Source organism: Mixophyes fleayi, chromosome 9 (assembly GCF_038048845.1).
Source record: "Mixophyes fleayi isolate aMixFle1 chromosome 9, aMixFle1.hap1, whole genome shotgun sequence".
Taxonomy (NCBI): domain Eukaryota; kingdom Metazoa; phylum Chordata; class Amphibia; order Anura; family Limnodynastidae; genus Mixophyes; species Mixophyes fleayi.
In genome coordinates this window covers 82,127,666-82,416,023 of record NC_134410.1, presented here as the reverse complement: position 1 = coordinate 82,416,023, position 288,358 = coordinate 82,127,666, and the positions used below count along the sequence as shown (strand labels likewise).

Here is a 288,358-nt window from a genome sequence, read left to right as displayed (position 1 = left end):
ATTCCCTTTCAAAGGCCATTATCAGCAATTACATCATACTACACAGACTTATATGATGGTGGGATGAATTAGTATTGTTTGAGGAAGATTAGCACTGAATCCTGCCACCTCTCCTGTTTCGCAGTGAGCTATGGTACAATAAAATGTAACTGCAGATTTAGACCAAGACTGTCAGCCCTATTATTTCTATTTCAGCAATTACAATTAGCAATGGAGCAATGGAGCTCTTCTCTTTGGGTGTTACCTATATAACGCAGCACAATTTGCCTGCAAATTCTACAGACAAGCCTGCTTGTCTTCCTCTTCATCAATGACTCTTAGCAATTGAGCACTCGTCTTTGGGTGTATATTACACACAAACATTATTAGTGAAAATTAGGAAAAATACAGTTTAATCCCTGATAGGCCCTCCACCATTCTTTGCATGTTAATAGTAGGATTGGTTGGAGTTATGGTCAAGGTCACACATTTTTTTGACAAATCCTTCAAACCAGCCCAGATGTCAAACTGTTGTGGTCTGCCCCCTGCGTCATCCCTGCTTGTGTTTGGAAAGTGCATATTGGTGCCAGAACCTCACATGCCAGAACTGCTCCCACACTGCTGCAGGACTTACACAATCAACCGCATCCTCATCGTCGGATACCCAAATCTCCCCCACATCCTCTTCTAAAGACAAAGTGTCATACTAACTTGGTGTATCACCGACTACACTCGGGCTGTTCAGGCACACATCAGCAGAACTGCTGAAAGGGCCCTTCTTTATGGGTACACTAACAGAATGCTCACGATTAGACATCCCACTGTTGGATGGACTCTCTAAAGGGATTGGTGTCATTTCTGATTCAGAGCAAACATTATCCTCTAATGCCTTACTGTTATCTTGCAGCTCGGCTTTGACGCGTAACAGTAGTTGTGCACCACTTGTAGGCTCGGTAACATTTTTGGATCTACCACTAATAGCCAAAGGTGAAGGCCTCATTCTCTCTTTGCCACTGCGTGTGTAGAATGGCATGTTAGCAATTTTTTTTTTATCGCCACTTAACTTTTGCTCAGTAACACTTCTTTTTCGCTTCAACACAGTAAATTTTTTTGGGGTTTTGGTATTTTAGACTGATTTCGAAACACTATGTAGTTTGACATCGCCTTGCCCAGATGACGTACTGGGAACACTAACATCAGGACTGGTGACAGAACCTGGTTGCTCATTCTGATCATATGTGGACTGCTTTAAATCCATTCTGAGCGCAAAGCACTTGTAGTGGTAAAAATTATTTGGTAAGATACTGCTGACAGATAGTAATTTTGACAGCCAGAAATATTTATGCACAATTATGGGGGACAGAACAAAAGCACTGAGGAGTGCTAAAGATTATTTGGTAAGATACTGCTGACAGATAGCAATTTTGACAGCCAGAAATATTTATGCACAATTATGAGGGACACCCCAAAAGCACTGGGGAGTGCTAAAAATTATTTGGTAGATACTGCTGACAGCTAGAAATTTTGACAGCCAGAAATATTTATGCACAATTATGAGGTACACCCCAAAAGCACTGGGGAGTACTAAAAATTATTTGGTAGATACTGCTGACAGATAGTAATTTTGACAGCCAGAAATATTTATGCACAATTATGGGGGACACCCCAAAAGCACTGGGTAGTCCGAAAAATTATTTGGTAGATACTGCTGACAAGTATGACTTTTGACAGCCAGAAATATTTATGCACAATTATGGGGGACACCCCAAAAGCACTGGGGAGTGCTAAAAATTATTTGGTAGATACTGCTGACAGATAGTAATTTTGACAGTCAGAAATATTTATGCACAATTATGAGAGACACCCCAAAAGCACTGGGGAGTGCTAAAAATTATTTGGTAGATACTGCTGACAGATAGTAATTTTGACAGCCAGAAATATTTATGCACAATTATGGGGGATATCCCAAAAGCACTGGGGAGTGCCAAATATTAAAAAAATAAATAAACCTCTATCCTCCTCTCTTGTCTAGCGATTATTGTTAGAGCAATTGCAAGAAGAATATTGGATTCTCTGTCCCTGCTTTAATCAGCCTGTGACTACATCTGCTCTCTCCCTCTGTCAAATGGCGATGGATTGCTGTGGAGGCGTGTATTTATAATCTTGAAGTATCGCGAGAACTGAGCCCCAAGATCCGACGACGTCACAATGACATTCGGCCTCGATTTGGATTCGGAGCGGGTGGGAGAGTACCAAGCTACTCAGCTCGGTACTCGGATAGGCAAAGTTCGAGTGGGTTCCATTCTCGGGGAACCGGACCCACCCATCTCTAGGAGCAAGAGACAAAAAGAGCAGCAAAGAAAAATGAGTCATCATTATAAGTCAGAGTAACAGCTCATATCTATTGGAAGTAACTGTTACTTCTACACCTGTTCTTCCCTGAACCTTTTTCTTTTTCCCTGGTTTTTGAACAAGACTCCATTCACCTTCAGGGTTACGAGAGGATTTATCTTTTTTCCTCCTCCTATTCCCTATACCCTTACTCTCTTCACAAACTGACACTGTTGTAGAAGGAGATGGTTCCACTGGCTGTTGCTCAACTTGAACCACCATTTCTGTTGGCCACTTTCTGGCTGGTGACACTCTTGCGCTGTAGCAGCCATCTCCCGCTGAACTTCCTGCTGTGTTGGTATTGACCCTGATAATAATGACTCCTCTTCCAAAGCCTCTTCTTCTACCACCAAACCCTCATCTGGAGAATCCTTACAAATGTTATGCCAGTCATCTGGACAATCCCTATGGGGGTGGCCAATTCTTCCATATAAATTGCATCTAACATTCACACAGGTAGCACTTACATGGCCAACCTCACCGCACAGATTACACTTAAGGATTGTGCAAACATTAGCCACATGACAGGACTTCCCACATTTAAAACATGTCCTGGGCTGACCCGCATAAAAACATACCCCTCTTTCATGCCCAATAAAGAAAGAATTTGGCAGATGGTGGGTTACATTGTTATACTGCCGCAGTTTCACCAACACCCTCAGTATCTTTATTCTTTGTCAGATCTGACACTAGATCACAATGCCTCCTGAGCCAGATCACAATGTCCTGGGGAGGCACTGCTTCATTCCAAAAAATTATTGTTACACTGACTGTGTCTGGCTTGGAGATTGGAATAAAACTGAACTTAATCCAACCTTCTGCATCCCTAAATTTGCTGAAATTTGCCCAGAATCTTTCCAGATCAGACATAAGTTTAAAACTCCCATCATACCCCTGTCTATCTGGTAGGTTTATTACTGCCAATATGTTTGCTGGTACAAACCCCATCTGATCCCACAATAACTCTTGTATGACATATCTTCTGTCTGGCAACTACTCTCTGGTACCTTTGTTCCTGAATCTGACCACATTCCTCCTCCTAAAAGCCTGACCTGTATAGTTCGTATTAGAAATAAATGATGGTGCCCCGCGGCTCCATGCATTCCTAGGAGGAACCCGGCCAGATCCACTATTTGTATTATTTCCTTGTGTACTATACTGTGTATGATCCAGTACAGATTGACTACTCCCTGTTGTGGGTATATCTGCTGATACCTGAGACTGGCCCACTCCAGATAAAGGGGGGAAATCTAGTGTAGTATTCTCTACTGAGGCTTCCATCTCATCTATCTCAGTATTCTGATGCCCTGATTGCACCACTGACAGTTCTATGTTTGTGGAGGGTTCGACATCCCATATTGATTGTATTCCTTCCTCACACCCATTTACTACCACCTCTTGTAAACTACCATGTGTATATTTTATCTCATCAGTAGCAACACCATTATTGTCCACAATATTTTCAGCACCATCACTATGTATACTAGGAGTCTCTTGTATACAATGCTCAGGTATTTCTACTCTTTCCTGTGTCCCACTGGTTGCATCTCTCTGCTGGGATCCACTTTCCTGAGGTGTGCGGACATCTCCACTGAATTGTTGTTTAACAATGTCCCTTGGGACCGGAGGTGTTAGTACTTGATCTGCACTTTCTCTCTGCTGCTTTACCACTGCTGTCTGTCCCTTCTTGTACAAGTCTCCTTCCTTAAAGGAAAAACTGGCTTCCTGCAACACTGGTCTTTTCTGTAGCAGCTGCGCGTCATCTGGGAGGTCTTCAGACTCAGATTCACATGAAGATCTGGACTCTGGCTCCATTTTCTGTCTGTACTTTGTCACCTCTTTATTTGCATCAAAACGCTCCTGATTTTTATATACTTCTCCAACAGGTCCCAGCTGCTCTAAGACAGAATCAATGGGCTAGATTTACTAACAGGCGTGTTTGTAAACCCGCCGACTTTCGGCGGGTTTGGCGGCGGTTTAGCCATCGCCGGATTTACTAAGGCTAAACCCGCCGTCCAAACGGCCAGAAATGATGTTTCCAAACCCGCCTCTGTATAAAGCGCCATGACGGTTTCAACAATGTTCAACATACAAACAGCCGGATTTACTATTAGGGGGTTTATAAAGCCGCCGGAAAACCGCCATTCAATAGACCAAAATGAAAGCGCTGCTTGTGAGCGGCGAGATTGTTCAAACAGTGTGTTGTTTCAGGTATTTGGTCAATCAGAACAGAAGGAAAAGGGCCATTTCATGTACAAAGTTTTTTCCTTTGGGATTGTATATGTTAAAAGGCCAGTGTCTTGTAATTGCAGTGTTGTTTTGGTTTCTTTTTCTCTTGTGTCTTCCCACCATGCAATTTATTTACGGATTTCCACATTTGTTGTTTTTTTTTTAATATTGCAACAAAACCCTTAACAGAGTGTAAAAGCAATTCTAATGTACTCAATAAAGAATGGGTTTCTGGCTGATGACTCCTCTGCTGCGTCCTCACACATCTGCACAGCACAAATTCAATGAGGCACATACCCACTAGTAGAGGTGTGTTATAGCGTACCTTTGTACTTTGGTAAACTAGGTTCAGGTTACTAGAATAATCTGGTTGGGTGGCTATGTATGCACCTGAAAAGGGGTCTGATATTATCCTGGCTGGCTGTTTGATACATAATCTAGCAATACATCAATTTACCCCACCGATTATTGCAGTAGACAGTGAAGAAGAAGGGGTCCGTGTCACATCTGGTGATGTGCAGAGCACAGAGGGCGGAAGGGAGATTAGAGACCGTCTAATTGCAAACTACTTCACGTGTAAGTACATAGTATGAAAAACATTTTTTGCTCAAAAATGTGTTTTATGTGAGTGCAATTTTTTTATTTTTTTTTAAATGTTTTGTAAATTGGAACCTTTAAAAACAGGATAGTGTGTACTCCTCATGTGGTAAATATGAACATCCCTGGAATGTGACAGTCAGAGGTCAATGTTTAAGTGAAATTAGTGCATAGTTTTTAAAACATCAGTATACTCTTGTTTAATTAGCAGAAAAGAAACACTGACACCATAGAAATTTAACTGCATTTATTGCAGAACACAATAAATAATAACGTATAATGCTTACGCAAACTTGTGAAAACATTAAGCAATAATAATTATTGCACTAGCGACGCCTTTTTGCAGGCATATCACAATGCTTGGTGCCACTCTCTCCCCTCCCTCGCCCACCCCTGGTGCGAGCACCTCTCCTTGGAGGAGTACTCTGTACAGATGTGCTAGGCGTACTAGCGGTACTGGTGGTGGCCGAAAACATAGGTGCCGGTAAACGGGCTACAATTTCTGAATGTAGTTGCCCTGCCAGCCGGGTCACATTGGCATTCCCCTCACGTACTGTGGAATGTAAGGCCTCCACAGCCCCAGTCATTTGGGCCAGCTGCACATTGGTCTGTTCTAAAGCTGTTGCCAGACGGTTGATTCCAGCAGGGAGTTGACTATTGGAGCGGTGTATCCGCCTCAACTGGGCCGCAATTTGGGACATGTGGCGAGTTTGCCTGTCCATGAACATTGTTTGCTGCTGCTGGAATGCGCCAATAGACAGCGCCATTTCTCTGGCTGGGTCCATACTTTCAGGTGCAGGTTGGTGGTGTGATGGTTCAGCAGGGCCAGGTGAAACTTCCTGGAGGCCAGACACAGGGGCATCCACTGTTACCAGGGTGATGGTCGTTTGATCCTCTGGCACAGGGGACATTTCCAGGGACTCCGCCTGAGGTGCCTGGTATGAAGAGGGCCCTGTGTATGAAAAATGACGGTAAGTATATAGTATATAATATGTTTGTATATTGCATTCTGAACACTGGATAGGAAAGAATATTCTTTAGCAACTACAGATTCTTTCACAATGTTTGCATTCCTGATTTCTTGTCCTATGCTACCTGCTTAAGGATGCACTTATTATCCTTTTAATACCCATTATCATTTGGACTATGTATGGCTGAGGGGGATAAAAAAGCAAAGTCTTTTTAACCTACAAATATAAGCAGTCAGCCAAATGCTGCTAGACCGTGCTTTGGGGTAAACTACTACTATTTTAGTACTCCCTCTGTGTAGTACATGCTGGGTTATTTTGACTAAACTGCATGCTATAAAAAGTGGAGATGTTGCCTATAGCAACCAATCAGATTTTAGCTGTCATTTTGTTGAATGCAATAAATAAAGTAAAGGTATATTCTGATGGGTTTCTATAGGCAACATATCAGTTTAGTAAAATGTAGCCCTAAGTTCTCATTGCAAACAATTAAACTAAAAAAAAAAAAAAACATTGACAGCAACATTTGCACAGAAAATCAATTAACTCCATTATTTCTCTCCTAAACAGAAATCACGCACCTGCTTGCTCGTCTGTGCCCGAATCTCTCGCTGAAGGTGGGGGTGTAGGTGTGGGACTGGGACTGAACTGCGGTCCTGGCGATTCTGGATACATTAGAAAAAGCATACAATGTATTTCCAGAAAAATTTTTCCAAATATACTGTTTACTGCACAAATGTGTTTGCAAATTTTTATTTTTTTTGATATGAGAAAAAAAAAAACCTTTACAAACTATTAAAAAAAATACACTTTGAAAAACTAAAAATAATGCAAAACAAATAAGAAAAAACGTTTGCAAAGAGAAAAGCCGTTTTAAAAAGAGAAAAGCCGTTTTAAAAAGAGAAAAGCCGTTTTAAAAAGAGAAAAGCAGTTTTAAAAAGAGAAAAGCAGCTTAAAAAAACTTTTAGGGTAAAAAAACCAAATAACTCACCAACTACTTGGCCAAAAGAGGGCGAATCTGTGTCCTGCACATTTATGCCCTCTACAATTTCAGCCGGCATTATCTGGCGCAGCTCCTCCTCATATGTGGTGTACTCCATACGAAGTGGGGGGCCACCACCCGTGCGCCTTGTAGACCTTCTTTCCTGGGCCATCTTCTCTTTAAGCCTCCTCTTAATATCAGAGAAGCGCTTGCGGCAGTGCGCCACTGTCCGCTTCAGTGGGCCCACCGCGTTCACGGCCTCACAGACTCTCCCCCACAGTTGGTGACACCGCCTTAGAGGAGTCCGGGCTGCCAGGTTCCCTAGGATGACCTCGTAGCAGGGAATGATGTTGTGCACCAACACACAATTCTCATCATGTGAGAAGCGCACATTCCTCCCTGTCTTGGTCTTCCTGCCCTGTCCTGTCTCCTCAACCTCTCCCTCTCCCTCCTCTGACCCCTCAACCTCCATCTCCCTCTCCTCAGCCTGTTCTCCCCTCCTATCTCTGGACATTTTTACCCAGAAGACAGAAAAACACAAAACACTGAAGGACTTACAAACACAAAGAACAAACTACACTACCTACAGACACACTCTCCACACAGTCACACACAAGTAACACAGACAAAGGACAAGTCAAATACAAAAAATACAAGACAGAAAATAAATGTACAAAACAGGAAAAAACCACAGGACTACTCACACTTCAATCAGATATCGCTCCACCAATCCACCAAACTCCAACTCTCAGCTAACCACTATCCTCCAAACTCCTCTCACAAAACTCCTCTAAACCCTATCAGAGAAAAAAGTGTCAGGCCAGTGGTTTATATAGGGCTTGTGATGTCAAATCTCCTGAGTTTGAAAATAGCCAATAGTAACAGGCCAGGAGACAGGTGTAATTTTCAAAAAAACGGCCTTTACACAAAAGCGCCGTCATTTAAATCAAAAGCGCCATGTTCTATTCAAAGCCGCCGGCGGCTTTGAGCATTACATCCTGCCGTTACATCGCCGGCGGCTTCAAATTGAAGCTGAAATGCGCCCATTAGTAAATCCGGCTGTTTGCAATGCAAACCCGCCGGAAAACCGCCGCGATGCATGGCGGCTTGAAGCCGCCATGCATCACGCCTGATAGTAAATCTAGCCCAATGTCTCTTACAACAATTGCAAGGTCTTTACTTAATGAATTGAGTTTACCATTATATAAATTTTCTTTGCTTGGATCTGCAGCTTTTAGTTTATAAACATATTCAATCTGATTTTGTATTGTCAGCTTTGTTTTCTTTAAAGCCTCCATTCTTTTTACAAGTGCAGGGATTTGATCTGCTAGGTGCAGCTCAGGTGCACGATCTGCCCCTTTAAGACACTAAGGGCTAGATTTACTAAGCTGCGGGTTTGAAAAAGTGGGGATGTTGCCTATAGCAACCAATCAGATTCTAGCTTTCATTTATTTAGTACATTCTACAAAATGACAACTAGAATCTGATTGGTTGCTATAGGCAACATCCCCACTTTTTCAAACCCGCAGCTTAGTAAATCTGGCTCTGAGTCTGCCTTGAGATTTTTCCTGACTGTTTAAAACACTCAGCCACTTTGATGTTTTTGGCCTTGGAGAATGTCTTTCCTTAGAAATATCCATTTTTCCTATGTCACTGCTCTTTCCTGCCACATGTCTCTCAGCGACAGGTATACAAGTCTGCTGAGATTTGCAAGTTGTAACTGCTATCACTGCTGCTCCTGTATGGTTAGAATCTCCAGCTTGCAGCCTGGATCCTGGGTGTGTTGTAGCTTCAGCTTTACCAGCACTTTGCTTTACTGGCACCAAGGGCTTCTCTGCAGATTGCAGATTAGGGGGGTCCACTGACACAAGCTTTGTCATTTTATTAGTGTTCCCAAGATCACCTCCACCTAACTGGGATCGAGTGCAACCTGGGTACACCAGGCTGGATACAAGTACTTGATGTTGCAGATTTTCTTGCATAGTCTGTCTTTCCAAAGATGTTCTCCTTTGTCTCTGGGGAGGAGGGGCTATTTGCACACCAGGTGAGTTTGCAACACATTGTTTGCCCTCCTGTGCTCTTTGCAATTTTCGTTGTGTACTTTCCTTTGCTTTATCCTGTATTTGTTGTATTTCTTTTTGAGGCTGCTTCATTCCTTTTGTTTGAAGCCGTTGCATTTGCTGTTGCATTTGTTTGCTACTAGTTTGACTTTCCAAACCTTTGTCTTGTTTAGTAATTACATTTACTTTCTGTGTCACATTCTCTTTCTTTCTTTCTTTCCTTCATCTTTTCCTTTTTCCACAATCACTGCACTTGTACTGGTAACATCCACCACATTACCTGGCTGAGAAATAACTTGAGATTTTGAAAGCACAGCTGTTTGGGCCTGTGAGTTTTCTCCCAGAACAGGCCCAGAGGCCTGGTGCTTGCCTGGGGAGTTTCCCCGCCCAGGGTGGCGCAGCCCTGGGCTTGCACCAGACATCAGATAAGCACTAACCACACTTCCTCCCAGGAGCTAGAGGGAGGAGCTACAATGAAGGCAGTAGGAGAAGTGGCGGTATGACATACCAATGCATACCAACCAACTTTTAACCCGGGTGTATGTGTATATGTCTTGTAAACAAAGAATCCAGAACATACTGTTAATTATAAACATATATTATGAATAATATAAAGATATATGTAACATTTTCAGGAAGTGAACATTAATATGCATTTTTTGAGGTTTCTGATTATTCGTAAGGGACTGGGTTACAATGAGAGAGGGAGACTGGCCCAAGCCATGAATCACAAGAAGGAACCTTGTGAGTTAGTGGGTATGAGATTGAGAAATATATAAACATGATATGCTCCCTCATCTGGAGACTTTGTAACATAGTCAAAAGACACATGTTATACAAAGATACCATGAAAGTTGTTAGGTGCACATAGGTGATATATATTTAAAGAAAATATCTGCTGCTTCTGTGTTGTACAAGTGTTTGTATTTGTAAATTGTGTACAAATGGTATGGGGACTAAGGACTGAATGGAATGGCACCAACAGATTAGAAATTCAGAAACTTAATAAGTTGGCAAGAATTTGTTGATCTCCCTAACTCCTTTTATTGGTTTAATGAGACTGTTTATAAAGTGTTTCATGTGTAGACCATAAAATAGCAACCTACACTGAGGAGACCTATTGGGTATAAAATAGGCTATTTGCGGTTGAATATTCTGTCAGCTCAAGCCAGTGTTATGCTTGAAAAACCCAGTAATTACTGCACTGACTAAAATATTAGTGTACATATATTCATTTTTTCTTGTCTGCATAAACAGACCAAATGATCTGCAGTTTGTAAAGTACTAGTAATACCCCATTCATACTGCATGAAAAACCTGGGTTTTTGCCGGGACAAGCCCAGACGACCCGGGTTTAGACGCAGTATGAATGGTGTTAGTGAGGGGGGGTTTCTGGTTCTCCAGAAACCCCTCCCCTCCGCAAACCAACGGTACTGTACAGCAGCCACGGCTGTATTGTAGTATAATACAGCACTGCCGCAGATGCTTCTTGACAGCGCCGCGGCTGCTGTAGAATTCAGACTCGCCGAAATGGAGCTACAGCTCTCTCTTGCTCTATTTTTTATAGAGTTGAAAAAAAAAAAAACACATCACAAGAGGAGCCAATCAGAGCTCCTCTTGTGATGTTGCCATTGAGACCTGGGCAGACCCATGTTCAGTATGAACAGGGTCTACCCAGGAATTTCTCTCCGTTGGAGCCTCTGTCCCCCAGCAATATCCCAGGTTCATATACCCGGGATATTGCCGGGGTGGCAGTATTAAAGCAGTATAACTAGTATCTGAAGTTGACACATTTACCTTGTTTATTAATTTTATTGTAACCTATCTCTTGTCTTGTACAAAAGTGTTTGCTATGGCAAATGTTAAGTTGTAAAAAATACAATGCATAAAAATCTCAGTTAAGTGGCACAGCTCAATATAGCCTACTGTAATATAGATAAAATGTACTGGGTACTGATTGTGTCGCTCTCATCCATGTATATATAGTTTTTACATAGATAAAAAAAAAAAAAAAAGACTGTTTACCTTCCAATTACTTTCATTGTTTCTTGGGTTATTTATATTTGTTATCACTGGATACAACACAAAGCTGCTCTCTGGATGCAACTGTACTGATATAGAGAGCACAGTAGAGTTGTTATCTTATTCCAAGACATGACAGCCTGGTGATATAAATACGTGACTGAAAAGCACTGAAGGAAGCCAGGAAGGTAGACCAAATTTATTTAGTCAAATTTGTAGGACATCATGTTCAATGTAATTAATGAAAGTTATCGGAAGCTGGACTACTGATATTTTGTTTTTCATGTGTACTCTTTAACTATGATTTAAGTTAGGGAAAGTAAGACCTGCAGCTAAGGGCGCATTTGAAAGTTACTTGGGTATTCCCAAAATACCTTTGTACAATATTTCATGTTCTCCGCTAATTTAACTGTGTTACAACATTTTCACCTGACATTTCAGAGTCTGAAGTTGTTCCTTCAGTTGATTTATGTCCAGCTTGGTCGTTACAGCTTTAACTTCTTGTTTGTTCTGGTGGCTCCTGTAGGTCATGATTGGAAATTGGTGGCCCTGATCCTGCTGTTTGTTATTGGAAGCTGAATCAACATTATTATCAACAGAATGATTTGCACACCCCTTACAACTCAGCTTCTGTGTCATAATAGCAGACAAGTTCGATGGTGCATGTTCTGGTTGTTTATTCATTTCTGTGACCTTTTGGGAGAACAAATACAGGTGATGTTATGAATAATGGTATTTTTATCTGACACATTACTGGAAGAAACAAGAGAAAGCTGTGTATTTTTATTTAAATACAGGCCCCTGCACAGTAAGCCTATTTCCTCCACCGGATGGATTATGGTAGTCACATTATGTGCGCCACTTTGAGAAAGTGTGTTATGGTGCAGAATACCCTCTAGATGTCTCACATACTCCTGCAGCTTCTGGCTTCTTTTTATCTCTTGGAACAGTGAAACTTCATAAAACTCCTTTTTATTCTGAAAAGAACACATTGTCAGGCATGTAAATTTAGGAAAGAAAATTCACTTTGTGGTATCTAAGTTCTATAAATCAAGATAGTAGTTAATTTTATTAGAAAAAAAAGGTTTCAGCAAGGGCAGTTTAATCTATTTGTTTCTCATCGGAAGCAACATTTGGTAAAGTAAACAAGAAGACTAACAACTCTGAATGGCTTCTGACCAACATGTCTTTTTTTAATCCAAGTTAGACAATTGTTTTTTCTTTGTTTCTCAGAATAAACCCAAAAGGGTTCCTTTAGTATGACTAAAGCTGGGTACACACTACAGACTTTTCCACCAACTTTTTATGCCGATATATTTTACATCCGATTGATGGTCCGATCGCTCGGTCCATGGACTGCATACACACTAGCCTTGTTTTAGATGATAAAGGGAAGAGCGGCCGTCCCGTTAGAGACTTTTTACAGCCATGTTGTTGTGAGCAATGATTGTAATTTCGTACACACTGGAGCAACATATGCGGGGCATGTAAGGATACACCAAAGACATTAGCATAAAGGGGCAGAGCTTTCACTATAGTTAACACCCAAAGCCGCATAAAAAGAGAAGGCAACACTGTCTCTTCATTCATTCCTTTTTCTAAACCTACAATGGATACAGTAGAAGAAGAAAAAGCAACTGCATTTTTCCTGCTTGCTGTGGCAAGAAGACTGCAGGTACGGAACCAAAGAGTAAAAAGGAGAAAGAGTAGATTCTACAATAAAGAATGTTGTACTTTCTTTTTCCTGCAATCAAACTGTTGCATCAACATAATGTGGTTTATTCGGAATATTTTAAAAATATTCGTTAATAAAGGTTAGTATGACTTTATAAGTTGAATAGTTAATAAAGGTAAAAGTTTATAAAGGGTAAATATGAATAGATTCCCAGCATAGATGCAAAGGGTAATAACACACGTGCTTTACACAAGTGTAATGGTCTGCAACAAGACAGGTGCAATACACATCTATACAAAACACAAGTCTGTGATACTGCACCCCGTGGGACTGGCATCACAAATTTACATACACACGCCACCCAGGTCGAGGAAGTATTGGAGGATTGTCATGGATCGGTCAGAAATTTATGCACACTACACAACGGAACGGAGATTGAAATTAAAATATTGAATGGTACGACCAACCAAATGAGGCTACAATCGTTCATTTGGGCAGACTTTCGACCATCGTGTCACTAAACACACTGACTCGACTTTCGAACGAGCGGTAATAAGTCGGCTGGTTGAGCCGCTTATTGGACAAAAACCCTGTAGTGTGTACCCAGCTTAAGGCAGAAGGCATGGGAAAAGTGACCAAATCATTACCAGATAATATTACAGTTTATTTTTTTATGATATATATATATTTTCCATGTGTTGTAGGTGTATAAGAAAAATGAAATATTAAAGGACAGCATGTTTCAGCCGCAATTACTGTGCATCTGTTATGTGTGATATGTCACCTGCTCATGCTCCAGCTTGAGGCTCAGTTTATCACTGTGATGTCTAAGACTCTGCACCTCATCTTGCAAAGCCCGAACTGTGAGATGCATCTTTTGCGTTGCATTGTGATAAATTTCATCCCATTGTTGGTTGAGTTTCAGCAACTGAGGAAGAATGTAATAAAGTTATGTCTACAATAAATATATATCTACACATATACTGTATAATTATATATCTGCATATATATATATATATATATATATATATATATATATATATATATATATATATTGTGGCAATGGGAATGGTTTTCCACAGGCCTCTAATAGTGGAATTCGCTATGGAGCTTACAGTCTGCAGGTAAAAGGCTGCAGACCAAGTCATGCATGGGTGTAGCACTGTGCTTATGTTAAGTAATGTACAGGTCAGAGACATGTGGTAAAGTAAATGTAAAAAGTGATTTACTTGCATGCTTTAACGTGTTTGTATCCACAGAGCTGATAGGGGTGGCTGTGCTGATTAGGCGTTACAGAACACCTGAGGAGCCATCCTTTAAAGACAAGGTGGGAGTGTTGCCTGTCAGTCATCCAAGCCTGTGGGAGGAGACATCTGTATTTAATCCTGGAGTTGTGCTCTTGTCAGGGGTGACTGACGTTGAACTAGTTGGCCAGTCAGTAGTGAGCTGGGCTATGTCTAGTTAGTGTTTAGGGTCACCAGGAGGTGCAAGTAAAGGTATTGCTTGCTGGTGTCATCCTGACAGAAGTGTTATTTATTGTGATGCCAACAATAAATATGTTTGATTTAAAACAAGAAGTTTCGTGTTGCTGATGTCTACTGGGTATTCTTGCAACAGAAGGTGACAAAAGTACCATGAGAAGGGTGCGGTTTTGTTACTATGTATATATATATATATATATATATATATATATATACATACATACATATATATTTACTGTGTGTGTATGTATGTGTGTGTGTGTGTATATGTGTGTATATATATATATATATATATACTGTGTGTGTGTGTGTGTATATATATATATATATATATATATATATATATACACACACACACAGTATGTATTTGAGGCTAATATTGCTCTTCACCTTTATAAATACACATACAAAACACAATTTTTCTGAAATGTTTGCAAAGGACTCTTGTGTACGTGACTATTCCTACTGACTAGATTTTACTAATTTCTTGGGCTTTTTTTGTTTGGTTTATTTAGGGTTTTTTTTTGTTGCAGTTGCCTTTTATAATGACCTTTGCTATTACAAATAGACTCAATTTTCTATCCATTCATTTTATTTGCACTTAGTGTCAAATTAATAGGAATATACTAATTAGTTAATAAACAAAGGCAAATGTCTGCTGTGGGAGTAACTGCACAGCAAGAAGCAGCAAAAAAATGAAGGGCGAAACGGGATAAAACCTGATGACAAACTATGACTAATGACCAAAGACAACGCGTACATGATCGTCATGCAAATATGACTCCTCAGCAAATTGCCTGTCACAGTGAAAACAATCGAAGAGTGAGCAGGACAGAGGTAATATCACGTCAACTCCTACAAACTCAGTGAACAAGATGTCACACCATTCTTGATGTCGGTAACTCTGAAGAAACAAATATGAATACTCATAACTGTGGTCCCATGAACAGTATTTTTTGGCTGAGCAGCCATCTGACAAAATAGTCAATCAATGCTGCCACAAGGGTAGAGTCAAATTGGATAAAATAAGGTCTGCCTCTGTTATTGAGCACTTAATGAAAGGACAATCATTTTGACAGGCTTTTAACTAGTTTAAATATATTTGTAAAAGAAAAAAAGGGTTTGTGTGACCATTATCTATAGCAAACCAGATTTATAAAGAATTGTTTGTGTTATTTACAGTTGTGGAAACTAACAGGTGAATGATAGTGTAAAGAAACAAAGGAGCACCTCTGCATTGAGCCTCCGAAGCTCTGTTTTTTTGTTGAGAAGCTGAAGTTTTTCCTCATCAGATGCAGTCACTGACATACTCTCTGTAATCACAGTTCTTTGGCTCTCAGAGTCCAGTCTGTCACCAGTAACAGTTGTCTGCACTGTACAAGGTAGGCAGCTACTGCTGTGAGTCAACAATAAAATTATGGAAAATGCAGAATTAATTTAGTCACCCACTTAAAGGAATCATGATTTCCAAATAATATCTGCCCATATAAATAAATACCTAATAACCAGATTAGGAACTAACCATAGTGCAGAAGGTCTAGCTCAAAGCCTGTATCTCGCATTGTTTGAAATCCAACAACTTTAACATACTCCTGGGGAACAGACCTTTCAATGTCAAGGTCAATAAGCAATTATTTGTCAAATAACCTATTCTCTTTGAAATAATCACCCCATGCATATGACTAATGGCTAGGTATCCAAATTTTCTCCAAAGTGCTTTGGGTTTTTCAAACATCTATGCAGTGTGGTCCAAAAGGATCCCTGTTAAGAACAAATTTACTTCTGGCAAATCCACTTGTGAGATATCGGGAAATATTACCAACAGGGCATTCAGACATACCCTGCTCCATTATTACACTGTCAGGCGGTTTCCCCACTTACTTCCTGGCAGCCAGGGACGGTCGCCTTCTTTATCGAACCGCGCATCCCGTTGCTAGGCAAGGACACGTCTCCATTTTGCTGGGCCAGATGTCTGGGCGCATGCGCAGCCTCATTGTTTGGCAATGATGACACTGCTTGCGGCTCCTCCACTATCCACCAATCAGAGCGGCTTCATATCTATTTAAAAGGAGACTCTGGCACCCCTTATCATCATCATCATTTATTTATATAGCGCCACTGATTCTGCAGCGCTGTACAGAGAACTCATTCACATCAGTCTCTGCCCCATTGGAGCATACAGTCTAAATTCCCTATCACACACACACAGAGGCTAGGGTCAATTTTGATAGCAGCCAATTAACCTACTAGTATGTTTTTGGAGTGTGGGAGGAAACCGGAGCACCCGGAGGAAACCCACGCAAACATGGGGAGAACATACAAACTCCACACAGATAAGGCCATGGTCGGGAATTGAACTCATGACCCCAGTGCTGTGAGGCAGAAGTGTGCTAACCACTTAGGCCACCGTGCTGCCCCAGCGTTCCTCCCTGTCTCCCTGCTCTTTGACTGACCTCCTATGTACCAACCCGGCCTCCTCTGGTTCTGCTTCTGGATCTCCCTTTTGCCTGACTGCTCTTATTGAAACTGACCCTTGGCTTCTTGACTCCGATTTGTTTACTCCTTTGGTACCTTGCTTGTCCGAACGTTTTGATTCTGCCTGTACGACCATGTCAGTTCACTTTCCACTTTGCTGATAGCTAACTTGGAGGGCGGCAACCTGCACATCCCTTGCACCAAACTCCCTTGCGTGGGTCCCTGGCAAAGACTGGGGGCGTGTTTAGACTCCGCGCCTCCTAGCTTAGCAGCGCAAATATCAGCAAGTGTCCTTCAGCTCTAATCATCTCGTGACACACACATAAGGTAAATAAACTGGCTCCATCTTTTAACACACAAACGCCGGAAACAACAAGTGTTGAGTTGATTTACAAATGACTTTAAATATAGAGTGATGTTTCCCAAATTCCACTTAATAATTACTTTTATATTGGATCAACTTTTATAGATATTGAGATTTGAACCCAGGGGTTGCAAGAATTTTTCACTTGGATTTTGAATGGAACTTATTGTGGACACTTAATTGCTATTACCTTGGACTTTAAATTAATACTAATTGGACAGTTTGCTGCAATCTGATGCATTGAACCTTTGCTGCATACGGCAACTGTCTGATTTGAATTTTTTTTTTTTTTAGTCCAGACTGTATATGTAACTTTGTTTATATGCAAATGCTCTAATAAAATTAAAAAATCTGACCATTCACACTTCGAGTATATTAACCAATCGGGTCAAAGAGTACTATCAATTGTTCCATTCCCTCAAGTAACAATACACTATTGGTTAAAAGAACACGGTTCATTTAACACAAAATCCTCATTCTTTAAACAAACCACTACAAATTAGAGTACACATATTTAGGGAGAAGACAGATAAAAAACTGTACAATAGTTGTAGCGCTGGATACACGCTACAATATCGAATTATTAGAGTTGGGACACTATATTCAGAAGTTCCCTAAAGGACATATATTTGTCAGAGACACCCCATAGGGAACACGAGAGTGCAACTTAACCTGTTGTATAAATTATTTATACTGTACTAAGTTACAGTATTCCCAAATTAACTACCTAGTCGTGTATTTGCTTTTTACACGTTTCAACACTTACCCTTCCAGTTCATAAGAAGGTTCTTCATCACCAGTCCAGCTTGATCCAAAGTCTGGATCTATATTTGCCAGTGAACCTGGATATTGGAAGAAGGTGGTGGCCATTGGATCCTGAAAGTAGTCAAATGATACAAAGTGTGTGACATTAAACAATTATGTAGCCAAATACTAATTGAGATTATAAAGCAATAACTCTTGGTTATAAAGTGAGCTCTGCAAGCAGTTCAGTTTATGAGATGGTTATAGTTCAATTAAAAAAAACGACCTCAGGTCAAGCCTCCGCTAGGAATTGGCCAATCTGTCATGACTGCAGCATGGAGGCTGCCACAAGTCCCGTTGCCATTATAGGATTTCTCTGTAGCTAGTAATGGTAAATATCATGAGATTGTGTGGAATGGGAGTAAGTAGGAGAGGAAGGGGTCTGCAGCATTGTCAGAGAGAGCCGCCTCTGCCAGCTCCCTGATTTAATATTTTATTATATAGTCAAACAGTCACACAATATATCACCTCTATTTTGTCAGAAAACCGCTCCTGACCACTTTTACCTGTAACAAACCGCACTCTGCACACTCGTGACTTGGAAGCTTACTGTAATGGAACACACAGAATTCCAGTCTCAATATCGCTCTCACCTATCAATTAGGCTACAGATTTAACTAATCCCTTTCCCAACACAGGCAAATGCTTCCACACCTCTCTGCAAATGTATAAGGCCCGTAGCAAACCTATGACTTAATTACCTAATTGCACTTCTGGTGTTTAAAGGGTTAAAACAGCTAAGAAATCAAAGGGTTAACACGTAACACCTCAAGGCTCTGTTAGACAAATGTATATGCAGGCACACACTAGGCTTGGTAGTCAAATGTATTAACAATTCACAGCATTCAAAAGTTTAGCATGGTCAAGTACTTTTCTTCATAAAAGGCTGTGAATTCATTTAGAACAAAAAGGACAGCACTTATTCAATTTTTAGCTCTAATATAGAAAAAGTACAATGCTTCCAGATTATAAAAATAATTAATAAAAGATGACATAGCATACAGAGCAAAATATGTAAAATAAAAGGATAGCATTCAAAGTATAAACTTACATACAAGTTGTATAATCTGTGCCAAGCGAAATTGGCTTGGAAGATGGGCAGTTTATCAATGTTGGTTGATTTCCCAAAAGACTGACAATTTCTTGCAAGTGGTCTCATGTTTTTAAAGATACTTTGTCCCCTTTCCCCTCCTCCCTGTTTGGTCTCCAGGGGAGGCCTGTGACACCGTTTACAACCGCAATTTACATCTTGCCTGTTATAATACCCAATGCTAAAATGTAACATAACTTTCCTGGGGAGTGTCACACAGACCCAATTTTATTATTGATAAATCCAATACAAATTTTCATCAATAGGTCCAGTGTATTAGGTGAGCTCATACTCATTTTCTCACATTACCGGCGTGACAGTAGCTTTAGTCGACATATGGGCTGCTCTTCATTATGCTATTTATAAATATGTGGGGCTATGGTCCCTGGGAGTAGCCCATGTGAGGTGGTTGAACTATTCGTGGTGGATGTGTGAAAGAGTGGGTATGAATCCAGCTCAGTAGAGAGAGTACTAGCAGGTATCTCATTTTGCTTACAGACATTAGGTTGGCTGGTGAAACAAGGCAATCTAATACAGAAGATGACGGTGGATTGGAAGAGGATCATGACAGCACCAGACATCAGGGTTCAATCACACTAGATTTGCTTGGAAAGATTATCAATGTTCTCTGAAGATTGTACTGGTCTTGATCTGAAGTACTCATTATTTCAGGCAGCGTTAGTACTGGCATTTTTGGGGCCATGAGGATAAACAAATTGGTTAGTCCCAATAAAAAAAAAAGAGGCTGAAAGGCTAGATGTAGAGGATATCAAGCTGAGTTAAAGAGAAGTAGGTCATCAGGAGGTCAAAGGGAGAGGGGTGAAGTTGAAAAGGCAACATTACTCTTCCACATACCCTATAGAGAAGGTAAATTAGTTTTTGCAGGTAAACTCTTTATTTAGGAATGAGGTTCTTACATGGGTCAATCAATATCAGTTTGCAGGCATATTGATCGATAGTTTAGGCACAGAAAGGGTGGAAAACACACATTTAAGTACATTGGTACAGCTGTGGAGGCAGTGTGGGTAGGGAAGAATTGTTCAGATCTAAAGGAGATAAGTGGCCTATCCCACTCACTAACAGGTGAAGTCTGTTACTGAGTGGGATGCTTTTGAATGTTGGGAGACCAAAAAATGGTTAAATAAAAAGAGGACAACATGATGTAAAAGAATAAAAATAATTTAAAAAAGGTAGAGGGTGTATTACATGCTATACTGTTAAATGTACAGGTACCCAGCCCTTCAAAGTGTGAATATGCGGGGATTCCTAAATACATTGGGCAGGATTAAGGGCAGCGGAAATGCCATTGAGACAGAACCTCGGAGTCAACTGTAATCTAAACTGGTTTGGAAGGAGAGGCATGTGGTGGGCCCAGATGATCGCAGAATTGGCAAGAACCTGCAGGGGAGAACAATGCCAGAATGTGATTATATTACATGTGGAAAGTAATAACATGGGAAAAATTACATCTGAATATATTTAGGCTGCCAAATGCTGGAGATTATGCCACAAAAACAATCGACAAATTAAAAAAAAAAATATTAATGTATAATGGTTACCTCTTAAATAAAAAATGTAAATATTTATTTAAGTATGATGGGATTATTTGCCATAAGGCACTGAAAATTCGGGGATATTGCACACCCGGGTTGTATAGGCAAGATGGGGTCCATTTATCAGATAATGACCTGGGCATTTTTAATATACATATACAAGAAGCAGTGGAGGGGGGCATTGATTGGATTGGGAGCAGAAGGCAATTTAATTTGTGAAATTACCTATATATGGTGGTTAAGGGGAGGTGGCTTATTGATTGTATTCTGGAAAATGTAGGATGGTATGGTAATAGCCATGGTAATTGTAGGGGGCAGCAGTCCTGGAGGGATTCTCAGTCCATGTTATTATACCTGGGTTTGATTATCACCAGGACAGAGCACTAGGTTGCCAGTTGATTGGGCACTGTGGACGTGACCCTTGGATTTCATTATCAGGTGAAGCATAGTTTGTGTGGCCCCTGGGGGCAATTGGTTGACTAGTAAAATAACCTGTTAAACTGAACAATAAGAATTTGAATGAAAGGCTGTTGCCATTTTCTCTTCTTTGCTTGGTATTGTGCCGATTTATTGAATGAGTGTTCTGTAAAAACTCTGACACTATATGTCTCTGTGGACTGTCCTGCAGACAAATCCATCACATTGTGCAAAAACGAATCTACCCCTAATAGTCCCATGCTCCACTCTCCTCTACCATTTCCATTTACCTGAGTGAGATTTTCACAGAGGAGGGCAGTAACACACACTTGGATTGTTTCAAACAAAGGGAGAGTGGAGTGGAACTTGGCATTGTTAGACCCATCAGAAATTCTTGCGCATTTGACCAATGCAGCATGAAAGGTAAGCATTAATGTATTTCTTTATGTTATAAAACTACATTTTTAGTTTTAATTTCAGTTATTTGTTGAGTAAACATGTACAACAGGGTTACTTAGAAAACAATGCAGTTTAAATGCAATCCTGCCAGGTGCAAATCATCTGATCTGTTAATTTAAAAAAAACACAGAACAACATTCATGAGTATAGTTAACAATCTAAGATGATGTAATCCAATCTAAAATGTAATTCAGAAATGTAATCATTTTGATCCCTAATACTTGAAAACAATTGTGTGTGAGGGCAGATGATCATAATGAAGTGATCTATTGTATATGAATTCTTAAAATGAAATATCCGATATCAGAATATTTCCTGTGTATAATTCTTTTAATAAGAACATAATACATGACCAACCATTTAGTTAAAAAAAAACATAAAACATGTATAGCCAGTTTAAGGCTCTATTAAAACAAATCTGGAACACAAGCTATTTTCATTAGCTCACATTGTACCATGAGATTAGACAATTTGGATTCGCCACACCTACCTTGTCTTGGTATCAATAATCCCACATAGGTTTGGCAACTGTGAGTGCTTGAGATCTGGCGTTTCTGTGCTGTGTTTTGTGTCACAACAGTTTATGTCTTGTTCCTCTTTTTTGCCCTCAGACTCAAGTCTCTTTTCCCTCCCCCACTGACCTCCCTTTCTTTTTCTATGTATACTATTTCTTCCTGCAATTACAGCCTGTCTATAAATGTTTACTTTTCTCTTCTACAAACTGTAACTTATTTCTCTATGTTTCCCTTACTTCACCTGGTATTTCTTGTTATTTACTATTTATTATCTGGTCTCTACCTGCTCTAGTCAGGGCCATCTTAACAACATTATGGGCCCCCGGGCAAAGCAGTGCATCGGGGCCCCTACACATACACACATATATATATATATATATATATATATATAGATGTATAGAGATACAGATATAGATATATAGAGATAGAGATAGATATATGTACTTGCTCAGTGACTCTTGAAGGGTTTTTTTGCAGGTTTTTTCTTTTGCAGGATTATTTATTCTAATTAAGAGCCCTGCCTATGGGGCCCCCTTGCCCGTGGGGCCCCCGGGCACCTGCCCATCGTGCCCAATGGAAAAGATGGCGCTGGCTCTAGTAGCTTTTTATCCCTCCATCTCTTGCTCTATATTCTCATATCACTGCCTCACTTTCCCTATCCTTGTATTGCTCTCTTATTTTCTCTCATTATTTCATCTATCACAAGTCTTAGTACTTTATCTCTGCAGCAATAGCAGGAAGTCTTATGTGGAAATTAGTGACAATAAAGAACAGTCAGCTGGGGCTTGCTTCGTCACTTTGGAAATTACGTCCCCTGTGTGAGCGTATGGGAAGTGAAATGACATTTATGTTGCTTGGTAATTTTTTACCTGCCTGACAAGTTTTGGTAAAACTATGTGTTTAGTGTTATCAATGTCTTGTCAGCTGGGGAGTGCTGGCAAACTTCAGCCCGAGGGGCAAGACTCGACTCAGCAGCCTATTTTAAAGGAAAAAAACGCAGGTGGCTCAGTGAACAAGCCCAAGGTTCCCCATTATGGGACCGGCTCGGAGGGCAGATGTCCCCCTGCCACCCAGCCCAGCCTGCCCCTGCTTGTCAGTTAGATTAAAAGCAAAGTGGCAACAGATGATGAATACATTTATATTTACTTATGATAGTGCTGTTCATAAAACAACTGGATTTGATCTCTTTGGTCCTATATTTGGCATAGTTATCAGTTGATGTCACATTCCAAAATGGTTTAAAAGACACATGATCTAGAGAAAACCATTAAATATGTTCAGAGAAATACCACAGAGACATGGGAGGTTATATACAAGGTGAATCTGATGTGCATTACAAAAACCTTGGCTTTGCATCGGTGTAAATATCTTGATGGACTGCTCGGTGTATATCTGGGTGCATGTCCCCATGTCCTTCTGCAAAGTAAAAGTGCACTTCAATGTGCAAAAATGGGGACAAATCTTTACAGATGCACTGTGCAAAGTCCTACCTCCTAACCAGCGCCGGTGCTAGGGTTCACGTCGCCCTAGGCAAAATTTCGTCACCCCCCCCGCCGCGGACACACTAAAAAAAAAGTAGATTTTACTTACCTTTTCTCTAGCTGATCCGCGCCTTCTTCACACAGGAGGCGGCGTGATGCATTCTGGAAGGGGAGGGGGGCGCCGGGAAAGAACTTTATTCACACTGTCTGTCTGACAGACAGTGTGATACTTCACAGATGCGCCGCGGACACTGAAAAACAGCGGCGGCACCCCGCCGCAGCTGCAACCCTCTCCTGAGCCGCTGACTAGATTAGAAAATCTAGTCAGCGGCGCCCTGCAGGTCCCGGCGCCCTAGGCAACTGCCTAAGGTTGCCTAATGGGAGTGCCGGCCTGCTCCTAACCTTTGGTACCATCCCTCAATTGAATAAACTTTTCAGCTTTACTCTTAAACTACTTGGTTTAGTGTTATTCATGGCTTAAATAAATAATGAGATGGAACATCAGGACTTTTTTTATTTGGTGCCACTTTGTGGGTTGGTCTCATCCAGTGGCGGAACTACCATTGGTGCATCAGATGCAGTGCACTTTGGCCCATGGAGATAATGGGGCCCGCTGCACGGGGAAACTAGCGAGCTCTGGGCCCTGGTTGGGGCAGCACGGTGGCTAAGTGGTTATGTCACTCACCAGACTGTGAGTGCTTCTTCCCGTGTGTTTAGGAACCGTGGCCGTCCACCATCCTGAGGGTCTGCGCATGCGCAGCCCTTTCAAAACCTTCAGTACCTGTCCCCTTTACTTAATTGGCTGATCAGGCAACACTCCCTATTTAAAGCACCTGCTGTCCATACCTCGTGGCCTGATCTTGGAGTCTCATTCCCCATGAGCCTCTGAAGGTGTTCCTGTGTTTCCTCGTGTATTCAGCGCTGCTGATTCCTGTGGTTTCCAGACCACTTCTACTCCTGTGGTTTCCAGACCACTTCAACTCTCCTGTGTTTCATCGTGACTGTTAGCTGATTTCTATCCGCTGCCTCCGTGCACTACAGTCCTCAGACCACTTCAACTCTCCTGTGTTTCATCGTAACTGTTAGCTGATTCCTATCCGCTGCCTCCGTGCACTACAGTCCTCAGACCACTTCAACTCTCCTGTGTTTCATCATGACTGTTAGCTGATTCCTATCCGCTGCCTCCGTGCACTACAGTCCTCAGACCACTTCAACTCACCTGTGTTTCATCGTGACTGTTTGGCTGATTCCTATCCGCTGCCTCCGTGCGCTACAGTCTTCAGCTCATCTCAACTCTCCTGTGTTTCCTCGAGACTGCTACAACTGATTCCTATCCGCTGCTCTCCGTGCTCAACAGTTCCAGCTCAGCTCTACTCTCCCGTGTTTCATCGTGGCTGCACCTGCTGGTTGCTATCCGCTACCTCCGTGTACCTGCAGAGTCCTGCTGGCTGCTATTCCTCAGTTCTACTCGTGTCTGCAGCAGCTGATCCGCTCTCCGTGCTTCCCAGTGTTCCTGCTGGTGTCTACTCGCCAGTCTGCATCGGATCTGCGCCTCACTGCTTTCATCTCGTCTAGACCATCGCTACTCTTCAGGGTCCTCCAGGAGTCCAGTTCTACATACTACTGCTTCCTGAGTATTTGTTCCCCTGCTGGTCTACCTACCTGTGCGCTGCACCTACTTGATTACCGCTTCACCCTCCAGGGACTTCGCATCCTGCCGGCCTCCAGCCGTTCAGGTATCTCTGCACTCCTGTCTGACAGCCTGCTCCTGAACCACGGTATGCATACTTCTCATTGACTGTGCTGGTGTATTGCATATCTTGCTGGACTGAGTTGTTCTCCTCTGGAGCTTACTATCCGCTGAGACTTTTGCCATCATTGACTGTGTTATCTTTTGCCCGGATAGTTTCTTTGACTTTGTATTATTGCAGTGCTGTTCAGTCATTATTATATTGTGCATGTCATTGTGGATCAAGTTCAAGGTGCCCGTGTATCCTCTGTATTGCAGTCTCTCCCCGTGCTCCTCCTCACTCATATATTCAGTGGTACAACTTGCTAGTGGCAGACCACTGATTCCTGTTTCCTGTGTCACCTGTGCCAGTGTCCTCTCACATAGCTGTGGTACAACTTGCTAACGCAGACCACTGACTCCCCGGATACCTTCACCTGGATTCCATTTCTTCACCCAGACAGTGGTACAACTTGCTAAACGCAGACCGCTGACTCTCATCACCTCCTCGTTTCTGTTGGACATTCCTCCTCACTATAGCAGTGGTACAACTTGCTACCGCAGACCACTGACTACCCTCACGTGTCCTTTGTCCATTCAGTTCCTCGGGTATTTCTACATATATATTACCAGTGCTGCTAGTCATAGACTTTGCCGAGCATCTCTATCATCTGCTGTCTCCTGTTCCGTGATCACCCCGCTACCAGAGTACCATATTACCACCTATACTGCTCTGGGAAGCTTATCACCTGGTGATCCCTGGGTAAAGACTCCTAGTGCCCGTGACAGTAAGATCAGGCCATGACAGACCCAGATACGGAACCTACAGCCAAAGAGATGCTGCAGCATCTGGTCACCCGTTTGGAGCAACAGGATGCTCGCCAACAGCTGTTACTTCAATGCTACCAGTCGTTAGCCTCCCAAGGAACATCTGGACAGACCGTTACAGCTAATGTTGAAGCTCCTGTGCTTTCCTCCGTTTCCCCAGTGCCATCCCAGGTGTCTACGGCTTCCACGCTTCACCTGCCTACTCCGTCAAAGTATGATGGAGACCCCAAAACTTGTAGGGGTTTTCTCAACCAATGCTCAGTTCATTTTGAGCTCCAACCTCAAAATTTTTCTACCCATCGTTCCAGAGTGGCCTATCTTATCTCATTGTTTTCTGGACAAGCTCTGGCTTGGGCCTCCCCTCTGTGGGAGAGGAACGATCCAGTATTACAAGATAGTGCCAAATTCATTTCTATGTTCCGAAGTGTGTTCGATGAACCAGGTCATGTGACCTCCGCTGCTTCCAGCATTCTTCGTTTACGTCATGGTTCTCATACAGTAGGCCAGTACGTCATTCAATTTAGGATATTAGCCTCTGAACTTCAGTGGAACACTGAAGCATTAATTGCCGCCTTCTGGCAGGGGCTCTCCGATAAAATTAAAGATGCACTGACTACCCAAGAGCTTCCTACGTCATTAGAAGATTTGATCTCTCTTTGCCATCGTGTAGACATGAGGTTTCGTGAAAGAGAATCTGAGAAAACAACTTCAGTTAAAGCACCTCTTCGCTCAACCCCTCAATTTCGTCCAGCTTTACCTTCTGTGATCCCCATGGAGATAGGACGTTCCAAATTAACTTCAGAGGAGAGGAATCGAAGAGTAAAGAATAGACTTTGTATCTATTGTGCTGATTCCACATATATGCTCAGTTCTTGCCCTAAGAAATCGGGAAATGCCAGGCCCTAACTAGTTCTGGAGAGGTGAAGTTAGGGTCCCTGGAGTCCTCTCCATCTTCTACGAAATTAAAAGTCTGCGCTTTTGATGTTACGATTTCCTTTGCTACCAAATCCTTTGAATCTCAAGCACTGATTGATTCTGGAGCAGCAGGAAATTTCATTTCTAAATCCCTAGTGAATCAATGGTCCCTACCAGTAATAACTTAGGAAACACCGATTACTGTGACTGCTATAGATGGATCACGTCTCATCAATGGTCTCATCACCCAGAGTACGTCTCCAGTAACGCTTCAGATTGGTGTGCTACACCATGAAGAGATTTCGTTTTTAATTCTTCCTGTTACGACAAGTCCGATTGTCTTAGGCCTTCCATGGCTTCAATGTCATTCTCCCCAGATTGACTGGCGCACTCCTCAAGTTACGTCTTGGGGAGCTGAATGTCATCATCGTTGCCTTTCTCAAGTCATTCCTCTTAAAATACAGCAATCTTCCATCTCATCTTCCTCACCGGGACTCCCTCCTCAGTATGCTTCATTTGCCGATGTTTTTGATAAAGCTCAGTCTGAACGTCTTCCTCCTCATCGTTCATGGGATTGTCCGATCGATCTTCTACCTGGCAAGACTCCTCCTAGGGGTCGGGTCTATCCACTTTCGTTACCTGAAACTCAAGCTACATCTGATTACATCCAGGAGAATCTCCAGCGGGGGTTTATTCGACCTTCCACCTCTCCCGCTGGAGCCGGGTTCTTCTTCGTAAAAAAGAAGGATGGATCACTACGCCCCTGCATAGATTTTCGTGGACTCAATGCCATTACTATTAAAAATCGGTATCCCATTCCGTTGATCACTGAGTTATTTGATCGCATCAAGGGAGCTCGGATCTTTACCAAGTTGGATCTTCGTGGTGCCTATAATTTAATTAGAATCCGGCCCGGTGACGAATGGAAGACAGCGTTCAACACCAGAGATGGGCATTATGAATATCTAGTAATGCCTTTCGGGTTGTGTAATGCCCCCGCTGTTTTCCAGGGCTTCATTAATGAGCTCTTTCGGGACTTTTTATATGTATGTGTCGTTGTCTACCTGGATGACATATTGATCTTTTCACAGGACCTGCCTTCTCATCACCAACATGTGGCAGAGGTCCTTTCCAGACTCCGGAAAAATTCATTATTCTGCAAACTAGAAAAATGTTCATTCGAGTTGCCCCAGATTCCATTTTTGGGGTATATTGTTTCCGGAGTTGGCCTAAAAATGGATCCAGAAAAGGTGAATGCTGTATTACATTGGCCCCAGCCAACTACTCTTTGTGCTATCCAGCGTTTTTTAGGTTTTGCCAATTACTATAGACGCTTCATTCAAGACTTCTCGTCCATTGCATCTCCTATTGTGGCCCTGACTCGTAAAGGGGCCAATACTAAGCAATGGTCATCCGAGGCCTTCCAAGCCTTTCAATTTCTTAAAGAGTCCTTCTCCTCTGCTCCCATTCTTCGACAGCCTGATGTGACACTTCCCTTCTTCCTAGAAGTAGATGCCTCTAATGTGGGCTTAGGAGCCATTCTCTCCCAACGATCGGAGCAACAAAAATTCCATCCTTGTGCCTTTTACTCTCGGGGTCTCCTGCCTGCGGAGAGAAATTACACTATCGGGGACAAGGAGTTGCTGGCTATCAAAGTTGCATTAGAGGAGTGGAGATACTTATTGGAAGGAGCTCGTCACCCTGTGACGATTTTCACGGATCATAAGAACTTGTCATACCTACAGTCTGCCCAATGCTTGAATCCTCGTCAAACAAGATGGTCTCTTTTCTTTTCCCGTTTCGAATTAATCATAACCTTCAAACCAGCTGCCAAGAACAAGAAAGCTGACGCTCTATCTCGAGCTTTTGTGACGTCCTCTGACGTTGAAGAGGTTCCCAACCATTCTATACTAGACCCCAAATATATCTCGCTGGCTGCTTCTTCCACTAAAGTGCTACCATTTGGGAAGACCCTCGTGCCTCCTACTCTTAGGAGGAAAATCCTTTCGTGGTTCCATTCTTCTCGTTTTTCTGGACATGCTGGTGAACGCAAGACCTTTGAGATTCTCTCTCGAAGTTACTGGTGGCCCTCGATGAGGAGAGACGTCAAAGAGTTTGTTGCTTCTTGTGAATTGTGTTCTCAGTTTAAATCCTCCCGCAGAACTCCAGCGGGGTTGCTGCAACCACTACCCATTCCGTCCAAGCCCTGGACCCATATTAGTATGGACTTTGTTGCTGATCTGCCACCTAGTAAAAATTGTAATACTATTTGGGTAGTGGTAGACAGATTTTCGAAGATGGCTCATTTTGTCCCTTTGTCTGGTTTGCATTCCTCGTCTACTCTGGCTGAACATTTCGTTAAGGAAATCTTTCGTATTCATGGATGTCCGTCTGAGATTGTGTCAGATAGAGGAGTACAATTCGTTTCCAGATTCTGGCAGGCCCTTTGTAAAACCTTGGGCATACGATTAGCACTCTCATCTTCTTACCATCCGCAATCAAACGGACAAACTGAACGGGTCAATCAAGATCTCGAGACCTTTATAAGGATGTTCTCATCAGCCAATCAAGACAACTGGGTAGAATTGCTTCCTTGGGCTGAATTCGCTCATAACAACATGTACCATGAGTCATCATCCAAAACTCCATTCTTTGTGGTTTACGGTCACCATCCGTCTTTTCCGGAATTTCCTGCCCTCCCTCCCACCCAAGTTCCTGCTGTAGAGACTGTTTGTCAGACCTTCAAAAATATTTGGTCTCAGGTCAAAACCTGTTTAAAGAAGACATCTGCCAAATATAAGTCTTTCGCAGATAAGAAGAGGCGGGCTATTCCACCACTGAAAATTGGAGATCGTGTCTGGTTATCTACCAAAAATATTCGTTTGAAGGTCCCATCTATGAAATTCGCTCCCCGTTTTATTGGTCTATATAGGATCATTCAAGTGATAAATCCAGTTTGTTTCAAACTTCTACTTCCTAAGAACCTTCGTATTTTCCAATGCCTTCCATGTGTCCTTGCTCAAACCTCTCATCATCAACCGTTTCTCGGCTCCTCCTTCAGCACCTCAGCCAGTTCAAGTTCATCAGGAGGAGGATTTCGAGATTACTCATGTATTGGACGCAAAAATTTTGCGAGGAGTTCTCCGTTTCCTCGTTCATTGGAAGGGCTTTGGTCCTGAGGAGCGTTCATGGATCAAAGCTGAAGATCTCAACGCCCCAGCTCTTCTTAAGAAGTTTTATTCCAAAAATCCGGACAAGCCCGGTTCCAGGTGTTCTGTGCCCACCTTTAAAAGGGGGGGTACTGTCACTCACCAGACTGTGAGTGCTTCTTCCCGTGTGTTTAGGAACCGTGGCCGTCCACCATCCTGAGGGTCTGCGCATGCGCAGCCCTTTCAAAACCTTCAGTACCTGTCCCTTTACTTAATTGGCTGATCAGGCAACACTCCCTATTTAAAGCACCTGCTGTCCATACCTCGTGGCCTGATCTTGGAGTCTCATTCCCCATGAGCCTCTGAAGGTGTTCCTGTGTTTCCTTGTGTATTCAGCGCTGCTGATTCCTGTGGTTTCCAGACCACTTCTACTCCTGTGGTTTCCAGACCACTTCAACTCTCCTGTGTTTCATCGTGACTGTTAGCTGATTCCTATCCGCTGCCTCCGTGCACTACAGTCCTCAGACCACTTCAACTCTCCTGTGTTTCATCGTGACTGTTAGCTGATTTCTATCCGCTGCCTCCGTGCACTACAGTCCTCAGACCACTTCAACTCTCCTGTGTTTCATCGTGACTGTTAGCTGATTCCTATCCGCTGCCTCCGTGCACTACAGTCCTCAGACCACTTCAACTCTCCTGTGTTTCATCATGACTGTTAGCTGATTCCTATCCGCTGCCTCCGTGCACTACAGTCCTCAGACCACTTCAACTCACCTGTGTTTCATCATGACTGTTAGCTGATTCCTATCCACTGCCTCCGTGCACTACAGTCCTCAGACCACTTCAACTCACCTGTGTTTCATCGTGACTGTTTGGCTGATTCCTATCCGCTGCCTCCGTGCGCTACAGTTTTCAGCTCATCTCAACTCTCCTGTGTTTCCTCGAGACTGCTACAACTGATTCCTATCCGCTGCTCTCCGTGCTCAACAGTTCCAGCTCAGCTCTACTCTCCCGTGTTTCATCGTGGCTGCACCTGTTGGTTGCTATCCACTACCTCCGTGTACCTGCAGAGTCCTGCTGGCTGCTATTCCTCAGTTCTACTCGTGTCTGCAGCAGCTGATCCGCTCTCCGTGCTTCCCAGTGTTTCTGCTGGTGTCTACTCGCCAGTCTGCATCGGATCTGCGCCTCACTGCTTTCATCTCGTCTAGACCATCGCTACTCTTCAGGGTCCTCCAGGAGTCCAGTTCTACATACTACTGCTTCCTGAGTATTTGTTCCCCTGCTGGTCTACCTACCTGTGCGCTGCACCTACTTGATTACCGCTTCACCCTCCAGGGACTTCGCATCCTGCCGGCCTCCAGCCGTTCAGGTATCTCTGCACTCCTGTCTGACAGCCTGCTCCTGAACCACGGTATGCATACTTCTCATTGACTGTGCTGGTGTATTGCATATCTTGCTGGACTGAGTTGTTCTCCTCTGGAGCTTACTATCAGCTGAGACTTTTGCCATCATTGACTGTGTTATCTTTTGCCCGGATAGTTTCTATGACTTTGTATTATTGCAGTGCTGTTCAGTCATTATTATATTGTGCATGTCATTGTGGATCAAGTTCAAGGTGCCCGTGTATCCTCTGTATTGCAGTCTCTCCCCGTGCTCCTCCTCACTCATATATTCAGTGGTACAACTTGCTAGTGGCAGACCACTGATTCCTGTTTCCTGTGTCACCTGTGCCAGTGTCCTCTCACATAGCAGTGGTACAACTTGCTAACGCAGACCACTGACTCCCCGGATACCTTCACCTGGATTCAATTTCTTCACTCAGACAGTGGTACAACTTGCTAAACGCAGACCGCTGACTCTCATCACCTCCTCGTTTCTGTTGGACATTCCTCCTCACTATAGCAGTGGTACAACTTGCTACCGCAGACCACTGACTACCCTCACGTGTCCTTTGTCCATTCAGTTCCTCAGGTATTTCTACATATATATTACCAGTGCTGCTAGTCATAGACTTTCCCGAGCATCTCTATCATCTGCTGTCTCCTGTTCCGTGATCACCCCACTACCAGAGTACCATATTACCACCTATACTGCTCTGGTAAGCTTATCACCTGGTGATCCCTGGGTAAAGACTCCTAGTGCCCGTGACAGGTTAGCACTTTTGGCTTACAGCGCTGGGGTAATGGGTTCAATTCCTGACCATGGCCTAATCTGTGTGGAGTTTGTATGTTCTCCCTGTGTTTGCGTTGGTTTCCTCCGGGTGCTCCGGTTTCCTCCCACACTCCAAAAACATACTAGTAGGTTAATTGGCTGCTATAAAATTTGACCCTAGTCTCTCTATCTCTTGTCTGTCTGTGTGTGTATGTTAGGGAATGTAGACTTTAAACTTCAATGGGGCAGGGACTGATGTGAATGAGTACTCTGTACAGCGCTGCAGAATCAGTGGCGCTATATAAATAAATGATGATGATGATGATTTTTCCCTCCTCCCTGCTTCCCTGCACAAGGGCCCACAGCTCGCTAGTTCCACCTCTGGTCTCATCGAGTCAGCTGATTCCATGAAATTACCCTCCTCCACTATCCCCACCCTGTCTCTGATTTCACATATATAAATCATGACAGAGGGGGGACATCTGGTCTGTTTTTTCCCAGAGCAGATGGTAATTAAATAAAGAGTGGCCTTTCTTCCCTATATCCTCACCCAGCTACATTGCTAAACAACCTGGGCTGGTTTTCACTATAACAGGGACACTGCAACCATGCAGACTACATGCCATAATGAAAACCAGCCCCAGACTAGTCAGCATAGAGCTGGTTCTATTTGCCAGCCCAAAAAAATGGCACCGATGAGAAACTACTTGTGATTGGCTGACAATAGAAGGCGATTTTTCAGGGACTCACAGCTTTATTAATTTAAATGTGGTCAGTGCTAGTGTGAGGTAGCATTTTACAGGTTTTTTTTCATTGTTGATCAAAGTTTTTTTGTAACCTAGTGAGATAATCAACCAAGACTTAAAGAGCCTTTTGTTAAGTGTGTGCTGTTTTTGTTTACTTCTTTGGAACTGTATAATGGGTGGGAATCTTAGATACCCCTTTCCATTATACTGAGACCACTGGGGAGAGGGGCAACAAAGTTGATACTCCTGGAGTTGCCACCATGTTCAATATCCAGGCCCCACAGCCCAGGGGTTTGGAAAGAGGCCCAGCCCTTTGCAGCATGTGGCTGGTATCCCCTTGGACGAGAGGCAAAAAAACCCCCAGCTGTCCCCATTTCTAGAGAATACTAACCTCAGCACTTTTCACTTATTGAGGCAGGATATAGGGTTCTGCTTGTTAACAAATAAGAAACCAGAAAAATGTGGTATGTGTAAAAATGTGCATACATAAAACTGGGCTTATACTTATAAGATTAAAACCCTATTACAGAACATATCATCATCATCATCATCATCATCATCATCATCATCATCACCATCATTATCAACATTTATTTATATAGCGCCAGCAAATTCCGTAGCGCTTTACAATTGGGAACAAACATTATTAAGACAATACTGGGTAATACATACAGACAGAGAGGTAAGAGAACCCTGCTCGCAAGCTTACAATATATAGGACAATGGGAGTTTGAAACACAAGGGCATGTGCTACATCATATTGCACAATGGACCAGCTAGAATGCAAAGGTAAAAGTATTGAGTGGACTGTGTATGTGGTGTCGAAGTCAGCAAATTGGATAAAGTCATTTCAATTAATATCGAGCAAACTTGGTTGTCTTTGTTCGAAAATATGCGTAGAGCACGCTACGGCGTGGAAGGGTGTATCCAGCCGCAACACGTGGCAATAAACAATTTTACAATTTCTACAATTTTACACACATTCGCACAAACATATACATATATGTAAATAGTACACATTAATCGTATTTGCAACACATAGTCATTTATGTCGAAATATAGAAGTATTCATGTCTAATATTATAAGTTATATGCATATTAGTAAAACCTGTGGTTCAGGTAAATGGAAATGTGTCATGTCTGATATCATTTTAATGCCATATTCATCAGCAGCTGTCCGGTTCATTCGGCGAAGAGATCGCACATTGCACACTCTAGTTATTGATGTTAGAGAATAAACCTTTAATGTGATGCTGACTATAAAATGCTAATGGACTAGTTGAAACTGGAGTCTTGGCGGGAAGAACGGAGCACATCCCCTGGAGAGATGACCCCACCTTTGGATTCTTTAGTTTGAACTAGCCTATGATCTGCAACCCCCTGGACCTTCCTGAAGCCTGGACCAATAGAAGCAAGCCACACCATCTGCATTGTTTTACTGTATTTCTGTTTGCATATAAGCAGAAGCTTTTCATCTAGTGTTCAGTCATCTTGACCACAGACTTCAGACCTGAATGACTGTTCACTGGATCCAGAGCACCTGCGATAAGTAACGGCTGTATTTATTATTATTTCGCTTGAATTATTCTGCTACTTTTTGAGAATAAATATTTGTGCATTGGAAACACACATCGAGATTCGACAATCGTTATTGGATAGCGACAAAACGGACACAACAATTTGGGGGCCCGCACGGAGGTTACATTACCGGATGATACGCAAGACCAACGGATTTCGGTTCCGTAACAAAGGGTGGAGACACGTTATATACGGGTAAGAACGCAATGTGTTCAAAACCTGATTTTTACTCTGTGTTGTGAAACCGAATGTCCGTTTTGCATAATCTGAAGGTGCGCTAACTTGAATCTAGGGACAAAAGAGGAAACTGTTTCTTTTTATTGTCATATTGCGTTATAATATATTGTATTGCTTTGCGTATGTGTACTTCCTGCCTAGCGTATGTGAACTTCCGTTAGATTTGCCAAGTGTTTAAACAATCGTTTTGATAGTTGTTATACATGCATAGTATAATCACTTGTTAAAGCCTCTGAAACTTTATTACTATTGTTTAGAACTTTATTTTCTGCGCAGAAAAGGTGTATGTTGTGTGATTTTGTGACTTAAATACACTAAGGTTTGATCTATTGTTGAATAGAGTGTTAGTTGGTGTCTGACGAGGCAGGTGCCCAACTGGTGAACGGTATATTAGGCAGATATACTGAAGGCGAAAACAAAGCAGGTTTTCGCCAAGCGCGCCTAATAGATCGCATGGTCCGCATAGATATTGATATTGTTCAACATGGGTGCTTAGCAGACGCTAGAGATGGCCGGAGTACTGCCTAAGGAAGGGCCTATTGGTTCAGCAAGATTTCTTATGTGTAAGAAATATGGTGCATACGCAACTGCGTATTGCGAGATGTGGGTCAAGATGACCAATGATTGTGTTAGGCTTTTCCCAACAATAGGGAGTTTTAATGCAGAGGTACTAAATAACGTAAAAGATAAAGTGTGGTTGATTAAGTCAACGAAAGTGAGAAATTAACATAATGATTGTTTGAAATTGTGGCAAATGGAAGGCAACACATGGCAGGGAAGCGAGTGCACAGCGGAAGTAAGCGTGGCGAAAAGCGCGCGCACAGCGGAAGTAGCCGTTGAGAAGCATGAAGAACTCAGCGCAAGTGCGCCCCCGCCACCCTATGTGGCGGGAGGAATAAGTACAGCCGTTAATAAAAATGAAAAGAAGGAAATTGCTAAGTTATATCCTGTTTTAAGTCAGTTTAAAACAAGTGTTTCTGAAGAAGAGGATGAACCCTCTGTAATTTCAGCCATTGCGCATTCTGTTAATATGCTAGAGGTTCAGCGTAAGTATGGAAAGGGGCAATGGCTGAGATAGGTGAGAGTAGTGTGACCACTAGGAGAGATAATATTCAAAGTACTGAAATAGCTAACCCTGAAGATAGTGAACCAGTGGGTACGTATCCAGTCCGCACAATATCAGTACCCAATGGGAAGGCGGTTAAGGATGGTGTAGTTTCTTTAAGAAATGTTACAATGCATTGTCCCTGGACTAGATCAGAATTACGTTCCATTATGACTGAATTCCCAGATCCTAGAAAAGAGTTGGCTAAGTGTCAGAAGTTTGTTAAAGACTTAGGAAATGCACACGAACCAACCAATAAGGATTGGCGTGTAGTGTTGAGGGCATGTCTTCCTCCCAATACTAACATACAAAAATTTATTAAAGATTGTCTGTTGGAGGGAGACGACACCTTGCCGGATGAGGTTAATCAAGAGAATATAGAACAGATTGTCACACATTTAGCCATCTATTTTCCAGTAGTAGTAAATTGGAGTAAAATTTTCACCATTAAGCAGAAAGATAGTGAAACAGCATCAGATTACTTCACTAGAGCTATAGCAGCGATAACACGGTTCACTGGGATATCAAACATAGGTGAGGATCCACATCACAGGGAGGTAGCTGTAGGAGTACTAATGGATGGTCTTAGGGAAAATTTAAAAACCAGAGTGCAAACCTCATTACCTAATTGGAGAGGCATCACAGTAGATTCTCTTAGGGAGTCTGCTGTTGAGCATGACAAAAATATTTTAAGAAAAAAGGAAGAGAAGAGTGATAGGTTAATGACGGTAAGTATACAGGCCCTAGAGGGAATGCATACACGACCACCAGCATACAACCCACATAACAAGAAACATAAAATAATCAGGTGTTTCAACTGTAACGAAGAAGGACATTTCATGAAAGATTGTAAAAAGGAAAGACTCAATACACATAGGGGTGGGTCACGTAGATATCCTCCAAGGAGGAATTCACATAGACTAGAAGACTCACACCTGCCCGCGCATGTTATAGCCGCAAATGCTGTGCGGGAAAGCGATAGTCAGCGCTAGGGGTCAGATCATACCTGTAGTCTACAGCCAGTGAGGTTAACTGAGAGTCTGAGAGAAGAACCAGACGAAGGCGAAGGGATGTGGTCAAGAGTCCTCAGGACTCTGGAGAGATGGACAAGGTAAGCCTGTAGCTCCCAGAACATACTATCCAAGCCTGGCTGAAGCAGCACATGGCCTGACTCACCTGGGTAAAGAAGGTATGTGCAAGCTCGTGAGAGCATACTGGTGTGCTCCTGGATTTTCCTCTCAGGCTGGTAAGAAGGCAATGTCATGTCTTACTTGTTTGAGGAAAAATGTCGGGAAAACTATTCCAACTGAGCCATCCTACATCCCTACTACTGACGGGCCTTTTCAGGTAATACAAATTGACTATATCCAATTATCACCTTGCAGGAATCTAAAGTATGTGTTAGTATGTATTGATGTGTTTTCCGGTTGGGTAGAAGCATATCCGGCAGCCACTAATACTGCTGTGTTCACTGCAAAGAAAATTGTACAAGAGTTTGTGTGTAGGTACGGTATCCCTAGAATCATCAAAAGTGATAGGGGTACCCACTTTGCTGGTGATATCTTCCAAAACATGTGTGTCACGAGCCGCGGCTGTATGCCACATCCTGGCTTGAACTAGCAGCCGGGCGTGTGCTTTAGATTCTGTGCTCTGTTATTATCCTTGTGGCATAGATGTAGGAGGGTGTAGGGACATCCTCCAACACCAGGGGAGCTCCTATATGATTTAAACTGGTTCACTTTTATTTTTATACATGCTTCCTGGTTATGTTATTTCCTATGCTTGTTTTAGCTAGTAATTAATTAGCTGCCTTCTGAGGCTGATTTTCAGCCCTACCCTCCTCTGTCCTGATTGGCTCCTAGTGCTATTTAAGGCAGTGAGATCAGAGCCTCACTGCCGGTTATAGCGTCCTGTTCACAGTTCTGCTGCCTGCTTGTTCTCTCTCTGCTTGGTGTTAATACCTGTGACTGACTTCCCGTGTATGACCCTCGCTTGTTCCTGGACCTTAAACCTACGCTTCTGACCCTGACCATTTGCCTGAAAACCGGATTCTGCTCCTCCGCCAGTGCCCCTGACCTTTTGCTTGTCCCTGGATTCCGAACCTGTGCTAGTGACCTCTGACCTGGGTTTACTCTGCCTGAACCCGACGCTGCTGTCCGCCAATCACTTCACTCCTGGGTTCTCCTTAGCTGGTATACGATTCTTGAACCTCTGTCAGCCTGCGGCCAAGTCTGTCCCCACCACTAGGGGCTCCAGCGAACACCAGGCTTTCGGAGTAGACTCCGAGTTTTATTGTGCTGGCTAGGGAGTTCCTACCATTATAACCGGTCAAAACAGAAATTCCGGAGACCGACTTTAATGGAGGAAAGCGGAATCAAATCGTCCCCATTTCAAGTGCTGGCTGGCCATGTTGACACCGTGTATCAAATGATCCAGGGATTGGCCCAACGTTTGTCAGCGCAAGAAGAGGCCTCCAGAGACCTGCAACCTCAGCAAGCCTCCTCTTGCGTATCTCCAGAGCCGAAGTTGAATTTGCCTGATCAATTCTCAGGAAGCAGGTCTGTTTTCCGCAACTTTAAGGAGAGTTGCAGGTTATATTTTCGCCTGAGACCACGCTCCTCTGGTTCCGAACAGCAACAAGTAGGGATTGTTATCTCCCTACTCCAGGGCGATCCTCAGTCTTGGGCCTTTTCCCTTTCACCAACAAGTCCAGCCTTACAAACCGTGGATGCCTTCTTCCAGGCCTTGGGGTTGCTATACGATGACCCAGACAGAGTGGCCTCAGCTAAGTCTCATCTCCGGGCATTAAGGCAAGGATGTCGTTCCGCTGAGGAATATTGTGCGAATTCCGGCGTTGGTCTACTGATTGTGCCTGGAATGATCCGGCACTGCGGAGTCAATTTCGTTTGGGCCTTACCGAGCAAATTAAGGACTCTCTTTTTCAGTATCCTGTACCCGCCTCACTTGAAGATTTGATACAGCTTGTCATTAAAATTGACCGTCGAATTAGAGAGTCATCAATACCTCCTGGCTCATCACCCAGTTCCGATTTTTCTTTGCTGGATAGCCCTGAACCCATGCGGCTGGGTGTTTATCGCCTGACTCCGGAGGAATGCTCCAGAAGATGCTCACTAGGCCTTTGCTTGTATTGTGGCCAATCAGGCCAACTAGTACGTTCCTGTCCCAGCAAGGCGGGAAAACGCCTAGACTCAAGTGCTGGAGTAGTAGTGCATTTAGGTCTCCAAATAACCTCTTCGGAAAACTCTCTGTTAGTCCCTGCACGCTTAGCCTTCAGACATCGTTCCACTGACTTGTCGGTCTTCCTTGATAGCGGTGCAGCAGGTAACTTTCTGGACATTCTGTTGGCTCAAACCCTTGGAATTCCCGAAGTCAAACTGGATTTGAGCATTACCGCCTGCGGCTTGGATGGTAATCCCCTGGTTGGGGGCCGAATAATCGCCAAGACCCCATTGGTTTGATTATCCGTAGGCGCTCTCCATACTGAAGAACTCACATTCTTCCTGATCACATGTCCCTCCGCTCCATTGATTCTGGGGTATCCATGGCTTCTCATAATCCCTTTATTGATTGGAAAAGGGGAGAGATCATCCGTTGGAGTCCAGAGTGCTCTACTCCATGTTTGATCCTGCCTCTAGTCCAGCCTAGTCCAGAATTGTTGCCTACACCTTACCAGGACTTCAGTGACGTCTTCTGTAAACAGAAGGCTGATTCTCTCCCGCCTCATCGGGACTACGACTGTGCTATCGATCTTGTGCCGGGATCTAAATTGCCCAAAGGGCGTCTGTATTCTTTGTCTGCCCCGGAAACTCAAGCTATTGTCAGAGATGACCTAAACGGGTCCTTTCTCCTGAACTCCGGCTGCTATACCTTGTGGGTATCGATCGATAGAGAGACAGACAACTTCAGATGTTAGGCTGAAAATGTATCTGGTTCTGACCAGCCCTAAGTCAGAGTAGCTTTATTTATACATAGTTACACAGAAAAAGGGAGATAAGGAATACAAGGTTTATGAAGGCAACTTGTCCATGTCAGCAGTTTGTGGGCATGATGTAAAGCAGATGTCTTTATCTCAGTCACGTAGGCCTCAAGTGGGGGTCGTGGGCTCCTGGTACAGAGGCTGCTGGATGTGCACATTCTTGAGAAGAGACATGTTGACGAAGAGAAAAGAATGTAAGGCAAAGTTCATAGAGAATGATCTGCAAGCTGCAGATTATTCTTCTTTCAGTAGTAATTATACAAAATGCATTACTTTAAAAAAGTTTATAAAATGTATATCTCTCACATAAACCCCTCTTTTTATCATTTTTATAATTGCCCTGCCTATCCTTTTGGTGTGCATGAAGCACTCCTGCACCCGACCTACTTCATTCAATTCAATGGAACCTCTAATAGGCCCTTAGAAGATGGTAAAGGTACATTCAATCAGGTCTATGGTTTATGTACACCTAATTCTTAAAAATAAAAAAAGAAAGAAAATGGGAAAGACTGAGGGGGGGAGAGTACAAAAGGGCCTTAAAGCTCAGAGAGGACGAGGTAAACCTCTGATACCGGTTTGGGCTTCACATGTCTTTTAAGAGACTTTTTATTCAGAATGAGATCATTTTTGCACCTTTTCAAACAGCATTGGAAAAAACATAAGCTTAGTTTAAAAATGACATATAGCAACAACAATAAAGCGAATATCTTAGCTATCCATATTAAAATGCCTGAAATCCATGTGAAAATACCTGTGCCCCAATTGCTAGGATTTAACCATGAGAAGGCTGATATCCACCAGCCATCATTTACTGTATCGGGGTCAAAATTTTCTTTTCTGAAATTCTCCTTATTGAAACAGTATTTTCGTCTGACTCCATTCGTGCCTAGTTTTACTACTGGGTATCTGGTGGTTTTATACTTGTGGCTGACCATGCGTCCACATGAGAAGTCTCCCTCTCTTATTTTAGTCAGCTCTTCACTACTCAAAGGTATGGGAACCAGGGCTATAGTTTTACTGATGGTAGGAGTACGAGAACATACCCAGCAGTTGCTGGTATTGGTTATTTGACTGATGGCGTTGTGCAAGTGTGCTATAACATTCTCTGGCTCTTCTAAATTAGAAAAGGCTGTAGGAAAACATAGAAAAAGAACAATTTTTTAAAAGGACCTTACTCCCCTTCATGGTTTATCCTGGGTCACCATAGCCTTTTTGCAGTGGCTGGCGTGGATCCAAGGATCCTTCCCTTCAAGTTTCACAGAAGTGGGTGTAGTCAACAGAACTTGATATGGCCCCTCAAACCGTGGTTCCAGAGACCTCCTCACGTGTCTTTTTACGAAGACGTAATCTCCTGGCACCAGGGCATGTGTTCCAGTGCAATCCTCTGGATCTGGGATTGAAGAGAAAACTCGAGAATGTATGTTAGTTAGGGACTTCTGTAGTTCTTTCACATAACTAGTCAGTTCACCTTGGTGTTTCACTAGAGATTGTGGAAAATAACACCTTGTCTTTGGCGGCCCCCCAAACAGTATTTCATAGGGGCTCAGCCTGTGTTTCTTATTAGGTGTTTTCCTGACTGAGTATAGGGTGAGGGGAAGGCATTGCAGCCAGTGTCACCCTGGGAGGTACTGTTACTGTGTGACCAGGGTTGTGTGTGTTACAGATGGCGCAGGCCTTTACCAGATTACTGGCAGCTGTGCTGAAGCCTGGCGCGATCCAGTGTCTGAATACAGAGTTAATTATTGCGTCTTTTGAAACATGGGAAGGCCCATGCACTAGAGCAGCCAGTGTAGGAAAAAGGACTCTAGGGAGACAGTGTCAGTCTGTTGTGGCCCATATGCCCTCTATGTGTTCCGCCCCCCTCTTTTTCCACTTCTCTCTTTCAGATACTGCTGCTTGCTTTTGGAGGATTTTTAGCATTTCCAGATCTATAGGGAGGGTGGGGGGTGTTGTGGACACTAAATAGTGTTGTACTAGCGGTAAGTCTGCTGCAGCTCTTGCAGCCTGGTCTGCTAGTCTGTTCCCTCTTACTTCCATAGTCTGCTCTCTGGTGTGTGCTTTTACCTTTATGACTGCCACTTCCTTGGGCAGTTCTAATGCAGCAAACAACCTCAAAATGATTTCTGCATTTTTAATGGGTTTACCATTAGAGGCCATAAAGTGTCTGTTCTTCCAAAATTTGATAGTCATGTGCAACCCCAAAGGCATATCTGGAGTCAGTTTAAATGTTAGCTGTTCTCCCTTCTGCATACTGACATGCACTTATAAGTGCTTCTAATTCAGCTTGCTGTGCAGATTGACTTGGTGGGAGGGGTTGCTGGAGTACAATGTCTGTTTCTGTTGTAACTGCATAACCTGTTTTGGGAGAGCCCTCCTCATAGTACCTGGACCCATCTACAAACAGGAGTAAATCAGGGTTGCTAAAAGGTGTCTCTTTAACATCCCCGGGAGGTTTAGTTTCCAGATCCATTAAGGCTAGACAGTGATGATCACAGAGAATTTTTTTTTGTTGTGTTTCCTGCTTTGTCACAGCCTCAATACTTTCTGTATTGTCTGTGTTTGCAGTGTTTGCAGCATTTATACTGTTACTGTCTGTGTCTGCAGCATCTATACTGTTACTCCCCTCTTTTATATCCATGCAACTTGGGAACAATGTTGCTGGATTTAAAAATCTGCATCTTTTTAGTGTAACGTTTGAGGGTATCAGTAGTGCTACTTCATATTTAGTTAATCTAGCCACTGAGATGTGTTTTGTTCTGGCTTGATTCAGTATTTCCATGACTGAGTGTGGTACCTGAATGGTGAGAGGGTGATCCAGCACTATGTCTGCAACTTTTTGTAGCAGTAAAGCAGCCGCTGCTACTGCTTTTATACATGTTGGGGCCCCTATTATGACAGAATCTAGCTTCTGGGAGTAGTATGCTAGTGGTCTTTGTTTGCCCCCATGCGTTAACACCCCATGGGCATATCCTTTTTGTTCATGGCAGAACAAATTAAAGGGAACCTCATAGTTGGGGAGCCCAAGGCCTGGGGCACTTGTGATTAATTCTTTAATCATTTCAAAGGCTGCTTGTTGTTCAGCTGTTGACCAAAACATATTGCAACTTCTATTCATTGGAAGTTGGATCAATGCAATCTGGATTGCCTAAATGGTCTTTTTTTGCTGGAGATCTGTGAAGAAAAAACTTTTGCATAAAGATTAACATTTATTCACTAGGAATTACAGTAACTGTTATTAATTCACATTGAACAGCTGCTAATACGACACTTGTTTAAAAGTTTCTCTTTGTAGCTTAACTGTGACGCTATGCGTTCCATGCAATGAAAAACTGATTTCCTCAAAGAGGCAGTCCGTAATCTCACAAACAGGGAATTTCAAAGTGACGAGACCTGGGCGAGTGTTCAAAGCCACTCCTTTCTCATCATCTCTTTGTAAACCAAATATTCACCCATATTTCCAGATTCTGTGATTTCCATGTTTAAAGTACAAATATATATTCCCAATTCTCGCTCACAGACGACATTTTATCTCGTAACAATTCTTTATGGGCATAACAAACCTTCCTGATTTCTGAGAACATTTATCAGCGCCATTTTACACAGATAAAAACAGCTTGTAATATCTCTCCATGTAAAGCTCACTCCCACAATTCTCAACTTCATTAAAGAGAAAGCTATTTTTCTCCAAAACAAAATAAAAAAAAAATAAATAAAAATTACTTTGTTCAAATATAGAAACGGCTTGTTGGACCCCAGCCAACTTTGTTCTGAAACCAGTAATAGTGATAATGTACATTATTTACAGTCTTGTGACGGGCCAAAGACTTTAAAACTTCTTTTGCATCTCTTCAAAAACATTACATTTACAACTGTACAGCTTTTTCAACCTTGAAACATGTCTCTTGTAAAACGGTCAAGACAGACAAACACGGATCTCCCTCACACACAGTAAGAAGGAGATAAAACTCACATACAGAGATAGTAAACTTAACTGCTATCTTCCAGCCTACTGCTGTGGAACTACAAGTCCCAGCATTAGACTAAATACACATTAGCTTCAACATGCTAATATCAATCAGCACTCCGGACATATTTTTCCCTCTTGAAATATTGAAGCAATGTTACATACATTTTCAGATAACAAAAAAACAGCGTGCTTCTTATCTCAACACACTGAAATCTTTTACACAGAATAAGGGAGGGACACATCTCACTCTTCAGCTGCGCAGCATTAAACATACATTTTTAGTACACAACCTACTTGATTCATTGTTTTAGTCATCATATCATTTAGCTTGTGATACATTTTCTATTTCATCAGTGTCACTTAAATTTGTTAACTGTAACATATCACAGCAATCATTGTCATTCTCTAATTCTTCTGACATTTTACACCATGCAACACATCTGTCAAAATAACCTTTTTCTTTCAGTGTTTTCTCATTGTCTTTAATTAGTTGTTTCCAAAATGGAACCTTTAATGTACCGGTTTTCAGACACCCCTGCAGCTTTGAACAGTTTTCTCATCCCTTTTGTGAAATCCTTGCCTTTATGCTTTCGCATATATTCTATGGGGTCTAGATCCCCGTACTTTTCGGATTTCTGTCCTGTCTTGGACCCTTTATTTCCCATGATGGGATTACCTTATGGTCCAATATATTTTAAATGAGAAAACTTTTATTTGTTCCTGTCTTGCCTTACAACAAGTTTGCAGCGGGTCTGCCTTTCTGAATGTTCCTGACTACTTTCATTAAAATCCAACAAAAAACACAATCACGTATACAATCAAGATTATTTGCAGGGTCAACTGTGTGATCTGACTGAGTTCTGTGGTGTTATTCATGTGTATAGATGTATCAGGTGTATGGCATAGAGAAGACAATATATCAATACATGTAACAATACAAGACAGATTACACACAAGTACCTTGATACTCTTAATAGTATCTGTTGCCAGAGTTCAGGGATCTCCGTCAATCAGACTGCAGTACCCTCGAGCTGGGATAACTCCCCCTCCACAGAGACAGCTCTAAGAGCAAAAATAAAGCTTTTTACTCACCAGCGCTGGATTAACGTCTGTCTGTCTGGAAAGGGAGGACCCCGTTGTCGGGAGGTCTGATGTATTGGAGATCCCGGACGAGCCCCCACTGAAACTGTCAGAGATGACCTAAACGGGTCCTTTCTCCTGAACTCCGGCTGCTATACCTTGTGGGTATCAATCGATAGAGAGACAGACAACTTCAGATGTTAGGCTGAAAATGTATCTGGTTCTGACCAGCCCTAAGTCAGAGTAGCTTTATTTATACATAGTTACACAGAAAAAGGGAGATAAGGAATACAAGGTTTATGAAGGCAACTTGTCCATGTCAGCAGTTTGTGGGCATGATGTAAAGCAGATGTCTTTATCTCAGTCACGTAGGCCTCAAGTGGGGGTCGTGGGCTCCTGGTACAGAGGCTGCTGTATGTGCACATTCTTGAGAAGAGACATGTTGACGAAGAGAAAAGAATGTAAGGCAAAGTTCATAGAGAATGATCTGCAAGCTGCAGATTATTCTTCTTTCAGTAGTAATTATACAAAATGCATTACTTTAAGAAGTTCATAAAATGTATATCTCTCACACTATGGAACAGTACGTAGAGGAGAATCTAAGGAAAGGATTTATCCGTCCCTCTAAATCCCCGGTAGGTGCTGGCTGTTTCTTCGTGGCTAAAAAAAGATGGCAGTCTGAGACGCTGCATCGACTACCGTGGCCTGAACGAAATCACAGTTAAAAACACTTACCCGCTGCCTTTGATTTCTGTTTTGTTTGATCAGCTCAAGTCTGCCACCATCTTCTCTAAGATTGACTTACAGGGTGCTTATATTCTCATCCGCATCAGACAGGGAGATGAATGGAAGACCACCTTTAATACCCTCTCTGGGCATTATGAATATTTGGTGATGCCATTCGGATTATGTAACGCTCCGGCAGTCCTCCAGGATTTAATCAATGACATCTTGCGAGAATTCCTGGGTAAGACCGTGGTGGTTTATTTAGATGATATTTTAATTTATTCTCAGTCCCTGCCTCAGCACCACCAATAGGTTCGGGAAGTTCTGGAGAAGTTACGTCAACACCACCTCTACGCAAAATTGGAGATGTGCGAGTTCGAAGTCTCCAGGGTGGCCTTCTCAGGCTATATAATTTCTTCATCTGGCTTCTCCATGGACCCCAGTAAAGTCCAAGCAATCCAAGACTGGGTTCTTCCTACTAACCTCAAGGTGATCCAAAGGTTCCTTGGCTTCGCCAACTATTACCGGAGGTTTATACGCTCTTTTTCTTCCTTGGTGGCTCCTATTACCGCCCTCACCCGGAAGGGCGCCGACCCAACTAATTGGTCTTCAAAGGCGTTAGCGAGCTTTTCTGCCCTTAAAGTCGCTTTCACATCTGCACCCATTCTTAGGCATCCAGATCCTGAGCTTCCGTTCATTGTTGAAGTAGACGCCTTAGATGTAGGAGGAGGCGCCATTTTCTCTCAAAGAGATCCTCAAAGCAAAAAATTGCACCCATGTGCATATCTGTCCAAGAAATTCTCATCTGCCGAAATTAACTAGGATGTTGGGAATCGAGAGTTATTGGCCATCAAGTGGGCCCTTTATTGGACCATAAAAACCTTCAGTATATTCAGACCGCCAAAACTCTAAATCCTCGACAGGCCCGCTGGGCTTTGTTTTTCACCCGATTCAACTTCCTTATCACTTACCGTCCAGGATCAAAAAATACTAAGGCTGATTCTCTGTCTCTGAGTTTTATGGCATCCCATCCTCAGCCTCCTGACCCGCAACCAATAATTCCCTTGACCTCCATTCATGTCGGTCTAACTCAGGATCTTGGGGCCACACTCCGCCACTTCCAGAAAATTGCTCCAGCTCAGACACCTGCTGATAAATTGTTAGTCCCAGTTCATCTGAGGAAGTCGGCCCTCATCGAATGCCACGACAACCGCTCAGCAGGTCATCCCGGTATCCAGAGGACCATAGAAATACTTTCCCGCTGGCTTTGGTGGCCCACCTTGTCTTCGGATGCGGAAAACTATGTTCGCGCCTGCCCAGAATGTGCCAGGAACAAGTCTTCCAGAATCCGTCCTCCGGGTCAACTTCTACCCTTGCCAACTCCAAACAGGCCATGGACCCATATTTCCATGGACTTTGTTGTCGACCTCCATTTGTCCTCGGGTCATAACACCATTTGGGTAGTTGTTGATCGATTCAGCAAGATGGCACATTTTATACCCTTGCTCAAATTGCCGGATGCCAGAAGTTTGGCCACCTTATTTATTACTCATATCTTCCGTCTCCATGGCCTTCCAGAAGACATATTCTTGGACCGAGGGTCCCAATTCATTGCACAATTTTGGAGGTCTTTCTGCAATTCCCTCGGAATCAAAGTTAGTTTGTCCTCAGCTTACCACCCTCAGTCAAATGGTCAGACGGAAAGAACCAATCAATCCTTAAAACAATATCTGCGCATATACGTTTCCAAGTTTCACGATAATTGGTCCTCCCTCTTATCCTGGGCAGAGTTTGATTATAACAATGCTGGCCACTCTGCAACATGTACCTCCCCATTCTTCTGCAACCTTGGGTTCCACCCGAAAGCGAACTCTCTCTCTTCTGCTGTTACCATTGATGATCCTGGAACACCTGCCTTAACTGCCAGGTTGAAGTCAGTTTGGAAGAAGGTACATTCCCCTCTGTGTCAAGCCTCTCTTAGGTCTAAAGCCTTCGCTGATCATTATCGTGGTCCATGTGTATTAAAAGCAGGAGATCGCGTATGGTTGTCCACACGGAACATCAAATTAAGACAACCCTGCAAGAAACTTGGTCCCTGATTCATTGGGCCATTTTTGATTGAAAAGAAAGTAAATCCAGTGGCATTCTGACTCAAACTACCACCATCTTTAAAAATTCCCTGTACTTTCCATTGTTCTCTTCTGAAAAAAGCCGTTGCTTCCAGCAAACACAGTCAATCTTCCTCTAAAAGACCTCGGCCTCTGCTTATTAATGGAGACCGCGAGTTCATTGAAAAAATTCTGAACTCAAGGAAGGTTCAAGGGCAGGTCCAGTTCCTAGTCCATTGCAAGGGTTACGGCCCAGAAGAGCGAACTTGGATACCCCAGAAGCGTCTCCACGCTGATAAACTCCTTAGGGAATTTTTTAAGAAGTTTCCTTCTAAGCCTGGATGTCGGGGTGCCTTGACCCCTCTTTAAAGGGGGGGTACTGTCACGAGCCGTGGCTGTATGCCACATCCTGGGCATTTCCTAAGTCTTTAACAAATTTCTGACATTTAGCTAACTCCTTTCTAGGATCTGGGAATTCAGTCATAATGGAACGTAATTCTGATCTAGTCCAGGGACAATGCATTGTAACATTTCTTAAAGGAACTACACCATCCTTATCCGGTTTCCCATTGGGAACTGATATTGTGCGGTTTCCCATCTGGTTCACTGACTTCAGGGGACACTACATGATTTGCTGGTTCAAGATTTAGAACGCTTTCACTCCTAGTGATCATGCTACTCTCACCTATCTCAGCCATTTTCTCATACTTGCGCTGAGCCTCTAGTACACTAACAGCATGGGCAATGGCCGAAATCACAGTGGGTTCATCTTCATCTTCTGATACACTTGTTTTAAACTGGCTTAAAACAGGATACAACTTAGCAATTTTTCTTTTTTCAGTTTTAATACCGGCTGTACTTACCGCTCCCGCCACATAAGGTGGCGGGGGCGCGCTTGCGCTGAGTTCGCCACGCTTCTCAACGGCTACTTCCGCCGTGCGCGCGCTTTTCGCCACGCCTACTTCCGGTTTGCATTCGCTACTCTGCCACGTGTTACCTTCCATTTTCCACAATTTTAAACAATCATTATGTCTATTTCTCTTTTTTGTTGACTTGATCAACCATACTTTATCTTTTACAGTATTTAGTACCTCTGCATTAAAACTTCCTATTGTTGGGAAAGGCCTATCACAATCTTTGGTCATCTTGACCCACGTGTCACAATAAACAGTTGCGTATGCACCATATTTCTTACACATGAGAAATCTCGCTGAACCAATAGGACCTTCCTTAGGCAGTACAATGACCATCTCCAGCGTATGCTTAGCACCCATGTTGAACAACACCAATCTATGCAGAACGCTTTCAACAATTTGCTACAAACACTCTACCGCTAGAGATCTCTTACTGGCCGTGGACGTATTTGCTCAAGCCGCGTCCACTCACTTCCTCTTGTATTAAACAAGGACCCCTAACACAGACAATATCACTGTGGGACCCAAGGGCTATCAGCTCCTCGATACCCTGGCTAAACCACAAAATCTGTTGAGTTTATTATAACTGGGAGAACAAAGTCGATACAATCAACCAGCCTTTCCAATATAATTCCTCCTAGCTGCTTCACCAATTCGCACTAATGGTGCGGTTAGATCGCACTGCCTACCAATACTAATTATTAGCAAACCTTGCGATCTATTGGTAGCGCTTTGCGAAAACCCTGTTTTCGCATTCGTTATACCTGCCCTGTAAACCGTCCTCCAGTTGGGCAATCCGCCTCGTCAGACAGCAACTGAGCACAATGAATATTAAACAGTGTATCTACGTTACAAAATCACACACTATACACCTTTTCTGTGCAGAAAATCAAAAGTTCCCAACAATAGTAATAATGTCTCAGAGGCTTTCACAATTAATTATACTATGCACATATAATAACTATCAAAATGATTGTTTAACCACGTGGCAAATCTACCGGAAGTTCGCGTACGCACAGCAGGAAATACACATACGCTAAGCAATGCAATACAGTTAAAACGCACAATGACAGTAAAAAGAAACAGTTTTCTCTTTTGTCCCTAGATTCTAGTTAGCGTGCCCTAGATAATGCAAAACGGACATTCGGTTTCACAACACAGAGTAAAATTCAGGTTTTGAACACATTGCGTTCTTACCCGTATATGACGCGTCTCCACCCTTTTTTTGCGGAACCGAAATCCATTGGTCTTGCGTATCATCGGCAACGAAACCTCCAAAGTTCACAAGCCCCCAAATTGTTATGTGCGTATTGTCGCTAACCAATAACGATTGTCGAACCTCGAGTTGTGTTTCCAACGCACAAAGATTTATTCGCAAATAGTAGAATAATATGCTCAAGTGAAGTGATAATAAATACAGCCGTTACTTATCGCAGGCGCTCTGGATCCAGTGTGCAGTCATTCAATCCTGAAGTCTGGGGACAAGATGTCTGAACATTAGATGTGAAGCTGCTGCTTATATACACACAAAAATACAGTAACACAGTGAAGATGGTATAGCTTGCATCTATTGGTCCAGGTCTCAGGAAGATCCAAGGGGTTGTCAATCATTGGCTAGTTCATCCTAAGGAATCCAAAGGAGGGGGTCACCTCTCCAGGGGGCATGCTCGGCTCTTTCCGCCAAGATTCCTTAGTCTTAAGTAGTTCATAATTCCCTATCATTCATAACTTGTGTATGCACCCTGCGATTCCCTTGCAGGGTAAACCAAACAGTAGGATATGTAAAAAGGTTTATTATGATACCACTCATGATATGATTCCTTCAACCTGTTCCCTGTATTTCACTAATATGCATGTAACTCTAATATAACATATAAATACTACTATATTTCGACATAACTGACTATGTGTTGCAACTACTATTTTATTAGTTTGTGCGAATGTTTGGTAAAAGACCAATTACTGTTGCTGCCACGTGTAGTGGATGCGTACGCCCTTTCACGCCGTAGCGTGCCCTTGTACGTCGTAGTGTACCGTACGCATCTTTTCAGACAAAGACAACCAAGTTTGCTCGACTTTAATTGAAATGACTTTATCCAATTTGCTGACTTCGACAATACCCATCAGACAATAGCCCCTCACACTGTCTCCGAGTTCCCGAGCTAGCAGACCTTTACATAACCCCTGGACCAAGCTTGATAATGGGCTGTTCTGGGTATTCTAGTAACTTTTCCTCCATATCCATCTCATCGGTATCACTACCAGAACCTTCCTCTGTCCTCCATTCTCCTTCACAAAAATAGGGTGTCCTATAAAAAGTAAAAACAAGAAAAATCCTGGAACAAAAGAAAAACAAAAATCGCCACTCCATTGCTGGAAAGATAGTTTTGAGGCAACGTCTTCTGGCTCAGGTGTCTTGACTGCAGGCTTTAGATCTCCCGGAACAGGTTTACAAGTGACAGATCGGTGTCGTCAGTCTTAGCTTTGTCTCGCACTTTCTCCAGGTTACTGACTTTCCTGCAGTGGGTTGAATGGACCCAAGTGTCTCTCTCTGCAACCTTCAGCGATGTGGTACTGGTCAGCAGCACTTGGTAAGGGCCTTCCCAACGGTCTGTTAAACAACCTGAGCGTAAGAAATTGCGATCATAAGGCTCCAGGCTCCCCAGGCTCAACATTATGACAGTTCGTTTCTGGCATACCAGGTGATAGCATTTTTAGTTTTTGTTGTTGTTGCTTTAGCTGTCTGCTCATTTTTATAAGATATTGTACAGTCACTTCATTATTACACTTTAAGTCGTCTCAAATGAGGTTGTCGGCCGAACAGTATATCAAAGGGGGACAGATTAAGAGGAGGTCTAGAAGTGGTTCGGATGCTATGGAGGACTAGTGGAAATGCTTCAGGCCACGCCAACCCAGTTTCAGCCATTATCTTACCAAGCTTGTTCTTAATAGTACCATTTACTCTTTCCACCTTACCACTGGCTTGTGGTCAGTAAGGGGTGTGAAGTCTGCTACTGATTCCCATGGGTAGCACATCTAGGACACTTTGGCACACAGCAGTGGCAGAAAAGAAAAGTGGTGCAAGATGGAAAACAGTTATGGTTCATTTGATCGCTCCACCCCTTATTAGTGCACTTGGATAACTGGGGTAATTCTACAGCTAATACATGGACAGAGTGAAGCGGGCGCTCATGTACAAGGAGACCCCCAAAGGTGGGAAAGGGATCCCGGATATCCCCACCATGCTGTGCGCTTCTGTGTGTTCAACTGCATCTGCAGAACTCTTATTGAAAAGAAAATTTGCTCTTCTGGAAAGTCCATGTCTTGCTTTTCCCTCCTGCCTCTTTGGAGGACCCTTGGTTGGGACAAGTGGGACAGCTCCTTCCCTTACAACTGGACTACACCTTGGTTTTACCTTGATGTTGAACAATTTGTGAGAGAGCACCATCTGGAGGGACTTAAACAAGGCTTGTGGAAGCCAAAAACTGTCCACAAGCTCATCAGAGCTAAAGACATTATGGAGTCTGTTCCAGGGCTCCCTGTTGCAACAACAAAACACATGTGGGAGAATGTGGCCTCTAAGAGGCTGACTAATAGACACAAAGACATTGCATGGATGGCTATCCAGGGATGTCTGCCTCTCAGGACATTCATGCACTCCCGGAACCTGTGCTGATATGTCCACTGCCCCTTCTGCATCACCAGAAGGGAAACAGCATAGCATATTTTTTGGGACTGCCCCACTGCACAGGCACTGTTGGATGCCTTGGAATATGAACATAAGGGCAGTGTGTCCAGAACTTGCCTTTCATACCATTCAGTATTTTATGGATTATTTCCTGGGACCCACATCATTGGGGCAATCCAGGAGGCCTGGAGCCTAATGAACTGCTTTAAGGACGCTATTTGGCTTGCCAGGAATCGCTTCATCTTGAAAAGGGAGAAGATGACTATCCAGGACTGTCGCAGGCTGATCCACAGCCTACTAAGAGACTATAACAACATTAGCAATCCTGAGGAAGAGGAAGATGATTAATTTTCTGTCTCCCTCTTCTCCTTCTCCCCCTATGTGTCTTTTTATTCAACATAACACTGTTGAATTTGCCTGCAATTTCAGAAGACAAGCCTGCTTGTCTTCCTATTCATCAATGACTCTTAGCAATGGAGCAGTCATCTTTGGGTGTTACCTATATAAGGCAGTAGAATTTGCCTGCAAATTCAGAAGACAAGCCTGCCTGTCTTCCTATTCATCAATGACTCTTAGCAATGGAGCACTCGTCTTTGGGTTTGTATTAGACCCTACACTTATTAGTGCAAATTAAGAAAAAAAGCCTGCAAGGACTTGTAGATTACTATTTCAGCAATGACAAAATTACCAACACAGCTCTTCTATTTGGGTGTATAACTGTGTTTTAGACCCTAGACCAGGGGTTGGCAACCTTTTCCAATCTGAGTGCCAGCTAAAGTCAAGCCCAGGTGTGCTAGTTGTGTGTGTGTGTGTGTGTGTGTATATATATATATATATATATATATATATATATATATATATATATATATATATATATATATATATATATACTTATATACACAAACACACACATACAGCCCACATGCTTTAATCACACTTGCCCCCCCTCTGCCCAGCATTTTTAGTCACACATGCCCCTCTCAATCCCCTTTCGTCACAAATGCCCCCTCTCCAGCATACCTTCTTCTTACCTTATTCTCCACTGCACAGCATGGGAAGATATCCAGCAGCCCGCTGAGTTCCATGTGACCACTGCAGTCACATGACCTGGCGTCTGAAGGTACCTGAGCTGAAGGGGATTTAGCCACTACCATTCCCCCTGCACTCAATAAAAAAAATATTAAAAAAGTACTTTTAAAATATTATTTTTTTTTTCAAAGTTAGGTCTCCAGTGGGGACTTGGGCCGCCAAGCAGGCCCAGTCAATTTGTAGTCGCCCCCTCCCCTCTCGGCGGCTAAATATATATATATATATATATATATATATATATATAAATATATATATATATATATTATATATATATATATATATATATATATATATATATATATATATATATATATATAATTATTTCTCATTTTATGAGTCTAATATCATATTAACAGTAAGGGGCCAGCAAAAAAAACGTTATGCCGCACAGTAGTGCCCCAGTTCACATCATACCTCATAATTGTGCCCCCAATTCATACTTTGCCACAGTTGCCCAAAGAAATACATAGTATGCCACAGTTGCCCCAGAAATTTATAGTATTTCACAGTTGCCCCCAGAAATACATAGTATGCCACAGTTGCCCCCAGAAATTCATAGTATTTCACAGTTGCCCCCAGAAATACATAGTATGCCACAGTTGCCCCCAGAAATACATAGTATGCCACAGTTGCCCCCAGAAATTCATAGTATTTCACAGTTGCCCCCAGAAATACATAGTATGCCACAGTTGCCCCCAGAAATACATAGTATGCCACAGTTGCCCCCAGAAATTCATAGTATGCCACAGTTGCCCCCAGAAATACATAGTATGCCACAGTTGCCCCCAGAAATTCATAGTATTTCACAGTTGCCCCCAGAAATACATAGTATGCCACAGTTGCCCCCAGAAATTCATAATATTTCACAGTTGCCCCCAGAAATACATAGTATGCCACAGTTGCCCCCAGAAATACATAGTATGCCACAGTTGCCCCCAGAAATACATAGTATGCCACAGTTACCCCTAGAAATTCATAGTATTTCACAGTTGCCCCCAGAAATATATAGTATGCCACAGTTGCCCTCAGAAATACATAGTATGCCACAGTTGCCACCAGAAATACATAGTAGGCCACAGTTGCCCCCAATACATTTTATACCACAGTAATGCCCCCAATAGATGTTATGCCACAGTAATGCCCCCAATACTTTTTATGCCTCACATAAGTGTCCCCAATCCCATTTATAAACATGCATGCGGGTGGCAGTTGGAGATGGCTGCACGTTAGATCAGCTCTGTGTCTTTCCTCCCACACAATCATCTGTCCACAATTATAAAACATCTAAAAACTTGTGAAGACAGTGGGAAATTATTGTGGGGGTATAAAGGAGTGTCATCATCACTCCAATGACAAGGCCATAGCATCTATCCCTGGCTTATCTGCATCAACTGACCTACTGTGTACCGACCCGGCTTGTCAGTTAACCCTTCTCCTGCTGAATCCCTGGCTTATCTGCACCATCTGATCTACTGTGTACCGACCCGGCTTGTCAATTAACCCCTCTCCTGCTGAGTCCCTGGCTTGTCTGCATCGGGTGGGCTGCTGTGTGCCGACCTGGCTTGTCGGTTAGCCCTTCTCCTGCTGAGTCCCTGGCTTGTCTGCACCAACTGGTCTACTGTGTGCCGTCCCGGCTTGTCAGTTGGCCCTTCTCTTGCTGAGTCCCTGGCTTATTTGCATCAACTGATCTACTGTGTACCGACCCGGCTTGTCAGTTAACCCCTCTCCTGCTGAATCCCTGGCTTATCTGCATCAGCTGATCTACTGTGTGCCGACCCGGCTTGTCAGTTAACCCTTCTCCTGCTGAATCCCTGGCTTATCTGCACCGACTGATCTACTGTGTACCGACCCGGCTTGTCAATTGGCCCTTCTCCTGCTGAATCCCTGGCTTATCTGCACCGACTGATCTACTGTGTACCGACCCGGCTTGTCAATTGGCCCTTCTCCTGCTGAATCCCTGGCTTATCTGCATCAACTGATCTACTGTGTACTGACCCGGCTTGTCAGTTAACCCTTCTCCTGCTGAATCCCTGGCTTATCTGCATAAACTGATCTACTGTGTACCGACCCGTTTTGTCAATTAACCCTTTTCCTGCTGAGTCCCTGGCTTATCTGTATCAACTGATCTACTGTGTGCCGACCCGGCTTGTCAGTTAACCCTTCTCCTGCTGAATCCATGGCTTATCTGCATCAACTGATCTACTGTGTGCCGACCCGGCTTGTCAGTGAACCCTTCTCCTGCTGAATCCCTGGCTTATCTGCATCAACTGATCTACTGTGTACCGATCCGGCTTGTCAGTTAACCCTCCTCCTGCTTATTACCTGGCTCATCCAAACCGGCTGATCCACTGTGTTCCGACCCGGCTTGTCAGTTAACCCTTCTCCTGCTGAGTCCCTGGCTTATCTGCATCAGCTGATCTACTGTGTACTGACCCGACTTGTCAGTTAACCCCTCTCCTGCTGAATCCCTGGCTTATCTGCATCAACTGATCTACTGTGTACCGACCCGGCTTGTCAGTGAACCCTTCTCCTGCTGAATCCCTGGCTTAACTGCATCAACTGCATATAAAACATTATTTTATATGCCATTATTTTGTTTTTCCTGATTGTACATTTACAAGTAACTACTTGTTACCTGTTATTATTCTACTATTTATATCTTGTTTTTCCTGATTTTATATTTACCAGCAACTTTTTTTACCTGTTATTATTCTTGCCTATTTCCATTGTCCTTATTACCTCTCCTTCTATTATTCCTTGCCTTCCACGCCCTAATTAGTTATTGTCCTCCATCTTGCTATTGTCTCCCTGCTTATTCTTACCTGTTATCCGCTGTCCTTATTATCTTACTGTTCTGCTATCATTTTTACCTGTTTTCATTGTCCTTAGTATCTCACTGTACTGTTGTTCCATGCCCTCCATGCCCTAATTCGTTATTATCTTCCACCTTTTCATTGTCTTCCTGCCATTGTTCTTACCTGTTTTTCACTGTCCCCACTATCTCACTGTTCTGTTACTCTCTCTCCCTACTATGCCTCCCCGCTCTCACTCCATACCCATACTCTGCCCCCGCTCTACCTCTCCCGTTACTCCCCGCCCTCCCTCGCGCGCTGCTCATCTTGCTAACCTTATCCCCATTTCCCCCCTCTCCTCTCCCCCTTTCTTCTGTGCCCTCTGGAATGCCAGATCCATCCGCAACAAGCTGACTGCTATCCACGACTTCTTTCTATCCAACTCCTTTAACCTTCTTGCCGTTACTGAAACCTGGCTCTCCGATTCTGATACTACTTCCCCCGCTGCCCTCTCCTATGGTGGCCTCTCCTTCACCCACTCCGCCAGGCCAGAGTTGGCCTCCTCCTCACCTCCACCTGTACTTTTCGTGTCATTCCCCCTGAGCCCTCCCTCTCCTTCTCCTCCTTTGAAGCTCACTCCATCCGCCTCTTCTACCCCATCCACCTCCACGTCACTGTCATCTACCGCCCCCCCTGGCCCCACCTCCCTCTTCCTTGACAACTTTGCTAGCTGGCTTCCTCACCACCTCTCCTCCGATCTCCCCTCGATCATTCTCTGTGACTTTAACATTCCCATCGACAACCCCACCTACCCTGCTTCCAGCAAACTGCTCACCCTCTCTTCCTCCCTTGGTCTCACCCAATGGACCTCCTCCTCTACCCACTGCCTTGGTCACTCCCTTGAGCTTGTCTTCTCCTACCTATGTAGTCTCTCCGACTTCTCCATCTCTCCCTTTCCTAAATCCGACCACCATCTCCACTCCTTCTCTCTCTCCTCCTCTTCTGCTCCCCTCCCCCTGCCCAAACCTACTCTGTCCATACGCAACCTCGATGCTCTTGACCCTGCCTCTCTGTCCTCCTCTCTCGATACCCTCCTTTCTCCCCTTTCCTCCCAGGCCTGCCCCAACCAGGCGGTCTCCCTCTACAATCACACCCTCACCTCCGCTCTGGACGCGGTCGCCCCTGCCCACTCTGTCCACTGCTCCAAACCCCAACCCTGGCACTCCAAATTTACCCGCTTCCTCCAAAAATGCTCCCATACCGCCGATCGTCCCTGGAGAAAATCCCGCTCCCTGGCTGACTTCCTCCACTTTAAATTCATCCTTTCATCCTACAGCTCTTCCCTATCACTTGCTAAACAATCTTTCTTTAAATCCCTCATCTCTTCCCAGTCCTCTAACCCCCGCCGCCTCTTCGCCACCTTCAGCACTCTCCTGGCCCCCTCCCCTCCCCCCCCCTCCCTCCTCCCTGACTGCCTCCGATTTTGCCTCCTTCTTCTCCTCTAAAATCAAGGCCATCCGACTTGAAATCTCCTCCTCCACTCTCTCTTCCACCCCTCCCACTCTTCCGTCCTCCCCCCCAACCACCTTCCCCTCCACTCCTTCCGTCCCACCACCGGCGAGGAAGTCCACTTCTTTTGCGCTTCAACGCGGTAAAAAAAATTTGGGTGTGTGTTTTTGACTGATTTCAAAAGACTGTGTAGTTTCCCAGATGACGTACTGGGAACACTACCATCAGGACTGGTGACAGAACCTGGTTGCTGATTCTGCTCATATGTGGACTGCTTAGAATCCATTATGAGCCCAACGCACTTGTAGTGCTACAAATTGTTTTAGATACTGCTGACAAATATGACTTTTGACAGCCAGAAATAGTAATGCAAAAGAATGGGGGACACCCCAAAGCACCTGGGAGTGCTAAATATTATATGTTAAGTCTGCTGACAAATAGGACTTTTGACAGCCAGAAATATTAATGCAAAAGAATGGGGGACACCCCAAAAGCACTTGGAGTGCTAAATATTATATTTTTAGACTGCTGAAAAATAGTACTTTTGACAGCCAGAAATATTAATGCAAAAGAATGGGGGACACCCCAAAAGCACTTGGGAGTGCAAAATATTATATTTTAAGTCTGCTGACAAATAGGACTTTTGACAGCCAGAAATATTAATGCAAAAGAATGGGGGACACCCCAAAAGCATTTGGGAGTGCGAAATGTTATATTTTAAGTCTGCTGACAAATAGGACTTTTGACAGCCAGAAATATAAATGCAAAAGAATGGGGGACACCCCAAAAGCACTTGGGAGTGCTAAATATTGTATTTTAAGTCTGCTGGCAAATAGGACTTTTGTCAGCCATAAATATTAATGCAAAAGAATGGGGGACACCCCAAAAGCACTTGGGAGTGCTAAATATTATATTTTAAGTCTGCTGACAAATAGGACTTTTGACAGCCAGAAATATTAATGCAAAAGAATGGGGGACACCCCAAAGCACTTGTAGTGCCAAATATTGAAAAAAAAAAAGACTCCTCTATCCTCCTCTCTTCTCTATCAATTGTTATCAGAATTGTAATCAGAATTGTATTCTCTGTCCCTGCTCTAATCAGCCTGTGACTACACCCTGCTCTCTCCCTCTGTCAAATGGCGATGGATTGCTGTGGAGGCAGGTATTTATAATTTTCAAATATCGCGAGAACCGAGCCCCGAGATCCGACGACATCACAATGACGTTCGGCCTCGATTTGGATTCCGAGCAGGCAGGAGAATACCGAGCCTGCTCGGCTCGGTACTCGGATAGGCAAAGTTCGGGTGGGTTCGGTTCTCGGGGAACCGAGCCCACTCATCTTTAGTAAAAACAGAAGTGGTGATAATTTTAATTTGCTATGTCTAAACTTAAAAAGTTAAGTTTATATTTAGTTGTGGGAATGCATGTATTATGTACTGTGAATTATATTTATTTTTTACTAATAGATACAAGGTCAGTAGGTTTTACTTTGTACATGAAAGTACTATATTATTGCACATTCCAAATTAATGCATGTCGCTACCATACACCCACAGCCTTCCTGTAGAGCTGAATACAGGTAGGAGTCTGGTAATACAGCACTTCACATTAACTAAGTAATTGATACATTTATAAAACACTAGCAGAATATCCGGCGTTGCCCGGGGTTTAAAGAATTTTAAGACACAACTGTGTTACAAAGTGTTTCTCTGAGTTTGAAGAGACCAGTTACTGGATGAAGCGGCATTAAACCATTCCCAATATTTAAGAAATGATCAGCAAACTGACCGTCCATTGTGTTGCCATGCAGAGAAACTCTCATATTTGTGGTTAGTCGCAAAGTGCGAACATGCCTGCAAAGATGTGATGATTTAAGGCATGCATTAATTTCATCCGCCATTGTTCCTTTTGGAATGACCGGCAATGTTTGTCGAAAATCTCCAGCCAATACAACAGTGACTCCACCCATTAGTAAATCATTGCCTCTTAAAAATTGAAGTGTTTGATTGAGGGCCTGTAAAGCATTTTTGTGTGACATGGTGCATTCATCCCATACAATGACCTGACATTGCTGCAGAATCTGAGTTTTTTCTGTTCGTTTAGTGATATTGCAGACAGGAGTTTCACTTCGGGCCAGATTAAGCGGTAACTTGAAAGCTGAATGTGCTGTTCTTCCACCAAGGAGCAAAGTTGCAGCAATTCCAGAAGAGGCCACAGCAATAGCTATCTTGGAATGTACTTGAATTTTAGCAAGTAACAACTTGATGAGAAACGTTTTACCTGTACTTCCGGGTGCATCCAGAAAAAATATATTTCCCCTTTTTTTTGGAACTTCTTCCAAGACATTGTTCCAGACATTCCAGAGTTATGGTCGTTTTAGATGATTTTTAGTTGTTACCCCCCTCGCCACCCCCACCCCTAGGAGTGCTAGGGATGTCTTGCCCCCACAATATTTGTTGTCAGACTGTAAGTCATATGTGTACCAGGTTTGGTGTAAATTGTTCCAGACATTCCAGAGTTATGGTCGTTTTCGATGATTTTTAGGTGTTACCCCCCTCGCCACCCCCACCCTTAGGAGTGCTAGGGGTGTCTTGCCCCCACAATATTTGTTGTCAGACTGTAAGTCATATGTGTACCAGGTTTGGTGTAAATTGTTCCAGACATTCCAGAGTTATGGTCGTTTTCGATGATTTTTAGGTGTTACCCCCCTCGCCACCCCCACCCTTAGGAGTGCTAGGGGTGTCTTGCCCCCACAATATTTGTTGTCAGACTGTAAGTCATATGTGTACCAGGTTTGGTGTAAATTGTTCCAGACATTCCAGAGTTATGGTCGTTTTCGATGATTTTTAGGTGTTACCCCCCTCGCCACCCCCACCCTTAGGAGTGCTAGGGGTGTCTTGCCCCCACAATATTTGTTGTCAGACTGTAAGTCATATGTGTACCAGGTTTAGTGTAAATTGTTCCAGACATTCCAGAGTTATGGTCGTTTTCGATGATTTTTAGGTGTTACCCCCCTCGCCACCCCCACCCTTAGGAGTGCTAGGGGTGTCTTGCCCCCACAATATTTGTTGTCAGACTGTAAGTCATATGTGTACCAGGTTTGGTGTAAATTGTTCCAGACATTCCAGAGTTATGGTCGTTTTCGATGATTTTTAGGTGTTACCCCCCTCGCCACCCCCACCCCGTAATGAATTTAAATTTTAAAATTTTTTAGTTGCCTCCGTCATGTTTTAATACACTCGTATGCAAAATTTCATGATCTTCGCTTGAAAAATGTGGATTTGTATAGAAAGACAGACAGAAGGACAGAAGGACAAATTTTCTCTTTTATATATTAGTCTTCGCTTGAAAAATGTGGATTTGTATAGAAAGACAGACAGAAGGACAGAAGGACAGAAGGACAAATTTTCTCTTTTATATATTAGATTTATTTACATGGTTTTCATTTATTTATCTCCCTCTATAAAAGATGCTGTGTTGTTTGGGATTAGGAGCGTAAGTGCACATGATATATATATATATAATGATAATAAAATAAAATGTGAAAGTAAATTAGCACATTATTAGCATCATATACAATGGTTATTCATGTAAGCTGTGGTTTACCATGTGTGTATATATATCATGCTTGCTTACTTTTAAAACCTCCCCTCTGGGAGATCCTGGAGGGGAGGTCATGTCACAAATGAAATGCCGAAATTCGTAGTATGGACAGTGCTTGATGATGCGTTAAGCCCCACCTCCACCACATTCCGGGAGAATGGTTACTCTTCCGGGAGATCTCCCCGAAATTCAGGAACCTTCTCAAAATTCCGGAAGTGTAGGCAAATATGATATATATTATTAAACCAACTTTTTGTTATATTGTAGCCTCCCAAGTAGTGAGGGAAATGTATATGATTTTAATTACATTTCAATGATGTTTAAAGCATAGATATTATCTTAAAATGTTTTGGCTTGTGGCATGCATACAAAAAAGAGGCTTGGCTATGCCACACTGCAGACTTGTCTAACATTTCAGAAGCGCTAGGTCACCTCCTATCTTAAAAAAGCTACATGCAACACTGTGAGCAGGGACATACATCCAGGGTCACCGAGAGTGGGGGGGGGGGGGTACTAATTACCCGGCCCGAACATGCCAGGGGGCCCAGCTCAGGGCCTCACTGGCAACTGTTTTTTTTAAATCTTTTTTTTTTCTTTTGTTTTTCTTTCCGGGTGGGGGGGGGGGGGGGAGGGTTGGCTTCGCCCCTGCCCACTTCATTGGAGGGGGGGGGTCAGGGTACTAAAAAAAAAAAAGAATACTCACATGATCATCCCTCTTCCCTCCTCCCTGCCCTGTTCTCACTGAATGTAGGCGTGACGTCATTCAGTACACAGATTGGTTGGGGCCATTGAGGGGGGGGGCGGGTACGAATTACTTGGGTCTGGACATGCCAGGGGGTCCTCACTGTCGACTGTTTTTTTGTTTTCTGTGGGTTTTGTTTTTTTTTAAACCTATATTTTTTTCTTTCTTTTTCTTTTCCATAGAGGGTGCAGTGTGATCATAAGGGGGCACAGCGTGGTGCTGATGAAGGGGCACAGTAATGTGTGTGTGATGGCACAGGAGGCTTGTGGTATTGTGTGTGTGATGGCACAGGGGGCTTCTGGTAATGTGTGTGTGATGGCACAGGGAGTTGTGGTAGTGTGTGTGTGATGGCACAGGGGGCTTGTGATAATGTGTGTGTGATAGAACAGGGGGCTTGTTGTAGTGTGTGCGTGATGGGACAGAGGGCTTGTGGTAGTCTGTGTGTGTGTGTGATGGCACATGGGCTTGTGGTAGTGTGCGTGTGTGATGGCACAGGGGGCTTGTGGTAGTGTATGTGTGTGTGTGATGGCACAGGGGGCTTGTGGTAGTGTATGTGTGTGTGATGGCACAGGGGGCTTGTGGTAGTTTGTGTGGGCAATGGCACAGGGGGCTTGTGGCAATGTAGTGGGTGTGATGGCACAAGGGGCTTCTGAAAAATGTAGTGTGTGATGGCACAGGGGGCTTGTGGTAGTGTGTGTGTGATGGCACATGGGGCTTGTTGCACTGTAGTTAGAGGTAGGTGGTGGCTAATTAATGGGTGCAATTTTGTTTGTGGGGTGATGGTGGGGCAATTTAATAGTGGGGACTATTAATTTAAGATGGTGTGTTTTGGGGGCTATTGAATGTGGGGATGAGTTTAGGGAGAAAGAGATCTATTTATTAAATGTGACTATGATTTATTTAATGGTAGTGATGGTTTCGGTAAATAGGTATATTTATTAAATGTAAATACTATTAATTTATTGCTGGGGCTGTTTGAAGGGAGGGAAATAGGTTTATTCATTAAATGGGAATACTATTATTTTAATGTTGGGGTTGGAGGAGGATGTACCCATTTTTTTTACAAATAGGGCCCCAACATTCAAGGATGAGTGCATCAGATTTTAACTGCATTTTAATGGTGTTTAAAGCATATAGGTCAATGTAGGATCTGCATATAATGAGGTGTCCTTGATGCTGGGATGCAGGCTTAAAAGTTTTGATCAAACTATGAACTAATACCTCATGTTTTCAATTTGCTAAATACACATACCGGTAGATATGCAGTGTTAAGGACAAGACCACTGGCTTTTTTTGTTTTGTATACATATATCCTACTGGTTAGCACTTCTGCCTCACAGCACTGGGGTCATGAGTTTGATTCCCAGCCATGGCCTTATCTGTGTGGAGTTTGTATGTTCTCCCTGTGTTCGCGTGGGTTTCCTCCGGGTGCTCCGGTTTCCTCCCACACTCCAAAACATACTGGTAGGTTAATTGGCTGCTATCAAAATTGACCCTAGTGTCTCCCTGTCTGTCTCCCTTCTCTGTCTCTCTGTCTCCCTCTCTGTCTGTCTGTCTGTGTGTGAGTGTGTGTCTACATTAGGGAATTTAGACTGTAAGCTCCAATTGGGCAGGGACTGATGTGTATGAGTTCTCTGTACAGCGCTGCGGAATTAGTGGCGCTATATAAATAAATGATGATGATGATGATATATGGGCATATATATTGCCACGCATCTGGTACCATATACAATATGGGATATACTGAGCCTGGGCTTATTGCCATGCAGCTGGTACCATATATAATATGGGATATACCGAGCACAGGCTTGTTTTTTTACTCTGGTTCTGTTTCAAAATATTGCCTTATTGTCATAGCAGCTGTCCATCAAGCCTATTTAAGGCACATTTGGGTGTGGCTCACAAGTCAGCTAGATGTAAACCCCTATACCTGGGAGGTGACTGCATCTGATTTTAACTGCATTTTAATGGTGTTTAAAGCATATAGGTCAGTGTAGGACCTGCATATAATGAAGTGCCCTTGACGCTGATATGAAGGCTTAAATGTTTGAATCAAAATATGAACTAATACCTCATGATTTCATTTTGCTACACACAGATATGAGGTTAAGGACAAGCGTTGACAACTGTCTTTTTTTGTTTTGCATACATATATGGCATTTATATTGCCACACAGCTGGTACCTGTTAGGAACCCCTCCAGCCAGTACAACAAAACCCGGAGTCTGCTCTGAAGTCTGGTGTTCACTGTTGCCCCTAGTGGTGGGAACAGACTTGGCTGCAGACAAACAGAGGGTCGTGAGATGTGTACTGGCCAAGGAGAACCCAGGAAGAGAGTGCTACTGCAGACAGCAGCGTGGGGTCCAGGCAAGGGTCAGCCGACAGCAGACAACGATTACAAGGAACAAACCAAGGTCAGGGGTCACAGGCACAGGTTCTGAGTCCAGAGACAGGCGTAAGATCGGGGTCACAAGCAGAGGTTCAAAATCCAGGTTCAAGCAAGAGGTCAGGGTCAGAAACAGAGGTTCAAGGTCCAGAAACAGGCAAAGGTCATACACAGTAGATCAATCCAGAAGGTTTACACCAAACAGCACAGGAGCAGGTTAGCAGACAGGGAACTGGAAGCTATAATAGTACTGAGAGTCAATCAGGACAGAGGAGAACAGGGCTGACAATCAGCCTCAGGAGGCTGCTGATTAATTACTAGCTAGAACTGGCATAGATAATAACATAACCAGGAAGCATGTATAAAAATATAAATGAACCAGTTTAAATCATATGAGAGCTCCCCCTGGAGTTGGAGGATGTCCCTACACCCTTCTACATCTATGCAACAAGGATAATCCCAAAGAATAAAAACAGAGCATAGAAACTAGAGCACGCGCCTGGCTGTCAGATCACGCCAGGATGCAGCGTACTGCCGCGGCTCGTGACAGTACCATATACAATATGGGATATACCGAGCACTGCACCCTTGTGCCAATGGTGTAAACAACAAGGCAGGTTTTTTTCTGTAGGAGGGTGGCCTAGCGCTTTTCACCTGCTAGCCACGTCCCAATGATGCATAGGCACGTCTCCAGTTGTATGAACACACCCACTACCACTTGAGCGGCGGCGCAAAATTTTCTCCCCTGCTCAACTATAAGGGGGCCCCATGAAGTTGTTGTACCAGGGCCCTGAATTCCTCTTGCCAGCCCTGCATACATCCCAGATTCCTGGCAGTTGGGACAAATGTGTCAACTGTTGGGACAGTGGTACAGTACCCTAAAACCGGCACTGTCCCACCTAAATTGGAAAATTTGGGAGGTATGTTATATTGATGTATACTGTAGTAGCAGGGAGCGACTGTGAAAGGAAACTTTCACTGCCATGGGAAAACGCATTTTTAGAAGAAGGTTTCCACAGGTTTGATTTGGACGGTCTGCCCATTGAAGTGGCATAAACAGTATTTAACAGAAGTCTGCCTCATACAGAGCACAGAGTATGTCAGAGTATGTCACAGACATATTTATACACATTGATCTGTTCCCAGGTGGTGAGAGACTGAGGAAAGAAACTCACAACTTTTTATCAGCACATTATAGGTGCAACTAGTGATTACCAGTGGATTGTCTGGTATATTGGAAGAATCAGAAAGGGCCTTATGAATGGAGCTTTATACTGGCTTTTCACTCTGTGGGAAGCCGTTTCTCAAACACAAAGAATCATCCTGGAATTTTAAAGCACATAGGACAGAAAGCCTGGGACATATATATCTGGCATTTACAACTTTTCCAGTGCTTCTGTCACAGTGGCTAGAGGTATAGTGCGGTTGTTGTACCAAGCACCCTCCAAAAGCACAGAATTTCCTGTTAGTGTCTGACAAAAATCATAGGAAGAATAATTTCCTTGTCCCCAGGATTTCTGTATGTGTCACTTCTGTGCAGAGTGTCCGAGAGTATCCTGGGATTTTTGATTTATGCCTGCTATGTTTGTCTTCTTTGTTTTGTAAGACGAGGGCTGTCTCATTGGGGCTGTCTTTCTTGGTCTCGCATATGTCCTCTTCTAGATCCCTCTAATTGCATGAGCATTACAACAGATGCATCTCTGGGGTTGTGAATTATCTCAAAAGAAAGCAGTAATGGGCAAATAGACAGCTGGGGAATCTGCCCGAAAAATAAATCTGTTAGAGCTAAGGGTGACAAAATTGTTCAAAGGGTCTCAATTCATTCTCTATGTAGAGAAGCGCAATACAGTTTTATAAACACAACATATTTGCCTGGGGAGCATAACAAATTGGCAGATTTGTATTTGTGCCAGCGTGTCAGCTATCAAAAACACTTTCTTTGAAAAGATAGTACATACATTCGAGTGTCAAGATGTGCCAATCCCTCTCACTTTGTCTCCAGTGTATGGAAGAAGAGATCATGGAAGATAGTCACAGTGGATCTGTGCCATCTGTATGGCTTTTCCCCACCAGCCCTATTACTGAAGGTCCTACAGAAGATCAAGATAGAGTAAGTAACCTAAATAGTTTTGGAATACTCAGTCAGGCTAGCCAGAGTTTAGTTTCTTTTACTTAATCAGTAAGCAGCCTAACTATGGTTTGCTAACAGATTTAACTTTAGCATCGCTCACAAATACTGTTACAGTATACAGTTGAATAATGATAATAAGGTAATGGTTAGAATAATAGACCTGAATTGATGATGATGGATTGCATTTTAAAATTTGAGGTAACAGGAGAAAGGGAGAGAGAATGAGAGTAGGAAAAGCAAGGTAATGGCCCTCAACACTGGGGAAGTGGGAAGGTAGAGGACAAGGATCCAGATGACTTGCTGTAAGGCTTTAGGAAAGCAAGAGATGACAATTAAAGTGTTATGTCCAGGGCTTCCATGTTTTAACAAAGGATTTCTATGAATTATGGAAGTTACTAATTACCATGCGATACAAGTACCAGATTCTGTTAAGAACTGATTGCAGCATGGGAGAAAATGGGTTGATTACAGCCTAATGCTAACTGGCACATTATGTGCTGTGTTATTGGTGTATGGCCGATGAGACCCTCAGTGGTAGAAGGAAGAGTTTGGGAAAGAGAGGCAAATGTAATTTCAATTCAGAAGTCTAGGACAGAGACACCAAGGGGTAAATGTATCAAAGTGCGAGTTTGCCAGCGTGTTTAAATCGCGGCAAATCGCGGGTGTTTACCCGCGATTTTTTAAAAAAAAATGGAAATGTATCAAGCTGCGATTTTGACACTCATGTTCAAAATCGCTGGTCATCTCTGGCGATTTTGAGCGATGTAAACACTCCCGAGTTTAGCTAACTCTCCTGTGTTTGGCAAACTCTCCTGTGTTGTAACAGTGAGTTGTAAACACATCACTGTTACACTGACCTGTCATACAGCTGCCAGAGCTCCGGCAGCTGTTAAAATGTTAAAGAACAGATAAAAGTTGAAAAAAAAAAGCATGAGGTCCCCCCGCTATTTATGCTTAACCCTAGTGCTGCCTGACTAGTGCTGGTCCCGTGAAAATCGGGGAAAAAATTTGCGTGGGGTTCCCCCGATTTTCACTTTACCAGCACTAGGCAAACCAGCCAGGGTTGGCGGCACTATAGCAGGGAGACGCGCAGCAGGGGTCCCCCTGCCATAATGACTAACCAACCCTAGACTGTTCAGAGCTGGGCTGGATTCCCTAGGGAGTGGGGTCCGCTGAAAAAAACGAGCGGGCCCCCTCCTAGAAAGAACCAGCCCAGTGCTGATAGCACTAGGGCTCTTCCTACCACCCCTGGGCTGTGGGTAGTAGGGTAATACAGCGTAAAGTAGTAAAGTTCCACAGACAAAATTGGTGTCAGTTTGTTTTTTTTACTACTTTACGCCGTATTACCCTACTACCCACAGCCCAGGGGTGGTAGGAAGAGCCCTAGTGCTATCAGCACTGGGCTGGTTCTTTCTAGGGGGGGGGGCTGCTCGTTTTTTTCAGCGGACCCCACTCCCTAGGGAATCCAGCCCAGCGCTGAACAGTCTAGGGTTGGTTAGTCATTATAGCAGGGGGACCCCTGCTGTGCGTCTCCCTGCTATAGTTCCGCCAACCCTGGCTGGTTTGCCTAGTGCTGGTAAAGTGAAAATCGGGGGAACCCCACGCAAAATTTTTCCCCGATTTTCACGGGACCAGCACTAGTCAGGCAGCACTAGGGTTAAGCATAAATAGCGGGGGGACCTCACGCTTTTTTTTTTTCAACTTTTATCTGTTCTTTAACATTTAAACACTGCCAGGGCAGTATAACAGTGATGTGTTTGTACAACACGCTGCTATCAAGCAGCGTGTTGTATCTGGCGTGTTTTGAAGCAAACTCTCCTGAGTTTGCTAACTTGCAGCTTCATACATTTGAGAGCTGTATAGCTGCAGTGGCAAACAGTTGGGAGTTTGATCACTGGCGATTTTGCAAACAGCGATTTTGACAGAAGCACAACTCTGGCGATTTTGCATGAAATCTCAGCTTCATACATCGGCTAGTTTCAACTCTCCTGAGAAAATCGCTGGAGTTGCAAACTCGCAGCTTGATACATTTACCCCCAAATGTGCAGTAACAAGCACTTTGCAAAACATCCAGGGGAGGAATTCAAAACTATAGTCCAGAGAGATAGGTAATGGGAAAAGATCGGGTGACGTGCTACTGCTTTCAAGCGGCAGAATCTCAGCCAAAGGAGGGAGGCGATGGATGCTTCCCTGAGACTATATGACTCAATCTGTGCTCATATTCTTATAGGACTTGAGTCATTCCACAAAATGCATTGAGCAAGTTGTGCTGCAATGTAATAATTAGAGATGTCCATTAACCCCCGTGTTTTGGTTTTGATTTTGACAAAACCTCCCTCACGTGTTTTGGTTTTGGATCTGTATTTTTTTGAAAAATTGCTACGATTTGCTAAAAACACATAATTTGTTCCTACATTATTATTAACCTCAATAACACTAATTCCCAGTCATTTCCAGTCAATTTTGACCACCTCACAGGTCATATTATTGTTTTCATCCACTTTCAACCAAAGACTGCAAGCTAGCTGGATACTAAGTGACAGAGCAACGACGCAAACACATGGCAGTTCATAGCACATTGTCACACATTGCACCAGCTAAACCTGCATTATGGTCACTGTTCTCACCTGTTTCACTCTTTCTGCATTCACTTGCTGGGTTGAACTGAGCAGGCACACATCTGGGGGTAAATGTATTAAGCTCCGGGTTCTTCAACACCCACGAGTTCGGCGTCTTCAGCTCTTAAATTTAAAGCGGCGCTGCCTTGTAAAGGGAAACTTCCCTTTACAAAGCAGCGCCGCTTTAAATTTAAGCGCTGAAGACGTCGAACTCGCGGGTGTTGAAGAACCTGGAGCTTAATACATTTACCCCCTGGTCTGCTCAATACTTCCTGCATTCTCTTAATAGGCTAATTGCCTGTCAGCTCTGTCTATTTAAAGCACCTGCTTGTCTACAAAGTTGCCAGATCTTCAGGTCTACTCTCCTGTTCAGATGTTCTGTTCTCTGAAGTCTCCAGCACATCTATCCGCAGATCATCACAGCCTTTGTGACTACTCCACTAACCTGTGGTAACCCAATGCAGATTATTGCTACCTTTTCTCTGAGTCTCCAGCACATGTATCCACAGATCATCATAGCTTCCGTGTCTACTCCACTATCCTGTGGTAACGCTCTGCAGATTATCGCTACCTGTTCTCTGAGTTTCCAGCAAATCTATCCGCAGATCATCACAGCCACTGAGTCTACTCCACTATCTTGTGGTAACGCTCTACAGATTATTGCTACCTGTTCTCTGAAGTCTCCAGCACATCAATCTGCAGATTATCACAGCCTCTGTGACTACTCCACTAACCAGATTATTGCTACCTGTTCACTGAGTCTCCAGCACATCTATCCACAGATCATCATAGCTTCCGTGTCTACTCCACTATCCTGTGGTAACGCTCTGCAGATTATCGCTACCTGTTCTCTGAGTTTCCAGCAAATCTATTCGTAGATCATCACAGCCACTGTGTCTACTCCACTATCTTGTGGTAACCCTCTACAGATTATTGCTACCTGTTCTCTGAGTCTCTAGCACATCAATCTGCAGATTATCGCAACCTTTGTGTCTACCCCTTTATCCATAGGCAAACCGAGGGGGGTTTCCAGACATGGGGCACTGTATGCTTGAGGTGGCTTGCCTCGTGTATATGACATGGATAGGAAGAGTTGGAGAGCAACCAAGCACTCTCTAAAATTATAGTCACGCCCCCATGCATGTTGGTCACGCCCACTGGCGGCATAGCGTGGAAACCCCTCTCTACAATTCCTGCTTTTGCCCCTGCTATCCTTGTAGTAAACGCTCTGCTGGTTATTGCTACCATCGCTATCAGCCTCCTGTGTTTATCATCACACTGCTCTACTACTGAACAGCCTGGGGTTGGTTTGTCATTATGGCCGTGTGTCCCCCTGCTATAGTGCCACCCACCCCGACTGGTTTGCCTAGTGCTGGTTGCATGAAAATCGGGGGGACCCCATGCAAATTTTTCAGGATTTTCGCGCAACCAGTAGTAGGCTGGCAGCACTAGGTTTAATAGTGCTTGGATGGGCGGACACCACACTTTTTTTTTTAATTTAAAAACAATCATCTATTTTTAAACTTTTGATAGCTGCCGGGACCTACGGCTGTGTAGGCAGATAGTGTAACATTGATGTGTTTGGCAATCTCGCATATAGAAAGCAGCGTGTTGTATCTGGCGATTTTTATTTCAAATTCGGTCAAGTTTGCGAAATCGCAGCTTCATACATTTGGAGATTTGCAAAGCTAGAGTGGGGAAAATCAGGACCGCGATTTGGAAACCAGTCGATTTTACATCAATTCGCAGGTTAATACATCGGCAAGTTTAAACTCGCCCAAGAAAATCACTGGATTTTCAAAATCGCAGCTTGATACCTTTACATTGGACTCCAATTTATCAAGACCAATCTTTTTCCTTAGGAAAGTCAAAGGTTCAGCATTTGTGGCAAAGTTTGGAATGAATCTAGGATAGTAGCCCACAATACATATAAACACTCTTACTTGTTTCTTAGACACAGTTTGTGGCCAGACTTGTATAGCCCTTATCTTATTTACCTGAGGTTTTATAAGTCCTTGTCGTATGATATAACCCAGGAAGCTTAACTATAGCGCACTTCTTTGGGTTCACAGTTAACCCCTCTCTTCTCAGGGAGCTTAGGACAACTTGAATGTTTTGTAAATGTCTATCCCAGTCACTACTAAAAATGACAATCTCATTAGAATAGGTAGAAGCATATTGGTGGTCAATGTATTTCTAGAATTTCTCAGGGCAACAGGTGCTTCTCTATCTTCCTAGTACTTCCCTTCCCTAAGCTATCACTTTATATTTATTATTTTTTTAGTTTACTTTTCAAAGTCATATTTAACCTCTCAACCATCCATCCGTTTGGCGATGATAGAGAGAAGTATATAAGTGTTTGATTTTCAATAATTGACATAATGCCCTTATGATTTTAGATATAAAGCAGGTACCTTGGTCTGTCAGGAACTCTTTTGGAATTCTCACCGGGGGAAACATATGAAACAACGCCATGTCAATACTTTTAGAAGACATATTTATTAGAGGAATTGCTTTTGGATAGATTAGATTAGAATGTACGATGTTGCCTACAGGATTTTACTAAGGGACCAATCAGGTCCATTGCAATCCTTTAAAAGAGAACCTACATAATGGGGAGTAGTATGAACTGGCTTCAAAAATGGGATTTAACTGACATTCAGGACAGTTTTCACAATATTTCAGGACAAATGTATGCAACCCTCTCCAAAGGAACTTATGTAAAATCTGATCTTTTTTTCACTTCCTAAGTGTCACCATAATTCATGTTTGTGGGCCACCCCTAACTAACATTACCTCACCTTTTAGTTTGTCTACCCGGTAAATGTGATCAAGGTTCTGTGCCATGTGGGAAAACACTTTATCAGCCACTGCAAATTGAGGTTCTCAATTAATCACTTTAATATTTTCACTAAGGTGTAGTTAGTGGCACGTGGATGATGGCAGTTAAGGTAAGCTGCACATTAGCTCAACTCTATGCCCAAGCTCCAACTTTTCCTTATTCTAACAAATATAAAGCATTGTATATTTCTGAATATTGTTGACAAACGTCACAGTAGCCCTGTGGATCCACTTCAAACCTAAAATAAAGCTGTTTTAGGATCTCTTTTCAGCTGCTATAGCCACTGATCTCAACTTTCATTGCTGTTGCCATCTCTGTTCAGCTGCAGGACCCAGAGCTCAACTGCCATTGTTGTTTCAACATCTCTTCAGATGCCTACTGAGCACATTTGTGATTGCTGTAGCCCTCTGCACCCAACTATCAGTGTCCTGGATCTCGTCATATCAGAGCTGCAGAAACTGCCTATTCTATTAACCCCAGCTCTCAGTCGTTAAAGTATCTTTCACCTCTTTCTTTGAACCATTTGGATCCATTGTTCCTTTATAACTCTCTCATTACCTACACTAGCCAATACACTTTCATTCACAGCTCTCAATCATACACAATTTACACTATCACTTTCTTCTATTCACTTTCACCACACCTCTCTAAAGTCATCTTCTCTCTCCATTATCTTATTTCTCCCTCCTCTATTATTATTTCCCCATCACTACTTCCCTCCTCACTAGTCTGCACACAAAAACTGTTTTATTTCCTTCATCTATCACACTCACTGGATACATAAACTGAAATAAACCTCACATGCACAAATCATCCTTGTATGATCTTAAATCTTGCCCTGCTTTTTCTCACGGCTGCTGGTGACATCTCACCTAACCCTGGGCCCTATACAAATGTTACAAGCCGCGGCGGTACGCCACATCCTGGCGTGATCTAGCAGCCGGGCGCGTGCATTAGTTACTATGCTCTGTTATTATTCTTTGGGATTATCTTTGTAGGAGGGTGTAGGGACATCCTTCAACTCCAGGGGGAACTCTCGTATGATTTAAACTGGTTAATTTATATATTTATACATGTTCCTGGTTTATGTTATTACCTATGCCAGTTCTAAGCTAGTAATTAATTAGCAGCCTCCTGAGGCTGATTGTCAGCCCTGTCCTCCTCTGTCCTGATTGGCTCTCAGTAATATTTAAGGCAGTGAGGTCTGAGCCTCACTGCTGGTTATAGCGTTCTGTTTTCAGTATTGCTGCCTGCTTCTGTGCTGTGTTGGTGTTTAACCCTTGGAAAGCTTTCTTGTGTATTACCTTTGCCTGTTCCTGGATTCTGAATCATTGCCTGTGACCCTGATCTTCTGCCTGTTCCTGGATTCTGAACCATTGCCTCTGACCCTGATCTTCTGCCTGAACCCGAACGCTGAACCTGTGCTTGTGACCCTGACCCTGTTGGTTTCTAGAATGTCTACCGGTGCTCTGACCAGTCCGCATATCTCTGGCCTGTTCTACTCTGTGCATTACCTCCTGCACCTGTGCGCCGCTGTGTGAGCATAAACTTGTACTACTTTGAGCATAAGTCCTGGGGGCATCCGAGTACCTGTGAGCATACCAGTCTCTACGGGAAAGACGGCTGCTAAAGGCGAAGACCTCACCCGCTTGTTCTACAAGTTTATGCCGCACTGGTGACCATAACATTATAACCGGCCAGTGAAGATTGGAGGTAATTTCTGTCATGGATGACAGCGAGCCGAACCTCTGTCCAGCCCAGGTCCTGGCTAATCAGATCCAGACCTTGTCACAAGTTGCTCTGGCTTTATCTCATCGCTTGTCAGCTCAAGAAGAGTCCTCCAGAAACTCGCAACTTCAACAGGCCTCCTCTGGCATCTTTACGGAGTCGAAGCTGAACCTGCCCGATCGATTCTCTGGAAGCAGACCCGCATTCCACAACTTTGAGGAGAGTTGTTATTCTAGGGTGAACCCCAGTCCTGGGCCTTCTCTCTTCCAGCAGCAAGCCCCTCCTTGCAAACCGTGGATGCCTTTTTCCAGGCCTTTGGTCTGCTATATGATGACCCAGACAGAGTGGCCTCAGCAGAGTCTCATCTCCGTGCATTAAGGCAAGGGCACATAACTGCTGAGGAGTACTGTACGGAATTCCGGCGATGGTCACCTGATAGTGAGTGGAATGGTCCTGCACTGAGGAGTCACTTCCGCTTAGGCCTTAATGAGCAAATCAAGGACTCCTTACTTCAGTATCCTTCACCTACCTCTCTTGAAGATTCAATGCAACTTGCAATCAAGATTGATCGCCGAATCAGAGAGAGGAAAGCTGAAAGAGAGTCATCTTTACCTCCTTGCTCACCACCCAAGTCTGGTTCTACTTTTCTGGACTCCCCTGAACCTATGCAGTTGGGCACTTACCATCTGCCTTCGGAGCAACGTTACAGATGACGCTCTCTAGGGGCTAGATTTACTAACCTGCGGGTTTGAAAAAGTGGGGATGTTGCCTATAGCAACCAATCAGATTCTAGCTGTCATTTTGTAGAAAGTACTAAATAAATGAAAGCTAGAATCTGATTGTTTGCTATAGGCAACATCCCCACTTTTTCAAACCCGCAGCTTAGTAAATCTAGCCCTAGGTCTCTGTTTGTATTGTGGCCAATCGGACCACCTAGTTCGTTCCTGTCCTAGCAAGTCGGGAAATGCCTAGACCTAAGCGCTGGTGAAGAGGTGCGCTTAGGTCTCCAAGTAATCTCTTCAGAAAGCTCTTTGTTAGTCCCTGCATGACTAGCCTTCAGACATGGTTCTTCTGAGTTGTCGGCTTTCCTCGATAGTGGTGCAGCAGGTAACTTTCTGGACATTCTCTTGGCTCAAACACTTGGGATTCCTGAAGTCAAACTGGATTTGAGCATTACCGCCTGCGGCTTGGATCTTAATCCCCTGGTTGGGGGCCGAATACTCGCTAAGACTCCATTGGTTCGCTTATCTGTAGGTGCTTTCCATATTGAAGAGCTCACATTCTTCCTGATCACCTTGTTACACACTTACTGATCCCCGTTCCAGCCCCACGACTTCTGCAAGCTTTCCATATGAAATTTCCCACCAAGCTAGTATAGGTGTCCGGAGTCCACCTTTTTTGGAGGGGGGTACTGTTACACACACTTACCTGTCCCCGTTCCAGCGCTGCGATCTCCGCTTCTTTTGGGTCTCGGCAGCGCTGTAACCAGCCTCAGACTGGCCTGCCAGGGAGCCGGACTATCCACCGGCAGGCCCCGACACCTGATAGCCCCACCCACTTCCTTGGTGGGGCGGAGCAAAGTAAAGATGGTCCTGATCGATTTTCATTAAAACAGAGAGCTCAGACTGACTACTATGATAGCTGTCCACCGCTGCTGTCTGCTTTCCCAGCCTCCCAGCTGCTGCTGTGAGCCTCTCAATGACAGGCAGCAGCTGTCAAATGAGATCGAAGGTGAACTGCAGGGGAATGACTCATGTGATCATATGATCGCGTGATCGTATCTCTGCTTATAAGTTCATCAACGTCCTACTGCTGCTGTAAAAAGAAGGAGGCTCTACTATTAAGAGATGCTGTGTAAGTATTTCTATTTCTCTCATCTTCCAAATATTTGTCCTACTTTATGGAAGTGGAAGTAGAGGATATCTTATGAAAATACTGGCACCTGAATATTATTCAGTGTGTATGCACTGCAGTGCTCACCTACATATTGATTACATACTTGTTTTAGAGAATGCCAGTTATTTCAGTAGGGGAAAATGGATAAAACACTATCAGATATATATGAGTATATGTTAACAAGTGATTCTTTAAGAACTAATCTAATACTAACATGTCACCAAGGAAAGGTTGTTTTGTTGTATTGCTGACAGAATAATGGAGGTGTGGAGAGCAGTCACTCCATATTGTTGTTTCTCACAAGTATCTGAAGCTTTCATATCCAAGCAAACTGCTCTGATAAAGCATCTGGTAATGTGTATTTATATAGATGTACATATTGTGGCAAGAGCCCGCTACTGCAGAAGCACACGCGAACAACAACTTCCTTTTTATGGTGCTTTATTGTCAGGATGGTAAATGTTTGACACCGTATACTTGCACAGCAATCATGGAGACCCTAAACACTAGCTATACATAGTCCAGCTCTCTCTCAGGACCAGCCAGCTCACCCAGCATTGGTCTCCGTGCACAAATGATATAAACAAGCTTTTATACCTGATATTCCTCCCCCAGCCTTAGCTTGATGGACAGGTGACACACCCACCTTCTCTTTAAGAGGAAACGCCCATCACTGGCTCTATAATTCAGACACACCCTGTCTGTTTGCTGAGAGGAAGGATTTCAAGTCATGTAAGTTAAACCAAACTTAAACTATTGCTTCTCATACATAGGTCTTTATATTCAATCCAGGTGCATTACTGCACAAATGTTTTACTCTACTTCCCTGCTTTCTCTGCATATTGCCAGCTAAATGCCTCCTTATGTTACTATATATATATATATATATATATATATATATATATATATATATATATATACACACGCAGAGATATACATAGTCTCAAAGTTTTCTGGTATACAGTGGTATATAGATAGCTAGGTGTGTGTGTGTGTATGTGTGTGTGTGTGTGTATATATATATATATATATATATATATATGTATATATGTATAGCTCAGTGGTTCCCAAACCGTGTGCCGTGGCTCCCTGGGGTGCCTTGGTGATCTCACAAGGGTGCCTCGACCAGGGCCAGTGGTAAGCATGGCGGGGGACTACTTAGTAATTATTTTGGCTTAGGGGTGCCTTGAAAAAATTATGGAGGCCCTAAGGGTGCCTTGAACTGAAAAAGTTTGGAATCCACTGATATAGCTAGCTATCTATATACCACTGTATACCAGAACACTTAAATTATATATCATTTAAATTTAATTATTTCTTATTTTATAATGCTAATATCATGTTAATATTAAAAATAATGGGACCAACAAATAAACGTTCATGTTATTTCACACAATAGTGCCCCCAGTTCATATTATGCCACACAGTTGTGTCCCAGATCATATTATATCTCAAAACTGTGCCCCCGAGTTTTATCCATCATAGTTGTGCCCCCAACTCGCATTAACCCTCATAGTTGTGTCCCCATTTCATATTATACCTCATAGTTGTGCCCCCAGTTCATGTTACATCTCTTAGTTGTGAACTCAGTTCATGTTATGCCTCATAGTTGTGCCCCCAATTTATGTAAGCTACGTTTGCATTTGAAGATTTTACTTGATTGTCAGCAAGAAGATAGTTTTGCAAGAGAGAACAGATAAAATAATATAGTAAATGATTTCAGGTATGTGTGAGCAACTACTCATTTTGTCCTTTGTTCTGATGCAGCTTAAACTCCTTTACTTGATATTAACGGTGCTTTGGTAGACTTGTTTTTAACTAAATAGAACTCCTTCAGCGGCAGCGCTCAGCCTCTCATTGTAACAGGGAGAGGCACAGTTGCAGTTGGCCACACCCCAATGTAGTGGGCCCCTATCACCGCATTCTCCCGGTGGGCCCTTTATGTCCCAGTCCGACACTGGCTGTAACATGACCCTGCAGGGTGGGAAATTCAAAGCTGCACTACTAAAACCCTGCTCTGACGCCTGGGCAGCGTCAGAGCAACTTCTTCCAGGTCCTGACTTAGCGATTTCCTGTGATTTCCAGTGTACCAAACCAGGTCTACTGACCTTACAGATTCTGCTCTCCAGTGTACCAGACCCAGGCTTGTTGACCACGTTATCGCTCTACTCCAGTGTACCAGACCCAGGCTTGTTGACCACGTTATCTCTCTACTCCAGTGTACCAGACCCAGGCTTGCTGACCATGTCTATATCTCCGTTCCAGTGTACCAGACCCAGGCTTGTTGTACCACGCATTTATCTGTATCCAGTGTACCGGACTTTGGCTATCCTGACCACGGAGTGGTTCATATTTACCTTCCAGTTCCAGTGTGATCACGAGCTATCTCCCGCATCCTTACCTCTAGAGGCAGACCAGTGGACCGCGACATGCGTTCCTCCGCAGTGAAGCCCATCCCGCCTTGCAGCGGTTGTTGGCCAGCGCTGATCTAGAGTATGGCAAGTACTCCATATTTTATTACCTATATTACTGCACGTTACACAACTGTTACACTCTGGAGCAAATGTCGCTCTCTGGCTGACTTCTTTCACTTTAAGTTTATCCTCTCTTCCTACTGTTCTGCCCTCTCTCTTGCCAAACAATCTTTATTTAAGTGCTTCATTTCTTCTCAGTCCTCTAATCCCTGTCATCTCTTTGCCACGTTCACCTCTCTCTTCCCCCCCTCCTATCCCACTCTCCTCTCTGCTACCTGCTACCTTTTTATCCTCCAAAATTGAGGCCATCAGACTTGACATCTCCTCCTCCATTCCATCTCCTGTCAGCCACTTCACTCCCCATTCCTCTATCAACCAAGCCTGGTGCTCCTTCCACCCTATTACGGGTGATGAAGTCCACTCCCTCATTCTTTTCTCTCTTCAGTCTACCTGTCACCTGGTTCCTGTTCCATCTCACCTTTTTCGCTCTCTCTACCCCACTGTTTGCTCCTATTTAGTTCTTCTCTTCAACCTGTCTCTTTCCACTGGCATTTTCCCCTCCTCCTTTAAACATGCCCTTATCTCTCCCATCCTAAAAAAAAACCTAATCTTGATCCCACTTCACTTCTCCCTTTGGCCTCTAGACTATTTGAGCAGATTGTCTGCAACCGCCTCACCAGTCACCTCTTGGACAATTCCCTCCTTGACCCTCTCCAATCAGGTCCCCCACCCCCCTCCATTCCACTGAAACCACCCTGGCCAAAGAAACCAATGATCTCCTCTCTACTGAATCCAGGGGTCACTTCTCCCTGCTCATCGTCCTGGACCTCTCCGCGGCCTTTGACACCGTTAACAACCCTCTCCTACTGCAGATCCTTATTTTTCTTGGTCTCTCTGGCACTGTCCTCACTTGGTTCACCTCATACCTTGCCAACTGCTCCTTTTCTGTTTCCACTCCTGACTCATCCTCTCCCCCCGCCACCCTTTCCGTTGGAGTCCCTCAGGCTTTGTTCTCGACCCTCTTTTTTTTTCACTATACACTACCTTCCTGGGCAATCTCATCTCTTCCTTTGGTCTCCAGTACCACTTCTACGCTGATGACATTCAACTCTACATCTCTCCGCCTCACCTTTCCGCCCCCCTTCTCTCTTGTGTCTCTGACTGCTTTTCCGCCATCTCCTCCTGGATGTCTTTACTTTTTCTCAAAATCAACATTGCTAAAACTGCACTCATTGTTTTCCCTCCTTCTAAATCTTCTAACAATCTTGATCTCTCCATCACCGTTAATTACACCACCATCTCTCCTGTCCCCCAACTCCTGTCATTTCTAACTTCAGAATATTGCCAGCAGCCGGCCCTTCCTATCTCAGGACACTGCCAAATCTATTATATACGCTCTCATAATTTCCCATCTCGATTATTGTAACCTTCTCCACACCAGCCTCCCTCACTCCCATATTGCCCCCCTTCGCTCTATTCTCTGCGGCTGCGAGACTCATCTTTCTTTCACACCGCTCTTTCTCTGCCTCCCCTCTCTGCCTTGCCCTGTACTGGTTCCCTTTCCCCTACAGAATCCTTTTCAAACTCCTCACCATTACCTACATGGCCCTCTCCCACTCAATGGCCCCTTATAGCTCTAACCTCCCCTCCATTCACACTCCCGCCAGTTCCCTGTGTTTGGCAAATGACCGTCACCTCTCCTCCGCACTGATCACCTCATCCCACGCCAGAATTCAAGACTTCTCCGGTGCTGCCTGCCTCCACTGAAACGACCTCCATCACTCCATTAGTTTGTCCCCTAATCTGAGCACTGTCACTCACCGGACCTCTGGTCCAGGGCCATGATCTAAACCACTAGTTGCTCTGCCGGCACCCGTGCAACGCGGCAGCCGTCCACCATCTTAGTTATGTTTCTGTGCATGTGCAGACCTGGGGACTGTTAAAACCTTCTCCCTCTTCTCATTGGTTCACTAATTGCCTCTTACTATTTAAAGCACCCCTGCCCTACTCCCTTTGTATGTTCTTGGTCCTCATTCTGCTGAGGTAACCAAGGAATTCTCACCTCCTGGATCGTGTTACTTGCCTGTTGTAGAATCTCTCCAGTGTACCCGCTACCGCACCTGTCAGCCGCAGACATCTCCACATTACCTTGTATCGGACCTGCAGCCTGGACAAGTCTCATCTCCACATTTGTGGTAATACCTGTCAGCCGCAGACCTCTCCACGTTACCTTTTATCGTACCTGCAGCCTGGACAAGTTTCGTCTCCACATTAGTGGTAATACCTGTCAGCCGCAGACATCTCCACGTTACCTTGTATTGTACCTGCAGCCTGGACAAGTCTCATCTCCACATTAGTGGTAATACCTGTCAGCCGCAGTCATCTCTACGTTACCTAGTACCGCATCTGCAGCCCGGAATACTTCATCTCCACAGTAGTGGTAATACCACGCTACCTCAGTGCATTCCTTCATTACCCGCTGTTGTACCTGTCATCTGATATCTCATCTCCACGTCAGTGGTAATATCTGTCGGGCGCAATTCATCTCTATGCTATCTACTTCTGAACTGCCAATCTCTGAAGCATTCTCATCAATGTGCTCATCATCTGTTGACCACAGTACAGCCTCTATTCCACAGTGACTTTCCTGTTACTTCAGTGTCTCTCCTACCACCTAGCTCGGGCTAGCACCTGACCACCATCTTGTATAGCTGTAATCCGTTACTCTACCATACTCTCCAGAGGGCCGCTACCTGAACAGTGGAAGCCGCTAAAACCCATACTTCCTTGCAGAAGTCCCTGGAGAAAACTAGCCGATGTGTTAGACTCCGTGCCTCTGGTGAGTAAAGTCAACTATTGGTAGATTATGGGTCGAGACTCCTAGTGACCGTGACAAGCAATTTCAAACCAGCTATCCACTTAACCTTCTCCAGCCTTGTTCTCCTCAACTCCCTCTTCCCTGTCTCCTCTTCACCTGATCCCCTCCACTGTCTCCTCTCGTGCCTGCTGTCTGTTTCCCCTCCATTTAGTATGTAAGCTCCTACCAGCAGGGCCCTCTTCCCTTCTGTCTCAATTGCATTTCTTCTCCGATGTCACTGTACTTGCTTGCTTGGAGCTTTTGGAGTCTTGGTTCTACTTGTTTTCTCTGTCTACCTCTGTACTGTTTTGGTCTACTGTTTCTTTTTGTATTTGTACGGCGCTGCACAAACCTTGTGGCGCCATATAAATAAAGATTAATAATAAGATTAATAATATTTACATATATACCCGTTCACCCCTAAACTAAAACTACAGAAAGTCTTGTGTTATAAAGTATGTACCTTGCTATAATAGCGATGACATCAGGTTAAACAATCGTAGTATCCGTTCATATGCTATGAAAAGTTCAGGGCAAATTATTCCGACACACCTGCAAACATGAGGTTATTATACACGAATGAACGTTCACCCACAATATTCCACTCTGCAGCTGTAGCTGCCATGATTGGTCCAACCAACTCCAAACACCCTTGTCTGCATCTATAAAATTATACAGGAGCCAGTCTGTCGCCAGCTGTATGTGAGAAGATTACGGATGAGGAACAGCTGCAGGAGAAAAGTGACAGAAATGATGGAGGAGTGGAGGGGAATGGAGAAGAAGGAATGCAATTGAAGGACATTGAAAAAGCCAAGCCAATGATCCCAATGGAAATGGGGATAACCGTGAGAGTGCTGAACCAGCACAACTACCACTGTCAAAAAACGAAAATACAGAAAGTTAATCACCGAAAGGATTTAATTATGCAGTGTGATAAAGAACGGCATTCACTGGAGTCTCACACAGCTTTGCTGAACCATTTCACTGTTTATTGTCATTTGTCAGAATGGCTTAAACAGTTTCTGAGGTGGTTACAGTAAACATATCCAGTAGTTCACATTCACAATTCTCTCACAACCCTACATCTGACTATACAGTAGTTTCAATCACTACCAGCCGGTCACTAACTGGCATTGGTTGCCCCGCCCATGAATACAAACAGTGTTTTTATCCTCCAACCAAGCACTACAAACCAATCACAGCAAACAACAAACCAATTACACCCATGTTGAACACCTGTGTGTGTATGTGCTGAAAGAGGAGCCCAGGGAAAATTTAACCCTGTCTGTAGCCTGAACCTGCAGACTAGCTGGGTTTTACCTATTTCCGTATAGGAGAGGTGTGACAAATAAGTCTCTTTGCCACAGCAGAAATTCCTAAATCTGCTTAGAGATAAACTCAGCGAAAAAGTACAAAATTCGAAATCCAAAAACATGGGTCCGCCTTAAAAAAAAAGAAGCAAAGAAGGTTATTGAGAATCCGAAAGAACATTTAAAAAAGTGTGTATTAAAAGTGCTTGTTAAAAATGTTTAAAACTAATTAGTAAGTAGTTAGCGATTAAAAACTATCACCATCAGTATGATTAGTAAAAGTTTGACATCTAAATGCAGAAATAAGAATGCACAATGAAATGTGCTGCGTAGCTACACAAAAAATTGAAATGGAAGATGTTGTAGCGACTATGATACAAGAAATTACAAAGATAGTGTTACGGCTCACGCCCCCAGGCATCAACTCCTAGAACTGCTTTTGAGGTCTTCACCTATAGGAACCGCTTTTCCCGTAGAGCTAGATGCGCTCACAGGTACTCTGATGCCCCCAGGTCTTGTACTCTAGTAGCTGATACCTGAGAACGTAACGCAGGTGTTAACACAGAGGTGGAGTGAAGATCCCGGCAAGGTATATATGGTAGCTGGCAAACAGCAGCGTCTAGGTCCAGGCCAGAGGTCTAAAGGTCACAGACAGTATGGCAGTGTCGAAGTCCAGGCTGAGGGGTCAGGGTCACAGGAAAATAAGCAACGTCTAATACAAGCAGGGGATCAAGGTCACAGGCAATCAATCAGAGTCAAAATCCAGGCAAAGGTCGGCAACAGGAGAGAGGGAATATCAAATACAGCAACACAGCAGGAAAGTATGCATGTAGCAGGGACTATAACCGGCAGGGGAGGATTGCCCCTCCCTGCCTTATATACTAGTACTGGCCAATGAGAAGTGAATGAGGCACAGGGTAATGTAATTAGCCACCTGGCTAATCCTTAATTTGCGCATGGGCCTGGCTGCCCTGGATGCCGGAACGTGGCGCTACACAGACAGAGCATCCTGACCGTTGCCTTGGCAACGGCCGGGACAAGCCGGAAGTGACGTCCCGGTCATCATGACGACGGCCGGGATGCTGAACCACGGAGGAGAGTGAGTCGCGGCGGTGCCCGGAGCCGCCGCGGCTCGTGACAGATAGGAATTGGAGAAATAAAAGAAGAACCTAAAGAAGGTAATTGAAAATTGTTAAGTCTTCCGTTCTAGTAAAAAAAATGCTGTCTATATTTCAGTTGGTATGGAAAGTATGGCAGCATGTCTTGGCAAACCCAGGAGGGACATCAGTATAAAGTTATTTCAAGCAGTGTCCAAGGTGAGTAAATGGTAGTAGTCCCTTTGGTAAAAATGATGTTGTATTTTGTCTCTTCGTTAAAGATATTAAAAATATTTGTCCTTTCTTCATATAGATACCATTGTCATATCTGACAAAAGTTTGGAAGGAGAGAAGGATGGCACATGCACTAATATTTATAGTACTTCCAGTCAGAGCCGGATTTAGACCTCATGGGGCCCTTGGCAAGATATTGGTTTGGGCCCCTCCCTCCCTCCCTCCCTCCCTGAAACAATCCATAGCACTAATTTTTTTTAGCATAGCATATACTCCTATAGTTAAGAAGCCTAAACTATTTTCCGCCGCACATCACGCTGCTCCTCCTGCAACACCATGCGGCCCCTCATTATTGTCCCTCTCATCACACTGTGCTCTCCTTTATCATTACACTGCATCACACTGCGGCCCCTCATTACTGTCCCTCTCATCACACTGTGCCTTCCTTTATCATTACACTGCATCACACTGCTGCCCCTCATTACCGTCCCTCTCATCACACTGTGCCCTCATTTATCATTACACTGCATTACACTGTGGTCCTAGCAGTTAAAGAATAATGTCCATGGACCCCATATTTTGTCAAAGGATCTAGCAGAATTTTGAATTATACTGGTCATATACTCCATATGATGAATATTAAGCTCAGTGGTCGAAGTGGAAGTTTAGAAGTGGAGGTATGAAAAATATAATGAGAATGTAAACAAGTGAATGGAATTTTATTATTTTACAATGAAGGCAGTATGAGAAGTATTGGTATGGCCTACTACCATATACACCCCACTTCCACCACAGCTTACCTTTCAATTCACACAAATTGTACTTTGTCTTTAACTAAACTTAGGTATTAATCATAATTAACATGTTAAGAAACTGCAGTTCATGGTTAGCAAGCCCAGTAATAAAAAAAACAGCAGTCTCCTATCACTACCACGTCACAGACTGTCCGACACTAAAGTTATTGACTGCAGCCCTCTACCTACAGAAACATGAAAAAGTGCTGGAATGCAATAATCATGTTAATATTTCAGTCTTCTGCATGAATCCCATAGTGCAACATTTAAACAAGTCAGTCCTCATAATATAAATCCCACCAGATTCAGGATAGTTGGCAGACCGTGCTGCTCTCTCCTACCTGTTCTTGTCACTTTCACGGCTTATGGCTGCTGGTGTCTTTAGATCAGCTGCTGCTTATCTGGATCCTGGAATGTTTGAGGCCCTATTTGGAAAAAAAAATGGGTACACGAAATTTAGTAAACTCCAACCAGCCCCAGTGTTAAATCAATATAGCACCCACATTTTATAAGTACACCTCCAGTACACCAAAACATTAAATTAATAGCATACACATTTAATAAATAGACCTATTTCTCTCCAACCAGCTCCAACATTATATTAATAGTGTTACCATTTAAAAAATAAACCTATTTCCCTCCCACAAACAGACCCTCATATACACACATAATATAAATACACTGGCCCCTCACACACACATAATATACATATACTGGCCCCTCACACACACATATTATATTAATATAAAGGGTGCCTCTTTTCATTTTGAGGTAAGAGAGGTGTCAGGATTGAGGTAGCGGGTCATGTGAGAGAATAGATAATGAGCACGTGTCATGGGGAATATCAAAGAATGGCTTGTGAGTGTTGTAAGGGTATAGTTGGCTGAGGATGGGCCGTGTGGGGAATAGACTTATTACTCACATGCCCCCTCTCTGCCCAGCACCTTTAGCCACACATGCCCCCTCTATGCCCTGCAGCTTCCATCACACATGCCCCCCCTGTGCCCTGCAGCTTCTATCACACATGCCCCCCCGTGCCCTGCAGCTTCCTTCACACATGCCCCTCCTGTGCCCTGCAGCTTCCATCACACATGCCCCCCTGTGCCAGAGCAGCTTCCATCACACATGCGGCCTGTGTCCTGCATCTTCCTTCACACATGCACCCCCTGTGCCCTGCATCTTCCATCACACATGTGCCCCCTGTTCCCTGTAGCTTCCATAACACATGCCCCCCCTGTGCCCTGCAGCTTCCATCACACATGCCCCCCTTGTGCCAGAGCAGCTTCCATCACACATGCCCCCCCCCTGTGCCAGAGCAACTCCATCATACATGCCCCGCTTGTGCCAGAGCAGCTTCCATCACACATGCCCCCTGTGCCCTGCAGCTTCCATCACACATGCCCCCCCTGTGCCAGAGAAACTTCCATCACACATGTCCCCCCTGTGCCAGAGCAACTTCCATCATACATGCCCCCCTTGTGCCAGATCAGCTTTCATCATACATGCCCCCCTTGTGCCAGATCAGCTTCCATCACACATGCCCCCCCTATGCCAGAGCAACTTCCATCATACATGCCCCCCTTGTGCCCTGCAGCTTCCATCACACATGCCCTCCTTGTGCCAGAGCAGCTTCAATCACACATGCCCCCTGTGCCCTGCAGCTTCCATCACACATGCACCCCCTTGTGCCAGAGCAACTTCCATCATACATGCCCCCCCCTGTGGCAGAGCAACTTCCATCATACATGCCCCCCTTGTGCCAGAGCAGCTTCCATCACACATGACCCCTGTGCCTTGCAGCTTCCATCACACATGCCCCCCCTGTGCCAGAGCAACTTCCATCACACATGTCACCCCTGTGCCAGAGCAACTTTTATCATACATGCCCCCCTTGTGCTAGAGCAGCTTCCATTACACATGCCCCCTGTGCCCTGCAGCTTCCATCACACATGCCCCCCCTGTGCAAGAGCAACTTTCATCAACAGCCCCCCCCTTGTGCCCTGCAGACACACACACACTTCTTACCTTTTTTTTACAGGAACCGAAAGAAATGATGGAGCTCCTGTACCATGTGACCGCTGCGACCACATGACCCTGTGATGTCATATTGATGTGCCTACAGTTACAGTGCCACTACAGCCTCTACCCCTAGCTCTAACACTGTGCCCCTCACCCGATTCGCGGCACCCCCCCCCCCCCCCCCTCCGTGTGAGTCGAAGGGAGGGTTGAGTCGGGGGAGGGGCCGAATTTATTTATTTAATTTTTTTTCTTTTTTTGTCCCTTCCCATCTGGGCCCCCAGAGAGCCACTAGGCACTAGGCAGGTGCCTAGGTTGCCTAGCGGTAAATCCGGCCTTGCTTCCAGTGATGGAAAAAGTATGGTCGAAAATAGGGAAAAGCTGGACGAATATTTTAAAGAATTGAGGGCTAACAACAATGATGTTAAGAAAAAGTTCCACAAACTCTGGAAAAATTACATGGAATTTTTACATAAGAAAGTAATGTTAGAATGCAGTAGCCAGATTAAACGTTAAATATGTTAGTGGATTAAGAGGTTCTGCTATTTCTTTTTTTTTTTTTCTACATCCATTTTTAGTGGATAATGTTTAAAAACAACTTTCTGGTTTATTGAATGCACCTGTAAGAAAGCTTCAAATAAAGGCAAAACCCATTAACATGTTCAATACACATCTCTGTTCTTTGGGACAGACACAGGGTGGACACAAATGTACAATTATGCAAGATGACACATCAATTATTATTGTTATAATTATTATTGTAGGTTTGTAAGGCGCCACAGTACTCTGCAGCACCGTACAGTAGGGAAAACAGGACATACATAAAACAAGGACATACAAGGCAGACAAAATAAATGCAGACATGAAAACAAAGGGTATGGATGACCCTGCTCATTAGAGAGCTTACATTTTAAGTGGAAGAGGGCACAGCTGAAACAAGAGGAGCAAGTGTGGCTTAGAGTGGAGATTGGGACAGCTGTGAGGGTGCATTAGAGTGAAAAGTATCATCAGGCATAAGGTAAGCTTTAAAAAAGAAATGGGTTTTTAGAGAACGTCTAAAGATTTGAAGGCTGCGAGAAAGTCTGGCTGGGCATGGTAGGGAATTCCATAAGTGGAAAGCAGCATGGAAAAAGTCTTGTAGGCACGAGTGAGTGGTTGTTACTAGTGACGAGACAAGGCGCAGGTCAGAGGTAGATCTAAGAGGGCATAAGGGAGACCATTTTGACAGGAGATGTATGAAGGGGAGGTTGGGGGGGCTTGTTGAGTGGTTTGTAGGTAAGGGCAAGTAATTTGAATTGGATTGTGGAGGACACGGAGCCAGTGCAGGGATTTGCAAAGTGATGCAGCAGATGTGGAGCAGTGAGAGAGGAAGATCAGTCTTGCAGCAGTATTTAGGATGGATTGAAGTGATGATGATAGAATGGGTAAGAGTTTTGGTAGCATGTTGTTTAAGAAAAGGGCATATTCTGGCAATGTTTTTAAGGTGAATCAACAGGACTGGGAGAGAGTCTGGATGTAAGGAATGAACAGAGGGTGGAGTCAAGTGTGACACCAAGGCAGTGGGCTTGGGAGACTGAGGAAATTGTGGCTTTATTGACAGTGTGAAAGATTTGAGGGAGGTGGTGATTCTGGCAGGAGGGAAGAAAATAATCTTGTTTTGGACATATTGAGCTTTAGGTAGCATTGGGACATCAATGTGAAGATAGCTGAAAGACAGTTGGTTACACAACATAGTACAGAAGGAGAGAGGTCAGGAGAAAAGATATAGATTTTGCGTGTCATTAGTGTAGAGGTGGTAATGGAGGCCGAATAAGCGAATTAGTGCTCCAAGAGAAGAGGTGTACAATGAAAACAATAAAGATCCAAGAACAGAGCCTTGAGGGACCTCAGCAGATAGTGGGAGTGGAAGGGAGGATGTGTCAGAGGTAGAAACACTAAAGGAGCAGTTTGATAGGTAGGAAGTGAACCAAGAAAAAACTGTTCCATGAAGGCCAATGGAGTGAAGAGTGTGTAGGTGTAGAGGGTGATCAAAAGCAGCATAGAGGTCCAGGAGAATGAGTATGGAGAAATGACCCTTAAGGTAATGTTTCGGTCCCACAAGTAGTACCTGTCCCGTTACCCGCATTTCATTCATCTGGAAACTGCCATGTTCCAGCATCAAACTAACTTCATTCATTCATTCAGCTATATTCAGATCTGTGCAGGTGCAAGCCTATTGCACTTCAGGACCTCCTCCCTCTTTTTCATTGGCTAAGCACTTCTGGAGCACTATTTAAACCTACTGGATTCACCTGTCTGATGCCTGTTCTTCAAGCTCACTGTCAGGCGCCGTCCCTGTGCCGTGTCCTCCGCACAGGGATGGATGCCTGTCTCTGCCCATAGACATCTGGTTGCTAGGCAACCAGACGTCACTTCCGGGTCGCGGCAGCCACAGTCTCCGGCGGTGGTGTTCAGCGTCACCACCGCCGATATGTAGCCCTGTCCCCTGCCTCTATATATTCCAGGCTCTGACACCTAATGAGTGCCAGAGTATTAGGTCTCCTGAGCTCCAGCGTTATTTGTATATTGCCTGTGCCTTTCTGTGAATTGACCCTGCTACGTTCCTGACTACCTCTGTTTCTGAATTCCACGTGTATTGACCTGGCTACGTTTGACCACTCTCCTGTCTCCCGTGTTCCTGGTACCTGACCCGGCTTGTTATTGACCACGCTTCAGATTGCCCTACTGCTTCTTAGATACGCATGGCTTGTTCCGGACCGCCTGCCTCCTCTTCCATCTTGCACGCTTCACTGGGTGCTCACTCTGAGGACCGCGACCTGCGTGTCTCTCACAGTGAAGTCCATACTCCCTTGTGGGGGTCCCTGGCGAAGACCTGGGGCATGTTAGACTCCACGCCTCTTTGGTGAGTAGTGCTGAACCCAGTAAGCTACGCACTCCTAGCTCCGAGACAGTATACTCTGGCCATGACGTCGGATGGAACAGGTAAGCCTTCTGCGCGGGAGCTCCTTCTTCATCTTGCTCGCCGAGTCGAACAGCAGGAGGTGGATCAGGCTCGTTTACTCCAGTTTGTCCAAGGAGTGGTCTCTCAATTAGATTCCTTGCAGGGGGTCTTAACAACGCCCCCAACGGAACCTCCCCCTACTCCAGCAGCTCCCTCTCCCTCCGCTGCAGCTCCGGTGGTTCCTTCCTTTTCTGGGCTCCGGATTCCCCTGCCGGAGAAATTTGACGGATATCCAAAAAGATGCAGAGGGTTCCTCAATCAGTGCGCCATCCACTTTGAGTGCAACTCTTCAGCCTTCTCCTCTGAACGTACCAAGTTAGCCTTCATGATATCTCTTCTCAGCGGGAAAGCCTTGGCCTGGGCTTCACCATTATGGGAGTGCAATGATCCTTTGCTGGAGAATTCTGCTGCATTTATCGATATGTTCCGGAAGGTTTTCGATGAACCTGGTCGGGTCTCCTCTGCTGCTTCTAGTCTCCTAAATCTCCGACAAGGCTCCATGTCTGTCGGCCAGTATGCGGTACAATTCCGCACTCTTTCTTCTGAGCTTCAATAGTATAATGAGGCCCTTATTGCCACCTTCTGGCAGGGTCTTACTGACCGAATCAAGGACGAACTTGTCACCTCGGAACTGGATTCTCTTATTTCTTTGTGTATCAGGATCGATCTCCGCTTCAGGGAGAGAACTTCGGAGAGATCCTTTACAAGACGTACCCCTCGACTGGCTCCCCATTTCAAAATCCCATATCTTCCATGGAAGAGCCTATGCAGCTTGGCCATTCAAGATTGACGCTGGAAGAACGCGAGAACGGTTCAAGCAGAAATTATGTTTATACTGTGGGGAGGCCGGTCATGTGTTAAGTCTCTGTCCTAAGAGACCGGGAAACGCCTCCTCCTAGACGGTAAGAGGGAGGCCGCCATTTCCACTCCCTATTCCACCTCCAACTCTGAGTTCCTGATGCCTGTCCAGCTTGTGACCGCCAAAGGACCCCAGCAAGCTTTTGCCTTCGTGGATTCCGGTGCTGCAGGGAATTTTATCTCGGCCTCTCTTACCTCACAGCTCCAATTATCCATCCAGGATATTCCCCAACCGCTTACCCTCACAGCCGTGGATGGTAACCGGGTCAGCAACGGTATCATCTCCAGCATCACGAGCGCGGTACAGTTACTGGTAGGAGCCTTACATCAAGAGTGGATCCAATTCCTTGTGTTACCACAATCTGTGAATCCTCTAATTCTGGGCCTTCCTTGGCTTCGGGCCCATTCTCCACAATTCAACTGGTTCCGAGCCAAGGTTATCTCCTGGGGTCCGCATTGTCATAACCAGTGCATCTCCTCATCTCGCCCACGAGTCTGTATTACTCGTACACTTCCTGACGAGACTACTCTCCCACCGGCCTATCAGGCCTTTAAGGATGTCTTCTCCAAGAAGAGATTGGAGGTTCTGCCACCTCATCGCCCTTGGGATTGCCAGATTGAATTAATTCCGGGTAAGCAGATTCCCCGTGGCAGGACATATCTCTTATCCTTGTTTGAAAGTCAGGCCATGTCACAATATATTTCTGAGAATTTATCCCGTGATTCATCAGAAAGTCCTCGTCTCCAGCTGGTGCAGGATTCTTCTTCGTTAAGAAGAAGGATGGGGGCCTTCGCCCCTGTATTGACTACCGACAATTGAATAAAATTACAATCAAGAATCGCTATTCTTTGCTTCTTATCACCGATCTTTTTGACAAAATCAGCGGAGCACAAGTCTTTTCCAAACTGGACTTACGAGGGGCTTATAATCTTGTGCATATTCGTCAAGGAGACGAATGGAAGACAGTGTTGAATATGCGGGATGGACACTTCGATTACCTTGTGATGCCCTTTGGGCTTTGTAACGCCCCCGCAGTCTTCCAGTCCTTTGTCAACAAGGTCTTCCAGGATCTTTTATATCGTTTTGTCGTTGTCTATTTGGACGATATCCTGATATTCTCACGGGATATTATTTCCCATCGGTCTCATGTGAAGGAGGTCTTATCACGTTTACATACCCATCAACTGTACTGTAAACTAGAAAAATGTATCTTCGAGGTCAAACAGATTCCCTTTCTTGGATACATCGTATCAGGTTCCGGGTTGCGCATGGATCCACAAAAGGTATCAGCCATTACTAGTTGGCCCCGTCCCCACGGTACCAAAGCCATCCAAAGATTTATTGGGTTTGCCAACTACTACAGGCAGTTCATCAAAAACTTTTCCTCTGTAATTGCTCCAATAACTGCCTTGACTCGTAAATCGGCCAATCCTAAGAGCTGGCCTCCTGACGCCCTAGAGGCTTTCGATCGCCTGAAACAGGCCTTCACGTCTGCCCCTGTTCTCTCCCAGCTGGACCAACTGAAACCCTTTTTTCTAGAAGTCGATGCTTCTCCGCTGTTGGCATTGGTGCGATCCTGTTCCAGAAATAAAGACTTAGCACGCACCTCCCCTGTGGGTTCTTTTCTAAAAGTTTCCTGAGTCATGAAAAGAACTACGGCATCGGTGACAAGGAGCTCCTCGCGATCAAATCAGCCTTGGAGGAGTGGCGCCACCTCTTGGAAGGCTCCCGTCACCCTGTGACGGTCTTAACAGACCATAAAAATCTGCTCTACATCAGTGAAGCACAGTGTCTCAACCCACGTCAGGCACGATGGGCATCTTTCTTTTCCCGTTTTAACCTAATCTTGACTTACCATCCTGGGTCCAAAAATGTGCGGGCAGACGCTCTTTCCCGCTCATTCGACAATACTGATCTATGTTGTCCCTCGGAGCCGCTACCCATCATTACACCCACCAGTATTATCGCTCTTACTAGAACTTCTGCTAAAACCCCTCCCAGAGGTTACTCCTACCTGGAACCGAATTTGCGACCCAAAGCCCTACGGTGGGCACACTCCTCTAAACTATCTGGACATGCTGGAGTCAAGAAGACGTTTGAGTTCCCACCTCAACAATTTTGATGGCCATCCTTACATTCTGATGTTCGAAGATTCGTGGCTTCCTGTGCAACTTGTGCCCGTTGTAAGAATCCTAGATTAGCACCTTCTGGCCTTCTGCAACCACTTCCTATTCCTGATCTTCCATGGCAGAGCATATCTATGGATTTCATCACTGATCTCCCTGCTAGCAACGGGTTTACTACCATTTGGGTTGTGCTTGAAGATGGTCCACTTCGTACTCTTGGTTGCTCTTCCATCTGCATCTCAACTGGCTACCATCTTCATCAAGGAGATCTTTAGGCTTCATGGCTGTCCCCGGGAACTCATCTCGGATCGTGGAGTCCAATTTGTGTCGCAGTTCTGGAAGGCCTTTTGTAAGATACTCGGTTCCGAACTCAAATATTCTTCAGGCTATCATCCCCAAACCAATGGCCAGACAGAGCGCGTCAATCAGGACCTTGAAGTCTTCCTACGATGTTTTTCTTCAGAGAACCAGTCCAAATGGTCTAGTCTCCTACCCTGAGCATAATTTGCGCATAATTTTCACCATCACGAATCCTCAGGTTCCTCTCCTTTCTCTGTTGTTTATGGAACCCAGCCCACCCTCCCTAACTTCTCCAGCCATATTTCATCCCCGGTTCCTGCTGCAGATACTCTTATTCGAGACTTTTCTTGCTTTTGGTCAGTGACCAAAAACAAACTCCAGGAGACTTCCCAATGCTACAAGCAAGCTGCCGATCGTCATAGAAGACATATTCCCTTGTTTCAGGTCCATGACAAGGTCTGGTTGTCTACCCGCAACCTCAAACTTTGAGTACCCTCTCAGAAACTGGCTCCACGTTATATTGGTCCCTTCCCTATAACTCATGTTATCAACCCTGTAACCTATAGACTCCGACTGCCTCCCTCTCTAAGGATACACAATGTGTTTCATGTTTCGCTCCTCAAACCACTGACTCTTAATAAATTTCATCGCTTGCCCCGTCACCCTGCTCCTATTCGGAGTGCTGTGGGCGAAGAATTCGAAGTCAGCCGCATCTTAGACTTCCGTATCCTTCACGGACTGCATCAATTCTTGGTTCATTGGAAAGGCTTCGGGCCAGAGGAGAGATCCTGGGTGAATAAAGAAGATATGCACGCCCCACATCTATTGAAACAATTCCTCAAAAGGAGGCCTATCCGACAAGGAGAGGGAGGAGGTACTGTCAGGCGCCGTCCCTGTGCCGCGTCCTCCACACGGGGACGGACGCCTGTCTCTGCCCATAGATGTCACTTTCGGGTCCTGGCAGCCACAGTCTCCGGCGGTGGTGTTCAGCGTCACCACCGCCTATAGGTAGCCCTGCCCCCTGCCTCTATATATTCCAGGCTCTGGCACCTAATGAGTGCCAGAGTATTAGGTCTCCCGAGCTCCAGCGTTATTTGTATATTTCCTGTGCCTTCCTGTGAATTGACTCGGCTACGTTCCTGACTACCTCTGTTTCTGAATTCCTCGTGTATTGACCCCGCTACGTTCCTGACTACCTCTGTCTCTGGATTCCACGTGTATTGACCCGGCTACGTTTGACCACTCTCCTGTCTCCCGTGTTCCTGGTACCTGACCCGGCTTGTTATTGACCACGCTTCAGATTGCCCTACTGCTTCTTAGATACGCACGGCTTGTTTCCGGACCGCCTACCTCCTCTTCCATTTTGCACGCTTCACTGGTTGCTCCCTCTGAGGACCGCGACATGCGTGTCTCTCGCAGCGAAGTCCATACTCCCTTGCGGGGGTCCCTGGCGAAGACCTGGGACACGTTAGAATCCGCGCCTCTTTGGTGAGTCGTGCTGAACCCAGTAAGCTACGCACTCCTAGTTCCGTGACACTCACTTCCTGTAGCCTGTGGTTCTGGTTCCTGTTCTCCTCGTGGTTTGCCTGTGTTCCAGTCTGCTCTCAGTTTCCTGCTGTGTTGAACTATTGCTGCTCCAGCACTGCTACTACTATCTCCAGTGTACTTCATCGTGACAGCTTCAGTTCTCTCATCGCTACCACTCAGAGCTGCTACTACACCTGTAACTCATCAGCTGTTACTACGGGATACCTCCGTTACTTCAGTTTGCTCTCAGTCTCCTGCTGTATTGAACTATTGCTGCTCCAGCACTGCTACTACCATCTCCAGTGTACTTTATCGCAACAGCTTCAGTTCCCTCATCGCTACCATTCAGAGCTGCTACTACACCTGTAACTCATCAGCGGTTACTACGGGTTGCCTCCGTTGCTTCAGTTTGCTCTCAAGTCTCTGGCTGTGTTGAACTATCGCTGCTCCAGTACTTATATTACCATCTCAACTGTACTTCATCGTGACAGCTCCAGTTCTCTCACCGCCACCACTCAGAGCCGCTACTACTACTGTGACTCATCGGCTGTTACTACGAGTTACCTTCACCACGTCAGTTTACTCTCAGTCTACTGCTGTACTGAACTATTGCTGCTCTAGTACTTCTATACCATCTCTGATGTACTTCATCGTGACAGCTCCAGTTCTCTAACCGCTATCACTGTGAGCCGCAACTGCCTTGGTGGCTCATTGTTAGGAACCCCAACAGCCAGCAACACAAAACCCGGAGTCTACTCAGAAGTCTGGTTTTCGCTGTAGCCCCTAGTGGTGGGGACAGACTTGGCTGCAGACAGCTGAGGGTCGTGAGTTGTGCACTGACTGGGGGAACACAGCGATAGCGTAAAGGAGCAAACAACAGAGTGAAATACAGGCAAGGGTCGAGGGCCGGCAGCAGACTGAATATCCAGAAAACCAAACCGAGGTCAGAGGGCACAGGCAAATCAGCAACGTCAGGGTACAGGCAATAAGTCAAGGGGCACAGGCAGGCAAACGCAGTCCAACATTCAGGCAAGGGTCGGCAACGGTAACAGGATACAGTATAAACAGAAACAGAGAGAGGGAGCAGGTCTACAGCACTGCAACAGGAACTATAACCGGCAGGGAGGGCTTGTCCCTTCCTGCCTTATAAACAGATGACCCCCATTGAGATTTGTCCTGCACAGCAGGTATAAATTAGCCCAGCTGGGCTATAATTATGTATAATGTGCATGCGCGCCCGGCTGCCCTAGATGCCGGGATGCAGCGCTGGAGGCAAAGAGCATCCCGACCGTTGCCTAGGCAACGGCCAGGACCAGGAGGAAATGACGTACCGGTCGTCATGACGACGACCGGGACGCTGAGCAGAACCCGGAAGTGAGTCGCCGCGGTGGACAGAGCCGCCGCGGCTCGCAACAGTACCCTCCCCTTGATGAGCGGTCAAGGAACCCCGACACCCAGGTTTTCCGGGGACCTTTTTAAAGAAATCAGCAAGTAATTCATCAGAGTGAAGTTTTCTTTGTGGTACCCAGGACCTTTCTTCCGGGCCGTATTCTTTCCAATGAACCAAGTAGTGGAACTGACCTTGGACCTTTTTTGAATCAAGGATCTTCTCAACTATGAATTCTTGATGTCCGTCTACCAAAACTGGCTGAGGTCTCGAGGGCCATTGAGGTTTGAATTGTCTGGAAGACCGGGCAGGTTTCAACAAAGAGCAGTGAAATGTACTGGGAATTTTTAAAGATTCCGGAAGCTTTGGTTTGAAGGCCACTGGGTTGAATTGCTTTAGGATGGTAAATGGACCAATAAATCTAGGTCCTTATTTCTTACACGGCTGACGGAGTCTTATATTCCGAGTGGAGAGCCACACAGAGTCTCCAAGCTTGAATGAATAAGTGAAACGATGTAAATCAGAAAAAACTTTGGACCTAAAGGAAGCTTGAAGTAAAGACCGATGCACTGACTTCCATATCTCCTAAGGCGGGTGGCCGTGGCTCTGGTTTCAGGTGGTCTATCAGTGGATAGAGAGGATAAGGAGTTGACTCTGGGATGGTACCCCAGGTTACAATAAAAAGGAGAGTACCGAAAAAGATGTGTGGTATGAGTTGTTGTACGCAAATTCGGCCCAGGGAAGGAGGTCAGCCCAATTGTCATGATGTTTGGAAATATACAGTCGAAGGTATTGCTCCAACGATTGATTCACCCTTTCGGTCTGTCCATTCGACTGCGGGTGGTAGGCAGATGACAAACTGAGGCTGATGCCTAGGAGAGAGCAAAAAGGCCTTCCAGAATACTGCGATGAATTGTGAGCCCCGGTCCGACACGATATCTTCTGGTAGTCCATGATAACGGAATATATATTTGATGAACAAGGTGGCCAAAGAACTGGCAGAAGGTAACTTGGTTAAAGGAATAAAATGGGTCATTTTGCTGAACCGGTCCACGGTTACCCAGATGGTGTTACACTCCGAGGATAGAGGTAAGTCAACGATGAAATCCATGGACACATGGGTCCAAGGTCTGACCGGAACAGGTAATGGCAGTAATGGCCCGGAAGGGGAACTCTGGGAAACTTTGTTCTTGGAGCACAGGTCACAGGATGATATATACTCTTTTACATCCTTAGACAATGATGGCCACCAGACAGTACGAGAAACAATTTCAATGGCCTTGGCAATACCGGCATGTCCAGAAGCCTTGTTGTCATGACACTGGGAGAGGACAGACTTTCTGAGGTGTACAAGCACGAAAAGTTTGCCCACTGGGGTTTTAGAAGGTGCTTGTGGTTGACATTGCTCAAGAGTTTTACCCAGTTCCTGCGGGAAGGCAATCAAAATAGAAGAAGCAGGAATAATGGAACAGGGCTCAGAAACTCGATTTTGAGAAGAGATAAAGTTACGGGACAGGGCATCCGCTCTTAGGTTCTTTGAACCAGGCCGAAAAGTAATAATAAACTGGAAATGGGAGAAGAAGAGGGACCACCGTGCTTGCCTGGAGTTCAATTTTTTAGCGGACTCATTGTAGGATAGGTTTTTGTGGTCCGTATAGATTGTGATAGTATGTTTTGCTCCTTCAAGCCAGTGGCGCCATTCTTCCAGTGCCCATTTGACAGCCAGTAACTTACGATTGCACACGTCGTAATGTTATTCAGTGGAAGAGAATTTTCGAGACAGATAAGCACAGGGATGAAGGCGGTGGTCTTTAGGATCTTTCTGAGACAAACGGCTCCAACTTCAACATCCGAAGCATCAACTTCAACAATGAAAGGGAGGTCTGGATGAGGATGTCTTAGAACTGGGGCAGACATGAAACCACGTTTCAAGGCTTCGAAGGCGGAAACTGCAGTAGGCGACCAGACCTTAGGATCAGCACCCTTGCGGGTCAGAGCTGTGATGGGGGCGATAAGGATAGAAAATGAACTGATGAACTTCCTTTAATCATTGGCAAATCCCAGAAACCTTTGGATGGCCTTCAAACTATAGGGTTGTACCGAATCAAGAATGGCCTGTACCTTTGTGGGGTCCATGGCAAAGCCTTCAGGAGAAATGACATATCCCAGAAAAGTGACCCTGGAGACTTCGAAGTCACACTTTTCTAGTTTAGCATACAGATGATGATGAAGGAGCTTCAGAAGTACTTGCCGAACATGTTCCCGGTGTTGTTCTAATGAGCGGGAATAAATAGTATGTCATCTAAATAGACCACTACGAAGGAACCCAAGAATTCACGAAGAACATCGTTGATTAAATCTTGGAAATCAGCTGGAGCAGTGCTGAGGCCGAAGGGCATAACAAGGTATTCATAATGGCCCGTTTGAGTATTAAAGGTGGTCTTCCATTCGTCGCCACTTCGGATACGTATCAAATTGTAGGCCCCTCGTAGGTCAATTTTGGAATAAATTTTAGCTCCTTTTAGTTGATCGAAAATGGCTGAGATAAGTGGCAAAGGATAAGTATTTTTAATGGTTATTTTATTTAACCCTCTGTAATCAATACAAGGCCTAAGCCCACCATCTTTTTTAGCCACAGAGAAGAAGCCTGCTCCGGCGGGAGACTTGGAAGGCCGTATAAAGCCTTTTTGCAGTTTCTCCTTTACATATAATTCCATGGCTTGGGTCTCTGGAATAGATAAGGCATATAATCTTACCTTGGGCAACCTAGAACCAGGTACAAGGTCAATAGCACAATCGTACTCCCGGTGCGGAGGAAGAACATCTGCTTCTTTCTTAAAGAAAACGTCAGAAAATTCACGGTAATGAAAAGGCAACCATTCAGGACAGATCTGAGTAACTCTCAGTGATAGAGACAAGCAGGAGGACAGACATCGAGGACCCCACTTGATGATCTCACCCTTGGTCCAGTCGATACAAGGATTGTTAAGAACCAGCCAGAGGTGGCCCAGAATTAAAGGAACCGACGGGCAATTAATTAGATACAGAGAGATGGACTCGGAGTAAAGGCCACCCAACTTTAGAGGAGGTGAACAATGATGTATTTCACCCTTGTCTAGAAGATTTCCATCCAATCCAAAAACTGTGATGATGGATTCCAGAGGAACGACTGCGAAACCCAAGGACCGGGCGAGGGCCAAGTCCAAAAAGTTTCCGGCAGCTCCACTGTCCAGAAAGGCTGGAACGAAAATATCTCGTCCGTTAAAGGTGACCTGAGCAGGTACAAACAAATAATTTTTTGTAGAGATAACTTGTAGGCTGAAATGGACACTCTCCATGTTCACTTGGCCTGGTCTTTTCCCAGTTTAACAGGGCAGGAACGGAGCAAATGGCCCTTCTCTCCACAGTACAAGCAGAGACCAAAGTACGCCTCCGGGTCCGTTCCTCGGATGACAGTCGATATGCTCCCAGTTGCATAGGTTCGACTTGATCAATAGGAGTATTTTGCGGAAGCATAGGAGAAAAGGAGGAAGAACTTTCCTTCTCAGCCTTCCTTTCTCTGTATCTACTGTTGATTCGGATAGCTAACTGCATAAGCTCTTCGAGGGATCCTGCAGTAGGGTACTGGACCAGGGAGTCCTTAATTTGCTCAGAGAGACCCAGACGGAATTGACTACGAAGAGCTGGGTCATTCCATGCACAGTCTGGAGACCAACGCCTGAAGTTGGAACAATATTCCTCAGCGGAATGTTGCCCTTGCGATAAAGATCAAAGCTGAAATGGACATCTTCAATAAAAATGTTTTGAAAGAAAAAAAAAAGATCGAAGCTGTACTTCGGCAGAAGCCACTTGGTCCGGGTCATCGTAAATCAACCCAAGTGCTTCAAAGAAGGCGTCCATAGACTGCAACTGAGGACTGTTGGAATCTAGGCTGAATGCCCAAGATTGCGGATCCCCTTGTAGGAGAGCGATAATTATCCCCACTCTCTGCTGTGGAGATCCAGACAAGAGTGGTCTCAATTTGAAGTAAAGCTTGCAGCTTTCACAGAAGTTACGGAAGAGCCTGCGATCTCCCAAAAAGCGGTCAGGTAAATGCACCTTGAGTTCCACCACGGCGGACTGAGCAGCTTGTGAGGCTCTGGAAGCCTGTTCTTGTTCAGTCTGCCGCTGGGACAGCTCCTGGACCATTTGGGACAAGGTCTGGATTTGTCCTGCCAGCGCTTGCGCCGGACTTGGTTCCATAGGACCGAATGCAATACAATTTACTCACTCCTAGTGTAATTTTTTGGGCCGGTTATAATGTTAGGAACCCCAACAGCCAGCAACACAAAACCTGGAGTCTACTCAGAAGTCTGGTTTTCGCTGGAGAGGCTAGTGGTGGGGACAGACTTGGCCGCAGACAGCTGAGGGTCGTGAGTTGTGCGCTGACTGGGCGAACCCAGCGATAGCGTAAAGGAGCAAACAACAGAGTGAAATCCAGGCAAGGGTCGAGGGCCGGCAGCAGACAGAATACCCAGAAAACCAAACCGAGTTCAGAGGAAATGACCTCCCGTCGTCATGACGACGGCCGGGACGCTGAGCAGAACCCGGAAGTGAGTCGCGGCGGTGGCCAGAGCCGCCGTGGCTCGTAACACTCATTGGCTGTTCTCCCTCAGCTACCTATGCTTTCCCGTGTGTGCTCAGCATACTCCAGTGCTGTACTCCCGCTGTTCCAGTATCTCTACCAATCACCATTGGATACACCATTGTGACAGCCTCTGCTTTTCCTCGTTGTACCACAGGACATCTATTCTCCTTGTGCCTCATTTGTTTTTACCCGTGTTACCTGGCTCCTCCACACCGTTCTTCTGTTCACCCACTCACAGGACCGCGACCTGCAGGTTTGGTGCCACTAAATCCATACCTCCTTGCGGGGGTTCCTGGTGAAAACCACCTGCCTGTGGGTGGGCTAAGCCATGTCCAGCAGAGCATAGGGATCAATTTCCCATAAGCCAACCTTGACACTTAGACTTTGCATTCAGTAGATCATCAATCACTTTGTGAGAGCAGTTTCAGTGAAATGTTGGGGATCGTAGCTTGATTGCAGAGAGTCGAGAATGGAGTGAAATTGCTCAAGTAGTTTGAAGGCAAAGGGGAGGAGAGAAATAGGGCGGTAGTTAGAGAGAGGCTGGATCGAGAGATAGTTTCTTTACAATTGGTGTGATGAGCGCATGTTTAAAGGAGGATGGAAATGTGCCCCCATGGAGAGACACAGGTTGAAGAGGTGAAATAGAGGTGGGCATTCAGTGGAGGAAAAGGAGTGGAGAAGTCTTGAGGGAATAGGGTTCAGGGGACAAGTTGTAGAGTGAGATGATGAGATGAGTGCAGTGACTTCCTCCTCAGTTACTGGAGAGAATGAATTAAGAGTGGATTGGGCAGTGTAGGTGAAGGTGGGTAGAGTGGGTGGAGTGTGTGGAATTTGTCATGAGGAAATGTGGAATGGTGTCAAATTTTTCATTGAAGTAGTTGGCAAAATCATAGGCTGTGTGTTACGAGCCGCGGCGGTGCCCAGCCGCCGCGACTCCCCTGTCTCCGTCCCGGCCGTCGCTATGGCGACCGGGTTATCACTTCCGGGGGCTCGTCAGACGTTGCCATGGCAACGGTAAGAAGCTCTCTTATCCAGCGCCGCGTCCCGGCATTACAGAGCAGCCGGGCGCGTGCGCAACAGCGGGGCAAGCCTGAAGGCTAATTAGAACAGCTTGTGGGCAATTAGAGAGCTAGGCTCTCATTGGTCTGCTTCAGTATTTAGGGCAATGAGGCCTGCTGCCTCATTGCCGGTTATAGCGTTCTGTCCTCAGTCCTGCTGCCTGCTTGTGCTATCCATTTTGGTTCCTGCTACCTTGGATTTAACTACCCGTGTTTTGACCCCTGCTTGGTATTGGACCTGTGACCCTTCTCTTCCGACCGTGACCTTTTGCCTGGAATTCGGATTTTGCTTCTCTGCCTGTGAGTTTGACCCTTCGCTTGCCCTTGGATATTGCATCTGTGCCTGTGACCTTTTGACCTAGGATTCTTCTTATACTTCATTCCACCAATCACTCCACTTCTGGGAACTCCTTTAAGTCAGTATACGTTACTCGACCCTCGGTCGGCCCGCAGCTCAGTCTGTCCCCACCACTAGGGGCTCCAGCGAACACCTGGCCTTCAGAGTAGTTCCCGAGTTTCACTGTACTGACTTGGGAGTTCCTAACACTGTGTAGGAGGAAGTGAGAGGAGGTGCAGGTGGGCAGAGAAGTGAGCTGAAGGTGGCAAAGAAGCTATGCGGGTTAGAAGACTGCATGGATATTAGAGATTTGAAGAATGTCTGTTTGCCAATTGAAAGGGCAGTGCTGAATTGGACAAGATGAATTTATATATAATTTTATTTATTTACATATAAATTATAATGAATTTATAATTTATATATAAAATATATATTTATTAATTTATACTGTATATCAAGGGAGGGCTGGCAGACTTTAGTCCGGGGGGCAAGCACACAGCACTGGCCCATACGTAGCGCGCCCATCCTTAAAGGGTGGTTTTTGGTACAATCTATATTTATCTATATAAAACGAGGCTATTTTAGTGTTGCTTAATCCATATATATATATTTTATATATATGGATTAGGCCCAGAGATTGATTAAGGCTCTGGGGGGCCCTGGGCACTTTAGACAGGGTACCCCCCTATGATGTAGCATGGTTATCATTTTAGACAAATACACATGCAATACTGTGTGCACTACTGTTAGGTGCACACAGTTCTGCCTTAACGATCAGTACACAGTGAAGCGGGACATACCTCCCAACTGTCCTAAGCGAAACAGTCACCCAAATTCGGGACGGTCTCACCAGATTCAGGACAGTTGGCAGACTGTCCTGCTCTCTCCTACCTGTTCTTGTCACTTTCACTACCTGTGGGTGCTGGTGTCTTTAGATCAGTTGCTGCTTGGCTGGATCCTGGAATGTTGGATGCCCTATTTGGAAAAAAATGGGTACATAAAATTTAGAAAACTCCAAACAGTCCTGGTGTTAAATCAATAGCACCCATCATCATCATCATCATCATCATTTATTTATATAGCGCCACTAATTACACAGCGCTGTACAGAGAACTCATTCACATCACCCACATTTTATAATTAGGTCTTCCTCCAGCCACAACATTAAAATAATAATATTCACATTTGCTAAATAGATCTCTTTCCCTCCAACCAACTCTGACATTAGATAGCAAACACATTTAATATATAAACCTATTTCCCTCCCTCCAAACAGCCCCACCAATAAATTAAATTGCCCCTCACCACCACAAAAACAAAATAACACCCATTAAAAAATTAGCCCCCTCCTGCACTCCACCTGTTAGGAACCCCTCCAGCCAGTACAGAAAAACCCGGCGTCTGCTCCGAAAGCCCGGTGTTCACTGTTGCCCCTAGTGGCCTTTCTCTATTAGTGCGAGATCTAAAAATGTTACAGAGCCTTCTTCTTGTTAGGTCACTACCAAGCAAGACCAAGTAATTTGGAGTCCAAAAGTGGTGCACAACTACTGTTAAGTGTGAAAGCTGAACTGAAAGAAAACAGTAAGGCATTAGAGGAAAATGTATGCTCAGAATCAGAAATGACACCAATCCCTGAGGAGAGTCCATCCACGAGCTGTATGTGTAATCGTGACTATTCTGATAGTGTACCCATAAAGAAGGGCCCTTTCAGCATTTCTGCTGATGTGTGCCTGAACAGCCCTAGTGTAGCCGGTGATACACCAAGTGAGGATGCCACTTTGGAATTTGAAGAGGATGAGGGGGAGATTTGTGTAGCCGACGAGGGCGCTGATAAGGATGAGGTTGTTTGTGTAAGTCCTGCACCAGTGGCAGCAGTTCTGGCACGTGAGTTTCTGGCACCAAATTGCACTTTCCAAACAGAAGCAGGGATGACGCAGGTGGCAGACCACAACAGTTTGACATCTGGGCTGGTTTGAAAGATTTAGCCAAAAAATGTGTGACCTTGCCCATAACTCCAACCAATCCTACTATTAACATGCAAAGGATGGTGGAGGATTATTTTCAAGAGTTAATGAAAATGTCAGACAGTCCCTTTTCAAACTGGGGCATTTATATTTAAAATACATTCTTTGCAGGCTGCTGTTTTGTCAATTTCACTATAAGTGTAGGGTGTAATCTAGACCCAAACAGACAATCTGCTTTGTGCATTTCTATTTTATTGTACAGTCTTTGCAGGCTGTTTAGTTGTTTCTGCCGTGGCACAACCTGTGGTGGAAATAAGAGGGGTGTGGGAGAGGGAGAAGAGTGGGGAAGTGGGAAAGAAAAAGTATAAGCGGTACAGACAATATACTTTGATGCTAGTGAATTTAGCAGGTAATTATAGCTTATTTTGCAGTTTTGTTAAATTAGCTCTTTTGCTTTTGTCTATAGCTCTAATGCAGTGCATATTGTTTTCGGTGGTGGTACCGCTATTTGCTACTGTTTGTGGTTTATAGCCCTGGGGGTTATTGAGGGCAGAATATGTTTATAGCTCTATGATTATAGCTCAAAGGTTATAGCTCGTGGTTGTGGTAGCAGTGTTTATGGCTCTGTGTTTATAGCTCAATGGTTATAGCTCGTGGTTATAGTAACAGTGGGTGGTAGAAGTAGTGGGGTTCCCTTCAGGTGGGATTGTGTTTTGTTTGTTTATAGCTCGTGAGTTATGTATGCCCAGATGGGGGTGGCTCTTTTAAGTCTGTGGGATGGTGTAGAGGTTAATCTGATTTGGCTATAGATGATATATTAAGTGGTGATTATATTCTATGTTTATGAATAGGTGTGTAGGTGGTCGGGCACTGAGCCTTGATTGTGGTGTGTGGTGGAGAGGTGCGCTGCTGTCTTTTGCGATATTACTCTTATAAGAGCAGTTTGTTTAGAAATGGATGTCCTTCTTTAACGCAGGGTCTGTGCAGCCTTTCCGGTGGTGGGTGGTGAGAGACTCGTGGCCGAGTGGTTCTTGTAGCTTAGGCCGAGCGGTCAGTGTAGCTGTGGCCGAGCGACTTCTTCCAACGGCATTTGGAACGCATATGCGTTCCAAATGCCGAAGTTCTGGTTTTCAGATGGAACGCACAGGCGCCTGTGCGTTCCACTGCAGAGTGTGTGTCTCCATGTGCCGCTTCTCCATTCCGATGTTTCAGCACTTGAAGTGGTGTATTCGGGTATCGGTCTTGGTGTGGGAGCTTTGTTTGGTTCTTTGGGTCGCTGCTTTAGGTGTATCCTTAGGTGTATCCAACGTGTTTCGTCTGTGGACTTCGTCAGGGATATGGCAGATTCGTTAGTATGCTGGTCTTCTTATTCCTGATTTCCTTTGTTTCATCCAATTGGGATGTGGGAGGGGAGGAGGACTGGGAAAGGGGCCGGAGATAGGGGCTTTGATTGACACTGGGGATAATGTATGAATTGGTGGAGATATGTGTATAATCTGTAATATTTTGGTGGAGGGGGGGCTGTGGGAGATAATTATGTGGATTAGGGGTACACGCTTGTGATTTTGAAGCAACTTACATTATGGTTGCAGGTATGTGTAGTTGGTTGCTGTGGCGATATTAAGTCCTAGTTATTACTACTGGACAAGTCAGGTGGTGGTTTAGATGGATTGGGATTTTTAACATAACATACTAGATCGAGGCATGGGGACATATGTGGGTGCATGGAGCATATTCGTATTGAATAAATAAAGGGTAAGTGTTAAGATACTGTGGCGGTATTGGTCTTGGGTAATTATGTGAGATATCGTTGCGCATATGGGGGGATATTTGAGTGTGATTAGGAATAGGTGAATGTAACATTGTTTGGTTGGGTATTGTTGATGTAAGTGGCATTTAATTTTCTTGGTGAATGGGTGTTATGAGTTTAGGATGATTACAATGAGATATACCTGGGGCGGGGGGGTCTAGGGTGTGGGTTGGATGATAGGGGTGGTAATGGGATGGTTGGGGGATGCTTGGACCTTATTTGTTTGAATGGTTAATTGTAGAGTTATAGGTAATTTATAGATGGTTATATTCTTAGATAATTTAGTTAGATTGAAATAATTTCAAGTTTTGGTGGTGGTTAGGAGTGGTTGGGATTTTTTGGGGTAGTGAGGTGCTGGTGTGGGATGAGGTATGGGTGGGTTTACTTAAGAGGGGGGAGGTTATGGATTGAAAAGGGATATTCTAATTTGTTTTCAAATTTTAATTTGTGGATGGCGATGGGGTGGTTAGTGGGATGGCTGAGGGATGGTGGACATTCTATCTTTTGATAGTTTGCTAAAATGTAGCAGGTATATTACCGTAACATTCCTTATTTGTGGATGTGGAATTTACCTCTAATTTTGGTATTTCAATTGTATATAGTTATTGGTGGTGGTTTGGAGGGGTTGGGTTCTTATAGGGGTAGTATATGCCTGTCACGGTCGTCTGAATTTCTTGATCCGATTCGGGACCCTTGGGACTAGCTGGAGCAGGAGTGAAACAGAACTTAGCAGCCTAGATGATATTCTTGCTCATTGTAGAATATAGCAGGGGAATGAGCAGTCTAGAAATGTTGACAGGAACAGTGCACTAGTAATGCAGACAGGAACAGTGCACTTTGTAATTCTGACAGGAACACTGCACTTGTAATGCAGTCAGGAACACTGCACTTGTAATGCAGACAGGAACACTGCACTTGTAATGCAGTCAGGAACACTGCACTTGTAATGCAGTCAGGAACACTGAAGCCAAAAACTATCCTCTGGAGAGAAGTGTGTTGTTCTGGCAATGAACAGATCACAGCAGCAGGTTTAAATAGGATGTCCCAAACAATTATTGGCTGATCAGTTCATGTGATCACAGCTTCTGAATCTGGTTGGTTTGGAATGATCACCTGACTGCATCCAAGATGGCCGCGCCCATGCAGCAGAACAAACAGTATGTGTTTGTTTACAAACGAAGGTGTGGAGAACGGGAATGCTGCAGATGACCAGAAGGGACCCAGGTAGCCGTGATATGACAGCGGCGGATGAGGTAAGTGCGGCTAAGATCCCGATTTGTGACAGTACCCCCTCCCTTACGAGTGGCCACTGGACACTTAGATTGGGGCTTAGTTGGAAACTTGCAGTAAAATTTTTTGATGGAGCGTGAACATCAGAAGCTTTGATCCAGGCCCTTTCTTCTGGACCATAGCCTTTCCAGTCGACTAGATATTGTAAGGTTTTATGTCGAAACCGAGAGTCCAAGATCTCTTTAATTTCATATTCGTCACCATGTTCAGTCTGCACTTCAGGAGAAACCAGTTTGGGTGTATAAAACCGATTTAGCACCAGTGGTTTTAAGAGAGAGTTATGGAAGGTGTTGGGTACCCTGAGGTAAGATGGTAGATGTAATTTGTAGGACACTGGATTGATGACTCGGGAGATGTTAAACGGTCCAATAAAGCGAGGAGCGAATTTCATAGATGGAACTCTGAGGCGTAGATTGCGAGTAGACAGCCAGACTCTGTCTCCAGGTTTCAAGCTTGGAATGGCTCGTCGCTTTTTGTCGGCCTGAATTTTGTAGCGTTGGGACGCTTTAAGTAGAGATTCCCGTACCTGGCGCCAGTGGCCTGAAAAATTCTTTAGGAAAACTTCAGAGGCAGGTACTGAAGCTGTAGGAAGTGGAGTAAACAAGGGTACCCTGGGGTGTAGGCCATAGACCGTATGAAATGGAGTGGAAGCAGAGGATTCGTGATAATGATTATTATGAGCAAATTCTGCCCAAGGAAGCAGATCTACCCAGTCGTCTTGAGAAGAGGATATGTACAAACTGAGAAATGTTTCTAGGTCTTGATTAACTCTTTCCGTTTGCCCGTTGGATTGGGGATGATAGGCCGAAGAGAAGTTTAGTTTGATCTGTAGTGCTTGGCACAAGGATCTCCAGAATTTCGCCACAAACTGAACTCCTCTATCTGAGACGATTTCTTCAGGACACCCATGCAAACGAAAGATCTCCTTTATAAATTGCTGAGCCAGGATAGGTGCTGATCGGAGTCCACGGAGAGGAACAAAATGCGCCATTTTAGAGAATCGGTCAACGATGACCCAGATGGTATTGAAATTATTAGAATTGGGCAAATCGGAAACAAAGTCCATAGAAATATGGGTCCAGGGTTTGGTGGGAATAGGCAGAGGCAAAAGTTGACCAGCTGAAGATTGTCTTGAACTTTTATGTTGGGCACAGCTGCCACATGCGGAAACAAATTGCTGAACATCCTGATGAAGTGTAGGCCACCAGTAGCTTCTCGATATAAAAGATTGAGTTTTGCAGATGCCAGCATGACTGGCAAATCTGGAACAATGTGCCCATTGGAGCAATTTTTTACGCAGATTCTCAGGAACAAAAGTTTTCCCCTAGGGAGGTGTATTGTCGGGTCTACTGACTGCAATGCTGAGTGGGCTGATAATAGGCCGTGGATCCACAGTGATGGAATCTTCCTCTTTTACCATAGAACGTGACAGAGCATCGGCCTTGCGATTTTTGGAACCGGGACGGAAGGTGACATGGATATCAAATCGAGAAAAGAATAGTGCCCATCGAGCCTGACGTGGATTCATGCACTGTGCAGTTTTAAGGTAGAGCAGATTCTTGTGATCCGTGTATATTGTGACAGGATAACAAGCTCCCTCAAGTAAATGTCTCCACTCTTCAAGCGCCAATTTGATGGCAAGCAGCTCTTTGTCCCCTATGGCATAATTTCGTTCAGCTGGTAAAAATTTTCGGGGGAAGAACCCGCAGGGATGCCATTGCTCATCAGCTGGTTTTTGGGAGAGAACTGCCCCTACTCCGACAGATAAGGCATCAACTTCCAAGTAGAATGGACAGGCTAAATCTGGTTGCCTGAGTATGGGAGCAGAAATAAATGCTTGTTTCAGAAGTTGAAAAGCAGATTGGGCTTCTTCAGACCATTTGGCAGGATTAGCTCCTTTCCTGGTGAGGGCGGTGAGTGGTGCTACTACAGTAGAGTAGCCACGAATAAATTTTCGATAGTAGTTAGCAAATCCCAGAAATTGCTGTACTGCCTTTAGTGTAGATGGTTGAGGCCAGTTAAGAATAGCTTGCACCTTCTCTGGGTCCATACGGAGACCAGTGCCCAAGATGATATACCCCAAGAATGGAATGGATTCAACTTCGAAGGTGCATTTTTCAAGCTTGCAATACAGTTTATTCCTTCTGAGACGGCTGAGGACCTCTTTAACATGTCTGCGATGGGACTGAATATCAGAGGAGAAAACGAGGATATCGTCCAAATATACCACAATAGTATGGTACAGTAAGTCCCGAAAGATTTTGTTTATGAAATTCTGAAAAACCGCTGGGCATTGCTCAGACCGAATGGCATGACAAGATATTTGTAGTGCCCATCCCTGGTGTTAAAGGCGGTTTTCCATTCATCGCCACGCCTGATACGGATCAAATTGTAGGCCCCGCGGAGATCCAACTTTGTAAATATTTGGGCACCTTTGACTCTGTCAAATAACTCTGTGATGAGGGGCAGAGGATACCGGTTCTTGATGGTAATGTCGTTGAGACCTCGGTAATCGATGCAGGGACGTGATCCACCATCTTTTTTTTTTTTACAAAAAAGAACCCGGCTCCTGCCGTTGAAGAGGATGGGCGAATAAAGCCCCTTTCCAAGTTCTCTTTTACATATTCAGACAGATTTTGTCTCAGGGATAGAAAGAGGGTAGACTCTGCCACGCGGTGGGGTTTTACCCGGAACAAGATCAATGGGACAGTCCCAATCCCGATGAGGTGGTAGAGTTTCAGCGGCCTGCTTACTGAAAACGTCTGTGAACTCTTGGTAGGCAGAAGGAACTGGCAAAACTTCCTTATCAGAGGTGGAGCAATGTGGAAGAACACGTTGTAAACAGGACCCGAAACAAGTTGGAGCCCACGCCAGGATTTGTGGAGTCGACCAGTCAATATGGGGGTTATGCGTTTGAAGCCATGGAAACCCGAGAACCACAGGGCTAGTGGCTTCTGGGATGACCAAAAAGGTAAGAGACTCGGAATGCAGAACTCCTATTTGGAGCGTCACTGGAGAAGTCTGATGCATAATGGTACCCCCTGGAATACGGCTACCGTCAACCGCAGAGAGAAAGATGGTCACTGGAATTTTCTCTAGTGGAATGGCTAGTTCAACAGCTAATCTGGCAGACATGAAATTCCCAGCTGCTCCAGAATCCAGCAGGGCTGAAATGTATTGGGAGCCTTGAGCGTGTTTCAGAGTGACTGGGATAATACAGTCCTTGCCTTGTGGGGAGCGAAGGGCCACTCCTAGGCTCACTTCCTCATCGTCAGCTAGGAGGGTGTGTTTACCCGGCTTACGAGGACAATGATGTAACAGATGTCCGGAACTGGCACAGTATAAGCAAAGTTTCGCTCTAACTCGCCGTTCTCGCTCGGTGGGTGAAAGACGTGCTTTGCCTAATTGCATGGGTCCTTCAGGGAAAGGAGACGGTACACAGACCCGTTGAATAGGGTGGAACCTGGGGTGTTTCAGCTTCCTCTTTTCTAGAGCTCTCTCTCTGAACTGAAGATCAACCCGATTGCAGATGGTAATCAATTGGTCTAGCGTTGTAGGGAAGTCCCGAGACGCTAATACATCCTTAATGTGGTCAGACAGGCCCTGCCAGAAGACCGCAACAAGAGCATCGTTATTCCAAGATAGTTCAGAGGAAAGTGTTTGAAATTGAACGGCATATTGGCCCACAGACTGCTGCCCTTGCCGAAGGCGCAGAATATCTAAAGCGGCTGACGTTCTTCCAGGCTCGTCGAATATTCTGCGGCAGGTAGACAAGAAGCTATCAATATCAAATAAAATTGGGTCAGATTTTTCCCAGAGCGGTGATGCCCATGCCAGAGCTTGCCCTGATAGTAGCGAAACAATATAAGCAGTTTTGGTACGTGCAGTGGGGAAATTCCCGGGTTGTAATTCAAAGTGTATACTACACTGGTTGAGAAACCCGCGGCAATTCTTTGGATCGCCATTGTTTTTAGCTGGCGTGGGAAGATGGAGTCCGGATGAAGTAGGTAGTGAAGTAGGTATTACTGGCTCAGGCGGAGTATGGGATGGTTGACTGCGGAATAACTGCAAGGTATCCATACGTGTAGAAACATCCTGCAGCAATCTCAAAATTTGCCCCTGGTTAGTTTCTTGTCTCTCAATGCGTTCAGCTAATATTTGGACAGAGTCCTCCCTCGGGGTATGTTCCCCTAGCGGATCCATTAGGCCAGAACAAACTGTCACGGTCGTTTGAATTTCTTGATCCGATTTGGGACCCTTGGGACTAGCTGGAGCAGGAGTGAAACAGAACTTAGCAGCCTGGATGATCTTCTTGCTCATTGTAGAATATAGCAGGGGAATGAGCAGTCTAGAAATGTTGACAGGAACAGTGCACTAGTAATGCAGACAGGAACAGTGCACTTTGTAATTCTGACAGGAACACTGCACTTGTAATGCAGTCAGGAACACTGCACTTGTAATGCAGTCAGGAACACTGCACTTGCAATGCAGACAGGAACACTGCACTTGTAATGCAGTCAGGAACACTGAAGCCAAGAACTATCCTCTGGAGAGAAGTGTGTTGTTCTGGCAATGAACAGATCACAGCAGCAGGTTTAAATAGGATGTCCCAAACAATTATTGGCTGATCAGTTCATGTGATCACAGCTTCTGAATCTGGTTGGTTTGGAATGATCACCTGACTGCATCTAAGATGGCTGCACCCATGCAGCAGAACAAACAGTATGTGTTTGTTTACAAATGAAGGTGTGGAGAACGGGAATGCTGCAGATGACCAGAAGGGACCCAGGTAGCCGTGATATGACAGCGGCGGATGAGGTAAGTGCGGCTAAGATCCTGATTTGTGACAATGCCACTTTAACTTTTTTGTCCTAAAATTTAAATTAGTAAAGGTTTTTTTATGGGTATTGGCGATTTTGGGGGGGTGATCCTACATTGTAGAAATGGGTGGGAGGATATGGGTAGGGAGTGGGGAGGGGAGGTTTAGGGGGGGTTATGGTATTGAGGGGAAGTATTGAAATACTTACAGGAAGATTCCTAGTTCGAAGTCTGTTGAGACCTTTTGGTGTTAGGGTTCCTAGCTTGTGGATCCATTTGGCTTCTTCCTTTAAGATCAGTTATATGTAGTCGCCTGCTCTGCACAGTTTCGGGACTTGTTTGATGCCCATGAACTTTAGTCATGTGGGGTCCTGGTTGTGGGTCATTCTGAAATGTTCTGAAACATTGTGGTTCTGTACTCCTTTCCTTATGTTTCTTATATGTCTTTGTAGGCTGCTTCTTTATCTATTTAACTATAAATGTAGGATGCAAAATACAGACAGACACACAACTACCTGTTTTGCTATGAATGTCATTAGCTCTTTTTAGAATGTTGACTGCCACCCTGGATTGGTGTGTAGAATTAAGGAGGGCCTAGCAGGGATTTAACTGTATTTTTTCTAATTTGCACTAATAAGGTTTGGGTGTAATATACACCCAAAGACGATTGCTCAATTGCTAAGAGTCATAGATGAAGAGGAAGACAAGCAGGCTTTCTGTAGAATTTGCAGGCAAATTCTACTGCGTTATATAGGTAACACCCAAATAGAAGAGCTCCATTGCTAATTGTAATTGTTGCAATAGAAATTATAGGCCTGCCTGGCTTGGTCTAAATCTGCACTTACATTTTATTGTACCATAGCTCACTCAGAAACAGGAGAGGTGGCAGGGTTCAGTGCTTATCTTCCTCAAACAATACTAATTCATCCCCGCTGGAATCCACCATCATAAAAGTCTGTGTACTATGATGTAATTGTCGATAATGGCCTTCCGAATGGAATTAGTAGTTCATTTTAGGGCAGAGCTGTCACAATTCTGTTGCCAGAGAAACTGAAGGAGTAGACGTCATTACAAGATGTTGATAGCTCTTGGATCTTGGCGAAGCGAATTAAGTACTTAACCTACAATTACAATATAGTTAGCAAATTTACTTTGTTTTATTTCATCCATTAAATTTCTTTTTAATTATGTATAACTAAGGCAATCACTTGACTTAAGCTAACCGTGTCTGCACTCTCTTCACAGGTGACTACTTCGCTGGACTAAAGTACATTCCCCTCAAATGTCTTCTTGTAGCTGCTGCATTCTCCTACATCCTGTTGCAGAATCTCGAAATTGACCCTAAATTTTTCGGGACACAAACAGCATCTCCTGCATGTCATTGTCATTTTTTAAAAGTTCTGTAACAACAAGTTGATTGTGTGAGCAAAACAGGAAATGTGATGGAATTCCCCCCCTCGCTGTAATGCTCAAACAATATTGGTGTCGTTATCAAAAAGGACTTATCCTCAGGAGAGTCAAAGCAGGATTAGCCATGTTGCAATGACATACCTTACTTTTGTAACAGATTGTCAGCTGTATGCCTCTTACTGAAGCCGCTGATACACAGAGTAGCCTACTTCAGAAAAATGTGACGTACTTGGGTACATGCTGCTGCTGTTCCTGCTGGTGAAGGCAAATCACCAACCCAGTGGGCTGTCACAGTCATATAATCTTTAGTTTGCCCAGTTCTGCTTGTCCCCATATCTGTGGTTAAGTGTACAGTGGGTAGAATGGCATTTTGTATCCCAATAATTACATTTTTTAAAACCTTCTGGTAGAGGTGAGGAATAGCTTTTTTAGTAAAATGGTGTTGCGATGGAATTTGGTAACAGGGACAGAAGACCCCAAGCAACTGTCTTAAACCAGCTGCATTAATAGTGGACATTGGACGCAGATCTAATACTAGACTGGGTGACAGCTTTCATAATTGCTTCCTCTTGCAAACGATTGTTTAACAGTCAATTGTTGCTTCTGGGGATATTGATGTTGGAAGTGTAGATTGCAGGTGCTGGGATCTACATGAGAGAAGGGAGGTAGATGATGCTGGACTGCTTGTTGTTATTTTTTTAACATAAGTTTCTGATTTTCCCAACAGCTTTCCATGAACTCACTTCAAATGCCGTAACATGGATGAGAATCCGAGATGGTTAAGGTCCCTACCTTTACTGAGTGTGGCTTTAAAAACGCTACAAATGGCTAGACAACTGTTGTCAGGTTTTATGTAACAATAATTCCACACTTAAGAGGTGGATTTTTGGTCTTATGCCCAGGCATGACAATGGCCTTTTTCTTATCACTGGCAAGAACTGCTGCAATCTTTGTTTGAAAGTGTTTGAAAATAATATTGTGACCTATGAGGTGGTCAAAATTGAATGGAAATTACTGAAAATTAGTGTTAGCGAGGTTAATAATAATGTAGGTATAAAATAATACCTAAATTATGTTAATTTAGCCCAAAAAATTGAATTTTGTAAAAAATACCAAAACAAAACCAAACAAAACCAAAACACGCAAGGGCGGTTTTGGTAAAACCTAAAACCAAAACAGGAAGGTAATCCAGATCCAAAACCAAAACCAAAACCAAAACACGGGGGTTAGTGAACATCTCTAATCAATATACATCTATATTCTTTTGGTACAAAAAGAGTGGATGCATGTGTACAATTATGCACTACACATCTTTATAAATTGATTCCTACTATTATTTAAAGATTGTTCAATACACATAGTGGTATTAATGCCCATAATATGTGCAATCAGTACACATAAATACATGACTATTTTGCCATTATTAAAAAATAATTAAATATAATAATAAAAAATCAAATAGATGGCACATGTCACATCAGGAAACAAATGATTCTTTAACGAGAATATGTATTGTCACATTTGATTGATGTTTTGACACCACACCGCGTGGGAGAGGTAGAGACAACATAAATTTAAAAGAAAGAAGTGATTGTTTAAGGAACTATCGGCAGTTGGTCGAGCAACTGGCTGTGATTTTGTACACACTGCATGATTGGAAGGACACTAGAATGAGATTTATAGTTCTGCTGAACAATCACATGAAACAACGATCGGAACTTTGGAACAACTGTAGTTCATCGTTTATGTATACACAGTTATGCAATATTGGCCGATACAGTCTTTTATGACTCAATTGACTGAATAGTTGGCTGAAAAACCTGTAGAATATACCCAGCCGAAAGCGTTGTTTTTCTGATTATCCTACCTCTGATTACCCACACTGAGGGTATGCTAGCTTTACTTTGCAGAATATTGGAAAAATAATCAGCTATGGAATCTGCGATTGCTGTTTGGAATCCTGGAACTTTGAATAAAGTCTCATTTAACCTCCAATAATTTCTGTAATTAGGTATTGAAAAGAGGTAGAGTGGGGGGAGGGGGGGCATGGCCTAACAGTCTTCCCGAATGGACGCATCCCGGAGTGACTCTCTCCTTTTTCCCTGTCCGGCTGCTATTCTTGGGGGTTCTGCACCTGAGTGACATCTGGGCTTCGGGGAGATTGGGGTGACTGCTCTGGGTGTTGTGAGGCTCTAGGCAGGGGCACAGGACTGAAGCACATAACCTCCCCTCACACACCCACTGTTTGATTGTGGCAGCCTGCTATTGATCTGCCTTACGGAGGGGGAGATCGCTGACTCATCTTGGTGACTGACACTGCTCCGGACAAGCTGTTCCTGACGCTGCCGCTGCCTATACCCTCCTCATCCCATCACTTACCACAGCTGCGGGTGGACGGGGTGGAGTTGTGGCTGGATACGCGGGCGCGCGCAAGGAAGCAGGACTCTCAAGACGGGTAGCGCTCAGCCATCGGAGAATACCCAGAGGCTGCTATTGGAGTCTGGAGTGAGGTCTCTTTGGAGCGACGATACCGGAAGCTGTGGCTGCCATTGCCCACCGTCTCTTCCGGGTTGCCTGCTGTTATGTTGGTCTGAATCTCCCCTAGGAGGCGCTGGTAATGCGGGATCACAACTTGTCCTGCTGTTTGGAATCAGCTGCCTCATCTGCTTCTCTGTGATCCGGTGACATTGAGTGAGTAGCTATATTGATACTCTATTGTGCATCAGCATTAAGAATATCTAAATTGGATACCCTAAGGCTATCACTCTGCCCCAGGCTACTAGCTACCCTCTGGTCGCAGTTGCAATGTATAAGCTGGCCAGAAGGAATATTATTATTCTCTTTTTAACAGGGAGAGTTGGTTGGTGCTACTCTGCTGCCATCTAGTGTCCTTTTTGTGGTATTAAACATTGAGGTTTAAAGATTAAGGGCTAAATTTACTAACAGGCGTGTTTGTAAACCCGCCGACTTTCGGCGGGTTTGGCGGCGGTTTAGCCATCGCCGGATTTACTAAGGCTAAACCCGCCGTCCAAACGGCCAGAAATGATGTTTCCAAACCCGCCTCTGTATAAAGCGCCATGACGGTTTCAACAATGTTCAACATACAAACAGCCGGATTTACTATTAGGGGGTTTATAAAGCCGCCGGAAAACCGCCATTCAATAGACCAAAATGAAAGCGCTGCTTGTGAGCGGCGAGATTGTTCAAACAGTGTGCTGTTTCAGATATTTGGGCAATCAGAACAGAAGGAAAAGGGCCATTTCATGTACAAAGTTTTTTCCTTTGGGATTGTATATGTTAAAAGGCCAGTGTCTTGTAATTGCAGTGTTTTGGTTTCTTTTTCTCTTGTGTCTTCCCACCATGCAATTTATTTACTGATTTAGTAGAGGGGTGTTATAGCGTACCTTTGTACTTTGGTAAACTAGGTTCAGGTTACTAGAATAATCTGGTTGGGTGGCTATGTATGCACCTGAAAAGGGGTCTGATATTATCCTGGCTGGCTGTTTGATACATAATCTAGCAATACATCAACTTACCCCACCGATTATTGCAGTAGACAGTGAAGAAGAAGGGGTCCGTGTCACATCTGGTGATGTGCAGAGCACAGAGGGCGGAAGGGAGATTAGAGACCGTCTAATTGCAAACTACTTTACGTGTAAGTACATAGTATGAAAAACATTTTTTGCTCAAAAATGTGTTTTATGTGAGTGCAATTTTTATATTTTATTTTAAATGTTTTGTAAATTGGAACCTTTAAAAACAGGATAGTGTGTACTCCTCAGGTGGTAAATATGAACATCCCTGGATTGTGACAGTCAGAGGTCAATGTTTAAGTGAAATTAGTGCATAGTTTTTAAAACATCAGTATACTCTTGTTTAATTAGCAGAAAAGAAACACTGACACCATAGAAATTTAACTGCATTTATTGCAGAACACAATAAATAATAACGTATAATGCTTACGCAAACTTGTGAAAACATGAAGCAATAATAATTATTGCACTAGCGACGTCTTTTTGCAGGCATATCACAATGCTTGGTGCCACTCTCTCCCCTCCCTCGCCCACCCCTGGTGCGAGCACCTCTCCTTGGAGGAGTACTCTGTACAGATGTGCTAGGCGTACTAGCGGTACTGGTGGTGGCTGAAGAGATAGGTGCCGGTAAACGGGCTACAATTTCTGAATGTAGTTGCCCTGCCAGCCGGGTCACATTGGCATTCCCCTCACGTACTGTGGAATGTAAGGCCCCCACAGCCCCAGTCATTTGGGCCAGCTGCACATTGGTCTGTTCTAAAGCTGTTGCCAGACGGTTGATTCCAGCAGGGAGTTGACTATTGGAGCGGTGTATCCGCCTCAACTGGGCCGCAATTTGGGACATGTGGCGAGTTGCCTGTCCATGAATAATGTCTGTTGCTGCTGGAATGCGCCAATAGACAGCGCCATTTCTCTGGCTGGGTCCATAGGTGCAGGTGCAGGTTGGTGGTGTGATGGTTCAGCAGGGCCAGGTGAAACTTCCTGGAGGCCAGACACAGGGGCATCCACTGTTACCAGGGTGATGGTTGTTAGATCCTCTGGCTCAGGGGACATTTCCAGGGACTCCGCCTGAGGTGGCTGGTATGAAGAGGGCCCTGTGTATGAAAAATGACGGTAAGTATATAGTATATAATATGTTTGTATATTGCATTCTGAACACTGGATAGGAAATAATAATCTTTAGCAACTACAGATTCTTTCACAATGTTTGCATTCCTGATTTCTAGGCCTATGCTACCTGCTTACGGATGCACTTATTATCCTTTTAATACCCATTATCATTTGGACTGTGTAGTACATGCTGGGTTATTTTGACTAAACTGCATGCTATCAAAAGTGGAGATGTTGCCTATAGCAACCAATCAGATTTTAGCTGTCATTTTGTTGAATGCAATAAATAAAGTAAAGGTATATTCTGATGGGTTTCTATAGGCAACATATCAGTTTAGTAAAATGTAGCCCTAAGTTCTCATTGCAAACAATAAAAAGAAAGAAAAAAAACATTGACAGCAACATTTGCACAGAAAATCAAGTAACTCCATTATTTCTCTCCTAAACAGAAATCACGCACCTGCTTGCTCGTCTGTGCCCGAATCTCTCGCTGAAGGTGGAGGTGTAGGTCTGGCACTGGGACTGAACTGCGGTCCTGGCGATTCTGGATGTATTAGAAAAAGCATACAATGTATTTCCAGAAAAAAACAATTTCCAAATATACTGTTTATTGCACAAATGTGTTTGCAATTTTTGTATTTTTTTTTCTATGAGAAAAAAAACCCTTTACAAACTATAAGAGGCAAAAATACACTTTGAAAATAAAAAAAATAAATAAATAATAATAAGAAAAAACGTTTGCAAAGAGAAAAGCAGTTTTAAAAAGAGAAAAGCAGTGTTAAAAAGAGAAAAGCAGTTAAAATACTGTTAGGTTAAAAAAAACAAATAACTCACCAACTACTTGGCCAAAAGAGGGCGAGTCGGTGTCCTGGACATTTATGCCCTCTAGAATTTCAGCCGGCATTATCTGGTGCAGCTCCTCCTCGTACGTGGTGTACTCCATACGAAGTGGGGGGCCACCACCCGTGCGCCTTGTCGACCTCCTTTCCTGGGCCATCTTCTCTTTAAGCCTCCTCTTAATATCAGAGAAGCGCTTGCGGCAGTGTGCCACTGTCCGCTTCAGTGGGCCTTCCGCGTTCACGGCATCACAGACTCTCCCCCACAGTTGGTGACGCCGCCTTAGAGGAGTCCGGGCTGCCAGGTTCCCTAGGATGACCTCGTAGCAGGGAATGATGTTGTGCACCAACACACAATTCTCATCATGTGAGAAGCGCACATTCCTCCCTGTCTTGGTCTTCCTGCCCTGTCCTGTCTCCTCAACCTATCCCTCTCCCTCCTCTGACCCCTCAACCTCCATCTCCCTCTCCTCAGCCTGTTCTCCCCTCCTATCTCCCCTCCTATCTCTGGACATTTTTACCCAGAAGACAGAAAAACACAAAACACTGAAGGACTTACAAACACAAAGAACAAACTACACTACCTACAGACACACTCTCCACACAGTCACACAGACAAAGGACAAGTCAAATACAAAAAAATACAAGACAGAAAATAAATGTACAAAACAGGAAAAAACCACAGGACTACTCACACTTCAATCAGATATCGCTCCACCAATCCACCAAACTCCAACTCTCACCAACTCTCAGCAAACCACTATCCTCCAAACTCCTCTCACAAAACTCCTCAAACCCCTATCAAAGAAAAAGTGTCAGGCCAGTGGTTTATATAGGGCTTGTGATGTCAAATCTCCTGATTTTTAAAAATAGCCAATAGTAACAGGCCAGGAGACAGGTGTAATTTTCAAAAAAACCGCCTTTACACAAAAGCGCCGTCATTTAAAGCAAAAGCGCCATGTTCTATTCAAAGCCGCCGGCGGCTTTGAGCATTACATCCCGCCGTTACATCGCCGGTGGCTTCAAATTGAAGCTGAAATGCGCCCATTAGTAAATCCGGCTGTTTGCAATGCAAACACGCCGGGAAACCGCCGCGATGCATGGCGGTTTGAAGCCGCCATGCATCACGCCTGATAGTAAATCTAGCCCTAAATGTTTAAAGCATTTTAAAGGGACACGTATGCAAGTTCTCTCATTTCACATTACCTCAGTAACTTGCAGTTTCTAAGTTATGCCAACTTAGACACCTGCTGATGATGCTTCAATGAAAACCATGCTTCTGGGCCGTAATCTAACCTAACCGTTCCACATGACATAACGTCAGCTATTGTATGTAATATCGGTACTGCTGGTACGTTCTGACTGTTTTTCTGGACATCATTTTGCAGGGGGACGTATCTGGCCACACCAATAAGTTAGTGGACTTTGAAGATAGGTCATGCCGGAACAACATAAAGATTCGAGCCATACCGGACTCTTTTGTCAAAGCTGATTTGTATCAGTATGCCACAGATTTGTTTCGTAAGCTATTACCATCTGCCACCGACACAAACCTTCTTATTGACTGGATTCACCGCTTGCCTAAGGCTAAGAATGCCCCGACCTCAGCTTCCAGGGATACCCTTCTTAGAGTTCACTTCTACAGAATTAAAGAACCGATTTTAAGAACCTCCCTGCCTTCTTCTCCATCCAGTGACCAACTAGGAGACCTCCAACTATTCCCTGACATCTCGGCGGCTACCCTTGCCAGGCGCAGGTCATTTGTCCAGATAACCTCAGGTTTGAGGTCAGCTAATGTCCAGTATCGCTGGGGATTCCCGACAAAGCTTCTTGTCCACAGAAATGGAGCTATTGCGATAATACCTTCTCCTGAAAGGGGCTTAGTATTATTGAAGGAATGGATCGATCTACAAGATCCCTCCGCTCACACCAAGCCTGGCCAAGTCTCTAAGGATTGGTCCTCATCTGATTCTTGAGCCTTTATGTATATGTTGTTTCTTTAAGAGTTAATAAGTTACATAATCCTATTCTTTTATATAAAGGTGACTAATGTATACTATTGACCTGGTTACGGTCTTAGGAGACTTGGGTTAGGATATCTATGTCTGGACTATCTATATCTATATTTGGAGGCTGATTCTTTCTCCTGAGGAGTTGATAAGCTGAAGTAGTTATATCCCAGTCTACACATTAAAGTCCAGCGGACTACAGTTTTCACTGTTATCCTTAATTTAATTTTAAGTGTTAGTATGGTTTACTTTAACATTCTACCTGGTTATCTGAATAATTAAGATTTGAGTTTTAAGATCTAAGTTTGGCACTTAAAGCCACTATACATAGATACGAATGTGTTATTATTCGAATGGATATCTGTCACACTTTTACACAGAGAATATCACCGACTGCTATTAGCGCTACTAACCTGAGAGGCGCGGAGTCTAACACACCACCGGTGTTCACCAGGGACCCCCGCAAGGAGGTTTGGGCTTGGCTGCGTGCGATGTGCAGGTCGCGGTTCTCCCAGGAAGTCACCAGTACAGCGAATAGGGTAGTCAGACAGGCCGAGTCAAAACCAAGGAAGCGAGGTACCACAGAGAGTAGGCAAGAGTAGTCAGGGACGGTCCAAAAGGTCAATACCAGTGCGGGCAGCGAAGTACAAGGGAAATCTGGAAGAGAGGTCAAACAAGCCAAGGAGTCAATACACAGGAGTTCAGGAACAGGAATGCAAACTAAATGCTGGAGCAGGGTAGAACTAATACTCTGGCACTAGACAGGTGTCAGAGGCTGCTTTAAGTACTCTAAGGTGCCTCCTGATTGGGTTAGGGAGATTTAGGCGGTTTAGACATGCTGGCTGCAGACAGGTGAGTAGAGATAGAGTTCTGCTGCTAGGCAACAGGACGTGGATTGCAGAGAGAAGGTGCCCATCTCCGGCGCCTGTGGAGAGCGCGGAGACGGCACCTGACAGTATCCTCCCCTTCTTTCTTACGGGTGGTGCAGGAATCCCGCAGAAATCTTGCCAACAGACGTGGAGCATGAATATCCTCTTCATAGACCCAAGATCTCTCCTCTGGGCCATAGCCCTTCCAATGGATGAGAAATTGGCGTTTTCTTCTAGAGATACGAGATTCCAGAATGCGTTCTACCAGAAATTCTTCACCACGAATAGTCTTGACAAGAGGAGGTGGAGAGGTTTTGCTGGAAAATTCGTTAAGAATGAGTGGTTTAAGCAGAGATATATGGAAGGTATTATGAATCCGCAGGGAAGCTGGTAGATGAAGTCTGTAGGTGACAGGGTTGATCACATGAGAGATGGAAAAGGGTCCAATATAGCGTGGAACTAATTTCATAGTGGAAACCTTGAGTCTAAGGTTGCGGGTAGCTAACCAGACTTTGTCTCTTACCCGAAGTACAGGGAGATTCCTTCTATGCCGATCTGAAAAGTGTTTGTAACGGTCAGAAGTTTGTAGTAATCTGGAACAGACTTGGGACCAAATTTGAGAAAAATTGTGTACCATATTCTGCGCAGCAGGTACCGAGGAATCCGAAAGATCAGAGAAGGTGGGGAGAATGGGATGTCTCCCGTAGATGGTAAAGAAGGGAGAGTTACCCGTGGACTCGTGTTGGTGGTTATTATGGGTAAACTCAGGGTAAAAGTTCACTCCAGGATGACTGTTGATCCGAACAGTAGCACCTCAGAAATGCCTCCAGGTCCTGATTGGTCCGTTCAGTCTGCCCATTAGTTTGCGGGTGGTACCCGGAGGAGAATTTTAGGCTGATCCCAAGCTGTTTGCAAAAGGATCTCCAGAATTGGGAGACAAGTTGGACTCCATGATCAGAAATGATGTCCCTCGGGCAGCCGTATAGGCGAAAAATCTCTCGGATGAACAGGAGAGCCAGCTGGGAGGCAGAAGGTAATCCCTTGAGGGGAATGAAGTGGGCTAATTTCGAAAAGCGGTCCACCACCACCCAGATGGTGTTAAAGTCATGACTGGCAGGAAGGTCTGTAATGAAATCCATGCTGATACTAAGCCATGGAAGGTCCGGAATGGGCAGAGGATGGAGAAGACCGGCAGGGGGTCTCCACGGGATCTTGTGTTGGGCGCAGACCTCACAAGCGCGGATGAATTTCAGGACATCCGAGGGCAATGAGGGCCACCAATAAAGGCGAGATAGAAGAGCAACTGTCTTCTTAACCCCAGCATGACCAGCGAATTTGGCGTTATGAGCCCATCTTAGGAGTTTAATGCGTAGATGTTCCTGTACAAAAGAACGACCAGGAGGAGGAGTCTTGAAAGAGGAATTGGTCAAGGCTACAATTGTGGAAGGATTGAGGATAGGTTTGGCAACCATAGATGACGAGACATCGGAGAAGTCAAAAGATCGAGATAATGCGTCAGCACGCAAATTCTTGGTACCAGGCCGGAAAGTTAGTATCAGCTGGAATCTGTTAAAAAATAGTGACCAGCAGGCCTGTCGAGGGTTCAGACATTGTGCAGACTGCAAGTAGGTGAGATTTTTATGATCTGTATACACTGTGATGGGAAAGCGCGCCCCCTCCAACAGATAGCGTCATTCCTCCAGGGCGTTCTTGATGGCGAGAAGTTCCTTGTCCCCAATCCCGTAGTTGGCTTCACTGGCCGAAAATCTTTTGGAGAGAAAACCACAAGGAACAGGAAGGCCTACAGAATTCTTTTGGGACAGTACTGCTCCAATCCCAACAGAGGATGCATCCACCTCTAGGAAAAATGGTTTATTTTGATCGGGTTGAGATAAGACGGGAGCAGACAAGAAGGCCTCCTTAATGGCTAGAAATGCTCGTACAGCCTCTGGGGGCCAAGACTTGGATTGGCCGCCCCTCCAAGTAAGGAGAGTAATAGGAGAGATTAACGTAGAAAACCCCTTAATGAATTGGCGATAATAATTCGTAAAGCCAATAAAATGCTGGGTAGCCTTGAGACCGGAAGGTTGAGGCCAATTATGAATAGCCTCCAATTTGCTTGGATCCATCTGAAGGCCGGAGCCTGATTCAAGTACCCTTCCTAGGATATATTGTGAGCAATTGAAGAGACATTTCTCGAGCTTGCAGAATAGGAGATTAGTACGTAAACGAGAAAACACCTCTTTGACATGCATGAGATTAGTAGACAGGTCTTGGGAAAAGATTAGGATATCATCCAAATAAATAACCACTGATTGGTAGAGCAAATCCCTAAATATCTCATTCACAAAGTCCTGAAAGACTGCTGGGGCGTTACTGAGCCCAAACGGCATCACCAGGTATTCATAGTGGCCGTCTCTGGTATTAAATGCGGTTTTCCACTCGTCTCCTCTGCGAATTCTGATTCGGTTGTAGGCTCCCCTGAGGTCTAACTTAGTAAAGATTTGTGCCCCTCAAATACGGTCAAAGAGCTCAGAGATTAAAGGAAGGGGGTAACGATTTTTAATCGTGATGGCATTTAGTGTCCTGTAATCAATGCACAGTCTGAGAGAGCCGTCCTTCTTCTTTACAAAAAAGAAGCCTGCCCCTGCTGGAGAAGATGATTTCCTAATGAATCCCCTCATGAGGTTCTCAGTAACATACCCCGACATAGCCTGTGTCTCGGGCAAAGACAGCGGATATACCCTGCCTCTAGGAATGTTATTTCCAGATATGAGGTTGATGGGGCAATCCCAGGGCCGATGAAGAGGAAGGATTTCGCAAGCGGTTTTAGAGAACACATCAGCGAACTCAGAGTAGACTTCAGGAAGGCCCACCAGCGAAGAAGTACAGAGACAGACCAACTTGGGTTTTGATGGGAAAACGGAGCTCAGACATCTTTTATTGCAGGATGAACCCCAGCGGATAACTTGAGCTCGCTGCTAGTCGAATTGTGGAGAATGGAGCTTCAGCCATGGTAGCCCCAGGATGATGGGGTTAACCGATTGGGGTAGCACAAGGAAACTTATACTCTCGAAGTGAAGTGCTCCTATCTCCATCCGGAGTGGGGGAAGTAGAGAGAAAGATTGAGCCATTGGAGACTCTATTTCCGTCCACAGCAGTGAGCATCAAATGTTGAGCCAAAGGGATAATATCCAGACAGAGTTCGGTCACAAGTTTGGAAGAGATGAAGTTCCCTGCAGACCCCGAGTCCACAAAGGCCCAGGTAGTAAATGGGCCATTAGGGAAAACCAAGGTGACTGGCATCAAAAACTCTAACTCCATCCGAAGGTAGGGAGAAAGGGACTGGGGTCCTAGGTTGACCTCCCTATTATCACCTAGGAGGTGGCGTTTCCCAGCCTCTTGGGACAAACGGAGAGAAGATGTCCTGGTTCACCGCAATACAAACAGAGGCGGTTTTTCATACGTCTCCCACGTTCCTCTGGGGACAGACGAGAACGGCCGATCTGCATAGGTTCTTCTGCAGGTGGAGTAGGAGGAATAAAGATGGGTGCTAGACGAGGAAACGGCCGGCGAGTGCGGTCCCGTTCGAGAGCACGTTCCCTGTGGCGGATGTCCACCTTAATACACAGGGATATTGTTATGATTCCTAGTAACCTCAGCAAGCAGCCACGGAAGGATAATACAAATGTCTTTATTCCAGCAAAATATATAAACAGGGATTCAGTTCCAGGAACATGCAGGTTTTCATAAACAGGTATAATGAACAGGTATGGCAGGAAGGTACACAGAAATGAATGGTTCCAGGAACATGCAGGTTTTCATAAACAGGTATAATGAACAGGTATGGCAGGAAGGTACACAGAAATGAATGGTTCCAGGAACATGCAGGTTTTCATAAACAGGTATAAGTTTTTACCCCAGTCCAGAAGGCACAAGGCTGTCCAGGAAAATAGATAGAGTCCAGGGATATTGTGAAATAGCATACAGCGGTGGTGAAGTCCAGGCAAAAAGGTCAGGGCTGGCGGCAAACAACAAATCCAGGAAACAGGCAGAGATCGAGGTCATTGGCAATACAGCAGAGTCCAGTACACGTCCAAGGTCATACACAGCAAGATCAATCCAAAGGCAGAGAAGGGGAACTGAGCAAGAACAAACGGGAACACAAGCAGCAGCCAGGTATACAAGGATGAACTGCTCAGAGCACAGCTTGAGGCAGGTACTTAAAGCAGTGCCACAGGTGCAGTTCCAATTAGGTCTCAGGTAAGGAGATTAACTCCTTCAGGCATGCAGAAGAGTCTAGGACAGAACAGCAGCACCTCTGGTGGAATAAGGTACTGCTGCTAGGTACAAATAACAGGCAGAGTTGTTACAGATATGAGGTCATCCAGATTGGAAGGAAGATCACGAGAAGCTAAATCATTCTTGATACGCTCATTAAGACCTTGCCAGAAGGTAGCTATGAGAGCTTCATCGTTCCATCCGAGTTCGGCTGCAAGGGTCCGAAATTGCACCGCATATTGTCCAGCTGTAAGAGAGCCTTGGCGTAATCCTAGGAGACCGGAGGCGGCCGAAGAGATTCTTCCGGGTTCATCAAATACCTTGCCGAATCTTTCAATGAAGACCACAGAATTTTGCAGTATAGGGTCATCCCATTCCCAGAGAGGGGAAGCCCAGGCCAATGCTTGCCCTGAGAGGAGCGAAATCAAATAAGCGACTTTAGCTCTTTCTAACGAGAAATTCTCCGGAGCTAATTCGAATTGAATAGAGCACTGGTTGGGGAAGCCACGGCATTTCAGCGGATTACCATCGTATTTCTCGGGAGGAGGAAGACGGAGGCCTCTGATGGTAGCACCCCTAGCAGGGACGGTAGGATCTGATGCAGCAGAGGATGTGGCGGCCGAGGAAGTAGTAGGTGGCGATGCTTGTAAGGAGTCCAGACGGGAGATGACTCCCTGAATGCATTGCAATAATTGTGCCTGATTGGATTCTTGTCGTTCCACTCTCTGACCCAGGTGAAGTAATAAGTCACGGGCCGAAGGTTCGTCCAGTCCGCTCATGGCCAGAGTATTCTGTCACACTTTTACACAGAGAATATCACCGACTGGTATTAGCGCTACTAACCTGAGAGGCGCGTAGTCTAACACACCACCGGTGTTCACCAGGGACCCCCGCAAGGAGGTTTGGGCTTGGCTGCGTGCGATGTGCAGGTCGCAGTTCTCCCGGGAAGTCACCAGTGCAGCGAATAGGGTAGTCAGACAGGCCGAGTCAAAACCAAGGAAGCGAGGTACCACAGAGAGTAGGCAAGAGTAGTCAGGGACGGTCCAAAGGTCAATATCAGTGCGGGCAGCGAAGAACAAGGGAAATCCGGAAGAGAGGTCAAACAAGCCAAGGAGACAATACACAGGAGTTCAGGAACAGGAATGCAAACTAAATGCTGGAGCAGGGTAGAACCAATACTCTGGCACTAGACAGGTGTCAGAGGCTGCTTTAAGTACTCTAAGGTGCCTCCTGATTGGGTTAGGGAGATTTAGGCGGTTTAGACATGCTGGCTGCAGACAGGTGAGTAGAGATAGAGTTCTGCTGCTAGGCAACAGGACGTGGATTGCGGAGAGAAGGTGCCCATCTCCGGCGCCTGTGGAGAGCGCGGAGATGGCACCTGACAATATCATACTTTCATATGGTAGCAAAATGCTGTTTATTATAGATACTCTGTTTGAACGGTTTTGGATTGTAGTGCCCACGACCCGTGCGCACGTCCCCACATATTTAGTTTTTCCACTTGTGTATTTTGTTTTCATAATTAGTTGCAAAATATTAGTTCCTTTATGGGGACTATTTCAGTTTTTTTTTATGTCTTTTTGTCTTCCCCCTTCCTATTGTGTCCTCCTTCATGTGTTGTGCTTTGCCGGAGAATGTTTGGAAACGAAGACTGCCAAAAAGAGAATCCTGGGTAAGCTGTACTACTCATTTGAAAATTTATTGATATGCTTAGGTTTCTTTCTGTTAATGCAAAGGGTTTAAATTCCCCCAACAAACGACGGATTGTCCTTAAAAGTTTTGCAGCCCAAGGGGTTGATATTGTAGCTATTCAGGAGACCCATTTCTCATCACATGCCTCCCCACGATTTCATAATCCTAAGTATCCCACTTGTTACACTGCCTCTGGTCCATTTAAGAGAAACGGTGTAGCTATTTTAATTGGAGCGAAGTGTCCTTTTAAACTAGAGAAGCAGGTCTCTGATAAAACGGTAGATATCTAATTTTGGTGGGGAAAATTGGTCGCCAATTTGTCACCCTAGTTTCTTTATATGCCCCTAATTCCCGGCAGCTTCCATTTCTTAGGAAGCTTTGCCAGGCAGTTTGCAAGGTCAAACGAGGAATGGCATTATGTATGGGAGATTATAATGTTGCCCCAGACTCAAAGTTAGATCGCTCCTCTAGCCCTTCCAAACAGTCTAAGGACTAGATTTACTAAGCTGCGGGTTTGAAAAAGTGGGGATGTTGCCTATAGCAACCAATCAGATTCTAGCTTTCATTTATTTAGTACTTTCTACAAAATGACAGCTAGAATCAGATTGGTTGCTATAGGCAACATCCCCACTTTTTTGAACCCGCAGCTTAGTAAATCTAGCCCTAAGTCTTCTCTCCTTAGCTTTCTCTCAAGTGTTAGCAGAATATGATTTATACGATGTATGGCAGGTACTACATCCAGGTGAAAAGGACTTCACGTTCTTTTCTCATGTCCATAATTTGTATTCAATAATTGATTTGGTTTTATCTGACAAATGGTTCCTACAGCATATAAAGAAAATTGAGATCTTACCCATTACTTGGTTGGACCATGCTCCTCTGGTTTGGCATTTGGAGACTGTTGTAGAGACCAGCCCTTGAGGCCCTGGAGGTTAGCTGAGCTAGCACAGAAGGAAGTCAGGTAATGCGGGTGGCTTTAGACTCTTATTTGAAGACCAACAAACCTGGAGACACCTCAGTATATATCCATTGGTGTGCCCTTAAGGCAGTTATGAGGGGGGCGGCAATATAAGCCGCAGCAACAATTAGAAAAACGCAGGCTGAAGTTCTGTCCTCATATGAGTCACAGCTGGCATCTCTAGAGGCCCTTCACAAGGGCACTCCTTAGGATACTAAGGTTAAGGCCGAATTAGCAAACATCCGTGGGTAAATTAACGAAATCTCTTTGTTACAAGTTAACAAAGCGATAGCTAAGCTCAAAAAGAAGTTTTACACTTTAGGAAATAGAGCTAGTAAGCTGTTGGCCTGTAAACTGTGAGGGAAGAATGCTATAAACAGAATCAGGGCTATATGTAATGCCCATGGTACTCACATCTCTAATCCTCTCTCCATTGCAAAAAGATTTGCTTCCTATTATGAAAAGCTATATAATCTAAAGGCAGATGCAACTTTGACTCAACCTTCCAATGAAACTATCAATGATTTTCTTGCCTCTATCTCGCTCCCATCTTTACCTCCTGAGGATGCAGAGGCTCTGTGTTTGGACTGGACGGAGGATGAAGTCCAAACCGCTATAAAGTCTATGAAGCGAGGGAAAGCCCCAGGCCCTGACGGGTTTACGCAAGACTTCTATTCCTCCTTCCGGTCTGAACTGTCTCCTTGTCACGGCTAAGGATAATTATGGATCCCCAGCCTCTACTTAGGTAGTGATAGTAGAAGGTGGTGGAGACAGGACACAGTGGAATTGAAGTTCTTAACTTGAGAGCATCACAAGGAACAATAACACAAATGATGGTAGTGTGTTGCAACTTGATATATTGATAGAAGATACAACAGCAGTTATAATAAAATACAATCGTAATCACAGATGCACTTCAGTTGGTAACCAATGGCAACAGCATATGAAATAGACAATATAACAGTTCAACGCTAGATGGTAATAGAACACTTGGATCCCACACGAAACACACAGCAGATGAAGGTGAACCACTGACACAGCTAAAAGTCCGATGACAATAGTATGTAGACTTGGCTGATCCAAACGTATAATATGATTCACTTTAGCAGGTGGTTATAGGTATCACAATAGTTCATATAGCGGAACAAAGAACGTTCTATGCCATCCAGGAACTTGGGTAAGCAGTAAGCTGTTGCCTAGAAGTACAGCGTGATAACGAAATCCAAACTGAGCATAGAACTACAGGAGATCCGGTTAACAGGTAAGCAAGAGTTCATCACAATTAGACGACAGCTGGTAATGCACACAACTTGTATTAAAGTAGAGACTCCCGGCTTAGCAGTATATTCATTTAACAGTCCAGCAAGTAATAATCAGCAGAATAATAATAGCCGTGCCAGACACAGAACCACAGATGACAAGAGAACTTGATTGTAGTTCAACATAGCATACCGCAACATAGACAACCGAGTAGAATAGTACTGGAGCCAATCAACATGAGCGCAGGTGTAGCAGACAACACACGAATAGTTCTGTGTGCAGATGAATGACACCACGTAACCTCAGTTTGTGGATGAACCCCGAACTGGCATACAGCGGAGCCGATGGAGAGCAATGATGACAGGTAACTTCGGCCACCGATAGTATCCAGCAGATAGGCAAAAGGTCCGATATGCAGCCAAAACCCACGGCAGTGTGAGTAACACAAAGATCAGACAATGAGTCCATGATTACGGGAACTTGAAATAGTCCTCTAAGACCAATAGGCTTCAGAAGGAGGTCCCAATCAATATAACGAGAAACACCTATGGACAGGTAGAGACTCTGAAGCGAAAGCAAGCACCAACATAGGTCTTAAAGGGCAAGTCACAACGCCAGTACCTAGCTATGGGACCGGCATGTGACAGTACCCCCCCTTTTAGAAGTGGCCACTGGACACTCAAAGATAACTTTCCGTGGAAACTTAATGTGGAACTTGCGTAATAATGCAGTAGCATCAATATCAGAGGCATTTACCCAGGAACGCTCCTCAGGACCGAAACCCTTCCAATCTACTAAATATTTAATCACTCCACGAACAATTTTGGAATCCAAAATTTGAGTAATCTCAAAGTCTTCCTGTTGAGAAAGTTCTGGTACTGTTGAAGAAGATGTAGATGAAAAACGATTGATAACTAATGGCTTCAACAGAGAAACATGGAAGGAGTTCGAAATATGAAGTGAGGCTGGCAGTCTTAATTTAAAGGACACTGGGTTGATGACTTTCAAATTTTTATACGGACCGATAAATCGAGGAGCGAACTTCATTGAAGGGACTTTAAGACGAATGTTCCGAGTGGACAACCAAACTTTGTCACCCACTTTCAGAGCAGGTACAGCTCTACGTTTCTTGTCAACTGCTGATTTATATCGAATAGAAGTCCTCTTAAGCTGAGATATAACTTGGTTCCAAGTAGCCGAAAAATTTTGAATGAGTTCTGTAGCTGCAGGAACATGGGTGGGACGGAGGGCTGAAAACTTCGGCAAACCAGGATGTAAGCCATATACAATAAAGAATGGAGTAGAGGAAGTAGACTCATGAAACAAATTATTATGCGCAAACTCTGCCCATGGCAGAAGATCCATCCAGTTATCCTGGGAAGCAGAAGATAACATATGAATAAAAGTCTCAAGATCTTGATTCACTCTCTCTGTCTGCCCATTAGATTGTGGGTGGTATCCGGATGAGAAATTGAGCTGAAATCCCAAGGCTTTACATAATGCTCGCCAGAATTTAGAAGTAAATTGCACTCCTCTATCAGAAACAATCTCCTGAGGACATCCATGTAATTGAAAAATCTCTTGAATAAAATGTTGTGCCAAAACTGAAGAAGAGGGTAATCCTTTCAACGGTACAAAATGAGCCATCTTTGAAAAGCGATCCACCACGACCCACACTGTGTTGTAACCTCTGCTAAGAGGAAGATCAGTTATAAAATTCATACTGATGTGGGTCCATGGTCTAGAGGGTATGGAAAGAGGCAACAAGGGTCCCATAGGAGCCAAACAAGAAGATTTTATGCTGAGCACAAACATCACAGGAAGCCACAAAATCCTTAACATCAATACGAATAGATGGCCACCAATATGAGCAAGATATTAGCTCATATGTCTTCACAAATCCTGCATGACCAGAAATTTTAGAGGCATGATAGCAGTGTAATAATTTTTTCCGAAGAGTCTTGGGAACAAAAGATTTGCCAGGAGGAGGAGCTTGAGACACAGTAGAGGCCATCAGGCACTTAGGATCCAAGATAAGACGATTATTAGAAGGATCAGAATCTGTAGAAGTGTCAAAAGCCCGAGACAGGGCATCCGCTCTTTTATTCAAATGTCCAGGTTTAAAGGTGACATGAAGATTAAAACGAGAGAAAAAGAGGGACCATCGAGCCTGCCGAGGATTGAGACACTGTGCCGTTTGGAAATATAACAGATTTTTATGATCAGTAAAGATTGTTACTACATGTTGTGCTCCTTCCAATAAATATCGCCATTCAGATAAAGCCAATTTCATCGCCAACAATTCTTTATCTCCGATAGTGTAATTTTGTTCTGCTGGCAAAAACTTTCTAGAGAAAAAAGCACATGATAGCAAACGATTAACAGATGAACGTTGGGAGAGGACTGCTCCAACTCCAACTGCATATGCATCTACTCCCAGAAAGAATGGCTGCGAGAGGATTGGCTGTTGAAGGATGGGTGCTGAAGAAAAGGCTTTTTTGAGATGGGAAAAGGCCTCTAAAGCCTCCACTGGCCATTTTTTAGGATTAGCCCCTTTCTTAGTAAGGGCTGTAATAGGAGCCATAACAGTAGAATAGTTTAAGATAAACTGTCTGTAGTAATTTGCAAAACCTACAAAACGTTGAATGGCTTTAAGAGTCACTGGAAGTGGCCAATACAGAATGGCTTAAACTTTTTCTGGGTCCATCTGCAGACCTGATCCAGAAACAATAAAGCCTAAAAAGGGCATAGAAGTAGCTTCAAATGAACATTTCTCTAATTTACAATAAAGATGGTTCTTGTGGAGCCTACTTAGTACCTCAATAACATGCTTCCGATGAATATCCAAATCTTTAGAAAAAATTAGAATATCATCTAGATATACAACAACGTAGGAGTAAAGAAGATCCCGGAATACTTCGTTAATGAAACTTTGAAAAACGGCTGGAGCATGACAAAGTCCAAATGGCATTACCAAATATTCGAAATGGCCATCACGGGTATTGAAAGCAGTTTTCCACTCATCTCCAGACCGAATACAAATTAAATTATAGGCACCTCTCAAGTCCAGCTTCAAAAAGATGTTAGCTCCTTTAATACGGTCAAATAATTCAGTAATTAGAGGAATAGGATACAGATTCTTGATGGTCACCAAATTAAGGCCACGATAGTCAATACAAGGACGAAGAGAACCATCCTTTTTCTTTACAAAAAAGAAGCCGGCCCCAGCCAGAGAGACAGAAGGTCTAATAAATCCTCTTTGAAGATTTTCCTTTACGTCAATAGACATAGCTTCAGTCTCTGGTTGAGAGAGATGATACACCCGACCTCTGGGTCGACTTTTGTCAGGTAGAAAATCTATAGGACAATCCCAAGAACGATGAGGAAGAAAAATCTCTGCACGAACTTAATCGAAGACATCAGCAATTGATTGATATTGAGGAGGTAACGTAGAAGATTCTGATGGTACAACAATCTTAGAAGAACGAAGAGGTCTCACCTTACGTAAACATTCTGAATGACACTGCGGACCCCACGATAGAATCTCAGATGTTTTCCAGTCTAGTTGTGGAGAGTGGGATTGAAGCCATGGGAGGCCCAAGATGACTGGTGACGTAGTACATGGCATTATGAAGAAGGAAATACTTTCAAAATGTAGCACTCCTATATTAAGACAAATCAACTTAGTCCGGGCATGAATTACACCTTTGGGAAGGCGAGAACCATCAATGGCTGTGATGACAACAGGATCCTCCAAAGAAACAAATGGAATGGACCATTGGGTAACTAAATCTTGTGAAATAAAATTTCCAGCAGCACCAGAGTCAATTAAGGCTTGAGTAGAATATGTCTTAGAATCACATAATAATAAAACTGGAATAGTACAGGCAGCAGAAGAGGAGGTTTCCTCAAGGCCCAATCTGACCTCCCCAGAACAGATCAGGGTCTGGCGTTTCCCGGCCTGTTACAACAGGTATTCAGGAAGTGGCCAGGGTCACCACAATAGATACATAACTTTTCTCGTCGTCTACGGTCACGTTCTTCTAAGGTCAACGGAGATCTCCCAACTTGCATAGGCTCATCAACTACTGAAGTTTGTGAAACCGGATGAGACACAAGTCCATGAGTTAAACGACGTCCTACTCCCTTCTCCACTGTTCTTTCTCTAAAGCATAAGTCCACTTTATTACACAATGAAATAATAGCATCCAAAGTAGTAGGAAGTTCATGAGGTGCTAATGCATCTTTTATGCGGTCAGATAACCCCTGCCAAAAAGCAGCCACTAAGGCCTCATCATTCCAGGAAAGTTCAGAGGATAATATAGAAATTCAATTACATATTGTGCCACCGTATGATTCCCTTGGCGTAGTCAAAGTATGGCCATAGAAGCAGAAGTAAGACGACCAGGTTCGTCAAAAATCCGTCTAAACATCAAAAGAAAGGCTGCGTAGTCAGAGAGAAGTGGATCATTCCTCTCCCAGAGTGGAGATACCCAGGCTAAGGCTTGGCCATTCAGCAAAGAAACCACATATGCCACTTTGGACCTATCAGTGGGAAAATACTGTGATTGAAGCTCAAACTGAATCGAACACTGATTGTGGAATCCACGACACATTTTAGGGTCCCCATCAAATTTGGCGGGAGCAGGCAACCTGAGCATAGATGAAGTCACAAGAGAGGCCTGGTGTCCTGAAACTTGATCCGGGGATGAAACTGGCACCACTGGTTGATTTGTTTGCAACATATCTAGACGACCAGCAAGTGCTTGAAGACATTGTAATAACTGATGCTGTGTATTATCTTGTTGTTCCACTCGAGCAATTAGATGCTGTAGCATATCCTTTGCGGAAGGCTCCACCGGGGAAACAGACATTTGGTCTGATCTTACTGTCACGGCTAAGGATAATTATGGATCCCCAGCCTCTACTTAGGTGGTGATAGTAGAAGGTGGTGGAGACAGGACACAGTGGAATTGAAGTTCTTAACTTGAGAGCATCACAAGGAACAATAACACAAATGATGGTAGTGTGTTGCAACTTGATATATTGATAGAAGATACAACAGCAGTTATAATAAAATACAATCGTAATCACAGATGCACTTCAGTTGATAACCAATGGCAACAGCATATGAAATAGACAATATAACAGTTCAACGCTAGATGGTAATAGAACACTTGGATCCCACACGAAACACACAGCAGATGAAGGTGAACCACTGACACAGCTAAAAGTCCGATGACAATAGTATGTAGACTTGGCTGATCCAAACGTATAATATGATTCACTTTAGCAGGTGGTTATAGGTATCACAATAGTTCATATAACTGAACAAAGAATGTTATATGCCATCCAGGAACTTGAGTAAGGAGGAAGGTGTTGCCTAGAAGTACGGCGTGATAACGAAATCCAAACTGAGCATAGAACTACAGGTCACAGGAGATCCGGTTAACAGGTAAGCAAGAGTTCATCACAATTAGATGACAGCTGGTAATGCACACAACTTGTATTGAAGTAGAGGCTCCCGGCTTAGCAGTATATTCATTTAACAGTCCAGCAAGTAATAATCAGCAGAATAATAATAGCAGTGCCAGACACAGAACCACAGATGACAAGAGAACTTGATTGTAGTTCAACATAGCATACCGCAACATAGACAGCCGAGTAGAATAGTACTGGAGCCAATCAACATGAGCGCAGGTGTAGCAGACAACACACGAATAGTTCTGTGTGCAGAAGAATGACACCACGTAACTTCAGCTTGTAGATGAACCACGAACTGGCATACAGCGGAGCCAATGGAGAGCAATGATGACAGGTAACTTCGGCCACCGATAGTATCCAGCAGATAGGCAAAAGGTCCGATATGCAGCCAGAACCCACGGCAGTGTGAGTAACACGAATATCAGACAATGAGTCCATGATTACGGGAACTTGAAATAGTCCTCTAGGACCAATAGGCTTCAGAAGGAGGTCCCAATCAATATAACGAGAAACACCTATGGACAGGTAGAGACTCTGAAGCGAAAGCAAGCACCAACATAGGTCTTAAAGGGCAAGTCACAACTTCAGTACCTAGCTATGGGACAGCGTGTGACACTCCTGTACTCACTAACTTATTTAATTCAGTAACTAGGGACACGTTTTTACCGTCAGAAATGCTGGAGGCATAGATAATCACTATTCCAAAGCCAGGGAAAGACCCCACTCACTGCCACAATTATCGACCTATAGCACTCCTCAATTCTGATCTTAAAATCTTTGCTAAATTGATTGCTAATCGGTTAAAACCTATTCTACCGCAATTAATTCACATAGATCAGGTGGGATTTGTGCCTGGCAGACAGGCTCCAGATAACACGAGGAGAGTTTTGAATATTATTGAGACTCATTCAGTTGGTTCTATGCCCCTCCTGCTGCTGTCCTTAGATGCTGAAAAGGCATTTGACAGAATCCATTGGCACTATATGACGGCTGTCCTCACTAAGTTTGATTTCAGGGGCTCTTTTCTCCAAGCTATAGCTACTTTGTACACTAATCCTTCAGCTAGGGTTTTCAGTAACGGTTTTATCTCCTCTGCCATACAGATTAGCAATTGTACCAGACAAGGTTGTCCATTATCTCCCTTGATATTTGCTATAGCTATGGAACCTCTGGCTGCTAAAATTAGAATGGATCCAAAGGTGGAGGGGATCATTATTGGGTCTTATCAACATAAAATTTGTTTGTTTGTTGATGACATTCTCTTGTTTATCTCTAATCCTGAGTTTTCTCTGCCTGAGATATTTTGCATATTGCAAGAATACTCAGAGCTATCATATTACAAGCTTAATTCTACCAAGTCAGAAGCTCTAGGGGTGGCCCTCACACATGACACTGTGGAACTCCTTAAGTCTCTATATCAATTCCAATGGTGTTCCCTCTATATGACATATCTAGGTATACGTTTACCCTCAGACCCTAACTTGATTATCCAGCATAATTATCAACCACTGATAGGTCAAATTGATAAGCTCACAAAAGCCTGGACAAACTTTGAGATTTCTTGGATGGGAAGGGTTGCAGCTCTAAAGATGATGCTTCTTCCGAAGATCCTGTATCTGTTTTGGTGTATCCCCTATTTAGTTCCTATGTCTCTGCTCAAAAAGTTTTATACTATAGCGCTTAAATTAATTTGGAACAATAGGCGACCTAAACTTTCAAGAGATAAGATGTTTAGATCTAAAATGAAAGGTGGACTAGCTACTCCAAAAATGGAAACATACCAACATGCGGCTATTTTAGATCAACTCAAAGATTGGCATGCCCCTCTCCCATTAAGAAAGCCCTGGGTGGACATTGAGCAGTTTAGTCTCTCCTCATTTCCATTAACAGACCTCTTATGGTTGGATAAACCCAGCAGACCACAGACTGCCCTGACACTTAGAAGTGTTAGAGATTCTCTTACTATCTGGGACAAGATGTTGCCGTCTTTACTGGATTATCACCTTCCCTCCCCAAGTCTCTCCATAATTGCACTACCACAATTGATCCCAGATCTCCGTCTTGATTTTTTTGAATGCCCAGGGAGCTGGGCGGATACAGGATCTTATGGAGGGAGGATCACTCTCCTCTTTCTCCCAGATTCAGGACAAGTATGATATTCCAGCACGTGATTTTTATAAGTATCTCCAAATCAGACACTGGATACAATCCTGGACTGCATATCCACTGGTTCTGAGACCGGCTCCACCCAGTATTATGCTATATCTTTCCCCTACTTCTCACGCAGGAGGTATCTCCACCTGGTATAGGCTCTTGTTAACCCCTATTGATAATCGGGATCTTCTGATCCAGGCTGTCTGGGAAAAGGACCTGGACATTACTATATCTGACATGTGGGTGAATGTTTATCGGAATATATACAGAATGTCAAAATGTATTAACCATACAGAAATGTTGATTAAAATGGTCCATAGGGTGTATCTTACTCCAGAAAAGCTCCATAAAATCTGGCCCTCAGAGACCAAATATTGCTGAAGGAATTGTGGGGAGATTGGAACACTTATACATATCTTTTGGAACTGTCCTAAACCTCAACCATTGTGGACTGAAATATTTCAGTTAATTACTCGGGTTACCAAGGTTAACTTACCTCCATCCTCGGCTATTGCACTGTTACACCTCTACCCTCCTCTACTCCAGAGTCACAACCATTATGTGCTGTGCACATACTCATCGCAGCTAGAGCTGCAATAGCTCAGAATTTGAAATGCCCTATCATCCTGCCCCTTACTAAAATTATTAACAAGATTTAACACAGTTACGAGAGGGAAACTATTGGTTTTAATTATGATACAGCGGCCTCTTCACCATTGATTAAATGGTTCATATGGTACCAGTACTTTACAGAATATAGTTCTGGGTCTAACTCCTAACTTCTATTATATTATGTTGAACGTTCTTGTAGGGCGTTAGCTTGTTGTTCATAAAATCATCTTACTGGTTTGTCTCCGACACTTCCCCCCTTGTTTGTCTTCCCCCTCCTCCCCGGATGTCTACACCTTAAATATATTCCAATGTTAAGTGTGGTTTATTATATTTTTTTATTGTTTGTTTGTTGGCAGTATTGAGAGAGCATTTAATTCTACACTATGCACTGTATTTGGTAATAACTGCTTTGTCTGTTACGTGTTTTACTACTAAAACTCAATAAAAACTTTTAAGTTAAAAAAAAAAGAAAAGAGGTAGAGTGAGGCCATGACTAGAAGGAGTTGAAAAAATTACATTGATCCATGTTAGGAGCATAAACATTGGCTAATGTTATTTCTCTATGTCCAAGTTTATGTAGTGATCTTCTTTATCTTTATGTTGGGAGATTAGTGGAGCTACACATGAGGACAACTACTCTATTTAATTTATTTGTGCTGGAGGAGTAGAATACATTTGGTTATCTTCTGGTGACCGAAGATGGGTGATTAGAATGTTTGAAGTCAATTTCTTGTAAAAAGAATATGTCTGTGTCACACACTGCTCATTCGGCTTCCATGAACAAAGGCTGAGACATTCACCTGCGTCTCATTAGCAGACCTCAAATCCCTAAGTTCTGATCTGCGTATGCGCAGACTGATTACCTGTCTACTTCTAATTAAGATTCCTATTGGTTCCTGTTTTGGCTCCAGACTTGAAAAGGCACTTCCTCCCTTTCATCTGGGCCTGTTGATCAAGTTACCTGTCTGCTTAGGTTCCTACTTATTGTATGAGCTCTCACCTGGATTGTCAGTGCCTCTGCTGTGCTCTTATCTTCTCCACGGGCTATACCGCTCAAGCTACACCTGCCTCTGCTGTGTTGCTTCTCCACGGGCTATACCGCTCAAGCTACACCTGCCTCTGTTGTTGTGCTACTCCACGGGCTATTCCACTTAAGCTACACCTGCCTCTGCTGTGTTACTACTCCACAGGCTATACCGCTCAAGCTGCACCTGCCTCTAGTGTGTTGCTACTCCAGGGGCTATACTGCTCAAGCTGCAACTGTCTGCGCTGTGTGCTACTCCACGGGCTATACCGCTCAAGCTGCACCTGTCTCCGCTGTGTGCTACTCCACAGGCTATACCGCTCAAGCTGCACCTGTCTCCGCTGTGTGCTACTCCACGGGCTGTACCGCTCAAGCTGCACCTGTCTCCACTGTCTGCTATTCCACGGGCTATACCGCTCAAGCTGCACCTGCCTCCGCTGTGTCGCTGATCCTAGGACTGGACTGCTTAAACCACACCTGACTCAACAAGCTGCTGTCCCACTTTCTCAAGTCATCTCTCTGAGCTGTCCTGTTCAAGCTTCATCTACTCCGCATTTGCCTCTGTGGCTTAGTGGCACTACAGGTCGTATCATCACACTGCTTGTTATTATCTTCCCTGGCTGAACTGTTCCTGTATCTACTAAAGATTATTAAGGCATTGTATGGTACCTCATTCCTGCTGCATCTGTTGTGATTATAATGCTGCCTGGACTGTTACTCTCTCCTCTGATGTGCGCTGCTCTATTGTGATACCATATACCTGCTTATATACCTTATCTTCTCCACCTTATTGCTGGACTGTTCATTCTATGCCATATTTAATTACATGCTGATTGTTCATATGATATTGCCGGTGGCTCCGCTCACCTTGTACTACGCTCATAGTGTCTATATATATATATATATATATATATATATATATATATATATCTCGAGACTTTCTTGTTATTACATCTAGTCATCACTGATTGTACTTTTATCCTGCATCTGTCATCTATTTACCCTCTGGGTACTACTACCACTTGCCAGTGTGTTACAATACTCTCATTCCCTAAGAATCCGTTCCTATAACATCTATTGAACGGATCCAGAGTCCAGAATACCAAACCGTGACAGTTGGCCTTTAGTTTGTTGAGGGTGTGAAATAGTAAGGAGCATTTTTTAGGTGAATTAAGCCCCCTGAAATTTATGGTGCCAAATTTATGATGATTCGGGTGTCTTGAGGGGAGGAGCACTGTGGGAAAAGGGGAGCAAGTGATGTAGTGATTAGAGGATTATGGTGCAAGAAGGGTGTCAAGGTAGGGTGTTTGAATGGGTGGAGGGTCAGGGATCAGGAACATTTTCCCATGGGATTAAATGGGAGGTGGTGCCTAGTGTTTAGAAACTTGGAGTCCAAATGGTAGAAACTATGTATAATAATCTCTCCCTAGAGTTAGGGAATGTAAGGTAGGGGAAATTCCTTGGACTTAGAATATGGATGTGTGAGTGGTTGAGCGTGCTTTAGTGTTCTTATGATATAGTTGAATAAAGGTATTCGGTGTCGAAAAGAATGTTCTCTAGTTCCCGATTCAACTAACTAAGAGATTAGACGGGGAGATGTGAGAAGGAAGTTATTGCATGAGGATGAAGAATGGATTGGGGGGTAAAGGTCGGCAGATCATATTTCACAACATGGTGTATATTGTGTGGGATATCAATATAACATGTGCGTATATCTCAGACACATTATGTCACACATCAGGGTCTTAGCCACACTTACCACATCCGCCACTGCCATATCACGGCTACCTGGGTCCCTCCTGGTCGCCTGCAGCATTCCTGTCCATCACATCTCCGTTTGTAAACGAACACATAGGGCTAGATTTACTAAGCTCCGGGTTTGAAAAAGTGGGGATGTTGCCTATAGCAACCAATCAGATTCTAGCTTTCATTTATTTAGTACCTTCTACAAAATGACAGCTAGAATCTGATTGGTTTCTATAGGCAACATCCCCCCTTTTTTAAACCCGCAGCTTAGTAAATCTAGCCCATAGTGTTTGTTCTGCTGCATGTGCGCGGCCATCTTGCATACAGTTGGGTGATCATTCCAGACCAACCAGATTCAGCAGCTGTCATCACATGAACTGTGTAGCCAATGATTGTATGGAACACCTTACTTAAACCTACTGCTGAGATCTGTTCATTGCCAGAATAACACTCTTCTCTCCTGAGGATAATGCTTGGCTCCAGGGTCCAGTTGTTTAGGCACTGTTCCTGATTAACCTGCGTTTACAAAGTGATCATCTTCTGTGAACATCCTGCATTACCAACTGAACATCACTTTGCAAGTATCCTGCATTTTAAAGTGCACATTTATTTTCAATTACCTGCAATTCCAAGTGCATATCTTCCCTCAAGTATTCTGCATTACCTGGAGTTCCTCTTTCCAAAAATATTCTGCACTTTCAAGCTGCTCATCTTCCTGCAATATTCTGCAGTCAGCAAGAGTACTTATCTCAGTAAGAACTTTGCACTATCCTGTGTCCATTCTGCAGTATGAGTGGATTTAACTGTATCATCAGTTCTGTTGCTACAGCTGGTTCTGAGTCTCTAAGGCTTGTTTCCAGTTCCGTGTATCTGTCTGTGGGTTCCAGGTCTGTGGCTGTTGCACAGTCCTGAGTTGCCGTGTCATGGTTCTGAGTTCCTAGTCCCTGTCTCCAGTTCCAGTTCGTTCTGTTCTGAGTTTCTGTGTGTTTTCTATCTGAGTTCTTATTAGTGGGTTCCAGTCCCATGTGCCTGGCCACAGGTGCCGGGATTGAGTTCCTACGAACAGTTCCAGTCCATTATTATATCGTATTCCAGTTCAGTACTCAGGCACAGACTCCAGTCGTAAGACTCCTATACTGCTTGCGCTACTCTGAGTAATCTAGATGAGCAGAGAGATCATCAAAGCCTCCAAGTTCCGTTACAGTCCTGCTTCAGCTAGGCCCAAGGGTCCTGAATCGGATAGTGAATTACATACAACCGTGGCACATTACATATATCCAGTGGTGGAATTAAAATAAATTAACAACCAGTTCTCTGCCCTAATGACCGTTTTAAGTATATAAAAAGATATACCGAAAGGTAGTTTACTATTTCATGCATTTAATACTCGAATAAGAACAATAAAAGAGGTACACAAAACTAGATTATGTTATAAGAAAGAGTTTTGTGCCATGCTGCTTTTACCCCTTTTTACACTGTGCCATGCTGCTTTTATCCCCTTTCACATTGTGCCATGCTGCTTTTGCCCCTCTTCACACTGTGCCATGCTGCTTTTATCCCCTCTTCACACTGTGCCATGCTGCTTTTATCCCCTTTCACATTGTGCCATGCTGCTTTTGCCCCTCTTCACACTGTGCCATGCTGCTTTTATCCCCTCTTCACACTGTGTCATGCTGCTTTTGCCCCCATCACACTCTGCCATGCTGCTTTTGCTCCCCCCTTGCTTTCGTTCCTTCACTCACCTTTTCTATCGGCTTCTTTCTTCTCTTTTCTTATGTTTCTTGCTTCTTGCTTGCTGACTCCTCTCTGCTCCGCTCCTCATTGAATGTCGGGCGTGATAACGTCATGCCCGATATTCAGTGTGGACGGAGCAGGGAGGAGGAGTACCCACGCCGCGAACAGGAGTATTTTTTTTTTTTAAAGGACCCTGCTCCCCCCACCAACGAAGAGGGTGGAGGTGGCTGAACTGACCTTAAAATTAGGTATCTGTTCTGGCGAACTGGCTGAATCCCACCACTGCATATATCACATACGAAAAAGAAACTCAGCTTCTCACATACATGCAAATATCAACATGTAAGTAAAATAATACAAATCAGATCATAAAAAAATCCTACTGGATGAGTCTTTTATGTCAAATAGTCAATTATGAGGTCTTTTCCTTCCACCGAAGTTGCTCAGCCAAACTCCAAAATGATGTGTTAGGAACAGCAGGTAACTGCTCTTTTCATTTTTTGGCTGCTACAGTATTGTTGTAAGCCTGGGTGTGATCACTTGAACTCCACTCACCTGCAGCTCAATCTGACACCTGCCCCGATTGGTACTACTGCTTTAAATACCTGTCAGGTCATTCATTAAGGAAAGTAAAGCAAAACAAAATAGTAACTTTGCACCTTGGCAAAACCATGTTGCATTCGAAGGGGAGGCAAATTTAAAATGTGATGGCAGATTTATAGTTGGGGTAAGGCATGTCCTAGATCAACTTTAAATTTCCGTGTACAAATAAAGTTATCAAGTATTTGTGTGCTACATGAAAAAACAGCCAGTATTTATCTTATGTGCAGACTTCTCAGATACACACATTTGCAAATGCATAAGTCATCTTTTCAAGCACCTGCTGTGAAACTATAAATTGTTTTGTTGTTTAAGAGGCATGTCTGGTATCAGTAGCTGATGAGGAGTGTTGGTCGTCTATTGCCATTTGGAGGAGTTGGGGTACCCCTTAGTAAGTTAGCACTCAATTTAAAAACACATGAATGTATGACCCAGTATATAGGGACTCTCATTGTTTAGAGTTAGGACCACCCTATTAGCAGAAGCGGTGTGTGGAAGGTGGCTTATCATGCATTTGCAAATGTGTGTAACTGAGAATTCTGCATTTTTATGTACAAATAGAAATGCAGCTCTTTTAGTGGCTCACAACAGTGTTGCTGGGGGATTTTTCTCTGTATTTTTTCCATTTGGGAATGGGTGCCAGATCTTAAACCATGAATCCCCCAAACAAGCGGCCAGCCTAACAGATGAGTTTGTGGCTAACCGACCAAGATTGCGAGGATCTATCTCGCACCCCAGCAGCATTAGCTCCCTCGACCAACAGACCAGGTAGCCGGAGGACCTCAGAGCTGCCAGACCAGCGCTGGTGCTTCTGATGTTACCAGACCGTGTGCATATGCAACATAAGTACCCAAGAAGCAGAGGACCATTCCCAGTTGTAGGTTTCAGGCCTCTACAGTGGCATACCTCTTTCTCCTGAATAGCACCACTATTCTGATGTGCTAGAGGAAAAGGAGGTAGTATACTGTCACGACTCAGAGTGGTTTTATAGATCCCTTGCCTCTGTCATATAGGACTTGCCCAGGAGTGCGGAGTCTAACGGATAGGAGGTATTCACCAGGGATCCCCGCAAGGGGATATGGACTCCGCTGCTCCTATTCCGCAGGTCGCGGTCTCCCAGGCAAGGACTGACAGAGGATAGTGGAGGCAACACACAATGACACGGTGGATGAGGAGACACAGAGTAACGAGTTCAGGATTCACAGGCTTCAGCAATAGTAGTAATAAAACACTGGAGATGGTAGCAATGCTGTAAAGTAGTATATTGATTGATGGTACAATGGAAATGGAAGAATATATATAGAACGGCAGATATTAAATACACGGCAATTAGGACACAGGCAAGATGTAAATGACTAAAGGTATCTAAAATAATGAACTGTATATATATGGGATCTAATAGATGTACTTAGATCAAGGCTGGTTATATGTAACAAAATTTATTGATATTCCCTATAATGGCAAATAGCAGGTAAAAAATCCTGTGAATAAAACACACCCTATAAATAATGACACAATAAATGTTAAATTATAAAAATATAAAAATACAGGACCAAGGCAGACTGAGTAACACGAAGAACAGGCAATGAGCCAAGGACCATGGGTAGTTTAAGTAATACTCCAGAACCAATGAGAATCGAAAGGAGGTCCAAGCAAAGCAATCAGGAACATCTGTGCAAAGGTAGTATCTTAGAAACAGTATTAGGTTCAATCGCAGTTCCCAGAGGCAAGTCACAGTGCCGGCACCTATCTATGGGACCGGCGTGTGACATATACCAAGTTGTTTGGTGGTAGCGGGTGTGGGGAGAGCTACCCCAGCCAGCCAACATGCCGAGTAATTTTCAATGTTTGGGTGGACAACCATCACGTTCAGGGATTTTGGAACACAGGCACCTCCACTACTTGGTTTAGCCCATCTTAGTCCCTGGGTCCAAGGTACTAAGGAACAGAATGGTCCAATTTTCTATGGCATGGGGATATTAAAAGGACATCCTCGTGGCTTCTATTAATTTGAATTAGGGAAATGGCTGGGATACTATGGAAGTTGGGCTGCTCAATGGACTTCCTGCAAAAGTGTTCCTTGGAGCATAGACCATTTTGTGAATGGTGTAAACTACAGCCAGACTCGGGCCTCTCTTCAGTGTCCAGCCAGCACTTTGCCATCAGCACCGAGGCCCTGTGTATACCCACCCACTGACATGACTAAGACTGAGGTAAACTTAAGGGAGGTAGATAAAGCATAGTTCAGGAGGGACCAACAGATGAACCCTTCGCCAGTGAGTCTCCACTGCAGCTGACCACCCGGATGGGACCGGATCATGCAGGAGAATGGACACAGCAGCTGGCCACTTAGAGGTCCAGAAGACAAGCACATGATTGCAATGTACTTTTTTTTTCTGGCCATGGGTCACTCATGATCTGAAAAGGTACTGAGCCTCATGCAATGTGTGTCAACGTTTGGGGGGGGGGATTTTGTGCCGTGTTCTGCTCCAGCCCATGCCAATCATCTGCAAGCCATTCCAACAAGTGGCTGATTGAAATCTTTAGCAGGGTGGGCTTCCTGCAAGAACTGATTAATGACTACAGGCACTAGTTTCAGGGATAATTGATGCAGACCCTTTGGGAAAAGTTTGGCATCGGACCCCTGTTCACCACCCCAACCCAATGGGTTATATGAGATATTCAATGCATCCCTTAAGCAGTTGCTAAGGGCGTATGTCTCCTCAGAGGGAGTAGGCTGGGAGAGATCCCTTAAGCAACTAGAAGTGCTGCAGGAGTCCAACATGATTTCCCCATTTTAGTTGCTGTATGAAGAAGGGTATGGCCCTCTGGATTTAGACCTGGAGAGCTTTGAAGGCACCCATTATGAAATATGTGGAAAAGTTTGCAAAAGAGACTCAAGTGCTTAGTGGATCTCACCCACTCCAGTATTCAGGTAGCACAGGGTGAAGAAGCAGCCAGGACAACTTTGAGCTAGAGTCAACGATAGAGCAGAAAGTGATGGTGCTGATCCCAGTCAAGAAGAACAAGCTACAGGCCACTTGGGCAGGACCCTGTACCATATTACAGTAACACTGGAAGGCTGTCTATACTGTCGCCTTGTACAGTGTGACACTATAAGCTGTGGTTCCCATGTAGTACAATATGGAAACTGAGTTGTTAGGTTATGGAATAATGCAGGGATATATGATTGCATATGTAGAATAATACAGGAGTTTTTGATTGATACATTGTACTCGGCTTTTGATAGTGCAACTGTGCATTTGTACTTAGCGTTTGATAGTGTGTAATATAGACGAGATGTATATTTGTTGTAATGCTGTGCGAAGGCTGGACATAGTCCGCAAATCCTGACTGTCTCTCTTAAATGGGGAAACTTGGAAAGCATGCTGTCTACGAAGCATTTATTGCTCCTTTCAGTAAACATGAACGATTATTTTTATTATAAGACAAAAGGGTCCAATAGTGTATTTGAGTTAATGAAAAAGGAGTAATTAACGTATGACTCTCATTTCCAGACTCATTCACAAAACATATTGTAGTGTATACTAGCATGCATTTAAAAGTCCATTTCTAAGTCATAATAAATGATTTACATTGCTGTATACAACATGTAAAGCACTTATAGGCAGCAGCGGAAAACCTATTATTCTTATAATGTACTGGCCAAGATGAGATATTATCTTACCTTTTTTAAATTACATCAGATGTTTAATTTTGGATTTTTAAAAAAAGTAAAGATGGATCACTTTCTATAGCATAACAATTATTCTTAATGATTCTCCAGATAGTATCTGCTATAGGTAAGTGCTCAAAAGTTAGAACAAACCAATTGCTATTTTCTTTTCTTATGTGGTGAGAACACCAGGGGCTAGATTTACTAAGCTGCGGGTTTGAAAAAGTGGGGATGTTGCCTATAGCAACCAATCAGATTCTAGCTGTCATTTTGTAGAAGGTACTAAATAAATGAAAGCTAGAATCTGATTGGTTGCTATAGGCAACATCCCCACTTTTTCAAACCCGCAGCTTAGTAAATATAGCCCCAGATCTGTTTCTCTGTTTCTTTCAGACAGTTCTTTGTTAATCATGTTTGGCACCTAGCCCTGTCTACAAATCTCAAGATAATTTGCATGAACAAGGAAACCACTATCTGGTTGTTTCTTTTTAGGGAAGGTACCGACTGACCAGGCATTTTTTAATGTGCAAAAGAGGATACTTATAATGAAATGAAAATGAGTGAATGTCTCTTTTCTGTGACCTATGGTTATTAACCCACCTTGACCATAATTACTAGTGTCAGAAATTCTAACTTTGACAACAAAATGTCATGTGGACTATTCATACTGAAAGAAGCTGAAATGAATATTAACCACAATTAGTTTCCTATCCTCCACTAATCCCTGGTATTTGAACCTAGCGCAAAAGGAGAAGAGACTTCTGGACAAAAAAGCCCTTCACACCAATGCAGGACAGATTATACTAGGCAGCAGTGTGAAGAACATTAGAACCCAGTAGAAGGGATACTGACTCACAGGGTTGCCATGTAAATGGCACTTTCCAGCTTGAATTTCATTACGGAAGTTAATGTTAGCCAATGTAATTATTTGCAGTGCGGTGCAGTGGATGTGGATGTGGAACGGTGAGAGGAAAATTAGTCTTACGGCGGCATTTAGGACACATTGAAGCAGGTTTTCCTACTTGTTAATACTGAGAAGTTAGAAGGTTGAGTGTACATCAATGTGGCATGACAGACTTGTTAGAACTTACTGTAAAACTCTTAGAGCCATGGTTCTTAATCTATTTGGAAGCCAGCACTCCTTTAATTATCAAAATATGTCTTTGCACCAGTTTAAAAATATGCACATTTTTGTATCAGGAAACCACCAATTTATTGAAAAATATATAAAACATACATATTATTACAATTCAATTGAAAACTGAAACAAATGTTAAGTTCTCAATGACTTTTGCTGTTGCTTATTAATAATATCTTTGAATAGGGGCTCTTTTTTTAAAAAAAAAAAATGGCAACACACATGTTATAAATTACATGTAAGTGGTTTCTGGCCTTTGTTTTTATTACCAGAAATTCTAAGAATCCCACATTGGTAGGTGGTGCCAAAGTTGTTGAAATAGTACTAAGCACACCAAAATTGTTCCAAGTCTATTTTTACATTTTACATTTGAACATGTACATTAAAAATTATTTAGTTAAAAATATATTGTGACGACTGCCACCCCAAGATATGTTATAATGCCCGGTTTAGGACCACTGCTCTAGCACTGTTGCGCTACTTTTCTTGCGGTTTTCTTAAGTTGCAGCTCAAGAATTAACTTGGAAATGCAGTAAAGATATAATTGGCATAATTAATCTTCTGAGAATTTTCTCCCATAAACTCCCACCCCAACAACCATTGCTACAATTTATTACACAATTTTGAGAAAAGAAAGCAATTTCTATATATAAAAATGGTCATATACAATAGTATTTCCAATAAAAAAATTTGTTCTATGTTATATTTAAATAAAACAGAAATGTTAAAATTGGTCTCATCACAAACATAAACTTAAAAAGAACTTCTTTCATATATACTTTTTAGCAATCAACACCCTCTGCCCAAAGTACATATCCCACCACTACTGCTTTTACAGATAAGAATATAAATTGCAAGAATGCCTGTGAAACACATTACAATTAAGGGCTATTTATTTTAAAATCAGTGTAGAAAGGTCCAAGTTGGATCCTGTTGTGATTAACAATGCTACAAAAACATGTCTAGCTCTCCACAACTAAGGATGTAACAATAAAGTTGTAAATGCCCTTGCATGCACCACACCCTATGGTGCTGCAGTGCAGGCTTTCCAACACATATTTGGATTTCCATAACTGGGATCAAACACTGTTAATGCTTCCTTTGAGATCAACATACACTGTTGTGGTCACTGGTCCCCTAAATATAATTGCAAGGTTTTACTATGTCATAGCTTTTCCCATATATATATATATATATATATATATATATATATATATATATATATATGGGAAAAGCTATCTATAAATAAAATACAAGCATACATATCATTAAGATAATCAGAACTTGTAACATTACACAATTCTTAGAAAATATGTAACAGCTCTGGTTGAGCAGAGTCCTAGAGGTGGCTCTCTTTACTGGGTGGTTGTGCAGTGCAGGTCTCTGACTGACAAGCTGGGTGTGGGGTGGAGTTGTAGGGTGTGGTTAGGGTCAGGGCAGCTAGGGAGGAGAGGAGTGTGAGAAAACAGAAAGAAAAGCAGCTAGAGAAGAGGCGACTGGGAGATAATACTGTATGAGCAGGTCAACATACCCACAATATAGATTTGGAGAAGTCGAACAGTAAGGGCTATTAGGAGCACAGGAGGACCCCACCCATCAACACACCCACTGAGTAAAGGACAGCAGTGAGGCAGAGAAAGCACACAATCTGAATAGGGAAAAGCTGAGAACCCCTTCCCCCCAAATAAATGAAGATTTTCTTATGAATTGGTCGTATAGTTTTTATACATTGCATGAAGCAGGGCCCCACCCCATAAACACACCCAGAATGTACTGAGGAGGAGGAGGGGAAAAAGACAAAAAGAAGAGAAGACAGCCTGGGCAGTGAAACCTTACAAAGATAGCTGAATCCTGCATGCCTACGGAAAGGTCCTATTAATCTACCACAGGACTGCAGCTGGTAAACAAATCTGTGCTGAGCAGAGGGCGATGCATTCGGAAACACAGACGGTAAGTAGTCTATCACCTGCAATATACATGACTCGCTCATTGCTGCCCGTTCTGTAGGTATGTGCATTGCACAATTAGGTCGAATGAGCCAGGCGCATTTTGATCATATAAATATGTTAATTTGGGTGATTTATACCACAATTTGCCCGAACATCCTATAATGTGTAGGTGATCTGAGTACATCAGCTGCCTGCTCCAACACAAGACTCCATCTTGGTGCTTCTTAAAGAGACAGTGTACTTAAAAGGAGGGAACAGAGTACATTGGTTGGCTACAGAATGTAAAGGAGGGGTTAAACGATCCCAGCTATTCATCGATCTAAAGAGAAACCGTATGAGTTGATTTCTAATTGCATTAAATGTGTGTATGTATGTGTATATGTATATATATATATATATATATATATATATATAAAATGAGAGAGTAAGAAATGCTTGCAGTTATTAGATTGTATAAAATGTAGATTTCATTGGTAGTACTTTTTTAATGTATGTGTTTATGTTGGGCTGTAAGGTGCAGGGCAGCAACCAGTTCCTTAATTACATATTGTCCACCAACCTGTGTAGTATATACTAAATATAAGGGGTTGTGTACGCCTGCAGTAAAATGTACACTAAGCTGGATCTGTGTAGATATATTCTGTATTTTCAATTAAGATGTACGTACATATTACATCACATTTGGCGATCATATGTTTCCTAAATGTTACTTTCCTGTCAGTACATTGGTTATGAAACTGAGAAAGTGGGAGGTATACTTCCTAGCCACATTATTTCCATGTTAGGTGAATTGGTTGATATCAAATTGACTCTAGTCTTTGTATGTTAGGGGATTTAGACAGTAAGCTCCAATGGGGCAGTGACTGATGTGAGTGTGTTCTCTGTACAGCACTGTGGAATTAGTGGTGCTATATAAATAGCTGATGATGATGATTCCCATGCAAGGTGATCTGCATAATTTCTGGACCACCCGTATAGTTCATATCTTTATCAGGAACTACTGCACACAGAGACGTAAAAGTGTCATATTAAGGATCTGAGATGCCTCTATTTCCTTTCTGAGCATGTTCTAGCATTTTACCTTTTATTCATGCATAAATGTGTCCCCTATAGGTGATATGGAATAAGTGTGGTGCAAAGGTTAGTTTGCAGGGCTGCAGAGGAAAGAGGCATGCTAAGTTTGGTCCCCTATTAATTTAAATGGCTATTTCTTTGCTTTTATTAGCTTGCTTTGTTTTACCCTGCTCTGTACTGAAAAGTTCAGTAACACAAACAAGATTATATTTCTCTATGTGACATAGTTTTCTGTCTTGTGACCAGAAAATAAAAATGTAAATCTATTCTAGCTCCTTCCCAGCACCCTCTGACACCCTCTCTTCATTTGATCCCAGAAATGAAGATGAAGTGTATACTCTCTTCTTAACTTCCTACTCTTCCACCTGTCCTCTTGATACTATCTTATTCTTTCACAAATCGTAAGATCCCCGTCATCTGTAATCTCTCTACTGGTAACTTTCTGTCATTATTCAAGTACGCAGTGATTACTCCCAGAGCCGTAATTAGGGTGGTGCGGGCGGTGCTGTCGCCCAGGGCGCAAGCCCAAGGGGGGCGCAGCAGCCACCCGCTACCTTCCCCTCTGTGGCACAGACCGCCGGCACAGTAAAAAAAAAAAAAAATCACGTCCGTGTTAAGGGAAAAAAAAAGCCGCAGGTTGTCGTGGCCCTGTCTACCGAGTTGTACTCGTATAATAATGCATCATATAGTCCTCTGCTTAGTTAAACAGGTCTTTGTATTTGTGTCCGGAGGTCTTTCATCCCCTGTATCGGGCTCCATGCCGCAGAGGCCATTAAAAGAGGCGTCTCAGGCTGAGATTTCCGTCTCCATGGTAACTGACGCTGGGCGATGGAAGAAACCATATGATTCTTCTGTAGGGGGAGAATTATCTTTGGATTGGCAGGAGATGCATGTTAAACTATTATAGCGCTTGTTATAGATGCAGAGAGAGTGAGAATAGAAGCGGAGATCGTCAGCCTAGACATTAACCTACAATGAGAGGTATTTACTAGAAGGAACAATCTCATGACTAGCAGGATATCCCCCCATAATGGTCCTTTACTTAGACTCAAGCGTTCCCAGATGCAAGATGGCAGCGCAGTGCTGATGGATGGATCATGGAGGTGAATAATCTGTTATGTTGTTATGGTGAGGTGGCGGCTGGATGGGGTCTGTATTTGATTTAGGCAGGCTGTGGCTCTCTGGCACTAAGGTCTCTTATGCTGGGATGGCATGCTGAGACTTGTAGTTCGACAACAGCGGGAGAGCCCCAGGTTACCTACATATGTAGTAGATAGTGACACACTAGGGTGTATGTACATATTTCTATGTCAGTGGTGTCTGATTTAATGCAAATTAATTACAGGATTGCATTTGTAGGTACATCTTGTGCTGCCAGGGTTTATAATCAAAATATTGCAATCACTCAGCCCTCTATCCCGATTTTTCACAGTTTCCGTTATTGTAACCTAATCTAGGGTACATTCTATTCTAAGAGTTTCTACACATGATGCAGTGTGTTCAAGCTATTGTCTGAATTTGAGGGCTCATTGATTCCTGTTGTTAATGCACCCTCTTTACACATTGGCACTCACAGGCTATGTGTGTGGGCAGGCATTGTATTTATATTATGTGTGTGAGCAAGCATTGTATTTGTATTTGTAGTGTGTATGGGCACAGGCATTATGTTTGTATTGTGTGCATGTGGGCGCAGGCATTGTATTAGTATTGTGTGGGCACAGGCATTGTATTTGTATTGGCATTGTATATGTATTGAGCGGGCGCAGGCATTGTATTTGTATTGTGTGGGCGCATATATATATATATATATATATATATATATATATATTGAGATAGCTATATGTATATAGATATATATATATCATGCATTTGCAAATATGTGTAGCAGAATTCTTTCAGTAACGTACTAGCCACTCCCCCACATTAGGTTGACCACACCCACTTGGCAAATGTCACTCCCACTTCGATGGGTGGCACCGATGCCCTGTCTCGCCCAGGGCACTGAAATGTCTAGTTACGGCACTGATTACTCCTATTCTGAAAAAACAAAATTCTGAACCAAACTCTCTCTCAAATTACTGTCCCGTCTCTCAGCTCCCATGCCCTCCAAGCTTCTTGAGAGAATTTCCTCTACTCTCCTCACACTCTTTCTGCGAACAAGCTATTGGATCCTCTTCAGTCAGGCTTTCTTTCGTTCTCAACACTCCACAGATACTGTGTTAACCAAGGTTGTCAATTATTTGGTCACTGCTAAAACTAAAGGCAAGTACTCTTTTCTAATTTTCCTGAATCTCTCTGCTGCATTTGACACTATTGACCACTCTCATCTCATACAAACGCTACAATCCCAAGGTCTTCAAGACACTCTCTTATCTTGGTTCTCATCCTACCTAGCTAATCGCTCTTTCAGTGATAATGTCTGTGGTTCGACCCCTCCTCTGATTTCCTTATCAGTTGGAGTTCTGCAAGGCTCAGTCCTAGGTCCTCTGCTGTTCTCTATCTACACCACTACTCTTGAAAAATTAATAAGCTTCTTTGCATTTCAGTATCCTCTCTATGTAGATGATACCCAAATTTATCTATCCTCTCCTGATCTTTCACCATCTGTGTTGTCCCGCATTATTGGCTGTCTTTCTGTCATTTCATCTTGGCTGCCCTCTTGCCGACTCATATTCAGTTTTTCTAAAACAGAGTTAATAATATTCCCACCCCCCAACAGAAGTTATCTGCCAGACATTTCCCAGTCAGCAAGCTCTCTTCCTAGGTGTGATTCTTGACTTAGAATTAACCTTTATTCCCCACATCTACTCTATATTTAAATCATATTACATACATCTGAAAAACATTTCCATAATACACATGTATCTCACAAATGACACAATAAAAACTTTAATTCATGCACTTATCATATTCCGCATTGACTATTGCAATTCCCTCCTTACTTGTCTTCCCCAAATCAGACTCTGACTCCTACAATCTATTTTGCATCCAGCGGCTAGATTGATTTTCCTTCCAAACCGTTCTTCCCCTGCTGAGCCACTCTGTCAGTCTCTAAATTGGTTGCCTGTTTTTCAACGAATCCAATATAAGATACTTCTACTAACATACAAGGCCATAAACAAAACTGCACCAAAGTAAATCTCCTCCCTTGTCTCAAAATATCTCCCAACTCGCACCTCTGATCTGTACAAGATCTGCGTGTCTCATTCACTGTCATTACATGTTCCCATTTCCGGCTACAGGACTGTTTTCGGGCTGTACCCACTTTGTGTAAGTCCCTCGTTCACACAATAAGGCTAGGTACACACTGGAGAATTTTACGACCAATCTGTTATCTACAACGATTGTACCTATGACTGATGGTCCGACCGGTTAGGCGATTCATGCATGCACACTACACATGATTTACCTTCAGATCTGTGCTCTTCATCTGGTTGTCTAGTGATTTAGAGAATGACAGCACTATAGTCATTCATTCATTCCTGTTACAGTGACTAAAACCACCTTGTTATAGCTATCCACATGTCCTTACGAAATTCGTTGGCTTCTGTGACTCTAAAATGAAATATTCAGTCTCGGAACACACACACACACACGAATTCCATCTACAGCACTCTATATTTAGTCACCAGGACATGTTTATTGCCGGCATCGCCTGAAAGGACCATGACTCTGTAAACTCCATGGAGATCGTGAGTGCATACACACTACATGATCGGAAGATGATTGAAACGAGATTATTAAGCAGTACGACCAACCAAATGAAACTACAATCGGCACTTTGGAACGACTGTTGTTCATCGTGTAAGTATACACACTAACGCGATATGTGGCCCGAGCGGTCGTTTATCGGTTAATTGGCCCAATAATCGGCTGAAAAACCTCCAGTGTGTACCTAGCCTAAGACTTTACTCTAGTCGTTATTCCTTCAAGGCCCCCTGAAAATCCACCTCCTCAGGCAAGCTTATCATTTTCCTTAACAACCCTCTTAACCTCACTAGGTTACCTTATTATCACCCTTTACACAGTTTACACAAGACAACAACCCTTTAATCCCCTGACCAGCATTGCTGTGTGACTGTATCATATAGCATATTAAGCATTTTTTTTTTTACTTTTGCACACTGGCTGGACCAATATGCAATATGTAGCACTTATGTATCCCATTGTCCCATAGATTGTAAGGTTGCGAGTAGAGCCCTCTTACCCTCTGTCTGTCTTTATTACCCAGTATTGTTTTAGTACTGGGTTTATTCCCAATTGCAGGCGCCATATAAATGTTGATGATAATGTTACCTCATATCTACTTTCACCCCCATTCAAGAAGTTACTTTGACTTAATGCCATTAACACCCACATGCAAATCTCATTGCCATTTTCTTTGAATTTGTCTTCTCATTTGCTCCACATTGGTGTTCATTTAAAAAAAAAACAAAAAAAAACTGAACGAAGAAGAAACACAAAGAGGTCATTGAGAGTAAGTGGTATAGTCCACATTGGCGATTTACTGAAGCAGATGATGTAACCGTGACCTGAGACTGTAAAACATCCTTCACTTTCCTCCATCCCTGTTTTGTTATCTTATTCATTAAATTAGCAAAGTGTATTGTATTGGCATTTCTTTTTCACCTCTAGATGTTTCTGCTCAATTCGCTATTAAAAAATAAATAAAATAAAATGGACCAGAGGAGAGGCAAATTAAAAGACTTCATTCTGCACATGTGCTTATACAGGACTTCATAAAACTACTATTCCTCTGTCTCATAATGTTCCATATTGGTGAATTTATCTTTCTTTAATTGGCCTTCACTCTAAATCTTCTAGCTAGCCTTGAGAGAGCTGAGGATGTCCTCCATATGTGCTTTCCTTTAGTGCTAATCTCTGCTCTGGTTGTCTATAATCTCCAAAATTCTACACCGCTCTCCATCTCTCACCTTACATTGCTGGCATGACTTGACTTGTAAATATACTCCTTCACATGTCGTAAAGAGTATCTTTATCATCTAAAAAAAACACATGCTTTTTTAAAAATGTAATCGCTGTCATTGTGAGAGAAGGAGAAATGTTCGTCCCGTCACAGCTTTAAGTTAGATAGAAGACGCTACATGTAAATGAACACCAGTTGTGTGACAAGAACTTTCCAATCTCCTTATACTTTACCATATGGATTCTGCCTTTCTCCTTTTTTCTGGAAAAGCTAAGGATTCAAACACTGCCACTAGACAGTACCAATGCGATCTTCCTCTTTTGTAAATCCTTTTCATTTGCACCGTCAGGACGTTAGCGCTATTGGTATCCCTTCATATGTTTTCCCTCACATAACTTTTTACAACCCACCTGACCCTCTTTCCATAATGAGTATTATTTTATTATGTAGTTTACCTATCAAGTGATGGTCAACAATGCAGGTTCTTTGTACATTGCTCAGCTCCAGACTCACAGCAGCATAGAGATGTTTTTACAGGGTTTGCAGGCCTATAACTACATACTGTTCAAATGAGTTTCCTGCAACACTGTTGAGTGCAATATGTGATTGCACAGGATAGTGGGAATAAGTATCCTGTCTGGTAGTGCTCCCAACTGTTACAAGCAATCAAAGGGAAAGAACTAGAGCAGCATCCAGCAAGTTATAGAAGTGGTTGTCCTGGAACCCGGTGGATGAAAGAGTGGGTGAGAACTGTTGGGTAATGATCAGCAGCAGGAGTTTAGTGGCATCAGGCAGTTGCCCTGTTTGTCCTCTTCCTAAAGAGAAAGGCAGAGGACACACTTTTGGTGCAATTTAACACTTTTTTTTTCTTTTAAAATTTAAGCATGGTGGCAAAACATTGGTGTGTTGTCTCTATGATTAGAAAACATGGCAGTACGCTCCAAAGGCATCAACAGTGGGTGTACAATGGTGTAAAATGCATCTTGTTCGTTATTTTAGAACGGTGAATGATAAACTTTTCTGGCTCTGTACTACAATACTTTTACGATACCAGTAGCAAGTGATAGGGGGCTGGTCCCTGTCTCATTTACCTAATTAATTTGTCAATACAGTTTCCTGCTTAACTAAAGAGAGCTAGCTGTGTCAGAAAGTTGTAGAATAAGTTGTAGGTGTATGTAGAAAAGTGTCAGTTATTATTATCTTGGGTAAAAAAGAAGCTGTACAATAAAAACTTCATAAAGTAGAGTTCAATGGCAGACAAGAACTACTTGGCCTATCTACTCTTCCCCATATTTACCGCTAATAACCTCCAATGCTTTCATATACCCCAAACTTAGGAAAGCTCTGTGTCTGTCTCAAGCATGCCTAAATTCCCCCACTGTATTGCTCTCTGTGACTTCTGTTGAAAGTCTATTCCACCTATATAAATAACACCCTTTCAGTGAAGTAATTTTTCCTCAAACTTCCCCTGAACCTACTTCCCTTCAATTTCGGTGCATGTTCTCTTTTCTAAAATGTTTCTTCTGAAGAATGCCTCTTCTACTTTATTAAAGCCATTGATATATTTGGAAGCTTATATAATATACTCCCACTCCCTTCTCAATTTGTTGCCCTTCATGGCACAACCTATAATTTCTTTATGTATTTTTGAACAAATGGCCTCCAAAGACTGAAAACGCTACTCCAGATGAGGTCTCACCAATGACCTATATTGTGGCATCACCACCTTTCTCTCTCTGTTATAAATTCATGTTCCTATGCAATCTAGAATCCGAATGGCCCTCCTTATTGCATTATTTTCTTAACATAAAATAGTGACTGCTAGGTCCATATCCTACTCAGTAGTTGATATGTTAGGCTAGGTACACAATTTTCCGACCGATGTGTTATCCACAATGATCAAAACCTGCAACTGAAGGTCCGATCGGTCAGGTGATTCATGCGTACACATTAGACATGTTTTAAACGATTTTTGGAAGACCAACCATCCGGCCAGCGACTTTTCACAGCCAGGCGCGGGCTGGCAGATTTCAGCCCGGGGGGGCGCACAGGCGGCCGCATCACACGAGACGCGATGCAGCCAAGTCATTGATGACGCGGCCACATTGCGTGTCATGCGATGCGGCCGCCGTTAATAATTAGGCAATAGAGCATTCGGGGGGCGGCCAGCCGGCCCTAACAGCAACCAAATGAAATGTCGATCGACACTTTGCAACCACTGTTGTTCATTGTGTAAGTATACACACTAACGCAATATCTGATCAAACGATCGTATGTTGGCTGATTGGCCCATATATTGGCTGAAAAACCTCCTGTGTGTACCGAGCCTTAGTGTTATTATAACACAATATTCAATTTCTGTTTTTTTTTATACAGTTGTATGTTGTTTTTTTTTTGTTGTTTTTTTTGGCATGATTATGTTGGCATTAAACTGCTGAAATTGTCCGTCCCTCTTGACCTCTCCTCTACTTAAAGCATCAATAACTTTGTTCAACAAAAATGTATATTTTTCTTTCAGAACCATTAGTAATGTCATTAATAAGTTTAGGTGCTGTACTGGTAACCTCTATTGCATTCCTTTTACTACAACTCTTTGTTGTCTATTCTTTTGCCCATATCCTATCCACTCAGCCACCCCTGAATTCAATCCCAAACATTTCAATATATGTATATGTCTTAAATATGGAACAGTGTCAAATACCTTACATACATTTTAATAAGCTACTTATAGAGGTCCACCTTTATCTACTACCTTAGGTTAGGTACACGCTTGAGCATTTGCGTCCAATAATCGGGCAAGTCAAGCGACATATGACCGGTCGGAAGTCAGGATAGTGTGTGTATAGTGACGTGATGGTCGAAAGTCGTTTCAAGGTCTCGATTGTCGACTCGTACTGTTTAATATTTTCCAACCAATCCACCCAACGATCATGTAGTGTGTATAAGTTACTGTACGATCCACAAGCAACTGCCGATAGTTCCTCGAGCTGCGACTACTTTGGGGGTGTGTACGTTAATTTCTGATGCCTGTACCAGTCCCACATGGTGTGTTGTTCTCATGGCACTCATTTGGTAATTAGGTGCTTCTAGCGGTAAAGCAATAGCAGGTGTCTATATAGCATATGTCCGCCATTTTAATTAGAAACCTTTGTCAGTGTAGTGTTATAAAAAAGCAATGTTTTATTTGTATGTGTATTGCTTATGTCTGCCTCCTTAAATATAGCTATGTGTCACTTTATTATACACTCAGTACACATAAATAAAAAGGCAAAATATGTGTATTACATTTGTCTGCCTGCATAATTATATACATTTTGTATATAAAATGTTTTTGTGTTTCCTATAGATGTGCATTTTATATATGTCTGGCTGCAAGAGAACATTTGCTCTACGGCAGTCCGTTGGTACTATCTCTGTTAATAGTGACTGGCTGAATAACTCTGTCTGTGGTGATATCAACACCCCTTTAGGGTCTTTGTAGTATCCTTGGGTATATCCCACCAGACCCAACTGACTTGTCCTTTTTTCATCCTCCTACACTTGCCTTGTAAAAAACCTACCAAAAAAAATATGAAAAATCTTATTCTCTGATAAATATGTTGCAAATTAATTAATTTTTTCTGTTGCCTAAGGATTTTTATACCCCCCCCCTATGTTTTAAGCATGAGAACTTGAACTCCATGAAATACAGTCAGATGGACTACAAGTTAGAGCAAGTAAAACCAAAATTTTATATTAATATATATATCACATGCTGATCATTATATATTACAGTAAATACTTGTGTTTATACTTAAATATGTCCACCATGTTTTTTCACTCCTGTAGCAGGTTGCCATGTTAGTAGTGAGATGCTTCTCTATCTATGCAGTCAGAGATGAGATGCAGCTTTCCAGCCTTGCTGTACAGAAATGCACTAGATTGGTTTATTCATACACAGTGATAGGGCCAGTGATGTCTTATTAAGTACAGTAAATACCCACAGATTCAGGTTTTTGTTTTTTCTTACTTGGATGTGATTCCTTCAGAGCACTGTCCTAAAGATGTGGGAGGAGCTTCAGCAGTCTGTACAGTGGAGTTGGGAGGTAATATTTTTATTTTTTAACAGAATTGCAGTGTAATGTTAGGGTAACATGTGATGTGATGTGTTTTCCTCCATAGTTCACATGCAAAATTTCAATTCAGTTGTCCTTTATGTTTTTTAGCTGTAATGTTCTTTGACTTAACGACACACCTAAAAAACGCATTTGTATTTTCCCATTCCTCATTTATTTATTTATTTATTTTTTATTTGGTAGCAGAATGTGTCAAATATTCTTTATCTTTCGGAGCAGGTTGTATCATTTTTTAAGGGTTGTAGTATATGTTAAAACAATATTCAAAAAGTATGTTAAAAAAAACAAATAAAAAAACACAAAGGGGCGTATTCAATTGTTAGCGTTAACGCTGAAAAACGAGCGCTCAAAAAATATTACCACTTATACGGTAATATGGCGCGCGAAAAGCGTTAATACGGTAGTTTACTCGCGAAATTTCAGCTCGCAGCTCATGGAGCAGCGAGCTGAAATTCCGCGAGTAATTACTGTATTAACGCTAAGATATTTTTTGAGCGCTCGTTTGTTAGCGTTAACGCTAACAATTGAATACGCCCCAAAGATGCAGATATGAGGCCATAAAAAGTTAAAAATAAAATACTGGGAGAACAGCAGTCAATTTCATGTGTTTTTAACACTGTCTGGGTCTCTAAAGCAATAAGCAATAATGGTTGACTGTTTTACATAGTATACCATCTTTTTTTAAATAACAAGCTAAAGGTAGTCACTGTATGCCAAACTAATGCATCTACTTTAGGGTGATCACTCCTCAATAAATATGTACACCTTTGCAGCAAATAGAGGGCAGCTGAGGGCCCCCTTGTTACGTTAGCTGGATTGCTGTGAATACTGCTACCACATTCCAGGCCATCTAGAGCTCTGTGGAGCAGCTTCCATAGAGCTCTGCTATGGACAGATTCTCGGCTTCAGTGTTCCCTAGGGGGAAGACCCTACTACTTGCTATTATTTGCTGTGCAGAGAAGGTAGGTTTTATTTCGAAGGGGTTGTAAAAAGGATATGAAAGCCGAGATAAGCAAACTTGTTCCTGTATGCTTTACTTTACCAGAAGACAACAGAAAAATAATACATAATATATTTATAAAGGATTTACCTTCTATGGTATGCGCCCAGAGACAAACCAAATAGAGCGTTTATCAGTCTTCTATCCATTTTGACATGCTTTTGTTGAAAAATGCATAAGTTTTTTTTATCTTAACATAGGTTTTTATTTGTTTGCATATTAGTGTTTGTCTTTAAAAAGTGCATTTTTTGTTTTGTCTGCCAAATCCTATTTTTCCCTGCATGAGATCTAAACAACGAGTGCACATACATTTTATAGGCCCAACTTTAGGTAAACTACCTTTTTTTCCTAGTATGCAATCATGGTAAATTCATTGCATTATTGATGATTGAGAACTGTTTAAAAAAAATAAACTTCTCTTTTGCATTCTCAGTTTTAGTGCTTTGATTTGAGTGCATTGTCCAGTTTACAAGGTCAGACAGTCTACCTGAGATAGGAAGCTTTTCGATGGTCCCAGTTCCACCCTAATTTCATCTTTTCAAGGGAGCATTTCAGTGCAGTAGCCGAGGTGGCCAGATTACGAGCAAATAAATTAGAAGAAAGAAAAAGGACACTGCCAACATTTTGTGTCATTACGCAAATCAGTGAGTATGGCTTCAGAAAGTGTCTGAGTTTTTTAACAATCCTTTAAGAGACACAAACACGCTCAGCATATCTCTTTAGCATAACTATGATTGAGTCTTAACCACTAATTAGCAGACACACAATCATACTTGCGAACATTGGCATATTCTTCAGGAAATCCGGTGGGTGGTTGGAGGCAGGACCCGGTGAATTGCGTCACTGTGGCGCACAAATCCTGTCACTAAGTCCCACACCTGCCAATTAACTACTGCACTGACCGGAAATCGGGAGGTTGACCTGCTCGTCCGGGAGGACTCCCAGAAATTTGTGAGTCTCTTGGACATTCTGGGAGAGTAGGCAACTATGCACACAATACTTCCCACCCATAATGGCTTGTAGGGATAATGCAGCAAGTTTTTGAATGAAGGTTTTCAAACAGACCGGTCTCTGGTACCTGCTGGCTATACATATAGCTAAATGAAATCATGCCAAGTTTTGCACATAGATGTCTACAGGGCAGGCCCTAGATCTAATGGCACCTTGTGTGAGAATCTTTGGTGCGCCCCCCCATCAACTAAGTTTAATAATTTGTACTTTTATTATTAACTGGAAGAAAAAAAAATATAACAAAAGACAAACAAAGAAATACTAGGGTCTCTTGATATATTTGAAATACATATATAAATATACAATATATATACAAAATTATTTGCCAGCACCTGTTAATTATTAAATTAAGGTGTTTCAATCAGACCAATTGGCAGAGGTGTATAAAATCAAGCACCTAGCTATGCAGTGTCTATTTGCAAATATTTGTGATGCAAAATGGGTCGTTCTGAAGAGCTCAGTGTCTTCAAGCATGATACTGTGATAGGATGCCACCTTTGCCATTCATGATATTTTTCTTCCCTGCTGGATACTCCACGGTCAACTGTAAGTGATATTAGTAGAAAGTGGAAGCGTTTAGGAGCAACAGCAACTCTGCCACGAAGCACAAGATCACGTAAAATCACAGAGCGGGGTCAATGACTTCTAAGGCACATGGTGCATAAAAGTCACCAACACTCTGCTGATTCCATAGCTGAAGAGTTCTGAACTATCACTGACGCTAATGTAAGCACAAAAACTATGCAGCGGGAGCTTAATAGAATGGGTTTCCATGGCTGAGCAGCTGCATGCAAGCCTCACATCACTGAGACCAATGCCAAGTGTCTGATGTAGTGGTGTAAAGCACACCGACACTGGACTGTAGAGCAGTGTTCTGTGAAGTGACGAATCGCGCTTCTCTGTTTGGTAGTCAGATGGGCTAGTCTGGGTTTGGCGGATGTCGGGAGAATGTTACCTGCCTGACTGCATTATGCCAACTGTGAAGTTTGGTGGAGGAGCGATAATGGTATGGGGCTGTTTTTCAGGGTTTGGGCTAGGTCCCTTATCTGAAGGGCAATTTTGTTTGTTCAGCATACCAAATCATGTTGGACAATGCTATGCTTCCAACATTGTGGCAACAGTTTGGGGAAGGTCCTTTTTCTATTCCAAAATATCTGTGCCCCAGTGCACAAAGCAAGGACTACAAAGACATGGTTTGATGAGTTTGGTGTAGAAGAACTTGACTGGCCCGCACAGAGCCCTGACCTCAACCCCATCGAACACCTTTGGGGAGAACTGGAACGGAGATTGCAAGCCAGAGATTGCAAGCCAGGCCTTCTCCTCCAACATCAGTGCCTGACCTCATAAATGCTCTACAGAATGAACGGGCACAAATTCCCACAGAAACACTCACAACAACAACAGAAGAGTGAAAGCTGTTATTGCTGCAAAAGAGGGACCAACTCCATATTAAAGTATATGTATTTGAACACAATATCATTACAGTCCCTGTTGGTGTAATGGTCAAGTGTCCGAATACTTTTGTCCATATAGTGTATATTACACTGCTCCCCCACCTTCATCTTTACTTCCCTGCTTCATCACACAGCCCCCCCCCCTCCATTCTTTGCTTATTTTCATATGACCTTTTCTTCTGTTGTCTCTTCTTCTGGCAGCGGCTTCTCCCTGTGTGATTCCTCACTGACCGCATTGGTACATGATTATGACGTAACGCCCGACCGTCTGTGAGTAGCGCACTGCAGCCGTGTATGCAGGAGGGGTAGCAAGGCAAGGTCTGACCGCCGGGTCAGACAGTACCACGAGCTGCCCCTGCGTGCCGACCCCTTTTTTGATTGAAAAAGTAGCTTTATTTTGTATAAAGTACAAAAAACAGAGTTCATACATTTCAATCAAGTGTACACAGTACACCGTGAGACATGATCATGCATACGTTTTAGTACAATACAGGGCATAAAGTACAAGACATGACATCCTACACTATATACATCGAGTACTGCACTAACCATTCAAACTTAAAACGTATCACAGTGCAATAAAATAACATTGGATGTGAGGGGAGGTAGGTGAGAGGGGTAGGGTGATGGAGTCACGAGCAAAAAGTTTTTATTGAGGACAGACACAAAGGGAAGGGTGCATAAATAGACATGACATTCAATAATACTTCATGCTGTGAAGGGGAATGGGTTGGAGGGGGGAGGGAGGGGAGCACAAACCAAAGTTTTTATTGAAAATAGACACAATGGGGAGGAGAAGAGGAGACAACAATCAATCAATTACAATCAATCGTCGTCTTCATCTTCCTCAGGACTGTCAAGGGTGTTATAGTCTCTTAACAGGCTATGGATAAGCCTCCGACAGTCCTGGATGGTCATCTTCTCCCGCTTCAAGATGAGGCGGTTCCTGGCAAGCCACATAGCGTCCTTAAAACAGTTCATAAGGCGCCAGGCCTCCTGGATTGCCTCAACGGTGTGAGTCCCAGGAAATAATCCATAAAATACCGAATGGTATGAAAGGCAAGTCCTGGGCACACTGTCCTTAAGTTCATGTTCCAGGGCATCCAACAATGCCTGTGCAGTGGGACAGTCCCAAAAGATATGTTGAGCAGTCTCCCTCTTGGTAATACAAAAGGGGCAGTGAACATATCTGCACAGGTTCCGGGAGTGCATAAATGTCCTGAGAGGCAAACCCCCCTGAATGGCCATCCATGCAATGTCTTTATGTCCATTAGTCAGTCTCTTAGAGGCCACATTCTCCCAAACATGTTTGGCCGTGGCCACTGGGAGCCCTGGAACAGACTCCATAATGTCCTTAGCTCTGATGAGCTTGTGGATAGTTTTAGGTTTCCACAAGTCTGGTTTAAGTCCCTCCAGATGGTGCTCCCTCACAAATTGTCCAACATCCAGGTAAAACCAAGGTGTAGTCCAGTTGTAAGGGAAGGAGCTGTCCCACTTGTCCCAACCAAGTTTCCTCCAAAGAGGAAGAAGGAAAAAGCGTGACATGGACTTCCCAGCAGAGCAAACGTTCTTTTCAAGGAGTGTCCTGCGGATACAGTTGCAAACAAAGAAGGCCCGCAGCATGGTGGGGATATCAGGGATCCCTTTCCCACCTTTGTGGGGCTCCTTGTACATAACAGACCGCTTCACTCTGTCCATTTTGGAGCCCCAGATGAAGTGAAAGACTGTCCTCGTGATGGTCTTACAGACGGCAGCAAGAGGTGGCCAAGCTTGGGCCGTGTACTGAAGAACGGGAAGAATCTCGTTGTGCAGTACCAGTGCTTTCCCTTCGATGGTAAGGAGTCTGAGGCTCCACAATCCAATCTTTTGTCTGACTGTTGCCAGTCTCTCTTCCCAGCACTTCAGGGCCGCCTCCTCTCCACCGAACCAAACTCCGAGAATTTTGATGAAGTCCGGCTTGATTGTGAAGGGGAAAGCAGCGGGGGATGACAGGTGCCACTGACCAAACAGCATTGCCTCTGACTTCCCGCAGTTGACTTTTGCCCCTGAAGCTTGGCCGAAGTTGTTGCAGGTCTGGACGAGTGCTGCCACCGAACGCTGATCAGCGCAGAAGACAGTGACGTCGTCCATGTAGAGCGAACACTTGGCCTCTAGTCGGTCTGGACCCGGTGCGGTGATCCCTCTGATCTCTGGGCTTCGCCTGATGGACATCGCAAAGAGCTCTATACAACAGACAAAAAGGAGAGGTGAAAGAGGGCAGCCTTGTCTGACCCCAGACAGTACAGAGAAGGGGTCAGTCTTCCAGCCGTTCACCAACACCGAGCTGTAAATATCAAGGTACATCAGGTTAACATAAGAACAAAACATATCACCCAATCCAAACCTGCACAGAACCTTACGCATAAAACCATGAGAGACACGATCAAAGGCCTTCTCCTGATCAAGACTGACCAGGGCCACATGTGCATGGCGGTCTTTGATATAATGAACCGTGTCCCTCAGCAGCGCAAGGCTGTCTGCAATCCTTCTCCCAGGAATGCCACAAGTCTGATCGGGATGAACAATTCGCCCAATGACAACCTTTAGCCTGTTGGCTAGTACCTTGGCCAAAATCTTGTAGTCCACGTTCAGGAGGGAGATGGGCCTCCAATTTTTGAGGTCACATCTCTCTCCCTTGCGCTTATACAAAATCGTGATCAAGCCCTCTCTCAGAGTAGGAGGCATCCTGCCCTCCACCACCATCTCCTCATACAGCTCTAGCAGGTCCGGGCCAATGAGGTCCCACAGCGCTACATAGAGCTCGGCTGGGAGGCCATCACTGCCTGGGGTCCTGCCCGGCCTAAAGGATTTAGCGGCAGAGTGCAGCTCCCCCAAGGTGAGGGGGGCATCCATAGCTGCCCTACCTGTAGGATCAATAGGGTTAGTGATACCTGACAGGAAAGATTCAGCTGCGTCGTCGTCTGTAGTCTTAGGGGAGTAGAGTTTGCCGTAGTAGTCTGTGACGACTCCCATGACGCCCTCCTTCCCCCTCCTGGGGGTGCCAGACTCGTCCCGCAGCTCAGTCAGGGGCGTGTGGCCGGAGTGGAGTTTCCTGAAAAAGAAAGAATTACATTTCTCACCCTTCTCCAGATTCTCCACCTTGGAACGGAAGATGATGCGATTGGCCTCTTCCTCGAAGTGCCTTTTCAGGCCCCCCTTGGCCTCAGCCAGATCATCCTTCACATCCCAGCCGCAGAGTTGGAGGTCCAGCAGGGACTGCAGCTGACGCTGAAGCCTCCTGAAGTTCCTCTTCCTCTCACACGCCTGTTGGCGGTCTTTAGCCTGAAAGAAACTGCGAAACTTGCCCTTGACATACTCCCACCAGTTAGACATACAGTCAAAATACATTTTGTCATTTTTCCACATTACATAGGCATCCCTCAGCTCAACCATCACCTCTTCCTTTCCCAGCAGGGCGCAGTTCAACTTCCAAGAGCCAGGGCCGGGAGGAAACCCGTGACCCAGAACACCTTCAAAGAGAATGGCCCTATGATCAGAGAAAAAGCAGGGAACCATGACATGCCTGTTTTGTCTTACCGCTCTCGATGTAAACACAAAGTCAATCCGGGAACGCACTGAGCCATCGGGGCGACTCCAAGTATAATTCACAGAGCCGGCCCCCATGGATCCCACTGCATCCCGCAAGGATGCTTCGGCTACCATCTCCTGCAACAACCTGGAAGAAACATCAAGTTTAGCATTAGTACAGGAACTCCTACGTGCCGACCCCTGCCTTAGGAGCTGAATATCCTAGGTGTCGGAGCCACGTGTAGCTGCACTTGTTCCAGCACTGGATGTCTCTAAAACTTTAACTCCATTTTACTGTTACAGCCATAATCTGAAATTGTGATGGATGGATATTTCTGCCTAGGTATGCTAGGACATTAAAATGTTCACTCTAGACAGAAGAGTTTAGTATGCAGAACTGGAGAGCAGTTACTATATTTCAGCAGTTTCTGAAACAGGTGCACTTTGGGTAATGAATAAACTAAACATTTGGATGTATGAACATTTCATATACATGTGCTTTTGACACAACCTTGATTCATCAGTTTAACAGGTGTATTGCCTTTAGTTTTGGCCCCTGTTCCTTACACTCTATCTCTCTCTCTGGTTTCCTGCTTACCTTCATTTTATTCTTCCCATTACGACACTGCTCTTGTTACATGCAGACCTTCCTTCACTTTATCATATGAGTAGACAGGTTGCTGCCTCCCAAGATTATTTATTATTATTATTATTATTTTTTGCTCCTCTTGTTTCAGCTGTGCCCTCTACCACTTAGAATGTAAGCTCTTTAATGAGCAGGGTCATTCATACACTTTGTTTTCATGTCTGCATTTATTTTGTCTACCTTTTATGTCTCTGTTTTGTGTATGTACTGTTTTCCCTACTGTACGTACTGTTTTCCCTACTGTACTGTGCCACTGTGGCGCCTTAAAAATCTACGATAATGTATAATCACTTTTGTGAGAGCAGTTTCAGTGGAGTGTTGGGGATGGAAGCTTGTTTGCAGAGAGTCCTCATCAGCTGTTTATATAGCGCCACTAATTCCGCAGCGCTGTACAGAGAACTCATTTACATCAGTACCTGCCCCATTGGGGCTTGCAGTCTAAATTCCCTAACACACACACCTACATAGACAGACACACAGACTAGGGTCAATTTTGTTAGAAGCCATTTAACCTACCAGTATGTTTTTGGAGTGTGGGAGGAAACTGGAGCACCTGGAGGAAACCCACGTAAACACGGGAATAACATACAAACTCCTCACAGATAAGGCCATGATTGGGAATCGAAGTTATGACCCCAGCGCCGTGAGACAGAAGTGCTAAACACTAAGTTACAGTGCTGCCCATAATATAACATTGCAATGTTGAGAATGGAATGAGAAAAGAAAGTGAGATAAGATTAACACACTCCTACTCTGAAATGTGCTATGCTGGGGCTACATACAATATATTGATTGCCCAGCACATTAACATAGCATAGATGTATTTAACAGTTTATATTTGGGCAATTCTATCTTCTATGACTTACTATATGTAATACAATTGTATACTATATGGAGCACATTTGACCAACACATAGCAGCTTGAGTCACCTTCACACATAGTGTACTAGCCTGTGTCCCCTTCACCCCTAGTCCACTGGCCTGTATGCCCTTTACACGTAACATTTTTGTGTTCTGTTCTCCATGTGAAATACCTAACTGAACCTCCAAACATTAGCCTTGTTTGCACCACATAGGGCTAATATGCACAAAGATGCAGGAGTACCACAGTATTATGAAACAGAGTCACACTCCAATATAGAAACTAGGTTAACGGTCAATGTGTTCTGGGTTCAGCAGAAAAGTAGTGTTATGTAATACGGTGCTTGTCAACACTTCATGTTGAGTATGAGTTCTGAAAGTCCTTCTCAGCCTTTTGGCTAAGATCAAGTGAGTACCTGTCTGAGTAGGGATTCCTAAACCTGAAAGGGCCATGGGAAAGCTTGGTCTGGTCAGAAGGCCGGTGGCTTTGAAAGCCTGAGATAGTGTCCCTGGAGTGGTGACCCAGGGATGCCATAATTCACTTGGGGCGTGGGACCCTCACTTGATACATGGCACTGTGCACGAACCTCTTTTTCAAGTCACACACTCTTCTTGCCCCGGCCTTTTGGCTAGGCAGGAATAATTTTTAACATATCGGCCAAAAGGCTGGGGCAGGTTTACACGGTACTATTTATTTTTCTCACCGTTTGTCACTCCACTTTTTGTTATGTTTTCTTCATTTTATGTTTTCTTCACATGGAATGCTGATTTTAGGGTGCGGGTATGCCCTTATGGGCTCTCCCCCCGAAGATTTAGGGGGGTGGGGGGACTGTGTGGCCCTGAGATTCCGGCCCCCCTGAAAACATTGTTGGTCCTCCCTTCAGGGGGTGGACAAGTTGCCAAGCCCTGGGTGAAGCTTCGGCGGATCCCAGGGGCTAAAGGGGGCCTCCTAGCCTTGCGGCGATCCTAAGGGTCCTTTTTGGATCTGGAGGTCGGGACTAGGACCATTCCTTTATCGAGGAGGGCCATGTACCGCACCCTTGTGCACATTTTTTAAGTCACGCACTTTTTTTTCGATCACTTGGGTTAGAGAGCACTGCTTTTCAGGTTTTCAATAAAAAAAAATGAGTTCTGAAAGTGCTCCGCTGAAACAATAATGAATTGCATGCTACAATGTTCCATTCAGCAAAATTACCGTGATGTCCTGCCCTTGAAAACTGGAAACACATGAATGAACAGGAGATGTGAAATAATAATGAAAAGTTGTTCAGACCTTAATTAATCCCATCTTACAAATGCACAGATTATCCTTAATAGAAATGTCAGTGTTTTTCATAAAATATATAATTAAAGGTGGTGTTCCCATGCTATTCAAGAACCTGTGATGATTCAAGGGTCTTTTCTCCTTTGGCTCACTAGGGCTAGAATTGGCCCTGTTAGGCACAACACATCCTCATGTATTCATTCCATTGAGCGTCCTCACTGTTCTTAGAATGCAACTGTGTAACACCTGTTCTGATAGGCAGGTGATCTTTTGACAGTAAAACCTGAGTGTGAGATTCAAACTTTGAGTATGTACTTGGTTAATGCAGCTCCTGATCAAATAGGTTTATTCAGTCATGGACCGTCCTAGCTGCTGTAACAGATATTTGGCTTGGTGCTAGAATAATGTTTATTTATATTCTTACTGTGACAACTGTTGTACTGTATATGTTAAGTTATTAATAGTTTTTTTTTTTTCTTTTTAAAGACAAAAAACAAAACACTAACACGTTGGTGAGATGAAAGATGTAATGTAAGAAGCAGTTTGTAAGATTTGCTCTATAATAAAAATCCCTGCTTTAATTTCAACCTGCCTAGACAGTGTCCTAAATTATCTGCAGCTAACCGGAAGCTTAAGAAAAATGGTTGTTAATAGCAATTCAGTGAAGTTCAGTGGCCAAGCTGACAAACTAGAATTGCCAACTAAGAGTAGGTATGTGTAAATGTACACAAGAGGTCAGGTCTACCCCACTCCAATATGATTGGATTTAAAGATCAAAAAGGCCAAGGTACCATTTCTCTTAAGCTGGGCACATACTACACTGATTATTGAGCCAATCAGATGATATACGACTGATTGGCCAGGACTTACCCGATGGTCCAAAGTTGTCCCAAAGTGCCGATCATCGCTTCATCTGGTTGGTCGTACTGGTTTTGATTTTTGTCGTTTAGCAGCTAGTGAACTGTCGGCAGCTGCTGACAGTTCAGTGTAAATCTGCATCCTGAGTGAAGGAGAACGGAGACAGCGAGCAAGCACTTGGTCAGCGAGCAAGCACACGGTCAGCGTTACAGATAGTGAGAAATGCCAGCCGTTTTATTCATTCATTCTGCTGCAGCACAAGTCTTTAATGTAAGCTTCACTAGGTTAGCTAAATAAACGAAGAGTGGTCTTTAAGGGCAGAGTTGACACTGCAGGACATTTTCATGCTTCAGTTCCTTATCAGAACATCTTACAGGCTGACAGCGACTGGCTGTAAATCTGAAGGTAAATCGTGTGTAGTGTGTACACATGAATCAGCATGCTGAACGTGACTTTTTTTTTCTCTGTCGTTAATCGCTAATCGTTAGCATTTCATGTAGTGTGTACCCAGCTTTAGGATAGGCGATCAAAGTGTGCACATATGCAAAATCGAAACTACAAAAGAAATGTGGGAGGAGCTATGGGAAGTGTGTTAAAGACCAAAATTCGGCAATAAATTGGATTTCATCAAACTAAGCTGATTAGAAGTACCATTACAAAAATAAAGCAGCTATGTGTAATTGGAGAAGTAATCTATATAGTGGCTTTGCTATTGTTGTCTTCTAGACAGCTATGAAATGCTTGTGACCATACTTAATGATCTGGAGGTTTGGAAGTGTTATGTCGAAGTTAAGCTTGTGGATAAATAAAAGTAGAAAACAGAGTGAAAGCAATTGCAATGTGCCCTGAGCATAATCGGCATTAAAGACAAAAGAATAGGGTAGAAATTATAGTCCACATTGTAAAAAATCATGTGAATGTTTTGTATTCATTAAACCTGATCGCCTATATATTGAATGTTGAGTTTGGAAACTAGATGAAGAAGCAAAATAATCAGGTAAAGCCAAAATGATGACAACACTTCAGCTCTTGAGGCTGTCTTTTAACTCCCCTGTGTGTAGATCATGAAAACATGCATGATGTGTTGACTTTCATCCATGATTCATATAATTAATCATACTTCTATCTTCTCTTACCTCCAAAGTGATACTTAAAGAGAGTTACCTTAGCTAATTGAACACATATGAACTCATAATGAATAGTGTAAGGTTACTTCTCTGCCCAGTCTCTCCTACGCTTACCAAAAATATGCCATTTAATAATGTAAAGGTATCGCAATTGATTAGTGCAGACGTATGATGAAATGCACTAACTGCTTGAAGGGGAAAATTACAAGAAATAATTTTTCAGAATCCACCAGTAGCAGGGCTGGACTACTTGTGGACGCGTATGAGCCATTGAGCATTGCGCCCCCCTGAAAGAAAGACATTTTCACATCTTCATCAGTGATCATTCAAGGTACACCATTATCTACCAGTTTTAAACCAAGTATAGTGTACCACAGAAAGTTGAAGAATATCTTGGTCGAGTAAGACTGTCAAAAGATATTACACAAGATACCAAAGACGCTACGTATAGATAATGGGCCTGAATACACGATTAGTAATAATACATGCCATCTTAATAAAGCATGGGATTTTGTTCAGACTGTAGTACTATACAATCTTGAACAAAGTGACCTAGCAGCGCACCATACCCACTGTGAAAGTGGGCAAAGTATGCTCTTTGACGCAGATATGCCATAAACTTTCTAGTGCAAATTGACAACATGTCACTTTCCAATGGCAGGGCAGTTACTTTTAATATGCAGGGCAAGTTGCTTTTACTGCATTACAGGAATGTTCAGGCAAAAACAAAGCCCCACTGATTTCTCCTCTCCCTGTAATTCATTAATTCTTTTTCATACACTAGCACTTCATACCTTGCATACAAGCATCAGCTAGAGGGGGATGTCCCTGGTATCACACACCTTGCTGCTTCTCTGCATCATTGATTGGCCGTGAGCGGGACCCCAGGTGACATCGTCACTGTTCTTTGTGTGCTCACAGCCAATAAATGACTTGGGACAGCAGCATATGGTGTGTTATACCAGGCACATAACCTCCTCTGTTTACCGCTTGCTTATGATAAATTACCTGTGAGCCTGGTTGGAATTCATTAACAGAGGATTGGGACACTTGTGAAGGAGAAATGAATTACAGAGGAGGGCTATGAGTGCTGGTGGTGGAAAATAAATTTATTAGTGTGTAGGTATATGGCTATTATCAAAAGTTGACATCCGTCTATTATCTAAATATGTGTTATGTACAGGACATATACAGTTTACATGTTGGAAGATTAAAGAATTAATTTTTTTGGAGACAAAAATGTAAGCTTGCTTGACATAACTAGAAGGCAACAAAAAAAAGAATGATTTAATGCACTGGACATCTAAGTGTGAAGCAATCATAACAGCATATTATCTCCAAATTAATTTGCCCAGTAATGCTACAGAGAAAATTCCACATTAACAAAAAGATGCTAAAGTGCAGCATATTAGAATATTTGGATTCAAGGCCTATGTACATGTTTTAAAACAAAAGTGTAATAAAGTAGAAAGCTCATACAGAGAAAGGAATTCTGGTAGGCTACAGAGAGAGACAAAAACAATACATACTTTTGCACTAATATACCAACAAAATAACTATTAGCATAAGCTAAGTGATTGAGCCCTTTTGTTTTACTTAAATTTCATGAAGTTTCCCAAGTGTTTTAGCCTTGGCAACAAGCTCGGTCATAAAGAAACAATAAAGGTTAACAGTGAATTCAAATTAGGCATACCAGCCATCAGAGGAGAGAAAGTAGTACCACCTGTAGCATCATTTTTAGAAGATGGAACAGGAGCATTTCAGTAATGTATGGTTCAAACAGCACCACAATCTGAGCTAGAGTAGTGGAAATTAATGCACATACTGCTTATCCATGAGAAGAAAAAGTGGATTGCAGCTGCTAATGAAATCTCTCAGCCAGGTCCAGACCTGGGAACTCCAGATAAACATCAGGCAAGCATACAGTTGGATGCAAATGTATTTATAAGCACAACTACAAGTGAAGACAAAGTTAACAGATTCAAGGGAAGATTATTTGCAAAGATATTTGCAAAACATATGGTGAAGATTGTGATGCTGCTATTTATTTATTATCTAAAGAACATTCAGGAACCTGATTATCATGGCAATTGTATGAAAGCTGAAAGTAAGACATTTTGACTGCGTTCCTCATTGGTGACTTTGAAGAGGAGTTGTATATGTCGCATCTTGAAGGATATGCCAGAAATGGAAAGAGCTCCTTATTTGCAAGTTCCAGAGGACACTCAGAGTTGCTCCTCTGGCTAATTTCTTGAGTCTAAGATGAGGAGGAACTAAGTGTTCACACAGTCAAACTGAACCATGCTGGTACTCCAATTGTAAAGATAAAGCATTGATGTACCTGCTTCTTTATGTAGAAGATCTGACCAGAACAGACAAGGAACAAAAATCTTAAAGTGGATGTAAAGCTCCTCCACAAACACTTTGAAATTAAGGACCTGGAAAATGTGACCTACTACCTTGGAATCTAGATTCATCAAAAGGAATGTGGGAGCTATTCACTTAACCAGCACTAAAATCAGTGCATTCTTTATCCAATTTGGGAATGACTAAAGACAATGGTGCATCTACACAGATACATACCACCTAAAATTGGAAGGTGGTGAGATTCTGCCTAACGCAAAGAAGTACAGACATGCAATGGTGTCATTGTTATAGGTTGCAAAAACTTTACATACTAATACACTACATGGACAAAAGTATTTGGCCCTACCTGTTAATTATTGAATTGAGGTGTTTCAATCAGATCCATTGCCAGAGGTATATATAATTAAGCGGCTAACCATGCTGTCTCCATTTGAAACCATTTGTGATACAAAATGGGTCGTTCTGAAGAGCTCAGTGACTTAAAGCTGGGAATTTTGATAGGACGCCACCTTTGCAATAAGATGGTTTCTGAAATTTCATCCCTGGTGGATATTCCACAGTCAATTGTAAGTGATATTATTAGAAAGTGGAAGCTTTTAGGAACAACTGCAACTCATCAATGAAGCAGAAGACCACATAAAATCGCAGACTGGGGTCAACGACTGCTAAGACGCATGGTGCGTAAAAATCGCCAACACTCTCCTGATTCCATAGCTGAAGGGTTCCAAACTTCTACTGACATTAATGTAAGCACAGAAACTGTGTGTCGAGAGCTTAGTGGAATGGGTTTCCATGTTGGAGCCTACATCATTAAGACAAATGCCAAGCTGTCACGTCTTTCACTAGAAATGCCACTGACTGGTATTGGCGCTACTAAGCTGGGAGGCGCCGAGTCTAACGCACCACCAGTGTTCACCAGGGATCCCCGCAAGGAAGTATGGGCTTTGCTGCGTGAGGTGCGCAGGTCGCAGTTCTCCCAGATAGTCACCAGTGCAATGGATGGAGCGTAGTCAGACAGGCCGAGTCGAAACCAGAGAAGCGCAGTACCACGGAGAGAAGACAAAGAGTAATCAGAAACGGTTTAAGGGTCAATACCAGAACGGGCAAGTACAAGGGGAGATCCGGAGGAGTAGTCAGACAAGCCAAGGTAATCGGTAACACAGGAGACAATCAGGAACTTTCACAATAGCGCTGGAGCAGGGTAGAACCAATACTCTGGCACCCTAATGGTGAGAGTAGGAGGAAATGAGCAGGGGGATTTCCGGCGATCAGACTCAGCTGTTCGCCGGGTAAGCGTTCTGTTGTCTAGCAACAAAGACGGTGAATCACGCGTGAGCGCGCCCCGTTACCTAGCAACGGGCGGCCGTCTCCGGCACCCATGGGAGCTGCGGAGATGGCGCCTGACAGTATCCTCCCCCTCTTTCTTGTGGGTAGTATAGGAATCCTGCAAGAATTTTGCCAAGAGGCGTGGGGCATGAATATCCTCCTCATAGACCCAAGACCTCTCTTCTGGACCGTAGCCCTTCCAGTGGATCAGAAATTGGCGTCTCACACGAGAGATTCGGGATTCTAAAATGCGTTCCACCAGAAATTCTTGACCCCATATGGTCCTAACTGAAGGAAGTGAAGGGGATTTTTTGGAAAATTTGTTGAGAATGAGTGGTTTTAACAGAGAGATATGTAACGTGTTATATATCCGAAGAGAAGCTGGTAGATGAAGTCTGTAGGTGACTGGATTAATCACATGAGAGATGCAAAAAGGCCTAATATAGCGTGGCGCCAATTTCATAGTGGGAATCTTGAGTCTAAGGTTGCGGCCTGCTAACCACACTTTATCTCCTACCCGAACAACTGGAAAATTCCTTCTATGCCGATCAGAAAAGCGTTTGTAAAGATCCGAAGACTGTATTAACCTGGAATGTACTTGGGACCAAATTTGGGAAAAATTGCGGACCAATCTCTGTGCGGCAGGTATTGAGGAATCGGAGGTATTGGAAAAGGTGGGGAGAATAGGATGTCTACCGTAGATGGTAAAGAAGGGAGAGTTACCTGTTGACTCATGCTGGTGGTTATTATGAGTAAACTCCGCCCAGGGTAAAAGCTCACTCCCAAGAAGATTGCTGATCAGAACAATAGCACTTAAGGAACTCCTTTAAGTCCTGATTAGTTCGTTCAGTCTGACCATTGGTTTGCAGGTGGTACCCGGAGGAAAATTTTAGACTGATATCAAGCTGTTTGCAAAAGAACCTCCAAAATTGGGAGACAAACTGGACTCTGCTATCAGAAATTATGTCCTTCGGGCAGCCATGGAGGCGAAAAATCTCTCAAATGAACAGAAGAGCTAATTGGGAGGCGGAGGGTAGACCTATGAGGGGAATAAAGTGAGCTAATTTTGAAAAGCGGTCTACCACCACCCAAATGGTATTGAAACCATGACTAGCAGGAAGGTCTGTGATAAAGCCCATGCTAATACTAAGCCATGGAAGGTCCAGAATAGAGAGAGGATGGAGAAGACCGTCAGGAGATCTCCTAGGAATCTTATGTCGGGCGCAGACCTCACCAGTACGAATGTATTTCTGGACATCGAAGGACAATGAGGGCCACCAATATAGACGAGATAAGAGGGCCACCGTCTTCTTAACCCCAGCATGACCAGCGAATCTGGCGTTATCAGCCCATCTCAGGAGTTTAATGCGCAGATGTTCTTCCACAAAAGAGCGACCAACAGGAGGAGTCTTGAGAGAAGAATTTGTCATTGCTAGAATCGTGGAGGGGTTAATGATTGGTTTGGCAACCATGGGTGGTAAGGCGTCTGAGGAATCAAATGATCTGGGCAGTGCGTCGGCACGAAGATTCTTAGTACCGGGCCGGAAGGTTAGTATTGGCTGGAATCTGTTAAAGAATAGCAACCAGCGGACCAGGCGGGGGTTTAGGCATTGTGCAGACTGCAAGTAGGTAAGATTTTTATGATCAGTAAACGCCGTGATTGGAAAGCTTGCGCCCACCAGCAAGTAGAGCCATTCCTCTAAGGCAGTCTTGATGGCGAGAAGTTCTTTATCTCCAATCCTATAATTGGCCTCACTGGCAGAGAACTTTTTGGAAAGGGAACCGCAAGGAATAGAAGGGCTGCAGAATTCTTCTGAGATAGAACAGCTCCAATCCCAACAGTGGATGCATCGACTTCCAAAAAGAACAGTTTGTTCTGGTCAGGTTGAGATAGGACGGGTGCTAGCATAAAGGCGTTTTTAATGGCTAGAAATGCTTGTACTGCCTCTGGAGGCCAGGATTTCGATTGACCGTCCTTCTGGGTAAGGAGAGTAATGGGAGAGATTAGCGTGGAAAATCCCTTGATGAATTGGCGATAATAATTGGTAAAGCCAATAAGCCGAATAGCCTCCAATTTGCTGGGATCCATCTGAAGGCCAGAACCCGATACTATATATCCCAGGAAGGATACTTGAGAACAATTGAAGAGAGACTTCTCCAGTTTGCAGAATAGCTGATTAATGCGTAAACGAGAAAATACCTCTTTAACATGCAGAAGATGAATAGAAAGGTCTTGTGAAAAAATCAGAATGTCATCTAGGTAGATTACCACCGACTGATAAAGTAAATCTCTACATATTTCGTTAACAAAATCCTGAAAAACAGCTGGTACGTTACAAAGCCCAAAAGGCATCACGAGGTATTCATAGTGGCCGTCTCTGGTATTAAATGCGGTTTTCCACTCGGCTCCCTTACGAATTCTAATCAAATTGTAGGCCCCTCTGAGGTCCAACTTGGTAAATACTTGTGCCCCATGAATGTGATCCAAGAGTTCTGAAATCAGGGGAAGGGAATAACAATTCTTAACAGTGATGGCATTTAATCTCCGGTGGTCAATGCGCGGTCTGAGAGAATCTTCCTTTTTCTTAACAAAAAAGAAGCCTGCGTCGGCAGGGGAGGATGACTTCCTGATAAATCCCCTCTTGAGATTCTCGGAAAACATATTTGGACATGGCCTGTGTCTCAGGTAAGGATAGAGGATACACCCTGCCTCTAGGAATGTTCTTTCCAGGGATGAGGTCGATAGGGCAATCCCAGGACCAATGAGGAAGAAAGGTTTCAGAAGCAGTTTTAGAGAAAACGTCAGCAAAACCAGAGTAAGCTTCAAGAAGACCCTCCAGAGAGGATGTGCAGAAGCAGACCAGCTTGGGTCTCAAGTGGGAACCGATCTCAGACACCTCTTGGTACAAGAGGGACTCCAGCGGATAACCTGAGCTCGCTGCCAGTCAAATTGTGGAGAATGAAGTCTGAACCAGGGTAGCCCAAGGATGATGGGGTTAATCGACTGAGGTGAAATCAAGAAACTTATAAATTCGGAATGAAGCACTCCTACTTCCATCTGGAGCGGAGAAGTGGAGAGAGAGAGAGAGCCATTGGAGTCTCTATTCCCGTCGACAGCGGTGAGCATCAAATGTTGGGATAATGGTACCGTATCAAGACGGAGTTCAGCCACCACTTTGGAAGAAATTAGGTTCCCTGCAGACCTGGAGTCCACGAAGGCCCAGGTAGTAAATGGACCACTGGAAGAAAGCAAGAAGACAGGCATCAAAAACTTTGATTCCTTCCGGAAATAGGGAGGAAGGGACTAGGATCCTAGGTTGACCTCCCTATTATCACCTAGGTGGTGGTGTTTCCCGGTCTCTTGGGACAATCGGAGAGAAGGTGTCCTGGTTCACCACAATATAAACAAAGACGGTTCCTCATTCGTCTTTCACGTTCCTCGGGAGAAAGGCTGGAACGGCCGATCTGCATAGGTTCCTAAGAGGATGGAGGAAGTATAAGGTTAAGTGCCAACCGAGGAAAAGGCCGACGGGTTCGGTCCAGTGAAGGGTAATCTTAATTGTTCAGCATATCAAGTAATTTTGGTCATTGTTATGCTTCCAACTTTGTAGCAACAGTTTGAGAAAGGTCGTTTTCTATTCCAACTTGACTGTGCCCTAGTGCACAAAGCAAGGACTACAAAGACATGGTTTGATGAGTTTGGTGTGGAAGAACTTGACTGGTCTGCACAGAGCCCTGACCTCAACCCCATCCAACACCTTTAAGATAAACTGAAATGGAGATTGCAAGCAAGGCCTTCTCGTCCAACATTAGTGCCTGACCTCATAAATGCTCTACAGAATGAACGGGCACAAATTCCCACAGAAACACTCACAACAACAACAGAAGAGTGAAAGCTGTTATTGCTGCAAAGGGGGGACCAACTCCATATTAATGTATATGTATTTGAATATAGTGTCATTACAGTCCCTGTTGGTGTAATGGTCAAGCATCCGAATACTTTTGTCTATATAGAGTATGTAGCCAAAATAGAACCTATAACATGTGAGTAAGTCTCCCCAAAAGAGATTGGAATGCTGTAATGAGAGTTTTGTAATAACTTAAACAAATATGAATTTGGTCAACAGTTGGCTAGTTGTTCAAACTAGGGGATAAGCCAATTTCCTGGTCCAGCAGAAAGCAAGTATTTGTTAAATTATCATCTACATTAGAAGAATATTTTCAGCTTCAGAAGCTTTTGCTAACCAGCATGTGATCTGATTGGACCAGAGAATATTCATGTGTGGAATTTGCAAATCGTGAGAAGATCAGCTTTTGGTGCAGCCAGTGCATGACTTTAATCTAAAAACTGCCTTTTGTTTATGAGAAAACACTAAGGGGTAGATTTACTAAGCTGCGGGTTTGAAAAAGTGGGGATGTTGCCTATAGAAACCAATCAGATTCTAGCTGTCATTTTTCTAGAAGGTACTAAATAAATGAAAGCTAGAATCTGATTGGTTGCTATAGGCAACATCCCCACTTTTTCAAACTAGCAGCTTAGTAAATCTATCCCTAAAAGTAGTATGTGTGTGGAGTGTTTATCACCCAGAAGAGATTCAGATAAAACTCAGTGGAATGGTTTTGAATGTTGGGTAACTAAGTGAATATGAAAGTAAACAATATAAACAGTAAAAGATAATAAATATAATAATAACAAAAAATTGGGGATTTTTGGGTCATTATACACAGAGTTTGTTTGTCACCAGGACATGTGTTGTATACATGGATTCTGGTTATTGGGCACAGTATACAGTCATGACCAAAAGTTTTGAGAAAAGTATTGATTTTCACAAAGTTTGGTGCTTCAGTGTTTTTAGACCCTTTTGTCAGATGTTGCTATGGTATACTGAAGTAAAATTACAACCATTTCATAATTGTCAAAGGATTTTATTGACAATTAAATTAATTTTATGCAAATAGGCAATATTTGCAGTGTTGACTCTTATTTTTGAAGACCTCTGCAACTGGCACTGGCATGCTGTGAATCAACTTCTGGCCCATATATTGACTAATGGCCACCCATTCTTGCCTAATCAGTGCTTGAAGTTTGTCAGAATTTGTGGGTTTTTGTTTGTCCATCTGCCTTTTGAGGAGTTCTCAATGGGATTAAGATCTTGGGAGTTAACCGGCCATGGACCCTTGATGTTTTGATTCCCTAGTCACTTAGTTTTCACTTTTGCCTTATGACAAGATGCTCAAAAAGGCATTGTTTGTCACCAGACTGTTCTATGATGGTTGGGAGAAGTTGCTCTCATGTTTTGGCACCATTCTTTATTCATGGCTATGTTCTTAGGCAAAATTGTGAGTGAGTCCACATCCTTGGCTGAGAAGCAACCCCACACATGAATGGACTGCTTTACTGTTGGCATGACACAGTACTGATGGTAGCGCTCACCTTTCCTTCTCCAGACAAGCATTTTTTCCAGATGCCCCAAACAAACTGAAAGGGGATTCATCTGAGAAAATGACTTTACCCCAGTCCTCAGGAGTCCAATCACCCTCCTTTTAAAGCTTTTTAAGGCAAAAAGGGACTTTGAAATTAATTGCAATTCATCCGATCATTCATCATGACATTGTGGAGTATGTGCAAATTGCCATCATAAAATCTGAGGCAGCAGACTTTGTGAAAAATATTTGTGTCATTCTCAAAACTTTTGTCCTTCCTTCAACCCAATCGTCTAGCCATCACAATTTTGAATTTTTCAAGGCGCTCAGATCCTGACGCTTGCCCATTTTTCCTGCTTCCGACACATCAATTTCAAGAACTGACTTCACTTACTGCATATTCCACTCCTTGACAGGTGCCATTGTAGCGATATAATCTACAAGTTAACCCGTGCATGATACTCATGCATTCTAGTCAAATCAAGATACTTAAGGTCTTAAAAAGGTTCTTGTCATGCATTTGGGCCTAGCCCAGGCCTCCTCAGGTGAAGATCGTTACTTCCCGACGCAAGCGCCCTTTTTAATGTGTGTTCATGAGGTAAAATTACCTCACGAAAATGAGTTTGAGCCCTACCAAATTTCAGCCATTTTTGAATTTTTTTTCCCACACACACTAAGAATTTAGTAGGTCAGTGTATAACTCTGCCCAGCTGGTGGCGCTGCAACTTGTTTTTTTTTTTCCACACACAGACAGACGCCACTAAGCATTTATATATTAGATGTTATTCACTTCACTTGTCAGTGGTTTTAATGTTGTGGCTGACCGGTGTGCATGGCAACGGAGCAGTTGGTTGCCCAGTATGCAACTCCCCTTAAGATTTAAAATACTAGTTAAATAAAAGGCTGCTCTCTACTGCTTGATGATGTCAGTTGTCGAATGGGTGCTTATTAGATGATTTTGGTAATGGTAATTTTGAGGCTTGTCTTTTAGATACCATTGCCCTCAAATTTAAATACTTCTGCAAAATTTCCTATATGTTTAAATATTTTTTCTCTCTTCTCTATTCCCTTCCTGTCTGGTTTTCATCTTCCTTGTTCCACTCTCATAAGTTCTCCTTCCTCCCTATCATTGTACCCAGTCTCCTCTCTATAGGAATAGAAAATGTGGTGAGGTTGCTGTTTAAAATCTTCTATTTAGATATTATAGTGTAATAACTGCCATGCTTTTATATTTATCTATGTTCATTTTCAATATTCTTATTATTTAATGCTTCAAAGAGCTTATCTCATTTTACTTCTCTCTTTTTAGGTATATTTTTGTCTTCCTTTTTCACATACGCTTGCATATATAGTGCATCTGCTTAATGTCTGCACCACAACATAGTTTACTTCCTGTGTACATAGAACGCTTAAACACAGCTTTTTGTAATTTAGAGGTAACACCTGAGAGGGAACACACAGCAATGTAGTCTCTTCTGCTCAGGATTGGGTAGCTTGTTATATGTTAAACACACAGATGCATATCCCTTCCTCCCCTCAAGCTAAGTATAGTCCAACATACTTTTCAGATAAGTTACCTTTAAGCTGCACTGTCACACACTATTCAAAGGGGGGAGGAGAGGGTCACAGTTGTGACTCTGGGCTGTGGGAGGAGGAGGATAGGGCGGCTCTTAGAGTGGGGCCATTCTTGTCCCCTGGACACTGTCACCATGTCACCTTCTACCTTTAACCCCTGCACTGACACTGCAAAGCAATCCGTGTGTGTGTGTATATGTATATGTATATATATATATATATATATATATATATATATATATATATATATATATATATATATATGTGTGTATATATATATATATATATATATATATATATATATATATATATATATATATGTGTGTATATATATATATATATATATATATATATATATATATATATATATATATAAAAATAATGTGTGTGTGTATTGTAACAAAAGGAGGCATTCAGCTGGCAATATGCAGAGAAAGCAGGGAAGTAGAGTAAAACATTTGTGCAGTAATGCACCTAGACTGAATGTAAAGACCTATGTATGAAAAGCAATAGTTAAAGTTTGGTTTAACTTACATGACTTGAAATCCTTCCTCTCAGCAAACAGACAGGGTGGGTCTGCTAGAATTACAGAGCCAGTGATGGGCATTTCCATTTAAAGAGAAGGTGGGTGTGTCACCTGTCCATCAAGCTAAGGCTGGGGGAGAAGTATCGGGTATAAAAGCTTGTTTATATCATTTGTGCACGGAGACCAATGCTGGGTAAGCTGGCTGGTCCTGAGAGAGAGCTGGACTATGTATAGCTAGTGTTTAGGGTCTCCATGATTGCTGTGCAAGTATACGGTGTCAAAACAGTTACCATCCTGACAATAAAGCACCATAAAAAGGAAGAATTTGTTCGCGTGTGCTTCTGCAGTAGCGGGCTCTTGCCACAAGTGGTGTCAGGAGTGGGATGCTCCCGGAAGCAAGTTTCCGCTACCCAACCCGCGCAGACGTCAACATGGAGGAAGTACTGAGAACCCTCGTGAATGTGCCCGCTGCGCAGCAAGAACAGCAAGCTCAGATGCTACGAGTTGCAGAGGCACAGGTGGAAAACACAAGGCTCTTAAGAGAAGAGTTAAGCCAGGTGAGGCATGACAGAAATGAACCACTTGGTCCTGTTCTCCAGAAAATGTCGCCAGCTGATGACATAGAAGCGTATCTGGTGTCCTTTGAGAGACTTGCAAAAAGGGCAAAATGGCCTCCTATAGATTGGGCTGAGAGGCTGGCGCCATATCTGACTGGTGAAGCTCAGCGAGCTTATATGGATCTAGATGAGGAACGGGCCTCTGATTATCTGTTCCTAAAGTCTGAGATATTGGCTCGCATTGGAGTTTCTGGGCCAGGCCAAGCCCAGCGCTATCACCAATGGCGCTATGATAAAGAAAAACCGGTCAAAGCGCAAGTGGCTGAGATTTCTGAAATTTTAAAGAAATGGCTGCAGCCTGAAGAGAATTCGCCTTCTCGGATTATTGAAGTTCAGGCGATAGATCACTGCATCCGGGGGCTGAACCGCGATTTGCAAAGGTGGGTTCTGCAATCAGACCCACAAACTTATGAAGAGCTTGCCACCGTGGTAGAAAGGTTTTGTGCGCTACAGCAAATGACTAAAGAACCTGCATTTGTGCCAAAGCCGCTGTCACGCCAAAAGCCAGGTTTGACAATCCATGCTACAGGGCCCAATGGCAAAACTGTTACGGACAGAGGGCCAGGTGCAAAGCTGTCTAATCTGAAGTGTTTTGAATGTGGTGAGCTAGGCCACTTTAAGGCAGAGTGTCCTAAACTACAGGAACCCATGGACTGTTCTGTGGCACATATTGGGCCTGCGTTTCCAAGCTGTTTTACCATGAGTCCCACATCAGGAAGTCCTTGTTTGTTTCGGGTGACTGTGCTAATCAACCAAAACCTTGTTCTGGCCTTGGTTGACTCGGGGAGTGAACTCTCATTGATTTCCAGCTCTGCCTTACCCGAAACCATAACTTATCGGTTGCCCAAGGTGAAGGTTCTTTGCATACATGGCACGACAGAGGAGTATGAAAGAACAATACTACCAGTCACACTCAAAGACAAAACTGTTATGGTGGTAGCTGCCATAGCACCTAAACTGAATCCACAACATCTGGACATCGATCTTTGGGAACCGCCAAACCGGAATGCCATCCTGGGAGTCACAGCAGGAGTTCCACAAAAGCATCCACCTGCGGGGAAACATGGACAGTCCAAACTAGCATTGGTCGGTGATGTCGCAGATGAGCCCACCCCGCCTGTCAGTGAGGATACGGACTGGTCCGCAATACCAATTTTGTTTCCTCTACAGGACTTTGCTCGAGACCAACTTAATGATGCCACTTTGGAACATGCCTTTAAAAGTGTGACTGAGGTCAATGGGGTAGCGAAAGCCGCCCAGACTGCAGAAGGTATACCATATTTTATTGTTAAAAATAATTTCCTGTATAGAGTTGCTAATGTACAGGGGGAAAAAGTAGAACAATTAATGGTTCCTCAGGTCCATGTACCCCTAGTGTTAGAAGCAGCACAAACACATGTCTGTGGGGGACACCTAGGGGAGGATAAAACACGGGAACGAGTTCTGCTTAGGTTTTACTGGCCCGGTGTACACATGGCAGTGAAAAAGTATTGCCGGTCCTGTCCCATTAGTCAGAGAGCCTGTCCCAAACCCATGTACAGGGCACCTCTCATTCCTATACCAATAGTACAAGTTCCCTTTGAACGGATAGCCATGGACCTTGTTGGGCCACTGGAAAAATCCGCACGTGGGCACCAATATATACTAGTGGTGCTTGACTATGCAATTAGGTATCCAGAGGCAATTCTCCTACGAAACATAAAGTCCAGCACCATAGCTAGAGAACTTGTATTGATGTTTACACGCTTGGGAATACCCAAAGATATTCTCACAGACCAGGGTACTCCATTCATGTCTAAACTGATGAAGGACATGTGCCAGTTGCTAGTGGGTTATGGCGCTTCACACCTCTGTATACTATCCACAAACAGATGGCTTGGAGGAATGCTTTAACCGCACATTAAAGCACATGCTCAGGAAAGCAGTGGCTCAATAAAATAAAGATTGGGACACTCTTATTCCCTATTTGATGTTTGCCATCCGTGAGGTACCTCAAGCTTCAACAGGGTTTAGTCCCTTTGAGCTATTGTTTGGGAGACAGCCCAGCGGTATCTTAGATATGTTAAAAGAAGGGTGGGAGCAGCAAGGTCCCAGGGAGCCAAATCTGGTACAGTTTGTGTCCCAAATGTATGAGAGGCTAAGAAAGATAGGGCCCATTTTGCAGCAACATGTAAAAGAGGCTCAGGAACGACAGAGAAAAAGTTATGATAAAAGTGCTGTTGTTCGATCTTTCAAGCCTGGGGACAAGGCCCTAGTCCTGGTTCCCACCCAGGAAAGCAAACTTTTCGCCCATTGGCAGGGTCCATATGAAATTCTAGAGGCTGTCGGTCCTGTCAATTACAGAGTCCGCCAGTTAGGTAGGAGAAGGGAGGAGCAAATATATCATGTTAACCTCCTTAAACCTTGGCATGATGAGGAAACCTCTCCTCAGGTAGTGTGTACTGCCATTGAAAAGTCTGAAGTGCCCATAGAGCCAGCTTTGTCCATTCAGCAGAGACAACAGACTGAAGAAATGATTCGCCGGAACAGGAATGTCTTCTCTTCCATTCCTGGGCGCACTACCTTAATCGAAAACGACATTGTCGCTGCGCCAGGACTCATTGTAAAGCAGAAGCCGTATCGTATTCCAGAAGCCAGACGGGTGGACGTGTGAAAGGAGGTCGAGAAGATGCTCCAGTTAGATGTGATTGAAGAGTCCACTAGTGAGTGGAATAGTCCCATTGTGCTTGTCCCCAAACCCAATGGGTCAATTAGGTTCTGCAATGACTTTAGGCGCCTAAACAGTATGTCACAGTTTGATGCCTATCCAATGCCACGTGTGGATGAACTAGTGGAAAATCTTGCTGGTAGCAATTATTTGACAACCCTTGATCTAACAAAGGGTTATTGGCAAGTTCCCCTGACTCCCACGGCCAAGCCAAAGACTGCATTTTCCACCCCTGATGGTCTCTCTCAATATAAAGTCCTACCCTTTGGATTGCATGGGGCACCTGCCACCTTCCAAAGGGCCATGAATAAATTGCTAGGACCTCACACAGCTTATGCAGCCGCTTACCTGGACGATATAGTGATTTATACCCGAGACTGGGGATCACATTTAGCCAAAGTTGAGGCGGTCTTAGCTTCATTAAGGTCAGCAGGGTTAACAGCTAACCCAGAGAAATGTGCCATAGCCATGAGAGAAGCCAAATATTTGGGGTACGTTGTTGGTCGAGGGCATGTCAAACCCCAGCTAGACAAGGTGGAGGCAGTCAAAAATTGGGCAAGACCAGAGAAAAAGTCGCAGTTAAGAACCTTTTTAGGCTTAGTAGGTTACTACAGGCGGTTTGTAAGCCACTTCGCCACTAGAGCTGCTCCACTAACGGACATGTTAAAAAAAAGTTGTCCAGATAGATTAACCTGGTCTGACTCTGCAGAAACTGCCTGGTCTGATCTTCGGTTAGCTCTTTGTTTCTCCCCAGTTCTACAAGTACCGGATTTTACCCGGAGGTTCTTCCTCCAAACTGATGCTTCTGGTGTTGGCTTAGGTGCAGTCCTGTCACAGGAGAAGAATGGAGTAGAAAATCCTGTCCTGTACCTAAGCCGTAAGTTGCTTCCAAGGGAACAAAAATATGCCACTGTGGAGAAAGAATGTCTCGCCATAAAATGGGCTACAGAAGCTCTGCGCTATTATCTCCTAGGCAGAGAGTTCACCTTAATAACAGACCATGCACCATTGAGATGGATGCAGAACAACCGGGAGGTAAATGCCAAGGTAACCCGCTGGTTCTTGGCATTGCAACCTTTCAAATTCTCAGTAGAACATAGACCCGGGTTTCTACACAAAAATGCAGATGCGTTGTCACGAAAATATGCGCTCCTCTCGAAGTCCGCGTCCCCCTTCCTGGAAGCGCTAGGGGGAGGGATATGTAACAAAAGGAGGCATTTAGCTGGCAATATGCAGAGAAAGCAGGGAAGTAGAGTAAAATATAAACCTATGTATGAAAAGCAATAGTTTAAATTTGGTTTAACTTACATGACTTGAAATCCTTCCTCTCGGCAAACAGACAGGGTGGGTCTGTTAGAATTACAGAACCAGTGATGGGTGTTTCCTTTCAAAGAGAAGGTGGGTGTGTCACCTGTCCATCAAGCTAAGGCTGGCGGAGGAGTATCGGGTATAAAAGCTTGTTTATATCATTTGTGCACGGAGACCAACGCTGGGTAAGCTGGCTGGTCCTGAGAGAGAGCTGAACTATGTATAGCTAGTGTTTAGGGTCTCCATGATTGCTGTGCAAGTATACGGTATCAAAACATTTACCATCCTGACAATAAATATAAATGTCTAGTGGCGTGTGTTAGTCTGTCTGTGTGTGGAAAAAATAAAACCAAGCTGCAGCGCCACCTGCTGGGCGGAGTTATACACTGACCTACTAAATTCTTAGTGTGTGTGGAAAAAAAAATTCAGAAAGGGCTGAAATTTGGTATACAAAGATGTTTTTAATTTGTTAATTTAATTTGTTAACTGTTAAAAGTGTTTTATAAAGATTTAAAAAAGTATATATATTTCTTGAAGGAGAAGTGACAGTTGGGAGTAGTTGGTGGTTCCTGGGGGTGACAGTGGGGAGTGGTTGGTGGTTGAGGCCTGGGCTATGGTCCAAATGCATGACAAGAACCTTTTTAACACCTTAAGTAGCTTGATTTGACTAGAATGCATGAGTATCATGCACGGGTTAACGTGTGTGTGTGTGTGTGTGTGTATATATATATGTATATGTGTGTATATATATATATATATATATATATATATATGTGTGTGTGTGTGTGTATATGTATATATATTTATATAGTATTATGTACTAGACTGTTTTGAGAGTGCTATTTTTCAGAAGCATTTTAGGTAAATTTGTCTTTGCAGCCAGTGCTTTTAAAAACAATGGTAGTAGGTTTGTCTACCAGGCTAGTTGAGAGATCCTTGTTTTTTATTTTACATACATTTGCTTGCTGTACAAAGCCTTGTACACACTCATTTTTATAAGATTTTTTGCAGAGCAGGTCCGATCTACGGGTGGTGCTCACTGAGTTAATAGTGTAATTGGGAACAGAGCAGGGTGAAATGCTTTTTGGGTGAGGCACTTTATACTGCCACACCCCACCACTAACCTTCCAGTAACCCTCAGGAGGAGCAATACTTGCTCAGCTCTGCAATAACTCAAACATTCTATATCAAGTTTTAATTGCCTGTTTTTAAGTGAATGGTCATTTGTACTACAAATTTGTTACTTTTAAATATAACCACATTTTGTACCTTATAAAGTTTTAGTAAATAATGTACCTCTATTTGATGTGAAAGGTATATTACAATGACATTATAAATCTGTGAAAATGATATCCATATAATTTAGTGCTTGGTGATGTCATCCTTTCAGTATTCAGTAGGAACATATTAAAAAAATAAATATATAGTTTCATAAACCCCGCTGACTTAAACATATATTTCCATTAGTTATGGCAATTTATACTGATCAGCTACAACGTTAAAACCCCTTGCCTAATATTGTGTAGGTCCCCCTTGTGCCACCAAAACAGCTATGACCCAGCGAGGCATGGACTCCACAAGACCTCTGCAGGTGTTTTCTTTGGTATCTGGCACCAAGACGTTAGCAGCAGATTGTTTAAGTCCTGTAAGTTGCGAGGTGGAACCTCCATAGCTCAAACTTGTTTTTCCAGCACATCCCACTCATATTCGATCGGATTGAGATCTAGGGAATTTGGAGGCCAAGTCAACTCCATGAACTCTTTGTCATGTTCCTCAAACCAAACCAAACAATTGTTGCAGTGTGGCAGGACGCATTATCCTGCTAAAAGAGGCTGCTGCCATAAGGGAATACTGTTGCCATGAAGGGTTGTACTTGGTGTGCAACAGTGTTTAGGTATTTGGTACTTGTCAAAGTAATATCCACATGAATGCCGGTACCCAAGGTTTCTGAGAAGAACATTGCCCAGAGCATCGCATTGCGTAATTTGGCTTACCTTCTCCTCCATAGTGCATCCTGATGCCATCTCTTCTCGAGGAAATCGACACATAAATACAACCAGCAGTCCACATGATGTAAAAGAAAACGTGATTCATCAGAACAGGCTACTGTCTTGCACTGCTCCATGGTCCAGTTCTAGGGCTCACCTGCCTATTGCAGGCACTTTTGGCAGTGGACCGGGGTCTGCAGGGCACTTTGATTGTTCTATGGCTATGTAGTCCAATACGCAGCAAGCTGCGATGCACTGTGTGTTCTATCATAGCCAGTATTGGCTTTATCAGCAATTTGTGCTACAGTAGTTCTTCTCTGATATTGGACCAGACTAACTAGCCTTCACTCTCCACGTGCATCAATGGGTCTTGGGCACAAATGACCCAGTCGCCGGTTACTCTGCTTTGGTAGATGCGAACCACTGCATACTGGGAACACACCACAAGATCCTGTTGTCCAGCCATCACAATTTGGCCCTTACCAATTTCGCTCAGATCCTTTCTCCTGCCCATTTTTCAGGCTTCCAACACATGAGCTTCAACAACAGACTGTTCTTTTGCTGCCTAATTTGTCCCATCCTCCCACCCCTTGACATGTGCCATTGTAAAGAGATAATCAATGTTATTCTCTTCACTGTTTAGTGGTTTTAATGTTGTAGCTGATCGGTGTATGTAGTTATCATTTCTGTCTCACATTGCTGGGACTATGGGTTCCATTGTGTCCAGGACACTTTGGCGTTTCTTTGGAGTTCTTATGTTCTCCACTTATTTGTGTTTGATCCTACGTCCGTCCACCCTTTCCCACCCCCATTCGGCCAAGTCGTAGGCAGTCGTAAGTATCATTTACATTTGGATATGAGTTGCAATCACTGGCATTAGATCCGTTTCTGAGCATGCACAGAGCTATGTCATGAAAGATATGGCATGCAATCCGACTTATGTTTGTACTTGAATCAGACCCATAATATATATATAGATGTTGGAATACTCCCTACAGCCAAATACAGTTTGTATTATGTATAAGTCTTCTATAGAAAGAATATTTAAAATTGGCTTGGTGGGAAGTTTTGTCTGGGGACAGTAACGCACCCGGCAAATGATACCATTGGAATATTCCAGCTATAGGTGGGACAGTGTTACACATTGCTTCCATTAAATCTAGAATGGAATGAGGTTTGGGTTTCTTCTTATTGCAAGGAAGCATTTTGACTAAAGTTAGAAGAAGTATGTCCCACCAAATACAGTGGGATATTTATAAGGATATCTTACATTTGAGGCTCCCTTGTCCTTCTTTCCATTGCTGTAATGTACACATTGACTTATGTAAAAGTGACCCTAAAAAGACTATTATTTATTTGGATCCTTGATACTCTTGATACTGGTTTGTGTGTACTTTTGTGTTACAAGCTGAACATAAATGACTTTGGTAATTGTGTGAGATGGTAATTGTGATACATTGGATAGCTAAGGTGTGCATAGCAGTGAACTAAGGGCAAGTTTGTGCAAAAGATGTATGTATCCAAAATGAAACCAAAAAATGAAAATAAGTAGGCCTGGACAAATGCATCCAATTAACTATAATTATCATAAGCCAGAATCAAATGTTAAGTGCATCATTTGTTATGCCATAAAAAGTTGTTGTTTTTTTAGATGTATGTTTATATCTATTTTCTCTTTTTTTTGGGGGGGGGGGGGGGGAAGCGGGGTTTTGCTATACCCACTGGAAGATAGTAACATTGTATGTAACAGTACAGCCTGCGCCCCGACATTATCCAGTAGCCAACACTATTCTGTGCCCATCGTATTACTGCCAGTCTGTACACCCACAGATTATGCACAAGCCAATGCACCAATAGCCTGTCTCACTCGATAAGAAACCCAGGTTATGATGTTTCTAATAAGAGAGGCTCTGACTGCAGTAACTAGCAGTAATAGCAATGATCATCTACAACGTTGCGGCATGTCTTAAAGTAATGAATTACAGGACTGCTAGATACACTGCAAATGCGTCTGTGGAACACAAAGGTTTCCATCTCACTCCTTTTTATGAGACATACAGGATTTACACAGATTCTGTGGGTGACTGACTGGGACCCAGTGAGAGGGTGACATCAGCTCTACATCTCACATTCTTGCCCGGTCCTAAATCATCCAGCCCCAGAATCTTTTTAAATATTCATAAAAAGAAAAGGATTTTGTTCAGTTCTGATTTTATATTGTATAGCACAGAACATACCTATATACTGCCTATGTACATACCTATACACAGCCTATTTATTTGCCTGGTTTGGGGTTACTACAATAAAGAGAATAAGAAAGATTTTTCATATATATTCTATATCTGATTCATATATCTCATTCAAAAGGTCTAGCACAAACACCATATATAAATAAAGTGCAGTAGAGCGTTGTTTGAGCCATTTATATTGCTGGTATCTGTCCAGTGCACAGATCACAAAACTGGAAAAACATGCAACCATGATTAAACATAATAAACCTGATTCATTAAGGAAAGTAAAGCAAAGAAAAAATGAGTAACTCCTTCACCTTGGAAAAACCATGTAGCTTTGGAGGGGAAGGTAAATTTAAAATGTGGGGACAGATTTATAGTTGGATAGAAAATGTCCTTGATCAACTTTAAATTGCTGTGTACAAATAAAGCTTTCAAGCATTTATGCACTACATGAAAAAACAGCCAGTATTTAACTTATGTGAAAATACTAAACTAATGTGCTCTCCTTGCATTGTAACATGGTTTTATCCAGGAGAAAACCTACTCATTATTTTGCCTTACTTTCCTTAATTAATCAGGACCATTATGTGGCTTAAAAAAAAAAAAAGTCCTGTAATTCTTGACATTTTCCCTGTCTTGAGCCTGGGGATATGGTCAGTACCAGCAGTCTTAGACATTAGTGGATTGCCTCCAACACTCAATTAGAATCCTTAACAGAACCCAATCTAGAAATTACTTACACCTCCCTCGGGTGTTATCACTAGCCTCCCGTACCGATGACACACGCGATGTATCATCAATCAACCAGCCACTATAAAAACCTGCTCATTGTACTCCTCAGTGCTTGAGTATCAGTTGTGTCCAACATCGATACTCTCGCTCCAGGAATATACTAGGAAATATAGCAGCTATTTGTTTTTCTTTAATTCCTGTGTGCAGTCTCTCGGGCAGCAGCACACCCATACCCTCCTTTCCATCTGCGTATTTTTTTCGGCCTCATAGCCGCTAAGTACTCTGCTGCATTCACGGAGGGAATCGACTACACTAGGTCTTCACTGAGTTAAGATCATATCCTCTTGCAGGGATTCCTGGTTAAGTGCGGTGGGGGTCTTAGACTCGGTGCCAGTGTAATTGTTTGTGCCAATCCCACCTGCTAGCTATTTTTCATCTTTTTGTGTACTCTGCTACACTTACTATATTTCTCTGTTCTACAGGGTCACTGCAATTTACACTGTTGTATCCATTTGTTTACTTCCTTAGCAATGCCAACACCTCAGTGTACCTCATGATATGCTATGTGCTATTCAACCAGTGCCAACACATTAGTGTATCTTATTACACGCTACGCACCGATCATAAAGTGACAACACAACTGGTCTCATTACATGCTGCGCGCTGTTCAGCCAGTGTCTGCAAACTTTGTGTACTCCTTTGGGCGTTATCAAACCCTCACAATTCATGTACTCAGCTGTACCCTTACTCTTTGCATCACATCCATATATCGTTTGGTGTGTCCCCCACGTAATACAAAATCCCTGAATGAATAGGGTTTTGTAGTTGTGATTCAATTTTAATCCCTAATATTTGTATTTTTTCATTAAATCTGTCAGCGATGTAACTGCCTGAAATTCACCTGCAAGTAACAGCAAAAATACTGCAATGTCTGCATAATACACCATTCAAAATAGCCAACTTGGGGCAGATTTATCAAGGGGGTAAACTGCTGGTGACACTAAGCAAAAATCTTGAAGACGGGCCTAGTAATTTTTAAAACACTAATAAATAGAAGGATACTAGAGGTGAAGGGCAATTGGAACTGGATGGAACAATGTAGTGAGTGGAAGTAGTTATGATGAGTGAAAATAGGTTGAAGTTGTATGTGGATGCTTCATTCTCTTAATGTCTGTAGTAGAAATTATATTAGAATTTTATATAGTTGTGGCTATTTGGGCATGTTGTTACTGTTATTTACATAAAAGCATGTGTAGCCAAGGAATGGTCAGCTAAAGCACTCCTCAAAATGCAGAAAATTTGCCAATGCAAGCTGTTGTACTGGTTGTATACTTTTAGATTTGAGAAATTGGTTTGAGCCACATCTCAAAGTGGTGTTAGGAACGGTTCTATTGACTCATTCAATTTATTATTAATGCACTTCTCTTGTTTATTAACATGTGAAAAGCCATAAGAAAAAAGAATAGGTATGTTATAGCTGCAGGAAAGTAGTATGAGCAGCATTCCCTCATTTCATGTCAACATTGACCATTGTTAAGGGTTTATTATATGTGTGGTCTATAATGTTTTCTTTAATATGTGTGTGTGATAGTAGAGTATACCAGATCAGTGTGCATGCAGCAATTGCATTTATGAGTGTTGAAATCACACTAAACATACAAAACCTCTGTACAACTTTGGAACATAAAAATTCCAGTGTCCCCTGTTAATATAAACTTTTTATACAGCTTTACTTTATTTACTGTACAAAGTTATTTCTTTAGCATGTAGCCAGTTTGTTTTCCACATTTTTGTGTGATTATACAGTATATTGAAAAACATGTGTCATAGACATGCAGTAAAAGTGATAGACATGTCTTATTGGTGTTTACAGCAAAATTTCTTCTCCGTTGTTTGTTTTCTTCTCCTATAGAACACTAATATTCATTCTCTCTCTCATTCTGTGTCTGTCTCTCTTTCTCCCTCTCAGTTTGCTTTTGCACACTCTCCTGTTCATTTCTCCATTGTAGTTGGGTACTGCCCCCCACCCCCCTCCTTTCCCCAACTCTGCTAAATATCCACCCTGATCCCCTGCAGTGCATGGGGGGAGGGAAGCAGGATGCTGGGGAGGGGGTAACAAGAGGGGAGGCATGAAGGGAGAGAGAGCTCCTTTTTCATGCAGTTCTCTTTATTAGGTGCAGATGTCTTATTAACCACTTCAGTGGTCACGGTTTCGTCCTGAACCAAAATCATGATGTTTTAGCTTTGTTAATAGAATACTGTACTGTTAGTTTATGTTCACATTTTCATATTCCTACTCCGCGTATTCTGTGTCCTGGAAAGCAGACATAAGATATATATACTAGTACCCAACATTGTTTTTCTAATCTGTCTGACCCCTCTTTAATATAACACTCATCATCTTTGTCTCCCCCAAAGCGACTGCCATTGGGAGTCATGCAGGATTGGCACATTTTCTATAAGAAGATTTGCAATATATTTATTAAAAGTAGAATGTAATTTGTTTCCTGGAATGTACTTTTTTTAATTTGCTTATTAGAAATGGATTAGTGCCTACAATTTGGTAAACTACAGTATTACAATTCCTACTGGAATTGCACTTGCAAACTTCATTAATAAGTACAAGGAAAGATAAAATAGACCGACATGACTAAATACAGATGAATAAGAATAAAATATATTTGAGTCCAATTTCTAAATATTATTCTAAGTAAACCAGCAGAACAAATAGCACAGTTTACATTTCAGAAACAAATAAGCACCCAGAACATTTATATTTTAAGCATTTATCTTGAATTAACACTAACATTTATATTGTATTTTATTTCTCTGCGTATAATTTATGTGTAAAATGATATCGCCCATAGCACTGTATAGGTCAAGCATATGTAATACATGCAGGGCATTGTAACAATTGCATCATTTTACCTTTTACTTAACATGGGAGATAAAGTGAGTACCATGCTCAACAGAGTTTACAATTTAAAGGCAGATCTGGATAAATATTGCCAAAAGTTAGGAACCAGCAATATTGTAACACACAATTTGCAAGCTGTGCGAAAAAATAACAATAAATTGTGGATCTATTCAAATAATAAGGGGTATGGGGATTTCTAAAACAAATAGGTGTGCCAAAATGCATTGCTAATTAGAATTCTAAACTCGCACCCAAAAAAAATTAGATTCACGTACACATTCCACAGCGATCACAGCACATCATACCAAACAATGAAAATCATACTATTGCTTAAAGTATATTATGCCAGCCCTATGTTTGCACTATTCTTTCTCCCTACTGCTCACTGGTAAATAAATCCTGTACACAAATCTTGCTATTGCAGAAGTACATCTCTCTGCAGAATAGCACCGCGTTTTGAAACACTTTGCTCTGCAGCTCCTCAACCTGGGAACATGGCCAATACAAAGGAATTAGAAAGGACAGTGAGGACAGGGAACTAGGATCTAGTGTGTAAAAATGCTATGTATGCAGCGCTCAAACCTATCTGTCAAGCAGTGATAAAAATTGGTAATAATAAAAATCTAGATCACATATCGTCAATATAAACATGGATTTATTACCATACATTTAAAAAACATGCAAATAACAATAAATGCTAATGATGACATAAGGGAGGAAATATACTCCACATAAACTAGATCACAGTGCACTGTGACCTAATCAGCACAATACAAACAATATAAAAAGTGGATAAAATGATAACATGCAGAGATGTATGTTGAATTATCGTTCTACTCCATGATCCACAACGCTACTCTATATATATTGTCATAGTTCCAATGTGTGGCACATATGTTGTATGACTGAAGCGATTTGAGCTTCAGTCATACAACATATGTGCCACACATTGGAACTATGGATACATCTTTCTGAGACTTTACCACTCGTCCATGGTTATATTGAGCAACACGGCATTTAGTGGCTATTTTGATGTGGGAATTACTCCCAGGGCCCATTTTTTCATGGTTATTTGCTTCCATATTCCCTTGGCTACATTGTTTCAGCTGACAATATATATAGAGTAGCGTTGTGGATCACGGAGTAGCATGACAATTCAACATACATCTCTGCATGTTATCATTTTATCCACTTTTTATATTGTTTGTATTGTGCTGACTAGATCACAGTGCACTATGTGGAGTATATTTCCTCCCTTATGTCATCATTAGCATTTATTGTTATTTGCATGTTTTTTAAATGTATGGTAATAAATCCATGTTTATATTGACGATATGTGACCTAGATTTTTATTATTACCAATTTTTATCACTGCTTGACAGATAGGTTTGAGCGCTGCATACATAGCATTTTTACTGTCTGTTTGTCGGTGGGCACAGCCACCTTGGTTCTGCAGCAGCTTCTCTTTCTGTTATCTATTATCTAATATCATTTATGTTATGTAAATTTTACATGACATTCAGCATATACTGTCTCTAACCAACATAGCAGTTGGTGTATTATTTGGCGCCATATCAAGGGTTTATTTTTTATTAGGATCTAGTGTGGTTGCGCTCTATTTATTTACCTGCCAATGCAGGAGAGGACTGATGTGGATAGCTTATTTCCTATACCCCAAGATAGCTGGAGGAAGGGTGGATCATAGAACATTGATATACTTTGGTTCCCAGAGCGCATTTCATAGTTGCTCTGCCCTGTTTAAGTTAGAAACTTTAACAGCTAAAATGATAATATTGTTTTCAAAATATACAAGTTATAGTGACCTATAACAAAGTTCCATGTGCATGGATTAGTGATGTCATACAAAATCAGTGCTGTTTGATACTGTCTTGTGCAATATTAGTTCACTGATTCAATAAACTGTTTATTATAACATACCAAAATATATAAACCAAATATACTTAATGCTTTTTAGTGGCGCATGCAGGGGGGGTTTCTGGGTCTCCAGAACCCCCCTCCGCTAAAAAAGTGCCCTACATATCGTCACTGTACTATACAGCAGTCGCGGCGCTGTCTAAGAAGCGTCTGCGGCGGTGCTGTATTGTATACAGCACCGTCGCGGACGCTTCTTTGACAGCGCCGCAGCTGCTGTATAGTACAGTGCAGCCGAAACGCCCGCGCGGCAGCCTCTAGGGTTTTTTTTTTTTTTCGGGGGCGGAGGAAACCTTCCCCTGAACAATCCTCCGTGCGCCACTGCCTTTATCAATCTGTTTGATGTTCATATACATCAGTGGTTGAATACCGCTACTTCTCCCCAGTAATTCAGTAGAGCCTGTAAAGAAAAACAGCAGTGCCGGCTGTTTTAACTAGAAGTTCATGGCAAATATAGCAGCAGTATGACTGCCTGATTCAATGTAGAGTCTGAAGTGCATTGTCTGGTGCAAATATTATGGTTATAGAGTATCCCTCTACACCGTTTGATAGTTAAAATATTCAATCATATGTGGATATGCTAGACTCGCAGTATATAATTATTATAAAACTGTATCAATCAACTGTACAATTTGTGGTGGTTAAGTAATTCTAGCTTTGGCTATTTTTTTGATCATTTGTGCCTTAAGGGAGTGGTTCCCAAACTTTCTCAATTTGAGGCACCCTTAGTCCAAAATAATTACTGGGTAGTCCCGATTTTTAAGTAGTTGGTTCAAAATAACGTAATAAGTATTTTGGTCAGGACAGGAATACTTATTGAGTTGTTTGCAAAACTAATACACATAAATCCAAGGACAATTGTTAAAAAAACCCCAATTATATTTATTTCAAAAGAACAATTTACAGCTGTTACGAGCCGCAGCGGTACGCCGCATCCTGGCGTGAAGTAGCAGCCGAGCACATGCATTAGTTACTATGCATTGTTATCTTTGTGGCGTAGAGTAGGAGGGTGTAGGGACATTCTCCAACTCCAGGGGGAGCTCTCACATGATTCTATTTGTCATTTACATTTTCATACATGTTCCTGGTTTGTGATATGACCTATGCTAGATCTAAACTAGTAATTAATTAGCAGCCTCCTGAGGCTGATTGTTAGCCCTGTCCACCTCCTTTCTGATTTGTCCATCAATGTATTTAAGGCAGTGAGGACTGGGCCTCACTGCCGGTTATAGTTCCTGCTCTGTTCCTCTTTTCTGCCTTTGGATTGATCTTCCCGTGTATGACCTTGATCCGTGTACTGGACTCTGCTATATTGCCTGTGACCCCGACCTCTGCCTGTTACCTGGATGCGTTGTTTGCCGTCAGCCCTGATCTTTTGCCTGGACTACACCACTGCTGCCCGCTGTACCCCTTGACCTCGGCCTGTTTTGACTTTGCTATTCTTCCACCTGGCCCTCGCCTGTGCTGCGGTAGGGTTATAAACTTGTACTACTTTGAGCTTAAGACCTGGGGGCATCCGAGTACCTGTGAGCACGTTCAGCTCTACGGGATAGGCGGCTGCGATAGGCGAAGACCTTTGTGACCTGTTCTACAAGTTTATGACACTTGTCGTCAGCCCTAACAACAGCATTCATTAACAGGAAGACGATATAAAAATAAAAGAAATAAAACAACAATATATACAAAAAATGTGCTTGGTTATTAAAGAATGTCCTAAAAATACCAAGCGTATTATTATTTATTAATGGGATGTGTGCGCCTTTTGTGAACTATACAACTTTTGAAACTTTGGAACCAGCTTTGACACTGCCATCCTTATTTCCTGTTCCACATTAATTTTTGGTATTTGCTTTTTATTACAGCAGCAGCCGAAAACCCAGCTTCACACAGTCGTTGTTGCAAAGGGAACGAGGATTCGCTGTGCTTTAGCACTTGGCATTGGATATTCTTCTTTGATTGATATCCAATACTCTTCAAGTCCCATGCTGCTAAATTATACTTTTAAAGACTTGTCACAGGAGAGCTCAATGAGTTTTACTTCTTCTATAGAAGGGAATTCAGGTAGGGGATTAGTACTGAAGGGGTCTTGGATCCATACAAATTTCTCCATATTCTCTGGAAAATATTTTTCAAACCAGTCACTGAGCTTTAAGTGCTGCTCAAAAACTGATTTAAGTTCATGTGTCAAGTAAACATCATTGGATGTAACAAACTAATGCAACAGGGGAAAACAGTCATTGTAACCATCTTCATTTAATTTTCTTTTCCATAGAAGCAGTTTTTTCCTAAAAGCTGATACCTTCTCTGAAAATTTCAGAATGTGCGTGTTGCGTCCTTGTAGTGAGACAATCAATGCATTCAGTTTGTCAAAGAGATCACACAGGTATGCTAATTTGGACAAAAACTCAGTATCCAAGTAATTATTGGCACACTCGTGTACTTCTTCTTCGAGATGGTAAAGTTTGTGCCGTAATTCATAAACAGGGGAAAGTACATTGACATGGGAGAGCCATTGCGAGCTAGAGTAATACAACAAAGACGTGTGCTCAGACCCCGCATCCTCACACATTTTTTAATAAAAAACAAAAAACCTTGCCTTCTGTGGCCGAGTTTTTATGAAGTTCACCACTTTCAACATGTTTTCCATGACTGCATTCAATGGAGTACTCAGTTGCTTTGATGCAAGGGCTTCCCTGTGGATAATGTAGTGCGTCCACAATGCATCAGGAGATTTGCTTCTTATGAGTGCCTGCATACCTCCATAGCAGCCAGAGATAGAAGGATCACAATCAGTATAGAGACAAAAGCACTTTGTCCAGTGTAAGTTGTTTTCACTCAAAAGTGTCAATGATCTGAAACAAGTCTTGTGCCTTTATACCTGCAGTGATACTTTTACAAAAGAGAAGGTCTTCCACAATATTGTCACCATCAACAAAGTATGTGTCTAGCAAATCAAATGAGTATCCTTATTACTGTCTGTTGCCTCATCTAGTTGTAGTGCGAATTCCTTCCCTTTCATTTTTTCAATCAACAGGTCATTCAGATCTTCAGTCATATGTTGGATTCTGCGACTCATGGTATTGTTAGATAAAGGTACCTTTTGAAAGCAGCTTTCCCGCTGATTCCCCAACCATAATGGTGACCATATCCACTACAGCGAGTAAAATCCGTTCTTCTGCGATGGTGTGAGGCTTTTTACATTTCGCAACTCTATATGCCACCTTGTAAGATGCTAGCAAAACATTGCTTGGTATGGATGCTTGTTTAAAAAATGTACCTTTTTTTTGTCTTTCAATTCTTTTAACTTTTCTGGTGAATTAATCGCGTGGTTTATTAGCTATATCAGGGTGATTGGTCTCTAAATGGTGTTTTTTAGTTTGCTTGGAATCGTGCATCCTGGCGACAGTATTTTCAGGCATAATACACGCTGTGGACGGCCTTCCTGGTTGACATCAACAGATGTAAATCTGTAGTCTAGGTAAGTATCGTCATATCTGCAATGTTTTCTTTTCTTCACGACTTTGACACTGGTTTGTGGTTCGCCATGCTTTTCTTCACTAGCACTCTTCTTTCTAATGTTCAAAATTTTTTCCATTCTTTTTGCAAGAAAATATTCTGTCCTGAAGCAGTCACAAAAAATATTTATTATTCAAGTCAAATCCTGTCTACCTCCTATACGAGAAGTAATATTGTGCTTTTCAGAAGCAACACCACACAAATAGCAGGAACAGTGTAGGGTGACACCCAAAAATAGTGTCGCCACAGTATTGCTGATGGCTCTCCTCCATCTGCAACAGTTACTGGTCAACTAAATGAACGAGTGCCTGGCGATACCTACGTTAGCCAGCGCAATAAAAAAAAACAGTTGAATATGTGTTAAAATGTATCTCATTCCCAAGCACCTCACTTAAAGGAGTGACAAGTTGTTCATACTGCACCATAAAAAGATATGAGTGTTCAGGGAACCAGAATTATATATTTTTTTTAATTCAATGACTTTTGAAACATATTTAAAAAGCTATAAAACATTTCATAAAAATACACATACAATTGTATCGTGATGTACATTTATAAATATAAGATATAGGTAGTAATAGTTATTAGTAAAGGAAGAAAAATTACATGTACAAAAAAGCTGTTTCAGTAAATGCAGAGTATGTCCATCACACTGTGCCCCTTCATCATCACATGTGCCAATTTGCCCCTTTATACCTTCACTATGTGCCCCTTTATATATGCACCATGTGCCCCTTTTATATATGCCCCTACACAAAAAGAGAATTGGTTCTCTTTGTTTTGCTATGACCCTTTCAACCTTCGTTCATTTTCTTACCCTTTACTTGTCCTTCTTTCTTCTGTTCTGTTTTCTTTTCTGTCTTTTACTGTTCTGTCTTCTTCCGTTCTGTGTTGTCGCTGCACTGCTCACCACTGAAAATGTCGGTCGTGATGACGTCACGCCCAACATGCAGTGCAACAGAGCAAAGAGGAGTTTGCCAGGTTTTTTTGTTTTGTTGTTTTGGTCGGCCGGCAAACAAGCAGGGGGAGGGGTTTTGTCAAGCGCTCCCCCGCCTTGCCTACCCCGCTCACCACTGGCCCTGGCTGCGGCACCCCTGTGACTTCGCTGCGGTTTCATGGGGTGCACAGTTTGGGAACCGCTGTCTTAAGGGTTCACTTTTCTGTTCAAATCCGTGTTCATACATTACCACATTCTCAGTGGTTAAAGGTGGTAGTGGGACATCTACCCCTGGGCCTTTCCCATAGTGGGCTACCTTTGGTTGGATCACTGGACTATGTGCATTTTGTTTTACTTTATAATGTTCCTACTAGGCTGCTGAGCCGAGTCTAGCCAAGGCTAAAATTTGCCAGCCAGCCCCTGAAAGGTGGATAGATAAGCAGAGCTTTTAAAAAGGTTCAATAAGATAGTGATAAATCACCATCTTGTCTATTGCAAGTAAGAAGAAAAAACAAGAGCAGGGTAGAGATGAGCAGATGTAAGGGAGGACCAAGAGAAGCAGGCGGTGAGGCACAGGGGAGGGGGTTACTTCCTATTGGGGCACATGGGGATAGTGGACAGCAAAATAATACAGATAAGAGAAAAGAGAAGGGATGCTTGCAAGACATAAGGGAGAGCAGAAATAACACAAGGTAGACATTATGGAAAGTTGAAGATACACAATAGATATGAGGGGAAACATAAGTGCTCAAATGAGACATAAGATAAATGTAGAATTCCTGGAGACATTGGGGAAAGGTGAAATAACACAGGGGGCATGAGGGTGAATTGGAGGGCACAGGGTGCCTTGCATTCTTTAATATGTTTTATATTATACTATATATGGTTAAAATGCATCTAAAATCAATTCACACTATCAAAATTCCTAAAGGCCCCCAGTTATTTATTTCATATTGTCATACCAGCCCAAGTAAATTCCCACTTTCACCACTGCCTTGTGTCATATCAGTTTATTATTCTGGCTTCCCTATTAATTTGTGTTTTCACTAGAGATGGTCACTGACCCCCGTGTTTTGGTTTTGGATTCGGTTTTGGATCTGGATTACCGTCGTGTTTTGGTTTTGGTTTTGCAAAACCGCTATTGCGTGTTTTGGTTTTGTTGTGCTATTTTGTTGGAAAATCAATGTTTTTGGGCCGAAAATAACCCAATTTAGTGCTCCAACTGTTTCATAGATAAGTAATCTAATTGTAGAGGTAATAAATAATCCAAAAAACAGTTTAATTCCTGGTAGGTAGGCCTTCATTTATTCTACACACAAAACAGATTGTCTTCCTCTCCATCTATGCATATTGGCAATGCAGCCATCGTCTTTGGATGTATATTACACCCTAAACTTATAGTTAAATATGAAAAGAAATGGAAAAAGGCAGTTTGCTTTCTGTCTCTATAGGCCCCCCTCCACTTGTTGAAAATACTAAAAAATTCAGCCGTTATAGACTGTACAATATTAAGAGAAATGGACAAAGCCAGTTTGGGGTCACTCTGACTATGACACCCTACCCTTAAGGATAAATTGCCCAAACAGCAGCCTTTCAAGACGGTACGTGATATGGAAATGCCACAAGTCCCTTTCCTCTTTGGGGGTAGATTGCACCCTACACTTACATAGAAAGTTTTAAAAAGATGTTATCGTCATCATCTTAAGCTTCATCCTCACCCTCATCAGTGTGTACGTCATCATCACAGACTATCAATTCATCGCCGCTTGAATCCGCCATTAGAGAACAGTCAGTGCTTGGATGGTGAAGGCCTTCCTCGTGGAAGATGTAGTTCATTTTTATAAACATCATTTTCTCCACATTTTTGGGAAGTAACCTTCTACAACGATCACTGACTAAGTTCCCTGCTGTGCTGAACACTCGTTCAGAGTACACACTGGAGGGTGGGCAGCTTAGGTATTGCAAAGCAAGTTTGTACATGGGTTTCCAAATGGCCTGCTTTTCTTCCCAGTAAGGAAAGGGACTGTCTGACATTTCCATATCAACTACCTCATGAAAGTAATCCTCCACCATCCTTTGCATGTTTATACTCGTATTGGATGGAGTTATGGGCAAAGTGACACATTTTTTTGAAAAATCCTTCAAACCAGCCCAGATGTTAAATTGTTCTTGTCTGCCCCCTGCGTCTTTCCTGCTTCTTTTTGGGAAATTTAATTTATTACGAGCAGCAGCAGCTTGAGAAAGTGAAGGAGGACACGTCGTCAAGCCGAGGCCCAGTTCAGCGGCCAACTTGCTGAGCAATAGCTCCTTGCAAAAGTTCACATCTCGCTCATTTACAAGTAAAGACTCAATGTAGGTTTTAACCCTTGGATCAAGCACAGTGGCCAAAACGTACTGATCCGAGTTCAAGATCTTAATAACTCGAGGATCATTGTGAAGCGAATTAAGTACTTGATCGACAAGGCCAAAATACTTTGCTGAATTGCTTGCTTTCAGCTCCTCCTTCATTTTCTCAAGCTGCTTTTCCAATAGTCTAATTAAAGGAATGACTTTGCTCAAACTAGCAGAGTCTGCACTCACCTCACACGTCACAACTTCAAATGGTTTCAACACCTTGCACAGCACTGAAAGGATTCCCCACTGTGCAATACTGAAATACATCCCCCCTCCATTCCCAATGTCATGGCTTGTGCAATATGCTTGGATGGCTTTGCGCTGTTCCTCCATCCTCTGCAGCATGTACAGGGTGGAATTCCACCTAGTTACCACCTCTTGCTTAAGTTGGTTGCAGGGCAAGTTAAACTGCTCTTGGAGCTGCTATAATCTCCTACATGCTGTGGTTTAATGCCTGAAATGGCCTGAAATTTTACGGGCCACCGAAAGCAACTCCTGCACCTCACGTTTATTTCGTAGGAAGCTCTGCACCACCGAGTTAATGGTTTGAGCAAAACAGGGAATGTGTTGGAAATCACCCAGCTGTAATGCTCGCACTATATTGGCGTTATCAGAAATGACATACCCTGGGGAGAGTCCAAGTGGTATAAGCCATGCATCAATCACATCTCTCAGTTTGCGTAACAAATTGTCAGCTGTATGCCGGTTAGTGAAGCCGGTGATACAAAGAGTGGCCTGCCTGTGACAAATGTTACTTAGTGGTGTACATGCTGCTGCTGTTCCTGCTGGTGAAGGTGAATGACCAACCCAGTGGGCTGTCAGTCATATAGTCTTTGGTTTGACCACTTCCACTTGTCCACATATCTGTGGTTAAGTGGACAGTGGGCAGAATGGCATTTTTCAGCGCAATCTCTACATTTTTACACACTTTTTGGTATAGTTGTGGAATTGCTTTACGGGAGAAATGGTGTCGCGATGGAATTCTGTAACGCGGACACAAAACCTCAATTAACTGAAAAACCAGCTGCGTTTATTGTGGAGATTGGACGCAAATCTAACACTAACATGGCAGCCATGGCGTCTGTGATTCGCTTGGCAACTGGGTGACTGCTGTCATATTTGCTTCCCTCGCAAATGATTGTTTCACAGTTAATTGTTGAAATGTAGGACTGCTCTTTTTCTTGGCCTTCCTCTGGGGTGACGATTCACCCCCAGCAGTAGCAACAGCAACAGCAGTGGGACTAATGCTTTCTTCAGAGGAATCAATAATAGTGCAGGAGTCATCCAGCCTTAAGTGGGATGCCGGGCTAACTCTGAGCGCTACTGAGGATATTGATGAGGATGGTGTGGTGGGTGTATTTTGTAGCCGCCGGGATGTCGGTGAGTGGAGGGTCTTAGCTGATGATGGAGTGCTTGTAATTTTTTGGGAAGAACTTTCAGCTTTTCCCAACACTTTGCCATGAACTCTCGTTAAATGGCGTAACATAGATGAGGTTCCAAGATGGTTAAGGTCCCTCCCTCGACTGACTGTGGCTTGACATACACTGCAAATGGCTATACAATTGTTGCCTGGATTTGGGTAGAAATAATTCCACACATAAGAAGTGGATTTTTTTGTTTTATGCCCAGGCATGACAATGGCCTTTTTCTTGTCACGTGCCAGAACTGCTGCCACTGGTGCAGGACTTACACAAACAACCTCGTCCTCATCAACATCCTCATTACCTACACAAATCTCCCCCTCATCCTCTTCTAATTCCAAAGTGGCATCCTCAATTTGTGTATCACCGGCTACACTCGGGCTATTAAGGCACACATCAGCAGAATGCTCACGATTAGACATCCCACTGTTGGATGGACTCTCCACAGGGATTGGTGTAATTTGTGAATCTGAGCAAACATTATCCTCTAATGCCTTACTGGTATGTTGCAGCTCGACTTTGACACGTAACAGTAGTTGTGCACCAATTGTAGGCTCGGTAACTTTTTGGGATCTGCCACTAATAGCCAAAGATGAAGGCCTCATTCTCTCTTTGCCACTGCGTGTGTAGAATGGCATGTTGGCAAAAAAATTTTTATCGGCACTTAACTTTTGCTCATTAACACTTCATTTTTGTTTCAACACAGTAAAAAAAAAAATTTATTTAGTTTTTGGACTGATTTCGAAACACTCTGTACTTTGACATCGCCTTGCCCAGATGACATACTGGGAACACTAACATCAGGACTGGTGACAGAACCTGGTTGCTCATTTTGATCATATGTGGACTGCTTTGAATCCATTCTGAGCGCAAAGCACTTGTAGTGGTAAAAATTATTTGGTAAGATACTGCTGACAGATATGACTTTTGACAGCCAGAAATATTTATGCACAATTATGTTACAAATAGTTCTAAAATAAAAGGAACCTCTATCCTCCTCTTTTCTCTAGCGATTTTTGTTACAGCAATTGGAATAAGAATATTGTATTCTCTGTCCCTGTTCTGATCAGCCTGTGACTACACCCTGCTCTCTCCCTCTGTCAAATGGCGATGGATTGCTGTGGAGGCAGATATTTATAATCTTGAAGTATAGCGAGAACCGAGCCACGAGATCCGACGACGTCACGATGACGTTCGGCCTCGATTTGGATTCGGAGCAGGCGGGAGAGTACCGAGCTACTCGGCTCGGTACTCGGATACCCAAAGTTCGGGTGGGTTCGGTTCTCGGGGAACTGGACCCACCCATCTCTAGTTTTCACTGCCTCTGTCAGTGTTTGTGTGTGGAAACTCCCCCAATGAATCCTCCTAATGTATTTTGGTTCCATACATGCTGTTTTTTAATTGCCTATAGTTAGTAGTCTCTCTATACATTCCCGGATTTTGTTGAAAGACCAGGCCGGGATTCAGAAACCTGCTTACCTGTCACTGAAACACTTCTTCTTTTTTTTTTTTTTTTTTGACTATTAATAATTTATTATGTACACATTAAAAACCATTAACCCTGGGCTAAATTATTCTAATGTTGTTATTTTCCTAGATGGCATGTAATATAGAGAGCTATGGCGGTGGGATGTGGAGGTAAAAGTATGGAGTGGCACAGAAAAGGTGGCCTGGGAGGCAAAATAATTAATTCTGTGACTACATTATCCGTCCACCCAGGCTGCAGGGATACTATATGTCCCAACTATTGTGGCTAATGTCTGCAAAAGAAGCCTCTGTGATTTTAGCCACTGAAAATAGCAGAGCAAACCCAGGCCTTCAGCGAAACTAAAAATTAAAAAAAATTTTTTTTTTGTATGTGTTGTACAGTAAATTATAACTTATATTACCTTTTCAGACATTACTAAAAGCATGCTCTTGAGTGCTAGTGTATTTCTCGGGAAAAGTGCCCCACAGGCTTAGGCTCAGTACACACTATACATACTTTCTCCTGATGCGATATCCTTAACGTCCTTACCAATGATAAAAAAAAAAAATATATATATATAAAAAAAAAGTCCCAATCAGCATGCCGATTCATATGTACACACTAAACACAATTTATCTTCAGATCTGAGCTCTTCATCTGTCATAACCGTTGGCTGAAAATATTGTGACTCTGCAGACTGCATAAAGAGCTATGGACACTGCTGGTCATGAGTGCATAAACATTGCGGAATTAGAAACGACGTTCCATTGTTGAACGCGACTTTTAGTTCAGTTTCAAAATCAAATGAAACGACAGTGTGCTTTGGAATGATAATTGTTCAACGCTTATTTATCGTGTGATTGCCTCAATAATCGGCTGAAAACCCTGTAGCCTTAGTCCCTGACTTTAATCAATGAACATTGTATACTGCAGTATATTTTTATTAATTTATTTATTTTATTTTATATTTTTACACTTTTCTCAAAATATGACTATTTACATTATTATCCACATCTATTATTCTCCGTATAAAAGGCACAGTTCCACCCCTTTCAAAGAGCTCATCCTTCTGCCAATCAGGTGAGGCTGAAATTGCAAAAGGAAGAAATAAGCAAAGTAATTTCACATGCGTAATATGTGCTCTGACCAGGCTGCCCCAAAATATATTACATCTCCCTCCATGATTAACAGTGGTCAAGGTTTTCTTTCCTTCAATTGCTTCGCCTGTATTCTCCAAAATAAATAAACATATATACACACACACACACACACACACACACATATATATATATATATATATATATATATATATATATATATATATATATATATATATATATATATATATATATATATTTATATTTATATTTTTTGGGTTGTAACCAAAATGTTACATTTTTGTTTCATCAGTCCACGGTACTTTTTCCAAAAAGACTCTAGCTTCTCCAAGAACTGTTTTGCACACGTCAGACATTGACTTTTAGGAGATGGTTGCAACTCTTCCATGTAAATCTTTTTTGTGTGAGCAAAGCTATACTGTTCCATTACTTTGGTGTTAGTCAAACTTTTCTGTAGGATCTATGGTTGTTTATTTTGCATATCTAACCAGTCTACCAGCAGTTCTCTAAGATTTTTTTTTTCTTGCATTGACTTCAACAGTTTCCCTGAGATTCCATCCCTTAATGATGATTCTGACAGTTGAAATTCCAAGCTAGTGTTGTTTTGGTCTTTACGTAGCCTTCCCCCGAGGAACACTGTCTGGAGGAGGGGGACAGTTGTTATGTGAAAAGCATTAGAGGGAACAATTGCAGCCTGCTGACTTCTATATTTAATGAAAATCTTCTGGGGAAAAAAGTGCAATTTACATGGATTTTATCTAGTTAAATAAACTTATATTTGGTCAATAGCACGCTTCCTCAATAATTCAGCAGTCCAAATTACCAGCAGAATCATCACTACTTTTCCCATGTTATGAACTTCAGTGATTGCTCCACACATTAGTAACGTAGAATTGTAAGTGTATACCATATACATGACCTGTTGGAGGTTTTCTCAATTCCAGTGCTCACCATACTATTTAAATTTGTGGCTGCATCGGTGTGGGTAGACACAGAATCCCTGTGACCCAGAGTTGGTACAACAGGATTTAAATATCATACTTATATCCTTAGCATAGATATTTTTTCTCTATTTGGGCAGCGCTTTTACATCTTCCGGGACGGGAATCTTTTTATATTCTCTTATAAACCAAGATTTCTGAAGTTTTTGAGTTACTATTGTTCATTGGACAGTGTCCTTCATCTTTGCCATTGAGGACTGTAACTATGTGATATATACAATAGACCTATTTGTGGTCTACCTAACAATTGCCCTTTTTCAGAGATGCTCAGTATTCGAGTGTCCATTGTAGATAATTCACAGTTGTGCCATATTTTTGCCATGCCTTTATGACCATTTTACAGTGCTCTAGAGGGTTATTTAAAAGTCTTAAATAAAAAAAGAAGTCAAAGTCCTTCTGATTTGTGCATGTTTTACATGTATTTTTTCCTTGGATTTGATTTAAAAGTTTTTTTTGTTTTCTTTTAAATTCATGGTAAACCTCTTGTTGGGAATGCATTAATTGCAAGTGGACATCCTCAATTACTATTTGTGACCTCTGAAGCAGAGCTGGGTTATCCATAAGGCTGCCTAGGGCACAATGGGCAAGGACTGGCCCGAATTGCGCCAATCCATTTTTATGCAGGTTTTCTGTCAGAGTGTGAGTAAGAAGATCCAAACCATTATGTTGCCTTGGGCCCCACATGGTCTTAATCAGGCCCTGCTCTGTAGTCTAGACTAAATGATCCAGGGTTTATTTTAGTGTATCTTTGTGAACTGGGGAATATTTCGGGGGGAAAAAAAATATTTGCATTTATTTAAGAAAAACTTTTTTAGATTTTTTGTTGATTAGAGAAAATCATTTCTGAAAAAATACATTTTGATTCCATTTTGAAAGAAAATAAAATGTGAAAAATACTATAGGGGAACACTGTTTATATGAAGGTATTGAATACATCACCGCATTTAATACCACAATAAATTAAACCAATCTCTCAATCTGCCCATACCATGACCTGCCCATGCCACGCTGTTTTCCAACAAAGCCAACTAATTTCCCATTAAGCCATGCTCCTACTTTCGAAAGTTGGCTTCCGGGAGCCTGCCGGGGAAGGTGGGCGTGATGGGGGCGGGGTTCCAAAATTCACATAATTTTGGACCCGACCCTGTGACGTAATGACACAAACGCATCATTTTACAGCAGGGGGCGGGGCAAAACGCCACGATTCCCGGTGAATCGCGGCATTTTGGACCTAATTCTGCCCACTTGACTAGGAAGTGGCCAGATCCGTGAGATTGCCACAAAATGCGGGAGTCTCCCGGACATTCCGGGAGAGTTGGCAAGTATGAGCTTATTCAATGAGCTGCAAAGCCTAGCACAATTTGCTTATGCGCACAAAAATGGCATTTACAGTAATACTTGAACATCTCACGGAAACTAAAAGCATAATCTCATTTATTTATCTCTTTATCAGAAAAGGAGTGGGAAATGGTTACAGCCAGTACTAAAGGTTATACTTCATCATTAAAATTTCAACAAATACAGGTGTTTATCTTACACAGGGCCTACTTTACCCCTATTAGATTGGCAAAATTTCGCCCGGATGCTACCCCTAACTGTCCGAAATGCAATTCGATCAATGCTAACTTTTGGCACCTTCTATGGGAGTGTTCATGTATACAAATCTTCTGGCGAAGGATCAGGAGATGTATTCAGGTTACTGGAATTGAAGTGTCTCTTAGTTCACCGGCCACTTGTCTCTTTGGGCTCCGATTGAAGGGGAAAGTTAATAAACTGACAAAAATGTACATTTCACAGTTATTGATGTTGGCTAAGGTCTGTATAGCGAGGCTATGGTTGGCCCCGACGAGTCCCACGGTTAAAAATTGGAAGGCACTGGTCAATATCACCATAAGGCACGAGAGATTTGTTTATACTAGCAGACAGGCTCTGAAGGAATTTGAGAATATATGGTACAGATGGTTAGAGTCTCCATTCTATCCTATGTCATCTAGTACAGATGCTCTATCTACTTAAATGTATGGCTACCGCAGTTCTTATAATAAGTATCTGAGTCCATGTAATAAACCCTGCATGTGTAACATGCTTATGTATAAGCATTTACGATGTATGATCCTGAATGAATATAGCACATTTATTATTATTATACTTTAATGTAATCTTGTAAATTCCGTCATTTAATTCCGATATGTATGCGATTGTTTTTCTTTTCTTTTTGTTGTTTAGTATGTTTATATCTTAAAAAATTTCAATAAAAATACTGGATTTAAAAAAAAAAGCATAATCTACTCGGGCACCTTGCTCTTAATTTAACTTGCACCGAAATCTGTTGCACAATGTGACATTCAGTAGCTATTGTTTATCATTTCTTCCCCATAATTACTTCATTTTTTGCCAGTGTCTTTCTATCAGCCTTGTTTAAGTGTTTTAATCCTTTCAGAATAAAATGACTAGGGCTATGATTTGCGGTCATTGAGAGCAGGGCTTAAATGCCAGATGTCTGTAAACAGAAATGGCAGACCATAGGGTTGCCGGGTGGGTGTTCCGATCTATATCCAAGCCTAACCCATATGTTTTGTGCATTCTGTTGAGTCAAATGCGAAAAACAGTTTTGTTTAGTGGAACAAGATGTTTAAACAAGATTGAAAGGTTAGATTGGATTTATTTACAGGGGTGTTCCCTAGTTTGTGGTTGGACTAAGTAAGAGCTGCTTGATCTCTGCAGAAGGGCTTATTTTTGCAGGTACTTTGATGGGGCCTATAATCTAGACTGTACATTACGTTTAGTGAGACAGGTTTTTATCTATCCTGGCACATTTATCAAAGGGAAGTACATTTTATATAGGCACATACCTTCAAATATAAAAAACAATTGGCACAACTTATAAAGACTGTACTTTTGTACCCTCACTCTAATGATTAACTGAAGAAATTAATGATTAACCAATGATCAGTACATTAAGAGAAATATTGAAAAGCCTAAATTAATGAAGGGCATGGTTCTACATTGGCAAGAGGCAGGGCTTTGCAATTACATTTTTAATGTTTCCACCGTATGTATTTCAACCTAGGTCTGTAATCCCAAAATAGCTAGTGCATTTTCATTTTCAAGCCGCAGTTCATAGGTGGAATGTGGGCATACACCTATGAATGCGCTAGGAAGACATGATTTCTAAACTCCAGCCCTAAAATACACCCAACTGATCATATTTTGAGAATTTCTCTCTGTGGAAGCAGGTAGAACTACTACTGGCCCAGGAAAATTAATTTGCCTGTGCATGATTAAGAAATCCTCAAAACATGGCCTGTTGTTGGATACTTGAGGACCACAGTTAAGAAAACCCCATAAAGTCTGCGGAGACACCTCCTGTTGATGTTGTAGCTGAAATCTACGATCTTAGAAATGAGCTGAGATTCCTACTGTAATTGCTGGCAATATGCACAGCCAGACATCGTGGTGATGTCTGTGCACCACATCGCAAGTAATTGAATCTCCCCCTTAGAGTGCCTTAAATGGAGATCAACTATAAGTCCTTCCTTGGCATCATGGCTGTGTGCTATCTTACCTCATCCGTGTGTGCTGGGCTCAGAGTTTGTGTGTGCACACACTTTAGAGAAAATATGACACTGGGTGAAGGTAACCCAAGTGTTTGCCTTAGCTGCCAGCTCAATATCCCCATACTTTCACCTTATAGATTTTGATTTATGCACACCGGTATGTTGTACTATGTACAGTTGAGGTGTTTCATGATGGGAAACATCTTAATGCGCTCTTTGTACTTTTGTTGATTTATGTGAAATATATTGGGCACCCTCTTCATATAAAACAGATCTCTGTATTTATGGATCCAGTGATCACATTAATACCTGTACAAGTGATTTATCATTATCAAAGTTTTGTAATGCACCACAATGTTTCGCAGTGCTGTACAGTAGGAATAATAGTACATACATAACATGAAAACAAAGAGTATGAAGGACTGCTCATTAGAGAGCTTATATTCTAAGTGCAAGAGTGCACAACTGAAACATGAGTATCAAATGTGGTTTAGTGTGATGATTGGGACACTTGTGAGGGTGCATTAGTGTGAATAATATTATCGGGGATAAGGTCACCTCTGAAAAAGGAGATGGGTTTTCAAAGAGCGTCTAAAGATTTGAAGGCTGTGGGAAAGTCTGAGCGTAGTAGGGAATTCCATAAGTTGGGATCCGCACAGGAGAAGTTTTGTAGACAGGAGTGAAAGGTGGTTACCAGAGACGAGACAAGACGCAGGTCAAAGGTAGATCTAAGATGGGCGGGAGGAAGAATATTTTGATATGAGATGTATGAAGGGTGGTCTTGTTGAGGGCTTTTTAGGTAAGGGTGAGTAATTAAATTTTGATCCTGGAGGACACACAAAGTCAATAATGATAGCAACACAAAGGTGGAGAGGATAAAATAGATGGCTAGTGTGGACTTCAAAGGTACAAAATGAGAGGAAGGGTTTAGAGGGTATGATTTGGAAGGTGCAGCTTGGAGAAAGTAGAATGCCTACTCCACCACCTTGTCTGTTTCCTGTTTTGGGAGTGTGGCTGAGGGAGACTACCCCATAGCAGAAAGCTAAAGGAGATGTAGTGTCAGAGGATGAGACAAGTTTTTGTAAATGAATAGATTATGGATGGATGTAAATTTGTCATCTTTGAAGTAATCGTAGTTTCAATAAGCACATACACTATCTTTTGAAAGGGGGAGTCCCTTCTTCAAAATCATGTTGTCCCTTTAGATATTGCCTGGTGATCACCAGACAATATAACCCTACACTAAGGAAAGCATCAATAAGTTCAGATATGGGGGAGGGGAGTATAATTGCCAAGTCTTCCCCATCCTGGTTTCTATCATCTCAGGAGGCTCCTCATTCAATGAAGTTGTCTAGTTTTCAAAATTGTATGCCTTGTTGGTACATGTTTTACTTGTTTCAATCAAGACAGTGCAAAACTTGATAAAATATAGATTATAGTTTTCAAGTGCAGATTTTATTCTGAAATCCTGCCTTTTGGTTTTTTGGAAAGGTGGAGTGATGCGAAAATTTATTTGATAAAGGTTGATTACTTTGAAAGTGTTTGCTACTGTTCCACGTACAGAGTAAGGCTGGCAAATTTTGGCCCGGGGGGCAAGATTCAATTCAGCAGCCTATTTTAAAGGAGAAAAAATGCAGGTGGCCCAGTGACCTATATGGGACCTGCTTGGGGTTCAGATGCCCCGCCTGCCCCTGTCCACGTAACAATCTAATGCAGGGGCAAACGCTGGATTTGTAGAGGGGGGTTTCCACACCATGCCGCCAGTGGGCGTGACAAGCATGCATGGGGGCGTGGCTATAATTTTAGACAGTGCTTGGCTGCGCTCCAACTCTTCCTATCCCCATTAATATTCATGGGCAATGCTGCGTGCACTACTTTTAGGTGCACGCATCTCTCCCTTTTCAAGCAGAACCGTGTGAAGCGGGGGCATGGTCCAGCCACCTCAATTATACAGTGCCCCAGGCTTGGAGGGGGGTTTCCAAGCACTAGACCCCCCTTCCTTGGTTTGCCTATGTAATGCATATAGTTGTGTACTAAAGTTTTGGCGCTTCAGGTTACAGTGCATGTGTTGCTGAATCTGTAAGTAACAAAATAATAGTGTCACAACCTCTGCAATGTACAACATTAAATGTGACCTTTTTTTTTGCTGAACTTAATGGATTTAAAAAACAAAAACAAAACTATATAGGACTGGCCGCTCACTGTTAATAAATAAAGTCTGCCTAGAACGTCTCCTTCAATAAGAAACCCAATTGTAATCGGCTCCTCTAAGGAGGGTACTCTTCCTGCTATTTCAATAAAACAGATATAAAACAAAATTGTGCTAAACAAAGGTTACATCTAAAAACACAACATTTATTTTACTTTCCCAAAATGTACACATATAAAAGTAAAGACTGCTTTGCACATGCCAAAATAACAGATTCTTTATTCTTTATGTTCATTCAATTGTCACATAAATATTTCACCATGCATTTGAGAAAACATTGTGGCATTTTAGCCAAGAAAAGTAAAGCCTGGTACAGTTCAATTTCTCCTCATTGTCAAAGTTAAATCCCCCCCCCAATCCTAATTGTCACTCGATCTTTATTATCTTCCACTTGTTGTTTCAGAGTTCGCAACAAAGCTTATATTAATTACTCTGTCACACAGAGGTGTTCAACTTTAAATTTTTTCATTTTTACTTATTATGTATTTGAGGTTATTTAATACTTGTAAAATTATAGAACTCTTTTTTTTTTTTTTTTATATTAGCGGTGAAATATATTTTTTTCAGGAGCTGAGGGGGGGAGTCAATCTTGTTATGTGGGATGATAGCTAGCTGCTAAGAGGGTGACTATCCTACTTACCTATTGCTACATTCAAAGGATCATCATTTGAGAGTTATATTAGTAGTCTACTGGAGATGATATGCTTCTAAATGTAGTCAGAGTGACTGTTGTAGTGTATTCAAATAAACAATAGTTTCCTTGTCAAGAGGCTATAGTTTAAATTTAATTAAATCACAGTGAGCCAATATATACTTGGTAGGCTGGTGTGACTTTTTCATTATTTGGTGTGGTGTGGCTATGTCATAAATGCAGACTCTCCTGGACTGTCCATGAGATTCTTGAAATAGCAGGCAGTTTCCCAGACTCCTGGGAGTCTTCTCATCTCACAGACTGTGGCCCAGATCAGAAGAGGGTGGCAGATCCGCCACCTCTAGCGTCATGACACACAGTGTCATAACTCAGCTATACTTGTTCAGACTGCCTCAGCTTTTCAGACTTTGCAGAGACATAGGCCCCACCCCCACACACATGACCCTGAGAGACTGTGTCATTGGCTGACCGGACAGGAGAACTGCACTGAAGATAGTGGCAGACACAAGAAGAGCTGAGAGTTTGAGACAGACATAAGTGGGGCACAGAAAGTGAGGAGATATGAGGACTGAGGAGGAACATATAAAGAAGGATAATAAGAGAGGAATTAAAGGAGTGATATGTAGCCACCTGTAATATGACCTTTACCTGTTAAAACAATACATGTATAGATGCTGCAACAATACAACAATAGATGCTGCAGATGTACCCCTACCTCCCCTCCTCCTATTTTCTTATTGATACCCTCCACACCTTGTTGAAATTCAAATAAAAATAATGTAAAATAAAAATAAGATGAAGGAGTAATAAGTGGTACAACAGAGGGGGTAATAGTAAGAGATAAAGAGAACAGAGGTGGAGAAGTAAAGGGAGAGTAAGAGGAGAGAGGGAGCAGCGTAAGAGTTCCTGGGAGTTTGTATGGGTACATGATTTTTTTATTATATAGCTGGTGATATTAAATGGTCTTTCAGGCAACCATACCAGAAGTAATTTTTTTATTGGACAGTCTTCCAAGTTCAACGTAAAAAAGTAAAATACAAGTAAATAAATTTGTGTATATGTATACTTATGTAAATAATTTATTAAAAGTTCAAAATGTATTTGTTAAAATTTAATAGAAATTTATAGAAATAGATATTTTTGATATTTGAAGAATTTAGGGTCAAATACAGCCTCTAGGTTCCACCTGGTGGCACTGAACATGTCCCTGGGTGGCACTAGATAGGCCAATGGGTGTACCTAGACACACCCCTTTGGCATAGCAGGACACACCCCCCTTCAACAGCACACTGAATAGGTTTTACTTGGGGATTCTCCCTGAAATGATTTTTCAAAAGTATGGGCAATGTCAATGGTTCCCAAACTTGTGCAGTTTGCGGAAGGCACCCTTAGAGTCTCCATAATATTTTCAAGGCACCCCTCCAAAATAATTACTGAGCAGTCCCGTTTTATAAGTAGTTGGGTAAAAAAACGTAATAAGTATGTAGGTCAGGACAGAAATACTTATTTAGTTGTATGGAAAGATACACGTAAATCCAAGGGAAAATAATATTTTTATATATTTTTTTCAATTATATTTCTGTCAAAGAATAATTTACATCTAACTCACTCTTTGCCCCTGCATCATCATCCACACACTCTGTGCCCCTGCATCATCATCCACACTCTTTGTGCCCCTGCATCATCATTCACACACTCTGTGCCCCTGCATCATCATTCACTCTCTGTGCCCCTGCATCATCATCCACACTCTGTGCCCTCTCTGCATCCTCACCCTGCCTCCTCCTTAATTCTTATGCCCCTCCATTGCTGTTTCCTATCACTATTCCCCTCCATTTCTTTACTTACCATATTTGACTTTCTTTCTTCTATTTCTTCTTTCTTTTCTTCTTTCTTCTTACCAATTCGGCGGTGCCTGGGACCCAGCATCCTCTCTCCTGCCGCTTGTCAATGAATGTTGGGCGTGATGACATCACGCCAGACATTCAATGAGGAGGGAGGAGGATGCTGGGTCCCGGGCGCTGCTGGAATGGTAAGTTGTTTTTTGTTTTGTTTTTTTTGTCCCCTGGCCACGGCACCCCTGTGACAGTGCCACGGCACCCCTGTGACAGTGCCACGGCACCCCTGGGAGCCGCAGCGCACACTTTGGGAACCTAGGGACTATGTGCTTTCTTAGTTTAGTTGAAGCAAGGTGGTAAGGTTTCTGAGATCAGCGGTGGGCAATAGGCAGCCTTACAGGCCGCCACCGACGCCCTAGCCGGCTGCTCCTGACCTTATCAGAACTGGCCAGCCGATTTCCACTTCTAATGACCTCCCCTGCACAGTGCAGGGAGGTCATGCGGCATACCTGTAGGAGTGCACTTCCTTCTTCCTCTTTGGGACCACTAAAGGCTAGAGGGCCGTGCATGCGGATCAGACATAATAGGTCACAAACATAATGTAGTGACGCTGCAAAGCTTTTTAAAGAGAAAAAAATTAGTTTACATGTATATAATTAAGGGCACCCCTGTTCACTTTCACACAAACTTATCTGAGCTTACTATGATAAAGAGGACTATCCTGATAGTCTTACTAGTGCAGGTTTATGATGATCCTACCAAGCTAAAAGCAAGAACTTTTGATAACTGGGCATTCAAACTCTTAATGGTTTTAATGTGATCTATCTCAATGGAAATTAAGTTTGTCTGATGACTTTCATAATATGTGTTTGGGCAAATGATTCAGAAATTGGTTAGTAGTGGTCCAGTCTAAAAAGATTATGTGGTCATTAGATTGCACACACTCAGTTACTCTTCAAATTGGCATGGGCAGCTTTCTGACATATATGTCCTGTGGTAATGCTAAAGTAAGAATAACTGTACTTTTTTTGAAGTCCATCTATTCAGGAACATGCTGGCACAGTGTTTTATAGCTCAGAGCACTTGGATATTTGTACAAACATCAGTGCCTTTCCTGAAGTTGCAGCACATTTTTTGTCATAGTAGAAGCAAAGTGTTTGGCGTTTGTAGGTTCTTCCCATGTGTTTGTGTTGATTTCCTTTTGGTGCTCTGTTTACCTCCCTCACTCCAAAGACATAGTGGTAGGTTAACTGCCTTCTAACAAAATTAACCCGTGTGTGTGTGTGTGTGTGTGTGTGTGTGTGTGTGTGTGTTAGGGAATTTAGATTGTAAGCTCCACAGGGCAGGTACTTATATGAATGATTAAATATTCCTTGTAGAATGCTGAGTAATATAAGACCCTATATAAATTACTGTTAATAAATTGTTAATAAACCTCACTAATGGGTTTGTCAACTCAACACAACCATCGCACTAGATGGAGTCACACTTATCTCATCACACACCCTCTTTCAAATGTTTCCTGGGACTGCACCATGCTTTAGAGCGATTGTCAGCACTGGTTGAGCAAGTCCTTTAGTCTCCTGTAATGACACACAACATAGTCTACATGGGGGATCCCCATGTAGACGAAAGATATGAAATGCACATTTCATACGGGTTTAAAATAAAATGGAAGTAGTATGGCCACTTCTAGCACAGCAGAGGCCCTTGCAATTATTTTGTAGAGTAGTAAAACACATCAGTGAAAGCTGCTTATAGAATTGGTTTGTTGGATGCTAAAAATGTCATTTAAATTGCTAATTTGTGACAGGATGGACCGCCTATGCCACCCTGTCTGTTGTTGCTGGAAACCGGCTGGGCTTACTTTGCCACCGTTCCCTTTCGTTATTACGAATACGCCCCTCCTGCCGCAGTGGGAGGGGCCTGCTGCCACCACTAGACTCCTATACCGGCATCCAGAACCGGGTTTCTTCTGGGTCACTGACGCTGCTAGCGTATCTCGTTGCTGATGTACCTGGGCTGGTAACTCCGGACCTCTTACTATGGATCCAGGTTGCTGTGAATGGATCCCCCCCTGGCCTATCACATTGACCAGGGCTGCTGGGTAGCAGGCAGAGCAGCGGTACTGGAAACACTTTGGTCCAAAACCTCAGAGACAGCCGGAGAACGGATTAGATTTAGGGTCTAATGTGTAGATCACAGGGATACATCGATATTGAAGATGTTTCCAAGCAGGTCTTTGAAGCAAGATGTTTTTTTGCTCTCACTGATTAGAGGTATCAGTGATCAAGTCAGATGTTGAAATCCGAAGAACACTTACATTCTCACACAGCTCATATTTTATACAGTTCAGACATAGTCTATTTTTAGAATCAGGATGTAACCCTGCTTCCCAAAACATAAATTTACATGCATTGCAAAGCTAACGATATTTACATTTATCTGTGAAATTCTAGAAACGCTGTGATGTCCTACACCTGTTTTTCAGAAGCAGAGAATCCAGGAGCCAGTCTTAATTAAAAGTTCCTGCCTTCAATGTTGGACCTTCACACATCAAAAGATATCATTAACATGTGGCCTTTCATCAGACCATTCAGAATACATATTCACACAGAACAACAAAAACCAAAAACAAACTAGTTTCCCACATCACAATACACAAGAGGTTTGGTAAACACAGGCTCATTGTATCAGATATATACCGTATTTTTCGCTCCATAAGACGCACTTTTCCCACCCAAAAAAGTGGGGGGAAAAGTGTGTGCGTCTTATGGAGCGAATACTGCAAGCCAGGAAGGAAGGAAGAAAAGAAAACTTACATTTCCAGTGTGGAGAAGGTTGCGGATCCTCCTGATCGTCCGTCACCCCGCCTATCTGTGAGGACCTAGCTATCACATGGGACGGCACCTGTCATGTGGTGCACGTCCCATGTGATAGCTAGGTCCTCACAGATAGGCGGGGGGACGGACGATCAGGAGGATCCGAAGTGCTGAAGACATCTCGCGCGGAGGGAATAAGGTAAGGCTATAGTGTTTGTGTGTGTGTGCGCTGGAGGCTATAGTGTGTGTGTGTGTGTGTGTGTGCGCGCGCTGGAGGCTATAGTGTGTGTGTGTGTGTGTTTGTGTGCGCTGGAGGCTATATAGTGTGTGTATCTAAGAGTGGGGATCAGTGTGTTAATATAGTGTGTGTGTGTGTTGGTGAGTGAGAGTGGGGGGCCAGTGTATTTTGTGTGAGTGAAGGGGCCGTGTATTTTGTGTGAGTGAAGGGGCCGGTGTATTTTGTGTGAGTGAAGGGGCCGGTGTATTTTGTGTGAGTGAAGGGGCCGGTGTATGTTTTCCTCCTCTAAAAACTAGGTGCGCCTTATAGTCAGGTGCGTCTTATGGAGCGAAAAATAACAACTTTTCTACCCTGGTCTCAGGGATAACTATTTCCTATCTCACAATATACACACACAATATCAAAATAAGTGCATGCACAAATACATTAATAAGTGCCCTGCGCGATTTGCTTTAAATAAATTTTTACCAAAAGTCATTTACCCAGTCACAATATTAATAAGGTGTTGTGTGTCATTGTCTGCACTTCTCCCTGACATCGGAATCAGTCTGGGTGCATATTGCTTGCTTATTTTTATTCTTCAGAAATAATCTGAAAGTTATCCAATCCAGCTGTGTAGTTTTGTCCAGTTTTAATGGATTACTAAATGTAAAATGTTTTTCTTCTCTTCATACTCTCCACCCCCTACTCCCCATTGTGAAGTATGCACATCTGTAGCCACTACTCCCCTTACCCCTTCATTGAGGAGTACATTATAGCTGTTCTACTCGGAATGCAGGTTTTTTCTTGGTTTACTAGCATGAGAAGACTGTAGCTGTTTCAGGTTTTAAATCCAAAAAGGTTTGTGAAGAGTGAGACAGAATTGTGTTGCACAACTTCGTTGATAGAATTCTGCAGTGTACAATGACAGATGCACATAAACAATGGATATTTAATGGGCAGCTTCTGTTGTATGCTCCAAGATTCCATCACTAAAGTTTTGCAGCATAGCATGGCTGGAAAAGGGTTGCTATTCCAACCTGGACAGTTTAATGTCAAAGATGTTTCCATTGTTACATAGGGGAACTGTGTTAAACCCGGTTTAACTAGAGGAGAGAGGTCAGGGGTAAATTCTTTTTGAGTGGATGAGATCTTAAATACCAAAACTACCAAACTACCCAAGTGCTAAGTGGATATATCATACTCATTTTCCCAAGTCAATTATTTTAAGAACACTGGTAAATATTTTATACACATATCTATTTGATTGATCCTTCTTCTTCTAAGGCAGCTTAGCAGTTCTTAACTATTTTCTACAACTTGTAATGAGGGTAATGTAAGTTCACTGGCTGACAGAATCCACACCCCACCCAATCCTAGGAGGAGGGGGTCTGAAAATGGAGAAAAAGGGTGTGTGAGCAGTAGACGCACCCTGTCCATTTAAACAAGTCAACCCCACCCAGGGTGTGCCTGGTTTCAGCTCAAACCAGATCACTGTGCAGAATTATCAGACTGGCTTTTCAGAAGGCAAAGCATTGCAACTCTCCTTACATTTATATCACTATACAGTTTTATTCTCTTATATTTTCCCATAGTTACTATTATAAGTTTTTGCAATTTACAGAATTTTTACATATTGGCATGCTGCCCACATTTTAAATATTTAAATGTAAAAGTTATGCAGCATACATTTGTCTCCCAAAACAAAATGTTTGCTTTAATGTTTAATTCTTTAGTTTGGGTTACATATATACATTAGTGAACAGATTTGCTGGAAGTTGTAATAATTGTTTGACTGCATATGAAATAAATGGAAGCTTGTGGTTCACTTTAAATCTGAACACACATAGGGGCGTATTCAATTGTTAGCGTTAACGCTATCAAACGAGTGCTCAAAAAATCTTAGCGTTAATACGGTAATTACTCGCGGAATTTCAGCTCACTGCTCCCTGAGCTGCGAGCTGAAATTTCGCGAGAATACTACCGTATTAACGCTTTTCGCGCTCAATATTACCATACAAATGGTAATATTTTTTGAGCGCTCGTTTTTCAGCGTTAACGCTAACAATTGAATACCCCCCATAATGTGTTCTGGTTTTCAGGCACTTTGCATTCTAGTTGTGTGTGAAATACTGTATGCATGTCCTGTTTTGGAACATAGGAAAATATACTGTAGATATGTGTGGGTGCAAAGTATGTGTTTAGTAGGAAAATATTATTCATATTTGAGAAACTGCCGTATTGACTTTTGGAACTGTTTTTTGTAATTTATTTTTAAATTGACCCATTTTATTTATTTTTCTCTTCAAACTCTTTCTTCAGGCCTACAATTCCTCACCTCTAATGTCATCCCATTGCAAAATAAGCACTGAGAGATCACCTTCATCTCTTCTTAGTGACATCAAGATGGAACCGCCTGAGCAACTCTTAGACAGTGACTGCAGTTTTCCACAGGCTGAACCAGTTGACCTTTCTCTGCATAAACCCAAACGATCAACTCGCCGATCTCAGAGTCCTCCTCCTACTACATCCATGTGCCTGGGCACACCTCTATCAACACCTCCTCCGGTGGTCTCTCTATCAGGCCTTGGTTCAGCTGTTCCTGCTGTACTTTCTCCAGGTTCAATCTTGGCTTCAACTCAGGGCAGTGGTGGACAGCAGATACTTCATGTCATTCACACAATTCCCTCTGTCAATTTGCCCAGTAAAATGGGCAGTTTGCAAACCATACCTGTTGTGGTGCAGTCACTGCCTGTGGTATATACAGCAATGCCAACAGATGGTGTAACTGCATCATTCACTGTGCCACTAATAGGAGCTGATGGAAAAACAACAGGTAAGAACATACTGGGGTATGTGCTGACTGTTTAGTAATAATAGTTTGCCAGTAATTTATTGATGCATTTACTTTCTCTCCTTTCTTTAACCAACACCTATCTGACACATAACTGTTTAAGAAAAGCTAAAATGTGTTTGTGGTGTACAGAGAACATTGTCTTTTGCCTAACATCCAGTCAATGCTACTGCATTAGTTAGTACCCTATTTTCCTCCTCTCTGTGTGTCAGAACAAATGGTTCACTCTTTAATTAGACAGTGAGGCAACTGTACAGGCAGCAATACTTAGTGGGCAATAGCATTTTCAAATCTTTTTAAAAATGCTAATTATCTTTTCTTTCATACAGTTAATTAAGCTTTTTACCTCAGCTGGATCTAATAATGATGTTTGCATAATAGTTTAAGGGATGAGAAAAGGGCCATTTCAAATAGAGTGCAGATAGTTATAGTTTGTTGTCATTTAATCTTCCTTCTTCCCTTGGAAAGGATATTCTATTTTAGAAGTAAAGTTAACTGTTATTGTCCAGTCTTCTCTTGAGCTTTTCACTGTGGAATTTCTTGATATAATTTGGCACTTTGAAACAGCACTTGCAGGCCCTGAAGACACGGTGTGCATGTCCCTTCTAATATAACTGTCAATAATATTCTGATTACCCACCAGAAGGCATTTGTTTAAATCAAGAATGTGCAGCTTTCTTTGCCATCTATCTAGTTGCATGATTATCTTGGATGTTCAGCAATAGCTGAGACACCTATTTACATTAATAACATATTTCATATACACTGATGCATTTCCATATGTAATTTTAAGATAGAGCCCCATTTGCAGTGCCTAGCTTTTGTATATTTGTATTCAAGTATATAAGTAAGAAACATCCATACCTGCACTACTGTAACAATGGGGTCTAGTTATCAAGAACCCTCTAAAGTGAACATTTTCTGTTGCTGACAAATTTATCAATGAAATGTCAAGGGGCAACTGAGCAAAAGCCAGACAACTGATGTTTGGCCAGAATTGGATCATGCAACATGAGAGATCCTAAACACCCCAGGAAATCGTACAACTGAATGGCTGAAAACTTTAACCCCCTTGACATGCTTTGCATAAACAAATACCCTCAAACATGAATGAACTTCAGCGGTGTTATAAGGAAGTGTGGTCTAAAATTGTGCAAATAGAATATATGAGACTGATAAACACATACAGAAAATAATAGCTTCAGGTTATTGCTGCTAAAAGTTGTTCTTCATCTGAGTCATGGAGTGTACTTTTTCTTTTTCACACACAGACTGACTTTGACTTATTTTTAATACATAATAATAATGTAAAGTCTATAATGTATTAGTCGAATGAGATTTATCAAACTTAAGAAGTTGATTGGGGCTTGATGACTGTCAGTAATATCATGATATATAAAAAAACAGGTTTCAAAGCAGATGTCATTTTTCAAGTGGCTGTAATTTATTTAATTTTATAATAAATACTCACTTTATTAGTGGCCACTTTATTAGGTACACCTGCACAATGCAAATGTATAATCAGCCAATCATGTGGCAGCAACTCCAATGTATAAAATAATGCAGACATGATCAAGAGGTTCCGTTGTTGTTCAGATCAAAAGCCAGAATGGGGAAGAAATGTGATCTAAGTGACTTTGACTGTTTGCACCAGACAGGGTGGTTTGAGTATCTCAGAAACTGCAGGTCTCCAAGGATTTTCAGGCTAGAGTTTATACAGAATGGTTCGCATAAAAACAAAAACATTCAGTGAGTGGCAGTTCTGCGGGCAAAAGCACCTTGTTAATGAGAGGAGTCGGAGAGAAATAGCCCACCATGTTCAAACTGACAGGAAGCTGACCGTAGCTCAAATAACCATTCAACTCAGACTATTTTACCTCTGACTCCCTACTCTGACTCCTTTATAAATGGCAAACGTATATTAATTTGTAATAACACGGTGGCTTAGTGGTTAGCACTTCTGTCTCAGCACTGGGGTCATGAATTCGATTCCCGACCATGGCCTTATCTGTGTGGAGTTTGTATGTTCTCCCTGTGTTTGCGGGTGCTCTGGTTTCCTCCCACACTCCAAAAACATACTGGTATCATCATCATTTATTTATATAGCTCCACCAATTCCGCAGTGCTGGACAGAGAACTCACTCACATCAGTCCCTGACTGATTGGAGCTTACAGTCTAAATTCCCTCACACACACACAGACAGACAGACAAAGACCAGGGTCAATTTGATAGCAGCCAATTAGCCTACTAGTATGTTTTTTGGTGTGTGGGAGGAAACCGGAGCACCCCGAGGAAACACACGCAAATATGGGGAGAACATACAAACTCCAAACAGATAAGACCATAGTCGGGAATTGAACTCATGACCCCAGTGTTGTGAGGCAGAAGTGCTATCCACTTAGCCACCGTGCTGGTAGGATAATTGCTATTAAATTACCCTTAGTTTCTTTCGGTCTGTGTGTGTATGTTAGGGGATTTAGATTGGAAGCTCCAATGGGGCAGGGATTGATGTGAATGAGTTTTCTGTACAGCATTGCGGAATTAGTGGTGCTATATAAATAGATGAAAATGATTATGATGAATAAGAAATTTACTGTAGTAGAATGGCAGCACAAGGCATTTTCATCACACACCGAAAATCATCAAGCTACTTGGATTAATTGTACATACAATATATTATATCAAAGTTAAAAAAGAAAACCGTGCTAAATTCCTATGAAAGTAAATTTGCAACATACTATGCATTTAATAAAATTATAAAAAAGGTTTTAACAGAAACATAGGATATACCTTAAAACTAAAGAATATATAAAATGTGAGACTAACAGAACATAATAAGCAGTCCTCTGCATACAAACATTTCATAATATTACCAAATGCGTTCCTATAAATATATTTAACTACTCCTCTACTGTGTATGGTAAATCTAACAGAAGATAGAAAATTGCACACATAGGATCTCTCTTTAATCAACATTATATGAATAGGACTGTTAGACCACAAAATATACAGTTATGGGCAAAAGTTTTGAGAATTACACAAATATTATTTTTCACAAAGTCTGCTGCCTCAGTTTTTATGATGGCAATTTGCATATACTCAATATCCTGAAAATTGATCAGATGAATTGCAATGAATTTCAAAGTCCCTCTTTGCCTTGACAATGAACTTTATCCCAAAACAACATTTCCACTGCATTTGAGCCATGCCACAAAGGGACCAGCTGACATCAGGTCAGTGATGCTCTCATTAACACAGGTGAGAGTGTTGACGAGGACAAGGCTGGAGATCACTCTGTCATGCTGATTGAGTTAGAATAACAGACTGGAAACTTTAAAAGGAGGGTGATGCTTGAAATCATTGTTTTTCCTCTGTTAACCATGGTTATCTGCAAGAAAACACATGCAGTTATCATTGCTTTGCACAAAAAGAGCTTCACAGGTAATTGTATTGCTGCTATAGTAAGATTGCACTTAAATCAACCATTTATCGGATCATAAAGAACTTCAAGGAGAGAGGTTCAATAGTTGTAAAGAAGTCTTAAGGGTGCCCAAGAATGTCCAGCAAATGTCAGGACCATCTCCTAAAGTTGATTCAGCTGCGATATTGGGCACCACCAGTGCAGAGCGTGCTCAGGAATGGAAGCAGACAGGTGTGAGTGCATCTGCACGCAGAGTGAGGCAAAGACTTTTGGAGGTTGGCCTGGTGTCATGAAGGTCACCAAAGAAGCCACGTCTCTCCAGCAAAAACATCAGGGACAGACTGATATTTGCAAAAGGTACAGGGAATGGACTGCTGAGGTCTTTGGTAAAGTAATTTTCTCTCATGAATCCCCTTTCAGATTGTTTGGGGCATCTGGAAAAACGCTTGTCCGGAGAAGGTAAGGTGAGTGCTACTATCAGTCCTGTGTCATGCCAAAGCATCCTGAGACCATTCATTTGTGGGGTTGCTTCTCAGTGTAACAACCTGCCTCCTGGACTTTTGGACTCTATTATTTGTATTGCTATTTTGTGTTTCAGCAGTACCTCTTTTCACCAGAGGTGCTGCTATTGTGCATTATTCTTGTGCTTAAGGAGTTAACCTGTATGTTCACTAATTATCTCATGCACCTGGGTGTGTCTCATTCCCATTATATATATACCTGTTCCTCCCAGCAGTCATTGCTGGTTATTGTTGTCCCATCCTGTGATGTCCTTTCCTGTTGTCCTAATCCTGATGTCATTTCCTGTTGTCCTTACCTGATTGTTTCTGGACATTCATGCTACTTGCTGCATCAGCTGGAACCTGGTATTTATCACTGCTCCTTATAACCTGTTGTTATCACCTCTCTGCAAATAAACACAGAGTGTTTTCACCGAATTCATGACTCCTAGCTGTACTTCTGTTTGAGAACCGTGACAGTATAACCAGCCCAAAAAACAGCTTTGGAGTCAGGTGAAAGTTTTGTTTTATTCTGGGACTTTTTTTTGCTGCAATCAAGTTTTCATTTGTCTTTTGCAACATGTCTGTTTTACCAATCATGGAATTACCCCTGCTACAAACCTTACAAATGGACATTATATTGTTACGCTCCCAGCTGGCCAAATTTTCCACTTTGCTTTTGGACCCACTCAGGAGACTATCAGAGACTGTTTCACTGAAATCTAATACTGTTGATTTGACCCAGCCAACTCTGTCTGCTGCTGAATCCGTGCCGCCAACACCTTGCAATAATACCATGTCAAATTTGCATTTAACTAACAACTGTAGTTTAACTAATGCCCGGTTCACAAGTGGGCCACGCCCCCATCTGACCGAAGTGGAGCGACAGCGCAGAGTAACCAACAAACTGTGTCTCTACTGTGCCAGCAATGCACATTTCTTGCAGGACTGTCCTGTCCGTAGACCACGTCAGCTTACTGAACCATCTCCTGTTGTTTCCTCTCGGCACTCCAAATCTGTTTATGCTCCAGCATTCCTGTTCTCTGCGAAGAGACCCAATCTGCCAGCTCCAGCCGCCTGTCCTGAGGCACCCATTCCCTCTGTCTCCTGTGTCGAGGTGCCAGCCTCTGTCTCCTGTGTCGAGGTGCCAGCCTCTGTCTCCTGTGTCGAGGTGCCAGCCTCTGTCTCCTGTGTCGAGGTGCCAGCCTCTGTCTCCTGTGTCGAGGTGCCAGCCTCTGTCTCCTGTGTCGAGGTGCCAGCCTCTGTCTCCTGTGTCGAGGTGCCAGCCTCTGTCTCCTGTGCCGAGGTGCCAGCCTCTGTCTCCTGTGCCGAGGTGCCAGCCTCTGTCTCCAGTTTTGAGGTCACATCATCTGCCTCCAGCTCTGAGGACACATCATCTGCCTCCAGCTCTGAGGTCACATCATCTGCCTCCAGCTCTGAGGTCACATCATCTGCCTCCAGCTTGGAGCCTGCTGCCACTGTGTCCGGTCCCGAGTCTCCTGCCACTGTGTCCGGTCCCGAGTCTCCTGCCACTGTGTCCGGTCCCGAGTCTCCTGCCACTGTGTCCGGTCCCGAGTCTCCTGCCACTGTGTCCGGTCCCGAGTCTCCTGCCACTGTGTCCGGTCCCGAGTCTCCTGCCACTGTGTCCGGTCCCGAGTCTCCTGCCACTGTGTCCGGTCCCGAGTCTCCTGCCACTGTGTCCGGTCCCGAGTCTCCTGCCACTGTGTCCGGTCCCGAGTCTCCTGCCACTGTGTCCGGTCCCGAGTCTCCTGCCACTGTGTCCGGTCCCGAGTCTCCAGCCGCTATCTCTGTTCCTGAGCTCCAATCTGCTCCTGAGGGGGCGCTGCCCTTCCAGTCTGCTCCAGAGAGGGCGCTGCCCTTACAGTCTGCTCCAGAGGGGGCGCTGCCCTTACAGTCTGCTCCAGAGGGGGCGCTGCCCTTCCAGTCTGCTCCAGAGGGGGCGCTGCCCTTCCAGTCTGCTCCAGAGGGGGCGCTGCCCTTCCAGTCTGCTCCAGAGGGGGCGCTGCCCTTCCAGTCTGCTCCAGAGAGGGCGCTGCCCTTCCAGTCTGCTCCAGAGGGGGCGCTGCCCTTCCAGTCTGCTCCAGAGGGGGCGCTGCCCTTCCAGTCTGCTCCAGAGGGGGCGCTGCCCTTCCAGTCTGCTCCAGAGGGGGCGCTGCCCTTCCAGTCTGCTCCAGAGGGGGTCCTGTCCATGCGGTCCAGCCCGAGTTGCCAGTCCATGCGGTCCAGCCCGAGTTGCCAGTCCATGCGGTCCAGCCCGAGTTGCCAGTCCATGCGGTCCAGCCCGAGTTGCCAGTCCATGCGGTTCAGCCCGAGTTGCCAGTCCATGCGGTCCAGCCCGAGTTGCCAGTCCATGCGGTCCAGCCCGAGTTGCCACTTGGTGCTGTCTGCCCTCAGGCTTCTCAAAGTGCTGTCTGCCCTCAGGCTTCTCAAAGTGCTGTCTGCCCTCAGGCTTCTCAAAGTGCTATCAAGTCTGCCGCCCAGTCCGGGCCAGCTCCCAAGCCTTCCGCCCAGTCCGGGCCTGCTGCCAAGCCTGCCGCCCATTCTGGGTCTCCTGTCAAGCCTGCCGCCCAGTCCGGGCCTGCTCCCAAGCCTGCCGCCCAGTCCGGGCCTGCTCCCAAGCCTGCCGCCCAGCCCGGGCCTGCTGCCGGGCCTGCTGCCAAGCCTGCTGCCCATTCTGGGTCTCCTGTCAAGCCTGCTGCCCAGTCCGGGCCTGCCACCAAGTCTGAACTACCACCTACCTTCAATGGGGATATACAGCAATTTAATGCTCTGATTAAATTTTTTATATCCTATTTACCATCAGTACCTGACCTCCTAGATAGCCAACGGAAGCAAGTATATTACCTGTTGTCCAATTTTACAGGGAAAGCTCTGGAATGGGCCAGCCCCTTTGTTGAGACCAGAGATCCCATCCTTTCCGATTTACAACTTTTTTGTGAGGCAGTGTTCAAGGAATTTGTTCCAGCACTTGTCAGTTTTACTCCTTGCATGTCTGTTGTGCCAACTTCGTTGTCTCCAGTTGCCCAACCTTTGAGGCTACCTGCATGTTCTATTCAGTTTGAGCAATCCTGTGTCCCTAAAAAGAAAGCAAAGAAAAAGAAATGTAAAAAGAAGAGAGGTGAGACTTCGGGATTCCCGCATTCCTTGGACATGGTTTCCGTACCTTCTCTGTCCATGGATGAGGATTTCTCCACCACATACCCGATAGTGGACTATGACTCGGACACTTTTGAACACTTTTGGTGATATGGGCGTCTGGAATCCGCCCTTTAGGGAGGGGGTACTGTAACAACCTGCCTCCTGGTATTTTGGACTCTATTATTTGTATTGCTATTTTGTGTTTCAGCAGTACCTCTTTTCACCAGAGGTGCTGCTATTGTGCATTATTCTTGTGCTTAAGGAGTTAATCTGTATGTTCACTAATTATCTCATGCACCTGGGTGTGTCTCATTCCCCTTATATATACCTGTTCCTCCCAGCAGTCATTGCTGGTTATTGTTGTCCCATCCTGTGATGTCCTTTCCTGTTGTCCTAATCCTGATGTCATTTCCTGTTGTCCTTACCTGATTGTTTCTGGACATTCATGCTACTTGCTGCATCAGCTGGAACCTGGTATTTATCACTGCTCCTTATAACCTGTTGTTATCACCTTTCTGCAAATAAACACAGAGTGTTTTCACCGAATTCATGACTCCTAGCTGTACTTCCTAGCTGTAGTTCATTCACAATTTTTCCTAAGAACACAGCCATGAATAAAGAATGGTACCAAAACATCCTCCAAGAGCAACTTCTCCCAGCCATCCAAGATCAGTTTGGTGATGAACAATGCCTTTTCCAGCATGATGCAGCACCTTATCATAAGGCAAAATTGATAAAGTGGCTCAGGGATCAAAACATCAAAATTTTAGGTCCATGACTAGGAAACTCCCAGACCTTAATCCCATTGAGAACTTGTGGTCAATCCTCAAGAAGCGTGTGGACAAATAAAAACCCACACATTCTGACAAATTTCCAAGCATTGATAAGGCAAGAATGGGCGGCCATCAGTCAGTATGCGGCCCAGAAGTTGATTGACAGCATGTCAGGGCAAATTGCAGAGGTCTTCAAAAAGAAGGGACACCACTGCAAATATTGACTTTTTGCAGAGACTTAATTTAACTGTCAATAAGTCTTTGACACTTATGGAATGCTTGTAATTTCACTTCAGTATACCATAGCAATATCTGACAAAAAGGTCTAAAAACACGGAAGTAGCAAACTTTGTGAAAACCAATACTTGTGTCATTCTCAAAACGATTGTCTATGACTGTATATTCTTAAGCAAAATAACAGAACAAAAAAATCTTGTGTGATGAAAATATGCAATACTGTTACTCAATGCACGCTTAGTATTTTTCCTAAATCTTTGAAGAATTTGTCCCCAGGAAAAGTATAGCCTCAGTCAGATCCTCCTGCATGGACTCTCAAATCTGGTCTAATTATCCTAAGAGCAGAGAATGACCTCTTAACAGTAACTTTGGGTCGGTGGCAAAGCAGTAACCACCAAGGCAACAGCTATGACAATTTCTGTGTATAAAGGAGTAACTTCCTTCATGGTTAGTTTTGATGAACAATCAAATCTTTCTATTTCTTTTACTGCAAGTGAGAAATTTCATTGAAATGTATTCAATTTGTTCTCTATGGATTGTGACCATGTATTCATTTCTAAGTGTCAATGCTTTGATCCATGTGTTCCAAATATTGGTCAAAATCAGTCATCCTCAGTTGATGAGCATGAAGACATGACAGCAGCACTAGTTTCTTCCTCCTCCTGACATTCATGCAAACATTCATTCTAGCTGCTACCTCTGACAGAGCATCTTTTCCTTTTGTCAGCTGTTGACCATCCACCAGAACCAGTGCATTCGGTCTACATAAATAGCTGCCTAAAGAATTTTGTCAGCAACAGTTTTTCCCCTCTTGTGTTCAATCAATAGAACAACATTGTCCTGCTGTGCTTATCTTTATTTTTGGTTTGTTTGTTTGTTTTTTGTTTTCGCCTCCTGCCATTTTTGCATTTTTATTTTTTTTAGCTGGAGTTGGAATATTTTTTCCAACTCCCAACCACACCCAAAATTGCCTCCGATACCATGACTGTGACTCCACAGCCCTGGTTACCACAGGGGTATGCTGAATAGTATCTCTGAACGCACAGCACATTGAATCTTGAAGTAGATGGGCTACAGCTTTATAAGACAACACTAAATTCCCCTCTTGAATAGGAGATTGAGGAAACAGGAGATTGAGTATACAGTGGACAAGGGCTCACTAAAACTGAACAGTAGGCGATTGGGAAAACGTCTTCTACGATATGCAAATTGTAAGGTCAGAATTTTGGTGTAAGCCACATGGATCCATCCACATGCCTTGTGTCATCGTTGTAGATTGGTGGTGGTGTAATAGTGTGGGGAATGTTTTCTTGGCACATAATATCAATTTAGCATTGTTTAAATGCCACAGGCATCCTTCTTTATTGTTGCTGACCATGTGCATCCCTTTATGGCCACAGTCTACCCATCTTCTAATGGATACAGCAGATAATGCAATATGTCACAAAGCACATGTCATTTCAAAATGGTTCCACAAACTTAACAATGAGTTCAGTGTACCCCAATGGTTACCACATTCACCAGATTTCAATCCAATAGAGCATCTTTCGGATGTGGTGGAACTGAAGATTCACAGCATGAATGTGCAGACAATAAACTTGCAGCAACTGTGTGATGCTATCATGTTACATGAACCAAAGAATGCTTCCAGCTTTCCAGCAGCTTTTTGATTCCATGTCACAATGAATTCAGGCTGGTCTAAGGGCAAAGGGGGGTCATACCCAGTACCAGAAAGATGTACCTAATTAAGTGGCCATTGAGTGTATAGTGCTTACACTACCTGCTATGACCTGACCAATTTAAGCATGTGAGGCGCCTGGTTTCTAGTGCTAAAATACATGGGTGCACGAACTGTAAATGCACACTTCATAATGCACGGTTTAATTTTGTGATTGTACCATATACAGAATTAACCACACACCAAAATATATTGACAGCAACATATACAACCAGAAAACCATGTCTTCACATCTGGAAAGTGACTGTGAGTTGCAACCTTAAAGAAAGCTCTTTAAAAAAATGTCTTTATCTTTTCTTTATTTTAGGGAGGACCCATAGCATAATGTTACGGTCACCGATTTCTGAAGTTGAAGACTCTGATTCAAGGGCAGACCAGTCTCCATGTGAAATTGGTCAGGTTGACTTCTCACATAATTCAGGTATCTAATGGTAACTTATTTTGTTTTGGAGTAAAATTAATTCTACATGATATTTTGATGACTAACAATACATCCAAAAAAATAATACAATACATTCATCAATCAGGATATCAGAAGCTTATGTCTTGTGCTAATTAAACAGGTAGAGACGTGGTCAGCCAATTTGGTTCTTGTGCATGCTCTTTGGCTGATCCAAAAGTTGTGCAAATTTGTTCATAGATCTAAGGGTATGGCATTGCAGAATAACCCGACCACAATAAGTATTGCCAGCAGAAGAAATGTTGAAAAGACATATACTGTAAATGCAATCCTCCACTGATTACTTTTACTCCTAAGCTATGCTTTGGACACTCAAATTATTTTACTCCTATTTCTGCAACTTTTAAGATTAAACTGATGAACTTTATGACAGGAGAAATGGAGAACTTGCAAAGCTGTTTGGGACTAACTGTGAGACTTGTAGTGACACATAATGGAGCCTTCCTGTTCACTTTGCTAATCCCCCACGCAGCGATGCTAGAGAAATATAAACTGTGATTGTAAACTGCATTTCTAATTTTTTACCTTTAGGCTTTTAGAAAGATGGTTCCCTTCCATACCGCTAGAGGGGAATGAAGGCAATTCATAATGGGGAAAATTTTGCCACTAAATTTTTTTATGCAAATTGTGGTTATTGTGACATTTGCATGTGCTTAGAATTGTATACTTAGCTTAACAAACTAAAGCATTGTTTGCTTGCTTGTTTGTTTTTTAGATTTCAAAAGTGTGATAAAGAAGACATCAATATACAAAAAAAAAAATTGATTTTAAAATTAAACACTCAGTACCAGATAGTCGAAAGTGAAATGCCTAGATACTTCTGACTGTCACTATATTGAAATGTCTTAATATGAGTCAGCAGTGTATAAATGGGTTTATGCGTGAAACCCTACGTTATCTAACCTCTTAGAAAATATTTTCCACATCCAGGGGCAGATTGGCCATGTAACAAACCGGAACTTTTCCCGGTAGGCTGGTGGCCTCAGGAGGCTGCCTAGCATTGTACTAGGTTGCTGGGCCCTCCTTCGGGACTAGCCACCTTCCTTAATGTGGCCACGGATCCCTCCCTCCTTCCCTCACCTCAGTGGCTGCAGTCTCCTACAGAGGTCACATGGGATGTGTCACATGATAGGTGCCGTCCCATGTGTTCAGTGAGAGGAGTCTGCAGCAGGAACAAGGTAAGTGTGAGGCTGCTAGTGTGTGTGGAGGGGGGGCTCCTAAAGTGTGTGTGTCGGATACGGTCACTGCTTAAGTCTGTGTAGGACAGTGAGGGGGCTGCTACTGTGTGGAATGGGGGAGTCTGTCTTAATAGTACATTGGTGGGAGGTAGGCTATTAATTTAATGATGGAGTTTAGGTTGGGGTTAATTATTTAATGGGTGCTATTTGTGGGGTGAAGGTGGGGCAATTACATTTTTTGGTGGGGCTATATAATTTAATACTGGATGTTAAATTAATATGGGATGAAGGACCTTTAATTTAATGCTGCGGTGGTTTGGGGCTATTTATTGAATGTGGGGCTAAGTTTTGGGAGGAGGGCTATTTGTTAAATGTGAATATTATATAATACCAGGGATAGTTGTAGGAAATAGTTATATTAAACGTAAATGCTATTAATTTATTGCTGGGCCTATTTGGATGGAGTACTATTACTTTTATTTCAGGGCTGGTGGGAGGGAAATAGATCTATTTATCAAATGTGAGAACTATTATTTTAATGTTGGGGCTGGAGGGAGGCCTAATAATTAATTAAATGTGAGTGCTATTGATTAAATGCCAGGGCTGATTGGAGTTTTCAAAATTTAATGTACACATTTTTTTTTTCCTTTTTACAAATAAGATCTCTAGCATTTCAGGATCCAGACAAGCAGCCACTTATATTAAGTAACCAGCAGGGGCAGGTGGTGAAAGTGACAAGAACAGGTAGGAGAGTGCAGGATAGTCTAAACAAAATCTAGATCCACACTCAGCGCTGGAATGCCAATTGCAGCAGATAGCAACTCCTAATACAGCTGCACACAAGCTGTAAATAGATTAAATAGATACTGGTATTGAAGGAGTCGTTGCAGCGCTACTGGGTTTTCTATTAATCAAAAATACAGAGAAAGAAATTTAAAACTGTTATCCTAAAGATAACAATCTATTCCATTCACAAAAAATACATACAAACAATAAAGAATTAGATAAAATGCAGAAGACTTGACTGGGCATTTAAGCAACCACTGACTTTCTAATGGTAGTCGTATTCTTCACACTCTAATTGAGATTTTTCAAGTTGCAGGCTATAAGAAATGAACTTACAGTCAAGTAGTAATTGTTGTTCACATAGCAGTTACTTGTATCAGATAATATACTGCAGTTTTCTCGGAAGAGTTCTGTGTCAATCCTCCACGATACAGCTGATTCCCGTATTTGAATTAGCGGCAGCTGATGATGTTTAGACGTCTTTTCAATCTTCACCTCTCCACATAATTCTAAATGAAATATAAAGAGAAAAAAAGAGGGACATGCTTTTGTAGTATGTAAATACAATTTAATAAAACATATTAAAAATCCATTGGACCGGGATTCAATTGCCCGTACCAGAAGGTGAGCGGGTCACAAGATCAATGAAATCAAGTGTGAAACAAAAGACTTCAGCGGTTGGGATCACGATGTTATAATCACCAAACACATGTAGCAGGCAATCAGAACTCCCCAGTCTGTTTAACACCGACACGTTTCAACTTTAAAAAGTCTTTTTTAAGGTCAAAAACGCGTTGGAGGTTCACTACTAATTTATTTAGTCCAGCCCCTCTTTATTCGCTTCATATCCAGATGGGCTCATTTAAGACCTTCTCTATATTCTATGCCAATATACACACTCTCCTTGCCACTGACAACCTGGGCCCTCTGGACGATTAAGACTGGAAGTGTATGTTGGATAGCGCCAAGGAGGCCTCTTCTTGCGCCAAATACAGGCAGGTGCAGTTGTATATACTACATCTGGTATACTACTCCCTGCCTAGGCTGCTCCAGATGGAACAAAAATGATACATTTCAGTACAAACCAGTTCTGTTTTATACAGTTTTGGACACAGCTTGCTGGCTCCAAGAAGTCTTTATTTTTAGTATCAGGATGCCATATGTTTCCCCAAACATGGATTTAAATGCAAAATTTACACTTATCTGTGATATCCTACATCACATGCTGTTTACAATGTTTAGATGGGTTCCTTTTCCTTTATCCAGGCAGGAAACCGGTAACGACTCCCTGTTGCGTATTCAAGTGTTGGTCACTCCATTGAATAGACATAATTAGCCTTAATGAGGACTGCCTCTCAAAGCTACACAAGACTTCTCAAACAAATGCTTATTGCATCTGACATATACCTCAGAAAAGACTACATTTCCTATACAAAGTGCCACACAATACAACAAAACCAGTACATATGCAATATATAAATAAGCGCCTTGCGCAATTTCCTTTAAATAAATTCATACAATAAGGGATTTATAAGTGATCGGCCACAACTTGTAAAGGCAGGTTTGCCTTTACAAGCCAGTGCCAAAGTCGACGATTTCCAGTGACTTGCAGAAATTGGACCTTCATACATTTACCCCAAGGACGAAAACCAGAAAGATTTGACCCTCCCATTGTGTCTCAGGCAATTAGAGTATGGAATATGGCTCACAGGTTAATGGGGGGAGAGGGCCTGGATCCAGACACTATGATTTGGCACTATACTGTGTTACTGAAACTGAATAAACTTAGTGATAATATATTTTTAAGCAAATATTGGGTGTCTGCAATAGGTCATCTCTATGAATGTGGGGTATTTAAATCTTTTGCTTAATTCAGGCAACACTTTGGTTTGCCGCACACTGGATTTTACGGTTACTTACGGCTCAGACATGCTATTCAATCGCAATTTGCTGTCTCCTCCCACACATAAAATTTCTCCCATTAGAACTGTGCTACAAAATATGGGTGAACGTAGAATTATCTCCACTATGTCTACAGAACTAAATTATCATTATGCATCTGATAGTCTACTACCCCTTAAAGCAAATTTGGAACTTAATGTAGGGGTGTTGTCAGAGGAAGAATGGTCTCATATCCTAAAAAGTTTGAAAAAAGCCATGTCACGTATTCGCTACCAACAAATTTATTTATACATATTACATAAGTTCTATCACACGCCATGTTCACTGGTTGAAATTGGGAGAATACATGACTCTGAATGCCCAAAGTGTTAGTCAACGGAGTGCAACTTCTGGCACTTGTTATTGCCCAAAAGTAAATGATTTCTGAACCAAGATATGGGCATGTGTTTGTAATACGGTGCATGGGGTTCCTCCTCTTACACCAAAGATATGTTTATTTGGTATTTATATGGATGACAGTTTCTTTAAAACTCATTGTCAATATATCTTTACCCTCACAACCCTAGCCACGGTTATTATAGCCTGTACATGGATGGCAACGAATGCCCCTGATTTACAGAAATGGAAAGCTCTTGTGAATGACACCATGAATAATGAAAGGTATATGTATACGGAAAGACATGCAAGACACAAATATGAAAACGTGGTCTCCCTGGTATTCCTCAAAATACAAACTACACAGGTCTGAACTAGTCCTTTTTTTAAACTCAACTTCTCTGAATTGTCATCTTCCTCCTCTTTACTCTGTGCATTTTGGCTGTAGCTCCCGAACACCCCCTGTATTAAAATGTAATCAAGTTCCACCCGTGCCTTCATAGTGGGAGCTGCTGGCAAGTTTTATAAATGGTGTGTGTGTATTTAGACTTTTAGAGAACAGGTATTCAATAGATATGGCCATGTTGCATAGACTAATGATAGTAGGGTGAAAGGGTAACTTTACGCCTATCCATATTTTGTACCAAAGTCCTAATGGGAAAGAATTAAAGGATGTGTGTGTATATATATATATATATATATATGTGTGTAGGGTGTGTGTGTGTGTGTGATAGAGATAGATAGAGATAGACTGGGTTAGAGAGATATATATATATATATATATATATATATATATATATATATATATATCTATCTCAGTCTATCAGTCTATGTGTGAGCTATTATTACTTCACCAGACAAGATATGCAGTACTCTGTCTGCTTGTCCCTATTAGGGGTTCAGTGACTCTAAAAGTGCCTCTTTCATAAATTCAGAAGACAATGCCAACAGCATCCAGATCCAAGGCCTTCTGCCCTGGGAATCATGACACATGGATATGGAGAAGTCTTCCACATGAAGAGAAGTAACAGAAGCTGCCTAAATCATCTCTGAGAGAATTCATGATCAACAAATATAAAAAGTGAACAAGTAACAGAGAAATGGGGCTTGATTCAGAGTGAGACATAAGCCCGTTTGTGTAGCATTTCTTTGAATTTTTTGCACTGTGAATTCTTAAGAAGGTGAATATATGCAACTATTCAGACCTGCATTTTTTTGGCACTTACAACTTCTTACGCCTGAAGAGCCATGACTGGGAAGGAAAGGGGTGTTCTAACGTAGACAATATACTTTAAAGGAGTGTTCCAGCAGAATGAAAAGTAGTCACCGATACAGTTGAAAATGTGGTTTTATTTGTGGGTGGTCAGGGGCAGATGTAAGTAACGAGTGATGATGAACACCTGAACTAGCACAACCGCAAGGCTAAGAGTACAGCTGTGTCTGGCCAACAAGTAAATTAAAAGGACAATAGCTGGACCGCTGCTAAAGTCTATGGGAAGGTTCGTCTGTCCAAGTTGTTAAAATTGTACTCAAGGCCAAACTACAACTCCGAGTGATTTAGAATGCAATTTCAATGGTGATCAAACAATAGTATGTCAGCATGCAGGGAGTACCAGGAGTCCGACCAGGCTTTTTATTCCTATCTCCTCAATGTTACAGCAATGTCTGTAGCAGTGACTGCGAGAATCTCTGGCCAAGCTGCTAAGTCCTATTCCCCACAGTGTAAATGTGTTCCAAACAAGTTGTAGCTCCTATACACTTTAATGGAAACTCTCAACCAAGCTGTTGCAGCAATCTCCTGTTCGTGTGGACCTCAGCAGCTCTGCCAATGCGCTCTACCGAGGTGATATGGACTTGCACCCCAGTCACCCTAGTCCAGTAGGCACAGCAGATGTAACATATCTACAAGCAATTTTTGATGAAGCAGAGTTTCCTCCAGGCAATATGTTCCAATGAATCTTGAGTCACAGGATTTGAAACAGGAACCACAACTGAGATAATAGGAGACTGAATACCAACATCAGAGTCAGTGGAACCTCAAACACACCTTGGGTCACCAATGCAGACCTTTTTAAACTGTGCAAATTTCTCAAAATATAAATTCTACCCTGCAGGGTTATCCCAAGTTCAGCTTGGATGCCATTGACCCTTAAGTCCTTAAAGGCTGGCGATGGAAAGATAGAGCTGTCATCCCTTCTTGGTTTTCATCCTGGGGGTAAATTTATGAAGGTCCAATTTCTGCAAGTCACCGGAAATTGTCGACTATGCAGGGGAAATTTAAAGCGGCACTGACTTGTAAAGGCAAACTTGCCTTTACAAGCTGTGGCCGGATCACTTATAAATACCTTATTGTATGAATTTATTTAAAGGAAATGGCGCAAAGAGCTTATTTATATATTGCTTATATACTTATATATATTATTTATATACTGGTTTTGGTGTATCGTGTGGTACTTTTTATAGGAAATGCATTCTTTTCTGCGGTATATGTCAGATGCAATAAGCATTTGTTGGAGGAGTCTTGTGTAGCTTTGAGAGGAAGTCCTCATTAAGGCTAATGAAGTCTATTCAATCTGAGTGACAAACACTTGAATATGCAACAGGGAGTTGTTATCTTTTGAGTTAGAGGTAATCCAGATACCAATATACTTGAAATGCAGCGTCCATTCAAGAGAAATCCCAGATGGAAGCACAGATGGGAGGACACCATGAACTTGGAACATGCAATACTTATCCCAATTTAATTTTAAACCAGAATAATGGTCAAAGTTATCTACAACTGTTAATAAATTATCCAGATATTCACTTGTATATGACAGAAATAATAGTATATCGTCTGCATATAAAGCAGTGGTACCCGTGGCTTGACCAATTGGAAGGCCATGTATATCAGGATGAGCTCAAACCAAGCAGGCCAGCATTTCAATTGCTATTGCGAATAATGCAGGAGAGAGTGGGCACCCTTGGTGGGTATCCCTTTCAAGACTTAACGGGGCAGAAGAATATTCACCTACACACACTTGTGCCGTTGGATTAAGATACAGCATTTGGATCCATTGAATAAATCATCATCATCATCACCATTTATTTATATAGTGCCACTAATTCCGCAGCACTGTACAGAGAACTCATTCACATCTGTCCCTGCCCCATTGGAGCTTACAGTCTAAATTGCCTAACACACACACACACACACACACACACACTCAGACAGAGACTAGGGTCAATTTTGATAGCAGCCAATTAACCTACTAGTATGTTTTTGGGGTGTGGGAGGAAACCAAAACCAAACCTCCTCAGCACCTCCCAGAGATAAATCCATTCTACTGAGTCGAAAGCCTTGACAGCATCCAGAGATATCACCACAGCCCTGGATTCTGAGGCATGAGCCACCTGCAAATGCATATACAAGTGGCGCAGGTTAGTGGCAGCAGATCTGCCCGGCACAAAACCCGTCTGGTCTGGATGAATGATCCGACTTATGACAGTATTAAGCCGTATGGCCAGAATTTTATCGAGTATCTTAACAGCCGACCCCATCAATGCGATAGGGCGATAGGAATCGGGATATAGGCGGTCCTTGCCAGGTTTCAGTAAAACTACATTTCATGCTTGAGACATTGAAAAGGAAATGGTATTAGAGTTCAGTAATCTATTATAGAGAGTTAGAAGTTGAGGGACAATAAAGCTTTTACATTTTTAATACAGTTCAATTGTAATGCCATCCACTTCCGGGGCCTTGCGAATAGGAAAAGAGGTGATTGCCAGCTCCACCTCTTCTGCTGTGAGGGAAAGTTTCCAGAAGGGCAACAGCCTCATTAGATGGCCTAGGAAGGCGATTGGAGTATAGATATGTATTAAGTTGCACCTCTGTATAAGATACCTTGGATTCATAAAGCGCACTATAGTAATTTAGAAAGGTGTTAGCAATACCTGTTCCCGTAAAATGTTTTACATGGTTGTGATAAAAGTCATGACTGCCTTATTTGCTCTCTACTCCCGAGCCAGGCAAGCCATATAACTATTACCCATGTCTGCTCCAGTGTATTGGGAATGTCTAGTAAATAATAGCTGCCTCTTAGCCTTGTCGAATAAAATATCCGACCACTCACTTTGTGCACTCAGCCATCCAACCCTATCCTCAATTGTGCGGGAAAGCAAGTATTTAGATTCAAGATTCTTGCACTGTTGTTTCAATTCTAACTCCCTATGTCTATAAGAGTTTTTAGTGTTCGCTATTTTTTTTTTTTATAAGCGTACCCCGCATGAATGCCTTGAAGGGAAGGCATCCCATATAAGCGTGGGGTTGCCAAATATTATTGTCCCCAATATATCCCTCACACTTCCAGAAACGTATACCCTTTTCTGTGGCAATGTCAACTTGATTTATTAAAGGAGAATGGCCAGAAATGCCTCTTGACATGTATTCTATTGAGAACACTGAGGACAACAATCTAGAGGAAAAAAGGATGAAATATATTCGAGAGAGAGAATTATAAGTAGTTGATTGCAGGAAAATTGCTGTTTATCTGGTTAACGCAATCTCCAAACATCTACAAGTCCCATCTCATTAAGGAGCCTTGAAAAAGTCGTAGGTTTAGATGGTAATTGCTCAGAAGCCTCCCTCCACTTGTCGAGGGTAGGATCAAGGACATTATTAAAATCGCCCATACATACAACTGGTGTGTCAGGAGATTGAGCAGTGAAGGACGCTGCTTTTCCCAAGTACCTCTGCATTATATGGGGGTGGGATGTAGACAGCATGTATTATTATTGGAGAGGACTCAATCACAGCCCGTAAAACTACAAATCTACCATAAGGGTCTAACTGTAAGAAAGCTAATGTGAAGCTTAAGTGTTTTTTAATGAAAAGAGAAACTCCTCTTGAAGTAGAAGAGTGTACGGAGTGATAGGCCCATCCCACCCATGATCTCTTCAGTGCCATAATTTTGCTACCATGTAGATGAGTTTCCACCAAACAGATAATATCTGGAGAAAAATTCCGGAGATGGGACAGTACCAGGGAGCATTTGACCTTATCATTCAGACTCCTGACATTCCAGGTGAGTAAGCGGAGCCCACCCATAACAGGATTACTTACTGCCATAATGATTCAGGAGGTAATTGTTGACATTAGGATGAGACGGTGTTTGAGTAATACTGGTTTGAAGATAGTACTCCTTAAAACCATTCCATTGTTGACTAAAAGAGAAATACAACATTAGTATTATGAGAACAAAAATATCCCATATGTAATTTACTAAAACGCATCTAGTGGATTCCTCATTATAAATGTATCTGAAAAGCCCAACGTTTAACAATGAAGCAAGCCTGTTTTGTTGAATTCTCCAATACATCAGATGATAATGTAGAACAAAAAGCTGTATGGCCAAAAATTGTACATAAATATGAAAAACAATACACCTTCCCAACCCACCCGACATACCCATTCATTTGAGTAACTAGATTATGTTTGGATCCTTACAACAAGAAGAAAAATTACCCCTAGGCTATATTAATTAATAGGCCAGGGAGGGTTGCTAGGCTATTACTAGCTAGAACTCTCCCAAGTCTATCTACCTAACCAACTTTGCCCTTAACATTTTGGGGGGTATTTAATTGTTTCTTTTAACGCGCTAAAACAAAAAAAAACGAGCGCTTGAAAAAAACTTCATATTATACGGTAATTTTGCGCGCGTAAACAGTTAATACGGTATTTACTCGCTGCCAGCGGGCTGAATTTCAGCTCGCTGCTCAGGGAGCTGCGAGATGAAATTTAGCGAGTAATTACCGTATTAACGGTAATATTTTTAGAGCGCTCGTTTTTTTAGTTTTAGCGCGTTAAAAGAAACAATTGAATACCCCCTTTTGAGTTAATATTAATATTGATATCAACATCAACACTAAGGGGACACAATAAGTAACTTGTGTATTAATAAACAACAATGAACTAAAGGATCCGGAGATCATGTAACGAGATCGGAATAAGAAATTTAAACATCTCCTTCAAGGATTCAAAACTTTTGCAGGTACTCTCTTGTTGAGCCAATCCACAACATCGCTGGGTGAAGTGAAGGAATGTTGTTTTCCATCCGCCGACAACTGCAATCTAGCTGGATATAACAAGGAATAAGGCAGTTGCAGATCACGCAATATCTTTTTAACCTGGGTGAACAAAGCTCTACTTTTTTATACTTCCAAAGCAAAGTCAGGAAAGACAGAGAGGAGCCTTTTTGACGTACCAGTCTTAAGACCGCATCTCTGTCTTTGAAGTAGAGGATCTTAGCGATGAAGGTGCGTGAAGGAGTGCCAGGAGGATGAGGGAGTAATCTCAGGAGGCTGCATATCAGGCAATGGTGGATTTGGGGTTTGAGTGGCAGTTGCCTCTTCTCTTGAATTTGCTGATATGGACTGACTATCGCTCCAGTTTGGCCGCAGCAACAGTTGCATAATTGTTTTCCTATAATAATGGAAACAATTATGTGACAAGTTTAACGTAATTACTGTGCTCTGTATTGTAGTTGTGCTGTAGTCAATATTTACAGAGAGTAACCCGAACACAGGAGATATATCTATGATATCTCCTGCATTAGGCTTTTGTTAGATAGAGGTGCTACTTAAAAATTAAAAGCAGTTTCCGCACGGTTTATGGCTTAATACACAGACCCCTTTGTGTCATCATAATAACTTGAAAGGTTCAAATTGAGATTTACTCCGGTCAGCAGGGCCACATGCGATCCTCTGGCTACCTGCTCCACGCTACTGGCGTAAAACAAAACCTAAAGGTTTTTTGTTTTTGTTTTAGGCTAATTTGAAATAATTTTTGCAGCGCTTAAGAAAGTTGCTTGCCAAAACATAAACCACAGTATCCAGAGTGTTTTTAATACCATTTTTTTCTCTTCTTTTTAAGGCGATGAGGTGACATGTGAGAAAACTTGTCCAATTGCAATCCAAACATTTTAAACATTACATCAAGCATATTATAGTTTAAAGTTGTGGAGTTCATTTAAACTGAATAGGGGAAGGTCTGAGTTTTGACTTGACTGAGCATTGGTTGAACCTTCCCCATCTGTGACATACTTGAACCATTTTATGAAGGACGAAGAAGCCGAGGAGGAGTATGGCATACCTGCTGTTTCCATGTCAAAGCTGAATTGAATTTTATATTTGATCTTCACCAGAATGGATGGAGAACAGTTTTTCAGTTTTGGGTTATAGCGGCTCTAGCTGCTATTAGTATATGTCCTGAAACCTATCTATCTTGTTTCAAAATTATTGGGGGTAAAAGTGGAGTAATGTTATTTCTGGGTCTGCCCCAGTTACTGTGGAGATTAAACTAAAAACTTCTCTCCAAAGTTGTTGGATTATTGGACAGACCTAGAATATATGTATATAATCTTTTATTTGGGTGCAATTTTGCTAGCAGAATTTCTACTGTGTAGAATTTTATGAAGGTTAGTGGGAGTGAGATGCAGTCAGTTTAGCAATTTGACTTGCACGCCATTATGATTAACTCGTCCACTATTACAATGAGAAGATCCTATGTACAGTTATGGGTAAAAGTTTTGAGAATGACACAAATATTATTTTTCACAAAGTCTGCTGCCTCAGTTTTTATGATGGCAATTTGCAGAATGTCATTAAAATTGATCAGAAGAATTGCAATTAATTTCAAAGTCCCTCTTTGCCATGACAATAAATTTTATCCCAAAAACAACGTTTCCACTGCATTTCAGCCCTGCCACAAAAGGAGCAGCTGACATCAGGTCAGTGATGCTCACGTTAACACAGGTGAGAGTGTTGATGAGGACAAGGCTGGAGATCACTCTGTCATGCTGATTGAGTTATAATAACAGACTGGAAGCTTTAAAAGGAGGGTGGTGCTTGAAATCATTGTAGTTCCTGTGTTAACCATGGTTATCTGCAAGGAAACACATGCAGTCATCATTACTTTGCACAAAAAGGGCTTCACAGGCAAGGATATTGCTGCTAGTAAGATTGCACCTAAATCAACCATTCATCGGATTGTCAAGAATTGTGAAGAAGTTTTCAGGGTGCCCAAGAACGTCCAGCGAGCACCAGGACCATCTCCTAAAGTTGATTCAGCTGCGAGATCGGGCACCACCAGGAATGGCAGCAGGCAGGTGTGAGTGCATCTGCACGCACAGTGAGGCAAAGACTTTTGGAGGATGGCCTGGTATCAAGAAGGCCAGCAAAGAAGCCACTTCTCTCCAGGAAAAACATCAGGGACAGACTGATATTCTGCAAAAGGTACAGGGATTGGACTCCTGAGGACTGTGGTAAAGTCATTTTCTCTGATCAATCCCTTTTCAGATTGTTTGGGGCATCTTCAATAATGCTTGTCCGTAGAAGGAAAGGTGAGCGCTGCTATCAGTCCTGTGTCATGCCAACAGTAAAGCATCCAGACTCCATTCATGTGTGGGGTTGCTTCTCAACCAAGGGAGTGGGCTCACTCTCAATTTTGCCTAAGAACACAGCCATGAATGGTACCAAAACATCCTCCAAGAGCAACTTCTCCCAACCATCCAAGAACTGTTTAATGACGAACAATGCCTTTTCCAGCATGATGGAGCACCTTTTCATAAGTCAAAAGTGATAACTAAGTGGCTCGGGGATCAAAACATCAAAATTTTGGGTCCATGGCCAGGAAGCTCCCCAGACCTTAATCCTATTGGGAACTTGTGGACAATCTTTAAGAGGCGGGTGGAGAAACAAAAACCCACAAATTCTGGCAAACTCCAAGCATTGATTAGGCAAGAATGGGCGGCCATCAGTCAGTATGTGGCCCAGAAGTTGATTGACAGCATGCCAGGGCTAATTGCAGAGTCCTTCAAAAAGAAGGGTCAATATTGACTATTTGCATAAATTTAATGAAATTGTCAATAAAAGCCTTTGACACTTATGAAATGCTTGTAATTGTACTTCAGTATACCATAACAACATCTGACAAAAAGGTCTAGAAACACTGAAGCAACAAACTTTGTGAAAAACAATACTTGTGTCATTCTCAAAACTTTTGGCCATGAATGTAGGTCCATTTCCCATTGTAACTAGGCAATATACCTTATTTTACAAAGTATATTTTCGCATTCACCACTGTAACACATGTGAATTTCTTATTTTACTTAGCAAGAAATGATATACTGAAATATTTCTTTGCAGATAAAGCAAATATGTCTCGGATAAGACATTTAAATGTTTGGCTAAAAAGCAAATCTCTGTGATTTATACTAGAAAGCACATTGGCAGCCAGTAGAATGTCTTTATTAAACAGGGTGATTGGTCTATTTTAAGTCTGCAGATTTATATCGGACCAAACTCCTCCAAATAAAATTTTGGTGTAGGTGTTTGAAGATTTTGCATTTGTATTGCGCCAATGCATATGAATACATTAAGCAATGAATGAGGTCATCATCATCATCATCATTTATTTATATAGCGCCACTGATTCCACAGTCCTGTACAGAGAACTCATTCACGTCTTCATTTATTTTCAATTAGTGTTTTTTTTAAGAGATTGATTGTAGTTGCATCATCCTGTTTAGTAAAACCATTGTAATAATCCATTGCAGCAATTACCTTTTTATAATGAAAAAGAAAAATGATTTGGTGCTGATGGATGAATTCATGATATAAGAATAAAAAAAAAAAAAATCTCTTTATATGACAGGTAAATTGGATCCAGACTCCATGTCCCCAGTTGAAATAAACAGTGACAGTGATGAGAGCATTGTGGAGACATCATCCTCCTTCCAGGACACAACACACGGGTAAGAAGAATTATTCCATTACTTGAGCTGAGTGTTGCTAAATCTAATTCTTGTCTCACCACAGTGAAGTATTTGCTCTTCATCTAGTTATCTGTGCTTACAGCTTAGAGGAGATCAGTACTCCAATACATATTGGTATGAATATCTCATGTTTGCAAAAGTGCATTTGGACTGTTTCTTTGGGTTTCACGTTCTGCAAAAAGTCTTTATAAAATGAATTATGCCATGTATTTTATCACTGCTCAAATACAGCTTTTGATATTTCATTTGTATTATGCCTTTCATTACTATGCTTAGATGTCTCAATAATGCAGTCTGAATAAATGCCCAATTTTACAATATTAAGACACACTTCATTCAGTGTTAAAACAAAAAAAAATTATCTAAATCTGTGACCCCTCCCTCTCTGTATTCTATTTCTACCAATGATACTGCATTATTTAAATTTAGCTGTTGCAGTATGCTGAAGATTCTGTGACACTTATTTAATGTGATCAGTTAGAGCCAATGATAAGCATGTTACAAAGCTACACAAGCTTCTAGAGTTTGTTGATGTCACAAAAATTTCTCAGAAACCAGAGAGCATGCTCCTGCCAGTACATGAGATGTTCTCACATGAATATTCATAAATACCCAAAACATGGCTTCATGCAGACCTATAAAAGGGTGAATTTAGAAGTTATACAGCTATAACACACAGCAAATGTAACATATTTTTGTTCATATGGTATCTGTTCAAAATATAGTTTTGTGTAGGTAGTGGATCTACTTTAAATTACTACTTTCAACAGTCATTGTTACCGTATATACTCGAGTATAAGTCGACCCGAATATAAGCCGAGGCACCCAATTTTACCTCAAAAAACTAGGAAAACTTATTGACTCGAGTATAAGCCTAGTGTGGGAAATGCAGCAGCTACTGGTAAATTTCAAAAATAAAAATAGAATTAACAGTTCCATTTTGATGATTTTTTTATAGATGTTTTTATACTGTGCAACTTTATATATTATTATGCCAATTTGCTAATCAATGAGCTGTAGCCTATGTTTCAGGTTTGGGCTACCTTCAGCTCTCCAGTTCTTCTGGACCATAAGCAGCTGTCACAGGCTGAAACTTGTACAACAGCAGGTGCTACAAGTTCTCTAAACCTGATAAATGCCTCAATGACAGCTTACAGAATTCTGCCCTTAATAGTGTCTGGACATCATACATAAAGAGGGGGCGTTATTATGAGAACACAGGAAGACACTTTATAAAGGAATTGCAGAACAATTCCTAAGTTTAGAGATGGTTCTCTCTCAGTAAAACTAGAGTAAAGGGACTGCAATGTATGGATTTACATTACCATTATCTGTTTTATTTGGATTCATAGTTTGCAATTGAAAAGTGTGAATGAATAAAGATTGTTTAAACCAAACCCCCCTTATAAGTAAGCGCTCCGTGCTTGGGGACTAGAGGATGATGCGTCCCAGGCACTGCACTCACCTTTTGGGTCTATCTGGAAGCCGCAAGAGTTGCCGAGGTTGCAGTGAAAGATGGACATTTCCCAGCAGCACCCGGAGCCCAAGACGCAGACAATCAGGAACAGCAGTCTGCAACGGGACCCAAGAGAACCACTGCATATGTGCAGTCTAATGCCGTGCAGCGTCTGAGAGAGTGTTCCCGACGTGGCTCTGCGCAGTGTGACGTGATGTCAGAGGTCACTCTGCACAGGCCGCACCTCCACCACCCACCTTGCCCGCTTCTCTCCCCACTAGGGATGCCGCTCACCTAGCTCACTCGAGTATAAGCCGAGGGGGGACTTTTTCAGCACAAAAAATGTGCTGAAAAACTAGGCATATACTCGAGTATATACGGTATGTTACTCTTCACTGAGACATACCCCAGCAGAAATACTGTAGCTATTTTGTGATCGCCAGACATGAGTAATTCTGGTATAACTCATTGTGCTATGCTCTTCGGTATAACCCCTCTACAACTCACCTCAACTAGATCTATATTTAGATCATTTTAATGATCCCATTAATGTTGTTTAGTTTCATGAGGTTTTTATTTGCCTTACTCCCCAGGTCACAACTCATCAGGATGCAGCGCAGTGAGACAGGTTCTCCAGATCTCAAAAAAAGGAGGGTTCATCAATGTGACTTTGAAGGATGCAATAAAGTGTACACTAAGAGTTCTCATTTAAAAGCCCACCGGAGGATACACACAGGTATTGTGTGACTGATACATCCATCATAAATTAATTGTTCAGTGTTGCAGCATGTATAATAAATGGGTGTGTGTAAAAAATTTTATTTATTTTTTGGTATACATATGTACGTGTTTCTTTCAAAACAGATTATGCATGGAGTCTGTTATATAAATGTATTTTCCACAACATACTGGTAGGAAAAAAAATTGTATATGGAGTAAATTACAAAGTTATATACCACAAAAAAATTATTTTCAAAGCCTAATAAAAATCCAGACTGTCAGGCAAGTTCAAGCTATTATTTAGTAATAATCATTGCTTATTGAGTTACATTACCAAATTAACTTACAAAATTCAATTACCAAAATAACATGTCTCTGTAAAATACTAATAGTAAGATGCAGAATTATTTTAAAATAAAAATCAGGATCAGTTGTATATTAAACACTATGATTAAAAGCTAGATTAAAAAATGAAAATAAAATAAAAACTGTATAATACACAAACTATTGGATAGGAAATTCAGTGTGGCTACATTTCACTGGTCTCAATATATTTGTCACAAAGTGCACTCACCTGAGCCTGTATGATGTGTGTGAAAAAGGGTTAATCGTGACACAACCATCTGGATTGTATACAAATTATTAAAAAATGATTAAATCCACACTAGTCGTACAAAACTGTGACCACTGAGGTTTTTGGTTGAAGAGCTGATACTTTTATAGTCACTCTCTGCCTCATCAAAAAACTACAATCAAAACTTAAATCAACCAGAATTATCATTTCCCAAAAAATCACTGGTATATCGGCATTGTGGCTGAATAGTCAAGTGTACCTAGCTCATGAATTTATTAGAACACAGAGGGGGAGATTCAGTTGTCGTCTGTGGAGCACAGACATAGCGCTGTATACATTACCAGCAATTACGGTAGAAACCTGCACATTTTCGCTTGCACCCCAGAGGGCAAGGAAACATGAGCGGAGATCTATGTCAAATCTCTGTCGCATTGTGTCTTGCAGACATTCCGGAGACACCTCGCGTCTAATTAAATCTCCCCTCAGAGACAGAACATTATTAAATTGAATTTAATATTGCAAAATAGTCACAATATTTTAGGTATACAAAATAATGTAACACAATGGAATATAGTAATATTATGCAAAACAGTTTTTTGATTGTGTTTTTTTTTTAAATAAAAAGGCTGAAAATAAAATAACTTTTTCAGGTAGTTATATTTGCGTTTGTTAATTAGAAATAATGGACAAATCTTTACCTTCTGCTAAGACTGGTCTCCTAATGTGTATAAAAAAGGCTCTGTTTTGTATTAAAAGCTGTTCTTGTATCATCTGACCTGAGCACTGATACCTTTAATCAGTGTGACTGCAAATAAACATCATTTCATCATCATCATCATCACCATTTATTTATATAGCACCACTAATTCCGCAGCGCTGCACAGAGAACTCGCTCACATCAGTCCCTGCCCCATTGGGGCTCACCGTCTAAATTCCCTAACACACACAGATACAAAGACTATAGTCAACTTTGAAAGTAGCCAATTAACCTACCTGGAGGAAACCCACGCAAGCACAGGGAGAACATACAAACTCCTTACAGTGCTGTAAGGCAGAAGTGCTAACCACTACGCCACCGTGCTGCCCATTGCTTCATAGACCTGCTTGGAAACCTCTCCATCCTGTGACCTACAGATTAGACCCAACTCTAATCCGTTGCCGGCTGTTCTAAGGTTTCGACCCAGCACCCAATACCACCACACTGCCCGCTACCCAGCAGCTCTGGCCAGTGTGATAGGCCAGGAGGATCCACCCACAGCAACCCTGATCCATAGGAAGAAGTCAAGGGTACCAGCCCAGGTACACCAGTAACAGGGTATGCTAGCAGCATCAGTCACCCCGAAGAAACCCGGTTGTGGATGCCGGTTAGGAGTCCTATGCTGGCAGCACGTGTAAACCCCTCCTACTATGGCAAGAGGGTGCATTTGGGATGACAAAAGGGAATGGTGGCAAAGTAAGCCCAACCGGTTCCCAGCAACAGCAGACAGGGTGGCATAGGCGGTCCATCCTGTCACAGATTTCTAGTGACAAGCGGCGGGTTTCTTTTCGTGCACCAGTCAGGAGCGCAGAGTTATTCAGGAGAGAAAGAACTGCAGCCAGGAGAATGCACAGATTGTCTAAATACAGTAAATGTCCAAGGCGGACCTTGAGATACTGTGCCAAGCAAAGAATTTGGAAATTGCTTACACAGCGACAAGGAGCAAAATGAAAAGGCGCTGAGAGCTTAGGAGGCGCAGCACGGGTCAGTAGAGGAGGAGGCTGACAGTGACCAGGAGGAGACGTTAACTTCAAACCTAGAGGTACCTACAGTAACATCCCAGAACACAGCACCGGTTCCTAGCAACAGTCACCCCTCATAGAATGAACCTGTTCCCAACAACAGTCACCCTTCCCACAGAGTGAACCAATGATGCAAGTTCAACAGCGTGATGAGGACAACTTTTCTCTACTAATGTAGCAGCTGGGGTGCTTGGTAGACAAAACAACTGAGGCGGGGCGGTTGCTTATCATCAAATTGTGGGGCAGTCGGTGGGCACTGCCCCCTGCAGTGGCCCGTGAACAGTCGCCTGCTGCACCCAGATTGGGGTCTCTTCACTTTACCAAATTTGATGACACTGTTGGAGATATTGATGGACATTTGCAGGTGTTCGAAATGTCTTGTAGCTTCCATGACTTAGCCAAACAGAAGTGGGTAAAGTATCTGGTTGCCAAGCTACAAGGTCGTGCAGTGGAAGCTTATAGCAGAGTGGCCCCAGAGGACTGTGCAGACTACGACTTGGTAAAAAGGCTATTTTATTACCCCGGAGAGCTATCGGCAGAAGTTTCGGGACTTGGCCAAAAGCACCCATATAAGCCATGAGGAATTTGCCAACCAGTTGCGGCAGTTGGCAATAAGATGGATTAATGGATCTGGCGCCAAGTCTTGGGAAGAATTAGTGGACTTAATGTGCAGAGAGCATTTCCTCCGCAGGTACACGCCAGAGGCGAAGGAGTGGGTATTGGACCGTCACCCAGAAACCCTGGTAAAAGCGGCGCAGCTGGCGGATCAGTATGTGGCAGTGAGGCCACACTGGCAGAAGCGCCAGGTTAACAGCCAACCCCTGTACAATCATGGGACACCCCTCTTCTACTCACCCCCAAAAGCAAGTACCTAGCCCTTCGGGTACCATTCGGCAGTCACGGCCCCGCCCTGTCACTGGGAGTTATTGGAGACCACCGGAGCCCAGGCTGGAGAGGAAGTGCTACAACTGTGGGAAAACCGGTCATTTAAGGATGGACTGTCCCACAGCCCCAGCACCCCAGACTCGTGCACCTAATCCGAGTTCTGGGGCCCGGCTGACTTGCTTAACTGGCGAAGGTGAGCCATTAGAGACTGTTTCCACCCCTGCCAGCCCAATGGAGTGTGGCGTTTCTGAAGGTGACCTGGAGGGAACAGTCACCTGTGTGTCCAAAAGACGCCCAAAAACATGTGGAGGAAAAGGCAGCCGGTCCAAGTGTGGCCCATGCAGGGAGAAGAACTTTGAAACTCGGTGACTCAATCACTGTAGTGAGTTCCCATCTTTATTGATCCTGCTGCAGTATTGCAGGGTCACACTGCCAAAGTTACTGTGGCAGATGGACTTGAGAGAAGTGCTTGTCACAAGGATGTATCTGGACTAGGGAGATGGCCAGGATTTGCAAGATGTTGTCGTTATGGATGACCTCCCAACTGATGTGATCTTAGGCAATGATGTTGGGGGTGGAATTGTGACCGCATTTCTCAACTCCATTACACAGAGCCAAGCTGCTAAGCTACAGTCTTCAGGATCTACACCTGCACAACCCAGCTCAGAGGAAAAGACCACAGCTGCTAGACAACAGCCATCATCTGTAACCACAGCTTCAGCCAGCCCACATCTGTTATTTCTTCAGGAAACAGCCAGCCCTTTGCCTCTGGAAAGACTATGTACGCTAAAAAGCAGAAGATGTTGTCTCTTACCAACTGATCTTGGGGTGCCGATTATGCTCCTGTCCCTAACAGTATGCCAGCTCCAGCGGTGAGAATAGCTGACCACAGAGGCCTCTCTTTGACTGACCCCACTTTGACTGACCCTAGCCACCCCAACATACACCCCCCTACAGCATATCCTGACTTAGAAGATAGTGAGGTCCGTAGGGAAGAGTTATGGGCAGCACAGCACTCTGATCCCTCTCTGGAAGGCATGAGGCGCCAGGCTGGCGGCAGCCTTCCAGCAATGCAGGTGGGGAGTGTGACCTGGCGTAAAAGGTTGTTGTACCGTGTAGTTAGGAAGGTAGATGGGGATAGACCAGTCGTGGATCAAAATGAACACCAGACATACAACACAGCTATGACGCTAGTGATCACCATAATCTAATGACCAAATATGAAAGCTTATTGCTAAAACGCAAGTATACAAAAGAGAAGAGTCTTATCCACAAAGAAACTCCTTAAATAAAATGTCAATTCGTTTGTTTGCAAAAGAATGTTCAGTCTTTTTGATGATTGTCTAAATTGCCAAAGTAGAGACTCCTCCCTTGTAGATTCACGTTGTGACATGAAAGACATAAAAGAGAAACAATATAGTGAAACCCTGTAGATGTTCCAGAAAACATATGGACTACTCAAGTAGGAAAAATGAATAAAATTTCCCAAAAGGAAGTAAGAAATCCGCTCCGTCTTCAGCCCCTATAGAAATGCACTTACAAGACTCCAGTGGTAAACGGGCATATTGTCTCAAAAAACGTTAGTCCCCTTCTTTCTTTCCAGCATTCTTATAAACCATTGCTCTCCACAGATAGTATCCAATGAAAGGAAGAAAGAATGCTAAAAGTGCATTACCACTTATAATAAAATGGATTTTATTCTGAACACTTCATCATATAAAAAAATATATAAAAAACACGCACATAATTCTTTTGGTAGTCTCTCAATAGATGGACCCTTACCCGAACTGGGAGATTGACATTCACATAAATATCTACTCCGATCGCCAGCAATGCAGAATATATGCGTCCAGGAAAGGACTATCTTACGAAGACATGCACCCCCATCCAACGTGTTTTGATTTAGACAAATCTTTTTCAAGGCATACGGGGTTACTCTAATTACCTCCTTCTTATTCCTCTCCTATGTTAATCATGGTTCAGCTGTTTCTCAATCATCTGAAGCCTCTGCCGATCAGCATCACAGATTTATTTTATACATTTGAAAATCCTCCTATTTCTAATATGATCATATACATATATAATACATATATGAAGCATTAACTCTTAATTCATAAACACCAACATGGCCGTCCTCTCTGAAAAAATCTTTATTTTTCAATAGGGTGTAATTCCTCTGTAATATACCATAACATACTCCCTAAAAGCCACCTGATCGCTTAATATAATGAATATGAAATTCCGACAATGCTACTGTTAATAGGATAAAACTACTTTGTATCCCGTATGTCTGGAAAAACCGAGCATGTAAGCCATAAGGCTCAAACAGATAGATACCATGCACCATTTAATTTCTGATTTTATCGGAGTTATCAGTATCTTACTACTATTCTCTACAGATGTCTTTAACCCATTAAAATATTGGGTTAAAATCCAGACGCAGCGCTCCGTGCTTAGGTTTGCCAATATCTAATTAAGCTATCTGGTTTCACAAATCATATACTCTGCAGATCTTATGAACCTATTGACCTTTTATACTCCCTACATTCTCCTTCTTTTAGATGTTGGCAAATCTTGTAACAATATACTTTACCCTTTATCGAATTAAATCAGCAAATATATAACTTCTCAGGGCAGATGAACCAACAAACTCCAAACAACTACTACATATATGTAAAAAAAATAAAAATATTAAAAAATATTACATATATATAACTCTAGTCTTATAGACCTGACCAGTAACAGAGGATTTAACCTCTTCCTTTTTTCTGATATCAGCCTATGTTCTTCGACAGACCAGACACGACCCACATCTATGAACACCTCTAGATTTAATAGCTTCCTTTCTAGGTTTAACAAGACAACTTCTAACCAGATGGTTCTTTAAAGTTGGTGCCTTCCTGTAAATGAACCTGGCATAGTTCTGAATGATTTTCTTAATGGTTGGATCTCAGGTTAAAATAGGCCAATGACGCTTAATGATCTTCTCTACGTCCTTAAAATGTGTATTGTACTGCAAACGGATTACCCGACTTATTATCAAATCTCTGCTTCTTATCTCTTTATCTAGGGATTAATAATAATAATTATTATTACTATTACCATTTATTTATATAGCGCCACTAATTCCGCAGCACTGTACAGAGAACTCGCTCACATCAGTCCCTGCCCCATTGGGGCTTACAGTCTAAATTCCCTTACATACATACAGACAGAGATACACACACAGACGGACAGACACACAGACTAGGGTCAATTTTGTTAGCAGCCAATTAACCTACCAGTATGTTTTTTGGAGTGTGGGAGGAAACCCACGCAAACACGGGGAGAACATATAAACTCCTCACAGATAAGGCCATAGTCGGGAATTGAACTCATGATCCCAGTGCTGTAAGGCAGAAGTGCTAACCACTTAGCCACCCTCCATTTCCTATACTTGTTTCATGCATTTATCTAAGTTTTCTTCCTCGTACCCTCTTTCGAAAAATTTGTTCCTCAACTCCTGTGACTGTATATGAAACGTCTCACTCTCCGTACAATTACGCTTAATCCTCTGAAGTTGGCCTATCGGGATGTTATCAAGCCATATATAGAAATGGTTACTATCTCTTGGAATAAAAGAGTCCGAATACGTAGGTTTGCTATAATTGCTCATTATTAATTTATCATCCTTAATGCAAATTAGCAGATCCAGGAAATTAACCTCCTTCCTACTCACATCAAACGTGAGTTTGATATTCAGCGTATTGGAGTTCAGCTCTTGACAAAACTCTAGAGACACCGCATTCCCTCTCCATATGAAAAAAATGTCATCTATATACCGAAACCATGTGACCAGACTCACCCCAATTTGCGGGTGGTTCCAAATCCTTATATCCTCCCACCAACCCATAAACATGTTCGCATAACTGGGGGCGATTCTGGTCCCCATTGCTGTTCCTCGGTTTTGTAGAAAAATATCTTCCCTGTACCAAAAGAAATTATTTTTCGGAATAAACTAACCCTTCAGCGACAAATTCTTGGAAGAATGCTGGAAAGAAAGAAGGGGATTATCGTTTTTTGAAATGATATGCCCGTTTACCAGTGCATTTCTATAGGGGCTGAAGACGGAGGGGATTTATTGCTTTATTTTGGGAAATTTTATTAATTTCTGCTATTTAAGTGGTCCGTATGTTTTCTGGAACATCTACATGGTTTCACTATGTTGTTTCTCTTTTATGTCTTTCATGTCACAACGTGAATCTACAAGGGAGGAGTCTCTACTTTGGCAATTGAGACTGAGAACAGTCATCAAAAATACTGAACATTCTTTTGCAAACTAACCAATTGACATTTTATTTAAGGAGTTTCTTTGTGGATAAGACTCTTCTCCTTTGTATACTTGTGTTTCAGCTATAAGCTTTCATGTTTGGTCATTAGTTTATGGTGATCACTAGCGCCATACCTGTGTTGTTTGTTTGTGTTCATTTTGTGTTATCTGACTCTGTAGTAGACTAGAGTCAAAACACATGGGGCAGCTTGAGATCCAGACCTGCGCTGGATATTACCTCTCTTCTTTTATTTTATTTTTTTCAATCCGGAAACAAGTTCAGTTGGTGGTAACACGAGGCTTTCACGCGCCACTGATGTCAGTTGCCCATGAAATCCATATGGCGGGACACCAAGGAAGAGACCGAACACTGAAGTTCCTGATACAAAACTTTGTCTGGCTGGGAATGACGGATGACGTCCGGGGCCTACTGTAAACCCTGTGATGTGTGTCAGCGTCTTGGGCGCCCCAGTGCTCGTGCTCCCCTCAGGTCCTTGCCAATAGTTGGAGAACCTTTTCAGCGAGTGGCTGTGGACATGGTAGGTCCCCTGTCTGTGCCCAGTAGATCATTGAAGAGGTACATCCTCACCATGGTGGATTATGTTACCTGGTATCCTTGAGGCTGTAGCTCTGTTCTCCATAACTGCGGAAAAGGTAGCGGACGCACTGCTAGTCATATTTATCAGAGTAGGTTTCCTTAGTGAGATCCTAACTGATCAAGGAACACAGTTCACTATGCGCACGTGCCATAGTGTTTGAGGTAGGGCAGAAGGTCCTTGTTCTGATGCCCACGCGCCAGAACAAGCTCCAGGCTGCCTGGGCTGGCTCATACACTGTCTCAAATCGCTTGAGTGGCGGTAGGTGGCAGCGGACTTACCACATAAATATGTTGAAGGCATACCACGAGTGTGTGGAGGTGGTAGCGGCGGTTTGCTGCTTACCGACTGAGGATCCAGGAAGTGACCCACTACCTGACCTCCTCGTGGATGCCAGAAGTGAAGGTGGTGTAGAAGAAGTGGGCTGGAATGAGCAGTTGAATGCCTGTCCGAGGGAACGTCTTGAGGCAGTGTTGTGGCGCTTTGCAGCTCAGTTCAGTAGGAAGCCCGGTCGAACTTCCTTGTTGATGCACCATGTGGACACTGATGAGCATAGGCCAGTTAGGCAACCCGCTTATCGGGTCTCACCAGAGGCCAAGGAAAATATATGCATGGAGGTACAGGAGATGCTTGAGCTACAGGTGATCCTACCTCATTTTGTATTCAGCTGCTGCAGAGACAAGTTGTGTTAAAGCAAGCTCTATGCTCCAGTGACCCCAGGGATCGCGCCCAGGGAAAGATGCAGCATTCTGGGGAAGAAGAGGAGTGGAGTCCCCAAACTCTGGGGCCTACTCTGGGCTCAGAAACAGGAACCAAGTTTGTGGGGAGAAAGTGAAGGCGAGTCCCCAGGCTTTGGTTCCTAGCCCTGGCCCAGTTCCAGATCAGCCTGTCTGCATTACAAGTTTGGCATTGGGAATTAAGCAGATGGATGTCACTGGTCTGAAAAGACAAAAGGACTCTCCAGTCAGTTGCAAAGTGCTAACAAAGGCCCAGATGATCCAGTACATTCTGAGGATTCAAACCCTGAGGATATCGGGTGAATTGCTGGATAATGACAGCAAAAAGCAAGAAAATCTTGGACAGGCCAAATTGATCGAGGATGCTAGGATGCTAGCATTTGTGATCCCCAGAAGCAGTATCATGATATAGACAGTGGTTTGGAAATCACAGAACTCCCTCTGGGACAAGAAAAAGCAACTCCTGATTGTGTAGTAGAAAGTTATCCTATACAGCAAAGTGGAAGGTGGAAATATCAGTGAACAAGTTCAATGTCTGGACTCTAAAATAGCAAAGTTGAAAAACTGATTATAGCAAAGCAAAAAGGAAAAAGAATAGTGCATACAGTAGAGACTGTTTACCTTTCACAAAATAAATAAACGAGTTGGAGATGGAGTTAAAAATGAAATTTGTTTCCCTTACCGCATTACAGGAGAAGTTGCAGAAAGCTGTCTTTTCAAGTGATAAAGAAGAATTGTGTGAGCAACTACCAGCAAATCTGTCTGCTGATGCCTGTATGGACTCTGCAATAGATTCCCTATATGACTGCATTCGGGCCTTAGAGAACGACCAGCTGATGAAGGAGCCGCGGGAGTCTTGTAAGAAGGCGTGCGGGTTCGGTGGCAGGTGATGCTGTCGGGCCCTCTTCCCCAGCCTCGGCTCTTAATATTTTGGGGCATCCGGACTGCGGCACTCCGATGGTGGAGGCCATGACTCAATGCCGAGTAGTGGACACTGTAGGAGGTCAGAGTACTCCAGTATTGTGCAGTAATTCAATGGACCCGGAAGTTGCGAGCGGTTGCCAGGCAACCACTTCCGGTATCGGGGAAACAGCACTTTCGATTGTTCGGGACAACAGTGTGAGTGTTCCTTTGCCGAAACGGTCTGATGAGCGTGGAAAACTTAAATTGTTGGATAGGGATACTTTGTCTCCTGTCCAAATGCAAATTGTGGAATCTATTTATGGGCGTCTTGCTGTTACTGAGGGTTCTAGGGCAGCGCTGGTTGTCATGGAAACGGTAGTTAAAAATAATCCTGGCATATTAACCCCAGTAGTTGCGAGTGTGGGATGAAATCAGGGAATAAATAAAAGTACTTATAGTGTGCCCAAATTTAATGTGCAAGATATAGGTATGTCTTCTGCAACACTGAGATCAGGGGAGGTGGCAGCAGCAATTAGTCCGAGTGCCCGGTACAGCATCATAAACTGAAAGAGTGGCTGGCCAGTCTGTGTCATCTACTGCATCAGGGGGTAGAAGAGGGAACATCAATAGCCTCAGGCCAAACATCAGGCAGGACATCTGACATATTGGCTGGTCAGTCTAGGAGTAGTACAGATCCCTTCCGGCAGGATTCTGGTGTTGGACAACCTGTAAAAAGGCGTAATGTAGTGCAATTAAAATTTATTAATAAGGAGGTTCCTCAACGTAGTAGGCCGGAGTTTTTGAGTGCATTATTTTCAGCTTTTGGTTCCCCGCTCCAGTCCTCTTTGCCTGCATTCATCCCACGGGGGTCTCCTGACTTTGACGTCAGTTTTATGACTTACCATGGCCTCCAGGCATTTTGGTTCAGATGGGCTACCCTAAAGGACAATTCCCCATGGGTAACTTTCACAGGGCAGGAGAGAGTTAAACTTACAGTTTTGGTCCGTAATGAGTCTCTGGCAGCAGCTGACTTAACTTTTTTGCTAAAAGGTATGTGGACCTTAACTCCTTTCGGACCTGAGCCAGCATGTTTGGGGTTGAGTATGGTCTGCCAAAGTTAGACTTAGATGCACAGAGGCTGGCCCTGTCCTTGTTCCATCTGATAGTATACAGTATTCTATCCTGGCCAGCCAAGGATGTGCCACCGCTGTGGTCACTTCCGCCACCTCAGCATGAACTGTCCGGTGACTAAATGTGGGTATTGTGGAGGCCTGGGGCATGAGACGAGGCAATGTTAGATCATCAGATGTAATCTCTGTGGTGTAATAGGGCACCCATATAGCCGCTGTCCCCAGGCTTTCCACAATGAGGGTGAAATTCTGGATGGTGAGCTGGCTTGAATTAGTAGAGGCAGAGACAAAAACATCTATTGTTCAACTGGCACCTGATTCTGCTCCTATGAAACCTGTTCCTGCGCCGAGGAGGGTACGGTCAGTGGTGGAGAAAGCAGTAGAGGAGCCATTTATAGTCCCAAAGAAGAAGGGTAAGAAAGGGGGTGGAGGGAGCTTAGAAAAAGGGGAATTGATTGTGGAAAGTAAATTCATTGTTTTTTCAAGCGATGAGGAAGTGGAAGAGCATGTGGTGAGACAGGTGGATGGGAGTTTGGTACTTAGATCTAAGGTAATGAGAAGGAAAAGCAAGCTCAAGTTAGCATCCCAATGTGAACCAAATATCAAATACAAAAAAAGAAAGGACAAAATTAAAAATAAAGTGGATTCTCTGGTGGGTAAAGATTTCTTGAAGCCGTCTGCAAGTTTTAAGGTTAATTCACGGTGTGGAAGATTTAGCTCCTCAGTCTTCTCCTCCCCCCCTCCCCCTCAGGTATTTCCTTCTCCTTTGGTGGCCCCAGTTACTACCTCTCCCCTTGAGAAAATCGAATTCCCGGCCCTAAGTCCTTCCCCGTTTGCCAATCCCCCTTCTGTCCCTATAGATCCAGGTCCTTCGGATCGTTTAGTCCCTATCACCTTAGTTAATTTAGGGGTAAACAGGGCGATATCTTCTGTGCATGTGGCGAAGGCATCTAAGTCTGAGTCGGTAATATGTAAAATAACAGGGGGTAAGATGTCTTATGTTTTTGAATTTACTGGAGAGGAGGACGTAGAAATTTTCCTCTGACAGTGAGAATGTCCCTTTGGGCTTAAGAGATGGGGTTCATCAGAAGAGGTTTCCACCAAACGGGCAAAGAAGTAGTAATCTGGGTCCTGTATAACTCAGAAGGATGGCTTCCTAGCCCATAAGGTTTGCTACCATTAATGTGGCATCCATTCTGTCCAAACAAGCTCGTTACATGGCCTTTGATTTTTTTTCAGCACAGTTGAGGCTGATTTTTTATTTTTACAAGAGACCAGAATAGGTCGGCTTGCCGACCTACATAAAGCTAAGAGAGAGTGGAGGCGTGGGCCTTCGAACTGATCGCTTGCGACCGATCCGTACGGTGGGGTGGCAGTCCTTTTTACAAACATGATAACTGTCCAACGAGTTATAGAGCTCCAAGTAGGTAGATGTATAATTTTGGATGTCAACCTGAGAGGACACGACCTGAGATTGATCAACATCTACGGTCCTCAAACCAAATGGAAAAGGAAGTGTCATTTCAGGGAGATAAAGCCATAAACTGTTTCGGCCCGGCAGATAGTCTTTGGTGGTGAGTTTCAACACTATTATTAGGAACAAAGACAGGGAAGATTCAAGGGCTTCTCTGGGCTATGAATCCATTTTTCTAGTTAGTATGACGAGACAAGCAGTTCTGGTGGTTGTGCATGTTCGCCATCCCCAGACCTTCACTACTTATAGAGGTAGCTGGAGTTCTAGGATAGACAGATTTTTTGTTAAGGAGAGCTTGAAAACTTTGGCTCCAGAGCTAACACCAGTAGAGTTCTCTGATCACGATTATCTTAGTGTAACCCTTAATGCCTCAGACTCTTCAGAAATGTAGGAGCCTTTGGCGCCTGAACTCTAAGCTCCTAGAGGAAGAGGAGATAAGACAGTCCTTTAGGGACTTTTTCAGTCCCAAGAGACACCTTTAGAGGCAGGTTGGAGTAGGTCGAAGTGGTGAGAGGTATTTAAAAAGTGGACCCGGGGTTTCTTCCGTGACCTGGTAGCTAGAAACAACTTGCTAAGAGAAAATACCTATTCAGCATTGAGAAGGAAACTTGGATTCCTGATCTCTGAGCAGGGAGATGGTGGGGAAATCTCCAAAGTGAAGGCTCAGATGAGAGAGGTGCCATATGACCGATTTACTTTTTTGGTTTTGGAGAGGGACAATGGGAAGTACCACTCGCCCGACCCTTACCTGAACTGTAGGAAGTCGGTAGATTTGAAAGTGGTGAGGGGCCTTTACGATGCTGAGGGTGTTCTCAGGGAGAATAAGGAGGGCATCCTTGGTGTTGTGCAGTCTTTCTACTCTGACCTATTATCTGAGAAATCACTAGACAGATAGAAGATGAACCAATTTCTTAGGGAAACACCTGGGGGTAAATGCATGAACCTCCGATTTTTTTTAACTCGCCGGAAATCGGTGACTTTGCCGTGAAAATATAAAGCGGCGATGGCTTGTAATGGCAAGCCATCGCCTTTTTAAATTTTTACGGCAAAGTCGCCGATTTCCAGCGAGTTGAAAAAAATTGGAGGTTCATACATTTACCCCCTGGTCTTGAGGATCTGAGCAGTTCGCTTGAGTCTTTGGGCAGCGAGATAACAGTGGATGAAGTCAGAATGGCCATAGACGAGTTGTCTAAAAAGAAATATCCAGGCCCAGATGGATTAACCTCCGAGTTCTTTAAGATCTTTGTGGACATTCTTGCTCCACGTCTCGTGAAGGTTTTTAATGAGAGCCTGGAGAGAGGTTTATTACCTCCCTCCATGAGGGTTTCTGCCCTTATTCTGTTGTCCAAAGGAAAGGATCAGTCGCGTATTGAGAACTGGCACCCAATAGCCCTTCTCAATGCTGACAGAAAGATTTTGGCAAAGGTGCTTTTTAATAGACTGATGCAGATTTCCAGCCAAATGCTTTACTCCTCACAGCACTGCATTGTGAAGGGCTGAGGTACCTTTAGTGCTGTCCGGGAGGCCATTGAGTGGTTGTCGGGCTGAAAAGTGGGGAAAGTACTTTTTTGCTCTTGATCAGTCGAAGGCCTTTGACAGGGTGGATCGCGAGTATCTATGGGCTCTACTTCTGAGGTATGGTCTTCCAGTGCGGCTTCGTACTATTTACAAACAGGCAGAGAGCTTCCCTCTTGTGAATGATTGGGTAGGTCCGTCCATTGTGTTTAACTCTGGAGTAAGGCAGGGTTGCCCCCTGAGCCCCCTCTTGTATGTGTTTGCAACAGATCCTTTCATTCGAAGGATTGAAGGTGGCTCGATAGGAGGGGTGCTGTTGTGTCCCCAGTGTCCTCTGAAGGTGGTGGCCTACGCGAACAATGTCACTGTCGTCTTGTCGAGTCCTGCACAAGCAATGGGAGGTAGCAACTCTTGTCTGCAGTTACTCTGAGGCCAGTGTTTCAAAAGTAAACCGGGATAAGAGTGAAGTTTTCTGGATGGGGGAGGAAGGCTGTCAGTTCGATCTCCAGACAGCCTTCCCCAGGCCAGTAGCATGATCAAAATTTTAGGAATACAATTCGATCCTGGCGATTATGCCAAGCAAAATTGGAAGATGAGACTGGCTGAAGGAAGTGGAAGCTTTCTCTGAGGGAAAGAGTAGACCATGTTGAAGACCTACCTGATCCCGGAATTTCTGTACATTAGTTGAGTGTTTCTTTTGCTGCAGTCTTTATGGTCTAGGGTTTATGCAGTTTTCTTCCTTTTACTTTGGGGGAATAGACTAAACCTGATCAGGCGAACTCTGTCCTACAGATCAAGGAGGGATGGTGGCCTGGGTATGGTTAACCCAGTGTTCTTCTTTCTAACAACTTTTTTAAAGTTGCACCTTAGTAGTCTCTTTCTAGAGACTCCTCAATGGGTAGGTGGCTTCAGGACTTGGGTGCAACCCTTCCTTAATGTTTGGATGGAAGGGGGCAAGGTAAGGACCTTTAGGGTCCGACATGGGTACCTACCGACCTATGCGTCTCTGGGATTAAAAGTGACAAGGTGTTGGGGCTTGGAGGCTGGGGAAGTCAGGAACTCCTCTAGAAGGGAGTTGGAGAGGAGAATCCTGCACTCTCACTTCTGGGTTCAGCTGTCACTAAGGGGTTGACCAGGTGATGTGTGTTCGGAGGGTCTTTCCTTGGTTAATTCCCGGGAGAGTTCCTCTGAAGTTTTGGGACATTGCAGGATCTCTTTTCATGGGAGACTCTATGTGAGAGGGAACCTGAGGTATATAAGTACCGATGATCATGGCTGTCCACGGGAGGAGTGTTACGGGACATAGACCACCTCTTGCTTGAGTGCCCCTTTAACAAATAAATTTACAGGAGAGTTTGCTGGTCCTTGGGCACCCCTTGCCTTTCGGGACTCAGTTCGCCTGAATGGGTCTATGGAGCATTCAAGGATAGGTGGCGGGATTTTGATTTTGGCACCCTTTTTTTTTAGTTAGTTTAGGTACTAGATACTTCACTTGGAACGCTAGGTGTCAGGTTTCCATCAGACAAAAAGTCCTTCCCTGTGAAATGGTGGTGAATGACATTCTCCACGAGGTGTGGAAGTTAAGGGATATGGAGAAGCGCTGGATGACCAATGCAAACTTGGTCAGACTTTGGCAGCGTCTGAGGCCTCCATAGGGGACCAAGGTCTTCCTATCCGTGGCTTTTCACCGATTTTGGGTAAAATATATATATATATATATATATATATATATATATATATATATATATATATATATATATATATATATATATATAATGTGTGTGTGGTTTTGCATACATATAAACGTTCAGTTTATTTCTTCTTTGCTTAAGAAAATTTTGAAGGTTTGTTGTGATTTTTGGTGGTTGGGGTGGTTTGACTTGTTTCTTTGGTTGGTTTGATATAGTTTGAAATAATGTATTATATTTGTTTTGTTTGGGTTTATTTGGTGTGGGCACCCTTCTGATTTTATGTTGTGATTTTATACTGTTATTTAATATGGACTTATGCTGGACTTTACGCTACATTTCCCCTAATATTTATGTTCTTTTAATTTTGGGTGTCACATCATGTGTTAGTTTTTTATGTTAGGTTGCAAGTTTTTAAATAAACAACATTTCCAGCCATCGTATAGTCAATCGGAGTCCTTTGTTGTATTGGTTCCCAAGAAGGCAAGACAACGTGGTTTTGCATAGACTACCACCGGTTGAACGAGGTGACCGTGTCTGATGCCCTATCCCCTACCCCGAATTGACGCTCTGTTTGATGAGTTGGCTGGAGCAAAGTATATTTGCATTGGCAGATACTGCTGACCCCCAAGGCTCAGGAACGGTCGGCATTCATCACCACATTTGGCATGTTCGAGTTTAAGTCCATGCCATTTGGGATGAAGAAGGCACCAGCCACCTTCCAGCATGTGGTTGATTACCTGATGGAAGGGTGTAAAGGCTTTGCTCAGGCATATTTGAAATGGCATCACAGGATTTACTGTAGGGCAAGTGTTAGAGAAAATTCATTGGGAAGGTCTGACCATCAGCGCAGACAAGTGTCAAATGGGGATTTCAGAGGTGCAGTACCTGGGTCATCGTGTGGGGGGAGGTAAGCTTAAGCCAGAACCAGCTAAGGTAGAGGCAATCCGATACTGGCCCCGGCCCACAACCCAAAGACAAGTACTGGCCTTCTTAGGGACCTCAGGCTACCACAGACATTTCATCCCAGACTTCAGCACTGTAGCGAAGTCCCTGACAGATCTCACTAAGAAAAAACTGCCCAAAGTAATTGACTGGACACCCGCATGTGAGCTGGCATTACAGTCATTAAAGGAAACCCTGGTTCGTGCTCCAATACTGTTGGGGCACAATTATGACAAGGACTTTATTGTGCAAACTGATGCGTCACAGTATGGACTAGGAGCAGTGCTTAGCTAGGTGGGGCCAGATGGGCAGATGCACACTGTGGCCTATTTGACCAGAAAACTGCTGAATCGGGAGGTGGGGTATGCCGCAATTGAGATGCAATGTTTGGCCATTGTTCGGGCAGTGAAAAAAAACTTCAACCTCATTTGTATGGACTCATTTTAATGTGGTGACTGATCATAATCCTTTAAAGTGGTTACAACACACCGCGGGGGAAAATGGCAGATTGTTGTGCTGGAGCCTTGCCCTTCAAATTTACGACTTTCGCATAATTCACACGTAACCCTAAGAGACTGTAGGACCAGGAGCCAAATCGTGGGGATATGGCCCGCCGGTGGCCCGTATGGACAATGGGGGGAGGAGTGTGGCCGGGTCCCTGAGTACCGGTGCGGCGGACATCTTGAAATGTACTCCGGCGCCATAGGGGTTAAATAACTGGCGCTATGCACCGCGTGAAAAGTGTTTTAAATAAAAATGTTTTAAAATAAATAAATTTATTTTAAATGTGTGCTGCAGCGCTGGGTCCGTAGCACCCAGCTCTGCAGCAGGGAAAGGGAGTGTAAAAATGTATTTTAGCTAAATGGGAATGTATGTGTAGGCGCTGCAGCGCCGGTAAAGAACTCATTGCTGAAGGGGATGCGCCGGGAGTGTAACTATGTATATTTTAAATGTAAATGTGTGTTGTATGTATGAAATGTATATGTGTAAAATACAAAAATGAAAGTACTTACTGTGTGCTGGGGCTGCAAGGGCAGCCCTGGATCCCCGTTACCCAGCCAGATTCAGTGGCTTCCGGAGCGACTTAACAACCAGCCTCCTGATATCAAATGGGTCCAGGAGGTGCAGCGCCTCCTGGGGGTCCAAGGACGCTAAATCCCTAGTTGGAGCTCCGGTAGCTTTAACTAGCGACAGGGCAGGGACTGCTACCCCTGGGCCTGGATGCTCTCACTGGTACTATTTTCAACCAGGGAGCAGAGCCAGACCCTGGGTCCCTGGAAGTTAGTTTGGGCGGGAGATTTAAAAGATAAATCTCTTGCCCCAGACAAAGAGGCATTGGGGGAGGAGAGTGTGCTGAGCTTTCCTCTCCCTGGCAGCTCATGGACGTGGGAATTATACCCCCGCTGTCACTAGCAGCAATGTTAAAGGTATTAAACTCTGGGCTGATTCACGTGCAGGCTGCATGAATCAGCCCAGATTGGTTAAAGGGACAGGAGGACAGTTTACCTCCTGCTAAGACAAGTCTCCAAATGTGTATAAAAAAGGCTCTGTTTTGTATTAAAAGCTGTTTTTCTTGTTTCATCTGACCTGTGTACTGATACCTTCAATCAGTGTGACTGCAAATAAACATCACTTGCTTCATAGACCTGCTTGGAACTTCTCCATCCTGTGACCTACAGATTAGACCCAACTCTAATCTGTTTACGGCTGTTCTGAGGTTTCGACCCAGTACCACCGCTCTGCCCGCTACCCAGCAGCTCTGGTCAGTGTGATAGGCCAGGGGGGATCCATCTACAGCAACCCTAAACCATAGGAAGAGGTCAGGGGTACCAGCCCAGGTTCACCAGTAACAGAGTACGCTAGCAGTGTCAGTCACCCACAAGAAAACCAGTTCTGGATGCCAGTAAGGAGTCCAGTGGTGGCAGCACGTGTAAGCTCCACCTACTGTGGCAAGAGTGCGCATTTGAGATAACGAAAGGGAGCCCAACCGGTTCCCAGCAACAGCAGATAGGGTGGCATAGGCAGTTCATCCTGTCACAGTATTATACAGCTTTTAAGCCTCTCTTTTCCACCTCTCATCCACCCTCCTTGTAACCCCACTGAAAAGAAGTGTGTGTACGTGTATATTCGTATGGGGGGTATGACTCTTCTGTTCAAAGCACATTTCTTATGCCCCAACTTTTTATATGGAAATATATTTTTTCGCAATACATTCCAGAAACATAGATTTGTGACTAGTTTATTAAAGTAAAATTATTTACCCAATTGTAAAGCGCTACGGAATTTGCTGGCGCTATAGAAATAAATGTTGATGATGATGATTTATGAATATATAACACACATGAATACAGTAGATTCTTAGGCCATGGACATATGGCAAGCTAGTGGAACCTAACTTCACGGATTCAAAAAACAAAAATGACAGCACTCTAAAACCACAGAATAACCCTTAAATAAAAACTAATGGAAAAATGACAACACAGATGGCAGAAAAATATCACTACAATAAGCCTGATAAAAGAAGTATAAATTTGTTTTAAAGATAGATACAAAAAAAATATTTGTGTTGCCCTGTATGATTTGTCTGAATATGGAAATATAGGGAAAAGTGGGGAGGTAATTCCCAGACCCTCTTAGTTGCTAAAGAAAATACAGAAATGATTCCCTATGCGTACTATGTAATGCTATGTATCTGCCTAAACCTGCAAGATATAAATGACATGTACTGTACAGTTTGTGTGCACAGTTGGAATGTCCAATGATACAGATAACAGAGAAAATAATCGAAAATTTGCGCACACTTTATAGTAATCAAGTAACAATAATCTCAGAATTCACATAATTAAACAAAATTGAAAAAAAATAAAATTGTAGCCAAATAACTTTGCGACAAAAGCACTGATTAATCAGCAAAGAGCCTGTACCCTGTCAAATGTAGGAACGATCAAACAATTAATGTTCATATATAGCGAACTGTTGGTGCAGATTCATTAAATCTGAAATAATGTTCTGTACACTGAAAAAAGGGGAAGTGGAAAAATGAGGAGACTAATAAAGAAATCTTCAGTGTTCAGTTTAGTACAATTACATATTACAGGAGAAAATAGAATATAAAAAGAGAAATAACTGGGCACAGAAAAGAAATGGGTGCTAGATAAAAGCTACAAATGGTGGCATGTTCACAAAAATGTTATATGGAAATTCAGTCTGCAAATCTTGCCATTTTTACCTCCAACCACATTGTGTTTGTAGTTAGTTAGCAAAAGTTATAATATAGTTTCATAGGTTAACTTCCAGAAATTGTAATTTTTAGCCCTCACTTTGCATTCACTTTATGATCTCCATTTCTGCATCTTGCAAGCCATCTTCAAATATAAATATAAAAATGTTGTATTTTCTAGTCTTACATCCATAACTAAACATGTAATGTAAAACATTTTGACTGTGGACAGCAACACCAGCCCTCTACCTGACATTATTGACAGAACAGACGAGGATGCCAAAGGGTGACATGACACATTACTTACTTTTTCATTTTGTTGCAGGAGAAAAGCCGTACAAATGTACATGGGAGGGATGCACATGGAAATTTGCCAGATCAGATGAGTTGACCCGACATTTTCGTAAACACACAGGCATTAAGCCCTTCATGTGCTCGGACTGTGATCGAACCTTCTCCCGCTCAGACCATCTGGCTCTGCACCGTAGGAGGCACATTATGATGTGACAGGGTTTCATGGACATGTGGTGGCATGGCAGGACTGAAGGATACTTTGATTTTTCATCTACTTCTAACTTCACTGATGAATACAATGTCTTCTCATTGCATTATCTGGTTAAAATGTCACCTTTATTATCTCATATCCAACTCTTGCTGCCTACTTTTCTTTCCACCACCTCTCTTTCTGTCATATTTTCCTTTCATAGTATCATATTCTACTCTCATTGTCTCATCTTTTTATTTCTTATTTATTTTTTCTGTTCCAAGTCCTGTCTTTTCCTGTCTCCCCCACATCATCACAAAAAGCACAGTATTGAAGAACCCTTTCCCTACTCCACCAGCATCTTTGCTTTCCCTTACTCCTATGGGAGTATTACAGACTTATACCTCCCCACCTCCCTCAGGCTTGGGACATTATAAAGTGAAAAGGCTCTGAGATACAGGAGGAATTGGAGCAGTGAGTGTCTATCCTCACTTAAATGAAGCTGGATGGTTCATATTCCATTTAAGAAACCACAATTGCTAAGTTCAGCATATGATAGAAAGTTTTCATAATATATCATTTGAAACTCTTATACACAAATTGTGATCAAGCTGCAGTATATAGGTTATATGAGTACTACATCAAATATGCCATTGTTTTAGAGTCACTTTACACATGACTGGGTTTTGTCCCTTGTTTAACCTATTAATAATTAGGCGCTATAATTGATTTTGTTTTTACTTTTTAACTGTCCATACCCTCCTTTTATATTAGAGTTTTCGTTCTACTCTGCTAAAATATGACAAAATGTGTGCATATAGATCACAAAATATATATATATATCTGTGTATATATATATATATATATATATATATATATATATATATATATATATATATATACACACACACATATGTATGTGTGTATATGTGCGTGTGTGTGTATGTATGTATATATATATATGTATGTATATATATATATATGTATATGTGTATATGTATATATATATATATATATATATATATATATATATATATATATATATATATATATATAAATAGATGTATGTGTGGGCGTATATATACACACTATACTGTGGTGGACAGAAATTGTGTCTGCAATAGCATGAACTCCTGAAATGTGTCCATCCATGTGTGCATGTATATATGTAATTATACATCTATATATACTAAATTATTTGCGCATGCATATGTGAATTATTACAGCCATTTTGAATCTAAAGTCACAGATTCAAAATCAATCTGATGGTTCTAATCCCATGTAAGTTATTAACTTTTTTCTGACGTGTGCACATTTTAGTTTGTGGGAAATGGGTGAGCATTTTAACCCAGCCTTTCGATCATTTATACTTCCTATCTATCCTAAACCAACCATCTTACAACTGCTTTTCTTTCCTCTGCCTTTTTTCTCAAGAAACTTGACTTGGGAAAAGAGTGACAAATGCAACCAACTGAAGAAAGGGACAATTTTGCGGAACACTTTACTGTGACATAGCTCTACCAGCATTGTAAGAGACGGAATTGGTAGAAATAAACAAATATTATTGAGGCGAACGTGACAAGGCCTTTGTCATTTTCTGAAACTTTTCTTTTAGTTTAAACAATGAAGAAAATAGTGTTTTCTTGTGTTTGGATAAAGCATGAATCTGCTTATGAATATTTTAAGTAAGAACTGCGCTTATCCTATTGAGCATTGTGTCGCTGTGCTGCTACAAGGTGTGTGTGAGGGATTCCTTCACAAGTAAGGTAAATTGTTTCAATGACCTTGGTGCAAGAAGATTTCCCTTTGGAATCATGTCTGGTGGGGCCGTATTTCAAGAGTGGTGTAAGTTTAAATAAGGTGCAGTAATGTGTGTAAAAACAAGGTTGACACAATAAAAGATAATTTGTAGTGGATCTTTATCAGTATAGTTTTGAGTCAGTATATTGTTATCCAATGACCAGCTCATTCCAACTAGTATCCTTGCTAGATTTCTTCAGGGAAAAGTGTGTATAACCTCCAACACATTCAACCCAGACTTTTTTGCTCCCTGTTTCTGCTGAATACAACAATATCTTAAGGACCACTTGCAGAGGCTAAGATCGCGGAAGCAAACTCTGTTGGAACTTTATTAACTAAAGGAGCGGACTGGAGGGAGCCTAGAGACTGCACACTTCCAGATATTTACCTGTTTACCTTATTTTATCGAATACAGGGGATAACAGTGAGACAAAGTAAGTGAATTTAATCTTAAACTAAGGCTCTGTGCCATTACAAGCACTGAACAATTTTGGTTTTATTGTGCAATTTGATAAATTCATAACCTGGCACAACATATCAGCATTTTGTAAAACAAATACCCACTTTGCAGTTATTGTGACTGAGACTTATGGATGGACATTACTGTTATTTTAGTATTCTAACAATTAGCATTGCCATGACAGAAGATTTGTATATAGGCTTAAGTGCATGGTGGCTAAATATATAACACTTCTGCCTCTCAGCGCTGGGGTCATGAGTTCAATTCCCAACCATGCCTTATCTGTGTGGAGTTTGTATTTTCTCCCTGTGGTTGTGTGGGTTTTCACCAGATGCTCCGGTTTCCTCCCAGACTCTAAAAATATACTAGTAGGTTAATTGGCAGTGTGACTAGATCACTTATAAGTAACATATGGTATAAATTTATTTAAAGGAAATAGTGCAGGGCGCTTATTTACATGATTGCAAATGCACTTATATTTGATATTGTGTATATTTTGGTATAGGAAATCTTTATTTCTGAGACCAGGAGTGAAAATTCATTTTTTTTTCTGTTTTAACCTTGCTAGAGGAAATGCATTATTTCTGATGCATATATCTGATACAATAAGCTTTTGTTTAGGAAGTCTTTTGTTTGTCTTGGTGTAAGGAAATGCCTTGTTTGGGGTTTTGTAACTTTTCTTGGGAAATTCTTTTCTTTGGAGGAAATGTGTATTCTGCAACTGTTGGAAGAACGGACCCATGTTAATTAAACCTTTTGATGTGTGAGCGTCTAGCACCTGAAGGCATGGGAAGATTTAATTAGACTGCTGTTAGATTTTCTCTGTGTCTGAAACAAAATTCAGGAAATCACAGCAAATGTTAGGATATCACAGAGCAGTGTAAATATTTTTAGCTTTGCATTGCATGTAAATCAATGTTTGGGTAAACAAATTGCATCCTGCTTCTAAAAATAGCCTGTGAGGCTGTGTCCAAAATTTGTAGAAAAAGCCCTGTCGTGTATTGAAAATTGTTCTTCTGATTCCATCTGACCTGAGCACTGATAACCTTCAATCCGTGTGACTGCAAATAAATATCACTTGCTTCAAAGACCTGCTTGAGAACATCTTCCATGCTGAAAATCCTTTGACCTACAGATTCGACCCAACATCTAATCGCATTCCGGCTGTTTCTGAAGTTTGGACCCAGCATCCAGTACCACCGCTCTTCCCGCTACCCAGCAGCTCTGGCCTGAGTGATAGGTCAGGGGGGATCCATCTACAGCAACCCTGATCCATAGGTCAGAAGTGCCAGCCCAGGTACACCAGTAAAGGAGTACACTTGCATCATCAGTTACCTAGAAGAAAAGCAGTGGCCCTGTGCTGGGTAAACAGGCTAAATCGGTGTTTGTCACTTCACAGAAAAATTTGATTAACATTACCTGCTATTACCAAACAATGTTACAAACCCAAACAATGACACTTGCATACAAAACACATTTGAGTATGACCGATTCTGACAGTTCACGATCATGTGATAGATTTACGTCACCACTGGGGGCATGTTCAACCCTTTATATACCCAATTAAGACCTACCATCGGGTTGTCTTGTAAAAGCTCATAGCAAAACGCGCGTCAGTGTTTGCTGAGCTCGCTGCTGTCATTTTATTTAAAAAATAATATAAGCTGACTTTCAGATTTAGGGAAATGTATACGGAACTAATACGGGTTTCACCCTAGACTCCGATAGCTGTAGACAGTTTATCAGCATTAGCCAACTATACAAAACTACCTAGCGAGACTGTTATTAGAAGAAGTGTATGTGTGTCTCCCAGTGACTCCGCTTATGAAAATAAAGTATCCATAAGGAGGCATACACATTCAGTCAACCTTGCTAATATATGGAGAATACCATTGATTAGCAGTGGGTCTCTAATCTGGATTTCTCCTGCCGATAACTATTAATGGTAATAAGCTTATTACATTTCATCCTATACATATCAGAGAAAGCTATTTTCACCTCCCAAGAACCCAGCAAATATGAAAAGGGTTCCACTAGGGGGTGCTCTCACTGAGCTAATTCAATGAACATAGACTGATTGATACAATTGACCCTTCTGAAACATATTTTTGCACAGCACAATATCCCTATTAAATGGGGAATTGAACAATACATTTACTTATTAGAATCAAGATCCCCGAAGTATATATTAAACTCGGCATATCAGTTTGATAACAAGACCATGTCAGCAAGACATCAGGGTAGTCTAACTACCTTCTTAACGGTTTACTAATTCGGTACTATCACCATTCCAATTTTCTCTTTTATAATATTTCACTACAAAGTGTTTTTAACTCACATGAATAAAGGATATATTTTTAAAATCTAAATTGTCTATCATACCAAATAGAAACTAAGAGTGCACTTGCAACACAACTTCTCTCTAATCGGTTCAGATACAAAACACATCCCAATGTAACACGATAAGTGCATTTCAAATTATACATTGGTGCTTGCACCTCTGATTGAAATACATTTCTACAATAAATTATTTCTACATTATCCAGCCACAAATAAGCTATTTATAAGTGATCCAGTCACACTCCTCTCCCTCCCCCCCCCCCCTTGTTCATGCGGGCAACCAGTGTGTTATGTCCTAATGATTTGGCTCCTGGTCCGCAGTTCCTAGGGTTACCGGGGGTGACCTGGAGATTCCGGCTCTTCCTGCCGAGACAGTCCATCCGTATTGCTGTGAGCCTTTCCTTGCTTGTGAATTATGTGAAAGTCATAAATTTGCGGGGCAAGGCGCCAGCGCATCAATCTGCCATTTTCCCCTGAGGTGTGTTGTAGCCACTTTAAAGGATTATGATCAGTCGCCACAGTAAAATGTTGTCCATACAAATAAGGTTGAAGTTTTTTCACTGCCCACACAATGGCCAAACAGTCCTTCTCTATTGTGTCATACACCACTTCCCAATTTAGCAGTTTTCTGCTCAAATAGGCCCCAGTGTGCTCCTGCCCATCTGGCCCCATTTGGCTAAGTACTGCTCCCAGTCCATACTGTGACCAGTCAGTTTGCACAATAAAGTCCTTGTCATAAATAGGCTCCAACAGTACTGGAGCACGAACTTCCTTTACTGACTGAAATGCCAGCTCACAAGCGGGTGTCCAGTCAACTACTTTGGGGAGTTTATTCTTAGTGAGATCTGTCAGGGGCTTCGCTACAGTACTAAAGTCTGAGACAGAACGTCTGTAGTACCCTGCAGTCGTTAAAAATACCAGTACATGTAACGGTCGTGGGCTGGGGCCAGTCTCGGATTGTCTCTACCTTAGCTGGTTCTGACCTAACCCTACCTCCCCCCACACAATGCCCCAGGTACTGTGCTTCTGACATCCCCATCTGACACTTCTCTGCCCTAACAGTCAGACATGCCCACTCAATCTTCCCTAACACCAGCCCTATTTGCTCCAGATTATATTCCCAAATCTTACTGAGAATGGGAATGTCTTCTAGGTAAACCTGAACTCTGTCCAACTCATCTACAAAAGCGTTAATACAGGGCAAGTGGGCACATTATTCAACTGGCGGTAGTTTACGCAAAACCGCGTTGTCTTGTCCTTTTTGGTAATCAATACAAGGGAAGGACGCCCACGGACTATGCGATGACTGGACCACCCCTAGCTCAAGCATTTCCTGTACCTCCTTGTATATACTTTCCTTGGCTTCTGGTGAAACCCGATAAGCGGGTTGCCTAACTGGCTTATGCTCACCAATGTCCACATGGTGCATCAACAAGGAAATCTGACCAGGCTTCCTACTGAACTGAGTCACAAAGGACCACAGCACTGCCTCAAGCTGCTCCCTCTTTCGGGCACTCAATTGCTCATCCCAGCCCCCTTTCTCTACACGACCTTCACCTCTGTCATCTGCGAGGTGGTCAGGTAGTGAGTCACTTCCTGGTTCCTCAGTTGGTAAGTAGAAATCCGCTGCTACCAACTCCACACGTTCGTGGTATGCCTTCAAAATATTTTACATGGCAGGTCCGCTGCCGCCTACTGTCGCTATCAAATGACACCACGTAAGTGATGTTACTCAGGGATTTTGAGACCGTGTACGGTCCAGCCCAGGGAGCCTGGACCTTGTACCATCACGTGGGCATCCGAACAAGGACCTTCTGCCCTACCCCAAACACTATGGCACGCACGCCCTGATTATTCCAAGTCTTCTATTTCGCTTGGGCTTCTGCTACCTTTTCTGCAGTTATGGAGGACAGAGCTACAGCCTCTGGATACCGGGTGATGTAGTCCACCACAGTAAGGATGTACCTCTTTCCCGATCTACTGGGCACAGGTAAGGGACCTACTATGTCCACAGCCACTCACTTAAAAGGTTTCCCAATTATTGGCAAGGACTTGGGGGGAACATGAGATGCTGACACACATCACAGGACTTGCAGAAAGACCGGACGTCATCTGACATTCCATTCTATGCCAGAAAGAGTTCTGTAGCAAGCGCTTCAGTGCTTGGTCTCTTCCCTGGTGTTTTGCCTTAGGGATTTCATGGGCAACTGACATTACTTGTGCGCAAAAGCCCCGTGGTACCACCAGCTAAACTTGTTTCCGGACTGGTCTATCCCCATCTACCTTCCTAGCTATATTGTACTACAATCCTTTACACCAGGTCACAGGTCACTCTCCCCACTTCCATCGCTGGAAGGCTGGACTCCAATGATCTCTGATAACTCCCAGGGACAGAGCAGTGGCTGGTAAGGGGTACCCAAAGGCTTAGGTACTTGCTTTTGGGGGTGAGAAGTAGGGGGGTGTCCCCCTGATGGTACAGCCCGTTGGTGCTGTCTATGAGCCTAGCGCTTCTGCCAGTGTGGCCACATACTGATCCGCCAACTGGGCAGCAGATTCCAGGGTGGCTGGTTTCCTGTCCAGCACCCATTGTTTCACCTCCGGTATGCACCGTCGTTGAAACTGCTCTTGGCACAACTAGTCTATTAACTCCTTCATGGTCTGGGCACCTGCTCTGCACTCCCACTTCCTGTCTGTCTCCCGCATCAGATTGGAAATCTCCTCATGGGTGGCGTGGAGGGTCTTTGTAAGGTTCCAGAACTTCAGATGATAAGTCTCCGGGGTAATAGTGTACCGTTTAAGGAGAGCCATTTTCACTACATCATAGTCCACACAGTCCTCTGAGGGCACTCCCCGTTAGGCTTCCACTGCGCGTCCTTGTATTGCAGGTTGCTGCTGTCTGGGGGTCTTGGTCAACTAGTTCCCGGTCGTCACCTGGGCCGTTGCTTTGGCCACTGCCACCATCAGTTTCCTCCACCTGGGTACCATGCTGTCTGTGCCATTCCCTCAGCGCCTCTCTCATCTCCACCCTGTTTGGCGAATGGCTGATGTCAATGCCCGAGGCATTGCGCAGAGTCTCAAGGTCTGTTCTAGACATGTTGGTGTAATCAGACATCCTGTGCGTTCTCCTGGCTGCAGTTATTTCTCTCCTGATTAACTCGACTCTACTGATTGGTTCATGAAAAGCCGCCTGGGGTTATCCCACCTCTTTCCACCAGTTATATCTGTGACACGATGGACCGCCTATGCCACCCTGTCTATTGTTGCTGGGAACTGGTTGGGCTTACCTTGCCTCCGTCCCCTCAGATGAACATCAGAATGATACATTTCAGTGTACAAGGGCTCTCTATATAGTTTTAGAGACTAGTCTTGTCAGGGGGTAAGCCAGCCCCCTGATCAGAGAAGGCTCCACACAGGCTGCAATATCAGGATGTACTCTAATCCTGCATCAAACACAGTTTAACGTCCACATCAAACTGATTTTCTCAGATTTCCATCAGATCTCAGGATGTTCTTAGATTTTAAATGCAATTTATACTTAACAAAACTTACACTTCTGTGATAACCTACATCACGTGATGTTTATAATATTCAGACAGGTTCGAACACCCTTAACAAAAGCCATTTGGGAACTTACAGTAACGACCTCCTGTGATGTGTTCAAGTGTTGGTCACTCATAGTGAATAGACTTAATTAACCTTAGTGAGGACAGCCTCTAGAAACTACGCACAGACTTCCTCAAATAAATGCTTATCAGAAATCAAAAATATACCTCAGACATGAATGCATTTCCTCTAGCAAAGTTAAAACAAACGTGTTTCTTCCCTGATCTCAGAAATAAAGATATACCTTACCAAAATATACACAATATCAAAAATAAGTGCATTTGCAATTATATAAATAAGCGCCCTATGCTATGTCCTTTAACTAAATTTATACCATAAGTTACTTATAAGTGATCCAGTCACACTATACATACAGTATTTTACAAAATTTAGATTCAGTTCTGTGCTCTTTATCTGTCATATCCATCGTCTGAAATGATCATAACTCTGTAGACTCTATGGAGATCTGCCTACACTGCTGGTCGTGGGTGCATACACACTTCAGAATTTGCCTGACATCATTACATCGTTTATAGAGATTTTTGATCAGTTTATAAAATCAAATCACATGAAACAATGTGCTTTGGTACAATAAACATGATCGTGGGACTGTACACACTAAAGTGATAATGGGCCTAACTGTCGCTTATCATGTTATTTGCACGATAATCGGATGAAAAACCTGTAGTGTGTACCCAGCCTTACTCCTGCAACCCATATCAACTAATATATAGAAGTAGCCAGGCTTTTATAGCGTTGGTAAGGTCAAAATTGTTCAAGTTGTCAATGTTAAACTTCCAACCAATCAGTAATTATATTTTTGTGCGATTTTGAAACAAAATGCTGACGATTTCATGCTTTTAGGGTTGTGTGAAAACTAGTGCAGGTTGCAAGAGATTGACTGTGATTTTAAATTTTAGCCTCAAACATGCAGTATAATACATATGACATATTGGCACTTAAATCGGTGTGTTGCAAATTGCAGTAATTTCAAATCGCTAAATAAATTGCAGCTTGATACATTTTGCCACTGATCTCTTCTGTGTATAAAATTATGTGCTTGATATATCTTTCACTGACATATCTCCTAACTGTGGAAGACAACTGTATCACTGTTCCACTTATCTACCTCTAGATGGAGCTCCAAAATAACATACCACTATATATATCCAGAAATTAATTTCTAATTCTCTTGATGTTAATTTAACATATGCGATTTAACACACAGAACATTTATCTTTCTTTTTAGCTACAGCAAAGCAAATTTGTAATAATATTTGCCCCAGCGGATAAGATCTTGAAGCACATGTTTTTAGTGCATATGTGAGCAATTACCCATTCACCACCACCCTGCAGCAGCTTCATAAGAGCCAACATGTAAAGTGTGCCACTTTACATGTATTGTAAACACACCTCAAATACACTTTATAAATTTCAGAGTAAGACAACATTCCTCTTGCCCTCTGTTCTAAATTTTCAAAAATAAAGATAAATATGTCAATTCTACACAGCAGCATATAAAAGGATATTGAAAGCAGGTTGATCCAAATGGGGTGACAATGGGAAAAAATAAAAATGGGAAATCCACACCTGGTATTGAAAGTAGTGAAACCACATTCCCCATTTCATATTCAGATTTAGTCTAAGCTTTTAAAGAAACCATGGAACTCTTACTTCAAGACCAGGCAAGTAAATTTACATCCGCTGTACAAGAATTAATAAACAACTTGTACATACTTCTAAACAAGTTCAACTGAATGTGCATTGAATTGAATGTGAGGGCAGAATTTGGGAGGCTTCTCAGGACACTTAAAGAAACTTAAAATTCAAATTTAATCAGTGCAGAAGATGATAAACAGCTTTGGAATCGGTTGATGATCAGGTCACACTGGAATAAGTTGATTGGCTTTTCAGAAAGGATAAAAGAAACAGCTCTACAATTCCTAAAGTCCATGATTCCCAAATGGTTCATTTTCAGACGTAAGTCCCATTGCATTCTGTATCTTGCGTGAAATTGCTCTGAAACAGACCTTACGACGTTGTACGCAATTCATGTTCGAACACAAATGACACCACTGACTATGACGGAACAGGGTAGAGAAAGGAAGAATGAACATAGTCCAGGTAGAGTAGAGGCACTCCCACGCAGATTTTGGATAATTTCAGTTCTGTTGTTCTTTTCAGTGCAGGTGTAACTGACAGATGATTGTGATAACCAAAAACGGCATTCACTCTCACAGTCTAATGGAATGGTTGAAAATTCACCTGCACACCTGACACCACTAATCTCAGCAAACAACACCTATAGAAGATCATTGTGGATGGACGCCTTTATACCATTTTGTTAAAAAAAAAAAAAAAGGAAAATCAAAAAACGTTTAACTTCAAAGAAGTAGATGAAACTTTCGCATGTGCATCTCAATAGCAACAAAAGTATTTGATTTGATTTCTAAAGCATTGCATGTCAGGATGTTTTAGATGGTCTTACTGAACCTTTTTAAAAACTTAGTTCATTGTGAGTACAAAAAAAAAGAATTGCCAATTTGCATTGCGTCATATTGTTTTAAATGTATAGACACAGTTACATACATTTGTGTTTTGAAATGTTAAGAGTGTGTTGCCTATGTGCTCCAGTTTTATACATAGTTGAATACACTAGCAATTAAATTTTATGTTTTCAAATGTTAGAGTATGCTGCCTATGTATTTCCGTTGCCATTTATACATAGTTGCATACATTCTTTTTTTTTATGCTAATGTTTTAAAAAAATTACATTTTACGCTTTTATACTGCTTTTTTAAAAAAACAAGCACAAAAAACAAACCACAGAACATTAAAGAGTTTAAATATTAAGATGGACCAAGCTTTGTTACCTGTTAGTAAGTTTTGACTATAATGTGTAATTTCAAAGGGGATATACAAATCTAGAATGCATAAGGAAATGTTTTACTATTTTGCCATTCAGAGTAAGGTTACATGGGTGGCAGAGGCCGAAGATGCTGGCCAGAATGAAGATTATGTTTATCCTAGTCCTCCAGATTGACAAGGTTATTCAGTCTTGAAGTGATATGTGGTTTCATCTTACAGGGGGGGGGGTGAAAACGAAAGTTAATAAAAACATCATTGGTGGTCAGTGGCAGCAACAGGCAGCCAATCGTGATGCTGCCTGTTGCTGATTTGCCTCAGACGGGAAGTGCTAGTTTCACTTCCTGTCTGAGCAGCTAGAGTGTTGCTGACACTGAATATGATAATTTGGTAGCAGAAGTTTTACAAGTCTTTCTACTGAAACTGATGATTTGTTTTTTGCTGTGTCTATCTCCCACAGCTATGACGAACCCATCTATAAAACATGTATTAACTATATAACATTATTATATTTAGCAATTTTATATATTTAGCAATATTATATTTAGCAATTTTAAATGAAAAGTAATCGTTTAAAATGCTCATTTGTGAGATCATATGAAAACAAGCCAGGGCAAGCTGACTGTTTCCACCTATTATGAAACAATGCCCATTATGCCATGCCTGCCCATACACATGCTGCCTACCTCTGGATACTGGTAATGTATGTGTATTTATATTATAGTCCCACCCGTTACCTGCCCATGAAATTCTCCAGCACTGAGCTCTTCCCCGCGCTCTGTCCGCCCACCACGGCTATCTGTGGCAGGTCCAGGTTGCAGCTCTGCCCGATGGCGCTAAATGCATCCTGTAGCCGATTCACCAGCGGGATAAGTTTATCCATATCCCGGTTACCCAGCACTACTGGTCACCGCTCTGGTAGGTCGGTGTGCACACGCCAGGCGTTGGTGACTATGAGGGGATCCTGGTGTCACATCTGTGGCTGGGTAGCGGTTAACGCACCTGTTTCTCCAGCTGGTGAGGGGCGCGATAATGTGCGGAGCCTGGTATTGTATGCAATGCCAGGCTGCCCGTTAGTGCAACGCATACCGTCCATAACGTTAGGTTTAGGAAACAGAAAAACACCCTTTTTTTCACAGCGAAAGACTGAGTCCGAGTTAATCCTTGTCTTTTTTTTCTTGTAAAACTTAAAAATGTATCTAACAACAAGTGGAACTTGTAAATTGCTCCCCCCATTTGATGCAAATAAAGGCTGTTTGTCAGTTGTAAGGGTGAGCCAAGAGGTTGCCCAGGTTTGGCAAAATCACTGCTGGCCGTAGAATAAGTTGTCATACAATGGACGGTATGTGCTCCTTTTCTGTAGAAACATGTGCCCAAAGATCTATCAACAAAAAGAAATTAACAAACTCTCATGAGCCAAAGAAAAACAGACTAGGCAGTCCAGAGAATTGAGGGACTCTTACCAACATTCCAGATCCTAAGCATCACTATTGCAGATAATTATGACGTCATCTATGAATCTTCATCATCACCATTTATTTATATAGTGCCACTGATTCTGCAGCGCTGTACAGAGAACTCATTCACATCAATCTTTGCCCCATTGGAGCTTACAGTCTAAATTCCCTAACACACAGAGAGAGAGAGAGACTAGGGTCAATTTTGATAGTAGCCAATTAGCCTACCAGTATGTTTTTGGACTGTGGGAGAAAACCGGAGCACCCGGAGGAACCCACGCAAACACGGGGAGAACATACAAACTCCACACAGATAAGGCCATGGTCGGGTATTGAACTCATGACCCCAGTCCTGTGAAGCAGAAGTGCTAACCACTAGGCCACCATGCTGCCCCATCTTCCTTTTGTTAATATATTGTACAATACGGTTCAACCCAAAAAGGTTGTCGCAGGAAAATATGGGCATCCAGGAGCATGGGATGGTAGTTGGTGGATCTTTCACTATCTGTACAAAACAGGTATGATGGGAAACTTGGCAGAAATGGAGGAAAAATGTGCTAGTACACTTGAAATCATGTGTTGGGTCTCATCCACGTCACTTTCAACAAAGACTTAACAAAGCAAGTGTATACATTATATAAATCAAGGATTTGAGACCTAATGGGTGGACATTTATGAAAATTAATACAAAGGAAAAAGGTGGTATGGCCCGTGGCAATCAATCAGCTTCTGTTCTAGTGAAATTTATTAAGTGAAAGCAAACATCTTCCAATTTTTATTTACTATTACCGATTGTAGAAGTGGTGCCAGCGTTTTTGTTATTTATTAAAGGGTTAACAGCGGTATATATTGAGGGCTACCATGCTGGTGTCATAAATAGGCCCCATAGTCCAATGCACAAAACATGCACTTTTGTCCATTGCATCACTGTATTTCCTTTGTACTCCTGTTAATATGTAAGGTGTGAGAAATAAGGTATTCATGCTATTGTTTCAAGCTTTGTTCTTCCTATAATCTGTTTGGTTTATCTTCCCCCCGCGCCGGGGTGCCACAAGCGGGGGAGGTGAAAACTAAAGTTTAATAAAAACATCATTGGTGGTCAGTGGCAGCAACAGGCAGCCAATCGTGAGGCTGCCTGTTGCTGATTTGTCTCAGACAGGAAGTGCTCATTTCACTTCCTGTCTGAACAGCTTGGAGTGATGCAGCAGAGAGCAAGGTAAGTGTCTGTGTGTGTCTGCCTGCCTGCCTGCCTTCCAGTCTTCCATTGTGCTTGGCATTTCAATTCACCAATGCATATCTCCCAACATTTATAAATGGAAAATCGGGCCAAAACAAACACCAATATGATTTACATAAAGCACACCCTCAATTTACAGTCACACACTACCCAAATCTGCCCATTCATTAATTATAAAGCCCTTCACACTTCCCTCTAACTTGCCTCTTTCAATGTCCACAAATAGCTGGCATGTCCCCATGGCACCCACTCACCATAGATGGCGTGAGTTGTGGAAAACATGCTCTTCAAATAGAAATTGTCCTGCTTAAATTGGAACAGTGGAGAGGCATGCTGCTCACACTTCAATAAATATAGCAATAAAGAGCAATGCACCTAATATTGCAGAACATGTATACCCAAAATCAGCCCTGAGCTCAATATTAATATAAACGGCAGAGCTGGGGTCATAATGTGTAACTTGATCTTGGGGCTGAATTAAATACGTTTAATTTGACCACAATATGGCAGGGCATGTTTTAATGCATGGTGCTACATAATATAGGAGGATACCCCTAATGTAATGCCATAGTGTGGGTGCATTTGTAAAGGTCATTATTGATTTATTCTGTGACCTTAGGCAAGCATTTATTTTATGTTCTAACATAAAACATATATATGTTATTACAATGCTGTCCTGCTTGTATATTGAGTTTTGAACAGCCAGTTTGCCACTATGTTTGATTGCCAGTATAATTCAATACTTATTGGGATATAAATTGCCTTTTTCAAATGTAAGAGAAGTAATTTTAAGCAACAGTCACTTTTACCTTTGCAGTCTGGCTGGGCCAACTGCAAATGTAGACTTAACCTCATGTGTCAAACTCCCATTGTCCAATAGATTGTAAGCTTGCGAGCAGGGCCTTCTCACCTCTTTGTCTGTTTTACCCAGTTTGTTTATTAGTTTACTATGTTTGTCCCCAATTGTAAAGCGCTACAGAATATGTTGGCACTATATAAATGATGATGATGAGGGCAGCAGGGGGCTTGTGGCAGTATAATATGTGTGAGGGCAGCAGGGGGCTTGTGGCAATGTAGTGTGTGAGGGCACAAGGGGCTTGTGGCAATGTAGTGTGTGAGGTAGGTAGTGGTAATTAATGGGTGTTGTTTTGTTTGTGGGGTGATGATGAGGCAATTTAATTTAATAGTGGGGTTGGTGCAGACTTATCAATGTAGGGTGGGATGATTAATTTAATGTTGGGGTGGTTTGGGAGCTATTAAATTTGTTGCAGAGTTTTGGAAAAAGATTGCGATTTCTTAAAAGTGAATGCAAGTTATTTAATGTGTGGTAGGAAATTGGTTTATTTAATAAATGTGATTGCTATTAATTTAATGTTGGGGTTGTTTGGGGGCTATGGGTCTTTTTATTAAAGATGAATAAAATAATTTTACAATCGGGCTGGTTACAGGAAAGTGGCACTAATAATAAAACATGAATTGTTTTGATTCAATGTCGGACTACTGTGTTCACTCATTGCTGATATTTCTATATATCATGTACCTATTCTATTTCCAAACAGGGAACCAATATTCCAGGATCCAGACAAGCACAACTCAGCTTAGGACCCAAGCGACCGCAACAAGTATTGAAAGCTGGAAGAACAGGTAGGAGAGAGCAGGACATTCTGCCAACTGTCTTGATTCTGGTGGGGCAGTCCTGAGCTTGGGGACTGACCCACTAAGTCAGGACTTTGTCCCGACTACAGGTACAGTTGAGAGGTATGTCCCACTTCACACTGCTCTACTCATGAAGGGGGAGCTGCCTGCTCCTAACAGTAGTGCACACAGTATTGTCTGTGTATTTGTCTAAAATTATAGCCGTAATACACTTTAGGGGCCCCACTGTCAAAAGTGCCCCAGGCCCCCCAGAGCCTTAATCCAGCTCTGGCCACAGGGGCAGGAGTGGGAATATGTGCCACAGTTGTAAGAGGGGCAATAGGTGCCACAGGGGCAATAGGTACCACAGGGCCAATAAGTACCACAGGGCAGGAGGGATGCCACTTTGAGCACCAATATAACTAACAATGACATTAGTCAAACTCAAAATTTGTAAGGGTGTTTGCATTCTGATCCATTTTTTCTTATAAAGGCAGCGTTGATGCACATGTATAAAAAGACAAGTGGAGATTAATTTAGAAAACATGGGAATATTGACATTGTTGGTGAGGGATTTAAGATTTCTTTTTATCACATCATTAAAGTAATTTGAATAGTTAATGCTTGTATTCTGGTATGAAATTTGCCTGGATGGGATTGTGTGGTTGGGAGAGGGCTCCTGCCAGTATTTATCTGCTGAACGCCATGAACCAGTTGGTCTAAGGACTCCATGTGACCACCACCTGTTCTCCTGGCATGTCTGTTTTGGTTTCTCAGTTTGTCCTTTTAGTCTTGCCACCTGTGTGAAATGTACAAAGTAAAGAATATTACAATGTATAATGCGAAAACAAGTTCAAAATACTGGTGCAGACTTACATATAGATATGAATTAATTTTTGGGTGGCTAAAGGTCACAATAATTACAGACTGCTACACACCCATAAACTGTTTTTGAACCTAAACAGTGTAATATTGTAAACATTGAAATTGTTATATTTAGAAAAGGTTTTGGGTTTGTTATTTTTGGTCGGGAGTCCTGCACTTCGTCTTCTGTAATCCCCGGTGGTCTAGTGGGGCAGGAAATGGGGCAGTGACATTGCCATCCACATGACACTACTGTGCATGCACAGACAAGAAGTGATGTTCCTTCTGTGTTCAGCAGCGTTTGTAGCTGCGTATATCATAAGTGACCTGAGGCTCTTAGATTACGGAGCCTGCTCCATAAGCGTTATTGCACGGAGTTGCAGTGTCCCATGAGCTTACAACCTGCATATGTATAAAGAATGCTGCTCAGTACATAACCTGCATAGAACTGTTGTACTAACTGTATGCTGCTGCAGCCATTAACGCTGTCAGTACAACTTGATTAAGTTTAAATGTGTGTGGACTAACATCAATATCCAACACTGCTAACATCTTACAGACACCAAACGTTCTAACAATAGTTATTTCTATGCCTAGCACAACATTTGTGTGTTGGACAATATTGAAAGAAGGTGGCCATTTTTGTAATGTATTCAGAGCACAATAATATTGAAAAAGATTTGCGTTTGCTTACCGTTTCTTGACCTCAGTCACTAGGAGCCACAGCATTGACCTGCTCTGTAATGTCCTCCCAAATGCAATGCTTCAGTGGGGCAAATTGCTGACAGTTTGTATGGTGCAGCCTCTCCACCACAAGTTCTACTAGAATCTTAATCACAAAATAGCAAGACACAATGATTGCCTCTCCAGCTTTATATAGTGTCTGCAGAGGCGTATTCTCCTTCCATTTATTGTGTGTGAATGCCCAGGTGTTGGAATATCTCTAATTGCCTTGGTGCAGTCCACTATTGTGAAAGAATAGCATTAGGGACAAGTGAACGGAAACCCACCACTTTAGTGTGGAAGGGAAACACGAAATCTCACCACTATGCTTCCAATTTTTCAGGAGACACAAGTGTCTGCACCCAATGCATTGGAAGAACATTAGTCCCATGTAATGAATGGAAGAACATAGTACACAGTGTTATATAGCTTCAAATGGCAAATGATCCTGGATCTTTATAAATCCCATTAGGAGATATTGTTCCCTAATGCCGGGATACAAATAGTCTTAATTAGCAGCCAGTAGAAAAATTTGCCATAAACATAAATTGATGCAGGTAGCGCATGCCCCTTTGTATGGAATAGAAATCCCAATTAGTGTCCGGACAGAAACAGACATTTGTTTAGAAAAGTCCAGTGTCTAAAAAAAAAAAAAAATCCTCCACTGTATTATGACCCTTAGATAAAGTGAATGTATCCAGGCATCGGTTTTCGTCTACTTTGTAGAAATTGTTTTCTCATTCATATGTTAAGTCTCGTAGTTGCCATCTTTATATAGGGCAGTGGGAGTGTCTTCAAAATAACAACTTTCCAGTAACCCTATCTAATAGACCAAATTGCCACCTATGATCCTCAATAAATATTGTATAACTGCAACAAACTAACCGTAAAGTGTTTATATATATATATAGATATAATATTATATTGACAAAAGAATTCGGACGCTTGACCGTTCACCAACAAGGACTGTATTTGTATTCAAATACATACACTTCAATATGGAGTTGGTCCCCCTTTTGCAGCAATAACAGCTTCCACTCTTCTTGGAATGCTTTTTTTTAAAACGTTGGAGTGTTTATGTGGGAATTTGTGCCTATTCATTCTGTGGAGCATTTATGAGGCCAGTCACTGCTGTTTGACAAGGCCTGGCTCGCAATCTCCGTTCCAGTTCATCCCAAAGGTGATCAATGGGGTTGAGATCAGGGCTCTGTGTGGGCCAGTCAAGTTCTTTCCCACTGAACTTATCAAACCATGTCTTTGTAGTCCTTGCTTTGTGCACTGGGGCACAGTCCTGTTGGAA

At 42.8% G+C, this 288,358-nt stretch overlaps 2 protein-coding genes across 3 annotated transcripts; one reads left to right on the top strand and one right to left on the bottom strand.

Moving 5' to 3' along the window:
• Positions 1-5,428: 5,428 nt before the first annotated feature.
• On the bottom strand, positions 5,429-7,660 carry LOC142101838 (uncharacterized). Its single transcript, XM_075186277.1, has 3 exons — positions 7,156-7,660; positions 6,746-6,829; positions 5,429-6,148 (listed from the first exon to the last, which is right to left on the bottom strand). Exons 1-3 carry the CDS (start codon positions 7,658-7,660, stop codon positions 5,523-5,525), a joined length of 1,215 nt encoding a protein of 404 aa, XP_075042378.1. The 3' UTR covers positions 5,429-5,522.
• Positions 7,661-149,230: 141,570 nt separating this feature from the next.
• LOC142100784 (Krueppel-like factor 8) lies at positions 149,231-270,918 on the top strand. 2 transcript variants are annotated; one of them, XM_075184590.1, is made up of 7 exons: positions 149,231-149,757; positions 161,306-161,516; positions 222,786-223,299; positions 233,454-233,567; positions 247,539-247,638; positions 249,709-249,851; positions 269,916-270,918. In XM_075184590.1, the coding sequence occupies exons 3-7, from the start codon at positions 222,807-222,809 to the stop codon at positions 270,095-270,097; spliced, it is 1,032 nt and encodes a 343-aa protein (XP_075040691.1). In that variant the 5' UTR covers positions 149,231-149,757; positions 161,306-161,516; positions 222,786-222,806; the 3' UTR covers positions 270,098-270,918. The 2 variants fall into 2 exon arrangements, with proteins under 2 accessions (XP_075040691.1, XP_075040690.1); XM_075184589.1 differs by lacking the exon at positions 161,306-161,516.
• Positions 270,919-288,358: the final 17,440 nt, after the last annotated feature.

Excerpts from the sequence above, each read along its gene's own strand:
- LOC142101838 (XM_075186277.1), bottom strand. The coding sequence starts at position 7,660 with ATGTCCAGAGATAGGAGGGGAGAACAGGCTGAGGAGAGGGAGATGGAG. Across the intron at positions 6,830-7,155 it reads CTCTTTTGGCCAAGTAGTTG|AATCGCCAGGACCGCAGTTC; the intron begins GTGAGTTATTTG and ends TAATGTATCCAG. Across the intron at positions 6,149-6,745 it reads GGGCACAGACGAGCAAGCAG|GGCCCTCTTCATACCAGGCA; the intron begins GTGCGTGATTTC and ends TTTCATACACAG.
- LOC142100784 (XM_075184589.1), top strand. The coding sequence starts at position 149,737 with ATGCATTCGGAAACACAGACG. Across the intron at positions 233,568-247,538 it reads TGACTTCTCACATAATTCAG|GTAAATTGGATCCAGACTCC; the intron begins GTATCTAATGGT and ends TTTATATGACAG. Across the intron at positions 247,639-249,708 it reads TTCCAGGACACAACACACGG|GTCACAACTCATCAGGATGC; the intron begins GTAAGAAGAATT and ends CTTACTCCCCAG.